The sequence below is a fragment of the Felis catus genome, chromosome C2, assembly GCF_018350175.1.
Source record: "Felis catus isolate Fca126 chromosome C2, F.catus_Fca126_mat1.0, whole genome shotgun sequence".
Taxonomy (NCBI): Eukaryota; Metazoa; Chordata; class Mammalia; order Carnivora; family Felidae; genus Felis; species Felis catus.
Genome location: NC_058376.1, coordinates 2,592,594 through 2,874,016, shown reverse-complemented (window position 1 = coordinate 2,874,016; position 281,423 = coordinate 2,592,594). Strand labels below are relative to the sequence as shown.

Below are 281,423 nucleotides of genomic sequence, written 5' to 3'. Positions count from 1 at the left end.
GATGGGTGGCAGGTGGCTGGACGGGGTGCCCGACGGACAAGCAGGGGCACCTGGGTGGCGGGACTCTTGTGTGCACAGAGAGAAAGCCAGCTTTCAGGGGGCTTGAACCAAAGGCAGCTCGGGGGCACGGGCACCGGATGCTGCAGGACGGGCACGGCAGCCTGGAAGCTCCCAGCAGGCTCTCCTCCTGCCGACCCTGGACCCGGGGGATGGGAGCCCTCACCCGGACCCCTCCTGCCCCGGAGCTTCCAGCGGCACAGCGTCCTGCGCTCCCGGGGCCGCGGAGACGCGTCAGCGGGGCCCCCCTGACCCTGCACCCCGACCCCGGCCACGCCAGGTAGCGCTTAATGGGGCTCCGCGGCGGCCCGAACGGAAAGGGGGCCGTGTGGCGAGCGCGTGAGTTCCCTTTCTGCGGCGCAAACACGCGGACGGCACCCGTGGCCTCTGAGAGACGAGACGCGCCCTCCCACGCCTCGTGCCCCTTTTGCTCCCAGAGTGATGACGGGCGTCGTTCTTCACAGAAACGACTTCCTGGGGATTCCGAGCCGGCAGGCCCCGGCTGGCCGCGACACGGATGTATTTACTGCGTGTGGACTTGTTTATAACCTTTGCGCGGTCCTCCCACGGCGGGGCCTCTGTGTCCCAGCGGAGACCCCCCCGGAGGTAACGGAGCGGCTTCGGACGTGCCCGGAAAAGCTGCCTGGGACTCCCCCTGACCTGTGTATGTGGGACCCGGTGTGCGTGCACGTGTCTGCGTGTGCTCCTGTGTGAGTGTGTGTCGCTCAGGTGTGCAACGTGTGCAACGGTGTGTGAGGTCGTGTGCGTGTGACCGCACGCATCCACGTGTGGGCACGTGTGTATGCACCCCGTGGCACGTCTGTGCTCGTGTGTGAGCGTGTGTGCACGTGTGATGGTGCGTGAGTTTGTGCGTCTGTGAGTGTGTCCAGTGGGTGTGCCTGGAGCGTCTCCGCTCAACGGCAGTGGGTTGTCACACGTTCGGCCTTCTCGGGGCCCCTCCTCTCCTGAGTCCCCCATTGGCACGGACCCACCTGACCCAGGTGCACAGGCGACTTCTCAGCTCCTCTGGGACGGGCAGTCCCCCCGCCCCCTCGGCTGTCGGGGCCAGGCAGGCTCGTGGCCCGGAGGGCAAGGAGGTCGGAAGGGCCGGGTCCCCTTGCCGCCCTGGGCGTGTGAGGCCGGAACTCCCAGGCACCACGCAAAGAGGGGCCCCTGTGGCTCCAAACCCGGGCTGCGCGCTCACGGGCACACGGGCGCTTCCCGGCACGGCCGGGCCAGCCGTCTGTCCTCCCAAGGACACCGGTCCCCCACGGGTTCCAGGATTCAAAGCAGAGAAGCCTCTTGCCATGCGTTTGCTCATGACTTCTTTTCTTCCCCCAAGAAAGTAAAAGGAAACAGGTCTTCCGACTATTGTGCTGGCGACCGCGTCCCTCCGAGTTTATCGCTGCCAAGAGGAAAGCCTGGGGCTTCGCCTCCGGATCAAGGCCCCGCGGCTTTGGAGCTTTCCCACAGATGCCACTTCCTTCACCACCCGGCCCAGAACGTGCCCGCCGGGCAGGGAAGGACCCAGAAGGCTCAGCCAGACACGCGGCAGCCTTCTCAGGCAGCAAAACCATCCTGCGGTGGCATCCCAGGGCCGCGCCTCGACCGCCCTCTTCTGTACCCTCGCCTGACCTCCCCTCCCCGGGCCCAGCTGTAAGACCCTCCCCTGCGCCAGCCACCAGCCCCCCCCTGCCGGCACCTTCCCTCCTGCCTGCACACGCGAGCCAGCTCTGCCGCCCGGATCCCCTCCCGGAGCTCTCTCTCGGCGCTGCACTGTCTACGCCCCCGCTGAGGAACGCGGTGTAGACAGTTCAGCAGGTAGACGTGTTTCCATGTTAAACCACAGGGGCCGTTCTTACCGCTGGCCTGGAGCTCGGCTTCTGAACCCCGGCGCCCCCAACATGCATCCGGTGTCCACAGTAAGAACCTTCTTGACGCTCCAAGAGATCAGCTGGCTGGAGCGTGGCCCTCACGGGCCAGGGTCGCGAGCCAGGCCCGTGTGGACCCCGACGAGCTGGGCAGTACGTGAGCCCTGAGCTGGTCCGTGTTCCCGCAGCTCCCAATGTATGGGAGGCTGGACAGGAATGGAGGCTGGCTATGTAATAATTAACCGCTATTTACTTGATTTCTACGAAAACACGCACAAAACTTGGACGGCCAGGACAGGCAGATCACAGGGACAGCGGCCGGTTCCTGTCATGGAAACGCACCCCCAGATTCAGGGCAGACGATGGGCTGGACCAAACCCCGCAACCGTCCCAGAACGTGGAACGGAACCGGGAGAGGTCAGCGGTGGGATGCCTGCGGGCCCCGCGGGCCCAGCCCCCGAGAGGTGAGCGGGGCCACAGCTCAAGTGGACTCGCTGCTCTCCGGGCTCTGCGGTGCTTTGGGAGGGGCGGAGACCCGTGGAGAGTAAGACAAGGCCGTGTGTGGTCCCCGATGCGGCTTCCTGACTGGGGCAAACCCCTCCCGGCTGGAGCCCGGCCCAAGGAGCTGCCTCTGGAGCCAGTTGTTGGCAGTGCCCCCCTCCCCAGAAGCCCACCAGAGTCGCCCGCTGACCATCCTATCACTAGTCCCTAAATGTAAGGCTTAAGATACGAATGGCATAGTTTCCCTGGACTTGATTAAGATTATATTTCTTGCGGGGCACCTGGGGGGCTCAGTCGGTTGTGTCCAACTCTTGATTTCAGCTCAGGTCATGATCCCAGGGTCGTGAGCCTCGAGTTGGGCTCTGCACTGACAGTGTGGAGATTCTCTCTCTCTCTCTCTCTCTCTCTCTCTCTCTCTCTCTCTGCCCCCCTCCCAAAATAAAAGTTTAAAAACAGATTACGTTTCCGGCGCTCAGAAGGAATGGAGGTATAATGGCCTGAGAATCTCGCGCCAGCCGCACCCGTTAAAACGCTGAACGCACAGGCGTGGACCTCAGTCCTGGTGCAGGATCAGGGCAGGGCGTCCGCGGCACCTCGGGGCCTCACAACAGTGAGCAGGAGCAGGACGACGGCGGAAGGGACTCCATCCTTCCGGACAGAGGAAGCGGAAAAGGGGTCCTTGTGGGGGAAATCCTAGACGGGCAAGAGCTGGAGACCCTGGAGCCCAGCAAAGGCCGCGAGAGCTGAACCGAGGTGGAAAACGTGGCCCACGGCAGGTGAGACAGAACCGTGGTCTGACCCAGCTGGGCTGACCGCTTGCAGCTTTAAAATAAAAAAAGGGGGCACTCGGGGGGCTCAGTCGATTGAGCATGACTCGATTTCGGCTCATGAGTTCATGAGTTCGAGCCCCAGGGCAGGCTCTGTGCTGACAAGGAGAAGCCTGCTTGGGATTCTCTCCCTCTCCCTCTCTCTCTGCCCCTCTCCTGCTTGCTCTCTCTCTCTCTCTCTCTCTCTCTCTCTCTCTCTCTCAAAATAGATAAAATATTTTTTAAAAAAATTAAAAAAAGAAGCAAAATAAAGAAAGAAAGTCAACCTTTTCCAGAGGATTTTAACAAGACCCAGAGCCTACACAACATAATACCTAAAATATTAAGGATATTAAGGATAATCCCAGCAACCCAAAATTACCTGGCATCCAAGGAACCACAAAAACCCTCAAGAGAATGACAACTGACGTTGCCCCCCCCCCACATGGCGCACTGCTCGAGTCATCTGATAAAGACTTTGAAGCACCTGTTATAACTATGTTCCATGTGGTAAAGGAAAATACGCTTGAAGTGAATGGGAAGATAGAAATAAATAAAGATTGTAGAACTGAACGATAAAATATCTGAAACAAAAACAAAACAAAACAAAACAAAAAACAAAACCAAACATTGGGTGGGCTTAATAAACGTCTGTGACTAGAACCAATCAGCGAACATATAGACAGATCCATAGAAAATTTCCAACCGATACAACGAAGAAATAAGACTGGAAAAAAGGAAAATGAACAGGACCCTGGGGACCCGTGGCGCACTATCAAGAGGTCGCCGTTCATGCCGTTAGAGTCCCAGAGGAGGGAGGGACAGCGGTGCAGAGAAACATTTGAATAACAGAAAGGGTCCCAAATCTGGGGAAAGACAAATTTACAGCTTTAACAAGCTCTGCAAATCCCAAACAGGCTAGACTGGAAGAAAACCACACCCAGACACATCACAATCTGCTTAAAAGCCACAACAAGAATAATGGGGACCTCGGAGCAGCTGGAACTTAATGATACAACTAGGGAGAGGCAATTCCCATGATCATGGATTTCGGATGGAAAACCAGAGAGGCCACCAAAGGACCCGGAGGAACCTGAAATGCGTATTTCCAAGTAAAAGAAGTCAGTCCGAAAAGGCTACAGGCTGTGTGCTTCCGGCGCAGATATTCCGGAAAAAGGCGGATCTACAGAGACAGAGACAAGGTTTCGAGGGGCTGGGGGAGGGATGACTGCACGCGTGGAGCACTGAGGGTTTTCAGGGCAGGGAAGCCACGTGTAAGACACAGTATGGTTATACACCGCAGGGGGGAACCCCACTATCAGCTGGGGGTTTAAGCTAAAAGTGATAGTGTAGCGATACCAGTCATCAGTTGTAACAAGTGTGCCTCATTAACACGAGGGAAACCAAGCAGGGGAGAGTGTGTGCACCTCCCTGTACTTCCTGCTCGATTTTTCTGTCAACTCAACCTGCTCTAAAAAAGACTGGCAATTCAAAAGAAGTCAGGCACGGGATAAACAAGTACGAACATTTTTCCAATTTTTTAAAATGTTTTTATTTATTTTTGAGAGACAGAGTCAGTGGGGGAGGGGCAGAAGGAGACAGGGAGACGCGGAATCCGAAGCAGGTTCCAGGTTCCGAGCCGTCAGCACAGAGCCCGACGCGGGGCTCAAACTCACAAACCGCGAGATCGTGACCTGAGCCGAAGTCGGACGCTCAACCGACTGAGCCGCCCAGGCGCCCCTATTTTGTAAGTTTTTAAAATGTTTATTTATTATTTTTGAGACACAGAGCATGAGCAGGAGAGGGTCAGAGAGAGAGGGAGACACAGAATCCGAAACAGGCTCCAGGTCCGAGCTGTCAGCACAGAGCCCGACGCGGGGCTCGAACCCACCATCAGTGAGATCCTGACCGGAGCCGCAGTCGGACGCCCAAATGACTGAGCCCCCCAGGCGCCCCCACAAACATTTTTTTAAGACAACACAGGGGCAGAAGACAGTGGGACGGCATCTCCAAAGAAGGGTGATGTGGTCGGGGGCTCCTGTGCTCCGTCCGAGAAGCCAACACAGAAACTACGCAGAGCGTGTGAGGTCGGGGCAGAAGATGACGCTCTCCCAGCAACCGCTGCAATAAACACACGGCGGTGAAGCCCAACAGTCAAGAGCGAAGTTAAAAGGCAACGTGACAAAATACTGAGGTGGGAGCAGGGAAAGGGATCAGCGGGATGAAGCCAGAGGCCACGAACAGCAGGAGTGAAATGTGAGTCAGCCCAGTTGCATCGAGAGCACGTAACAAACGGCCCATGTCTGTCGGAAAACCACGCCTCAGCAAATCCGAGATCACGTTGCCGGGAGGAACGTGATGGCAGGTACCAGCGGGACAGCTCCAAAGCGGGTATGTTCTAGAACAGTGACCGTGGCACCAGGAGATGCACAGCAAGCCCAGCTTTAATCCTAAACTAGGCTCACGACAGGCTTCCGGGACCCGGGGAACCTGGTGGGGGTGCTGCTCAGGGGCCAGCCAGTGGGTCTCTGGCCACTGCCCCGGGGGGAGCCTGCCACCCCCAGACGGGTTCCCTCCCATCCCCCTGCCAGGGGAGCAGCATCCTGGGGGTCAGTGCCCCCACACTGTGGTGGGGACAAGAGTGGGTTCCCACCACGGAGCTGGATGTCACAGAGCCTCCACTTTCCATCCTGAATCGTGTTTGGCTCCGACAACATTCCTCGTCTGGACATTTGCTGAGGGTGAGACAGCCAGACCCCCTTCTAGCTGCAGAGGGAAGCTGGGGCGGGGAGGCCTCTGCTGGTGGGGTGGGAAGGGGTCCACGCACGCCTGAGGCCAGGCCTGGGCACCACCCACCCTCAGGCTGTGACTGCAGGGCAAGCGGGGGCTGGGTGACCCGTGGGCACCACCTGTTCTCCAAAGGGACAGTGTGAGGCCGGTGGGGCATGTGCTCCGCACCCCAATGAGCTCCCCGGGACTGGCAGCGGGAGACGGGGGCTCACGGGGACTCGTAGCAGCTGAGGGCAGGGCGTGGCCGGCGCAGATAAACCGCAAACCTCCACCTGTCTGGGGGCTGTGCCCCAGGGAGCTGGACGGTGGGGGCCTGGGGGCCACGGGAGCACCCAGCCTGCCCCCAGGGAGCACGGTTTGGGTGCAGGCGGGAAGAGAAACGGAGCAGGCCCCTCAGGAGAACTGAGAATAAGTAGACCACCCTCTTCTCTGGGCTCCCGGGGAACCGCAGGGCTGGGCGGGTGCTCCCCGGGGTCCCTGCAGGCGCGGGGGGACAGGTGGGCTGGAGGCACTGGAGGCGGGCCGCCTGCAGGAGGCCTGGGGGTACTGCAGGGGGGCAGCTACGGCCTGGATTAAGCCCCTAGGGTTCCGGGGCTTCCGGTCCCTTCCACCTCCTCTGAGACTCAGAACAGCCCTGGGCCCCCCTGCATTCCCTCCCCAGGCACCAGCACTGGTGGGGGCAGACTCCGCCCCCATTCAGAGACGTTGGGGGACAAAGGGGAGTCTGGGTGATGCTCTGCGGAGACCCTCTTCAGGTAAGCGATGGAGATGTCCTCGGCGGGGGTGGTTCGAGATGCCTCTCGAGGCAGGAGTGGGGCAGCGGGGAGTCTGGCTGGGACGGGGCTGGAAGAGGGGCAGCAAGTGCCTGTCTGGGACGGGGCTCCCACAGCGGCAGCCCTGCTCCTGAACCCAGCTGGCTTCACCAAGCCCAGACGCCTCCAGGGCCCCCCCTGAGCTCGCAGCAGAGCCAGGAGATTGAGGGGGTGCCTGTCCCTGCCAACTGGGGTGTGACGGATGGTGGCCCCCCAAACTATGCCCAAGTCCTGACCCCCGGGACCTGTGAATGCGACCTTATTTGGAAAAGGGGTCTTTGCATATGTGACCAAGTTGAGGACCTCAGGATGGGAAGTCCCAGGTTCCCCAGGGGCCCCAACTCCAGGTGTGAAGAGAGGGACCAGCGCTGCCCTCCCCAACCTGGTTATGACAGCAGGTGACGCAGCCAGTCACCTCCCGGCCGAGGCCGAGGCCTGGAGGCTCAAGACCTTAGGCCGGCTGCAGGGCCGAATGGTGGTTTCTGCGTCCGTCCCTCTGCGTCCGTCCCTCTGCCGAAGCACTTTCTCCTCCAGGGCCACCCCACCCAGAGTCCTTTCCTGCCAGCTGGGGCTTTCTGACCAGTTACTCACCACTTTCCCGGTGTTTGTCCATCTGGGTTCCCCGCCCATTCATGGTTGTTTTGACTTGCCCGGGGCTTTTCGTGTGTCTCCACTGCCACTTATGTAAGGAGGGCTTCACGTGGCCAGCAGGTTACGTCGTCCCCGGGGAAGCCGCGACCCAGGCCCCGGGCTGCACCAACTCTGCGGCCCGTGCAGTGAGCACCCAGGCCTGCTCCCACGTCCGCCTGTCCAGCCCTGCCTTCCTCCCCTGCCCCCCGGCTCCGGATCAGAGAACAAGCAGGGGCTTGACCAAGAGGCAGGCCCACCATCTGCCCTAGACTATGATGCTTGAGGGGTGGAGAGAGGCGGGAGGGGTAAGAGGACCCCGAGAAGACAAGAGGGGGTGACGAGACAAGAGCGGGAGGCAGCCGGGGCGGAAGCAGATGCTGAGACCAGATTCCAGTTTATGTGGGAGGTGACCCTGACCCAGCAGGAGGGGAGTCGGGGAGGGCAGGGATGGGGTCCACCCGTGGGGGCCTTGGGGACACTTGGCCCGCGGCAGGGGAGCGTCCTCGCAGAGTGCGGGACGGCCGGGGGGGCGCCTTTGCCGGGGCCGGGCTCCCCAACCAGTCCCCTAGGAAAGCACAGGCCCGAGCTCCCCGTTTCCTGTGGGCAGGTCCTGTGGGGCCAGGATGTCAGCACTCGGGGCCGGGCCGACCAGCCTCCACCCCGGGAAGGCCTCGCTCTTACGTGGGCCCCCCCGTTTGTTCCCTCGCCAGCTGCAGCAGAAACGGGGCTCTCCACTTCCTGAACGCTCCAGAGGCTGAGCTCTGGTTTATTCCCCAAATAGGAAGTCTTCTGCAAGCTTCTGGCCAGATACATAGGGAGCTGACTTCATTTCGGCCACGACTGACGGGCAGGAAGTGTCATTACCTAAATGGGCCGATGGGCCGATAAGAAGCCCAAGGAGAAAGCCGTCCTCAGGCCTCGGCCCTGGGGAACCAGCAGGAAAGGCCAGCGTGTCAGGGCCTCGGGCAGGGAGGATCCGTCCCAGAGCTCGGGCAGTCCACGCTGCCCCTCCCGCGTCCCCCGTGGGCCTCCGAAACATGCGAATGTACCGGGGCAGAAAAGTCCCTGAGTGTCAGAACAAGGGCCCCTCCCTAAAATATTCACACTTAAAAATATTATGATCAAAGCTAATAGTCCCACGATGGGGAAATCGTTCTAAGAAGAAAAGGTTTGAGGGCGTGGACAGTTGCCCCATACTCAGCCGTCAAAACCCGCTTCGTGGAATCCCTCCCTCTGCCCGAGAACCACACCCGATCGCTGTCGGGCGTGTGATTAAGTCGAAGAATGTTAGCTTCACACCTGCATTCGGGCGGAGGACATCTTTCAGGCCCTGCAGGGCAGAAACGGCTCCCCAAGACGGAAGCCGCTGTCCTCGGCCCTGAGGGGGAGCGAGGGGGCCCAGCCCTCAGAGAGGACAGGCAGGCTGGTCCACGTAGAACAGCACAGCAGGCCGTGGTCACCGCTGTTATTTCCACAGCCCCCACCTCCCCGCTCCTGCTTCCCCCCCCTGGAGACGCCGGGGGCTCCCGGGGCAGCAGCCACATCGCCCCTCCTCTGACATCTAGAGGCCGCCGGGCCCACGGGATGGCAGGATGGTGGCCGTGGACACGAGCCAGGCCTCTGGGCCAGAGTGCCACGGAATCGCGTGGCCGCCCAGGAGCAGGGCCGGGGCTCGGTGCACACGGGCCCTCCAGCCGACCGGCCGTACCCACCTGATGTATCCGCGTGCGGGAAACATTCCTCTCCTCTACCCAGCCCCCTCCTTTCTGGAAGGGCTCTCTGTGCCCCCCGGAAGCCTCCGGCAACAACCCCCTGCCCGGCCTGAGGCTCTGAGTCCACCCGTGCCGTCCTTAAACGAGGCCCCGAAGGCCGGGTTGTAGGTTTTGCAGAGAATCTCCCGCAGCTTTCCTCCTGGAGTCTGTCTCTTTCACGTAGGAGGATGCCGGGGGGCTGAGGCTGCCCCTCCTGAGGGCAGGGTCGGGTCAGGGTCAGCCCTGGACCGGCGACGGCAGAGGGCACAGCACGGTGCCGAGCGGAGAACCTCGTGAGCATTGCACAGAAGCTCCGTGGGGGAGAGGCAGCGAGGTGGACCTGGGGGCGGAGGACGGGAGGACGGGAGGGCAGCCTGGAGGTGGCCTGCAGGCACCAGGCCAGGAGGCTCACGCACACCCCTCCGTCATGCCCCAGCAGCCCCGGGAGGAGATTCTGGAGTTGCGGGGTGTGCCCAAGGCCACGCCACCGAAAGGGTGAAACCAGGACCCCCCACCCTTACCCTGGAGGCTCCAGCGCCGTGGCCTCTGCCTACCCTGGCTGCCCTGTGCCTGCGGGGGAGTCTCCCATGTGCCCGTGTCACTGTGGCTTGCTCGGGGCCACACGCGTGGTCCGTGGGGGACCAGGCTTGAACACGAGCCCGTGCGACTCTGAAAGTTATGCAGGCCCGGGAGCAGGCTGGGCCGAGCTCGGAAGGAAGAGTGACGTGCTGGCTCCCTGGAGGCAGAGGAAGTGGGGTGCAGGTGTCGAGGGGCAGGCTAGCACGCGTGACAGAGCTCAGCCGGGGCCGTGGTCGGGGGTGGAGAGCCCCCAGGCGAGCACATGAAGGCGGGCTGCGGGACGGGTGGGCGGGGGGGGGGGGGGAAGAGGCATCCGGGGGTTGGGGAGGTGACCATGGCGCCCTGGTGAGGGTCAGGGCGGGCGAGTCACCCCGTGGGGGCAGACAGCCCGAATCTGCTGCTCAAGGTCACGATGGTAACCACTCCTGAGAGTGCCCCACGTGTGCGCTGAGCCAACGCTTAGCATGCGACATCATGGCAGGTTCTGCCGTCACCCCTGCTCCCAGGGAAGGAAGCCTATTGGCTCGGGGTTACCTGACCCAACTATGCCTTCAGCCGGAGGGACAAGCCCGTGAGGACCCCTACCGACATCATCACATACAGACCCCAGGCCTGAAGCCCTGGTCAAGCCCCCGGCACTACATGGACGGGGTTGAGTCCTTCTCAAACTCCACCAGGTCCCCAAGCTGCCTTCCCCATGCCTGGCCCCCAGGTAGGGCAGGGTGGCCGGCTCCGGGCCTGAGCTGGCCCCTGGCCATCGTGTGAGTGCAGGTGCCTGAGCTGGGGGGAGGGCCGGATCCAGACCTGTGCAGATATCAGACGCCCCAGGTGTGACCTCGTGAGTCACTGTCTCCAGACTCAGGCCTCTTGCCATCCCAGCCCGGATTATAGGAGGGTGACGCGGCTTCCAAGGACCCGGGGCACACCCCGTGCCTGCTCCCCACCACAGACAAGCCCGGTCCTGTCACCGCCACCCCGCTCCCGGGCCTGGGCCGCCGAGGCACCCTGGGATCTGAGCCCCGGGCCTGGGCGGCTGCGCCAGGCGGACTCCCCACCCACGGGCCAGGGGCTCTCGTCCAAGGTGCTGGGCTGGGTCTCCGTGGACCGCTGTCCACGAGAGGACACTGTGAGCAGAGCAGGAGTGTCCCCCGTTAACCTCAGACCGGGCACTGGATGGCAAAGCCTGTGAGATGTGGCACTTGGGGGCCCTGGGCACAATGATTTGGCACGTGGGATGGAGTCCAGTCTGCAGAGGGCGGCATGGCCCGGGGAGAAAGGCTGACCCCGGGGGTGGACGGTGTGTGTCTCCCGGGGACCACGAGGGGCTCAGGCACAGGGGGCTGCAATCTAGACCAGACGTCCAAGCGAGCCTCTGGGTGTGTCACGTGCTGGAGCCTGAAAAGCCAGGAGCTGCCTGGCCGCTTGGGGCTATGGGGGGTCCTGGGGGGCAGGGTCCGTCTCCTCTGGGTCTCAGGTGCTGGACTCCAGGGGGCCCGCTGTGTCCACCCGCAATGCCAGAGACCAGAGTGGGCCCTTCTTGAGCTTTTAAGGGCAAGAATGGGCCTCAAGACAGCCCTTGCCATCAAGGGGTCCTTCCCTTGAGCCACCGTTGCCAGCGGCCAGCCCTGCCGGGTCACCCCGCCCACGTGTGACTTCCCCAAATGTCCTCGCAGGTCAGAGGCTCAAGGTCATTCCTCACAGCGGAGCAGGACCCCGGACAGTCAGAGCCCGGGGTCCTAGCGAGGCCCTCACTCAAGGGCAGTGGCGGGGGGCGGGGGGGGTCCGAGGCAGTCACGGGACCGGGTGGGAGGCGGGTGGGGCACGGCTGCTCCCCCACATCATCGTCAGCTTCCGATCGTCGCCTACACGTTTCGTTCCGCTCTTTCAACCACCAGCGCGCCCTTCGAATGGCCGTGATCGGTCCCGCTTTGTCCCACAGCCTCGCTCGCCATTCTCAGGCGGCATCTGCGGAGTCCTGGCTGTCGCCCCTGAGCCCGGAAACACCCGGTCTCCCTCCCGCTGTGGATCCGGGTAGGATGACAGATGGCTTCCTCCCGCCCCTGTGCCTGCTGGGTGCCGCCCTCCTCCTGCCGCCCCGCCGCTCGTCCTCACCTTCTCTAGACGTGTCTAAAACCCAACCCCACCACCCCGTGGCCCCGTCCCATCGGCCGGCTCTGCTCTGGGTCCTCCCGGTGGGTCTCACAGCTGCCTGCGCCCTCAACCAGCCCCCTTCCGCCAAGACCAGCGCGACGGGGCTCCTCTAGCCGCCTAGACAAACCCTGACACACCCAGCGAACGCCCCCACTCTCCCTGCCCTACACCCTCCGTCCAAACGTGCTCGCTCGCTGGCCACTGCCGCCATCGCCCCTCCACATCCCGCTCCTCTGCCCCCTCCCCAGGCTCTTCTCTGGGGCTCCTTGAAGACACGTGCTGTCTGCACATCTCTCGGCGCCCGTGTGTGTGCATACGTGTGCGCACATGTGTGTGAGTATGCACATACGTGCACGCATGTGCATGTGCGCGAGCAGGCGTGTGGGTGTGTGCATGTCAGCATGCTCGTGTCTGCACGTGTGCATGTGGGCGTGTGCACGTGTACGACCATCCTGCGTGTGCATGTGGGCACGCACGTACATGCGTGAGCATGCATGTGCATGAGTGTGCATGAGTGTGCACATTTAAACCTTCATCTCTTCTTGTTCTAACTCTGGGCAGACCCCCTGAGCGCTGTCTCCTACCTCACTAATCCCCCGTCAACACCTGCTCCAGCCCGTCCCATCTTGGGAGTCTTCTGTATCAGGGACTCTTGTTCGTCTTTAACATCTGCCATTTTCACGCCCAGCCATTCCTCTTCTGTATCCGCCAGTTTGATTTCATAATTTTATTTGAATGAGTGTAGTTCCTGGGGCGCCTGGCTGGCTCAGTCGGTTAAGATCCGACTCTTGGTTTCAGCTCAGGTCGTGAACTCACGGTTCGTGGGTTCAAGCCCCATGTTGGGCTCTGTGCTGACAGCTCAGAGCCTGCTTGGGATTTCTCTCTCTCTCTTTCTCTCTCTCTGCCCCTCCCGGCTTGCACGGTTGTGTGCTCTCTCCCATGCTCGCTCTCTCTCTCTCTCTCTCTTTCTCAAAACAAATAAACACTTGTAAAAAATGTATGAGTGCGGTTTCTTCACTTATTTCTTTGAGCATCTTACATTACTTGGGAGTTTTGATCAGACACTTCCATAAACTTAACTCAAATGGGAATGAACTCATGTTCTGAGCATGGGTTTTGTTGACTCTTTTTTTAAAAAATTGGGATGAAATCCATATAACATAAAATTAACCATCTTAAAATGTATAATTCAGTAACACTTCATAGATTCTCAGAGTTGTACGACCATGGTTGTTTCTTAACATACAAAAGCTTGTATTTTTACATTTGGGTTTGCAGACTTATTTTCAGTAGTTTGCCTCTGTTGCTTTATTATTGGGATCTCTCTTCTGTTTTTTTGGGTGTGTGTGTGTTTTTGTTTTTGTTTTGCCTCTCCTCCCTGTCTAGAATTCTGCGCTTGTGGGAGCCTGTAGTCAGCCCCAGCCGCAGGCCTCCTGCAGAGTCAGGTGCTAACCTGTGGGGGGTGGCACCACCTTGACTCTCTCCCACCTCCAGGCCTGTCTCTGCCCCTCCCAGGAGTCCCTGGGGGGAGCGGGAGCCAGCAGCAGCCTGCGCGTCCAGCCCCCTCTGCTCAGCCCAGCCCCCTCCCTTCCTTTACTCATGGGCCCGGGTTCTGGGAGCTGGGACCCCAGAGGGCGAAAGCAGACCCACCAAGCTCTCCCACAGCCCGCGGGCCTCGGTTCCAGCCTTGCTCACGTCCCTCCAAGATGACCCCGCTTCCAGTCTGCAGAGACGCTGGTCGTGCCCACTGAGCCCCGTGGCCATCCGCCGTGCCCCGCGGTGGGCAGAGGGTGGGTGTGAGCTCACAGGGCCACCTTGCCCCAAAGCCCACACCTGTTTCCCTGGGGACTGAGTTTTGCTTTGTTTGGTAGAAGCGAGGCTCTCCGAGCTGGGCAGTGAGGGCAGGGCTGTCCTGAATGAAGGAGGCTACAGCCAGCAGCTGGGCCCTGAGCCGTCCCCACGCTGACCCACCGAAACCCTTCGCCGACGTCGGACGCAGGACCCACGTGCGTACATTCCGGGAGAAGAGACTTGGTGTCTGACAAGGGGTGGGGACCACCCGTCGGTCTAAAGCAGGTGTGGGGGGAGAGGCGGGAGGGCACGGTGGGGCCAGGCCCCAGGCGTAGACACGGAGCAGGGAGGACCCATGTGCTGCAAGCCCCAGCGAGCCCAGGGGACAGCAGTGAGCTCTGCGCCACCCTCCGGGCAACACTTGCACACCTGGTGGTGATGTGCCCGTGACCTCTTGTTCCCCCGTTCAGGGAACACTTCGTCCCCGAACAAGCCCAGGAAGGGCCTCCCTGGGCACTTGCTGAGACCCTGAGGGGATGCTCCACAGACATCACTCTCTCTGGCATCTGCCAAGGCCCATCCAAGGCTTTGGGGAGACCTGGAATATAGTTTGGAGCAAGATAGAGGAAATCAGTTCTATGAAAGCCAAGAAACAAAATGGCCTTAATGGACCCGAAGATCAATTCTCTAGACCGTTTATCTAAAACTTCAGACACATTTTAAACCTGGTCTGGGCAGTTGGCCGCAGCCCTTTGCCAACAGGGGCACAGCAGGAGCTAAAAATTCTGGCCAAATGCCTTGGCCAGGATCAAGGGCACATTCAGAAGAAAAGACAGTCGCTCCAGCTGGACCAAATCATATCGGCAAACGTAGCTGCCATAAAGCAGCAAGGAAGAAACTTGTGCGGACATTCTCAGTTACTCGCCGGAAAGATCTCTTGGGGCCACCTGGCTCTGGGCAAACAGGCTTCGGCTGACTGATGTAATTCTGAAGATGCAGGGAGAGCAGAGGTCCAGAGTGCAGCGGGTCCCAGCAGCTGCGTCTCGGCCAGCTGTGTTGCCTCGGGCCGGTGACTCTCCCTCTCTGTGACTCAGTTTCCCCCCATGGGGTGGTTGTAAGGATTCGGCGAGATCACACAGCCCAGGAAGTGGCTTTGCAGGTCAGTAACGCTCCCAGTGAGAGAGCCCCTGTTCCTCTGACCCTCTGCCACCCGCCATCCGGTACGGCCAGCCTCCACCACCGCATCAGGACTTGTGCTTGAGGACAGAGGGCCAGCAGGCCCCGGGAAAGGGATGGGCACACAGGTCCTCTCTGGAGTCCACATGGACTGCTAGCCCTGCTGTCCCCTCCCCTCCCCACCCCCAGTGCTCCCCACCCTTCCCCCCCGCCTCCCCGCCACCAACATGCACTCCAGGCTGCCCCACCCAGCAGTCCCTCCCTCCCTCCTTCCTCTCTTCTTCCTCCTCCTTCCTCCCCCCTCCCTCCCTCCTTCCTCCTCCCTTCCTCCCTTCCTCCTTTTTCCTCCCCCCTTCCTTCTTCCTTCTCCTTCCTTCTTTTTTCCTTTCATTCCTTCCTTCCTCCCTCCCTCCTTCCTCCTCCCTTCCTCCCTCCTTCCTCCCTTCCTCCTTCTTCCTCCCCCCTTCCTTCTTCCTTCTCCTTCCTTCCCCCTTCCTTCTTTTTTCCTTTCTTCCCTTCCTTCCTTCCTGCCCCCTTCCTCCTCCTTCCTCCCCCCGTCCTCCCTTCTTCCTCTTCCTTCCTCCCCCCTTCCTCCCCCTCCCCCCCGTCCTCCCTTCTTCCTCCCTCGTCCACCACTATTAACTGAAGTGTTCCCCCAACACTTTCCTTGTACGTTGTACACGTACATCAGAGTTCGCACACCGTACGGGAGCGCCCAGCTCTGCGCCCACTCCATTCCTCCTTCCTACTTTGGATACATTTCAAAGGAAATCCTTGTAGCCGGTTTTTGAGAGAGAAAAAGCAATAAACAATCTAAACCTCCGCCAATAGGGGAGTAAACGCGGCGTGTCACAGGGAATGCTGTGTGCACCTGCAGGAGGGGCTCCCCAGGACAGCTGGGCAGGCCGACGAGGGCAGCCCCATGTGCGCCGGGCACACACACCGTAGGCACGCGTCCCCGCTTGTCCTCTGCAGGGCCGGTCCTCGCAGGGGCCGCCAGGGCGGAGCCCAGATGCCTGGGGTCAGGGTCGGGGTGGGGGAGCCCCTGCAGAGACCCTCGCTCTCGCCCTTCTGGGGCCCCTCCAAGTATAACCCACCTGCACCCGAGTCCCTGTCCCCAGCTCTGCTTTCAGGGGACCCCAAACTAAGATGCGTCTCTGGCACGAAACAGTGATGGAGAGGTTCTGGAAGCGGGTCACACGGTCGTGGCTGCACCGCTTGGTAAAGTTACTAAGACTCACCAACTTCACATTTAAAACAGGTGGATTTTATGGGATATAAATTCTACCTCAATAAAGCTCTGAACAAAAGGTGCACGTTAGGCCAAGTGGGGCAGCCCGTGGGGGCGGGGTGGGGGCCGGCGGCCCCGCCCGTGGTGACCCGCCCGCAGCGCCCCGGCTACGGCCCTGCGGCCACAGGGCTCTCTCCTTGCTCCGGCTCATTCCTTCAGCTCAAACAAGAAAAACCTAAACAAACAAACGCGGCCGGCCGTGGAGCGGCAGCCGGACGCGGTGTTCCCCGCTGCGGTGGGAACATTCTGTCTCGGAGCCCCCGCGGCTCCCTGTGCAGGGAGGTGGCCGGCCGCCAGCACCCGCAGCTGCCAACCCCGCCCCCCCGCGGGTTCCAGTCCCCTCTGAGGGGCCGTGACCCCAGGGGCACCTCTGCAAAGGGGGCCCGGCCCCAGGGAGGCCCCGAAGCTTCGCGCACCTCCCGCGACGCCCATCGTCCTGCTCAAGCCCCGGCCTCTCCCGGCCTCTGGCGGCCCGGCCCCAGCGCCCCTCCACCCGGACAAGCCGGACGAGTGCCCGCCCGGTGGCCCACCCCAGCGGGCGGACGACCCTGAGCAAACCGGAAGATGAAAAGGGACACGGCCAGTCCCAGAAGCGCGTGAAGAAACGACGCTGAACGGCATCCTTTTACGGTCTTGGTGCCTCGCTTATCAAACGTCGTACAGAAATAAAGGGAACTTGGAAGCACTTTTCTTAGCCAGCCGAGGCTTGGTTACAAGCTTACGCAAATTCCCGCAAACCCCTAAAACCGCAGGTACCGCGTTAGCGCGGGCAGGTGCTGCTGAACACGGGGACTTCTTGCGCGACACGCAGAACATTCGCAAGGGTGATCATCAGCCGAACTGGGGCCACAGCTGCACCAAAACTGGGTCTAAAACATCGGTCTTTGCTCTCACTGGTTGTTTATTTCTGTACTTGTCTTCAAACCTCCCTAGCTTCTAACTCTGCTTGTTTTCAAGTTTTTCTGGAACTTAAGTGGTATTAGGCTGCCTTCCTGGGGTCGCAGAGTCCCACGTGACCCGAGAGGAAAACTGATGGTGATGATGGGACAGAATATCCACCTGTTGAATGACTGACTGATTTTTTACTTTCTATTAGGAAATCATCAAACATATACTAACGTGGACAGGACAGCCCATCACCCCCACAGCCATTGTTGACAGTGACCAGTGACTGCCGGCCAGTGGCTCCCATCCACACCCCACCACGCCGGCCAGTGGCTCCCGTCCACACCCCACCCACAACCCAGCTTGGGTTTACCCTCAAGTAAATCCCTGACATCAGACTGTTCCCACCACAGGGCCGCAGAAGCATCAGTAAAGACACTCTATAAAGCAACAATCACACCGTCATTAGCACACCCGGAAACGAAACTAGTGCTCCCTTAGTTCCATCAGGGTTCAAATTTCCCCATTGTCTCGCGAGTGCCTGGGGACAGCTTATGTCTGTTGACCCCGGTCGGTGTGCTTCACCAGCTGCTCTGTCTCACGTGGAGGCGGCCGAGAGACCCTCATGGTGGAGCCAGAACGCCCCTCCGTCCTCTGAGCTTCAGGAAGCTTCTGGAAGCCGGTGGTTCCACCGGGAGCTTCCATTTCTTTCCAGTGGACCCGAGGGGCGCTGTGCCATCCGCGGGGCACAGTGTCCGGCTGTCCCTCTCCTTGCGATTAGCCGGACGGGGGTCTGGATGTGGTCGGCGTGTCCCGCCCGTTGTGAGGGCCCCCGCAGCCTGGTCACCACCTCACTCCTGTAGCCACTCCGTTATCTCACTGGAAGCGGCAAAATGGGAATATCTTAATTTCATTATTTATTCTTCTTCGTTAGCTGACTTACCGACTTTCTGTTTGCTGGGAAAGGCAGGACAAATACTTGCTTGATTCTGTCCCCTTATCAGTTTTTAAAGAATGAGTCGGTTTCCTAGCATCCTGCAAAGGTGAAGCTCTAATTAATTAAGTGGAAGGTAAATACACAGCGTGGCAGCACTGGGCACGAGCCGTGCACGGGGAAATGAGGCAGGATCAGGGTGTGAGCCGGGCCCGCGAGCTGTGGAAGGCGCAGGAGACAGAAAATCTCACCTCAAGATGCTGGAATGAGACCAAACAAAGTGAGGGCATGGGCCTTGTGGGAACCTGGGGAAAAGCCTTCCAGAAAAGGGAGTGTCACATGCAAAGGTCCTGAGGCAGGAGAGAACCCCATATGCTCCAGTCTCAGCACTAAAGGAAGTGTGACTCCAGAGAGGAGGCTGAGTATCTACAGCCCTTACAGAGCTCAAATCTGTGCAGGCCAGAGTGAATCCTATCAGAAAACACCCCTGAGATGGCTTCGGGCGGGTTGCGGGCCACTGGAGGGCTCTGAGCAGGCCCGGGTCTGCTGTATGTTATCAGAGTTTACCAGTGAGCAAGGGGAGAGGCCAGAATGACCCTTGGGGGTGGGTTAGGTCAGAGACTGAGTACAAACTCATGTTGGGCTTACAGAGACACGATGATATACAGAGAACATTTATAGATGCCCCTGTGCACACGGTCAGTGTTTTCTGTCTGTCCACTGACAGGGCCTAGAAGCCAGGACGCCCGGTACCGTGAGCCCGCCCAGCCCCAGACCTTGGTTTCCCCAGCCATTCTCCCGGGAAAGCAGTGGATTCTCGAGGGCAGTGAGTGTGCAAGAGGGGCCCGGAATGTCCCACACTGTGATCAGGGTGATCCACGTATCCACGTGGGCTCAACAGTCAGCACAAAGGCCCACGGCAATGAACGACGTTAACAGCAGGGGACACGGGAACCCCGCACTATCTCGACTTCTCTGTAAATCTAAAATGAGAGTCTGTTTAAAGGCCAAGAGGAAGCTCGGTGGGGTCTGGGCCTCCCTGGTCAGTCTCACAGGGAGGGGAGAGGTGCAGGGGGGCGGCCAGTGGAGGAGCAGGCTTCCAGGCACAAGGAGAAATGGGGTGAGGTTTGGGCCTGAGTGGAGGGCACCCCTGAGACTCCCGAGTGAGGATGGCCGTGATCCCAGCTGGGGACAGAAATGCGGGGATGGTGGTGGAGAGACACTGGGATCTGAAGTCCAGGTCCTGGGGAGCGAGGGGTCCTGGTCACGGGTGTAGACTGAGGGAGGCCTGTGGATGAGCCCCGGGGAGCTGACACCTGGGTGGGGGGCAGTCCAGGAGGCTATGCAAGAAGCAGAGACCTGGTGTGCGGGGGGCTGTGTCGGGCCTGCTCAACAGACCCGGGCCTGCTCAGAGCCCTCCAGTGGCCCGCAACCCGCCTGAAGCCATCTCAGGGGCGTTTTCTGATAGGATTCACTCTGGTCTGCATGGATTTGAGCTCTGCAGAACCTATAGATACTTGGCCTCCTCTCTGGAGCCACACTTCCTTTAGTGCTGAGCCTGGAACATAATGGGGATCTCTCCTGCCTCAGGACCTTTGTACATGACACTCCCATTTCTGGCTTTTCCCCAGAAAAGCCTTTTCCCCAGAAAAGTGTGTGGCCCCATGCACTTCCTCAGAGGACGGGACCCTCCTCCTGCCCAAGGGGGACAGGCAAACGGAGAGGGGCAAACAGGGAGCATGGTGTAGACAGCTCTCCTGGGACATGGGGAAACATCAGAATTTGGAGCGGGGGGACTGGGGGGGGGTGCATGATGTTCCTGGGGAAGCAAGGGTGGGACCCAGAGATCTAAGGGAGGGTGAGCAAAGAGGGACACACGGACAGGTCACCAGGCTGCAGGAAGGGAGACGGACTGAGGACCAGACCCCAGGACCGGATGAGCCCGTTCCATGCCTCCTGCCACCAGGCCAGTAGGGGCCCCCAGGCAGGGCACTGGGAATGGCCAAGGTGGGGGCGGGCAGCTGAGGGAGGCCAGGCTGGGGCTGCCGTTCAGGTGCAGGCGAGGGACTGAAGGGTGAGCTTTCCCAGGTAAGTCCAGCAGAGGAAGAGGGACAGAGAAGTTTCCAGACCGCACGCCAGTGATTAGAGTGATGTCCTGCCACTGGACCGGGTGAGCGGGTGAGGGTAGGAAGGCGTCAGGCACCCCAAGGAGGCAAGCAGGAGGGGGCAGGTGCCGGGGCTGGTAGGGAAGGCGGAGCCGGGGCGAATGTCAGCAGTGACGTCTAGGTGACCGGAGCGAAGGACTGAGCAGGGTCCACTCCAGGAAGGAAGGGGTGACAGGCCTGGGGACGCCCCCAGGGTGGCCCCGCAGGGCAGGGGACAAGAAGGCAACAGGTGGTGGCAGAGAACCCTCCTAGGGGCCATTCAGGCCCGTCTGCCCCGAGCCTGTCTAGTCCCACTGGCCGCATCCCATGACCTCCTGACAGCCCGGCCGCGGTGGGGTCAACACTGGCAGGCCATCGGGACCCCCTGGAGAGTAGTCCCTGAGACAAGGTGGCTTTCATGGTAACAACAGCTGCCCTCACAGCTTCCTCCCAGGCAGTCCTCACGGGGACCTGAGCCCCTGCTGTCCCCATTGGAGAAGACGGAGCTCCTGCGACCCCACGGTGTGTGGTGAGCGTGGGGGCCCCCGGGTCCCTCTGAGCCGCAGGCGCCCCTTCGGCAGAGGCCAGGCCCAGGGGACTCCTGGGGCGTCACAGCCCATGCCGGCCTCCCCTGCCCGTTTCCCCACCACCCACGGTCAGGGTGTGTGACTCAAGAGGGCAGGTCTGGAAGGAGCTTCAGGAGGGACGCTGGGGACCCTCAGGCATCCCGGCGGGGTCTTCCTCTGGGCGCACTTAGCAGATGTGTCCTGGCTGTTGTCCAGCAGGGGTGCGGGGGACGAGGCGGATGGTCTGGAGGGCCCGTGGAATGCCTCCTGGGTCCACGGCCTGTCTGTGGACGTCTCTGGACGGAGTTGTGTCTGCAGGTGTGGTCGGCAGGTGACCAGGGGAGGCTGTGAAGGCGCTGCCTCCGCGGGTGTGGCCGCCGGCCCTGCTGTCCCCACCCGGGGAGGTGGGTGGCCTAGGGAGACCCTGTGATCGAGTGATTTACAGGAAGACGTTTATACCTGGTCTTCGTCCTGTTTTGCGCAGAGCTCTTGAATCCCTCGGGATCCCTAGGCTTATCCGCAACAAGCCCGTGACCTGACCTGAGTCACGTCAGCCAGGCGACTTTGGGACAGCCGCTAGAGAACCCTGGACGGGGGCCGGCTTTGGGGGGCATGCAAACTGCGAAGACAGGGTTGAGCTTTTGGCCCCTCCCCCAACCTCAGGGAGGGGCTGGGGCTGGATTGGGGTCCATCACCGTTGGCCGGGACTCAGTCAGTACGCCTGGGTAATGGAACCTCCACAGATCCCCAAAAGGACAAGGTTCACAGGCTTCCAGGCCTGTGACCACGGAAGCCCCGGGAAGGGGGGGGGCGGGGGCAGGGGGGCCCTGAGAAGCTTGGAAGCCCTCGCGCCCCGTACCTGCCCCGGGCCGCTCCTCTATCCGGCTGCTCCCAGTTGTGTCCTTTATGATAAACTAATAGAAGAACTTTCCTAAGTTCTTCTTGTTTGTTTGTTTTTTTAATGTTTGTTTATTTTTGACAGAGGGACACAGAGTGTGAGCGGGGGAGGGGCAGAGAGAGAGGGAGACACAGAATCCGACGCGGGCTCCGGGTTCTGAGCCGTCCGCACAGAGCCCGACGCGGGGCTCGAACCCACGCACCTCGAGATCGTGACCTGAGCCCAAGCTGGATGCTTAACCGACTGAGCTGCCCGGGTGCCCCAAGTGCTTTCTCCTAAGTTCTGTGAGCAAGCGATCACACCTGAGGAAAGATGGCGGGGGCACAGCAGTGTGGGCACCTGGGGACCCGCTCCTTGCGGGTCGTGTCAGTAAGGGGCATCCGGTGGGGCCGAGCCCCCTGCCTGTGGGGTCTGCACCAGCCCTGCTTAAGCAGGGAAGAACTGGGTTGATGTGTGGGGCACCCCGCTGGGGTCCCTCACACTCCGTGTGCACAAGCAGGCCCAGTGGGGTGGAGCCCAGGGAGTGGGCCCAGGGCCCCAGGACCCCCATGGCTGCCCTGGTCTGTGACAGGGACCACCCCCCCCCCCCAGCCTGTTGTGTCTCAGCCCAGGAAGGGCCGGCTGAGGGTGACCCACCAAGAAGAGCCTGGGGTCACGGGTCAGGCTGCAGGGGCCGACCTCACTGCCCAAGGACATTGCACCTGTCCTGGACCCTCCCTCCTCTCCAGGTGCCCCTGTCCCTCTCCGTCTGTGTTGTCTCTCTCTGCCTCTGTCTCTCCGTCTCTCTCTCACACACGCAGAGAACCGAAGTCCAAAAGCACCAGACCCTCCCGTGTGGGAAAAGGACTCGTGCTTTCTCTCACTTCAGGGCACGTGGAAGGGGATGTGTTGGGCGCAGTGGACCCCGGTGGGGGGACACCAAGGCCTGAGACTCATGGCCAGGTGCCTGCGGCGGGGACGGGGGGGGGGGGGGAGGCGGGGACAGAGCATTACTCAGGGCAGGGCTCGACCTTGGGAAGTCGGGTTGGGTGGAGGGCACAGTCCCTGACGTGGCCTCAGACAGGAAACGGGAAGGACAGGCCATACCTGCTCGGCAGCTTGGGGAGCAGAGAGCAGACGTGGGTCGGAATCCCGGGGTTCACACCCACCGCGGCCGACACTGGGGCTCTGGTGGAGTGCACCCCATGCCCTCCGCCCGGGGAAGGAGGTGGAAATTAGCGTCTCGGGGGGAACTCCTAGGCGCAGAAAGTTCACGTTTAACCCCAATGGCCCTGGCGGTGGGGGGGGTGGGGAGCCGGGTGACAGTCCCCGCTTCTGCAGAAGGCTCGGACCCGCCCCGTCTGCCTAGTGGGGCCCACGGACATCCGCAGGCCTGTGCCCACTTGGCGGGCCCTCTGCGCCCTCCTCCGGGTGACAGCGGTGTCACGGCAGGCCTGCGGGCTCTCGGGGACCTCGGGGACAGGACGGTGCCGGGGCTGACCACTTGTGGCAGAACATCACAAGATATGCGTCTGGCCTGTCCCACGCCTCCTCGGAGATGAGCTGACACACCGGTCAAGGTGGGGGCTCTCAGGCAGGCTGAGTCAGACCCGCTGACTGGAGCCTCTGCTGTCTGTTGGGAGGTGCTCGCCTCGCAGCGAGACAGAGGGGGGAGGTCAGCTGCTCAGGACTCCTTTCCAGGTCCCGGTGGATCGCGCCATCCTTCAGGGTGAGGCCCCAGTGCCGTGAGGCCCACCTCAAATGCCATTCTCAACGGCGACGCCTGAGAACAAACAAGAAACCGATGCCCGATTCCACCACTTCTGCTCGACAGAGCGCTGGACGTCCCTGCCGGAGCAGCGCCCCAAGACAGAGAGACGTGAGGCATCCAAACCCGAAAGAGGAAGCCAAGTTACCTCTGCGCACAGAGGACACGATCTCAGAGGGAGAAAACCCTAGAGACTGCACACGCGCGCGCGCGCGCACGCACACAGAAGACAACCACCGTCGGGACAAATAAACGAGGTCGACGAAATCGTCGCAGGGTGCGGAACCAGCTCGCAGAAGTCTGTCAGGCTTCTGCACACGAACAGTGTCTGGTCCGGAAAGGAAGGTAAGTAAGGAAAGAGTTCTGTTTACAGCAGCAGCACAAAATCGCTGAAACGCCCAGGAATAAACACGGTCAAGGAGGCAGAACGCTGGTACGCGGAAACCAACTGAGGGCTGACTTGGTGTCCAGTCTGCGGGGCCGCGGGGCCTAGATATTCGGTCAGTGAGTCTGGGCTGCTGTGACCCGACGATCGTAGGCTGGGCGGGTTGTAAACAACAGACGTGTCTGTCTCTCAGTGCTGGGGGCTGGGGGGTCCACGAGCGCAGTGGTGGCGCATTCGGTGTCCGGGGAGGCCCTTTCTGGGCTCACGGCTGGAGGCTTCTCTGTGTCCTCATGTGGGGGAGGGGCGGGTCTCCTGCTGAGGGCACGACTGAATCGTGCCTCCTCCCCTATCATGATTAATCACCTCCCAAAGGCCTCACCCCCTAATAACATCACACTGGGGCTTAGGGATTTAACACAGAATTTTGGAAGGATGCAAACATCCAGGCTACAGCAATGAGGGAGGGCATATTCTGACACCTGCTACGAAATGGATGAACCCTGAAGACGTCACGCTCAGGGACACGAGCCGGTCACAGAAGGACAAAGGCCACCTGACTGCATTTATCGGAGATCCCTGGAGCAGTCAGATCCAGAGGCAGGAAGTAGAACGGTAGGGACTGTGGAGGAGACAGGGAGTCAGCTCTTAATGGGGACAGTTCTGGACACGGACGGTGGGGATGGCTGCACAACAACGCGAGGGGCCTCGATGCCACTGACCTGGACACTTGAAATGGTTACGACGGTAAGTTTTGTGTTGTCATTTTACCAAAAAAAACAAAAACAAAAACAAAAAAACAGGCCGAAAGGTCTGGGGAGAACTATGGTGTCACAGAAAGGCGTGGGACACAGTGCCTGTGTGCCCATGTGTGCCCCGTGTGTGCCCTCCCGTGACCACGTGTGCCCATGAGTGCCTACGCAAGCCTTCCTGTGATCACGTATGCCCTTCTTACACACCTGTGCCCACTGGTCTGCGGTCCCTCGGCGGGGCCTCTCTGCCTCCGGAGAAGCAGAGCCTCGGGGAGGCATCCCGAGTCCCAGGGTCCCCCGCCAGCCACTGGGACAGCCCGCAGCCCCAGAGAGGCTCCTGAGAGCCTCAGCGGCGTGACCAGCTCCCCGGACAAGGGCCGCCCTGGACAGCGGCCTGGCTCCCCGAGCCTGGACAGACAGCTGGAACCCCGGTCCCAGTGCCTCCGTGCTCCCCGGTGAAGCCGGCAGGGTCCTCCCGGGAGTGGCTGACGCTCCCTTGTCCCGTGGTCACTCAGACTCACAGACGGGAGCCCGAGCTGGTACTGGGAGGTCACCTTTGAGGTCACCGGGTCAGTGCTTTAATGCAGGGATTTACGCCCGCAGCCGTGGTCAGGAACTTCACTGTTGGTGCGGCCGCGGGGTGTCCGTGAACGAGAACACAATGCATACACAACTCACAGAGAGTGCAAACCGCCGGGGTGTGCCAACGCACTGATGGGTGCTCTGTCAGAAGGATGCCGGGCTGGACACATGGCCCCGGAGGGAGGGAGAGCCCAGGTGTGACCCCAGCACTTTTAAGTGCAGCTGGAGGAGTGGGCGGACAGACGGCCCTTTCTCATAAGGACACAGAAGAGGACTCAGGACAAATGGCCAGCTGCCCGCAGAGGGCCTGGAAGGACCGGCCACAAGTCCAGAGAAGGTGGCCGTCTAAATGCCACATGCTTTTCTTGGTGGCCACGTGCTCACCCTGCGGTCACTATGCTCGCAGAGCCCCAAGGGCAGCTCTAGGCACGGCCCGACTCAGCGGGGACGAGCCAAGGCCAGTGCGGTGGGAGGGGTGGACAGATGCCACCAGCCAGGACAGACGCAGGGGGGCGCACCCGGCTGGACAGGTGGCCCCACCTCCTCACTGGACTGTGACCCTGCTGTCCCCCCACCATGCCATCCACTGAGCTCAGGTCTCTCCCCTTCCCGCCCCCAAGTTCACATTAACACACACCCCACCTACACACCACACACACACCCCCACACACATGCACACACTCACCCTGCCCCGTGCATCTTCCCGCATCAGGCCCAGTCATCACCACCCTGCCCAGAACCGCCACCCCCTGGTTTTGCCAGCAGTGGCTGCACGGCCCGCAGCCCCCCGGAACCTCGTGCGCGGTGATGGTTGAGGGTCGAGGTCAAAGCCTGCGGATCTTTCCTGCCGCAGCAGGAAGCTCCCACCACCTCCGTCCAACACCTTAGGGGTCTCCCTCACCACACACCTGCAGCCAGGGTCCGGCTGGCCGTCCCACAGCCCCCAGGCACACACCAGAGCACGAGGCCCCGCACGGGAGGAGGAGGGACTCGGGACAGCCGGGCGGGCCCGGGCCCGGGTGGGAGGAGTAGCATGAGCCCAGGCCCGTGGGGCTGCAGGACGCATGGGTTCTGCACGGGGTGAGGGGCTGGGAGCCCTCAGACCGCTCCAGGGTCCCCGTCCCGGGCACCTCACCCATCCCCGTGGCCCTGGACATCTGTGCCCCCCAACTCCAGCACCCCGGTGCACGGTCCACCCACGGAAGCCGTGTGGCCTCGTCCAAGGGCACGCAGAGAGCCAGGCTGGCCCTGTCCTGCCCACGGAGGTAATGACGATCCCCGCAGCTGCGGCTGGAGGGAGGCTACAGGGCCGAGGCGAGCCGCAGGGGGAGGAGGGCAGGGCTGATTTCTGTGTGACGTTAAGCACTCTGTGAGGGACGCAGAATGTTCAGCGCACGAATTCAGCGCACGAATGTTTGGCTTAAATAACAGTACAAGCACAGAGAAGACATGGAAAATGAAATGAAGTGTGGACGCCGCTCGGTCCTGGCGGCAGATATCAGGGAGGGGGGCGCTGCAGGCTGGGGGCCTGAGCACCCCACAGCCCGGCAGTGACCCAGGTCAGCAAGCCGACAGACCTGCTGACTTGGACACATCCGGCCACCAGGGACCAGCCCCCCCGCCCCCCGCCCATGCCCAACGAGTGCCACTCATCACCTCCGAGCCACTGCCAGGATCCCCCTCCCCAGCGTGGGGTCCCCCGTGTACGTGTGTATCTATGCAGATGAGCGTACCTTGCACGTGTGTGTGTCCAGCCCGAGTGTGTGCACAGCATGGGTGCATTGTACACTGCACACAGGTGCTTGTGCCAGGAGCACACGCTTGAGATACACGTGGGTGTGTGCTGGGACCCGTGCGTGCAAGAGCCAGCTCCAGGCTGTGTGAATTCAAGCCCCCGCCTGGCGGCCACCGCACCTTCCCGCCTCACCCCACCCTTTCCCGCAGGGCCAGGTAAGCACAGGCAGGGGCTGGCGGGATCTGGGTACGACTGTGCTGGGCCATGTCCCCCGGCATCCATCCTGGCAGAGGGTCTGGCCTCTGTCTGGAGGTGGCTGGGACACAGGAGGTCCCCCTGACAGCCCCACGACCCCGGGAACTGCCAAGCACCCTACCTCCGTCTCTCTGTGAAACTGTCACTTGGCCAAGGACACAGCTTGGACGAGGATGCAGCCAGGCCTCAGACACCCCCACCCAGGCCCGGGGTCCCCAGTGGGCTCAGAACCAGGCAGCCTCGGCAGGGGCAGCGGGTGCCGCTCCTAGGGGCAGGACGAGAGGAGGACAAAGGCTGCCATCAGCCACTGATGAGAGGGGACCTCCAAAATGGGGATGCGGCCCGAGGGAGGACCTGGTGGGGTTCAAAGAGCCCCCAAGGTGGGAGGGGCTGGGGCGACCCCAGCTGTGAGGGCAGGAGGGCCGCTGAGCACCATGGGGCTGGGGCAGAAGGTGGCCTGCTGGCCCATCCCGGAGTCACCCGCAGACACGTGCTCTGCAGCCCGAGAGCTGCTGGCTCACGCGGGCCAATGTGCGTGGAAGCTGCCAGAACACGGTTCCCTGTGCATCCAGCACGAGATATCCACAAATGTGGGAAGAGCAGGCAGGTGACCAGGGGCCCCTGGTGGGTGGAAGGTGGGAGGCCCCCCCGGTGTACTCGACAGGCCACAGGCCAGGCTCGGAGGGGAGACAGGTGGCTGCCACAGCCCCCAGCATGGGGTCCCCGCAGGTCTGCTCCCATCACTGCCGTGAGAGAAGCAAAGTGAGACCCGTGGGGGCTCCAGCAAGGGCCATCACCAGAGTCTCCCGCAGAGCGCTGTCCCTCAGGAGCAGCCGTGCACGCAGAAGCGCTCCAAACCCGTGGCCAGGGCAGAACACTCCGTGTCCCCATTTGCAGGGCTGTGCCCCACCTGTGGGCAGGTTACAAGCACCAGCCTCTCTCTACGAGGTTGTCGCGCCGGTCTGTCCCCTGGGGCCCAAACCCAGTGCCGGCGGGAGTTCAGAGGGGGCCCAGGTGGGCCAGTGCCCCCAGTGCGCAGAGGCCTGGGGTCTCTACTCTCTGTTCTGGAGCAGGAGGGGCGGCCGGTGCGGGAGTCCCACGGTGCCACGGACTTCCAACAGAGCTTCCCGGAGGCCAACGAACCACTGGCCCTGCTCGCTGTGTTCCCCACCTCCCCCTTGGGTACTTCTGGGGCAGGAGGGGGATGGGCCGATTCCGGAAGCTTCTGAGGGTGGGACCCTGGAACCAAGATCCTTTCAAAGAGCAGGAAAACCTTGGCCTGAGGGTGGGGCTTTCCTTCTGGTTCCAAGGCCTGACAGGCCAGAGGCCACGACTTGTTTGGACCTTCAAAGGGACCCGGAGCCGCCCCGAGTGGTCAGCACCCCGCCTGGCTCCTATCTGTCTCTCAGCCCCAGTATGGGAAGGTCTTTGCTTTCAGATGGACACGGCCAGACGGTCGCCTCCGACCCCGGGGGGCCTGTGGGGGACACCAGTTCGTGACCGACACATCCGAGGAGTCCGAGAGACTCTGGATGCTGGCTGGCCGTGACCCGCAGGGGGGCCCCCGCCCTGGGCCTGCCACCTGGGGCGTCTCTGCTGCCCGACCTAGACCACCATGCTGGGTCTCCAGACCCTCGCTCCGGCCCTCAGCACTTGGCAGGTTGTCTGTCTTCGATGTCTCACCAGCGGAAGCTTCCAGACTTTTCTGCATGTCCTCAGTGCCCCCCAGAGCACCGTCTGCTGCTGCACCCGGAGCTCCAACAGCATTTCACAGCCAGACCCGGCCCCTAAATGGCCAGGTGACGACGGTGAGCCTCAACCTGGGGAGGTGAGGCCAGCGGCCTGGAGCCAGTGAGACCAGAGCCACAACACCCCATCCACCTCGTGGGCCAGGCTGGGGGGGAGGCAGCCCCACCACGGCAGCTCCTCCGGTGGGGGGCAGGCCCCGTCACACTCCAGGACTGACCACTCCCCAGCCCCGGGCCGTTGCTCAGTGACCAGCACCTTGACTTCAGAGAGCAGGTAGCCGTGTTTTCACCGGAGTGGTTTTCAAATCAATGGCAAATTTCCTGTAGCAGAGGCCGCCAGACGCGGTGAACCCGAGTCTTTGCGAGCAGGCCATTCCTCTCTTGGCCTTGGCCGTGGGCAGGAAGTAGAGGCAGCGGCGGGAATGTGGTCCGAGGAAGGCCGGCGGGCTGCTGCTCTCTTCTCTTTGACAGACACCCGCCCGGAGGGTGGTGAGTCCCCTCGCACCCAGTGACCTTCCAGGGCCTCTGAGCCTCCGCACCCCCGGCCCCCAGCATGGGTCTCCCTGCCCCAGGAGCAGGGCGCCCCCACGGGGACAATGAGGAGCTTCCGGAGTGGCCAACCGTCCCCACCACTTTGGGAAATAGGCTTGGCGGGAATCCAACAGCACCTGCTGGAGGGAGGGACCCAGAGAAGTAACCCTCACGTCCTCGCACCCCAGCGCGCATGCACACACAGGGGGCAGGTCCACAGGGCCTTGAAGATGGCCGTGAAGGGCAGGAGTGGATCGGGGGTCCTCCACTGACTGCTGGCTGTGGCACAGGCGGGCGGCCTGCCCGGACACCCCTCATTCAGCTCCGGGGAGTGGAGAACACTAAGGGCGCAGATGAGTCTCAACAGAGGGCTGTGCTCAGTCCGCAGAAGCCCAGGCTCATGTGGGCTGTCCCCACACCCCAAACAGACAGCAGCCCCATTTTCAGGGGATCTCTGGGGGCAGGAGGGGTCACCAAGAGACCTCTGATCCACAGGTGACTGCGGAGAGGTCCTGCATATGCTCTGTATGCAAACGGTCACAGCGGGTCGTGTCCAGGCTGGAAGACAGGGTTCTCGGTGACATGACGGATGTGGCGGCTGTCTGTGTGGAGCACCCGGTCCAGAGGGGAAGCAAGTGTTAAGTCACGTGTCAGAGTCCTGGGGCTGCCGAACCAAAGCACCCAAACCAGTGGGTTAGACAGCAGAGATTTCTTCTCGAGGTTCTGGGAGCCAGAAGTCCGAGATCAAGGTGTCAGTAGGGCTGATTGCTCCTGAGGGCTGCGAGGGAGAATCTGCCTCAGGCTCTGGTGCTGGCTGATGTCTTTGGCACTCTTTGGCTTGAAGGAGTATCACCCCGATGTCTGCCTGTGTGCCCGTGTCCAAATTTCCCCTTTTTATAAGGACACCAGTCGAATTGGATTAGGACCCAACCGATGACCTCCCGGTAACTTGATCGTCTGCAAAGATCCTCTTTCCAAATAAGGTCACATCCACATGTACTGGGGGTTAAGATTTGAACATCTTTGTGGGGGAGGGGGGACATGACTCAACCCTAACAAGTAATAAATCCCAAGTAAATATGTAAATTCAGATTTCCGTAAGTGCTTGGAAGAAAAATATGGCAGCCAGGGCGACACCATTACGCTTCCGATGCAGGAGCCTGCTGTTATTAGAAGACGCCTCTCCACTGCTCCTTCTCACTGCCCGTAGTGAGGAACTGGGGAGGATTGGGGAGCACCGGAGCCCAGGCAAGCCCCTGCCAGGCTGACTGGCGAGGGCAGGGGACCATGGTGCCACGCAGGAACGCAGCGCTGACAGGACCCGTGACCTGGTGCTCCAGCCCCTGGGGACCCTCGGGTCCCGCTCCGATGATGACCATCGGTGCCGGGGCCGCCCTACACACCGCTCTGACTTCAGAGTCGTGCTGCAGCGGATCCGGCTCCCAGGGGGGTTCCGGCTTTAATGTTCAATCCCGCCCGCGGTCCCTGCCGTTTCCAGCAGCTGCCATCACCCCCTCGCAGCCCCTGCCCCGGGAGCCCGCTCTGGGAAACCAAAGCTGCAAGCAGAAGCCAATCCCCGAAGAGCTTTCCCAGGAGGAAGCCCATCTCCCTCTTCCTTTTCCGGCTGCAGAGACCGCGGCTCCGAGGTGCCAGGTGGGCACACAGCTCTGGAATGGGACGTGCCCGCCACCAGACTGCAGCCTTTTTCAGGCAGAGCAAGAGGAGGTGTGGGGGGAGGGGAGGGGGCTTGGCCGGGGACTGGCTTTGGCAGAAACCTACAAGGCTTTGAATCCACCTTGTAGTCACAAGACCCTGAGCCTGCACCAGGCGGACAGGAGGCCAGGTAGTGCGGCCCCCACCCCTCCGCAGACAGGGAAGGCAGTGCTCCACCAAACGTTTTCCCTCAGGATCGGTACCTCCTTGACATAGCAACGTATCAAGTGGGTCGAAGTTTCTGGAAATTGTATATAGAGTAACTCTGAGTATTAGGAGCATCTCTTGTAGGGGCTTTGGCCTCCACCACCCCAAGGCTTCCCGAGCCTCGGGACCCCTCCCTCCTGACTCTCCCGCCTCTCCACCCTGACCCCAGCGGTCTCCCGGCAATCCCTACTTCCTGTCACCATGGAGGAGTCTGTGCCTGTAGGGTGTACGGATGGCATCAGGCAGTGTGTGCTCTGCTTTGCCTGCCTTCTTTTCACGAATTACGCCGAGCTCCATTCCGGCCGTGGCACGCCCTGGATGCCCGCGCCTTCCCCCACGGCGTGGGCGCCCACGGTTTACCCCTTCGCCTGCCGGTGCCCATCTGGTCTGCTTCCAGTTTGGGGCTATTACAAACAAAGCTGCTGGCACACTTGTGGACGTGCCTTTGCACGGATCAATGCTCTCATTTCTCCAGGAGTACAACGGTTGGATCGTGTGCCTGGCACATGTTTCACTTTTAAAGGAACTCCCAGACTGTTCTCCTAAAGTGGGCATCGGTTTGTTCTCTCAGCAGCAAGGAAGGCGAATTCCGGTTCATTCCCCACCTCGTCCACCCTTGGGATGATCAGTCTCTTAAAACTTCAGACTTTCTAGTTAGTGCACAGTGGTTACCTTGCTGGGTTTTGTCCACATTTCCCCGATAACTAAATACGTACACTTATTTGCTTATTTTCCATCAGTGTGTCCTTGGTTAAATGTCTGTTCACATTTTTTTTTTTTTTTTTTTTTTTTTGCCCATGTTTTAAACTGGGTGGTTTGTACTCTCGTTTTGGGCTTAGGGAGGTCTTTGTATATTCTGGATGTACATCCTTCGTCAGGTACGTGCTCTGCAAAGACTTTTCTCCCAGTCCGTGGCTGGTTTTCCACTTCTTTATAATGCTTTTGGAAAAGAAAAAGGTCTTCATTTTGATGCGGTCCAAGGTACCCGTTTGCTTTTATGGCTCACGCTTCTGGTGCTATAGCTAAGAAACCTTTTCCTCACTCAAGGTTACAAATATTTTCTCCAACATTCTCTTCTAGAAATTTTAGTTTTAGGTTAGGTATCTTGGTCTACGACTTTGAGTTATTGCTTAGTGTATGGTGGCAGGTAAGGATCAAAGTTCCATCTGTCATCTGTGTGCCTAGGGACACCCAGGATGTTAAAAAAAAAAAAAAGACCCTCCTTTCTCCACTGAATGGCCTCTGCGCCTTTGCTGAGAATTGTCCGCATATTTCTGCGTCTGTTTCTGGACTCTATTCTATTCCACTGACGTATTATCTTCGCTAACGTCAACACCACACTATCTTGATTGTGCGAGCTTTATCGTAAGTCTTGAAATCAGGTACCACGTCTTCCAAATTCATTCTTCCTCATCCCGTTTACACGGGGTATGCGAGGTCTCCTACACTTCGTATGAACTTAACAATCAGCTTGCCAGCGTCTACGAGAGTCTTGGTAGGATTCTGACCGGGGTTGCTCTGAAGGAGCAGATCAGTTCGGGGGGAAGAGACAGTTGCGCAAACTTGCGTCTTCCAACCCGTGAACAAAGTTCATCTCTCCATTTATTTAATTCATCTTAATTCCCTTCCACAATGTTCCCTTTGGCAATATTTTATAATTAATAGTCAGAGTTAGCACATTTTTGGCAAGATCTATCCCTAAATATTTCATATTTTTAGCGTTTTTTTTTAACTTAAATTTTGGATTGTGTTTGTTGCTTGTAAATAGAATACTATTTCTGCACAAGAATCTTGTATTAACCTTGCTACATTTACTAGTTCTAGAAGTTTTCCATACATTTCCCTAAGATTCCCTGCACAGTTAATCCTGTCACCGGTGCAGAAAGACAACTTACTACTTCCTTTCTAACCTAGATGCTGGTTTTTTTTTTTCTTTTTCCTGCCTATTGCACATGGTAGGATGTCCAGAAAGCTGTTGAATCAAAGTGGTGAGAACAGACATCCTTGCCTATTCCCGGTCTTATGGGCTGAACTGTGTCCCCCTAAAACTTCCTATGATGTTGAAGTCCTAACCCACAGGACCTCAGAAGGGGACCTTACTTGGAACGAGGGCCGTTACAGATGTGATCAGTTAAGACGAGGCCATACTGGAGGAAGGGGCCCTATACCCGATACGACCGCGTCCTTGTAAAGGGGGGTGTGGACACACACGTGCACACGGAGGAGGCCGACCGAAGATGAAGGCGGGGGTCCTGGTGGCACATCCACAGGCCGAGAAGCACTAGCGATTGCCGGCAAACACCAGATGCTGGAGGGGAGGCCTGGAACGGATTCTCCTTCGTAGTCTCGGAAGGAGCCAACCCTGAGGACACCTGGATTTGAAACCTCCAGCCTCCAGGCCGTAAGAGAAGAAATCTCCGTTGTTGAAGCCTCCGGGTCTGTGGTCCTTTATCACGACAGTCTGGCAAACTCAGAGGTGGAAGAGCATCGGATCTTGCGCCATTAGGTGGATATCAGCTGTGGACTTTTCACAGATGCCCTTTATCAGGTTGAAACCCTCGTACTCGTAAGTAAAACAATAGAACGGAACAACTGAAATGAAATAATTCAGTTAAAACGCACAGCGGCGCTAATCGGTGTCCAGGCGGTGTGGCTCATCAGCTGTAACCCACCCGGCAGACCCCGAGCCGGGCTCTTCTGCAGCCACACCTCCCGGGGCTGCTCCCCCGCCCCGCCCGGCCGTGTGGACGCCACGGCACAAGCCTGCTGTGCCTCGAGGAGCTCTCTGGGCAGGCCACTCTCTGGCCTCTGCTTTCCCGGCTCTGGAATGAGGGGGAAGCATCCTGGGCTGCAAGCTCTCCACCGGCCTGCTGTCTGGACAAGGCGGGACCCAGGACAGGCACGGGCGTGGTACCGGCTGCACCAGCATACATGTGCCGAGGACCCTCCGAGGCCGGCAGAGAGAACGGAGACCCAGGCCTGCCTTCGGGGAGCTGCCACGCCGTGGGAGCAGGCCTGTGAGGGTACCTGTAACCCGTGGTGGGGGGCCACGGGGCACAGGACTGGGCCTGGGGGACACAGGGAGCCCGCGCTGCCAGCTCTGGGGCTCAGAGCCTGCCTTACCTGGTGCACCAGGTGTGTGGGGAACCTCTCCCGGGACATGCCTGCCTACCCAGCATTCCCTGGCGACCCAGGCTCCCGGCGTGGCCCCTTCTGCCCTGACCCTGGAAGGGCCTGGCTGAGGGACACCCAGGGGAACCTCAGAATGTGGAGGGGCTGCATCTCCAGGCTTCCTGAAATCTCCCCTCACCTCTTCCTGTCCAGCCCCCACCCACCCAAACCTGACATGAGACCCTGGGTGGTCCCAGCTTGGGGACCCCCACACTCTCCTTCCTGCCTTCTGCAGGGATAAGCACTGCTGGTTTTGAAAGTAGCCCAGATCCAGGCAAGGGAACGGGCAACAGGCTGCACACAGGGTCCCTGGGCCCCCCACCCAGCAGGGCTCTGGAGAGACGCCCCCACCCCTGCCGGAAGCCCAGGCTTCTCTGCAAGCGTCCTCACCTCCGTGGCCGCACCCCCCCCCCCCCCCCGCCAGCGGAGCAGCTCCGGGGGAGGTTCGCGCACCTTCCCCCCTCCAGTGGGGGTGGCACGTGGAGGCGCCTGCCCGGACAGGCAGTGCTGGCTGTCCGCCCAGCCAGGAAGAGTTTCCTGCCGTACTGAGAGCCAGGCTCCGGCGAGATCACATTTCAGCCAGTACAAAGACTGGTAATGGAGGTGCTGGCCCAGAAATGCCCTTAAAAGGCCGAGGCGGGCCTGGCTTCTTGTTCCCAGGGGGAGAGCAGGGGCCGTGGGGGCGCCGGCCAGGGCTGCTCCGGGAGCAGGCACTCTGGTCTCTGTGGCGACAGCTGCCCCTGTCCATTTATAGCTCCCACCGGAACAGATGGCCCGACCCACGCCCTCCGTTCCTGGGAGCCTCGGAGCGAGGAAGGTGGGTCTGCTCGTCACTGGACCAGTCTCCCAATCGGAGAACAGCCACCCTGGCCTGTCACTGATCACACTCCTGGTCACTACTGCCTATCGTGTGCCTGGGGGGAGGTCACTGCCCTTCCCCGTCACCAACCACCTGCTCACTGAGAGATGGGATCAGTGGTGAGCTCTGGTCTTCATCCCAGTGAGATCCAAATCCTGCACCCTGCCCAGAGCTCCGCCAGCCCTGCTGGCCTCTTTGGGACGTCCCCGTGCCCCTGGCTCTCTCCCACCGACCGGGCCTTTGCACCTGCTGTGCTCCTGCCGTCCTCTGGCTGGTCCTGTCCCCCGTGCCGACTGTCCGTACCCTTCGTAGCTCTCACCCAACAGCAGTATCTTAAGTCCCAGTCCCTTTCTGCCGTGCCAACCCTGCCCCAGTGTTTACCGGTGCTGAGCTGTGAAAGGACCGGGAAGGGGGAGGGGAGAGAGAATGGCCGAGGCAGTGGAGGCTCCTCTGGAAATCAAAATTCTTGGCTGCTCACTAGAGAGGCAAAGGCCCCAAGTCTTGGCCCAGCTACCTGAAGTGCTAATACCACACCAAAGGGCAGGGGCAGGGGCAGGGCTGCTCCCCTATCATCAGAGCCAGGGTGGGGGCAGGTCTCATGCTCCTGGGGCTCCCGTCACCCCCGCCCCCCTTCCCGTGTAGCCTGCACTGTGTCCCCAGGCTCCTACCTTCACCCGAGCCTGGCTCTCTCCAGTGTAGGCCTTGGGCAGGTGGAAACCCCCAGCTGCCAGACACCTCTTGAGCCCCCCGGGGTCCCCCAGTGACCAAACGACAGCATCCAGTGGGAGACAACAAGTGCCACACACAGCAAGGACCAATCTCAGCGCAAATTCTTAAAGCCACCCTCCCCCAACATGCAACCCCGTTGGGTACATGCTTGGGGCCATCAGGACGCAGACACAACACCATCCTGGGAAGGAAGCCTTGGGGCACCCGCCCCTTGCTCCCTTGGGACCCCAAGAGCCGAGATTCAAATGCCACCTGGCCTCATCTCACAGATGACTGAGGGCCTGCTAGGGCTCCCAGGACAAGACAAGGGTCCTGGCCAAGGGAGAGGCCAGGCCAAGAATCCTGTCCTGACCCCATCGGCTCTTCCTGAGAGAGGGTTGCTCTATCTGCCCGAGGCCACGGGGCCAGAGTCTGAATGTGACCCTTCCTTTTGAAGCAACGAATCAGCAAGCAGAGGTGGGCTGGCATTCTCTGGAAGGCCTGAGCATCTCTCTGGGGGACAGCCCCGGCTGGAGGCACGCCCCCAAAACAGGCCCACAGCTTTGGCACGGCCCCAAGCCCTGGCCGGAGCCCCCTCCCTGGGCCAGTTCCTGGAAGCCTGGCCCCTGGGCCCCACAGGCTCCTCTGGGCCTGGAGCATTAACGGAAGCTGCCCCCCCCCAGCTGCGGCCCCAAGCCTGCGGACGGGGCTCAGCTTGCCCGCCCCCTGCCCTGCAAGGCCAGAGCCCAGGCTCCCCCGGGTTCGCTTCCAGTATCTGATCTGGGCTCCCTGGGGCCTGGCGTGTTTCCTGGAGAAGCTTCCTCAGGAAGCACAGAGAGCGACCCCATTTCCCATGTTCCCAGAACTAGCAGCGAGTGCAAAGAGTAATGGGCCTTCCCAAGTGGCCTGGGCCGTGAGGAGGGCTCAGGACCAACTGTGACCTGGGCGAGCCCAGCCCTGCCGTACCTCAGTTTCCCCCACCACGAACCAGGACGAGTCTCCCCTCCCCTCCTGGCCCCTGCGCCGCTGCGGTCTCCCTGCAGTCCCAAAACCTTCTAGAGAGAGCAGCCAAGATCTCCAAGAGCCGGTGTGGTCTCTGCACGCTGTTGTCACAGAAGGGGAGGCCGATGCCCAGGCGAGGCCTGGACGAGGGGCAGGGGGCAGAGGAGCAGGAGAGCAGCCTTTGGGCGGGAGCTGGGTGAGTGCCAATGCCATCCTCACCCGGTTGTCACGAGGGCGGAGGACAGTCCAAAGCCTCCCTGCACCCCCAAGATGCACACGTGTTGTCGCAGGCCCGGGCCAGAGCCGGGTGTCCGCTCCCTTCGAGAGTCCCTGGGGTGGGGGACAGAAGACAGAGGACTCCACCCTGCCCTCGCGCCCCGTAACGGCCCGTAACAGGGGAGTCGCGAAGGAGGGAAAAGCATCCCCTGGGTTGTGATCTGTGGGGGGCCATCCCCCCTCCCTTCTCCCCTCTCCCTTTGTCATGGAACCAGGGGCGCAGACCCTTGCTTCCCGACACACGTTCTGCATCCGTCCGTGAGGGCTCGGCGGTTTTCACAGCGATGCCGTCGGGGAGCCCAGCGGGCGGCCCCGGCCCAGCCAGGCACCTGGCAACCTCTGCCCAGACTGTGTTCACCATCCCCCTCCGTGTCTTTGTCAGCGTCCCCTCACGTGCGCCTCTCCGCCTAACAACGTACACGGGCTGGGCCCGGTCCTGAGCTATGCCGCAAGCCCGGCGTTGCCTGCCCTCCCGCCGCACCCTGGGCGACCGTGCGCTCCTAAGAAGCATGGGTGCCGCGGTGTCGCCGTGGCTGCTGGTCTCCCGCCAGCCCTGGAGGAAGGCCAGCCCCCCGCAGGGAACTGCCAGGTGTCTTAGCACCTGCGGCCCAGTGCCCAAGCGAGACCGACCGCCTCTTCCCATGCCTACTGGTGGGAGGGCTGCGCAGAACTCCTGACCGGTGCCCGTGTGTCCACTGGGCTGTCGAACTTTTTCTCTCCGGTTTGTAGGGCGTCTTTATTTTTTTACGCACCAATCCTGTCGATTCAAAGCGCTACGGACACCTGCCCCACGGTGTGGCTGGCTCTTAACGTCTTCCTAAGGTGGTTTTGGTAAACTTAAACGCTCTTAATTGGTAAACTTTCGGGACGTATCTATCCCTGGTCTCCTCGTTCGAGGACTCCCCTGCTGGGGGTCTGTAAAGACCCCCCCCACTATTTTCTCTGCCAGCCTGGAGAATACAAGGACAGCTCTGCAACGTGGTGGCTTCTCCCCCAGAGAGAGATCCCTCCTGGGCAGATGGCCACCAGGAGGAGGCTCCCCAGCTTCGCTGCTGGCTTCAGGACAGATCACAAGCTTTGAGGGACCCTGCCTCCCGGTGACAACCAGGGCCAGGAAAGGATACCTCTCCGGGGCATCTCACAAAGCGGAGGGGCTGGAGGGACACCCCAAAACAAACAAACCAGACAAACGGCCAGGGCCCCCTCAGTGGCCCGAGCGGGACAGGGGTACCCAGGAGTCAGGGGCCCACATGCACCAAAGCCCAGGAGGGAGTGCTGGGGCAGGGTCAGAGCTGACTGGGGCGGGGGGCCCCCGAGGCCCATGAGGACGCAGACCCTGGACCGGCCTGAGAGGTCGAAGCTGCCTATAGGCGGGGCGGCCCCACCCTGTCCTCACAGGCACGTGGCCTTCATCGCGGCCCCCGAGAGCGAGTGGGCAACCAGAGAGCTCGGCCCCAGGCGCGGCCTGAGTCGGCACCAAGCGCAGCTGAGAGAACTGAACTGAACAGACCGTTCAAGTCAGCGCGACAGCCTCGGCTCACAGATAGAAACGTCGGCGATCAGGATAAAGCAGACCGACCGCAGCACGGCCAGCGCAAAGTCTGACGCACATGACCACAGAGGAGGGTTTCCCTGAAGAGTCTCCTACCAACAGCAGCCCGCGGCCGGTCCCATCTGGATAAACCTGGAGCATGAACAGAAGGTCCCAGAAGCCGAGGACCGGCACGCAGACAGCCAGCTTTGCCCGTGGCCGGGAGGCCGTGGCCACGTGACACGCAGGCTGCCCATTCTCGACCGACACTCGGCCGCAATTGGTCCGGGATTAGCAGGGTCCCTGGTGACACGGAACACACTGCCAGGGGGCGCCAGGAAACATGAGGGAAGTGCAGCCAGGGCATGATGGCCCCTTCTCGGTCCCCGTCCTCACGTGCCACATTTACAGCACTCGTCCCTCACGCTGTGCTGAGGCACTGCGTGCACGCGCTTTCCCCTGCTGGACTGTCACAACCTCTGCACACACCTCTCCTTGAGCCTCAGTGTCCCCACCTGGGAACCCGGGCTGTAACAGCCGCACGTTAAACGGGAAAACAGACACAGAAACACGTGCACGACAGCCGAGCGGTGCCTGCCACGGGGCTCCCGGGAAACGTCAGTGATGTGGACTTAGTCGTGTCCCCCAAATTCCTATGCTGGAGCTCGGGCCCCCAGCAGCTAGGACGTGGCTGTGTGTGGAGACGGGGTCTCTGGAGAGGTGGTTAAGGTAGAGTGAGGTCACTAGGGTGGCCCTGATCCAACGTGACTGGCGTCCCCGTGAGACAAGGAGGCAAGGACACAGACACACACAGAGGGACGACCGTGTGAGGACCCGGGGAGGGGACGGCGTCCACGCGCCCGGGAGAGAGGCCTGGGGAGGAGCCAGTCCGGCCCACACCCTGGACTCCAGCAGACGACAATAAACTGCTCCTTGAGCCTCCTGGTCTGTGGTTATCTGTCCCGGCAGCCGGAGCTGAGACAGCGAGCGAGCTGGCACACGCCCAGACGGTGGCGTGCCCGGCCTGGCCGAGGTGGGCGCCGGCCTGCCCACGGGGCTCCCTGCACTGACGCAGGCAGGCTCTCCCGCGGCCCCACTCTTGGCAGGCATCCTGATGCCATCAGTGGGGTGGGGGTCCTCCGTTCTCCCCAGGCGATTGCTAACAGCTGTCTCCTCCCGTCACGCCCACCTCGCTCCCAGCTCCAGGGTCACCGCTCACAGCCCGGGGCTGCCGGGCCCCTGTCGTCGAGAAGGCATGTTTCACTGGGGAGAGGGGGCAGCCGGAAACCCCCAGCTCCGAGGCCGCTGCACATCCACGGAGCCGGCCTGTGTTCCCACATCTGGTCTTTCCCTGCCAGACCCTCAGACCCACAGACAGCTGTCCCTGGGAGGGAGGGCAGCGCGTACCACGTGGCAGGGGCCTCCCCGAGCCGGTGCTGCTGTGGGTGACTCTCAGGCAGGGCGGGGGCCCGCCATCCACCGAGGAGCCCTGGCCTCACCGTGTCCTCCGTCCGGAGCAGGCTCAGGCCCACCTGGTTCCCCAAGCAGGCCGTGCAAGGAGAATCCCACAGGGGAGAGCCACATGCACTCCTGCACAAGCTCCCGTGTGCACTTGCACTCAAACACGCGTGTAAGCACACACACTGTTAACACAGGGTTCGTGAGATGCTTTCGGAACCTGGTACGGAGCTGTGATAGGAAAAGATAGGCTTCGGTAGGCAGAGAAGGAAAGGATAGGGTGTGAGATGGGGGGGGCAGGGGGGCATTTTGGAACAATGCGGGGAGCGTCTGACCACAGCAAAGCCCCTCGGGCATAACGGTCCTCGTAAGGACGTAACAGACACTTTCCACTCCCCGTCAGCCTCCCCTCAGGAATGTGACAAAAGACCTGACTTAAAATCAGTGGCCCATAAAACATATGACCCACGAGGAACGACTGGCCATAGACCACCCCTCACACAATGGAAACGAGCCAATCAGGAATGGACCACCCAGCACCTACAGGTGACCAGCCAGCAAGGGTAGGATCTGAGAACCTTATCAAACAAGCACCCTTGCCTACTGTCCCCGGCTTTCACCGCCCAGGGTCCCCTCTCTGTAAACAGAGCTTTCCTACCATTCTCCCTTCCCGATCTGATCCTCGAATAGACTTCTGCCTGCGGCTCATTCAGTGTCCACCACTTTGCTCTCCAAAGCGGCGAGAAGACCGACCCCGGGTATCGAGGTGGAAGAGCCAGGTGGCAGCGACCCGAGGCTCACGGTGACCCTGGGAGGCAGACACCGCCTGTCCGAGCTGCAGGAGGCGCAGCTGACCCCGAACCAAAGTACTGTTGCCCTAAGAGTGAGTCTTAAGAACCCCGCCATGGGGCGGCACCAGCGACTGGGGCTGACTAAACGTCCCCTCAGTAAGCACATCTGTTTGTGCTTTCACACGGGCGTGGGCCCGCCCCCAAGTGCCCGCGTCACCACGAGCCTCCCCGCCCAGCTCAGGCCCAGGGTCCGTGCGTGGTCACCTTTAACGAAGACCAGGCCTCAGCCCCTTGCTGCCGAGTCACCGAAGCACAAGCTCGTGTCAGTCGAGCTGATGGGGCCGAGGGGGCGGAGGGTCTCCAGGCCTGTGGTGCGGAGGCCCAGCCCCGGACAGACATCGGAAACTGGGTGCTCTGGGGCCCCCCGCTCCCCAGAGGCTTCCTGGGCCCTTGTTTCCGTTCTCAGATGCAGCAGTGCACCGAGAGTCGCTGGGAAAGGCAGGGGCAGCCGGGCTCCGCCTCCCGGCTGCGGCCCCGGTGCCCTGGTCTGCCTCCCACCGCCCCCACCCCGTGCAGGCCACGCTGGAGCAGAGGACGGGAGCAGTGCCTGCAGGGTCGCACGGGGCTGTCACCACGCCCCTCATGGCCCCTCCCAGCCCTCAGACAGCAGATGGCGGGGATACAGCACGGCCGCCCACCCTGCGGGGCCAAAGCATCCCTCCCGGCTCAGGAAACATGTGGCCGGCAGACCACGTGGGTCTCTGTCTGGCGGGAAGCTGGGGCGGGGCGGGGCAGGGACGCCTGTTCCCGCCTTCCTTGTCCTCCTTGTGAAGTCAGCCTCCCAGCGGCCTCACCCCTCACTGGGGCGAACGCCCCTAGTCCCAGGTGGGGCCAGAGCACTGGATGTGCTGTGCTGGCACCAAGCTCTGGGGGACGTGTCCGTCTCATTTCCTAGCAAAGCCGGGAAGCCGCCTTGTCACCCTGGCCGCCACGCCCCTGCATGCTCTACGGGGAACCCCAGAGAAGGGCTCAGGTGGGGGGCTGGGCAGCAATCCTCAAAGGAGAAGGGAGGGTGCAGAGGCCTCTTGCCCCACCCAACGGCGCACACCCAAGAACGTGGCCCACGCCAGCCCGAGGGCCCGGACACCCAGACACCTGTAAGGCCCCCGAGAAGCCTCTGCTGTATGCCCAGCACAGAGGCACGTCAGTCCTCTGGGACAGCATGCCCACCTGTGAGCCAACTATTTCTTTCCAGTCACCCTTGGAGAACCTTCTTCCTTTATGTCTTCTCAGGAAGTCATCCTTGTTGCTCCCAGGGACCGGAGATCGGGGGGGGAGGGGGGGGATGGTGGCACTCTTCAAATACCAGAAAATCTGCCCAGTGTGGGAGGGGACAGTGGGTTTCTGAAGCACCTGGCACAGCCCGGCACCAGCCCAGCTGTCGGCACAGGAGAGGAAGGAGCCCCGGACCAGCTGTCCACAGGAAATGTTCCACCAGCCTCTTCTAGAAAGCACACGGGGTGGGTGCAAAATATGTGGGCAGCGAATATGCACAGGCTGGGTGAGGTCCCATGGCAGAGAGAAGCCAGGGCAGGTGCGGCTCGGGCTCGGAGACTCGGACCTGCTGGCCGCTCAGCCTTGCACCCTCCACAACCAACTCTGTCCCGGCTGCGCCACAGGGTGGATGGGTCCCGAGAGGTGAGCCGAGAGGGGACCGACGGCATTGTCCCCAGACGGCACGGCCCCCTGGCGGGGTTCACTCACCTAATACTTCCCGCGTCCACGTGGGCCAGGCCTGGTTCTCGGTCTGGCAGACCTCCAGGCCCCCTCCTCACGGAGAGAAAGCAAAAACCAGATAAGCAGCAAGAGCCACGGAGCCAGGCTGGCTGGTTCAGGCATCTGCGGTGCTTGGGAGCAACGGAGCCAGGGCACGACAGCTGGGCTCTGCACACCTGCTCCAAGGGCCACGGGACGTCACAAAAGAAGTCTAAGCGAGGGAATGACGTGGTCAGGTTTATTGCAAAGGTCCAGCTGGTCGCTGGGTGGAGAATGAACTGGGCACAGAGGCCAGAGCTTGGGAAGTTGAGGGATACTGAGGAGGGAACCGAGGGGCCCACGTTGGCCCTGCTGGTGGCACATTCGTGGCCACGGGACAGGGCCGTAGCACCTGCTCGGCAGCCAGATGCCGTCCCCGATGTTCCGAGGAGTGCCGAGGTTCTTCCTGGCACCAGCCAGGTGCCTGGGTACAGCACAGAGCCACTGAGCCGTTTCATTCCTCAGGGTCTGGCTCTGCCGGGTGAGTGTGGCAGCGGGCCGGCAGGCAAGGATTCGCAAGGGGGTGGCGCCCGTGCCGGCCACGGAGGGAAGTGTTCTAAGAAGGAAGTGGGGCAGGCTGGAGCAAGTGGGGACGGGAGGTCCAAGTGGGGTACCTGCTGGCCAGAGGGGGGGTCCTAGAGCAGACGAGCAGCAGTGAGGGGCAGCAGGGCCAAGGGTCTGGGTGGCCTGGGTGGCCTGGGTGGCAACCAGAACTAGGGCTGGCTGGATGGCTGAGCCACGAGGAAGAAGGGGTGAAGAGGCAGGCCACGCTGGGAGACAAGGCGCCAGAGAGAGATCCGTCCGGCAGGAGCTTTTCCTTCCCTCTGGGACTCCAGTTAACAGGCACACCTCACGCCCTGGCCAGCCGCAGAGCCTCCTGGGGGCAGGACCCTCCCTCCCGCTCACGGCTCAGCCCTCCAGGTACCCCCATGCCCTCCCCCCAGACTGCCCCAGACCACGACTGAGACTCCGCAGGCCCGGAGGTGACCTCCCTCAGCCTCCTCCAGCTCAGAGGCCCTTCCCTGGTGTGCAGGGCCGGGCTAGCCCAATCAGGGAACACGAGGAGGGGTCAGGACACAGGCCCCGAGATGTTACAACAGCCCTTCCTTGCCAACTCAGGATAGGTCTGCTATCCCACATGTGAACCCAGAGGCCAGGACTAAGCAGATGTTTACGCGGACACACACTCAGCCTTCCCACCTATTTCCCAAGAAGGGATTGAGCCTGCAGGAAAATTCTAGTAACCGACTTTCTAGGAAGTGACGGTGCGGGGGCAGGGGAGGGGGGCGGGGAGACAATGTCCAGGAAAGACAGAGCTCAGGGTCAAGGGCAGTACATTGCTGGAACATTCCGCTGCCAGGGAGCCAGCAGGCCCTGGGAGTCCTTGCTCTGACGACACCCTCTCCTGCCAGAGCACTGACCTTCATGCCGGCCCTCTCTGCCCTCGGCCCCCAAAAGGCCTGGGGGCCTGACACCAGCGTCCACCTCCAGCCAGGCTGCACCACGGGCCCCTTCTCACCAGGCTGTACCAGCAGGAAGCGTGTTGGTGCCCAAGAGACTTCCGCCCAGAAAGAATGGCCTTGTGGGCCCGTTCTTGTCACCCGTGCCACACCAGCCCTATCAGGGTGTGCCAGCCGTGGCCCCCAGGCTGCCACAGGAGAAGAGCGGGGCGGGGGAGTCGGTCTCTGGCAGGCGTGGACGTGTAGAGCGTGACCTCCCTTTTCTGGCCTGGCCTCCCAGAAACAACACACCCCTCGCCGATGTGGCGCTTCCTCGCGGCACAACAACCCACTTAGGCCCAGTAATCGTGCCTCAAATCAAGCCTCACCAGAGCAGTTGCTGGCCATGTTATGAAACGCAGCTCGGACAGTGAGAGGCAGGAAGGAAAGTTGGACCCCGGCTGAGACCAGCCTATGTGTCCTCTGTTTCCCCGACTTCCCTCATGGCCCTCCTCCCCCCGGGCCTTCCTTTCCTCGAGGCAAGCGGCCTTCACCAGCGTTCAGCAGCATTACGGACGCGATGCTTGGTCCAGACACTGGGAGACCGGCTACACGAGGCTCTAGGCCACGAGGGGGACCGGCCAGCCTGCCAAGGCCACGGGGACCCCAGCAGCCCGCTCCCGCCGAGCAACCCCTGGGGGCCCCATCCTGTCCCCTGCCCAGGATCCTCCCTTCCACCTGAGACCATGCTCTGCGGAGCCCCTAGTGGCCTCCCACCTCGTTGGCACCTTTAGGAAAACTGAAGGCCGACTTGTGAGACACCAGGCAGTGAGGGCAGCCAGGTGGGGCTCAGATGCATCCACACCGCCAGGAGCTGTCGAGGGCTGGCTGGCGGGATAGCCAGCAGGGTGGGGCCTGGGCCAGGCCGCCCCATCCGGCCTCCTGGGGACCTGCACCCAGGACAGGCTTCTCTCAGCAGCGTCGCCTGCCCCTGCTGTACAACGTCTGCGGGAACATTCGGGTCCCTGGCTGGAGCCCCACCTCCCACGTCTCGCGTGTTTAAGGTGTGCTAAAGAAATGCAGATTTTAACAGGAGCCCAACCTAAACGCAATCAGGAAAAAATGAACACTGGGGCCGAAACCATGCGACATGACCCCAAGTCAAAAGTGGAAGCTGATCTGCGACGGAACTCACACCTGGGGTTTCTCTTCGTGGCCCTGCCCCTGTCTGCTATTAAATGAACTTCCAAGAGTGAACAGCCATCAGATCATGGAAGGACGAGCGCCCACGGAGGCCTGTGGCCGTGGGAACACACGCTCCTCTTCTGTGATGCGGCACCAACCCAGAGCTCCGTTCTCCCCACTTCCGGGGCTTTGCTCCAGATGGGCCTTCAGGACATACATCAGTGTGGCAAGAGCTTTCTGGTTCCTGCCTGAGAAGGGAGGGCTGCCCGCCGGGAGCGGTGGGGCCTGGGAGCCACAAGACACGCCTGCGGGTTCATACGGTACCCGGTCCAGACTGCTGCAACAGATAATCTGATCCCCGCCCTGGAAAGATACTACATGCAGATTTGCAAAGAACAGAAACAAGGTGAAGTTTGGTTGGTTCGATTTTCTTGGTGTGCATATCCTTTAGTCCCCGGGAAGCCCGAGGCACGAATGTCCCCCGCGCTGTCTGGAAGAGGAAACTCTGGGAGCTGCCCCTGCCCACGCCCCTCCCCCCACCCCCCCAGCTGGAGCAGCGGCCCCTGGAAGGAGGCCAAGCCCTCCCAGCACAGGGTCAGAGCCTCCTTCTGTGCTGAAGGCTGCCTCTCCCCAGCAGGGCAAAGCGTAGCCCAGAGCAAAATGTTCCGGAAGGACTTGGAAGCGTGTGCTGAGCAGGGCAGGAGTTGCAATTAATGGGAAAAGCGAAGCCATCCGGCTGCCCGAAGTTCTGTGGCGCCCCCTCGGCAATGGCCAGCTGCCACCTCCAGGCCTGGGGATTAATATCGGTTCGGACGACGGGTCTTGGCCCAGAATCCGTGTGACTGATTGCGGGACAGACAGGAAAGCTTTCACCTGCCTGGAGCTCAGTCAGGGTTTCCTAGCAGACGATAGCATCGGGAGCCCCAGGGTACAGGCACTTTTGTTCCCTGCTTGGAGTCTCTTGTGCTGGTGACGTCCACAGGGCATAAGGCAGTGCCTGGTCTGGATGGTGCGGAGGGAGGAAGCTGAATGGCCCACATCTGGGCCTCTGAGACAGGGACTCTTGTTCTAAAGCCTGGGCCTCTGGCCTGAAGATAGGGCTTTTCTGCTGGAAATTTCCAGGAATGGGATTTTTTTCCAGCACAGCAGAGAAAACAAGATTGAGAAAAGTCACAGGACAGTGGAGAGCAGAGGTAACAGCAGAGGGGGGCTCTGCCTCAGGCCGGCCTGCAGTCCAGGACCCGTCATTCTATTGCTGGTTTTAAGGACAAATGTGAGCCTGACCTATGCCGGCCTTGGATGAGGAGGAGGTTTTAGGTTTGTCCTGCAGGGCTCAGAGATGTCACCTGTCGCCATCTCCTTTGGCCTAACCAAATGTTTGGCCACAAGTACACTTGATCAACAGCCAAAAATTAACAGATACACATCCCCAGAAACATGGCATACAAATGCCTTCGATGTCACTGGGAGTCCCGCACCCATGGGCTGTCCCTTGAGCACCCAAACCCCAAGCACCATCCAACATGGGGTCTCAAAGTGAGGGGTCAGGAGGAGACACATCTACTCCGAACCACAGCCCAGAACCACAGTCTGGCCCCCGTGGGGGAGGGCCCCGTGTGCCCTGGAAAACCTTACTACGCACCTCCTTAGCTCCATGGAGGAAAGGCTTGGATACAACATCACACAGAAAATCACAACCGCTTTGTGACCTCTCCTTCTGTCAGGACTCAGGTAAGGAAACGCAGTGCCTGGCCTGCCTCGTGAGGGAAGCTCCGTGGCCCAGCCGTCCCCTCTGCGCTCTTTGCTTGAGAATGTGGCCGGGGCCGTGCCCTGGAGGACAATCTCCCAGGATGCTGCTGCTTCTGGAGTTTTATTCTTTTATGTGCTTCCCTTGTACTCCTAGAAAGAAACCTACACCTGGAGACTTGGGTTTTCTTGTTTGTGGCCAAATCCCCATTGGGATTTCATGGGCCTGGAGGACAGACACAACAGGGTAACCTGGCTGGACAAGAGCCAAGACGCAGGCTCGCTCTTGAAGGAAGGTATGATGGACTCGACGCATGCGTGCACAGGCGCGTGCACACACACGCCCACCCCCCCCCCACACACACACACACAAGCTCTGCGGCCATATCCACCCAATGAGCTGTCGGGGGCATCGTTGCAAAGGCTTGAACTATGTCCACACCTGAGTCAGGCAGAAAGTGTCTGGGGGGAAGGCGGCGCTTGTGTCTGTGGGGGGAGCCACAGGGAGGCAGGGGACAGCTCAGTGCCCCAGGAAAGTGGCAGCTGTGGCTTTAGCCGGAGGCACCGCAGGCCAGCCAGCAAGTGCTCCAGAGGAGGGGAAGGTCCAGAGCAAGAGAACCCAAGGAGCCCAGGGCCTCAGCCACCTGGAAAAGCCTCTCCCCCCTCGCTCACAGGGAGCCTGGGCTCCCATGGACTCCAGACAGGAGAGAAGCAAGGGAGGCAGGGGTCCAGGAGCCAGCGGGCACTGCCCCCTCTTCACTCAAGGGCGAACCTTTCGGCACAACCGCCGGAGGGGCTCCCCAGAGGCAGGAAGAGAAGGCAGAGGCTCCACGCCAACTCCCTGCATGGTCCTCAAAGGCCCTGAGGAGAGAACCCTGGGGCCTTGTTCCCACACGCCCCAGGCTGCTATCCTGGCAGGATCACGGTTTCGTTGGGGCAGAAAGGCCGGCCACCCCCTATGCCTGGCCAGAACCCAACAGAAACCACCCCTGCCCCCCAGGGATCCGGGCCACCGTTTGCGCCCCCGCCCCCGCCCCTGTAACCAGGAGGTACACGGAGGCGAGAAACCCATCCCGATGTGAGAAACAGCCTCCTCCTCTCATGGCTGGAGGAAGTACGTTCCAATGCTACAGTGTGGCTCTAAGATACGCCCTGGCGGGGAGGCAGGCGGGGGAAACACCGACTCATCCAGGAGAGCTCAGCGCTCCAAGTACAATGCATAAAGGCGGCCAGTGTGCGACGCGTTTATAAAGGTTGCCATGAAAGCGGTTCAGCTCAGAACGCAGCTCTGGTGATGAAGAGGTGAGTTTCCGGCCCCAGAAAAAACATGCGTTTTTTTTCTGTGCCAGCAAGCGGGACCTGCCCCCCTCTGCCCTCAGCGGTACCCTCCAAGCTCCAGCTGCCCTTACTTTCCCCTCCATGCGCATCTGGGTCAAGATGGGGAAGAAAAGCAGCAGTGCCAGCCCTCTGCACGGGGCTGCCTCTCCGCCCCCTGCCCCCCACAGCCCTGCCTCGTCAGCCCTACCCCAGCCCAGGCCCGGGCTCCAGAAGCTGGCCTGCTGGCCCAGAGCAGGCAGGAGTCTGCTCCCGGCCCGCGTGCCTCAGCTCCAGGGCATCTCAAAGAGTGACACGGAGAAACACTCCGTTCTCCTAGGCAAAGGTAAAACAGGTTGCGGTGACCCCAGGAACAACCAGCTCCCTGAGACAGAAGGAAATATTAATTTCGTAAATTGAACTACAGATACTGAACAGAATCTTTCAAAAATATAACATTTTAATATTGGTGATTAATATTAAATCACCAACTTAATATTGGTGCATCTGCCTCCATGTCATCTCTGTGTTACCACGTGACCAGGCAGCCACGGGAGCCTGCCACGTACCCGCGTGTGCTGTCCGAACGCCGCTCAGGTGGGTGGGCCGAGGGGGTAAGTGGTGGACACCCGCTGCCTCCCCGGCCTCCCGCCACCCCTCCGCGGGCCTGCCGCCAGCACCCAGAGCGTGCAGGCCAGAGGACGCCAAAGGAGCTGTAAGCTGGGAAGTTCCGAGAGCAGGACCAGACCCCGGCCTGGAGAACAGGTGACCACAGAGGAGGGTGGACACGCCCCCAGAGGGGCGGAGGTGACATCGGGCTGCGACTAGGGACTACCAACAGCTCAAATCACAGCTCTGCCCTCAGGCAAGCGGCTCGACTGGACTGCCCGGGGCTTGTCCCCTGCCTGCAGACGCAGCCCTGTGACTGCCACGGCCAGCTACAGGGCCAGCGTGCTCGCGGGAGGCCTCACGTTCTCCCGGAAATCACAGTGCAGTCACATGCCCGTCGCACCCAAGTACTTCATTACGGGCCGGCCCTGCACCAGGCCGTGTGGTTCTCACACCGGGGCAACGGGTCCCTTACCAACCACCGAGGGGTCCCCAGAAATTGTACAGGAGACGGGACACGTGCTTCCACGGATGATTGTGGAGAGAAGCTTACGGGGTTGGGTAGGTGCTCCAGGAGTCCACAATCGCTAAGAACCTCTGACCTAAGGTGCAAGAGACAGCGGGCCCGGCACAGCTGAGGCGCTGATGAGCTGGGCTGGCTGAGAGCAGGCTGGACCGAGTGGCTCTCCTCCACCCCACAGGGACACGTCACCTCCCCCTCACCCGTGCTCTGCATGATGCGTGTGCATGGCAGCAAGTCAGGTGCAGGGCCCGGTGAGAACCCGCACCCTGGGCCTCAGGTCCGAGTGTGGGAGGCACTGGCCTGGGACACCGAGGCGTCCCCTGGGGAAGTGTGTGTCTCCTGGTCTGGGTATCTTAACCCCTGCGGCTTACAGGGGTAGAGCTGGCAGGCACCACTAGGCTCAAGTCTGAGTGTGGCCACCCACTGATCCTAAGAACAAAATCAATTTTGCTTACGTTTTAAAACGTGAATCAGGGGCGCCTGGGTGGCTCAGTCGGGTAAGCGTCCGACTTCAGCTCAGGTCATGGTGTCGTGGCCTGTGAGTTCGAGCCCTGCGTCGGGCTCTGTGCTGACAGCTCGGAGCCTGGAGCCCACTTTGGATTCTGTGTCTCCCTCTCTCTCTGCTCCTTCCCCACTCGCACTCTGTATCTCCCTCCCAAAAATAAATAAAAAAAACATTTTTTAAAAAATTAAAAAATAAAACGTAAATCAGATATTGCCCTGCCCCTAGCTCTCCAACAATCTGCCCTCACACAAAGCAAGCCATGAAGTCTGTCCAAAGCCTGTACCCACACCCTCCCTGCCATCTTCAAACTCACCCCAAACAGGGGTTCGAGGGCCCCTGTACGTCCTCTTCCTGCTGCGGGGACTGTCTTCTCAGATGTTCTAGAGCAATTGAATAAAACCATTTAGTCTAAAAAGCTGAGCTACAAATATGCCTTCAGTTTAAAAATGTAACGAACCAGGGGCGCCTGGTGGCTCAGTCGGTTAGGCATCCAACTCTTGACTTCAGGTCAGGTCACGATCTCATGAGATCGGGCCCCATGTTGGGCTCTGTGCTGACGCTACTTAGGATTCTCTCTTTCCCTCTATCTGTCCTCTCCTCCCCCCCCACTCAAAATAAACAAAACTTTTTAAAAATGTAATAAACTATATGACTGAGAATCTTTTTTTCTTTTTTGAGTCATTTGGGGTTAGATATATTCTAAGAATATTACATACGCACATTCTTGGTGGGAAAGTAACAGCTGAGGGAGCTCCACTAGGAACAACTTACAATCCTTACAGTAAAAGCAACTCATGAAAAAAAAAAATTTCCAAAATACAATGAGTATAATATACATGAGAAATTGTGTTCAGAAAATCATACTTGCAATAATACTTCCAAATGATGATCACAAAATTCAACAAGTGGTTGGAAAAACTGGAAGAATGAAGCTGGACCCTGACCTCACACCATATGCAAAAATTAATTCAATATGGATCAAAGACATGACCTGCAGAAAGAAAACAGTAAAACCCTTAGAAGAAAACAGGAAAATCTTCATGACCATGAATTTGGCAATGATTTTTTTGGATATGATATCAAAAGCACAAGCAACAAAAGAAAAAACAGACTAACTTAGAATTGATAAAAATTTAAAACTCTGTACATCAAGGGACACTATCCACGGAGTGAAAAGACAACCCACAGAATGGGAGTATTTGCAAATCATATATCCGATAAGGGATCGATATCCAGAATATATAAAGAGCTCCTGGAACTCAACAGCAAGAAGCAAAGAACCCAACTCAAAAACAGACAAAAGACGTACATAGATATTTCTCCAAAGAAGATACACAAAAAAACAAAGTAATGAGTTTTATAAAAAAGCGACAAAGTAACGAGTTTTTGTAAAAAAAAAAAAAAAAGTAACGAGTGTCGGCAAGGACACGGAGACACGAGCCCTCATGCATTGGCACTGGTGGGGAGGTAAGACTGTGCAGCTGGTGTGGCAAGCAGTTCGGCAGTTCCTTTCAGAGCCAAACACAGGATCGCCACATGATACAGGAATTTCACGTTTAAGGACACACCCCGAAGACTCGAAAGCAGAGACTCGGATACCTGTGCACCAATATTCGCCGCAGCACTATCCAAACGGCCAAAAGGTGGAAACAAGCCAAGCGTCCATCAACAGACGAGAGGACACACAGAATACGGTACGGGCATACCTTGTTTTATTGCGCTCCGCTTTACTGTGCTGAACAGGATCTGTTCAGCAGATTATCTGTGAACAGATCCTGCATTTTTCAAAAAGGGAAGGTTTGTGGCCTCAGTCAAGTCGGTCAGCACCATTTTTCCCACAGCCTTTGCTCACTTCGTGGCCCTGCATCACGTTTTGGTAATTCTCACAATATTCCGAACTTTGTTATTACTACACATTTGTTATGGTGATCTGTGACGTTACTCTCGTACTTGTTTTTGGGTGCCCCGAACCGCACCTACAGAAGACGACGAACTTAATTGGGAAGTGTCGTGTGTGTTCTGACTGCTCTGACTGGCCATTCCCCCGACCCTCCCTCTCTCCTCAGGCCTCCCCGTTCCCCGAGACACATAATGTTTAAATTAAGCCAATGAACGGCCCTACAAGGCCTCCAAGTGTCCAAATGAAAGGAAGAGTCACATCTCTCACTACGAATCAGAAGCTACAAATGATGATGCTTACTTAGTAAGGAAGGCGTGTCGAAATCGGACGGGCCAAAAGCTTGGCCTCGTGCACCCAGCGGCCAAAAGGCAATGCGAAGAAAAAGTTCTTGAAGGACGTTTTTAAAAGTGCTGCTGTAGCAAACACATAAAGGATAAGAAAGTGAAACAGCCTGATTGCTGAAATGGAGAAAGCTTCAGTGGTCTGGAGAGAAGGTCCAACCAGCCACAACATCCCCTTCATCAACCAAAGCCTCATCCAGAGCAAGATCCTAATTCCCTTCAATTCCGTGACGGCTGGGAGAGGTGGGGAAGCTGCGGAAGAGAAGTCTGAAGCCTGCAGGGGTTGGTCCAGGAGGTTTAAGCAAAGACACCGTCTCCATAACAGAAAAGGGCGCCGTGAGGCAGCATGTGCCGACGCAAAAGTTGCATCGGGTTCTCCAGAAGATGTAGCGGGGTAGTTCCCGCAGGCGTCTACACAAAACCGTTTTCTCAGCGCACAAGAAACAGTCTTCTATCGGAAGAATATGCCATCTAGCGCTTTCATAGCTGGAGAGGAGAAGTCGGTGCCTGGCTTCAGAGCTTCAAAGGACGGGCTGACTCCTCTCTCGGGCTAACACAGCTGGCGAACTTCATTTGAAGCCGGTGCTCGCTGACTATTCTGAAAGTCTTAGGGCCTCAGCAATTATGCTGACTCTACTCCGCCCGCGCTCTATAAATGGAACAAAGCCTAGATGACAGCACATCTGTTTACAACACAGTTTACTAAATACACTAAGCCCATTGCTGAGAACTACCCTCAGAAAGAACTATTCCTTATTTATTTTTTTATTTTTTATTTTTGAGACAGGGAGAGACAGAGCATGAACAGGGGAGGGTCAGAGAGAGGGAGACACAGAATCTGAAACAGGCTCCAGGCTCTGAGCCATCAGCACAGAGCCCGACGCAGGGCTCGAACTCACGGACCGCGAGATCGTGACCTGAGCCGAAGTCGGCCGCCTAACCGACTGAGCCACCCAGGCACCCCGACGAGGAGCTGCTTCTTAGCGATAAGGCAAAGAAGGTGGTTTCTTGAGATGGGATCTACCACCGGTGAAGGTGCTATGAAGACTGTTGAAATGACAGAAGGATCTGGAACATTCCATACACTTAGTTGACAGAGCAGCAACAGGGTGTGACAAGTTCTGTGCGTAGAATGCTATCAAACGGCACCACAAACTACAGAGAAATCGTTGGTGAAAGGAAGAGTCGATCGTTGTGGCAAAGTTCACTGCTGTCTTAAGAGGTTGCCACGGACACCCCAGCCTTCAGCAGCCATCAACATGGAGGCGAGACCCTCCACCAGCAAAAAGATCACAAGTCCCTGAAAGCTCAGACAATGGCTAGCATGTTTTAGCAATAAAGTATGTTTTAATTAAGGTACATACACTGTGGATTTTCGACATATTGCTACTGGACATGTAACAGACGACAGCGTGGTGAAAACACAGCCTTTATGTGCACTGGGAAACCAAAACATTAGACTCACTTTATTGCCCCCACTGTGTCACGGGGGTCCGGAACCACACCTGCGATGTCTCCAAGGTGTGCCTGTATGTACATACAATGGAATATTATTTAGCCACAAAAAGGAACGGAATTAGGACACATGATACAACACGGCAGAACCCTGAAGACTTTACGCTCAAGTGAAATAAGCTGGACCCAGGCAGACAGACAGTTTATGATCCCACTTATACGAGGACATAGTCAAATTCATAGAGTCAGAAGGAGAGCAAAGGATGCCAGAGGCTGGGAAGAGGGCAGTTAGGGACCGAGGAGACCTTGCTGAATGGGGACAGAACTTCGGTTTGGTATGATAAAAAGTTCTGGAAATAGACACTGGCGGTGGTTACACAACATTGTGAGCCACCGAATTCTACACTTAGAAACGGTTAAAATGGTAATTTTATGCTTACCATTTCTGTCTATGTGGTAAGTTCTGCCACAATTAAAAACCACTTGAAGAATTACAAATAAAAAAAGGACGAGTCTTCATTTTGTAACAGGCACTAGCACATTCAAAGGTCCCCTCGTCCTGCACGGGGAGACGATTTTAAGGTGTGATCTCTCCGAGCGGAGGGGCGCCGGTGAGCACTGGGGACAAGTCCTGCGGGGACGCAGGTGCACCGGCGGTCTCTCAGCCCTGCACCTGACCCTGGGCTGGAGAAGTATCAGAGACTTTCCACCGGCCCCATCGCTCCGCCTTCTGAGCCTGCGTACTGCCCATGGGGTGCTGCAGCCAATGCTGGGTCTGCGCCACCCCAGGGCCTACGCCCGGACCCCGCTCTGGCCAGATCTCGGGTGGTCAGATCTGTGTCCCAGGAGAACACACAGAAAACTCTGTCTTCAGAGCTCCTCAGGAAGCTGGTAAGTCTACAAAAGTATCTACCGACTTTTCCAGCACATTCATGTCATGGCAGTACAGCTAACGGCAGGTCTGGCGGAACCGGTGAAACGGGCAGATTTACAGCTCTCCGGGAAACCCCTCCTTGCCCCGGTCTGCCCGCCTGCCTTGTGCGGGTTTCCTTCAAGCCCCAGACTTGCAATGCTCTGCGGGGCACCCCAATTAATTTTAAAACCCCCTGAATAAGTGAAAGGCACAGGGATATATGAACATCCAGGACGAGGACTCCTTACTCCACTCTGCGCCACGGGCAGACCCAGCTATGAAACACCGTCCTCAAAGCCACAGCACCGTCTGCATGTGAACCAGGACCTCTCAGGTCCATGGGCACAAGGGCTGCTCTGAGCACCCGTGGGGGGCAGGGGCAAGGGCTGGTTGCGGGCCTGGGAGGCTCCAGGCTTTTACAGAAAATACTGACAGCACCAAGGGAAAAAGAAAGAGTTCCTCAACTTAACAAGGGAGGGATTCTTTAAAAGCTAAATTTAAAAATATATATACCATTTTACTGCTTTTGTTTCTGGTTTTAAATTCACAAGAGACTTCAAACACCGCCAAGTACATGCTTTTTTTTTTTTTTTTTTTTTTTTTAAGTAGGTTTCACACTCAGCACGAGGGCCAACATGGGGCTTGAACCTGAGATCAGGACCTGAGCTGAGATCAAGAGTCAGATACCTAACCAGCTGAGCCCCCCAAGTGCATGCTTTTATATACTTTTTAAAAAATATTTATTTATTTGTGAGAGAGACAGACAGAGTGTGAGCAGGGGAGGGTCAGAGAGAGAGGGAGACACAGAATCCGAAGCAGGCTCCAGGCTCCGAGCTGTCAGCACAGAGCCTGACGTCGGGCTCGAACTCATGGACCGTGAGATCCTGACCTGAGCTGAAGTCGGACGCTTAACCGACTGAGCCACCCAGGAGCCCCGCTTTAACATACTTTTTAAACTGAGATTTTGTTAGTACTCGCGTGTTCCCCTTGACCTTCACGTGAAGAACAGAAATATTTGAAAGACTAGCCATTCCTTAAAACTGGCCTCAAGTACTTTTCCTGTGATATACATTCGAAACGTGCATTTGTCATGTGTTTCTCCCTGAAGGAGTTTTCATGAGGAAAAAAAGTATCCTTCTCGATCACATCCATCTACTAATTAGCTAAACTACACAATACTCGTGGGCTGGCCCAGTTCTGGGTCTCTGTATACACTGCGGATCCGTCTTTGGCAGGAAAAGACCCCGCATTTCTAGAGGCAGCACAAACTAATTACACTAGTTTATCTCCCATCACCTTATCAAACAAATAACCAAAGAGAAAATACCATGCTAGAAAAAGTACAAACACACGACGCTCTCGATTTTATTTGCCAATAATCAGACCTGCAGAGCCACGGCGCACAGATGGACCGATTTCTGCATCCGTGAATTTCAAATCACCTCTTACAACATCTCTCTGGCTCTGATGAGCTAGTAGTTATTCCACAATCTGTCGGCTCGTGAGATTCAGCACCGAGCCTTTCCTCTAAGCTCCTGCTTCAGCCTCAGCCATGAACCACGCATTGCCTATAAAATCTACTTAAAAGAAAATGAAGTTATTCTAAAACGCCACACGGCAGAAAGAGCTTATACGTGTATGCGAGGCCGCCACCATCCAGCGACACCGCCTTTGCTGTCACCCTCAGAGGATGCCTGGAGCCCGAGGGCCCACAGCGACAGTGTGCGGGAAGGAGCACAAGAAAGGAGCGAGCGTGTTCCCTCAAGTGACCGTAGGGGTGATGTAGACGGCACTTCCTCTCACACGCAGGCTGTCTGTGACAGATGGGGTGTATCCTTCTCTGCTCTCTGCCAGTGGCCAAGGCGCAGCCGAGAAGGACCCGCATAGAGAGGGCACTCTGGCACACAGCGTGTACATTTAAAGGATTTCGACCAGTGCATGGGCTCTTGTCCGTGAGGCCCTTTCAGTGGTATCTTATGTGAAAAACCAGACTTCTGAGTTTATAGCCCAACAGCCCACAACAATATAAGGAGAGGTTTTTTCTACCGAGTGTATGCGCTGAATGCATTGTAATACACCACTTCCTGATACCAAGATCATGATATTCCAGAAACAGCAGTGTGCACATCAATGACTCTTCTGGCTTTCTTTATTCAAAAATAAAACAGGCAAAAAAAAAAAAGAACTAAAATGTCCAATGTCACCTGAAATAGCAGGTTCACCAAAGCTTTAAAGGTAAACTTGCATTTTAGGTATTAATTACAATTACTAAAGAGAGAATGAATTGTTTTTCAAACCATGTATCTCAGGAAAATGCTGACCGGTGGAGCAGGTGATCGTTTCACCCCCCTTTGTACGGGGGAGCCCACAGGTCTCAGAAAGTCTCCTGAGCAGCAGGGGCCGCTCTAAGGCGGCCCTCTTTTAGGTACAGGACATGGGCCTTTCCGGAAGGATGGACTGTTCCACGGGCACCTTGGCAAGGTCACCCAGCCACCCACAGGAACTTCTGCTTCCAGGAGGAAGTTGTGTGGATACATATGCATTCACGTCCCTCTTGAGTCACTCACGGTCTACCGTCTGGGACACATGGCACGCGGTGATGGTTCCAGAATACAAAGTGGGGACCTGGGGGCGGGGGAGGGACACACGCGCGCCCCTACACGTCACGCTCCAGGGCGCGGAGGTCCTCCAGGAGCTCCTGGGCCACGGTCTGCAGGTGGGGGTTACGGCTCTTGGCCATGGCCAGGATGCGCTGCAGGGGCAGGGAGCTCCGGAACTCGGAGGCAGACTTGGAGAAGACTTCCGGCTCCAGGACCACAGACTGGACGAGCCGCAGCGCATGAAGGCACACCTCCGCGTCGGGGTCTGGGGAGAGAGGGAGCGCTTCCGGTTAGAGGGACCCTCTCCAGGACGCGCGGCAACACCTACCCCTCAAGGGCTCTTGGTCTTTCTGAGGGCCAAATCCGACCACGTGGTAACTGCACACTCACCGGGAAAGTGTCCCTGCTTGACGTAAAAGCTTAGCTCACAAGAGCAACACAACTAACTCAATCACCATCCGTTCTAGTAACATCCAGCTTCAAATATGATTCGCAGTCAGATCATTTTAAGATGCCGAACTAAAAATGTGAGGGCCTTTTGTGATGTCTGCTAGAATTCTGTCCACTTCTAGGACAGTTTTGAAAGGTGTTACTTCAGGGGCACCTGGGTGGCTCAGTCCCTCAAGCGTCGGCCTCTTGATTTCACCTCAGGTCGTGAGCTCGTGGTTTGTCTGGCTCCGCGCTGACAGTGAGGAGCCTGCTTGGGATTCTCTCTCTCCCTCTCCCTCTCTATCCTTCCCTCTCTCAAAAATAAGTAAATAAGACATTGGATGAATGAATGAATGAATGAATGAATAAAAGGTATTGTTTCATTTGCCCTCCCAGTGCATCAAATCCCTCAGTGGCCACATACTGACGCTGAATCTCTTCAGGGCCACTGAGTTTCCAAGTCACACAGTCCCGCCAAGGAATTCCCTCAGGAACTGCCTCTGGAGTTACAGAAGCTGGTACCCTGCCCGCGTGGTGGCACCACTAAAAAGAGCCCAACACGGAGCTACGACCTTAACCAGGCCGGATGCAGCTCTCCTCCTACTTCTCCCTACTGGGAAGCTTTAATATGCCATCGAGTCACTTCTTGGTGGTTTGTTGTGGCTTTTTTTTTTTTTTTTTTGTATTTATTTTATTTTTGAGAGAGAGAGAGAGGGAGACACAGAGTCCGAAGCAGGCTCCGGACTCCGAGCCGTCAGCGCAGAGCCCAACATGGGGCTTGAACCCACAAACCGTGAGACCAGGACCTGAGCTGAAGTCAGACGCCCACCCGACTGAGCCCCGCAGGCGCCCCTGCCATCGATTCACTGTTGACTGAATATTGTAATTGGAACCTCTTTCCTAGCGCTATACTTAAACCTTTCAAGTGAATGGATTGAAAGAGTGGACTCAATCAGTCCTCCGTGGGAAGTGCCACACACCAGAGCTGCCCAGAGACTTTTGCTGTTGACCCAGGGCCCCCAGGGCATGGCGACAGCTGCCGTGCTGTACCCAGGAGGGAGGGCAACACGGCCTGGGTGCCGGCCGTTACAGCGCTCCTACTCTGGGGGAGGGGAGAGCAACTCTTCCTCGTACCAGACCCGCCAGAGACCCGGGGAAGAGTGTGGCTGCCACAGGGAAGCGTGTGCAGGGATCACCGGGAAGGCCCCACCACCCAGACACGGATGGACAGAAACCAAACCGAACGGACAGAGAACCTCGTCCTCCAGCGCCAGTCCGGCAAACACCGGCGGCCCAGGCGAGCGGTCTACAGCCGGGGGAGGAGACCCCTGTGAACACAGATGCAAAGGGAAGGCCGAGAGCTAAGGGTGCGAAGAGGACACTGAGGAAGACACACGGGGAGCTCAGGCCTCACCCTCAGCACAAGGAGAAGAGAGGAACCCGAAGCAGGCAGTACACAGGAGGCAAGCACAGCGACGACAAAACCCACACCCTCCTCACCCCCACGGACGTCCCAGCACAACGAGAGGCCACGTCCGCAAGCCGACGCCATGACCGTAGAGCCACAGAGCCCAGCACACCAGGCCACACCACGCCAAATGCAGCCCGGGAACCACTTCTGTGCAGGCCGGGAGCGAAGAGTGATGTGTACATTTTGAAGAGTTACTTTAAAAAGAGAAAGAGAGGGAGAAGAATATGCAACAGAAACCACATGTGGCCCTAAAGCTTAAGATATTTACTATCCAACCCATTATACAAAACGTTTGCTCTCCTGCCCTGATACGACGTCCAACATCCAATCAGAAATGACAAAGACCAAGCAAGGGAAACCAAACACCCACAGTGGCGATAAAGTAGTCAACAGCACCACACTCACAGATGAGCCAGATACAGCAACAGCTAGAAAAGGAAATGGAAATAAACAGGATTAATAGACGGGAAAACACTGCTGTATGGGTCCTATGGCACACCTGAAGCAGTGCTGTACTATTTAAAGATTAATTAGGGGCGCCTGGGTGGCGCAGTCGGTTAGGCGTCCGACTTCAGCTCGGGTCACGATCTTGCGGTCCATGAGTTCGAGCCCCATGTCGGGCTCTGGGCTGACAGCTCAGAGCCTGAAGCCTGCTTCCGATTCTGTGTCTCCCTCTCTCTCTGCCCCTCCCCCGTTCATGCTCTGTCTCTCTCTGTCCCAAAAATAAATAAACATTAAAAAAAAATTTAAAGATTAATTAAAGATTGTATGGAAACCCTAGGGCAAATCATAAGAAGTTTTTACAGTACAAATGATAAGCCAACGGTGTAGATAAATGGAATATTAAAATAATCCAACAGCAAACAAAAAAAGAAGAAAGAAACAACTAGAGATACGTTTGTATTCCTTTCTGTACACAGTACATGAAACAGCATAGACACACCGATTGGAAGGCAGAGAACGCACAAAACAGCAAGACCCTGCTATACGCTGTCCACAAGACACCCCAGAAAAACAGAAGGACAAAGGTTAAACATAAATAAAAATATTTAAAATACGCCATATAAACACTAATTAAAAGAGGGCTACAGAGCCTATGTTCTTACCAGACACAGTAGACCTCAGAACAAGAAATGTTACCAGGACTGAGGAGTGACACTGCATAATTATAAAGAGGTCAATGCCTCAGGAAGACAGAAGAGTCTCAATTACGTACGTACCTAATAACAGAGCTTCAAAAAACACAAAGCAAACTATGATAGAACTCTAAGGGCAAATCAATTCACAATCAGAGTTGAAAACTTTCATGTCCTTATTTCCATTATTGATTTTAAAAGAGGAGGAAAGGAAATCAGTAAAAACACAGAACCTCGGAACAACCCAAACTAATTGAGTTTAACAAGGTCAGCATACAAAGATCAACTGTATCCACATATCAGTAACAATAAACTGGAAACTAAATTTTTAAAAAGACTATCATTTACAAGAGCACCAAAACATAAAACATTTAGGTCTATAAATCTTACAAAATATGTGCAATATTTGTATGCTAAAAACCATAAGACATTGATGTAAAAAAAAAAAAGACAACCTAAGTAAATTTGAGAGATAGAAGACTTAATATAGTTTTGATGTCAGTCTCCCCACTGATCTACGCCATGTAATCCCAAAAACCCAGTAGGCTTGTTTGTAGAAATTAACAAACTGATTTTCAAATTTATTTGAGAGAGAGAAGGAACTAAGACAGCCAAAACAATTTCAAAAAAGAAAAACACTGAAAGATTCAGACCACTCAATTCAGGACTTACAGTTATCAAGACAGTGTGATACTGATAAAGGGATAGTCACAGAGATAAATGGTATAGGGTTAGAGAATCCAGGAACAGACCACAGTTTTGTAAAATCTCAAAAAACATATTAATACATTTTAATAATAAAATAATAATAAAATAATAAATAATAAAAAATAATAAATAAATAATAATAAAATAATAATAAAATAATAGCCTTTTCAGGGTGCCTGGCTGGCTCAGTCGGTAGAGCGTGCGACTCTTGATCTTGGGGTCGTGAGATCAAGCCCCACATTGGGCTAGAGCTTACTTAATAATTAAAAAAAAAAAAAGATTCATCAGAGAACTCATGGCTGCCTTAATGTTGATGTTTCATTAAAGACTAAAAACAACCCATCTTGACAGACAGCCAGACCTTCAAGGTCCAGTACACTCTCCTTGCAGCAAACAGAAATTCCTCAGAAACTTATCTCTAGCCTTGCCACTCCCTCCACAAAAAGTATATAACCAGTCACTTCTCACGATCCCAAGTGCAGGGCTTTCAGCTCACAGATCCTGTCTCCCTGCTTTAATAAAACCACCTTTTTGGTGTTATTAATTAATTAATTAATTAATTTTAAAAAATAGCCTTTTCTGGGGCACCTGGGTGGCTCAGTCGGTTAAGAGTCCGACTTTAGCTCAGGTCAGACTCTTGTGGTTTGTGAGTTCCAGCCCCAGGTCGGGATCTGTGCTGACAGCTCGGAGCCTGGAGCCTGCTCTGGATTCTGTGTCTCCTTCTCTCTCTGCCCCTCCCCCACTCCCACTCTGTCTCTTTCTCTCTCTCTCAAAAATAAATAGATATTTAAAAAAATAATAGCCTTTTCAACAACTGGTGCTGGAAAAATTGAACATCCATATGTAAAAACAGAGAACTTTAATCCATACCTTGCCTCACATATAAAACTTACATGAAAATTAAGTAAGACTTAAATTAAGTAAGACTTAAATGTAAAACCCAAAACTAGAAGAAAACAAGACATAACCTTTGTGACCTTGAGCTTGGCAAGGATTTCTTAGATATCAAATGAAAAGCACAGTCCATACGAGAAAGAAAATGACAACATGAGATACACAAAAATGGGAAGGCCAACACCAAAGAAGAGAATCAGCCTGGTGACTGCACTGGGAGGAAATACAGACTAAGAGAAAGATAATCAGCTCATGTGCCAAAACCATGCAGCGAGGAGAACAACACAGAACTCGGGTCTGTTCAGGCCACAGATCAGCAAATTCTGAGTTATAACTACTCAATTTATCCTTTAAAGGAATCATGGAAAACCTTATTACCTGAGACTGAGAACATTCCTGTAGATGGCTCAATTATGAGTTTGGAGATGAGTGAATCAACCATAACGAGAAAAGGCATTCACCTGACCACAATGCAAAATGACACAGATGTGAAGTTATCTGACAAGAGTTTTTCAGCAGCCGACATTCAAGTTATTCAATGAGCAACCACAACATGCCAGAAGCAAATGAAAAAAAAAAGGCTCAGCAAAGAAATCAAAGATATAAAGAACAATAAAAGGGAAACATTGGAACTGAAAAATAACAATAACAAGTTAAAAACTTGACAGAGAAAGAATGGAAGGGACACAGGAAACAATCCGTGAAGAGGAAGACAGGGCAATAGAAATCACCCAATCTGAACAGAGAGGAAAAAAGATGGAGAAAAAAAAGAAACAAAGCCCCTGGGTCCAGAAGGCCTATAAAGAAGATCTAACGTTCATGTCATGGCAGGGCTGGAAAATACCCAAGATCCAATGGCTGAGATTTTACCCTATTTGGCCAAAGACACAAACTTACAGATCCAAAAAGGTGAGCAAACTCAAAGCAGGTCAGACACCAAGAAATCTACACCAAGACACATCCTAGCCAAACTTCTGAATACTAAAAACAAAGAAAATAAATCCTGAAAGCTGCAAGAGAAAAATGACACATCACATATGGGAGAAAAACAATGAGACCGATTTCCCATCAGAAACCACAGAGGCCACTGGCGCCTGGGTGGCTCTGTTGGTCAAGCGTCCGACTTCCTTCCACTGAGGTCACGATCTCACGGTCCGTGAGTTCGAGCCCCACGTCGGGCTTTGTGCTGACAGCTCGGAGCCTGGAGCCCGCTTCGGATTCTGTGTCTCCCTCTCTCTCTACCCCTCCCCTGCTCGCTCTCTCTCAAAATAAATAATAAAAAAATATATAAAAAAGAAAGAAACCACAGAGGCCAGAATAAAGTGACACATTTTCCACATGTTGAAAGAAAAGAGTCACCAACCCAGAATCCTATACCCAGTGAAAATGTCCTTCAGAAATGAAGAGGAATTCAAGACATTCTCAGATGAAGGAAAGTCAAGAGAATCTGTCGCCAGCAGACCCTACTGTGACAGCCTGGCTGCGCCACACAAAAACGTGCGCAGGAACGTTCACTGCAGCACTACTCAACTTACTCAGTAACAGCCGGTCAAGAGTGTGGCCCAGCTGTTCCCTGGTGGCGCTGCCTCGCCATCCGTTTCATTGAGTTAAATGGCCTGAAGGGACCTTGAACTGATGGCAGCCTCTCATGCATGCAGGCGCCCTAGACAGCAGCCCACAGAGCCACAAGCAAATGTAAGTCCCTGATTTGATTTCTCCCACAGCCCTGTGATCAACTGCCCCCCACCCCACCGCCACCCTCACCCCCTTGCACCTTCCCCTTATGGGCCCCGTAGGTAAGAGCCCCACTCTTCTGGTTTCAACTGACCAGTCCAGCCTCAGCCCAGGGATCCCAAAGCCCCCCAGCCGCAGACCCTCATTAAGGCCCCAGGTCCTGCCTCTCTCTGTCTGCACTCTGCCTCGACTTCCCTGTGGGGCCCCCTCAAGGTGTCCTCCAGGACCTCTTTTTCAGTTTCTCTTGTGGGCTACTGTTAGACCACAGCTCACCATGCAGCAGCCTGTGCTCCACTTAGTAAGTGTTATTTTGACAATTCATAACACAGCCCCAAAGTGGAAACGGCCCAAATGTCCATCAAGTGGTCAATGGATAAACAAAACGTGGTATATCTACGCAGTGGAACGTTATCTGGCTAGGAGAAGGAATAAAGTATTGATACATGGTACAACACGGGTGATCCCTGAAAACATTCTAAATGAAAGAAGCCAGACACAAAAGGGTACAAGTTATAAAGTTCCAATTTTATGAATGGCTTAGATGAAGGTAAATCCATAGATACAGGAAGCAGATTAGCAGCCCCCAGGGGCTGGGTGGGGAGAAGGAGGGGGTGGCTGCTAATGGGCACGGTGGCTTCCACGAGTGGTGACGAAAATATTCTAAAATTACATAGGTGGCAGTCATGTTTGCACAACTCTGTGAATATATTAACAACTACTGAGTTATACACTATACACAGTTGAATTTCATGGCTGATGAGTTACATCTGTTTTTAGAAAAAGGAGATTAGAGGGAAAACTGGCAAAATTCTAATTAGAGCTGAAGATGAGGTTCTCACAGCGCACCGATGTGAACGCCCCCCACGTGAATGTGGTCTATGGTTACGTAAGGGGTTAACATTAGGGGAAGCAGGGTGAGTATCACTGAATTGTTTTGCTCCCACGGGTGATACGCCATTTCCCTCGTTGGCTTTCTACATTTTTTTCTTTCTTTGTTCCATCTCAGATGTACAATTTCTGCAACTTTTCTGAAAATCTAAAAGAGTGAACTGAAGAGAAAATAGCTCAAGGAAGTTCTCGGAATGGGAAAGAATGACAAAAGAAATTTTGTCATAAAAATAAGGGTACATACAAGAAACTCTGCCTCTCCTGTTGAGCTCTCCCAATTGCGTTTGCTGGTTGAGGCAGGAATTATTTCAGTGTCTGATGTGGTTCTCAACGTAAACAGAGGGAATCCTTCAGACAATTTTAGAACAAATGGGAAAGATAAAGGATGGAGGGACGTAAAACTTGTGCTCCACCTGAACTGGAAAGAAGCTGCACAAGGAGACAGGGACTGGTTGTTATGTATAACGTAAAGCTACACAAATAAACACAGGTTTCTTGGACGGTGTTGTCCAAATGAAAGGAAAGTTTACACAGAGCAAACTGCACCAATTTTACACAACGCAGCTCAAAAAGTTTGGACAAATGTATACACCCGTATAAACCCCAATCCTAAGGGGACGCGGAACACTTCCCTCCCCACAAAGCTCCCGCACACCCCCTGCCTCGCGGCCCATCCCCATTCTCGCGCAAGTGATGCTCTGGTTCCCATCAACAGAGATCCGTTTGCCTGTTCTTGAAAATCGTGTACATGAGACCACACTTTTTTTAAAGCACTATTTCATCATTAAAGCTCAGGCAGCTCAAAACAAATAAAATAACATTCTGCTTGGTTTCTTCCTCCATTTTTATCAAGTCAGTCCCCTCTTGAGATTCTGGGGCTATTTTCTTCTCACAACGTCCTACTAATAAGCACTTGGATGGACAGGAAATCACTGCACCATACCGTGTTTTCCCCCAAACAACAGACGTCTTTCTTTGTAATTGTTTTTACATCAGGGAGTGGGGAGGATGTGGGGGAGAGAAGAAAGCCAGGAGAGTCACCGGCAATTATAAACCAGCAACACAACTTCCCTGGGTGACATCCTCCGCAGCTCGGAGCTCTCACGTCACTGGTATCTGTCACAAATGTCTCTGATAAGCATGCAGCTCATGCAGTCACATCTGTCCCCGGCAGCGGCATCTGGAAGGAGCCACACGGTAGCCAGGCTTAAGTAACAGCATCACATCCTGCTGCCCGCCGAAGCAACCGGCTCTGTGAGGGGTGCCATGGAGGGGAGCACCACCCACGCTGGGCCTGACGCCGGGCCGCTGGGCCGGAGCACTGACTGCTGGCCAAAGACTCAGTGGCAGGCCACACTCTTGCCTGTTACCACCTACAAGGATTTGGGGGGGAAATCCGAACTGGCACGTTAGGATGTAACCATATTTCAACAACATGATAAGGAATTTCTACACTGTGTTTCTCTGAACACAAGTAGAAGTAAAATGTCTTACCCTAAACCTGGTAGGTGCTGACCCGGGTTCCTTAGAGGGAAGCCCCTGACAGGCACACCCTCCCTCCACGGGAAGGAAGGTCTGCGAACTCTCCTTGCCCCCCTTCCTACTCACCGTCCCTCCCCATTCTCCACACACACTCATCATCACCATCAAGTTCGCTCTATGGGTCCCGAGCTGGGTCCCCCAGGACACTAGTTCCCCAGACGGCGATGGGTGTTTCCATCTACCCCACACCCACCCCACTGAGCAGGGGAAGGAAGGAGGGGGCAAAACAGTACTCTGGGAATTAAGCCATAGCAAATTAAGGACTAGAGGACAAGGACGCGTCCCTGACACATCCCTAACTCCACACGCCCCCAACAGCCCATCACAGGCCCTGACTCCGAGGGCCACACACCTCACACACAGGCACTCGAACAGACACAGACGAAACTCACCAGACCCAGCCCGATGGATTTCCTGACGGCCGAAGCGGCTCCCTGAAGTACAGCTCACACACACGCTCCCATGCGCTCCCACACACCCATGCACACACGCTCATGCACGCACACACACGCGCTTACACACACCCGTGCACACATACTCTCAACACACACTCCAACACACATGTTCATGCTCACACACACTCAATACGCTCACACATACGTTCAGAGGGTCTTTCTGTTCTCAGTCATACTTGAAATTAAAACAAACACATTTGTCTTTCTTTAATTACCTGGTAATAACGCTTATTTTTTAAAAAATTCATATACTGAATGTATAAACAAAAATCGGAGGTGAGCCAGCAGCTACCTCCGTGACAGGGCAGTAGCAGCATATGGGGAGACACATGTGATTCAGAGTCACTCACCACCATTGTCTTAGCAAAACTGTCTTTCTCCCTCTTTTTTTTTTAAGTTTATTTATTTACTTTGAGAGAGAGAGTAAGCATGAAGGGGAGAGAAGCAAAGAGAGAGAGAGAGAGAGAGAGAGAATATCCCAAACAGCCTCCGTGATGTCAGCACAGAGCCGAAGGTGGAGCCCGATGAGGGGCTTGAACTCATGAACTGTGAGATCATGATCTGAGCCTTGGAGTCACCTAGGTGGCCCTTAGCAAAACTATTTAAACAAAGGCTTGCTGGGCCGTTGTCTTCTCGTCTATGAACCGAGGGCTGAAATCATCCACAGCATTAGCGTAAAGACCAAAGGAGGCGGCGTATGAAAGCAGCTATCACAACGCCTGGCATGTGGCTGGTGTCCCGTACGTAGCAAGTCCCACGGTACACGGAACAAACTCACCCCACTCCCACACTTGCAACAAGGGCCTTCGGTGTCCTTCCAACAGAGCAGGACGCCCCGGCCCCAGGGCTCTTGCACCACCGATCCCTCTGGCTGCAGGGCGCTTTCCCAGAGATCCTAAGGTCCTTTGTGTGGAAGTCAACTGTTCAGGAGCCTTCCACAACCACCTTAAAATTAAGGTAAAAAACAAACACGACCCTCCTATCCCCTTTGCCAGCCCTCCTTTTCTCAATAGCATTGTAAACATCACAAACCACACAGTATGTTTCGTTTATTTACTTTCTCTGTGGTCTCTCTTCACTCACCAGTTCCACAAAGGCAAGGATTTGGCCCTGACTCACTGTGGCATCCTGGTAACTAGAACGGTGCCTGGCACACCGCAGGGGTGGGCGCGGGATAAAGGTTTTCTGGGTGGATTAAGGAATTACATAATTAGAAGAATGCACCGCTACCAGAAGTAAATCCGATAGGAAACACTCAGGACCTCTATGCAGAAAGCACCACTCACTATTAAGGGACGGAAAGATCCATTACGTAGTAACAAGGTAAGTGACCTACTGAAGCATCAACACTGTGAAGACGTCCGTGCAATTTCAACCAAACCAAAAGCTTTTGCAGCTTCCTCTGTGAAACCTGACAGGCAGATCTAAAACTGTGGGGCAGCAAGGCCATTTCTGAAGAAGAATAAGGGAGGAGGCAATGTCTGTGCTGGCTATCAAGACTGACGAATCTTGACAAGAAACCACACGAGACTGCAGAACGACAGAGAGACAGGGAATGGAGGGGAGGGCCCGGGACACATGCGGAATGCTGAAAAAGGAACAAAGACTGCTCTGAAGAGCCATGGGATGGGGTCAGGGGACATCCATATGGGAAAACGGTGAAACTGGATCCCCAGGACATAGCATACGCCCAAATCAGGGAGACGGTGTGACGAAATGTTGTTACTTCTGGCAAAAAGAGAAGGCTTCCAGGAGATGACCCAGCACAGTACGTTCATGACCCTGAGATAGGCAAATCCTCCCTTAACAAGAAGCAAAAAGCATCCAGACTCCATTCAAACTGAGACCTTCTGGTTCATCAAAACACACCATTAAGGGAAATAACGTAAGACACAGAGCAGTAAAAAATATCTGCAACTTTTACAAAAGCAACAAAGATCCTGTTTCTGGAATGTAAAAGTTAGTAAGACAACAGACAACCCAACAATAAAACAGGCAAGAGACTGGAATAGGACCTGACAAAGACAATATCCAAAAGGCCAAGTCGAAGTGGCCGGAGTGAAGGAGGCCGACAGCAGCAGGTGCTCGTGAGAATGGAAAGTACCCGAATGCTCCCATGCCGTTGATAAAACTTGCACTTGGGACAGTGGCCCATGACAAACTACTGGAGTTGAAGACATGCACTTCCACGATCCAAACTTCCATTTCTAAGAGACACCTGACAGGAAGGTATTTACCAGAAGCCATGCACAAGAAGTCTTGGAACAAAAACCAGAAAGGATCCAAACAGTAACTGGAAAAATTCACGTAAGGGAATACTATTCAGCAGTGGTTCTCAACTGAGAACCCCCCAGGGAACATTCCAAACATCTATGCTTATCATAACGGGAGGCCGGTGGGGGTGGGGCGGGGTGGGAAGGGTGCCCCTGTCACCTAATGGGTAGAGGCCAGGATGTCGCTCAACATCCCAGTGCGCGTCACGGCCCCCACAACACAGAGCTGTCCTGCCCTAGTGGCCACAGTGCTGCGAACCCCGCGGCACGGCAGCGAGCACATCCACAGAGACGCTCAGCAGCATGAGAATCTCACGAACAAGCTGTGGATACAAAAGCCCACGTGGAGGCACGACTGCATTCATACAAAGGGGACGCAAGAAGCGATCAGGAGGGGCACGGCATCTCTGGGGTGCTGACAACTTCCCATTTCTCAGCCTGGGCTCTGGCAACAGTGCCCCGCCTGTGCAACACTTCTGTCACTTTTATCTTGTGCACTTCTGTCTAAACACACTGCACTCGCTGAACTGATTTTGAAATCAAAGGAAATTAAGAAAGAAAGGAAAGAGGAAAAGAAAGGAAAAGAGAAGGAAAGGAAATGAAAAGAAAGGAAAGGAAAGAGGGAGAAAAGGGAGAAGGCAGAGAGGAGGACAGAGAAAAAGAAATAACAATCTGCCCAAATCATACCAGCCACCTCCGGGCCAATGTAACTGCCGCGGTCCCCCTGACCCGACAGCCCAGCACCCAACTCAGTCCTCGGGGCCTCCCACCGCATCCGTATCTCTCCACCCTGGGTCCCCTGCTTGGCCAGGGGCCCCACTGCCTGGCTCAGCTTCCAACTCAGCCACTTGAGGCCTGGGTGGCACCAGCAACGAGCTCACAGGGCTGGTGAGGCGAATTCATGGGTTGAACGCGTGGGACATCCTCAGGAAGAGCCCCAGCCCTGAGCAGGCGCTCAGAAAGGGAGGCTAAGAGCATCGCCTCATCAACTATGGTTGTCCTGTCTCAATGCAGTTATGTCTTGTCTTCTGGGATGGTCAATTTTACGTGTCAACTCCACTGGCCCCGGAGATGCTCCCGCTGGTGAAACACTATTTCTGGGTGCATCTGTGAGGGCTTCTCTGGGAAGGGCAGCCCTGGGATCTCCAGAGTGAGCACAGAAGCCTCTCACAGTGTGGGTGCACATCATCCACACCCCGAGGGCCTGAGGGGAACAAAGACAAGAAGGAAGGGCAACTTCATACTGCTTGTGCCGGGGTGCGGGGGAGGGTCGGCTTCTCCTGCCCTTAGGCACCGGCACTCCTGGCCCTCGGACTTTCGGACAATTCAGTCCAAAACGCTGGCTTTCCTGGTCCTCTGGCTTGCGGAGCACAGATGATGGGGGCTTCTTGGCCTCTAAAAGTAGGTGAGCCAATTCCTATAATACATCTCCTCATAGATAGAAAGATAAGAAAGGAGGGAAGGAAGAAGGGAGGGAGGGAGGAAGAAAGAGAAAGAAAGAAAGAAAGAAAGAAAGAAAGAAAGAAAGAAAGAAAGAAAGAAAGAAAGAAAGAGAAAGAAAAGAAAAAGAAAGAAAGAAGAAAAAGAAAGAAAAAGAAACAGAATGAAAGAAAGAAAAGAAGAAAAGAAAGAAAGAAAGAAAGAAAGAAAGAAAGAAAGAAAGAAAGAAAGAAAAGAAAAAGAAAGAAAGAAAGAAAAAGGAAGAATGAATGAATCCTATTGGTTCTGTTTCTCTAGGGAACCCTGATATACCTTCCCTGCAAATTTCCTGTTCTCGAATACAGGGTATGAGGCGTAGCCCCCGTAGACCCAGATCCAGGGCTGTGCACGCTCCCGGACACTCCTGCCTGGACAGACTGACTGATACTGCATGTGAGGACCACGTGAGTGGGTGCGAAGCTTGCTACATCACAGTTTATGCCCCACTGTATACAAAGCGCATCTAGCCTTCCGGGCAGGCAGGAGAGCGGCTCCATATCCTGCAGCAGGGGCCTCTGTCCATTAGACTCAAGTCTCACCTTGGAAAGATTCTGAAAATAAAGAACACCCAACATGCCTTCAAAATAAGCTACATATCACAGCAGCAGCTTATCGGCCAAGAAAGGAAGTATTTGCTTGGCTTTCCTTTGTTACTTGTGGTTCTTTTTTCTTTAGGTTGAAGAAATCGGTGCCTTGGGCATTAACCTACAATGTACAAATATCTCTAAAGCCACCAGTGTCCTCAATGAAAATCTAAGAAGTAGGAATTCAAATGATACTCTGTACATCATTCATTCTAAGTGACAAGTGAGCATTTCAGAGAATGTCTGGTTTCTGTCATGTTCTCTATGAATCTTTTCAGCTGTTCACTGCATTGTTTCCTCAGGGACGACTGTTCTTGCCCCTACAATGACATCTGACTATTTCAGGTTATTAATGGCACCCTCTAGCACTTGCGTATAAATTTAAGTGTTTCTTACACCACAAAAGATTCTCTAAAATTACTTCTTTGTGGGAGAGGAAAAATTCATTAGATCAACAGAATCCCATTAAAATAAAACCGAAATTCACCTTCACAAATCAACCGAACCTGACTGTCTAGTTCTCTAACCCAGAGGCAGTTACTGAGCCGTAAGCATGAAGCCAGGTCGGACTCACGGTGTTTGATATGGCCACAGGAGCCTCGTGATAAGACAGCAGTTTGGGCGTATTTAGCATTTCGATATAAAAACTGGGAGCAAATACAGCATTTCGATATAAAAACTGGGAGACGCCTGGGTGACGTCTAATCCTGACCGAGCGTCTTGTCATCCTTCTAGGAACGGTCCCTCGGCCAGCTGCAGCACTCTTTTGCCACCGGGTGCCACTAGGAGAGGAGTTCCAGAGAATCCAACACCTTACCCTCTCTTCTCTCAAAAAGCTGATGAAAGATGAATCCAACACGAAAAGGCAACGTGCCTGGGAAACATAGTAATAACCTTGACACGCACGCATGGGAAAAGGGAGGGCAAGCAGGCTTCGGCACGTCTGGAGTCAGCTCTGAAGACAGAGACTGAGAAAACCCATCAAGGGGACTACAAAAGGTTGACCACAGAATCCTGTTAAACTACAAGAACAGTTAAAGTATAATTTTACTTTTAAATTCTCTTGACAAGAACCAAAATCTACCACGCGGAACAAAACCAAACAGAAGCAATCGGGTCTCTCCATCAACGGTTGGCCAAGGCAGAAGAGGGTCTGTGCCCCTGCTCTTCAGCCTGGAGGGTCCGGCCACACGGCCAATGTGGGAACTGGAAACAGCCTAGGGGTCTCCCAGCCACTTCCGGTGGTGAGAGGAACCCTTCCATCAGAGTTCTGGACTTGCCACCAAAGCAGTCAGCAGTGAGGACTGCATCGTCGTTCCAACGACACCACCACTATCCAGAACGTTTTGGGGGCCAGTCTGAGCCACACCCAAACATCGGTGTCACCACCTTCGATTCAGACCCCGGGTCCCCAGGCATAATGCTGAGTGTGCACCTGGTCGTGCCACACTGAACCAACAGCTTATTATGAGCGTTGCCCATGCGCTGCTGACAAAGTGGGGGGGCCTAGTGGCTGGGCTTTAGCCCCCAACACACCTAGCACCCACACAGCTGGACCCCTGGCCTCCCCAGCCTACCAGCTCACCCACCGCAGCTTGGTATCTCGGGAGCACACGGCACAGCCCTTGCTTCATCCGGCAACGCCGTCTTCGCTGGGCTCAAGGACACCACATCCTCCTGGTTTTCCCCCCACCCTGTCTCGCTTCTTTGTGCACCCTCCTCCCCTTCCTCCCGCACTGAAGATGGCCAGGCCCAGAGACAGCCGTGAAGGCCTTGGGCGGTGCTCTGAGCAGGGGCAGAACACGGTCATTCTGGCTCTCCTGACATCCTCCCGCCCTCCCCAGCCACACCGGCCTTTTCCACTCCAGAGCTCTCATCGCCCTGGGCTGGGGGCCGCCTGCTGCCCGGCCTCAGCCTGCGATGCTCTGCCCTCACACCTCTGCACAGCTTGCCCTTCACTTCACTCGGGCCTCACTCAAATACCTGAAGAGCAGGTGTCACCCTCTGGCCCCTCACGCCGCCCCGCCGTTATTTGTATCCTATGACGTCCGCCGTTCCACGCACCGGCAAGTCTGTCCACCTGCACAGAAGTTCCATGGGGGAAGCACTCGGTCTTGTTCACTTCTGAACCCCCAGTTCCCGGGACAGGGCTCAGAGCTCAGTGAGCACCTGCAATAAATGAGCCAGTGCCGCAGGCCACTGGGTGCCCTGCCCGTGACACCAGCCAACTCGGGGGCGGGTGAAGCCTCCCAGCTCAGCAGCACGGAATGCAGAGGGGGTGCCGAGCGCCAACAACATACTTCGTGGGAGACAAAACAAATACAACCGCTAGTCTCGACTCTCTTTCCCAGAGATTTTTTTCCTAATCGAAATAGTTCCGGGCCACTAACAAGCAAGAGACCGGAAAGTGACAATACCTGCTGCGGACACTACGGAAGGAGTGATCACCCTTGGGGACGGGGCGTCTGGATAGGCTCTCTAGACAATGGCTCCAAGTGGATTCTGAAGGTCTGGGAACACAACGTGTCTAACTATCGGGTGGCTAAGAGATGGATTAGTTTAACTCCAGGGAGCAGGCTGCTTTATTTACTCTAAGTTTGTCTTTCCAAAGTCCGAAGAGAGATTATAGCTCCGACCCTTATGAACGAAAACGCCCGGAACGGCTGTGAGCGCCTTGGCGTCTTCCAGGGACTCATCTGTGTCTGAACTGCACTCCAGCAACAGACTCCTCACTTCTCCTTCCAAAATCACTCAACTTTTTCAAGCCAACACTTTAGACAACAGATCACACACAGAAGAAAGTGGAAAAGGTGTCACTGAGCCCAACTAGGAATTTGCTCCTTTTCTAAAACACTCTTTGCACGGCAGATGGAGGAGCTCTGACACACGGGCAGAGCCTGAACCACAACCAGATCGGTCCCGCCTCGACACGTGTCAAAATACATTAAAACAAGCAGCTGTCAGTAGCCGTGACAGAAATAGCGCTGGCAAACACAGTTCTCAGAACAGCGTCATCATCCATTAAATGAAGGCGACGCGTAATCTCTACATGTCAGATTCGGCGCAGGGGGACCTGGTGCGGTCAGCCGGGCCCAGGAGGAATCACACAGGCTCAGGCACAGGGTCTGCGGTCAGGAGGCCAGGATGTGAACGGCAACTGTGGTACTTCTGAACGACAGGCCGCGGCAGGGGAGGCATTCACATCCTCTGAGCCTCGGTTTCCTCGTCAATAAACAAGACCACCCACCACCTGGAAGAGTCGTCAGGGAGCGCCGCAGGGAGCGCCTGGAAGGATGTGCCAGGGAGGGTACTCGAACCAGAACCCTTCCTGGCTATCGCGCCCCCTTCAGCCGTGGGATTATCACTCGCCTGTGGCCTGACAGAACTCGGGCATCTTATCCGAAAGAGACTCCCAAGAATCACCTTTTGGTTTAGTCTTCTGGGAAGTTGAGCTTACGGGCAATACACTTGAGACGTGAGAGTTTCTGGCAGAAGACGTGTTTCTATTTACTGGGCCAGCTCGACGTGGGGACAAGCGGTGGCAGGAATATGCAGCTTTAAGTGACTCTGGAGGAGACGATGGCTGTGACCCCAGAGGAGAACGTAAAGCTACCAAATTTCCTTACTGTGATCTTCTTCACTGGACTTCTGCCCTCACACAGAGACGAAAAAAAGACTGAAAGAAACACAAAAAAGCCAAAAGCAGCAGTGACCCATGGGACGGCATTGAGCACGTCCCCGGACTCCCAGAAGGAGAGGAGGCCAAGTCATAAAAATTGTGAAGAAACCACGGCCGAAAATATCCAAAGGTGAGGAAGCTATAAAGCACAGCCCCGGGCAGAGAGAAGCACATGCGGACCCTGAGAATCACGCGGCCACGAGCCGGTGATGCGGACACACTCAAGAGTGACGGGGGTGTGTCACAGACAGGCCAGGTCCAAGGCTGCGGAGCAGCAGCGTGGACAGAAGGCCAGAGAACGCCCGCCGGCCGCACCCCCGCACGCGGCCCAGACGATGACGGCGAGGGGACACCGCGCGAGCCGGAGCCCGAGCCCGAGCTGCAGAGCTCCACGCCCGCGGACCTGCGCCTCAAAACAGTTCGAAGTCCTGCCGGCAGAAGGAGAGTGATCCCAGGTACAAACTCGGGTCTGACACACAGGAACAGAGAGAGGCAGAAACAGCAAATATATGGATATTTTTCCTCACACCTTTACTTTTTTTTAAATTTTTTTTAACACGTATTTATTTTTGAAGGAGAGAGAGACAGAGTGTGAGTGGGGAGAGGGGCAGAGAGCGAGGGAGACACAGAATCCAAACCAGGCTCCAGGCTCCGAGCTGTCGGCACAGAGCCCGACGTGGGGCTCAAACTCATGAACTGTGAGATTGCGACCTGAGCCGAAGTCGGATGCTCAGCCGACTGAGCCACCCAGGCACTCCTCTTTTTTTTTTAATGTTTATTTTGAGAGAGCGGGGGAGGGGCAGAGAGACGGGGGACAGAGGATCCAAAGCCGGCTCTGCACTGACAGCAGGGAGCCCGATGTGGGGCTCAGACTTATGAACTGTGAGGTCATGACCTAAACTAAAGGCGGCACTCAGACAACTGGGCCACCTGGGTGCCCCTTCCTCATACCTTTTCAACTTCTTTAAAAGGCAGCTGTTTAGGGGCACCCGGCTGGCTCCAATGGTGGAGCATGCGACTCTTGACCTCAGGGTCGTGAGTTCAAGCCCCACACTGGGTGTAGAGATTACTTTAAAAAAAAAGTAAACCTTAAAATAAATTAATTAATTAAATAAATAAATAAATAAATAAATAAATAAATAAATAAAAGGTAGCTGTTAAAAGTAAAAATAATAAAAATGTTTCTGGGGTTTTCCACACATGTATGGCAACAATTAGAAAAGGATGGAAGGGGGAAGGAACAGCAGTGCTGTAGGCTTCTTACCCTACACCTGAGCAGTAGAGTAGGTTTTGAATGTGGACTATGATAAGTTAAGCTAATAAGCTAATGAGCCAATAATGGAGACAAAATGAAATCACAAAATAATACTAACTTAATCCAGAAGAAAGTGGACACTGAAGGTAAAGAAAGAACAAAGAAAATATAGAACCAGTAGAAAACAAACAACAGGATGACAGATTTAAATACTCAGTAATATTTAATCTTCAAAATACAAGGCCCGACAATACATGGTTTACAAGAGTAATAATTTAATAAATGATTAATAAACAATAAATTAATTAACGAAGTAAAACCTTGTTTAGAACCGGAGGCCAGCAGGAACAGCTCTCAGCCCCACCGCCCCTGGTCCACTACAGACCCAGCAAGGAGAGACTCCTGGGGCAGGAGGAAGGAAGGTTTCTTCCTGACCCTGGCAACAGCCCAGCCAATGAGAGATCATCACAGCCCAGCCAATGAGAGACAACCTTTCTTTCCCCTATAAAATAGCTTCCTCTGCTCTATTCTTCAGACGTGTCCATAGTGTTGCCCTAGGTAGTTGGTACTGGGCTGCAGTTCTCCGTTACTCCAGAATAAACCCATTTTTGCTGGTAAGATAACTGGCAGTTTTGGGGCGCCTGGGTGGCTCGGTCGGTTAAGTGTCCGACCTCGGCTCAGGTCATGATCTCACAGTCTGTGAGTTCGAGCCCCGCGTCGGGCTCTGTGCTGACTGCTCAGAGCCTGGAGCCTGTGTCAGATTCTGTGTCTCCCTCTCTCTCTGCCCCTCCCCTGTTCATGCTCTGTCTCTCTCTGTCTCAAAAATAAATAAAAATAAAAATGTTAAAAAAAAAAAAAAGATAACTGGCAGTTTTATTTTTAAGGTCAACACGTGGAAGTCACATTAAATATAAAGGGAGCATAGGTTAAAAGGATGGAAATATGTTTTTTTTATTTAAAAAAAATCTTAATGGTTATTTATTATTTTGAGAAAGAGAGACGGAAAAAGAGACAGAAGTTGGTCGCTTAATCAACTAAACCACCCAAGCACCCCTCAGGTGACCTCTTGATCCCTGGATAATTTGCAACAAAGAGAATGCTTATGAATCTTTACGTTCTGAATATATGTGAACGTATTAGGAAATACGACATTATCATCTACGACTAACATAGTGTGCCACTGCATGTTGAATACAAGCGTTTCTGCCTTTTGGGGAGCTGTGACGCCACCTGTTTATCTGCTTTGTGACACCACCTTACTTTTTCATTTGTTGTACGTGGCACATGTTCTACTTTAGATTGGCTTATTTAATTTACAAATATTTGGAGATTTTCCAGATATATTTCTATTGAACTCTAACTTAATGCTACTGTGGTCAGAGAACATACCATGTATAATTCCAACCCTGCTAAGTTTATTGAGACATATTTAATTTTTTTTTATGTTTTTTATTATTTATTTTTGAGAGAGAGAGACAGAGCACGAGCAGGGGCGGGGCAGAGAGAGAGGGAGACACAGAATCCAAAGCAGGCTCCAGGCTCCGAGCTGTCGGCACAGAGCCCGACGTGGGGCTCGAACCCACAAACTGTAGGATCAGGACCTGAGCCGAAGTCAGACGCTCAACCGACTGAGCCACCCTGGCGCCGCGAGATGTATTTTATAGCCCCAATTGTAGTCTCTCTTGTAAATGTTCCCCACGCTCTGAAAAAGAATGTATGCCCCTCTGTTATTAGGTGGCATGTTTGTAAATGTTGTACTTTGAAGCTGGTTGATAATGTTGCTGAGGTCTTTATCCTTCCTGGTTTTCTGTCACCTCTTCTGTCAGTTATGAGAGGGATGTTGAAATCTGTGACCACCTCCGTGGATTCAGTTTTCCATTCACGTCTGTCAGTTTTCACTTCATGTGTTTTGCAACTCTGCTGGTAGGAGCATACACGTTTAGGACTGTTATGTCTGCTTAAGGAATTGACTCCTTGAAGGTTACACAGTGTCCTTCCTTATCCCTGGTCATGATCCCTCCTCTGAATTCCACTTTGTAGAGGTCAGTATAGCCACTGCAGTTTCCTTCTGATTAGTATATCTATTCATATGTATACATATATAAAGCACACATATAAAAACACATAATATATATTTATATATCCATTAAAAACATATTTCCACCAGGGTGCCTGGGTGGTTCAGTCCGCTAAGCATCCAACTTCGGCTCAGGTTGTGATCTCACAGTTTGTGGGTTCGAGCCCCGCGTCGGGCTCTGTGCTGACAGCCCGGAGCCTGGACCCCGCTTCGGAATCTGTGTCTCGCTTGCTGTCTGCCCCTCCCCCGCTCACACTCTGTCTCTCTCTTTCAAAATAATAAATATTAAAAAAAAAAAGAGGTCCCTGATATAAATGCAGACCCTAGAAGACACAGGAAGTCTAAGACCCTGCATCACTCCTCTGCCTTAAATGCACTCACAGACACTCCTCTCCTTGGTGGCTGCTGGCTTCCTCTCCCCCAGGCTTGCTCACTCCTCTCCTATCTTCTGCTACACAACACACTCCATCCATCCCGAGCCCTTCAGCCTCTCGTTCCCTCTGTCTTACTGCTCCTCTCTCAGACTGGAATGATGCCCTGGAGGAGCCACCCCTCACGGGAGCAACTCTGAGGCCCCGCCTTCCCCACTCACTCAGTACACCTGTGCTGGGCCTGTAGGCTCGCTAACGTTTAGGGAATCAATGAATGACACCACAAGAGAGCGAACACAGGAGTGAGCATGTTCCCCAGAAAATCACCCGCCACACCCCTGCATGGGTGCACAAAGCAGGCTTTGATCCTGGTTCCCCCACTTGCTGGCTCTATGGTTCCAGAAAAACCATCTTCTGAAAGCCACTGCTCCACAGGACAGATGGGCAGCCACAGCCCACTCCACGTGTGCCAGGCTCCTGGACGCTCAAGCACGTCATAAACTGGCTGTGTCCTGTGCAGTCCAGGGGACACAAAGCCCCCCCAAAAGCTTGTCCACAGTGCTGACTTCCCAGGGGACAAAAAAGAAAACCCACATCCTTTGAATGTAACAAATTAGGAACCTAACTGGAAACGTATGGCTAAAAGGTTGCGGACCTTGCTGCAGTCTCCAAAAGCCAGACCAGCCTCCTTCATTCACCTGATAGATGCCGATGGGACACGATGGGCCTCAAACCGCAGATCTGTCTGTGTACCGGGCAGGGACAGGGCAGACGGTGTGGCCTCCCTGGTGAGGCAGACCGGGTGAATGGAGGGCTGGCCGGGCTCGAGCAGGGCGACAGGTCACAGACAGGCAGTGCTGGGGAGGGTACTGAAGGTGGCGCAGGACACGGACCCACCCCTGGAACTAAGTGCTGTGCTCAGGGACGAGGGAGACGCCCCAGGCGTCTCAGTTCCTCTGCCTCCACACCCCTGCACGTCCTTTCCTCAGCTCTGATCCCCACGCTTTGGGGAAAACTCTGTGATGGGTAGTTTGCTAGGGAGTCAGAACTCAGGAAGAAGATGCTCTGGGTGGAGACAAGAGGATCCCAGTCAGCCCTCAGTACTCCATCAGCCCCCCTGCCTAAAACCCTCAGTTTCCATGACTAAGCATGCCCTGAGGCAGCCTTTGGTTATCCCGACCATTCCCTGAAAGAGGCAGGGCCCTAAAAGAGAGAGGAGGCCCAGACCATGGGCTGGGCAGGTGTCTTGGCGGACTACCACCATCAAGCCTTCCCCTGGAAAACACTGCAGTCCCCTTGCCGAGCCCTTTCAATCCATGAGTCTATTCAGCGCTGAGATCCAGCAACACCCAATCCAGCATCTTACCTCTCAGCTGCCACACACTGGCTGACTCCTCTGAAGACACCCGACAGAGCTACAGGTTGAGTGTTTGCCTTGAGAGCGATGGTTCCCAAGCCTCCTCCACCCGACACGCACACACCCATCCCTCCAGGACGCCAGAGTTACAGGGCGCTGCCTTATGGAGGCAGCCAGCAATCCGCAGGACAGATCTCGGTCCCGCCCTCGTCCCGCACTCGGGACTGCTGCAACCGGGCCAGATCAGAGCCACCGCGCCTCCCGTCCTGCCTGGGGGTGGCGGAGGAGGGCCGGCAGACGTACACCCGCTCTGCTCCCAGGCCCGAAGCACCCGCGGTGCCCATGCCGGCGGCCGATGCAGGGGCACGTGAGGCCTTCGCTCCCCTTCCTCGCCTCTAACAGGGCTCCCACTGTGCCTTCACAACGGCCTGCCCACGTGTGCTTCTGATTCAGAATCGGAACTCAAACCGTCTGCGCCTCTAGGGTTTGGTCTTTTTCAAATGTTACAGCGTATTTACAACGCAATGCTGGTAACGGGCGGTGGGCCACGGACGAGGAACGCACATGCCTCGTTGGCACGCACGGGCACGTCACCTTCCTCGGGCTCCCCGCCCTCCCTCCGCAACTTGCTTCAAAGCCGTGCAGTTTCGTGGAGAAGTCCTCAGCCTGCCGGGAGAACCACACCCTTCACCTGGGCTCTAGACTCCTTTAGGAACTTGAGAAGATGTCTCTCTCCAGCTGCCACCCGGCTGCTGCCGGCCACCCTCTGAGGACCCGGTTCTTCCCACAAGGAGACGGTGGTAAAAACCACTTACGTGTGACCAGCAAGTTACCACTTACGAGCACTTCCACCCACATTACGCAGTTTTATCGCGGGGAAAACCTCCTTAGGCCAAAAGAAAATGAAACACTGCCGTCAAGTAACCCTGCCAAATCGATACGAGAGCACCTCGGCTGACTCTGCGGGGACAAGGAACGGACCGTCAGGATCCTGCTGTGGGAGGAGAAAATTCCTAAAGGCATCTTTCCTCCAATCCACAGTTAAGAGAACGAAGTTAGGTCAGAATGAAAGCCAGTGGCAGGTCCTGAGGGTACCGACATCATAACTCAAAAGGCATTCCCACGTTCCCCTGTCCAATTTCACGTAAGGATATCAGCGTCAGGTGTGGGCTACGTCCTCCTGGGCCCAGAGCTCAGTGACTTGAACTTCTACGTGGAAAAGAGGCTGAGCATTTGCAAAGTCGTTTTCTGCCTTCATGACTGTCTGTGGCATTAAACCTGCCTTCCCCCACGCACTGAAACCTGCTCTACTAAAGCCAGGCTCCTGCCCGCGTGGCCTTGGAGCCTCCACACATCCACGAGCCTCAGTACCTTTGCGGGTAAAACACAGCTGCGGGGAAGGCTGCGCGAGATGTGGTGAGTGAGGGCGCCAGCCCCGGGGCTTCCAGGCAGGAAGTGCACAAGCCCAAGTGTGGTATTCGTATCCGCTATCCCTGCGGTTCATGCAGAGATGACACGGGCTGGCAGCGACGAAGATGTGAGCCGGACACACTTATTTCACAACATTATAAAGAAGTCGACCCTCTACTACCTTCCCTCACAGATGAAAGCCTTGCCTTAGTGATGCTCAGCTTTTTATTTTTTTAACTTACATCCAAATTAGGTAGCATATAGTGCAACAATGATTTCAGTAGATTCCCTAATGCCCCTCACCCATTTAGCCCATCCCCCCTCCCACAACCCCTCCAGTATACCCTCAGTTTGTTCTCCATATTTATGAGTCTCTTCTGTTTTGTCTCCCTCCCTGTTTTTGTATTATTTTTGCTTCCCTTCCCTTATGTTCATCAGTTTTGTCTCTTAAAGTCCTCATATGAGTGAAGTCATATATTTGTCTTTCTCTAATTTCACTTAGCATAATACCCTCTAGTTCCATCCATGTTGTTGCAAATGGCAAGATTTCATTCTTTTTGATGACTGAGTAATACTCCATCGTATATATATACCACATCTCCTTTATCCATTCATCCCTCGATGGACATTTGGGCTCTTTCCATACTCTGGCTATTGTCGATAGTGCTGCTATAAACATGGAGGTGCATGTGTCCCTTTGAAACAGCACGCCTGTATCCCTTGGATAAATGCCTAGTAGTGCAACTGCTGGGTCGTAGGGTAGTTCTATTTTTAGTTTTTTGAGAAATCTCCACACTCTTTTCCAGAGTGGCTGCACCAGTTTGCATTGCCACCAACAATGCAAAAGAGATCCTCTTTCTCCGCATCCTCGCCAACATCTGTTGTTTGAGTTGTTAATGTTGTCCATTCTGACAGGTGTGAGGTGGTATCTCAGTGTGGTTTTGATTTGCATTTCCCTAGAGATGAGTGATGTTGAGCATTTTTTCATGTGTCGGTTGGCCATCTGGATGTCTTCTTTGGAGAAGTGTCTATTCATGTCTTTTGCCCATTTCTTCACTGGATTGTTTTTTGGGTGTTGAGTTTGAGAATTTCTTTACAGATTTTGGATACTAACCTTTTACCTGATATGTTGTTTGCAAATACCTTCTCCCATTCTGTCGGTTGCCTTTTAGTTTTGCTGATTGTTTCCTTCACTGTGCAGAAGCTTTTTATCTTGACGAGGTCCCAATAGTTCATTTTTGCTTTTGTTTCCCTTGCCTCTGGACACATGTTGAGTAAGAAGTTGCTGTGGCCAAGATCAAAGAGGTTTTTGCCTGCTTTCTCCTTGAGGATTTTAATGGCTTCCTGTCTTACATTGAGGTCTTTCATCCATTTTGAGTTTATTTTTGTGTCTGGTGTAAGAAAGTGTCCAGGTTCATTCTTCTGCATGTTGCTGTCCAGTTTTCCCAGCACCACTTGCTGAAGAGACTGTCTTTATTCCATTGGATATTCTTTCCTGATTTGTCAAAGATTAGTTGGCCGTACGTTTGTGGGTCCATTTCTGGGTTCTCTATTCTGTTCCATTGATCTCAGTGTCTGTTTTTGTGCCAGGTGATGCAAACTTTTCAAAGAAAGACATAATTCTGATCTATATTCCTAAGAGCTAAGCACCCTGTGCACGGTCTTGAAAATCAAATGTGTAAGTTACCTTTTTGGCTGACAAGTAAAATCGTGTAAAGTCAAGGGAAACAGCTAACTCAGTTTAAAAAGAAACTTCACTGCACATTATTTGATGCCAAAATAGTGCTTTTAATGATCCTGCTGCCATCCTCGTCCCCGTTCCTCACTGTTGATAATACAACAGCCAGCATTGTTAAGAAACTGCTCGGCTAAACCAGGGAAACTTGTCACTCGTGGGTCTGAAATGCACCAGTGCTGGCGACTCCGTGTGGCCCCGTGCTGGCCGCGCTCGGTCTGCAGACTGACTGAGCTCTCATACGTGCTCTGAAGCACACGTCAACATCACTGTTTTATAGATGAAGACTGGAGGCACAGGCCGGTCACCAAACTTGCCAGAGACAAAACAAACAAGCAGGTTTCACACTCCCACCTCTCCTTGCCCCTTCTCAAGCACAGTAGTGGCTCCGTGGACTTCTCTGGTCTTGTACTACGTATTTTGTCAAGAAGAGAAAAGCCCAGGGGCGCCTGGGTGGCTCAGTCGGTTGAGCGTCCGACTTTGGCTCAGGTCATAATCTCGCGGTCCGTGAGGTCAAGCCCCACGTGGGGCTCTGTGCTGACAGCTCGGAGCCTGGAGACTGCTTCGGATTCTGTGTCTCCCTCTCTCTGTGCCCCTCCCCCGCTCATGCTCTCTCTCTCTCTCAAAAATGAATAAATGTTTAAAAAAAAGAAGAGAAAAACCGGTATGATGGCGCTGGTGGATGTGTTTTAAAGCAAATGCAGATGTCCCCTCCAACTATCCCACCTGTATACGCTTTCACTCTGCGTATGGAGAAACCTGAAACTGGTTTAGAAAATGTTACTGGATTTACCACAGAGCAGTGAGTCAAAATGGTTCAGTTCCAAGTATCAAACTGCAACTCAGAATGGCCTGACAGTGATATATCATCTCATGTCAAGTGCAGAAGTAGGGTTGGATTCGGTGGCTCGGTTATATCATCGAAGGCCGGGACCCTTTCTTCCCTCTGTCCTCTCCCCCACAGCATCTCCTATGAGGTAGCTCACGTTGCTCACGCTGAGGTATAACGTGCTTCCTTGTCCATATCCAGTGAGGGAGAAACCCCTGCACCACCCCTGCGGTCTGGATGGGCCCACCTAGCTCATGCGTCCATCTGTAGACCAGTGACTGCGGACAGAGGATGCCATGCACCGAATGGCATAAGCCTTGAGGCTGAAGCCACTCGGTGGCACAGAGGCAGGACTCCCACGGCTGCCTCAGAGCCCTAACCCTCCCACCTGCCTTACACATCGAAGTGAATGGGCAGATGTGAGAAGCTGGACGCCTGGGCCCCGCTCCCAGTAACTAAATTGTGGCCTTTAGGGATGGAGACCCAAGCACAAATATCAGGGCACATGTATGTGTTTTCTTTCTTTCTCTATCTCTTTCTTTTTTTTTTCTTCCACAAAAACCCCTACTGGAGTTTAGGATCTACCTCTACGTCATATCGTCCATAAAAGGGAAAGTGAAGCCTTGAATAGTTAGATCCAAGGAAGAAAACAAAGGTGCCGGATAAGCCATTCACAGGGTCCTGCACGCACAGCCACAGCCAAATACATCATGAAAGAAAGACAGTGTGGTTCCTAATCCCAGCTACACCAGGGTGCAGTGCCCCTGCCCAGTGCCCAGTGCCCAGTTTTATGCCATACAAAAGAGGAGTGGTGATCTCAGAGTGCTATGATCTGCCCCATCGTGAGGGAGACGACTTTGTAGCCTGCAGTGATGCAAGCAGAGCTCTCACGGGTACTTTCCCAGATTACAGTGCCGGGGGGGAGGGCGGGGGCAGAGGATCCCCCCTTCTGTGCTGTTCCTAGGCTGAAGTCACAATGGCCTTTGGTGCCTTGGCAACGTCTCTGCTCTACACAGGTTTCTGTGGCCTGTTGGGACACTCGGCTGGGAGTGTGATGCAGGAAGACTAGAGGGTGCTCCGGCCATATGCCTGCTGGTCCAGCCAGAACTTCTACTGGGACCCTGGGACCTTGGGACCCAGAAGTTTTCCTCTACAATTATAGCACTTGCGGTGTTATATTTGTGTCCAAGAAATATAACCCAACAAATACTTGGTAAACACTAACTCCCCAGTTAGAAACCTTCTAAAGGGTTTCTTTGGACTTCTGAATAAAGATGGCTTCCAGAAGGTTACATAACTAATGTCACTGATAGTGTGTGTTCACAGCTGGAAGGCGTGCAAATCCAGCGGGAAATGTCATCAGCTGAGGATGAATAATCTGATAAAGAACAATAATCCTAAGCACCAGATCCTTCATCAGTGAGTCAATGAAGAATAGGCAGTAAGGTCTCTTCTTAAAGGATACAGAACCCATGTGGAGAAAGTGATCATAAAAATCATTCTAGTGTTAGTGGCCAATAGTATAACAAACTACCAAAAACGAAGCAAATTTCACACTGTAGAAACCTACTTTTTTATGTTTTGGGGGTTTTTTTTCTTTTTTTTTTTTCTTTTTTTTTTTTTATTTTTTTTTTCCACGTTTTTATTTATTTTTGGGACAGAGAGAGACAGAGCATGAACGGGGGAGGGGCAGACAGAGAGGGAGACACAGAATCGGAAACAGGCTCCAGGCTCCGAGCCATCAGCCCAGAGCCCGACGCGGGGCTCGAACTCACGGACCGCGAGATCGTGACCTGGCTGAAGTCGGACGCTCAACCGACTCTGCACCACCCAGGCGCCCCTTTTTTTCTTTTTTGAGAGAGAGCACAAACAGAGGAGAGACAGAGACAGAGACAGAGAATCCCAATCCATGCTGTCAGCACAGAGCCCAACACAACAGGGTTCAAACTCACGAAACTATGAGATCATGACCTGAGCAGAAATCAAGAGTCAGACACTTAACCAATTGAGCCACCCAAGCGCCCCCCACATTTTAGTAACCTACTTATATGCCAGAAAAGAGGTCACCATTTAAAGACAAACTGCAAGGGAAAGTAACTCCTCATCCAAGAAAATGTTAAGTCACGGTGTGTTTTGAAGTAAGACATACTAATTTTTGTTTAGTTTTTAATTACTTCTTTCCTATTCGAAGTTGAAAATCTGCAAAATTAGAATCTGACTGCCGTTAGCACAAATGCCCGAAACTCTCTTCTTGCTACGCTGACCAGGGCAGCACTCACTTCCTCACAATCGCCTCCTGTCCCCACCCCGCCATGTGCCTCCTGCTCTTGACTCTGTGCCCCACAGACACTCGGCTCACAGGTCACCAGTGAGTCTCCGTGTCCAAGCCTTTTCTCCATTCCCATTTTCTTCAAGTTACATCTGACACCATTCGACTCTCTTCTTCTCAGAGAACTATTTTCTCCCTTTTAAAAAATTTAGACAGCATTTCCATTTACTTGTCCATTGAATTCTCATGGCCTCCCTTTGAGGAAGACAGGAACAGTATTATAAATGGCAGCCTGAGTACCGTAGAATTACCCCATACCCCATGCCTCTGGCCTATCACATAAACCCCGAAGTTTCTCATTGCCAATGACCTTCTGGAGAGTTCCATTTGGACATATATTTTTTACTGTTACTTCAAACTGAGCATGTCCCACACCAAATTCATCTTCCCACATACACTAGCTCCCCTTCCTAAATTGCGACTGTGAGTTCATTATACCTATGTCAGACTATGGTAAATTTTAGATGGCTTTCAACTTGTTGGGTTTGACATATGTAAGCCAAATGTTTCCCAACATCCTTCAAGACATGAAGCGGTTGGGGCATCTGGGTGGTTTAGTCAGTTAGGTGTCCAATGCTTGATCTCAGCTCAGGTCATGATTTCATGTTTCATGTCGAGCCCTACATCAGGCTCTGCACTGACAGCATGGAGTCTGGTTGGGATTCTCTCTCTCCCCCTCTCTCTGCCCCTTCTCCCATCTCTCTCTCTGGAGCTTGCTCACACTCTCTCTCTCTCTCTGAAAATAAATAAAACTTAAAAAAAAATCCTTGTAGGGGTGCCCGGGTGACTCAGTCAGTTAGGTATCCAAGTTCAGCTTAGGTCGTGATCCCACAGTTCGTGGGTTCAAGCCCCACGTCGGGCTCTGTGCTGACAGCTCAGAGCCTAGAGCCTGTTTCGGATCCTGTGTCTCCCTCTCTCTCTGCCCCTTCCCTACTCGTGCTTGCTCGTGCTCTCTCTCTCTCAAAAATAAATAAACATTAAAACATTTTTAATTAAAAATAATAAATAAATCTTTGTAAATAAAGGCCATAAATATTTTGCTTTTCAACCACACAGTTATCACCAATGTTCATGTGCTGGAGATGCAGCCTACTGGGACTATGACATAAGACAGTACTCTTGAAAAGCCACATATCTGGGCTGACAGGGACACTGAGGTCTTAACTCAACTTCCCCTAGCATCCAAACCTTTCAGTCTCCCTCTGTGAAAATAACCCAGAGACATACAGTCAAACCCCCAATCTTCTCCGTGATATAACCAAATTTCAAACAATGGCTTTTCATCTCAAGATGATGGACAGCTTCACACAAACTGGTCTTTCATTCACTTGAGACATATTTTTGGTTCCATCTGTGAACCAAACGAAGATCCCTGTGCTCTTGAAGCTTCCATTCCAGTGTGGAAGACAGACAACAACCCCCATGGAATGAGGAGGGAAACTGTGCTTGGTGTTAAAGGTGACCGGTGCCATGGAAGAAGATGAAGTGGAATCAGGTGTGGGGTGCACGCGAGAGGTGCACTGCCCTGATGGAGAGGAAACTGAGGCTTACACTAACTGAAGAAAAGCAAGATGAGTGAGTCATAGAAGATTCCAGAGTAACTTGAAATTTGAGAAAGAGCTAGAGACCAGGACTTGGGAAGGACGGGACCAAGCTGACACCAGCTACAGGGCTCCTTCCAGCATTTCTTATCTCAGCATCCCTACCCTGGCTTCAGTGATGGTCAGCACGGATCGACTTTCCCCAGGCAGCCAGGACTGCCACAGGCGGCTCTAGACTCATGCCTGGTAGTTCCATGGCCCAGAATGGGAAGAATACTCTTCCTCGCCAGCTCCAACCAGCAAAGTCTGAGAAGACGACTCCAGTCCTGCTCCGCTCACACACCCATCACTGAGATCATCACTCGGCACTGCTGGGTCCCTCCCTGACCAGGGTAGAAGGCCCGCTCCAGAGGAAGAAGGCAGGAGCACAGAGGGCAACCAGGGTGACAGCCCCAAAGAGACCAGGTCAAGGGCTCACTTGCCCAGCCCAGAGGCTAATCCCGCCAGTGAAGCCTAACTTGGAGATTTGGTCTCGGTCCGGGCTGTGTGATCGATTTGAGGGATCTGCCCGAAGAGTGTGCGGAACAGGAGGCGTCTTCGGGTGACGCTGGGCCAGCCGTGAGCCGCCACTAACCGTTTGCAGGCCACGGCGAAGAGCCCCAGAGGCTGAGGAGAAGGTTACGTGGATTCAGAAGACCCTGAGATCTAGTCAGGGCTCAGGCTGGTGGTGAACTGGAGAGCAAAGCCACAACGGAGGCAAGAGGCCACGCAGAAAGCAGGATGAGCACTGCCGGCAGGGCAGCCACGGCCCGAGGGAGAGCAGACGCCAGCTCCCAGGGTGCCGAGCCACGCAGGGCCGCTTCCGCGGCACGAGGGCCGAGGCCACAGCTGAGGGACACTGGGAGAGGCAGGCTTGTGAGAACAGGAATTCCAGAGAAACCTAAGATCTTGTTCCTACAAAAACGCAACGGTCTAGTTGGAGATAACTGGCATTTGTGACACAAAAGAACAAGAAAATACGAAACCGTCTCTAAGTAAGATGGGAAACCAGAGCAGAGAGAGCGCCACGCGGACCGGGGCAACAGCAGAGGCCTCCTAAAAGGTACAACCTGAGCTGAGCCTCCAAGATGAGCGGGAAGAGGAAACACGGACAGATGGGGGGATATTCAAAGTTGTGGGGATTTCTTATGTTTCTATGTATAATACAAACGAGGTCATATTTACACATTCTGGGGAAGCTACTTTCCCTGGGCAACGATACACTACAACTATCGTCCCATGTTGTTCTACTACACTTGTACGACGGACACTTCAAACAGTTTTTTTAATTGTGGTAAAACTTACATAAAATTTACCATGTTGACCATTCTCAAGTGTGCGGTCCAGTGGTGCTAAGTCCATTCACAGCCTTTGCGGCCAGCCGTCACCTCCATCTCCAGGACTCTTTTCATCTTGTAGAACGGACACTGCCTCCATTAACCCTTCTCCTTCCCCTGCCCCTGGCAACCGCGGTTCTACTTCCGGTTTGTGAGTGTGACTGCTTTTACACGCCTCCTATGAGTGGAATTGTGCAGAATTTGTCTTTGGGGATTGGCTTGCTTCACCGAGCATCACATCCTCAAGATTCAACCATGTTGTAGGTGTCAGAAGGTCCTTCTTCTCTCTGGCCGAAAAACATCCCACTTCGTGTATACTCCACATTTCCTGTAACCATTCATCCATCAGTGGACATTCTGGTTGCCTCCATATCTTGCTGCAGTGAACACGGCTATCCAAATACCTCTTCAAGATCCTGTTTTTCATTCTTTTGGGTAAATAACCCAGAAGTGGGATAAGATCTTTCACTTCCGCTAGGAGTCTTTCAAGCAACAGTTTCAACAGAGTTGCTCCGAAACACCAGCCCTCCCCAGGTATCACACTCGGCACGTGGCAAGGACTGGCGTTATGTTCTGCTGTCATGTTCTCCCAGCTTGAAGAACTTTCTTTCTGGTAAAGAAGGTCTGCCAGCAATAAAATCCCTTGGACCTGGTTTACCCAGGAATGCATTTTGCCTTCACTTCTGAAGAATAGTTTAGCTGGACACAAAATTGTTAGTAGACAGTCTCTCAGAACTTTGAAAACCTCATCCCTCTGCTTCATGACCACTGTTTCTGACAAGCAGAGAGCTGTTAATCTTGCTGTGGTTCTCTTATACATGTTTTTCCCTTGCTGATTTCAAAATGTTTTCTTTGTCTCAAGTTTCAACAGTCTGACTGGGATTTGTCTAGATGTAGATCTGTGTTTATCCTACTTGGAGCGCACTATACTTCTTGGATGTTGTAGACTTGTTTTCATCAAAGTTAGGAAGTTTTCTGACATTATTTCTTCAAATAATTTTTTTCTGTTCCTCTCTCTCTTGAATTTCCTTCAGGACTGTGCACATATTGGTGTGTCTGATAATGTCCCACAGGCCTCTGAGCTTGATCATTTTCTTCACTCGTTTTTGTTTCTATTCTCCAGACCAGATACTCTCTATTTATCTAGCTCTCAGTCTGCTGGTTCTTCCCACTACTGGCTCAAATGTGCTGTGGAACCTGCCTAGTAAAGCCCATTAATTTCTACTTTTTTCTAGATTTCCTCCTTGGACTTTATTTGGGTTGTTTCAATTTTTTTTAAATCTTTATGCTACATGTTTAGTTCATTAATCTTCTGCTTTCCTCCTTAAACTAATACAATTTCTAGTAAATGCTTATTTGGGTGCATTTCACCATTTTTGATATGTAATATTTCTATTATTCAGTTCAAAATATCTGACTGATATTACGATTCCTTCTTCTACTCACGGGTTACTTAATTTTACTCATGTTTTTGTCACTAATTTCCAGCTTCATTGTACTGTGGCCAGAGAAGATATTCTGCATGATTCTGATCATCTGAAATTTGTTGAGACATGCTTTCTTTATAACCCAGAACGCTACAGTTTTTTGTTTTGAGACTATATTAGGAACTGCATAGAGAAATTCACAATTGTTGTAGCCTTCTGCTGAATTGATAAGAATATGCCTCATATTGTCTTCCTTTTACTCTGAACCATTAACATACTATGGAGTTTTAGATGGAACTATATAAACAACATGTATTTTGTTGATTATGATAGTTTTAATCCAGTCTAACATTACTACCTTTTACGAGTCATTTAGTCCACTTGCGCATATACTTGGATTGAATGCTGCCAGCATATCTTTTTTTTGTTTTTTCTCTCGCCATCTTCTGAATTCCTTTTCACCTTCCATTTTATCCAGTATTCATATTATTTATAGGTGTATGTTCTGTTTCTATTATCTACACGTTACCCTAGAAATTTAAGCTGCGTGTTAATTATCAAAGTCTGAAATGAGCCATCACTGCTGCTCTCCTCCTGGACAGCACTGGACTCATAATGCTGTAACTCAGCCTATCGCCCACCCAGGACATGTGCCACTGTTCCGCTCTTGGTGTTTCTAATTCTATCGCTTTGGTTTTGTTGACTTTGTTCCATACAGTCCACGCCTACTTCGATTTATCCCCACATCTGCCACTCTCTCTGGCCCTCATTCTCTCCTGCATACTTTCCGTCTGAGAGGACCCTCCTCCTGAAGCACACCCTGGGAAGGTCTCTGGAGATGAAGCCTCAGTTCTTGTTTGTCTGAAACGTCTCCATCTCACCCCTGCTCTGAAAGAGACTGGCGGGAGGGGGAGACCTGCAAATCCAGGCTGACAGCTATTCTCTCGGCATCAGATGGGACACTGTCGCTGTCCGGGGTCAACCAGCAGTCTAAGTGCCACTCCTCTGAAGGCACACCGTTTGCTGTCTGCCTGCCTCTCAGACCTTCTCCAATACTCTGTGGTTTTCATTATGACGGCTCTGAGGGGAGGTTGCATTTATCTTGCTTCCAAGCAGGTAGACTTCTCAAATGAAGTAACGAGTCTGGAGGACTCCTTCAAACGTCGTTTCTGTTCCACTCGCTCCCCTCCCTTCCCGGACTCTGGTTGGTCACATGTGAAAGTCGCATCTCTCTTCCACGTCCCTCATCTGCTCCTATTTTCCATCTCTGTGCTTCATTCTCAATCACTTCTTCAGATCTGTCTATGTCAATTTAATTATCTCTTCAACTATGTATAATCTGTGTTAAACTGTCCCATAAATTTATAATAGCAATCATTATACTGTTTATCTCCAAAAATATTATTTGGTCCTTTTTCAGATCTGCCTGGTGATTTCTACAATGTCTTACTCTTTACTCAAATATTAATCCCCTCTTTTATTTCTTAAAACACATTAAATTTACTTTATAGTGACCCAATAATTCATATATCTGAAATCTTCTGCAAGTCTATGTAATGTGTTATTTACTAATGATGTTTCCCATGCCTCTTGTGATTTTCAGTATGTGAGCTCAGGTTCTTAAAACCTTATCTGTAAGAATTCTTCAAGGACTTGGTTGACGTCAAAAAATTCTCCAGAAAAGATCTTCATTGTTCTCTAAATGAGGACCACCCAGGAGGTGAGAATTAAGGCTTCAAAGCTGCTTGAAAACCACCCTATGGTGGTAAATTCTCAGAAGAGATTATCCTCCAGTTTGCTCAGTGCCAAAGATCAAACAGACAATTATCAGTTCACAACTTCTTGGGAGCTTCCTGGGTGCAATGTGAGATCAGCCCCTACAGACTGAGGGCAGGAAAAGACCAAAGAGAAAGGCTGCCACTCCAGCCTGGTAGCTGGCAGGTTTAATAAGCAAAGGGAGCTTACTGATGAGGCTGGTCTCGACCATCCACAAGATTTGCAGATCCCTGCACTCACCCACCAGAATAGAAGGTTAAAAGTAGAACTATCCTATGATCTTGCAACTGCACTACTAGCTACTTACCCAAAGAATACAAGAACACTAATTCAAACGGATACGTGCACATGACGTTTATAGCAACATTATCTACAACAGCTAAACATGGAAACAACCCAAGTGTCCATCGACCGAGTAAGATAAAGAAAATGTGGTATATGTACATGTATGTATATACATGTATATGTACACACACCCACACCCACACCCACACCCACACCCACACAGGAATATTACTCAGCCATAAAAAAGAATGAAATCTTGCAATCTGCAATGCCATGGATGGAGCCAGAGAGTATAATGCTAAATGCAGTAAGTCAGTCAGAGAAAGACAAACACCATATGAATTCACGCGTATGTGGAATTTGAGAAACAAAACAAAGGAAAAAAAACAGAGGGAGACAAACGAAGAAACAGACTCTTAACTACAGAGAACAAACTGATGGTCACCAGAGGGGAGGTGAGTGGAGGAAAGTGAAACAGGTGATGGGGATCAAGGAGGGCCCTTGTCACGATGAACGCGGTGTTGTACGGAAATGCTGAATCGCTATCCTGAAACTAATGTGACACTGAATGTTAAATAAGTGGAATTTAAATAAGAACTTCACAAAATAAAAGAAATAAACACATAAAAACACTTCTATCTTCCCCCCCAAAAAGTTCACACAGAGGCCTTAAGTGGGTTCAGCCACGTACACTGTCCAGTCTCAACACCACATCACCATCTCCAGGCTACGTTCTTGGGACGGCTTCTGGGAGCAAGAAAGACAACAGAGGGCACATTCCGAGAATGAGATGGGGGGTGAGGAGCCTCCAGTTCCCAAGGTCCAATCAGGTCTCAAGCAGCAGTCGTGTCCTCTCGACGACCTCCCCTAAGAGCAATTTTCCTGCAGTCCCCAAGGGTTGGAGGAGTATCCTCAGTTTACCCCTCCAATGCTGGTAAATGCCTTTGGGAGTCCCTACCGGGCTACTCATCTGGGATGAGACCTGGGCTTTGTTTCTTGTCCCCACACCCTGGGAGGCCATGGAAACTAAAGGTCATTTTGACAAATGCCCTCAAGGCAGGAGTTAGCTCAGGTCTATAACTTCTTTGGTGTCCCACTTTCACTTGTTTTTTTGTGCTTTAGATACAATTACTTTTTTCCTAGCTCAGAGGAGCATTTAAAAAACTTTTTTTTTTTTAAGTCTCACTCAACATTTTGACTGTTTTCAATAAGGAGAGTTGGTCTGGGATCTATCCCATCATACCACTGGCTCCCCACTCATGCCCTGCAAGGAAGGACAGAAGGGAGATCTGTAGGAGGCTGCTGGGAATTCTTTAAATGAAAGATGATGGAGGCTCAAAGCCAGGTGCGGTTGGTAGACGGTGGTCAGATTCTGGACATATTTTGAAAGCGGAGCCATCAAGATCTCCTTACAGGTTGGATGTGAGTGTGAAAGGAAAAGGAGACAAGATTCACTATAAGGTTTTTAAAGGCCTGAGAAATCAAAATAGAGCTGTCATTAACAGAGACTGGGAAGGCCATGGCAAGAGGTCAGTGTCGGGAAAGATTAGGAATTTAGCCTGAACACAAGGAGTTTCGGTATCCATTAGACATCCGCGGGGAGACGTCTGGATGCCTGCTAGACAAGGTCTGCATGGAGAGGTCTGAATGTTTACTCAGATATACACGTGGGGACACCAAGGAGGCAGGTGGACATATGAGTATGGAGTTCAGGACAGAGGTCTGGGCTAAACATACAAACTTGGTCTCGCACTGCTTACACACTTGGTCTCGCACTGCTTACACACACTAAATAAATGTAAGACAGAGGCAAGTGCCTTCCTATTCAACATCGTACACACGGCCAGGAAACATAGCGTAGAAGAGTTACAAGCGTGACCAAGATACTAGTCTGCGCTCACGGTGACATAACCTGTGGTCATCATCCCGATACATTCTGTCCTCACCAGCCGTTTACTAGCTCTCCATGCCAGCTCTGCAGCTTAAGAGGAATGTTGAGAATGTAGAGACGGCATGGGGAAAAGCCAGTCACAGAGGCGCACAGAGGGAAGGAAAATGCAATCCGACAGATGTTAAAGGAAACGAGGTTGTTTGGTGAGGGGTGATTCACAGCAACCGGTTCTATACTCTGGGTTGGAAAGTCCAGACACGTGCTAGCGACCTGCTACCTTTGGGTCAAAGGAAATAAAAGGAAGTGAGCTTTCGCTGCAGCACAAAAGACTTACCTGCGGCACAACGTATTTCACACCGACTCTGTTAGGTGTTGGCCCTGGCGCTGCTGCATTTTAATACACATTAAGACTCTTGAGGTAGGAATCTCCATTTTGCAGAACAGAAGAGCGGGATTCTAAAAGGTGAGGTGAATTCCCAAGTGCAAAAGCTGCAATTCTAATCAAATGCATCCCAAGTCGACATTCTTCAAAATACATCAAATCTCCCAACAGGAGAGCTGATAAAAGCAGGACCCTATTATTAAGAGAAGTAATGAAATCTATTTTCCTAGATCTTCTAAAAACTACAACAGACTCTTATTTGTCTGGTATATTTTCACAGAGCAGATCTACCTAAAAGCAAAGGGATAGAACACACCGGTTTTCAAGTTCTGTCCTAGCTCTAAGCAGTTACAAGAGCCTAGAGCTCTGACAGTCACACTAAATCCACTGAGCACCAAGAAGCATGGATTACTTTTCAGGGAACTATTTTTGTTCCTATTTTCCTATTCTATAATAAAATACAGAATAGAAAATATATTCACCTTCCTATCATATGCACCAGATTCTATAACAAATTTCAAGGTTTTTAAAAAATGTTTTTAATGTTTGTTTATTTTTGAGAGAGACAGAGCACCACCAGCAGGGGCGGGGCAGAGAGGGGTGGGGGACACAGAATCCAAAGCGGGTTCCAGGCTCCGAGCTGTCAGCACAGAGTCCAATGTGGGACTTGAACCCACAAACCGTGAGATCACGACCTGAGCCGAAGTTGGACACTCAACCGACTGAGCCACCCAGGCACCCCAACAAATTTCAATTTTTAAGCTGAAGTAATGCCACAAATAATTCGAGGGTCAAACGTCCTGGGTTTACTAGACCTTGCCTTTGTTTGACTGTGATAACAGCTCTAAAGATACCAGGCAAAATGACCTTGTAAAAGATTTATTAGGGTTTGGGTTGTGTCCACTGTGTCAAAAGAACAGTTGTCTTCACGGACAAGAAAGACTGATGCCACAGTGGGGAAAAGTGGCATTAAGGCAACTTCACCACGGTCCCCTACTGGACACAATCCAAAGTTTAAGCAGAACAGTCCATTCGGGTCAAAGAGCACCGTGTCCAGTGAGCGCCAGGGCCACTCAGACTGCTCATGCCTAGAGAGCTGTATAAATTGAAGTCAGACCCAACAATTCCCTCTCAGCTGCAGACAATTTCTGGAGTACCATAGCGAAACAGGACCCTGTAGAACGTTTCAGGCCCTCCTTTGATAAGAAAGTAAACAGTGGACAGAAGGTGCTAGCTTAAAAAGAGAGGAGCATATGGTTGCAGGACCCCCCGTGTCCAAGGCCAAGCCCAGCCAGCTTACAGGCAGGTAAAGGCAGGGAGGCACCCAGAACTAGGCTGCCACGTCTGAGGTGCTTCTGCAAAGCAGCAGTCCAACATGGAGGCCAAGAGATGGGGTCTGGAGCCCACCTGTAGGCTTTCCACTCAGCGGCTATACAACCTTGAGCAAGTCACTTCGCCTTTATGTGCCTTTAGTTGCCTCATCTATAAAAGAGAAGTTACAGTATTTGCCTTCTAATGGCATTTAGAGAATGAACTCTGTGAATATATGTAAAGCATTTACAACAGTGACTGCCACTCAAAAAGTATCTAGTTATTGTCTCCCTGTCACCACCTCCTCCCCCTCCAACTGGCATCGTGGGCATGATGTGCCCATGACAACTGGCCTGGATGGGCACCTGATAGGTCAGGTCCAGGACACATGCTGGAGTCCAAAGCCCTTAGTTCACACTCTCAAGAGAGTAAAAGCTGTCTGGTCGAGCATCCAACCCTGGGGGCTGGGAGTTATCACGCTGTACAAAACACAGCCCTTGAGACTATGGAAGTCTGGTGTTTTATCCTACTTGTCAGCTAACGGCTCAGCAGGTTGTAGTTTCATGGGTGCTAGAAGGAGAGACTCGAAACTCCTGAGTCCAAGATAAAGGACTGCACTACTCACCAGCAACCGTCACATCCACACTTGGGCCAGTTCAGCGAGACCCAATTCTACAGCGCCATGAACAGGCCATGGGTTGCCTTACACAGGAGGAACCCCAGATCTTTCATAATGGGCAGTAAGCCTACCTGACCTTTGCCCTAGAGGGAAGCATTACCCTTACTGCATGCTTGTAAACAAGCCCACCCTTTGCTCTGGAGATAGACAGCATCTCTACCTACTAAGGGTGCTCACTATGCAAGCATCCTTGCAAAAACAGCTAGGAACAAAGGAGGTCAGTTCCTCTATTCTTAAGATATAAAGAAACATGAGAGTTCCCTGTTTCCAACAAAACTAAATAAATGGACATCTATACTATGTTCATGGACTGGAAGGCTCAATATTGCTAAAATGCTAATTCTCCCCAAATGAAATGTCAATTCAGCACAACCCCGATAAAAATCTCAATAGGATTTGTTTTTGGTAGAAAGTGACATGCTGATTTCTCAAATTATCTGGAAACACAAAGAACTTAGAAATAACGAAAAAAAAAACTTTGAAAAATCAGAACAGTGTTGGAGGACTTACATTACCTGATGTAAGATTTATTGTAGAGTATGATACTGGCATAAAGACAAAAATGGATCCACGGAACAGAATAGTAAGTCCAAAACCACGCTCTCACATACACTGTCATGTGATTTTCAACAAAGGTTCAGAGGCAATCTGGTGGAGAAAGTGGCCTTCACAACAAATGGCATTATACCAACCAAGCAGCCGTACAGAAAACAAGAACTGGGATTCTCACTTCCTGCCACACGCAAGTATTATTCCAAAATGGATCACAGACCTAAATCTATAAAACTCAAAACTTTAGAACTATTAAAAGAAAACAAATTTAGGGGCACCTGGGTGGCTCAGTCAGTCGAGCATCCAACTTCAGCTCGGATCATGATCTCGCAGTTCATGAGTTCAAGCCCCCCACATTGGGTTTGCTGCTGTCAATGCAGAGCCTGCTTCAGATCCTCTGTCCCCCTCTCTCTACCCTTCCCCTGCTTATGCTCTCTCAAAAATAAATAAAACATTAATACACCAAAAGCACAATTCATAAAAGAAAAAGAACAAGTTAAACTTCATCAAAATTAAGAACTTCCATTCTTTGAAAATGCTTTAAAGAAAATGAAAAGACAAGCCACAGACTGGGAGAAAATATTTGCAAACCACGTACTGAACAAAGGATTTGCATCTAGAATATACAATGAACTCTCGATACTCAATCAAAACAACCCAATTTTTTTTTAATGGGCAAAAGATATGAAACGATACCTTATCAGAGAAGATACATGGATGGGAAATTAGTACATGAAAAGGTGTTCAACATCATTAGTCATAACAGAAGTGCAAATTAAGACCACAGTGAGGTGTCACTATCTAAAGTCTAAAGTTAAACAGAGAGACCAGCGAGCACTGACAAGGTTACGCAGCAGTTGACATACTGCTGGAGGGTGTGCAAAATGGTAGCATACACTTACCATACACCTAGACGTTCCACTCCTAGGTATTTACCCAAAAGAAATGAAAACATATATCCATGCAAAGACATACTAGAATGTTCACAACAGTTTTATTTATAATAGCCGAAACCTAGAGACAACCCAAATGTCTATCAACACCTGAATAAATAAAGCAACTGCAGTGCACCCACATCACAGGGCACTATTTAGCGATAAAAAGCAGCCAATTATCAGTCCACAATAACAACACGGACGGATCTCAAAATAATCATATTGAATGAGAGAAGCCAGGCAAAACAGAATACAAGATGCAGGAATCCAGGAATATAAACTCGTGGAAAATGAAAACTAATTTATAGTGCAAAAAGGTGGTGAATGAGTGGGAAGACAGGAGCAGAGGGATGGGAGGGAGGGACCACCAAGTGGTACAAGGTACCTTTTGGGGGTGATGGCCACCTTCACTATCTTTATTGTGGTGACAGGTGCATATTTACATCAAAACTTATCCATTGATTGCCTTAAACGTGTGTTTATTGCATGTCAATTATACCTCCAAACTGCTGTTACAAAAAATCAGCATTCACCAGCAAGTGGAACTGAAGCTCCAGGGGAGATTGACCTAAGTTATAAAAAAATAAGGAAAGTCTATTTTTGCACACTTGAGTGAAATACGTACCTACTAAACACACAGTGTTAAAAGTTATGATGGTGGCGCCTGGATGGCTCAGTTGGTTAGGTGTCTGACTCTTGATTTCAGCTCAGGTCATGATCTCACACTGCGTGAGATTGAGCCCCATGTCAGGCTCTGTGCTGACAGTGTTGGAGCCTGCTTAGGATTCTCTGTCTCCCTCTCTCTCTCTCTCTCTCTCTCCCTCTCCCCCCCCCCCCACTCCCACTTGGGTGCATGCACATGCGCACTCTCAAAATAAATGTTAAAAATAAATAAATAAAATAAAAGTTATGATGAACAGATTGGGACAAAATTTTGTTAACTTGGTGGTCAGACGTTGGCCACAACATTTTTCTAGATGCGTCTCCTGAGGCAAGAGAAACAAAAGCAAAAATAAACTGTTGGGACTTCATCAAAATAAAAAGCTTCTGCACAGCAAACAAAACCAATAAAATAAAAAAGTAACCTACAGAACAGGAGAAGACATTCGCAAGTGACATGTCTGATAAAGGGCAAGTATCAAAAATACACAATAGAACTTATAAAACTCAACACCCCAAAAAAGAAATACTTCAATTTAAAAATAGGCAGAAGACAGGAACAGGCATTTCTCCAAAGAAGACATACAGATAGTTAACAGGTACACGAAAAGATGCTCAATGTCACTCATCACCAGGAAAATGAAAATCAAAGCCCCAGTGAGATCCCACCTCTCACCTGTCAGAATGGCTAAAATCAAAAATAAGAGCTGTTGGCGAGGATGTGGAGAAAGGAGAACTCTCATGTACTATTTATTGGTGGGAATGCAAACTGGTGCAGCCACTCTGGAAAATAGTACGGTGGCTCCTCAAGAAGTTAAAAGCAGATCTACCTATGACCCAGTAATCACACTACTGGTTATTTACCCGAAGAGTATGAAATCGCTAATCCCACTAGCGAAAGCATATATGCACCCCTACGTAAACTGCAGCGTTATCTGTAGTAGCCAAATTATAGGAGCAGCCCGAGCGGTCTCATCTATTGATGAGTAGATAAAGAAGATGTGGCATACGTATAATGGAATACTACTCAGTCATAAAAAGGAATAAAATCTTGCCATTTGCAATGATATGACTGGATCCAGAGAGTATAATTGTATGTGAAATAAGCCAGTCCAAGAAAGACAAGTATCATATGATTTCACTCACAATTAAGTGGAATTTAAGGAACAAACAAACAAAGGGGAAAAATAGGGACAAACCAAGAAACAGACTCCTAACTATAGAGAACAAACTGGTGGTCACCCGAGGGGAGGTTGGTGGGGGGGGGGGGGGGGAAGATAGATGAAGGGAATCCAGAATACATTTATCATGAGGAGCAGTGAGTAACACAGAGAAATGTTGAATCGCTGTATTATACAGCGGAAACTAATATAACACCGAAGGTTAACTACACAAAGACAGTAGACAGAGCTTTTATTTCAAAGAAAATAACAACCCCACATACACATACTACATATGTAACTCCAGGGCTGCAATCTCCCTGATGTCTTTTTCCCCACGTTCTTTCCCTGACATTCGGAGCCGCAGACGACACACCCAGTGCTGTACTGCCCGCAGAGAAAGGGATGGGTGAACGCCCCTTGCCAGCTGTTCTAGAAGATCATTTTTCTTTGTGTCACAGAATCATAACTGAGAGCAATATTCCAGAAGCAGAACCAGAAATAACCTAGCACCCCACTGAGCTCTATAGTTTGAAAGCTTTCTTTGAAAAAATGCGAATACCCTTGGGCCCGCCATCCCAACCTTACAGCTTCCTCCAGCCACAGAGGCGCCGGCGCCCAGGCTGGACGAGAAGACCCACGGGGGGAGCCCTCTCTCCTCACCGCTCAGAAGCCACCAAAGCAGCGGGATGAAGCCCGGGCTCTCGCTGATGTACTTCAGGCCTTTCAGGTTGATGCTCACGTTGTACAGGGACATCAGCAGTAACCTGAAATGTAAAGAAGGCAGGTTGAGTTGACGCCCCACGTGGAGTCTCGCCCCCAGCACACCTGCTGGTGAACACCGCAGGGGTCCCACTCAACAGGCCGGGTGACAGGGGCCGGAAACGGGGTGTAGGCCTCCAGGACGCTACAGGAAAATGGGAAGCTCCGGCAACAGGGCCACATAAAACCACCTTCGCAAAGTGCACCTAATCAAGGGACACGACTGCAGAGAGGGTCCCACAGGAAACCTCAAGACCAGATTTATGCAGTCATCTCTTATTACCAGTCCTGCATTTACACACAGGCAACCCTCAATTCACAAGCATACTGTGTTCTAACAGTTCAATTCAGCTGCTTACAATTGAATCCTATCTTCTCATTCGATGGAAATTATCCAGATGTCTGGGTAGCCCACTCAGGCCATACAAATGTGTTTAATCCACAGCATGAGGGATGAAGAATGCCATAACCCCATTTCTAACACCGACAAGACAGTATCCAGAGTTAATCAGGATCTTAGAAGCTATCATAAGAACTGACCACAACTGCTAAGTTAGAGTCTAATGAAAACTGGAAAACTGCCAGACATATGTCTAGTAATACTGCAGAATACAGAGATCCCAAAACCTCACATTGCAAAGCAATTGAAAAGGAAAGAAAAGAAAAGAAAAGAAAAGAAAAGAAAAGAAAAGAAAAGAAAAGAAAAGAAAAGAAAAGAAAAGAACAAGCTACACAAAGATTTTGCAAGCCCCTGAAAGAATGGATGAGCTTGCAAGAAGTAAAGGGAAAATACCCCTGGCCAGGAACTCGGTGAGAGTGCAAATTCAGGGAGGCATGACGACAGATTCCAGAAGCACACAGCTATGGTGCAGCGGAGTGGCTATGGGCAGCAGGACAGAAGGAAAGGTCTCAGACCCACGTGAGACAGGGACTCAGATCACAGAGCCTTGCGGAAAACCAGGGAGAGTGAGCTGTCAAGCTGGGCATGAATCCACACTTTGTGGATGGCCTGAAAATCCACAAGCCAATAATTTTAAGACAAAGGAGAGCCGGGACAGAACCCTCAACCCGATCTTCGAAGAACTGCCCCAAATACAGTACCAACAAATGTGAGTCCATAACAAAAATCACAAAAGCCATGAGAAACGAGATGTCACAAGTAAGAGCACGAAGAACCAATGAGTCTCAGAATTTTTCTACAAAGAGAACTGGCACACCCTGGAAGTGTCAACCACAGAACAGAAAATGGGTATATTTAGTAGGTACAGAGAATACAAAAAGAGGGGCGCCTGGGGGGGCTCAATCGGTTGAGCGTCCGACTTCGGCCCAGGTCACGATCCAACGGTTTGTGAGTTCGAGCCCCACATCGGGCTCTCTGCAGTCTGCACGGAGCCTGCTTCAGATCCTCTGTCCCCTCTCTCTCTCTGCCCCTCCCCCACTTGCACACATTCTCTCTCAGAAATAAAAATAAATATTAAGAAAAATACAAAAATAAATTTAAGAAACGAGATAAAGGAGCTACGGAGTATTACAAGTGGCCAGCCCATTCAAAGGAGGACGTAGAACTTACAAAAAGTGAAAGGGTAACAATCAAATGGTGAAACTCAAGGGAAACTGAGGCGGTGGCAAGGCTGGTAAGGAGAGGCCCCACACAGAGAGAGAGAAGGAGTTAAAGGAGCCACGGCAAGCAGAGCACAGGCGGGGAGGAGGGAGCGTAGGCAGGCGGGGACTCGGCCCGGGACGCCACCCGGGAGCACTACAGTGCAGGGCAAAACCTCCGTGGCCCCGGCCCAGCCTGCACGGACAGACGGCGCCTCCACAAGGCAGCCCCGAAGAGGCCCCGTGAGCAGTAGGGGCTGGAAAACCAAGGACAGGGCCCAGAGTGTGTTGATCACCTCAGGGGAGCCGGAGTTTAAGAGTCAGGTAAAGCTAACCGCCTGTTAGGACAAACTCTTCCCCTTCAGGAAGAGATAACAGAACCCAGAGTCCACAAAGACAACCTGCCAAGTCCAGCAGACGCTGGAAGATTTACCCGGCAGGGCCCGCTAGGGTGCAGAGAGAAGGCATTTATTTCTTTGGGTGCAAATGCAAGGGGTGCCAAAACGGTCAGTAAACAAGATTTTTTTTTAATGTACTGTACGGCAAACTTTTAAAAAATCAAAACCACTGCAAAAACTCCGTAATAAGCAATACGTCAACATTTTAAATGAAGAAGGGATCAGTAACAGTGTCATGCCAAGACACATTGGAGCCTGAAGCAAAAGAAAATCAATAATAGCGATTCGGTCCATTAACAAGGGACTAATTAAATCAACTGTGGTACACGCTCACATGCACGCCACAGAAATGTTTACTACGGTTTTCTGTTAAAATAGTTGGTTTCTAAGCTCCGTGGCTTATTCATTTTTGCAGCCACACAGCCTGCTGCAGGGCCTGTAAGCACTCAGTTTGAATATGGAAAGGGCACCAACCCCCAGCGACTGAGAGCCCCAGCAGGGCAAAGCACGCAGAGAGACAAGGCGTTCTCTCCCCGTATTCCCATGGGTGTTTGCAAAGTCAAAGTAATGCTACCAAGTTCAAGAAGACAACGCTAGACTAGCGCCCTCCAGGGCAGTGATGCCCAGTTCTCAGATGATGATCCTTTGCCTTCTCACGGGCCACAAAAGGAGCCAAACTTGCAAATCCTTTCAAGGTTTCCCGAGAATGTTTGCAGTACCCAAAACCTATTCATTAGTAATCTATTTAATGAGTTACTAAGAGCGGTCCAAATGTCGTATTCATGAGGAAAATTCAGCACTTTAACTAGAACTTTCTGAGGCCTCCAACCCAGGAATCTAAGAAGAGAGAAGTTCTTTCCTCAGATCACCGACACAGGTAGTCGGAATTCCTCCAAATTACACGTACTGTCCCCGCGTTTCCATATGCTACAACAGCACGGCCGAGTCACTGCTACAGAGGCCATGTGGCCCGCAAAGCCTAAAGTACTTTCTCTCTGGCCCTTTACAGATAAAGTTTGTGACCCCTGCCTTAGAGAATGAAAATAAGCTAGCTAATCTTTTTTATTTTTTTTTTTAAGCTAGCTAATCTTTAAACCTTAAAAGGCAGAATCGGCACGTGAGTGAAAGCTGGAATACAGGGCAAACCCAGGAAATACAGCCAGCTGAAACGCTCCACTGACTGCCATTTAAGGTGGCAAAAACGACTCACAAAATTGATAAATACCTTTAAAATTCGTATTTGGTCAAAATCAGCCATCCGGAGGCAACTAAGATGGGAACAAATGTGATCGCAGTGATCTCATGTCATTGCCAGGCTGTATCTCACAGAAGACCAGAGACTTCTCCAAGGTCACACAGGACTCAGCAAACAGCAAACCCAGAAAACCTTCTGTTCCAAGATTCCTATTCTAACCACAAATATTTTGTAAATCGCGTATCAAGTTTCCAACTGCAAAGTCAGGAGAAACTGCACCATCGACTCTTCTGGCACCGAGGGATTAAAAGTAAACGTCATCTCCCAAACTGCTGCAGTACCAGGAGTCCGACTTCCCTCCAGTGACAAAAAAGGTAGGCGGATTCTGCTTCCTTCCACGAAGCTAAGCAGAAGATTTGTTACAAACAGATGCGAAGGCTCCAAAGGCTGGGAACCGCGGACACATCTGATATCGACAGAGAGAGGACTGAAACCCAGGCTACGAGAGAGACACTGGCGAACCCACTCTTTCCACCCAGCTTCCCCAGGCCGGGCTGCACAGATCGGCCTGATAAGAAGTCAGGAAGCCCTCCTGACAGTCTGACGGACAGGCTGAGTCATTACAAGTAAAGGTGACACTCCTGGATTACTTTACTCGTCTTAAAAGAAATGACAACTGGAAGTAACAAAGAACAGAGACACCCAACCCTTCAAAACAAGCCAACGACAGAAATAAACAAAAAGGCATAACCACAGGAAACAAAAGCCCCGACTGGTCATCTGGACTAAAACCAAAAGTAGCCAAATTAGCACCGCCAAGTAAAGCTAGGGAACAATGAGCAAGAAAATGCTTATAAAAGCCCGCACATATTAACCGAGAGAGGCAAACGGCAGAGCCTTACCACCATACTTCAGACGAAACAACGCACAGAAACTGGCAGATGGAGGCCCACCAACATATACATATTTTTTGAAATCTCACTGAGCATTTGCCATGGGCCAACTGTAGGAGCAAGTACCTGTCCTAGTAAATATTTTTTAAGCTTTTACTCAAATCCCAGTTAACATGCAGTGTAGTATTAGTTTCAAGCGTACGATATAGTGATTCGACACCTCCATACATCGCCTGGTGCTCATCACAAGTGCCCCCCTTAAGTCCCATCACCTAGCTCACCCATCCCCACCTCCCCTCTGGTGACCAGCAGTGTGCTGTCTACAATTAAGAGGCTGTTTCTTTCTTTGCCTCTCTTCTTTTCCCCTGTGCTGCTTTTGTTGCTTAAATTCCATACCTATAAGTGAGATATGGTATTTGTCTTTCTCTGACTTATTTCACTTAGCATAATACTCTCTAGATCCAACCATGTTGTTGCAAATGGCAAGATTTCACTCTTTAAGGCTGAATTATATTCCATTACACACACACACACACACACACACACACACACACACATACACACACACACACCACATTTTTATTCATTCATCAGTGGACATTTGGGCTGCTTTCATAGTCTGGCTATTGTAAATAATGCTGCTATAGACGTTGAGATGCATGTACCCCTTTGAATCAGTATTTCTGTATCCTTTGGGTAAATACCCAGTAATACAATTGCTGGATCATAGGGTAGTTCTATTTTTAACTTTTTCAGGGAACCCCATACTGTTTTCCAGAGTGGCTACACCAGTTTGCATTTCCACCAACAGGGCACAACACAAGGCTTCCCTTTTCCCCACTTCCTTGACAATACTTGTTTCCTGTGTTGTTGATTTTCGCCATTCTGACAGGTGTAAGGTGGTAGCTCACTGTGGTTTTGGTTTCCATTTCCCTGATGATGAGTGACACTGAGCATCTATTCATGTGTCTGTTGGCCATCTGGATGTCTTCTTTGGAGAAACACCTGTTCGTGTCTTCTGCCCATTTTTTAATTGGATTGTTTTTGGGGTGGTAAGTTCTATTAGTTCTTTTTATATTTTGGATACTAACCCTTTATCAGACATGTCATTTGCAAAGATCTTCTCCCATTCAGCAGGTTGCCTTTTAGTTTTGTTGGTTTCCTTTGCTGTGCAGAAGATTTTCATCTTGACAAAGTCCCAATAGTTTACTTTTGCTTTTGTTTCCCTTGCCTCTGGTGAGATATCTAGAAAGTAGTTGCTACCACTGATGTCAAAGACCTCACTGACTGCATTCTCCTCTGGGATTTTGATGGTTTCCTGTCTCACATTTAGATCTTTCATCCATTTTTAATTTATTTTGTGTCTGGTGTAAGAAAGTGGTCCAGTTTCATTCTTTTGCATGTCGCTGTCTAGTTTTCCCAACACCATTTACTGAAGAGACTGTCTTTTTTTTCCATTGGATATTCTTTCCTGCTCCGTCAAAGATTAATTGACCATATAGTTGCAGGTTCATTTCTGTTCCATTGATCTACGTGTGTTTGTGCCAGTACCATATTGCGTTGATAACTACAGCTTTGTAATATAACTTGAAACCTGGAAATGCGATGCCTCCAGCTTTGCTTTCCTTCTTCAAGGTCACTGTGGCTAGTCGGGGTCTTTTGTGGTTCCATACACATTTTAGGAGTGTTTGGTTGTTTCTTTTTTCCAATAAATACAGTAATTAAATACATAATCTGCTTGTTTTAGATTCTGCGCCCCCTTATCAAGTTAGAACCTACAAATCAGCGTATGTAACCCTAACCAAATGTCTACAGATTAATTTTTACCTACTGTGTAGCATTAAAGGCCCAGAAAAGATAGAAAGAACGATACAATACCCACCTCCCTGGTTAAGAAAAAAAAATCTTATCACCATAGTCAAATCCCCTTTGTGAACTCTGTCTAAATGCATACCTTACCTCCATTTGTCCCATGACACAGCCACGCACTTTTAGACATTTTCACAGCACACGTGCAGAGCCCGACAATCCCATCTTCCGTGTCTGTATCGGTGGCAGCATACCGTACCGTAATATTCCACACCACAGTGAGATGTTTGTCCACATTGACTTGAATAGTATTTTCACGTGAATCAATCACACTCTATCTATTCTGTGGCTGACAAAGGTTTAGATAATTCCTAGTACGTGCTATTACAAATGCAGATGCCATGACATTTCTGCACTAGTGTCCTAGTGTTTACAGCTAAAACTTTTTCTGGAGTATGTGCGCAAAAGGGGATTACCTGTTCCAGGCATAAGCATATTAACCTCAACAGATGCTGCCCACCTGCCTTCGTCTCCCTCCCATCAGCAGCGGACAGGTGTAAGCATTCTCAGGCCTCACATCTCTCCACAGCTCTTAACTGTCAGACACTCATTTTTTTCAATGAGATAGAATGAAGTTATCTCATAATGGTAATAATTTGCATTATGATTGAAGCCAAGAATCTTTTTCCATATTTATGAAGCTTGCCAGTGTTTCCTTTGTGAACTGCCTGATGATCTCTTTTGCCCATATGTGTATTACATTATTTGCTTTTTTCTTAATGAAAATGCCAAATATAGATTTTTTTATTTTTTTAAAAAGTGTACATAGAATGATCAAACTGGGTAGGCTGAAACCCTTAAAATGCCTTTAAGAAAAATCAAGGTTATATTCAAACTACCACCTACCAATTGAAAACTTAGTATTTGACTACTTCACTGAGTGTTAAACATTTTGTGGCTGCAAGCTCTACCGCCTGAAAAATAAAATATAGTAGCTCCCAGGCCCCAAATGTTAGAAACATTTTAGAAGCTTTGTTGACCTTTGTTAATATCTGGAAATGCTGCCAACTCTAAGGAATTTGAACATAACCTAAGATTTTGTCCTCAAACATATGTCCCTCTTCAAAATATTTAACCATTAACCAACATCCTAGAAATATCCTGTAATGTCCTTAATAATAAATTCCCAGGGCACCTGGGTGACTCAGTCGGTTGAGCGTCTCGACTTCGGCTCAGGTCACGATCTCTCGATTTGTGGGTTCGAGCCTCACGTCGGGCTCTGTGCTGACGGCTCAGAGCCTGGACACTGCTTCGGATTCTGTGTCTCCCTCTCTGTCCCTCCCTTGCTCATGTTCTGTTCCTGTCTCAAAAATAAAAATAAACACTAAACAAAATAACAACAATAGCTTTCCTACTACTTAGGATTAATAAAGTTTGGTAACAATTAAGAAAACACAATCATGTTTGAGGATTTCTTTTCAACTGGAATTAAGCTGTTCCGTATGTGAAGGTTTCAGCTCACCCAAATGCATGGTTACACTCTGTACGACTTTAACAACAAACAGGTATAACCAGACCCTAGAAAGTGAATGTCTGCCTCCTTTGCTCATTTAGCATCATTTACTGAGTACCTTCTGTGTATCAGGCCTTGGGAATACAGAGCTGAAGCACGGTCTGTGGCGCCCAGAAGTTTCCAGCAAAGGGAGGAGAGATGAGCAATGCATCCACTGAGTGCACTGTGGTGCCTGCAGAGTTCCCTCTCCAAGCTTAGAGTCCTAAGTGTAGTCCTAAAACACGGCCACTATGACATTTGGGGGAAATGCTTCTAGAATCATCTTTATAAAGTACAGTCTGGGTTCTCACCTTCCAAGTTCTCTCCTCTTTGGAAACTGGGATTCCACGGGAAAAATCAGCCCAATGGTCCTTAGGATGGGGAATCATCACTCAAGGAGGCTCAGCTCTGCAAATGTAGCTATGACCACGCAAGACTGCATCCGTTCCAAAACATAATAATGCTAGTTTGGCCATAAGCTATGAACTGGTTTTCTGCAGAACTCACAAGCTGGTTCTGCACCAGAGGAAATCTCTGCACCTGGGAGACTGCAGGTACAAGACTTCTCACTGACTAAACCCTGCTGATGACATCTGGGAAGCCGTCAAGTGGACCAACAAACAACTTCAAGTAGCAGGGCCAAGTACATCCCCTACTGCAAAGGTGCTTCTGTAATCGTGCCTCCATGTGCCTGGGCGAAAAACACCTTTGCGGAGCTTCTGTCCTCTCCAGCCTTCTCTGACCGTAAACACCGTATGCTCCCCGGGGCCCTGAACTGTGGAACATGCTGTGTCGACGACCTATGGCTGGAACCGAGTAACCACACCCCCTTCCTGGAGCATGCAGATGAACCCCAAACCTGGGGATGGTGTTCCGCTGAGAACCAGTGGTCTTTGTTCGGGAATGTGGAGAAGTCCCCCCACCCCTGCAACCTCCAATAGCTTGCCCTGCCTGAGGTCCCCTTTCGCCAGCTGGGGAGCCACCTTGAACCCGGGGCCTCCAGCAAACCCGCACAGTGGCCCTAAGTAGCAGGTACGACAAGATGCTAAAAGGCCTCGCATGGTCTATTTGATAGGATTGGTAAAACCACAATGAAAGGCAATGACAATCAGTTACTGAGAAAATTAAGTACAAAAGAAATAGAAGGTACTTAGAAAGGCCCAAGTGACTCTGATGCCTGAAATCCAGATCCCCCACACGAAACAAAAATTTTGCCGGTCCAGCTCTCGAGTGTCAAGAACAACGACAACACCCGTGTCACGCCACAGCAGTGGGGAGGGACAAGACCCAACCAGGAGAGGCTCAGCGTCCACCACAGCAGGCCGAGTGCCAGCGCTGTGCACGTTGGCCTGTGCGGCCCCGAGGTCCGGGTACAAGCCGCCCACGGCAGAGTGCGCCAGGTGCCGGGCGCATGCCTGCGTGACCTGAGGCTGGAGGCGGAGGACGAGAGCTGGCGCCGGTGGCAACGGGGGCTGCTGGCCCGGCCCGCACGGACGGCCAGGTGATAACGGCAGTGCTGGAGAAGAGGTGGGCGGGAGCCCCTGCGGCTTGCCGGCAGCTGGGAGCGCTGACCTCCCCCGCCTTGGCTGACGGAGCCTGGTGGAGGGCCGGCCTGGGCTGAGGGGCTGAGAGGCTGCCGTGTGAGGACTCGAGAAACACCCACAGGGAAGGCGGTCCTGGCTGGGGCAGCAGGAAGGCGATCCCCTCGGAGGCCCAGATGCCAAGGCTCACGAGATACACCACTACAGCAAACGGCAGTCCGGCCATCCTGCTGGAACAGAACAAAGCACCCGAGAGGCCCAGCAGCCGCCGGTGCGTCTGGCTCCCAGATATAGGAAGTTTCCAGATCTGGAGTTAAAAAAGGGTCTTCCCCCAAAACAGGCAGGTAAGCCAGGACAAGTGAGAAATTACACAAGCTGAGAGGACAGGATGCTGAAAGAACTCACCGAGGCCAAGTCACAAGAATGTCTCACTTGTCACCCTGTGGGTGTGTGCCACCAAAGAGACCTACTGGGTCCCACAGTAGGATCAAGTCTATTACAAGGCCAGTGGCCCACGGGGCCCACAGGGACTTCAAGGGGAAGCAAAAGGAACGAGGCACCATGAGACACCACCCTTCATGTTATGTCAGGTAAACCCAAGGCCACCCAAACTCCAGCAGAGCTGACAAATGGGCCCTGATGAAGGTTGTCACAGCACAAATGGGAGCAAAAAGGCTGATAAGGGCCAGTAGAGAGGGAGGATTTGAAAATGCCAAAGCAAGAGATGACGACCAACTGAGCAAAATCGCAGAGGGCAGCTAATCAAAACCAGAGGCAGAAGGACCAGTCACCCAAAATCCCAGAAGGCCACAGGTTCCTCTGACACACAGGGAAGAAAGAGAGTGGGTGGGCATAAATGAGGCAGCCGCCATAAGTAAGGTCACGGTCACCCCCCAATCCTCCCTGGGTAGCAGGAAGGAAAGCCACTTGCTGGGAACACATCTGCAAGGGACCGAGGAACGGTGAAGTGGTCAAGGTCACAAAGAGTCTGAAGTCTGACCTGGCCACTCTGAAGACCAAAGCGGAGACTGGGGAGGACACGGACAGGGGCCCGGCAGGGGCTTCAGACCAGGAAAGGGTGAGATGGCACGGCTGCACTGGGAACCTTCTGGTCAAGCATCACTGAGCAGCCCTGGCGTAGGAAAGGAGAAGGCCCATGGCCGGTCCAAGGCTGGAGCACCAGGAAAAGGGGGGTGGGGGGTGCTGTGACTGCCAACAGGCAAGTAGAAACCTGGTGTGTTCCACACGGGATCCCGGTGAGTGCGACAGAAGGCAAGCTGGCCAGGGAGGGTGACAGTCAGAAGGAGCAGGAGCTTAAGGGGCAACGAGGAGGGAGCAGGAACAGACAGGATATGTACCTGAGCGCCGCCGTGGGCTCTGCCATGTCAGAGGCTGAAATGCGTGGCGGTAAGACTGGGTTATTCACGGTGTCGAGCAGCAGCATCTCTGGAACTGAGAAAGGCAAGCGGCCTTGACATCAGCGCATTGAAAGCACCACCACAAACACGATCAAGACATTCAAGACCAAAGGGAACGGCAGGCAGGGGAAGCCACGACCCCCATGCTTGCCGAGTGGACAAGGGGAGGCAAAGGTGGATGGGGAGGTAACTGGCTGCTTGAATTCCGAAGAAGGAAAAGGTTTTTTATGAAGTGGAAGAGAAATGGATTTTTTTAAATGGACTTTAAAAACGATGGGGCGCCTGGGTGGCTCAGTCGGTTGAGCGTCCGACTTCAGCTCAGGTCATGATCTCGAGGTCTGTGAGTTCGAGCCCCGAGTCAGGCTCTGTGCTGACAGCTCAGAGCCTGGAGCCTGTTTCAGATTCTGTGTCTCCCTGTCTCTGCCCCTCCCCCACTCATGCTCTGTCTCTCTATCAAAAATAAATAAACATTAAAAAAATTTTTTTAAATAAAAAAAAATGAAAGCTAGGACTTGCAGTTTCCAGTTCTGCATGTCAGGAGCTGGGGGCCATCTCGCCATCCTAATGATAGGTAAAAAGCGCAACAGACTGAAAAGTCAACAACTGCTCCTCTTGGATCCCAAGGAGAGGGGAGGACACAGGGCAAACTGCTGTCCCCAAGACTGGAGAGACAGGTGGATACGGGGCCACAGCTCACCGGAGCAGAGTCACAAGCAGAAACCAGTGCAGGAGCAAGTGCTGGGGCAGGAAATCCTGAATGGTAACTGGTGAACCACCAGAAGCTTGGTGTAGACAAGCCTGAGCGTTAGAAAGTGCGGGGCTCCCAGCCAGGGCGGCCTCCACAGGGTGGCCTGTGGCGTGCACCTGCAGGGACTCCACTGGGTGTCCAGGGCTGGGTGAGGGAAAAGGACCCAGTCTGAAACACACCAGGGCACTCTGTTCTTCCCAGCAAGGCCTGCCCTCAGGGGAAACTAGTTAACTGGACCCTAACTGACCTAGGAAAGGGAGATACCCAAGAGCAGCCCACTCCAGCCATCCTCTTCCACTGGGGGTGGGGGGGAGGGCAGGGGAGGGAAAAGCTGAGAAACACTCATGAAGTTCACAGTCCAGAGGCCCAGGTTCACTGGAAGACTGAGCCCGGGTCACAGGACTACAGAATGTGTCCTCCCCATGACATCTCACCACCATGTTACTAAAAGGCTGTTTACAGCACTTCCTTCTACCCAGGTCACCTGCCTGGTTATCGAGAAAAAAAATCATAAGGCAAAAGGCAAAAAAAAAAAAAAAACCCATTCGCAGACAAAGCAAGCAACAACACAGCCAGACACGGCCGAGATGCCGGAGTTGTCAGACCAGGAATTCAGAACAACCATGACGAATACGCTAAGGGCTCTGACGGATAAAGCAGACCGCACACAAGAGCAGACGGGCAAACGTAAGCAGAGAGATGGAAATCGTGAGGAAGAACCAGAAAGAAATTCTAGACACAAAACCACTGTGGCAGAAATAGAGGATGCCTTTCATGGGCTTCCTAGTGGGCTGGACATGGCTGGCAAAAGCATCTCTGAGCTGGACGACGTAGCCACAGAAACCTGCAGAACTGAAAAGCAAAGGGAACAAAGACAAAACCCAAACAGAACACCCAAGGACTGTGGGACAATAAGGGAGGCGTAACCTCCAGGCGGCGGGAATACGGGAGGAGAAGAGAGAGAGAAAGCTGCAGAAACATGCTTGAAACAACGATGGCTGAGAATTCCCTACCCTGACATCAGACACCAGACCCCAGATCTGGGAGGCTCCGAGGACACCAAGCAGGGTAAGTGCAAAAATCATGTGCCCCTGGGCAGAGCACTGCCAAACTGCAGAGAATCAAAGAGGAAGAAAAAGTCCTGACAGAAGCCAGAGAAAAGAACACCTCACCTACAGGACCAGAGACGAGATTCCATCAGCTTCTCTACAGAAGCGACACAAGCACAGAGAGAGGACAGTGAAATTTTTAAAGGGTTGAGAAGGGAAAAAACAAAACAAAACAAAACAAAACAAAACAAACCCGAATTCTGCATCCAGTGAAAGTATCCTTAGAAAATGAAACAAAGACTTTCTTAGACAAACAAAAATTGTAATTTGTTGCCAGTAGACCTGCCTTGCAAGAAACGTTAAAATCTCCTTAAAGGAACATAAGTCACTGAAGGAAAAGTTACAAGTTGTATTTCTCTTTTCCTTACTTGATCCAACAGCAGTTCCTTCAAAGTAACAGCAAGGAGGGTAGTCGTGATCATGACTGAGGAGTATGTGAAATGAACGACGGCACCGTGCGAGGCTCGAGGCTCGGGAGGGAGGAGCAGGATGGTCGTGTTACCACAAGGGGCCCCTGTACCTGGGAGCCGGCAGCGTTATCCGAAAGGGGATCAGGATTAGCTGTAAATGTATCGCGAGCTGCAGGGCGACCACCGAAAAACGTAAAAGAGAAATAACCTGAGCTGCTAAGAAAGGAGAGAAAATGGAACCATGTCAAATGCTCAGTTAAAACCAGGAAAGGCAGAAACAGAGTGGAAGACAAAAACAAGACAAAGACCAAGGGCAACAGAGTAACAACGACGGTAGACAGTAGCCCAACTACGCCAGTTATCTCTTGGAATGTCCAGGGTCCAAGTGCACCAACAGAAAGACAGGTTGTCAGAGTGGATCAAAAGACACAGCCCAACCATCGGTAGTCTACAAGAAATCTACTTTAAGTATAAAAATAAATATAGATTAAAAATAAATGGATGGAGAAAAATATACCATGTTAACACTAATCAAAAGAAAGCAGGAGCAGCTCAATTAATTTCAGAAAAAGCGGACTTGAAAGCAAGGAAAATTATCAGTGATAAAAAAGGGTATTGCACAGGGGCACCTGGGTGGCTCAGTCAATTGAGCGTCCAACTCTGGATTTCAGCTCAAGTCATGATCTCAAAGTTCGTAAGATTGAGCCCCGCATCAGGTTCTGCACTGACAGTGTGGAGCCTGTTTGAGATTCTCGCTCTCCCTCTCTCTCTCTGCCCCTCCCCTGCTTATGCCCTATCTCTCAAAACTAAATAAATAAACTTAAAAAAAAATAAGGGTATTACATAATAGTAAAGGGGTCAATTCTCCAAAAAGACATAACAATTGTTAACATATATGCACCTAACAACAGAGTGTCAAACTAAGTGAGGCAAAAGATGATAGAACTACAAAGAGAAATAGATGAATCCATCTTACAGCTGGAGACTTTGACATCACTGCAACCACAATGGAATGCAACTAGAAAAATAACTGGAAAATCCCTAAATACTTGGAGATTAAAGAACACACTTCTAAATAACACGAATTAAAGAAGTCTCAAGAAAAATTTAAAAATATTTTGGGGCACCTGGGTGGCTCAGTCAGCTAAGCGTCTGACTTCAGCTAGACTTCATGATTTCATGCTCTGTGGGTTTGAGCCCTGCCTCGGGCTCAGTGCTGACTGCTCAGAGCATGGAGCCTGCTTCAGATTCTGTGTGTCTCTATCTCTCTGCCCCTCCCCTGCTCATGCTCTCTCTCTGTCTCTCTCTCTCAAAAACAAACATTAAAGGGGCATCTGGGTGGCTCAGTCAGTTAAGCGTCCGACTTCGGCTCAGGTCATGATCTCACAGTTTGTGGGTTTGGGCCCCGCATTGGGCTCTGTGTTGACAGCTCAGAGCCTGGAGCCTGCTTCCGATTCTGTGTCTCCCTCTCTCTCTGCCCCTCTCCCCCATGCTCTCGCTCTCTCTCTCTCTTTCAAAAAAATAAATAAATAAATAAAGATTAAAAAAGAAAAAGATTATCAATGAAACTTAATATAGGAAACCAGCAGAGAAAAATCAATAAAACCAAAAGCTGTTTCTTTGAAAAGAACAATAAAATTGACAGATAATACATATTACTCATATCAGAAATAAAAAGAGACATTACTACAGATCCCATGGAAATTGAAAGGATAGTAACCTAATACTATGAACAACTCTATGCCCACAAATTTGATAACCTAGATGATATGAATCAATTCCTTACAAGACACAATCTGCCAAAACTCATACAACAAGAAACAGATGATCTGTATAGGCCCTTATCTACTAAGAAATTGAGAAAATAATTAATAACTTTCCAAAACAGAAAGCACCAGGCCCAGATGGGTTCATTGGTCAATTCTACCAAATGTTTAAGGAAGAAATTATACCAATTCTCTACAATCTCTTTCAGAGGAGAGAAACAGAGAGAATATTTCCTAACTCATTCTTTGAGAACAGCATTACCCAAACACCAAAACCAGACAAAGACATTGTAAGAAAACTACAGACCAATACCTCTCATGAACATAGATGGAAAAACCCTCAACAAAATATTAGCAAACTGAAATTTAAAAAGCATAAATAGAATTTACACCACGACCAAGTGAGATTTAACCTAGGTATCCAAGGCTGGTTCAATATTCAAAAATCAATTACTATATGGGGCGCCTGGGTGGCTCAGTCGGTTGAGCGTCCGACTTCAGCTCAGGTCATGATCTCGCAGTTCGTGAGTTTGAGCCCCACGTCGGGCTCTGTGCTGACAGCTCAGAGCCTGGAGCCTGTTTCCGATTCTGTGTCTCCCTCTCTCTCTGACCCTCCCCTGTTCATCCTCTGTCTCTCTCTGTCTCAAAAATAAATAAACGTTTTAAAAAAAATCAATTACTATAATCCATCATATCAACAGACTAAAAAAAAAATCACAAAATCATACCAATAGATGCAGAACAAGCATTTGACAAAATCCAACATCCATCCATGAAAAAGTCTCTTGGTAAACTAGGAATAGTTTATTTGACAAACTTGATAAATGGTATTTACAAAAAACCTATAGCTAACATACTTAATGGTAAGAAACTCAAATGTTTTCCACTAAGATCAGGTACAAGGTCAGGATGTCCCCTCTCACCACTCTTTTTCAACATCATGCTGCAAGTCCTTATTAACGCAGGAAGTTAAGAAAATATAGTAAAAGATATACAGATTGGGAAGAAAGAAATTAAACTGTCTTTGTTCACAGGTAACATAATCATCTATGTAGAAAATCTGAAAGAATCAACCAAAAAAGCCTCCCAGAACTAATAAGATTATAGCAAGGTTTTGGATACCAGGTTGACATACGAAAGTCAACTGCTTTCCTATATACCAACAATGTACAAGTAGAATTTGAAATAAAAAATGCAATATCATTCACATTTAGCACGCCCTACAAATTAAATACTCAGGTATATATCTAACAAGATATGTACAAGATATATATGTAGAAAACGATAAAACTCTGATGAATTAAATCAAAGAACTAAATAAATGGAGGAAAGAAAGAAAATAAAGAGAAGGAGAAGAAGGAAGGAAGGAAGACATATAGGCAGAGATATTCCATGTTCATGGATAGGAAGATTCAATGTGAAGATGTCAGTTCTTCCCAACCTGATCTTTAGATTCACCGCAATCCCAATCAAAATTCCAGCAAGTTGTTTTGTGGGTATCACTAAACTGACTCTAAGTTTATAAAGAGTGGCAAAAGACCCAGAATAGCCTACATAATATTGAATAACAACAAGGTTGTAGGACTAACATCACCTGACTTCAGGACTCACTACAAAGCTACAGTGATCAAGATGATGTGATACTGGAAAAAGAACAGACAAACATCAATGGAACAGCATAAAGAGCTCAGTAGTAGATCCACACAAACAGAGTTAACTGATCTTCAACAAAGGAGCAAAGGCAATACAACGGAGCAAAGACAGTCTCTTCGACAAGTGGTACTAGGACAAGTGGACATCCACAGGCAAAAAAATAAATCTGGACATGGACATTACACCCTTCACAAAAATTACCTCAAAGTGACTCACAGGCCTAACTGTAGAATAAAATACTATACGGCTCCCAGGGTGTAACACAGGAGAACACCTATGACCCATACGTGGTGATGCCTTATGTAGACACAACACCAGAGGTCCAGTAAAACAAATACTTGATGAGCTAGGCTGCATGAAAATTAAGAGCTTCTGCTCTGTGAAAGACCGTGTCAAGAGATTAAGAAGACAAGCCACAGACTGAGAAAAAAAAAAATTGCAAATGACACAGCTCATAGAAGAATATTATCCAAAATATACAAAGAACTCTCAAAAAACTCAAAGCCATGAAAAGATATGAAAGAACCTTAAAGGACTATTACTAAGTAAAAGAAGCCAGTCTGAGAAGGCTTTCAACTGTATGACACTGTGGAAAAGGCAAAACCATGGAGACAATACATAGATCAAGAACTGCCAGGGGCTGGGGCAGGAAAGAAATGAACAGGTAGAACACAGAAGATTTCCAGGGCAGTGAAAATACTCTGTATACTGTTAATGAACATATGCCATAATACATTAGCCCCAATCCACGGAATGTGCAACACTAAGAGTAAACTTAGGTAAATTATGGTCTTTGGGTGACTATGTTGTGTCAATGCAGGTTCACTGCTGGCAAAAAAAAAAAAAAAAAAAAAAAAAAAAAAAAAACATTCTCGTGAATCATACTGATAGTGGAAAAGGCTATGTATGTGTTGGGACACAGTATATGGAAAATCTCTGTACTTTCCGGTCAATTTTGCTGTGAAACTAAAACTGCTGTAAAAGATTTAAGTCTTTAAAAAAAAAACCCTTCTCTGGGTCTAAGGCACCCAAGCTGCTGAAAATGAGTAGCCTTTAGCCACAGAAGCAGAAAGGAAAGCAAACTTTCCAGGATAGAGGCAAGTTACAGTCAAGACAAGGAGAGGCCAAAAAGAAAAGTTTACTTACAGTACAAAAAAGGTCCTGGTTCCAGAGGACTCAAGGTCACGAGTTAGCAGTGAAGAAAAGCATGAACAAATGGCACGCAAATCAGAAGGCAGCCAAAAATGATAACGTGAGGAGACCCACAAGAGGCTGGTGCAGGCTGAGATCCCAAGCAGGTCTGAGGCGAACAGTTTATCCACTTTTGCTCCAGGCTTTGCTCCCCGTCAGGTGGAAAACTGCCAAGCAAGCAAGCAAACGCCTCTGAATGCAAGTCTGCCCATCTCCCAGTGCAGGACAGGGGCTGCCTGACACGCAAAGGCCCAGAGCTTCACATACTGGAACCAGAGAGACTAGAAGACACACAGACCCTGTACAAAGCCTTGCCTCGGAAGTGCAGGAGGGGGCTAACTGGCCCCCAAACACTGACCTTGTACGGACCACAGAGGCACGAGAGACAACGGTGTAGCATCCAGAACACAAAAAAACAGCAAGTCATTATGAAAAATACAACCCAACAGAAAACAGGCAAGAGACATGAACAGGTAATTCACAGGAAAAACAATGTCATGAAAAAGTGAAAAGAGTTTCAACCTTACCAGTAATATACACCTAAAGACAGGCAGACGGATGTAGATAATACAAATACCCTTTATTAGAAAATAATAAACAGTGAAGTGCTGAGGAAGGTGTGGAAGACACAGAACTCTGATGCCCTGTGGGTGGAAGTGTGTACTTTGGTGACCCATCTGGCAGCGTCTTATCAAACTAAAAGTGTGCACGTCTTACTTCTCAAACATTGCATTTTTGGGAAAACTCCTAGAGAAAGAAAGCCTCACACAGGTTAGCAAGGAGATATTTGCCAAAGGTGTTCACTACACTATTACATTTGCAGAGTAAAACCTGAAAATAACCTAATGTCCATCAATCTGGGATAAGATAATCCAAATGTTACATCTTTTTGGTGCAAGATATTTCAAAGGAATTAACTACGGGCACAGACAACTCGCAAAAATATACACAAAACCATACAAGTTATATGTTATGTTGTATTATATGTATCACTCGCGGACATGTATTTGCTAGTATAAAATACTGGAACAGACTCAAGAATCTGGTTCCAAGTAAGATGGGGGTGAACATGCCCCACCCTCTTGGTTCCACTGAATGCAGCTATGAATTCTGAACAGAATACACGGAGCAGCGATGTGAAGCCCCTGAAAAGGAAACAGCAGCAGACAGAACGGGCACAAGTGCAGAGTGAGAAGAACCACCAAACACGCAGCGAGTTCACCACTCAGCCCCCAAGCCCAGGCGTGGCAGTGACTCGCATAAGAACGCGCACCGGAAGACCTCTTGTCGGGCTCGAGCAGTAGGAAGGGGCTCTGCCGGCAGCGGGGCCCCCAAATAACTCCCACTGTGTGGACAGGAAATCTTCCTCACCGCCGGAAGGAACTGTGACCCTCTGAACCCCTGCTGCCGGGCACAGCTGCAGAAGCAGAGGACGCAGCAGGGCACGCGGAACGCCGGCACTCCAGGCCAAGGGCTGGAAGGGGAGCCCTGGGTAACTAACAAGTACCAAGCACACCGTGGAGAGGTCAAGAGCTCAGGCGAGTGACCCCGCAAGGTGGTTCGTAAACCCCGGCCTCACGCCAAGCTAGGCATGTGTGAATCTAATCAGAAAGAGCATACCCCAGCCTGAGAACTAAATTGCCAGCGATCACCAGGGTTTTATTTAGGCTGACGCGGGTGGTACACGGGAGGGGCAGACCCAGCGGTCCTGCGAAGGCTTTCTGAAACTGCAAAGGACGCTGAAAACACAATACAGAGGAGGCAGGTGAGAACCTGTCACCTGGACCCAACCAGGCTGTCTGCTCAAACAAAAACATCAACATTTTCCACAGTTTAAAAAAGACCAAGGGTCTCAAAACATAATATTCAAATATCCACAGTACAACCCAAAATTACTCAGCACACAAAAAAATAGGAAAAATCCCAACGCACATGGGAAAAGATAACCAAGAGACACCACGCCAAGATGACCGAGACGACGAAATGTTCCAAGGAGGAAAAGCCACCGCTCAGAATGAAAAGTGGCCCAAGACCTCCTGCCCTGACCCCCAGGCTGAACACACAACACCCCAGTCACGTTCAGTTACACAGCGGAGAGTCTCGGCACACCTACCTGCGGTTACCAATTGGGTGCCTCTGGCTTATGAAAAGGGACTTTATCCAGTCATGCCTAAGCTGCACCCCCGAGCCCATCCACGTACAGCATTTTCTCTGGCTGGCAGCGGAAGAGGAAGTCTGAGAGCTTCCAGGTTAAGGACTCAGTGAGCCACTGGACCTTGAAGACGGGTGCCTCACAGGATCAGAAACTCCGTCAGCCCAGGAAGCTGAGACAGCCCCACAGGCCAGTCGGCGAGGAAACGAGGACCTGAGTCCTGTAAGTGCAGGGAGCTGGACTCGCCAGCATCCTGAACGTGCCCCAGGTGGGCCCTCTGGAGCCTCTGGAGAAGAGCCCGGCCTGGACAACACCTCAGTTTTGGCCACGTGAGGCCCCGCTCAGAGAGCCCAGGTGAGCTCTCTCGGACTCCCGACCCGCAGGACTGTGAAGCAGGTGCTGTTTGAGCCACGAAGTTCGTTACCCAGTAGAAAACAAAGGCAGATTTGGCACCTGGAGGTAGGACACTGCTGTAACAATCTCCTATTTAAGTTCACTTCGAGGTAATTAAGATGACCTTAAAGTGTCACATGATAGCATTTGGGACTCACCGATTGCTCTAAGGTGAGAACGAGAACACTCTTTTTGTTTATTATTTTTCTAAAATAGTACTGAACAAAGAGTGCATCCCTTAATTCTCCGGGCGACGTGTTTCTGCTATTTTTTTAGAATTATTGCCAAAGTAACTGTGTTTACTTGAAAAAGAAGCCCCATCGGCAAATTATAACTAATAGGTAAATAAACATGAGCTTTTTAATATCATCCACCATACACTTTGAGTTTCGTGCACTGTCCTGGCTTCAAGTCTCCCAGAAGCTGCAGAAAGGTGTCCAACAGCACCCGACTTGAATTAACCAAGAATTCTCGACCACATGCTATGGCAGCAACATCTGCAACAGAAAGATAAAAAAAAAAAAAAAAAAAGCATCAAAATCACTGTTACTTCAGAGTCCGGAAAAGTCTGCCCAAGATGGGATGCAGAGACCAGAGAGCACACAGGGAAGCCCTGGGACCACCTGCAGAGAGAAAGAGAAAGACACCGGGTGAGCCCCCAGCTGTCCCAGCCTCCGGAGGCAAGCGGAGCCGCCTCAGCTGAGGCCCCGCACAGCGCAGAGTGGCACCTCACCCTCCAAGCCCGACGCAAGAGAAGCGACTGTCCTTGTTTGAAGACCTGAAGTTTCAGGTGCTTTGGTACAAGCGATGGACAACAGGACATCGCTAAGGTACCACTGAAAACACACCTCGATGGGCAACGGCACCCAACGAAACACAGCAAATTTACTGGTAAATAAAGTCCCAGACCACGTGTCCGGTATCGTGAGAGCAAACGCCGAGCCTGTACTTCACTGACTTACCAATAACTACAGAGCAAACTACAAGGTAAATAAACGTGAGTAAATGCCTACAAATAGCTCCAGGATTAGTCCATCTGTCTGGGAACGCTCGGGAGTCAGCTCTAAGACTACACCATAAAGGGTTGCTCTATTGTAGTTTTTGCAGAAAATTGCTAAAATGTACCCATTTTTTTCTCGGTTTATTTTCCTTTAAAATTATTTGTAGAGGGGCGGGCAGCTAGGTGGCTCAGTCGGGTAAGTGTCCGACTTCGGCTCAGGTCACGATCTCACACTTTGTGAGTTCAGGCCCCGTGTCGGGTTCTGTGCTGACAGCTCAGAGCCTGGAGCCTGCTTCAGATTGTGTCTCCCTCTCTCTGTGCCCCTCCCCAGCTCACACTCTGTCTCTCTCTCTCTCTCACTCAAAATAAATAAACATTAACATTTTTTAGATATTTATAGATATTTCTGTTACCATAATCATATAATTTTAATAATAATAAAAATAATCTTTAAATATATATATTTTAAAGGTTTTTTTACATTTATTTTATTTTTTAGAGGCAGAGAGAGACAGAGCACAAGTGGGGGAGGGGCAGAGAGAGAGGGAGACACGGAATCTGAAACAGGCTCCAGGCTCTGAGCTGTCATCACAGAGCCCGGCATGGGGCTCAAACTCACAAACCATGAGATCATGACCTGAGCTGAAGTCGGATGCTCAACCGACTGAACCACCCAGGCGTCCCAATATATATAAATATTTAAAAGTTTATTTATTTTGAGAGAGAGAGCAGAGGAGGGGCAGAGAGGAGACAGAGAATCCTAAGCAGGCTCCATGCTGTCAGCACAGAGCCTGACGTGGGGCTTGAACCCATGAACCGTGAGTTTGTGACCTGAGCTAAAATCAAGTGTTGGAAGCTTAACCGACTGAGCCACCCAGGTGCCCCTCTCATTGTGGTTTCGATTTGCACTTCCCTGATGGCTAATGATGTTGAACATCCCTTTGTGCGTTTACTGGCCATTTGTATGTTTACTTTGGAGAAATGTTTATTCAAGACTTTTGCCCATTTTGAATTGATTTATCTTTTATTACTATCTTTGAAGCTTCTGACCCACGTGTAAGCGGAAGTAGAAGTGCACGCTTTCTCTTTGTGAGTTCCCAGGTAAGCAACTCCAGGCAGGAAAAAACAAAGCCAAGTTGAGTTTGTAAGTTGGGCAATAGGCTGCTTTACCTGCTGGCCAACTGCCCCACCCCACACACTAACCAGTAATTCAAGCGGTTCAGATTCACAACCCAACAGAATGACAAATCATATTCATCACAGACCTCTGGGTCCCCTGAAAACAGCAGAGAACCCAACCAAGTCTGCAAATGCCTTTGGTTTAAAAAGAGACCTTAAAACAACTTTGAAAGAGCAACGCGAGCCCCCTCCACCCCACGGTGCCATGTTGGAAGCACGCAGTGCCGTCCTGGAAAAGGGCTGGGCTCGGTCAGGACCGCCCCAGACACCACCTGAGTCTCGATATCCACCTCAAAGAAGTATCACCAATTTGGCAGGAATTATGAAGAACATGTCTACACAGGATCTGCCTCATTAGGATTTCAGTAGATGAAGGATGATGCCCTGAGGAAAATAAGACCTCTTCTCTCTTTAATAGCAGAGAATTGCCCTAAGAGTAGCACAGGATACAGCAGAGAGGACAGAGCAACGTAACAGAGAAAACTGTAACGAACAAAACAGTCACGGCAACACATCTCTCACTGACTTCAGAACTGTGACACTCACCAGTATGTATCACTTCCTGCTATACTGAGAGACGACTTATTACACTATTTAGTCACTTGGCTTTATCCCTTACAGTAGTTTTATCACGTATTTGTATCATAACAATAACTATAATCTGTGGGAAACAACTTAGGTTTCGTACCAAAACAACTGCAAGAGCCTCACTTAGGCTTAGCTTTAGGCTTCTACTTTAGCCAGACATTAGCAAAATAACCAGATCTCCAAATAACAAGTAGCTAAACTTAAAAGTTTTGTTTTGACTTCTTTCCATGTGCAGAACTGAACGAAACACACAGACTCATCTTGTTTCCTGGATCCGTCACCTTCCTCACCGGTGGGTGCTTATCGGAATCACGTGGGTACTGGTACTGGCCCGGCCCCACTGAATCAGACCCTCCAGGGTCAGGACCACAGGGCATCTAGAACGTTCCTGGAGATGCTCCTGCACACACACCCCTGGCTGTAATCACCACTCCAGGCACACCTCTGACAGTTCACTGCATCTAAAAAGAATTACTTACTTGTTACGATCCCAGCCAAAGCAAACACAAACTGATTTTCATCAGAATCGAGCTCCTTGACATCCCCGTCCAGTGACTTCACAAAACTCTCCATTGTCTGACCAGTGATGTTGAAAAACTTCAAAGCTTTATCCTGAAAGTTTGGAAATGAAAAGTATCACACTTTTGCACCAATACCAGTACAAAACACAAGAGTGCAAGGGCGCAGAAGAAAAGCTTGTTTTAATTATCGGAAGCAGTAGTTAGAAGTCTGCTCCTTCATGACAAGTTCCCACTGAAAAGACCAGAAACAGGACGTTTGGAAAACTGTAGAAAATTACCCTCGCAGACAGAAAGTAAAACAAAATCCATGTGAGGGAAGAGTTCAAATTTGTGCAGCAGTGGAAGCTTCAGAGTGGGCTCACCCAGCATGCACCAGGAAGAGCCAGAAAAATACAGTGTTTGTTCTAGGCATGAAACCATAGGTTGCAACCTTTGGAGAACGGATTTTCAAATACAATCACAACAGAAACTTCAACTTGTCAAGAGATGAAGGCAGTGAGCAGGCTTGTCTGGCAGTTTAATAAATCTGCGTTACTTGGCAAAAGTATCTCCCAGTTTGCAGAACCTCTGAAGCATTTCCTCGGGGGGAGGGGGGGGGGCTGGGGCTCTAAGGAATAGCTGAGAAGCTAACGTGCTTGCAGATGGCGCGAGGCTGCTTCGTGGACTGATACAAGTGTTCTCAGACTGGGCTGTGGTGATGATCACACAACTCTGGAAATGAGCTAAAACCACTGAATTGCACACTCACAAATGGGTGAATTATATGGTACGTAAGTTACACCTCAATAAATGTGAAAATACAACCAATCTCTCCACCTAAAGTCACACATGTTTATTTCTCTAAGTCATAAGTAATTCATCGCAGGTCTCCCGCCAGACATCCCGGACTTGTACTTCCGTTCACGACCACACGGCTCTCCTCGAGGGCAGCCACAGCCTCCTTGGTCCCTCTGGTCCTCTGGCACCACGCCTGCCTCAGGCGCCGAACCCCCCCTCCCGCCCCCGCCAACCCTGGCCCCTGCCCCATACCAGGTGCTGCCCGAGCCACCACAGGGCCCTCTGGGCTGGTATTCCTGGCCCGCCTCCATGCCCACAGCCTGCCTCCCATCTATCCTTGCTCACGGTCAGGACAGTCTTCCCAGAGTCTCCTGCCCCACCACTCTTGTACTCAAAACCCTCAGGGAATCCAGTCTTACCACCCACCGGATAAAATCTATGACCTGGCATTTGAGGGCTTCCAAAATCTCACCCTACTTCTGGGGCCTCATCTCACCACGACTTTACCACGCTGCCCCTCCACTGTGTGTCAACTGACCCACACACAGGCCCTAAAACAAATCTCAGACTTCTCACCCCAGGCTTCTGATTAGGCTATTTCTCTCTCCTCCTGAGATACTCCCCATTTTCTGCCACTGCCACCTATGCAAGTTAATCAAAGCCCACTTCAAATCTCTTTTCCTCTGGGAAGTCTCTCGGGGGATGTGTGTGTGTGTGTGTGTGTGTGTGTGTACTATTAACATAGGTATGTTAAAAAAACATATCACCTTCAACAAATTAATTCTTATGTTACCCACGGGGTAACGTATACAAAAGCACTTTAAACTTTGTTAAAGGCAAGGCACCTGGGTGGCTCAGTCAGTTAAGTGTCCGACTTCGACTCAGGTCATGATCTCACAGTTCATGAGTTCAAGCCTCGTGTCAGGCCCCGTGCTGATGGCTCGGAGCCTGGAGCCTGGAGCCTGGAGCCTGGAGCCTGGAGCCTGGAGCCTGGAGCCTGGAGCCTGCTTTGGATTCTGTGTGTGTCTCTCTCTGCCCCTCCACTGCTCACATACTCTCTCTCTCTCAAAAATAAACAAACATTGAGACAAAAATAAAAAAACAAAAACCTTGTTAAATGCGTATAGATGCCAAGTAACAATACTGGAGTGGCACTGTCTCCGCGAACACTATGCAGATTGTGGGAGATGAGGGACCTTATTCCATTGACCTGACACACCGCCTAAAGCAGCTTATGCTGGACTCTGCACAGCAGGTGTGCTGACACCTGATGCGTGAACAAAAGATGTGGACTTCACCTATGGGCGCCTTAGCAGACACACTGTACCCTCGGTATTCCATAAACACAGATCCACGATACGCAGGGAGCCGAGGGGCCATGCTTACTCCTCCCAGGATGGCCTTGACGACGTCCTCGCTGCTGGAGACACCCCACAAAAGCGTGCAGGCTGCCGCCCCCATCTCTGTACAGTACTCTGCCTGTTGCAGGAGTTGCTGCTTTGCTTCATTCAGCTGCTGTCGGAGAGCGAGTTTCTCCTAAAATCGAAGCAAAATCAGCAAAATAAATACCATTCAACCTTGAGATATCTCTATTGTGTTTCTCATTCAAAGGTTGAGAACAATGCATACGGAGTTATAGGAAACAGTTGGCAAATGAAAACTGGTCCTTAGACAGCTACAACCCATATTTTTTTTAACTTTAGAGGAAAAATTGAAAAATAACACTCTGGAAAAAGAACATACTGCTGTATTAGAGTTTATAAATACCGCCAAGGGGCACCTGGGTGGCTCAGTCGGTTAACTGTCCGACTTCCGCTCAGGTCATGATCTCACAGTTCATGGGTTCAAGCCCCGCATCAGGCTCTGTGCTGACAGCTCAGAGCCTGGAGCCTGCTTTGGATTCTGTGTCTCCCTCTCTCTCTGCCCATCTCCCACTCCCACTCTCTCTCTCAAAAAAATAAATAAATGAACATTTAAATTAAAAAAAAAAAAACATAAATACTGCCAAGACTCAACTTCAAGTAAAATGAAACATAAGGAGCCTCAGGCCCCCAGTGGCCACACCCAGAATCAAGGGCGCCTGGGACACCTCAATGAAGTAACCACGAACACAGCAGTCCGCAGAGCAGCATTTGTAGTAGAAGAGCCAGTCACCTCCAGATGGCTCACCCCACTGGAAACACACCACCTGGCACAGCCAAGCCCAGCTAGGACAGATGGGACAGAGGCAGGGAGAAGTGCAAAGGAGGGCCTCCCAGGCAAGCCGTGCATAGCAAGATGAGCACCAGTGGGACACCGAGACGGAGGCCACCGGCGGCTTCCGAAGAACAGAGCTGGCAGGTTTCGGCCAGGCCTCTTAGCAATGAACTATCGTCCCGATAGTCCCTCTGACCACACAAACAGTCCTAAAGGTTCACTTCAGGTAGCTCTTGGGCAGAAAAGGGCTTCCTGACCCTCCCAACCACCACCGCTGGTTGCACTGTTTGTGTTACCTGCAGTTCCCCTGAAAGATGAGAGCATTTCCTTACTTGGTAAGAGATCAACTTAAGAAATACAGAAACCTGGTTGAATACATCTATATCAAAGCATGATTAGAACAACAACCCTCAAAGTTAAAGTATTTTAGATGTTTTAGGGGTTTCTTTTGGAGAGGTGAATGCAGGACAAATCAAGGGGAAAGAAAAGGAAGAAATGGGCCACAAATCAAACTTTGTTGACTTCATAATTTGGCCTAGGGTAGCCATTCACATCTACTAGGGATGATGTATTTAGTATGCAGAGTTTCATATACATCCGCACATATATTCACACTCACTTTAGGAGAAGGATGGTCACTGAACCTGTGATACATGCTAATGTTGTCTTAGGTGATTACAAACGCTCGCTGTACCCTAACAGGAGTCTGGACTCCTAGACTCATTCTTCAGGTGTCTACAGCTGAACCCACTCAAGTGGTGGGAATGCGTGCAAACCTACGTCAGGCATGTGCTTTAGGAACTCTAGCCTCTCTCACAGTTGAAGCAGTCTGCATCCCAATTAGTCTGGTTATGACAGTTCTTCGATAAGATCGCTCAGTAGCTGTTGAGGATGACCGGACAGGATGGTCTTCACTACGGTCACATTTGGTGGCTGCGTGCAGATATGCCCCAACACAGGGCTGCACATACAGTACTGTATCACAAGAAACTCAATGAAAGTAATTCCATTCACAGTAACATCATAAATAAAAAAAAATACTTAGGAATAAACTTAAGAAAAGCGATGCAAGAGGTGCCTGGGTAGCTCAGTCAGTTAAGCATCTGCCTTCAGTCCAGGTCAGATCTCATGGTTCACCCACATCGGGCTCTCTGCTGTCTGTGCAGAGCTTGCTTCAGATCTTCTGTCCCTTTCTCTCTGTGTCCCTCCCCTACTTGTGCACTCTCTCACTTGTGCATGCTCGCTCTCTCTCTCTCTCTCAAAAATAAAAACTTAAATAAAAAAAAAAAAAAAAAAGATGTTCAGCCAGCTCAAGCTACTCTACCCCACCTCAAGGCTAATTTCAAACTGACAAATTCAAAAAAGAGAATGAGAAGACTGGGAAACAGAAAAAAGAAAAAAAATGCAGTTCAAGACCTGTACAAAACTGTAAAAACTATAAAGCATTACTGAGAAAAAATATAGAAGATCTAAATCAATGGAAAGATATACCATGTTCATGAGCTGGAAAAGTCAATACTGGTAAAATGGTAATCTACCCAAACTGATCTACAGATACAAATTCAATGCAATTCCTATCAAAATTTCAGCAGGTTTGTTTGTACAAAATCATAATCTGATTCTGCAATGCATATGGAAATGCAAAAAAAAAAAAACTTATAAAAAGAAAAACAATGTTAAGGAGGAACTAACACTGCCTGATTTCAAAAACAAAACACAAAAACTTACTAGAAAGCTACAGAAATCAAACCAGTGTGGTATGGCATAAGTACAGACATACAGATCAATGAAACATTAACATTTATGGCAACTGATTTTAACCGAAGTGCCAAGGCAATTCAATGGAAAAAGCAGTCTCTTTGACAAATGATCACAAAACAACTAGAGAGATGGTCATATGCAAAGAAATAAAAATAACAGTAACTCAAAATGAATCACAGACCTAAAGGTAAAATTTCTAGAAGAAAACCTCTGTGGCCTTGGGTTAGGCAAATATTTCTTAGATATGACAACAAAGTCATAATCCATTAAAAAAATAGCAAATTTAACTTCATCAAAATTTAAAACTTTTACTCTTCAAAAGACACGATTAAGAAAGTAAAAACGCAAGCCATAGACTAAAAGAAATTATTTCTAAATTGTACAGGAAAAAAAAGACTTATGAGTAGAAAATAAAAGAACTCTTGCAACACAAAAATAAACAATCCGACTAAAAATAGTCAAAAGATTGTATACCTGAAACTCATGTAACATTGTGGGTCAAATATGTTTCAATGACAAATGAAACAATTTAAATAGAAGATGGGAATAGGTATTTAACCAAAAAAATATATGAATGAATAATAAACACATGAAAAGATGCTCAACGTGAGGATAATGCAAATTAAAACCACAATGAGTCACCATTACACGCTCACCAACATGACTGTAATTCAAAGGACCAACAACACCAAGTGTTGACAAGAATACAGAAAAAGTAGGACCTTCACACATCGCTGGGTGGAATGCAGAACGGCACACTCACTTTGAGAAACAGTTTGGCAGCTCCTCACCAAGTTGGCCATACACTTACCACATGACCCGCAACTTTGCTCCTAGGTACCTGCCCAAAAGAGACTAAAGTATACGTCCGCACAAACACTTGTACGTGAATGTTCACAGCGGTATTACTCACAAGAGTCACAAACTGGAAACAGCTAAATGTCTATCAACTGGTGAACAGATAAAATACGGTACAATGAAAAGGACAATTGACTCGTGCTAACATAAACGAACTTCCAAAGCATTACACCAGACATACAAGACTACATATTGTATGATTTCATTCCTATAAAATATTCAGAAAAGCCAAATCTATAGAGACAGAAAGCAGATCAGTGGTGGCCTAGGGCTGGGGCAAGGACTAACTACAAACAGATATGTGATGGAAACGTTCTAAAAATTGAACAAAATCCAGCACGCACACGTGATAAAAATTCTCAGCAAACTAGGAATAGAAGGGAACTTCAACTTGATAAAAAGCATCTACCAAACACTGTAGCTAAAATCATACTTACGTTTATGATGGGGAAGGCTACAAATGAATGGGGGCAGGCGGTACATGGGAAAATATCTCCCTATTTTCCAGTTTTGCTGTGAACACTGGAATATTGCTCAGCCATAAGAAAAGAGTGAAATCTTGCCATTTGCAGTGACATAGATGAAGCTACAGAGTATATATAACATTAGGCAAAAGAAGTCAGAGAAAGACAAATACCATATGATCTCACTTATGTGTGGAATTTAAGAAACGAATGAGCAAAGGAAAAGAGAAAGAGGTAAACCAAGAAACAGACTCTTAACTACAGAGAACAAACTGATGGTCACGGGGGGGGGGGGGGGGGGTGACACAGCTGATGGGGATCAAGGAGGGCACTTGTGAACTTGTGATGAGCACTAGGTGATGTATGGAGGTGTCGAATCACTATATTGTACACCTGAAACTAATACTACACTGCATGTTAACTGGAATTGAAATAAAAACTTTTTAAAAAAGCTCTATTTTTTTAAAATCATAGTTAATGGTGAAAGACTGCTTCCCCCCCAAGATCAGGAACAAGGCAAGATTGTCCACTCTTGTCTCTCTTATTCAACATAGCGTTAGAAGTTCCCTACAGTGTAATAACACAAGAGAAACAAAAAGTACATAGAGCAGAAGGAAGAAACAGAACTGTCCCTGTTTGTAGATGACATGATTGTCTGAGAGAGAGAGAGAGAGAGAGAGAGAGAGAGAGAGAGAGAGAGAGAGAGAAAGAGAAAAGAAAAGAAAGAAAAGAAAAGAAAAGAAAAGAAAAGAAAAGAAAAGAAAAGAAAAGAAAAGAAAAGAAAAGAAAAAAGAAAAAAGACAGACAGACAAACTCGGGGCACCTGGATGGCTCAGCTGGTTAAGCATCCAACTTCAGCTCAGGTAAGGATCTCACGGCTCATGAGTTCGAGCCCCATATCAGGCTCTCTGTCATCAGCACAGAGCCTGCTTCAGATCTCTGCCCCCTACACACACATGCACACGTATGCGCCCTCTCTCTCTCTCTCTCTCAAAAATAAACATTAAAGGGGCGCCTGGGTGGTGCAGTCGGTTAAGCGTCCGACTTCAGCCAGGTCACGATCTCGCGGTCCGTGAGTTCGAGCCCCGAGTCAGGCTCCGGGCTGATGGCTCGGAGCCTGGAGCCTGTTTCCGATTCTGTGTCTCCCTCTCTCTCTGCCCCTCCCCCGTTCATGCTCTGTCTCTCTCTGTCCCAAAAATAAATAAACGTTGAAAAAAAAATTAAAAAAAAAAAAACATTAAAAAAAAACTCAAGGAATTTTTTTTTAACTCTTAGTTGGGGCCCCTGGGTGGCTCAGTCAGCTAAGCGCCCAACTCTTGATTTCAGCTCAGATCATGATCTCATGACTCATGGGATTGAGCCCCATGCACTGACGATGCAGAGCCTGCTTAGAATTCTCTCTCCTTCTCTCTCTGTCCCTCCCCTGCTTGTGTGTGAATTCTCTCTCTCTCTCTCTCTCAAAAGAAATAAACTTCTTTTAAATTAAAAAACAGGAGCACCTAGGGGGGCTCAGCTGGTTGAGCATCCTGCTTCAGCTCAGGTCATGGTCCCAGGGTTTGTGAGTTCGAGTCCCATGCTGGGCTGGCTGCTGTCAGCACAGAGCTGTCAACGCAGAGCCCACTTCGGATCCTCTGTCCACCCCCTCTCTGCCCTCCCCCACTCACGCTCTCTTGCTCTCAAAAATAAACATTAAAAATAATAATAAAGTAAAAGTAAAAAGTAAATAAAACTTCTAGACTCACAAGTGACTTCAGCCAGGTCACAAGTTACAAGATCAGCACACACAAAGCAATGACATTTCTATACATTAACAACAACAAAATGAAACCTAAAATTTAAAACACAACATCACTGGGGCACCTGGGTGGCTCAGTCAGTTAAGCGTCTGACTTCAGCTTAGGTCATAATCTCATGGTTTGTGAGCTCAAGCCCCACATCAGGCTCTGAGCCTGCTTCGAGCCCTCTATCTCCCCCTCTCTCTGCCCCTCCCCCATGTGTTCTCTCCCGAAATTTCCCTCTCTTTCTCTCTCAAAAACAAACATTTAAAAAATAAATAAAAATTAAAAAAATACAACATCACTTAAAACTGTTCCACAGAAAATGAAAAGCACCCTGGCCGCTGGTCCCACGCCTCCCGGGGCCAGTTTGCAGAGTGCTCTGAGTCAGTGCCACAGGCCCGGGCCTTGCCAAGACTCCCCGCTGTCTGCCCGGCTCAGCCCTGCAACACCGGGAGACCTGAGCAAGTGGCCTGGGACTCTGAGCCTGCAGGAAGCAGACAGGCAGCTGCAGAATCCCACTGAAGGTCAAATACGCTGGGGCAGAGGTCAATGAGGTGGACAAAGGGGGACGCCCACCCAGGTAAGGAACTAGCCCACCAGGATCTCATGGGAGGCCCCCATCCAGGCAAACGCTGCCCCTTGGTCATGACAGACCCAGACGCTCCCAGCAGGAAGGACCCCAAATACAGGGAATGGCACCATTTTCTGGTGGTCAACATGAAGGGCAATGACTGACATCGGCAGTGACAGAGTCCTCTCCGATTACGTGGGATCTGGGCCTCCCGAGGCCTTCACCTTCACGTCTGGCCGGTTTATGAGCAGAATGGGCCACTGAAGTATGCCGAGCCCATTTTCGGCAGCCAATCTGGAGACCGCTGTGGTAAACTCGAAGTGGCATCTGCCTGCAAAAAGTACAAGCTCAGGCCCCTGACGGCCAGCATGCGTTACCAGGCTGAAGGGGATGGCTGTGCGCCCAGCTCTATGAGCAGCTGTCTGGGAAGCAGAGGGAAGCCAGGAGATGGAAGTGTCCTGGGGGTCCCCAGCAGTACTCTCAAGTTCCGTGACGCATGTAGATGTCGCCCCTTCCCCACTCCCATTCTCACAGACGAGACCTGAGCCATCACATAGTGGTTCAGGATGACTTTTCCTTCTGCCTACCCTTTATAATTCTACAGTGTCACACCCCGATTTATGTTTTGATCAAATCTGAACTCCGTTCTGGGGGACATTTTGGTACTAGGATGGGATCATCAAATTGTTAACATAATAGCAACCCAGAACTTAAAAAAATTTCAGGTAAAAAGATCAGGTCTACAGTAATAGAGCAGAGCATCAAAGAATCTTTAAGGAAGGTTTAAAATACAAAACAAAACAAAAAACTGATTCACTGCCTCTGCCTTTGTGAGCCAGCCCAAGTCGGGAACTGTGCATAATGGCATCTTCTAGGTCACATTTTCATGACAGTGTCTCTCACCAAGACAGCCAGAGGCTGGCATGTCCACTAACCCCCAGTGTGTTACATCTCAGACTGGTTACTAGGGGTCAGTGTCTCTGGTTCCTTTAAAGAGCAGTACTGGAAAAAGCAAGAGGGAGCGTCACTTTGCAGTTAGGAGACAGCCATCTAGATGAGCTGCATGCCGGGTGAGAGGTTGTCAGAAATCCCGTCTTTGCCTGTTAAATTGATCACTCTTTTCTGGTGTAAGAAAAGCCAATCTGGAGTTTTAGAACGTTCTACTAATTCAGCTATTCGCTTACAGTTAGATAAAAATTAAAACATTGGAATCAAGAAAGGAAAAAAGAGAAACGCTTAGGTAAAAATCTAACAAAACGTGTAGGATCTGTGTGCTGAAAGTTACAAACCACTGATGGAAGAAATTAAAGACAACCGAAGTAAATGGAAACACATGCTTTGTTTGCAGACTGCGAGGTGCAACAGAGACAACAGTTCTCCCCAAGCTGATCTACAGAAATGACACGATTCTCATCTGAATCCCAGCAAAAATTTTTACAGACACAGATGATCTTATGATAAAATGTATTTGGAAAAGCACAGGGCCTGTCTAGACAATTTTGGAAAAGAAAAATTCGACGGGAAGAATCACTTTATCCAACGCCGAGGCTCACTATGCAGCCACAGTAATCAGACAGTGAGCTCTGATGGAAGAACAGATCGATGGGCCAGAGCAGAGAAGCCCGAACAGACCAGGCAAATACGCTAAGCGATCGCTGGCAGAGCTATAAGAGGAAAGATCACCTCTCCCACAAAGCATGGGAGCAGCTGGACCAAAAAAAAAAAGAACCTCAACCAAAGTTCATACCTTATACAAAACTTAACCCAAAATGTATTATGAACGTAACTGTGCAATATAAAAATATAAAACCGTTAGGGGAAAAAAGTCCTTAGGACCAAGGGCTACAAGAAAAGTTCTTACAACACTAAGCGCATTGATCATGGAAGGGAAAACTAACAAACTGGACGCCACCCAGATTGAACCCTTTAGCTCCATAAAAGCCCCCATGAAGATGATGAAACAACATGCTCCACACTGGGAGAATCTATCTGCAAACCACGCATCCAATAACAGACTTTTATCTAAGGTATATCGAGGACTCTTTAAACTCAACAGTAAAATATATATATACATACACATATATAAATATTAAGATTTATATATAAAAAAAGACGTGAACAGGTATTTCACAGAAGAGGATATACAATGGCAAATAAGCGTGTTAGAAGATCTCAGCATTGTCAGCCACTAGAGAAATGCAAATCAGAGCCACAACTCACCTACCAGAATGGCTACAATAAAATCAGTGATAATACTAAATGCCAATTAAGGTGTGGAAGAAATGAATCACTCACACATGGCTGGTGGGAATGTAAAATGGAACCACCACTCTGCAACACAACTTGGCAATTTCTCACAAAAGTAAACATGCATTGGCACATAACCCAGTGACTGCACCCTTGAGCCATCTATCCCAGAGAAATGAAAACGTACAATCGCACAAAAACCTATACACGGATGTTTATAGCACCTCTACTCCTAATAGCGAAAAACCGGAAACAACCCAACAACTCCTTCCCTGAGAGGACAGTTGAGCGAAGTGTGATCTAGCCACACCATGGAATACTACACAGCAATAAAAAGGAGCAGACTATTGATCCAAGCAACAATTTGGATGAATCTGAGCGGGAAAAGTCATTTTCATGACATTCCATTTTCATGACATTCTTGAAATAAGATGATAGAGATTAAATTTTTTTTTTAATGTTTATTTATTTTTGAAAGCGAGAGGGACAGAACATAAGCAGGGGAGGTGTAGAGACAGAGAGGGAGACACAGAATCTGAAACAGGCTTCAGGCTCTGAGCTGTCGGCACACAGCCTGATGCGGGGCTCCAACTCACAAACCGTGAGATCATGACCTGAGCCGAAGACCGACTGAGCCACCCAGGCGCCCTAAAATGATAGAGATTAATGTGTGACAACTACGTGCAGGTGGTTGCCTGGAGCGAAGTACGAGGCACAGGGTGGGTGTGGTTGCAGCAGGGAAGCATGGAGAGATCTTTGTTTGGTATCTTCAACGTGCTGGTGACGGATACGTGAATGTATACATGTGTTGAAACGGCACAGAACTGAGCGTGTGTGCACACGTACACACACACTTGAGGAGATACAAACGAACCCAGGTAAAGCCAATGAACGCAAATAACCTGTGTGGGTTGTACCAGTGTCAGTTTCCCGCCTTTGACCTCATGCCGGAGTGATGCAAGACGCTACACCGGGGCAAACTGGGTGGAGGGTACAGGGACTCCCCTGGACTTGTTGCGCCTTCCTGCAACTCTGTAATTCTTTCTGAGACCTTTTAACCAAAACCAAACTGCACTGTAGCGAAAGCTGTGGGACTGCATGCAGTTACTAAAAATGTTCGTTTCACTTTTACAGCAGATCAAGTCCATGTTGTGCAAAACACGTCTCAATAAAGTTGCTTTTAAAAAAGGAACAATAATCAAACCCTGATATAGTTACCTGTTTTAAGTGAATACTCCTACCTAACAGAGTACCGAGCATAAAGCTTTCAGGATTCCTTCAAAATCCTCCGTAGTTCATTTCTGATTTTAACTGAAATATACTAGCAGTTTTTCTTTAAAAAGTTTCCTGAAATAATACAATGTTTGCACTTACTATCACAAAAGTAGCAACTCTTTGCTAACGAATCAAAAACACAGATAACAAAAAACGGGCAGTCACATGCAAGTCTGTTAACTGTGAAAGGAGTGCACACAAGAAGACACACAGAGAAAATGAAACCACAGGCAAGCGACTGAAATGCCCCTCAGCACAGGTGAACTCGCACCTCATGTAGGCGAAGTTCACACGCATGGGACAGCCAGGTCAGACAGTAAAAACCGGCAGACCCTTTGTGGGGAGCCTCGTCTAACCTCACAGGGACAGCACAGTCCTACGAAAAGCAAGTCAGATGTCCTCCAACAGCTCCGCCCACACCAGGAAAGCTGGGCTCTTTCTTCTCCAGAGTTCAAAGGTTGCCACTGCCAGGAGGACTCTCCTGCACTGTGCCAGCCCCTGAGTGCACATCAAGGCCCAGCTGGACTCCCATTGACCGGATTCAACTACTGCTGAGGAAACAGCTCAACTGAGGCCGGCAACCAAGCTTCCCCTGTCCGGCAGCCATTCTCCGGGGCGGGGGGGGGGGGTGGGGGGTGGGGGGGGGTCAGGAGCTGTTGCTCCCCCATCACGCTTCTTTATGACTTGGAGTCCACACTGTGTTTTCTCATCTTTGCTTACATGTGGATCCAGTAACCGCTGTCTTTTCCTAATGACGTCTACCCATACTGTGGTTCTTACTAGCAGTGCTCTAATGTGGGATCCAGTCCCCGAATTCTTTCCTGGTTCCTCAACTCTAAAATAAGCTTCCAGCGTCCAGCCCCGTGATCTGTAGACACCTGGGCAGAGACCAGAGAAGAGGCTATGGAGGCAGCTCTCAGTTCTCTACAGCAAAAAGAGATGCGGCCTTGTTGTGGCCAACACGAAGGGACTCCCATCTGTATCAAGTTGGCAGGAGAGTTAAACAGGAAACTTAGCTGGAAATAGGAAATAGTTTAATCTAAAATATTCCCATGTTGTAACTAAGGTCAAAGTGTCAGGGCAATAACACGCTGGTGATCTGACCCTACTTTACCAAGGTCATTTCATCCATTCTATACTGACTGGTGCTTTACCAGAATGGCTTATTTTTATGCACTGCATCTAAAATGCCCACAGAACATGCACTTTTTCCCTATGCTTAACAATTAAAAAAAAACAAACAAACAGGAAGATTCTGCCCAGTTAAGTTTCAATTTAATAAGGATGTTTAGCAATTTAAGTAAGTATTGAACCAACAGGTGCATTGCTGATTTTTACCACATTCCTTCTTGTATGTTGGTCAACTTCTTTCAGACCATGAAACTTTCAGGCCCAAATTAGCCACACTGGCATCTTAGTTGATCATGATCCAAACCATGACAAAACTAAAACTTCAACTTCAATTACGTGACACTCAACTCAGTTTTGAGACTAAAACTCTTTCCCTTTTTCTATTTGCTCAATATTCAAGTCTCTACAGACCCACCAGTTTTGGAACACCTCCACGGCAGCCTCAAGCATTTGGAATCCCTTCACCAGAGGAGGCAGTGGGCCTGTGACCAGCTACCTACCGCACATTCCTTCACACTAACAGCGCCTGCTGGTCCCGCTGAGCCAGGGGCAGCACCCACCGGGGCCCAAGGAACCAAATACCTAGCTGCTGTTACTAATACTGTTACAGTGTTATTACTGGGAAAACAAAAAACAAAAAAAAACATGTACACTCCGAATTTTATCATTGTATCCAAAGTGACAGGATAGTTCTAGCTTTACAGAAAAAAGGGGGAAGTATTAGTTCCATAAAGTAAAAACATGTAATTTTTGAGAAATCCTATGAGTCTTCTTAAATATTAAAATACATTGGTTATTTCTAAAATATCACTAAATGGGGGTGCCGGGGTGGCTCAGTCAGTTGAGCATCCGACTTCAGCTCAGGTCATGATCTCACGGTTTGTGGGTTCGAGCCCCACGTCGGGCTCTGTGCTGACAGCTCAGGGCCTGGAGCCTCTTCGGATTCTGTGTCCCCCCCCCCCGACCCTCCCCCACTTGTGCACACACTCTCTCTCTCAAAAATAAACATTGAGGGGCGCCTGGGTGGCGCAGTCGGTTAAGCGTCCGACTTCAGCCAGGTCACGATCTCGCGGTCCGTGAGTTCGAGCCCCGCGTCAGGCTCTGGGCTGATGGCTCAGAGCCTGGAGCCTGTTTCCGATTCTGTGTCTCCCTCTCTCTCTGCCCCTCCCCCATTCATGCTCTGTCTCTCTCTGTCCCAAAAATAAATAAACGTTGAAAAAAAAATTTTTTTTTAAATAAAATAAACATTGAAAAATTTATTTTAAATAATAAAATAAAATATCGGTGAATGATCCCTTAATTATTAATATTTGTAGGTAATACATTTATCTCTGCTTATGAATTATGATATGCACTTTTTAAGATTCTTACTATACTCTGACTTTTAAAGCTTTGCAATGGTCTTTTAAACATAAAAATCAACAGAAAGTGACTATCACAAGTCACCCAGTAAACGTTCTCCACGTGAAATGGTCATAAAGGCCAACGTCTGACTATGTTCCAACCCATTCGGAATATATGCGTTTCAAGACACAATCTCTCGAGGCTGAAGGTCTACACAAGCTGTTGGCAACACCACTTTGTGGACGCAGCCGTGACACGAGTGTGTTACGCGGTGGCCCGTGAGCATCGTACCTTCTTCTCTCTCATGCTGTCGGCCTGCACGGTCTCCAGGCGGGCTTTAAAGTGCTCACAGTCCATTCTCAGTTGCTCTAATGCTTGTTCTTTCCTTTCCAGGTCTAGAAGAAAGAGGCATAACAGTACTCAGTATCTCAAATCACTACTCTTTTCTAAGAATCCACTTTGCCTAATCTTCTTTCAGGAAAAGCAGCACTGCTTGCTCACAACCAGTCCTTGACCGATATTCCGAGAGTCCTGCTCGTTTCGGTTTTCATCAGTTTGCAGCCCACAGCAGAAAGCACTACTTTTGTTGTTGTTTCTGGTCGTGTGTTTTTAAGACCTCGTTTTACTGCCAGACTTGTACTCGAGGCTTTAAGAAAGTGGGTTATTTAAAGGACTGAAGGCGGGGCTGAGAAGCCTGACTGTCTCGTGGCACAGACTTGTATCTGCTCCATAAAAAGCAGAAGGCAGCTCAGCGAGTAGACGGTGCCAGCCGGGGCCGATTCACAAAGCGCGTCTCACCAACTGGCAGACTGACTCAGGAGGAACAGCGGCAGTCAATGGAGGGTGGGAGCAACGTGGTCACACAAAAAAGGCCACGGTGACAGCGCGGCACCACGGCACTCTTCCTCTCAACCACATTCGCTTAGATGGCGATTCAAACAGCCAACACAATTCCCCAAAGACATTCATGTTAATAAGTCTGAAATCAAAAGCATTATCAACTTTAAATAAAAGATACTATGACATTCATAAAGCAAAGAAGTCTAGAGCTTAAAATGTTAAGTGCCTCGACTTCAGGGACTAAGAAATCATCCATTTTTATGCTAATGTAAACCAAGATCTGAGGTGGAAGAACACAGTCCGCCTGTGTCCTGCTGTGTGCCTCGTGAGAGTTTCCTATTCGGAGGACTGAGTGGGGCCTGAAAACCTACACTTCTAGCAAGTTCCCAGGTGAGGCTGATACTGCTGATCTGGGAAGAGACTCTGAGAAAGACTGCTTCGGGACCACGGCCTGGTCTCTGGTCACTGACGAAATGAAATCGACACCCATCAGCACCAGCAAATGAGGGAGCCCAGCCACAGGAGCACGGGGCGCGGAGAAATGGAGGGTGGCGGGGGCAGCAGCCTGAAAACCGGTGCCTTCCCCTACCTGAGAGGGGAGGTGGCTTACAGCACTCCCCCCAGTGAAGTGCAGACCAGAGGGGGCTGTGGCTTCATGGCCCAGGGGTCTGACAAAGAGGGGGCCACCAAGAACAGCAGGGGCATCCCAAAAGCTCTGGAGAAATGAATGCAGTCTGCATTTTCCAGGGGCCCATTACCCTAGAAGGGAGATTAGCACCTGAAGCTAAATATTCAGTTATAGATTATGAAACTGGCCAGAACTTCTCACTGAAAATGTGTTTCTGAGAAACTACGTGAATATGGGACTATTTCTTCTCCCTTAAATCAGTTCTCTTTCTCCCCTTCGATAACATATCATGCCACAGCAGGATTTTCCCGATTCTACACTCTGCCCTACCAATTGTGGCCACCGAAGAAATCAATGATCAGTCAAATGCTTTACTGTTTTTTTTTTAATGTTTGTTTATTTTTGAGAGAGAGACAGACAGAACATGGAGGGGAGAAGAGTGCAGACAGAGAGACACAGGATCTGAAGCACGCTCTGGACTCAGAGCTGTCAGCACAGAGCCCAATGCGGGGCTTGAACTCACGAACCTTAGATCATGACCTGAGTCGAAGCCAAACACTTAACCGACTGAGCCACCCAGGCACCCCTCAAGTACTATGCTTTAAAAAAACTACACATTTTCCCTTTGTAACAATGTTAAATTAAAACACGTATTATTTACGATTATGAATGAACCATAAATTGCATCTGGTAGAAACAAAGAAAGATCAAAAAAGGAACTAAAGTAATTAGTGGTGCCAATTTTTTCTTTGCAGTTCACTTTTAAATTTTCTTGTATCATTAAGCGGTGTATCATTCAAACATGGTGAAGAAGATAGAAAATTACATCCTTACAAGCTTTACCGTGTGTAAAATACGGAGGAATTAATTCTGACCACCCAGAAGATTTTCATTACAGTAACTTCATACCCTCTCGCTCTATATACCTGTATACAACTTTATCATAGGCTACCATAACACAGGACACGGTCAAAACGTCCCACTCTCCTACAGGTGCCCCACAGAATTCAAAGTCAGCACCAGGGAAGCCACACCCGCCCACCATGAGCCCACCCCAGCCCCCGGAGGCAGAGGGTGCCTTTCTGCTGTCCGAGGCCGCCGCCTTGTGGCCGGATGGGAGCACTGCCACCACTGTCCAACAAAACCCCCACCTTGCATTGTCAGTTTGGCCCCCAGCAGTGCCTGCGGTGTTTGCCAGAACAAACAACACCACAAGGGCAGGGATTTTCATGTTTTGTTTTCTGATACATCCCAAATCCCTAGAACAGCACACGGAAGTTTATAAATATCTGTCACATAAATAAATTAGACTTCTCTACACATTCCTTCTGCTAATCCTTGAATAGAGAAAAATGCACAGCTACTTTGATTGTCTCGTTCTCATAATGAGAATATACCTTTTTTATGATTTTTTTTAAATCCAGGGACAGAAAGAATATGGACAGTAAATGATCCACTATGTGTAATCAAGACATTATCCTACCCAGCCTCAATATCAGAATAGGATCACCCAGCCTAAGATTCTTTGAACTGCTCACCTTTAGTGTTCAGAATGAAGGAGAAACCTCCTCCATTTAACTGTTAACTAATTAAAAGAGCGGCCAAGACAGACCACCAATATATAAACACAATCTACGTCACAGGCTACTTCAACGTCGATCTGGTTTGAAACTTACAATCCTTTTTTGATAGTTCCAATAACATGAGAACGCCTGTATCTCTTAATGTTTAAGTTATTGGTGGGAAGGGTACAGTGAACTATTACAGGCAGGAGACAGAGCTATAACTGAAAAGCAGCATTTCTAAAACGCTGAGCAAAGAAATGTAAACCACACAAAAGAGATCGATCTCCCCTACCCTGTTTTTATCACCAGGTATGCTTATAATAAGCAAAGCAAACTATCAGTTGTTCCATGTACGTTAATACAAAAGTATTGTTTTTGATCAAAATAGCCAAAAGTCTCAAATCCAAAATGAAAGCTTTTAAACAGCCCTTAACTTCTCCCTTTGCATCACTCTCCAATAGGTTCAGAAAAGGATTTACAGTTAGCCGCTATGGACTCCATTTACTTTGAACTGAGATTTGGAGGGTGTATAACAAAGCACCACAAACTGGGCAGCTTAGGACAGAAACGTCTCCTCTCCTAGTTCTGGAGGCCATGGGTCCAAGACCACAGTGTCAGCAGGCCCATGCTCCCTCTGAAACCCGCGGGTGAGGATCCTCCCTCGCCTTCTCCAGCTTTCAGCAGCCCTGCTGTTCCAAAATTCCCATCCGCCTCCGCTGTCATTGGCCTTCTCCTGGTCTCTTCACATCAGCTTCCTCGTGCACATCTTCTTTCTCGGTGTCCAAATTTCCCTTTTGTAAGGACACCTGTCATACTGGATCAGGGCCCACCCTAAAGACCTTGTCTTATCTTAACATAATCAGCCTGTCAACAATGTAAGTTGAAAACGTGATAAAATGAGAGTAGTTCGGAATTCATTTTAAAAAAATCCTTCGGTTAAAGACATTACGTGAATTTGAAATCCTGCTACCCACTCTAAGCCAGAAAAACAACACTTTGATTAGCCGTCAAATTTTTAAAACAAATCAAAGGGGGCGGGGGAAAAGAGGTGGAACCGGAACACGGAAATAGCATTTTTTTCTGCTGCACTGCCAAAAACCTGCTCCCCAAACCACTCTTCTTTCTCTACCTTAAAGGTCACTGGAGTTGTCTCTTGTAGGACGAAGAACATGTGTGACTCACGGGAATTCGTTCTACGGTGGCACTGCCAATGGACGTGGCAGCACCTTGGATCACTAACTTCAACATCTGTGTGTTGGAGCCCCTTAGTCCACGGGTAAATGCCAAAGAAAAGGGGCCGGATTTCATCCTTTGTATGTTCGTACATTACCTAGCAACGCTTGGCAAACACCAGGCAGACAGGGCACCTCTACCTGAGTGACTCATCCACCACATTTGCTGGAAGACTTGAAAATAAACACCATCACAAAAAATAAGATCAATCTTGCCAAATTCAAATGAATTCTGTTAACGCATTTCTCAAACTGTTGAGTTGGGAAACGTTTCATTTATTGGCATACAGAGATAATGTTAACGACTGCGTGTCGGGAGCGATTCGTTCAAATAACGTACGTCTCTGCCTTCTCCATCGCGGCTACGTCCCCACTTCCTCTGTCCAAAAGCCTGTTAGGTCTCTTTTCCTCTCTCCCAGTCCCCTATGCTCTGGACCATCTCCACGTGCCCTTGAGATCCACTCTCCTCCGTGCTCTGTGCTCCAAGAGGCAAAAGTGAACACCCACAGCACCCAGGCTCCTGTTAGACCAGGACAGGGGCAGGCGCAAGAGGAGACACGCTGGGGCACTTACTCCCCACTGCATCGTCACTGCCCGTCTTCCAGTGGCAACTCCCCTTCCGGGTGAGGCAGGCCCCTGCCCTCCTGCGCATCTGGCAGCTCTTGGGGAGGCCCTGGAACCCCACTCCCCTAGCTCCCTAGCGTGGGTTCCCCAAACCTGGACCACACCCGTCCCTCCACAGCACACTCCATGTTACCCCTTTTGTTCCTGCCAACACATGGGGAAAAGACACTCTGACATTATCTCATTTGGGTCACAATAAACTTTCGGTCGTATCAAATAATCTTTTTTTCTTTTTTAAGATTTTATTTTTGAGTCCTCTCTCCACCCAACGCGGGGCCCGAACTCCCAACCCCAAGATGCGGCGAACCAGGCTCCACCTGCTGAACCCGCTGGGCACCCCGATAATGCCCTGTTGGCACTCACTCTTCCTTCCATCCCACTCTTCGCGATTCTCTCTCTGGTTCACATTTCTGTGGCCCAGAAATTATCATTCTTCTCTGAGCTGTAAACAGAGGTCTTCCTCTTCTCATTAATACCAAACTCGGGAAATTAACCTCCAAACACCCATCAACACTTGAGAGACCACGTGGTACTAGTGGTTTTCCACACCCGCTTCTAACAACCCAAGAGCGCCTAGGGGACGCTTACGGCTCTGTGAACGGTTGTGCTTCCACTTTACCAGGTTTTTTCAACTTTTTATTTGGAAACAATTTCAAACTTACAAAACATCACACAAATAAAAACCATACAAAGAACACCCACAGTCCGTTTCCCCAGACTCATCTACTGGCAACATTTCACATCTGCTCACCCCGTGTACCATGGACAGACACACACACACAATACGCACTATGAGCCAGCTGAGGTAAGTTACATCTATCACTGCCCTTTACTTCTAAATACTTCAGTGGGTATTTCCCAGGAATAGGGATGTCCTAGACACCTACTCTATACAGTTGTCAACTTCAGAAGAATTAATACCTCTATCTAATCTGCCACCGACATTCAAATTCTCTCAAATGACCCCAAACCGTCCTTTATAGCATTTTCTTCCTTCAAGGCACAACAACCAGTCAAGAGTCAGGAACTGCCTTCGATTGTCATTGTACCTTTGGCCTCCTTTAATCTGGAACATCTCCATAGTCTGTCTTTCCTGTAGGACATTACCAAATGTTTTTAACAATTTAAAAATCACAACCACATATATGGAAGGACTTACATTTCCAGCTATAATGGTGAGGGAACAGATCAATCTACCCACCAAGAATAATTACAAAAGCAGAACTTAAAAAAATGGACTCCTCTGAAAGTGTGTGAGAGCTCCTGAGTCACACAGGCCTTTAGGCTATAGGACCCAGAGACGAGGAAAGCGCCCTGAGGTACAGGACCCCAGCTTCCCACTTCATCCTTCCCAAAGACCCTGGCATAATCCAAAGCAGCACAGGGAAAGAGGCAGCAAAGCTGGGCAGAGCAGCCAGTGGTGGCACCGAGCTGGGAAATGAAAATAAATTCCAGAGCTATCAGACAGCCAAGACCTAGGGTGGGCCATGATCCCAGAGGAGATAGGAGCACAGAAAAATGAGCTGATGTCGGAGCCGTCTCTCTCCTGCAGGCACTCAGCAGAGCATAAGCAGAACGCAGAGGCTGTAGAGGAAAGCAGACAGTGGGGGGGGGGGGGGGGGGGGGGGGGGGCGGGGAGGCGGGGGCACCACTTGCTGAAGAAAAATACCATCACCGAAAAGTCTCTACAAGTTTCACTTGAAAAACTCCACTATCAATAAAAAATTACAAAGACTACCAAGAGGGAAATTAGACAATACAAAGAGATGAACAGGTGATCCAGATATTAGAATTATCAGATTCAAGGGCACCAGGGAGGGCTCAGTTGGTTAGGCGTCCAACTTCGGCTCGGGTCATGATCTCACAGTTTGTAGGTTCGAGCCCCGCATCAGGCTCTGTGCTGACAGCTCGGAGCCTGGAGCCTGCTTCGGATTCTGTGTCTCCCTCTCTCTCTGCCCCTCCCTAACTCACACTCTGTCTCTTTTTCTCTCTAAAAAATAAATTTAAAAAAGTAAAAAGTAAAAAATAGAATTATCAGATTCAGACTTTAAAATAACTAATTAATGTTACAGGAAAAAAAAAGGCAAAAACAGAATTTCATCAGGGAGCTACAATAAAACACAACCGAGTGGATATCAATATAAAAACTAATAAATACTAATCATAAGTTACATAAAAAAAAAAATAACAGAACTAATAAAGAATTCAGAATCAAATTCACACATACACAGCCATTTACAACAAAGCCGTCTCTGTACCAAAGGAAGGAAAGACTGTCTTTTTAATAAATGGGGCTGGGTCAGTTGGCCACATATGTCTAGTGACTTTTTTTTTTTTAAATGTTTTTATTTATTTTTGAGACAGAGAGAAACAGAGCATGAGCACGGGAGGGGCAGAGAGAGAGGGAGACACAGAATCCGAAGCAGGCTCCAGGCTCTGAGCTGTCAGCACAGAGCCCGACGCGGGGCTCGAACTCACAGACTGCAAGATCATGACCTGAGCTGAAGTCAGACAATTAACCAATTGAGGCATCCAGGCGCCCCCCCCCTTTTTTTTTTTTTTCAATTTTTGTCTAGTGACTATTTTTTAAATAGACAGGGACAGCATGAATTATACAAGAACTTCATCATCACAGAAAGTTCTATTGGACAATGCCAACAGAAGCAAGATGTTGCTGCACAGGTGCAGCAGCAGGTGCTGTATTTTAAAGTACACAAAACAACTTGTTTCTATTGCTAAAGAAAATTAGTCAAATATCTCTCCAGCATATCATGGCCACACTAGTTTGTATTCATTACTGATATTCAAGGAACAAAACAAGGCTGGTTCACGATATTAACACAGTAATAAATAAATAAACATATTTCAGTAAATTTTAAAAGGTTAAAACTAATGTTGCAGATTTTAAAACGTTAGAAATAAGACCGCAATTTATGTTTGGTGTCAACACGAAAAATTATACGATCACAACTCAAGACTCTGAGGATCTGACTGCCACTAAGACATCAAGTTGTTTTTAAATTGTATCACCTAACATCTCAAAGGCAACCTACGCGTTTGAAAAGTGGTCTATAGGACAATGGAGATTGAAACAGGCTGAATGTGGTGCTGGGAAAACTGGACAACAACATGCAGAAAAATGAACCTGGACCACTTTCTTATCCCATACACAAAAATAAACTCAAAATGGATGAAAGACCTAAATGTGAGACAGGAAACCACCAAAATCCTAGAGAAGAACACAGGCAACCATCTCTCTGACCTCAGCCACAGCAACTTCTTACTCGACATGTCTCCTGAGGCAACGGAAACAAAAGCAAAAATGAACTATTGGGACCTCTTCAAGATAAGAAGTTTCTGCACAGTAAAGGAAATAATCAACAAAACTAAAAGGCAACTGAGAATGGGAGAAGATATTCACAAATGTCATATCAGATAAAGCGTGAATATCCAAAAATCTATAATTTACCAAACTCCACACCCAAAAAACAAATAATCCAGTGAAGAAATGGGCAAAAGACATGAATAGACACTTCTCCAAAGAAGACATCCAGATGGCCGACAGACACATGAAAAAACGCATATCACTCAACCTCAGGGAAATCAAATCAAAACCACAATGAGATACCACCTTACACCTGTCAGAACGGCTAAAATTAACAACTCAGGAAACTATAGATCCTGGCAACGATGTGGAGAAACAGAAACCCTCTTGCACTGCTGGTGGGTATGTAAACTGGTGCAGCCACTCTGGAAAACAGTATGAAGGTTCCTCAAAAAATTAAAAATACAACTACCCTATGACCCAGCAATTGCACTACTAGGCATTTATCCAAGCAATACAGGTGTGCTGTTTCAAAGGGACACATGCACCCCCATGTTTACAGCAGCACCATCAACAATAACTAAAGTATGGAAAGAGCCCAAATGTCCATCAATGGATGAATGGATAAAGAAGATGTGGTGTATATATACATACATAGATATATAGATATAAATATAGATACACATACGTATCTATACACATACCTATATCTATATCTATAGAAGTATCTATACATACACATACACACACACACACACACACACACACACACACAACGGAGTATTACTGGGCAATCAAAAAGAATGAAATCTGGCCATTTGCAACTACGTGGATGGAACTAGAGGGTATTATGCTAAATGAAACTAGTCAGTCAGAGAAAGACAAAAACCATATGACTTCACTCATATGAGGACTTTAAGAGACAAAACAGATGAACATAAGGGAAGGGAAACAAAAATAATATAAAAACAGGGAGGGACACAAACCTTAAGAGACTCTTAAATACAGAGAACTGAGGTTGCTGGAGGGGTGGGGTGGGGGGGATGGGCTAAATGGGGGATGGGCATCAAGGAGGGCACTTGTTGGGCTGAGCACAGTGTTAAGTGTAACTGATGAATCACTCAATTCTACTCTTGGAACCATTATTATGCTATATGTTAAGTAACTTGGAGAAAAGAAAAGAGGCTGAGTGACTTTTTCACTGTTTCTCTAAATGAACCAGTGCCAATCAAGAAAGACAAGGAATTATCAGACCTTGTGACGTAATTATGAAACGAAAGTATCTAACCCTGATTTCAAGCTTCAAGATCGGTATAACTGAAAAACACCCTGAGGTTGCACAGCAAAAGGTTTAAAATCTTGACCATTCTTGATTTACGTCCAAGTGCACTTTAGTCCTCCCTTTCTCCCAGCACCGAGGGGCCTATGGCACCTTAGCTTCATGAGATAGCAAGCAAGTTGGACAGAAGAGCACGCAGGCACCGGGCGAGAAGTAACCTCAAGACCAAATATTCAGGCACAGAGAATAAAATGGGAGGCAAAAACAGGGGCCCTGCCCTCCCACCCACTCTTACCGTAAGATGAGAATAAAACTTTATCGGAAGGAAAAGAACGGTGTGCTATAACATCTAACAGGACTAAGAGGAAGACAGATCTAGGCAGTCAGATAAGAAAGTGAATCTGAACCTGAGTCTAAGTCCAATAACAAAATCTTTTAAGCCATGGTACAGTTTTGCTTAGGTTTTCGGGCGGTATTGCTTTCTTGGGGAAGGGGGTGTTTTTCTGGTCTTTATCCTAAAAGTAAGGAGAAGCCATTGAAGAATTAAGCAGGGGAATGACACAAGATAACAACGGTTAAAAACTACATGGGCTGCAGTGCACACGACAGACTGGAAAGTGACGACAAGCGGACGCTGCCAGGAGGCAGAGCTTCAGGCAAAACACGAAACAAGACAACAGTGTCCTGGGCTCGGATCGGTGGTGGCCGTGGCCGTGGCAGTGGCAGTGAAGGCAGGCTAGTGAATTCACGATGCACCCATGGGTGGCAACGTACAGGACTTAATGGGAAGAGAGACTGGGGGCGCGGGGGAGGAGAGGCGGGCAGTGAGGAGGATCCCAGGTCTCTAGGCGGATGGAGGTGCTGGGGAGGCTGAGCAAGCCCAGCGTGGGGTGGGGTAGGAGGATGGATACCACGGGTCAGAGGTCAGAAAGTAGCAATGTGTCCTGCAGTTTGTTAGGCTGGGCTAACGAACACACAGAGCCAGCTGCCAAGTTAACAGGAAAGAACGCACTGCAGTGTCTTAACAGCCCCTCTTTCGGTGACCACTCATTCATAAAAAGCTTGTTTTGTAAAATCCCAGACTATCAGAAATTCTGCTGTTTGGAATTATACCACTAAAAAGAAAACATCCTCCTGTTCCCTGCAGAATCAAAGTCACTGGGACACAGAGCAGCAGCCTTGATTTCCTGCTGGCTGCAGAGCTTCAAATAAGGCACTTCAGACACGATGTTCCACGTCTATCTCATTTTGTGGTTTTCAAAGACAAGGCCCGGGTCCACTGTAGTAGGATATGGTGACAGCCCCACACACGGCCCTATTTTAGTTGGAGCCCATCAAAACATGTTTAAGGTGCACTTCACCTGAACCCCATCCCTCCCCAAATCCCTCGGCAATGCCGGCCTTTTGCTGTCAAGAGGCCCACCGTTCCTCTGCTGTGTGGTCTCCCTCGTCGGGCTGCGGGTCCCTCCTGACGGCTGCAGGCTGGCTGTTTGTAAGACAAATAGTGAGAATTTGAAACTATCGTTAAAAAAAAAAGCAAGAAGAAACACCAAGGAGGAGTCGGATACAGGACCGCAAGCCTGGGGGTCTGGGCCGAGCCGAGGACCAGAGATCAACCCGGGAGCCACCGGCATGGAGACAGACATGAAGCTGTGTGTGCAGGAGACCACCCACGGAAAAGCCGCGGAGTGAGGGGAGAAGGGGCCTAGGCCTGAGCCTCGGGCAGCTCCACTAGCCGAAAGGCTGCCGCAGAGGAGGACACATCGGCAAAGCAGGCCAAGACAAAATGGCCAGAGAGCGGGAAGAGATGGCCGCGGGGCCTGAGGAAGACCAGGGGATGGGCGGCAAGAGCTCCCAAAGCCTGTGATCGAGTCACCGCGGATTCTTCCGTGGCCCTCGCTCCTGCACGCACCGCAATCTGATGTGGTGTCTCTAAGGACTGCCTCGTGCTGACCAATCCGTGAGACCCTGAGCGCAGGTTGATTACCCCGCGGAGAGACATAACCACCCAGCACGCTGACATACCCTGCTACGGGTCAGCACGTCGCCTCCCCAAAGACAAACGCGTGCGGCGACTGACCGCTCTCAGAGGGTCGTCGGAGGAGCATGGGACCAGAAGCAGGGACTCAGAGGCCAGTGACCTGGAGCGACAGCGTAACCAGTGACACGAGCACATGCGGCAGGGTCCCAGCGGGAAACAGAGGTCCAGATGTTGAGATTCACGGAAAGGACTACTTACAGAGAGGAGAGCGGTACAGGGGACACAACGGGGTTGCTGAGGCACCCAGAAACTAGCGACAGTGCACCCGACGAGGGAATGGGAGAGACTCAGCGGGAGCTGAGACCGTCTCCGGGGCCCTGAGGTGGAAGCCACAGCTGTGGAGGCCACGGGAGGAAACACCCCAACCCCTGTCTCCGCCCCTGACGCCTTCCCCTGGTGAGCCCCGGGCAGCCAGCAAGAAGTCAGAGGCGGGCAGTCTGCAGGAGCCCACTGCTGGGGGCACACACCACGGGGCAGAGGAGAGCAGGTCTGAGGATTCCTAAGAGAAAACGAACAGGGCAGGGAACGCCGGCAGGCATGCGCGTTTCCCCATCCAGCGGACACGGCTGCGCCCTCCGCCGGGGACACGTGCACAAACCTGGCGTGCTGTCCCCACACCTTCTCGTCGGCACTAGCGCTGGGGACCTGCGGCCTTCCTAGAGACCACCGGTGATGGTGAGCGGTCCGACGCAGTGTGGCGCGTCCGCCTGGAGCGCTGCGGGCGGACTCAGCTAAAATTCAGCCTCAGCTACGCAAGCGCAGAATCAGCCCCAGAGGCTGCCTTGAGGACGTCAACGGGCGCCCAGACTGCTACCCGACGGGCAGCCCAGCTCGCATCTCCAACTCTGAACGGACAAGTCCTGGCATTCCCAGCCTCAAATCAGGGCTAGACACTGACCTGTCCGTCCACCCAGAGACAAGTACGCACGCGCCGGTCTCTCCACACACGTTAACTCCATGCAACCCGTCCACGGGGCGAGATCTTCAACTGACACGCTTAATTTTCAGAGCAGCGCTTTTCAATGACAAAAGCGTCACACGTGTTTGCCAGGGACGGGAGGTGGAGGGGAAGAGAAGCTGGTGAGATACTCCAGAAGAGCTGGCAGCCCTTCTTCCAACACGAGCGTAGGTGTCTGAGTCCCTCACGTGAGGGCACCTCTGTTCCTTAGGTCTTATCTGACTCTCCCAAAAGGAATTACAAGGACTGTAGCAGCACCCCGAGGCGTATTTACAGCTGCCCTATGGTTGTTTACGGGAGATTAGTCTGCTGGAACAGACCGCGTCGCCGTCGATGGCTGCTAAGGATAAGACTCACTTTTCTCTACAATCTTTAACTTCTGGAAGCTTTCCAGCACTTCCCCATTTAGTATTCTGGGCAAGAAGTCCCGGATTTGCATTACTTCAGTCGTCAGGCGTTCCAGGTCCTTCTTTCTGACTTTCACAAATTCTTCTTTAGAGCCCACCTGCTAAAACAACAAGCAGATCTTAAGATTATTAACATTTCTCTGCGGACGACAACGACCCGCAGCCCAAGGCGGCCTCCTTTCCCTAGCGCCTCTATGTTCCTGATGGTCTCCATAGCGGGGCTCTGCTCCACCCAGCCCGCCCTCTGCTCTGTAGGGTACATCTTGACAGCTGGAGCCACAGGCTGCAAGGGGAAGCCAGTTTTTGTCTTCTCCCTGCACCGAGGCCTGAAGCCATCCTCCTGAAAGCCAAGGACAGGCCCGGCACCCGGCTCCTCGGCGGCTCCTCGGGAGCAACGGGAAGGTCACTGCACTCCTGCGGGGGGCACCTGGCCCGCGGGGGGGGTCAGCTCACTTGGCATCCCCAACCCCTCAAGGTTGTCCGGGTCACGAGCAGAGGCACAGGCAGGTTAAGTGACCTCCTTAGGGTAACGCCGTTAACGGGACAGAACCGGACCCTGAACCCGGGTCTCTCCCGCATCACCTGCTGTGGAGGCGACAGCGTGGCGACCTGTGGCCTGCGTTCTCCCTGCACCTTGCACTGAGCCTTGGAAGGCGCGTTAGGGCCTGGCGAGGAGGGCCGGGCTCGGACCGCATGTCCCGCCGCCGCGCCCACGGCCCCCGCGCGGGGGTCCCCGCCACGCCGCCAGCCCCCCGCCCGGGCCACGCTGCCCCGCGGACGAGGCCCTGGGCTGTCCAAGGAGCCCTGGGCAAGCCCAGGCGGGCCGCCACACAGCGCGAGGAAGAGAATGGCGGCCGCCCGGACCCCTCACTGACCCGTGAGGCCTCCTCAGAGCCGCCTGCTTCGCCCATGGCCGCCGCAGCCAAAGCTCCGTGCGCCTGCGCGGCGGCGCGCCCTCTGACCCCCTCACGCCAGAAAGAGCGGGAACGTATCCACGCGGGGGGGGGGGGGGGGGGCTCAGGACGGCGAGCCACGAGGCTCAAACCTCGCAGAGTTCGCGCTGCATTTTCGGTTTTACGGACGAGGGTTTGGCATGGTGAGATCCCGCGTCGGCTCTCCTGGCTTAGTCGGAGCTTTAACCTCGTTAACTGCAAAATAGAAGGACAGTGAAACCCAAGTGTAAGTGTCAAGTTAAATAAGTCAAATCGGGATTGGGCCTTTCCTGTTTGGCAAGGGACGCTAGACCAACGGGCTGTGCGTTCAAAGGAACAGTCGCCACGCAGCCGGCGGCCATGCTCCCACGCTGGGCTCTAAGCTCCAATAGCAAGGCTCAAAGCTCTCCGACAACAGACTCCTCGCGAAGTCAGCCCTGGATAGGGAAGGTCAGTCTAGCCAGCTGGCTAAATAACCGAGACGACCACCATATATTGGAAGATGCCACCTAGTCCATTTACTTGCCCCAGTACGACCACTAAATTCACAAAATAGGGTGCAGCCTGTAGGTTCAAATGTACTGGGTTACTACGATAACTAAGACGTCGTTTATTTCTAAGCTGGCAGGAAGCCAACACTGCCAGAGTTCCCTGAATGCTCTCCAGGCCTAAGGATGGACTCACAAGCACTCCTTCCAAACTCCTGCCCCACACCGGGACCTGCCCCTGCCATCCTCTGCATTGGGACCTGACCCTGTCCCTACCATTCCCTGCACCGGGACCTGCCCTGTCCCTGGACCTGCCCTGCCCCTGCTATCCTCTGTACCAGGACCTGCCCCTGCCATCCTCTGCACTGGGACCCGACCCTGGCCCTACCATCCCCTGCACCAGGACCTACCCTGTCCCTGGACCTGCCCTGCCCCTGTGCCAGGACTTGTCTTTGCCCGGGGACCTGTCCCGGGACCTGTACGTTGGAAGATGCTGGAGGGCCCTGCCTCCGCCAGCAGCAGAGGCTCAGACCTGGACCCCGTCAAGGCGGCCCCTTAATGGGGCTGTCCCCAACATCCCGCCGAAAACCCCAAGGACTGCCATCTTCTCAGTCTCCACCCCGGCAAAGGCGGCTCGAGGAGTCCAATACAATTAAAAACTCAATGCTGTCTATCTCGCAGGTGAGTGATCGATCGGATGGAGATTTGTAGAGTGAGTTTAAAGATTGTACACTACGGTCATCCATCTCTTCCCGGCCAAGACCCATCGCTAGCTAACCTCGCCGCCAAACGCCCAGAGATGTGGCGACAAGAGACAGCGGAGGCGCAGGGGAGTGAAGCCGAGACCGAACTCGAACTGGGCTGCTCCGCCCACTGCCTGGGTCGGCCGCGCTCGCACCCAGAACGCGCTGCGAGCTGTGGCCGGCGCCTTTGTGACGCCATCAGCCCGCGCGCCGCCCCCGCCCGCCGCCGCCGAGGCGAGCCGCCTTCTGCGCAGACGCGGCCCCGGGCTGCTCGGCGGCGGCGGCGGCGGCGGCGGCGGCGGCGGCGGCGGCGGCGGCGGCGGCGGCGGGAGGCTGCGGGTGGCGGGAGGCTGCGGCCGGGGATGGTCCAGCGGGCGCGATGGCCCCCGCCATGCAGCCGGCCGAGCTCCAGTTCGCCCAGCGGCTGGCGTCCCACGAGAAGGGCATCCGGGACCGCGCGGTGAAGAAGCTGCGCCAGTACATCAGCGTGAAGACGCAGAGGGAGACAGGTGGGCGCCCGGCGGTCAGCCGCGCCACATGGCGGCCGGGCAGGGGGGCCGGGGGGGGGGGGAGCCGGGAGAGCGGCGGGCGCGGACTCGCACTCCCGCCGCGGCCCTGTGTGCCTCCGCGCGGTGGGACCCGCTTCCTGCTGGGGCCAGCCGGGTGTGACGGTGGAGGGGCTGCAGCCCGCAGGGGCGAGATGGTCTGCCGAAAGTCTCGGCGAGTGGCGAAGCTGGGAGTGGACGGGTCTGTCCGACCCTGAGCCTGCCCCTTGAGTCCCCAAACTGAGCCCGGTGTCTTCTGCTGTGCTCTCCGTTGATGCACGTGTTTATCTGACCCACACCCACCTGAGGTGCGGGAGTTACAGGAGACGGGAGAATCCCTACTTTGAAAGTTGCACTAGTAAATCGGGGCGGGGGCTGGATAACTAAAAGAGAGTTTTACAAGTGGAGGCAAGGAAAGGAAAATCACGGGAAGAGGGAGCTCCTCTACATAGGCTGTTCCAGGAAGGCCTCTGGGTGACGTTCAACGGATTCCAACAGGCGGGAGAGAAGAGCGAAGCTGCCCTAGGAGTGGCTGGAAGACCAGTTAAGTGAGAGAGGGGGAGGGTGTTAGGACTTAAAGTTGGAAAAGACAGCAGTGGCCAGGTCACACGGGGCCTTCTAGTTCGTTTCTTAACTGCAGTGGGGTGCTGTTGAAGGATTTCATTTACCTGAGCCAAGGTGCGTTCTGTAAACCCTCGAGAGCATGAACCACCATAGGCGGTGGAGCTTTTACGTTGTGCAGGGATGAATTTGGATTTACTGCTAATGCTAATGCATTTAGAGTCTACTTGAAAGAACGGGTACTGTCTATCCCAGTACTGACTTTCTTAGTTTGTTTTGTTTGGAGGAGAAATCTCAAAAAGACTGCCCAGGGAAAAGAAAGTAACAGTCTGACGGGAAGTCAGCTAGAAAGGAATGAGGACCGAATTCCTAACGTCAGTTCTGTTAGGGACCTCCCTGAGGGATTTCATTCACATGGTGTCGGGCATCCCCAGAACACTGAAGGTTCCTAAGTCTAAGTCTCTAGAGCAGATGTGGCACTTGCGCCGGGGTGTCCCATGGGCACCTCGGACTCAGAGGCCCACAAGTGACTCATTTTCCTCCCCCTAAAACCCGTTCTCTCCTGCTTCTCCTCTGCCGCCTGTGTTCTCGTATCTTGGATGCTGTCCCCACTATCTACTCACTCCGGCTGGACATGTGGTGACGGCCTAGACTCCTTCCGGATCTTCGCTCCCCACCCCTCACCCATTGTGTCTTGCTTCTACCATTTTTCACCGTCTGACATCCTCTGACCTCACTGAAGACCCCCTTCATCTCAGCCAGACCTCTGAACTTGATCACTTCCTAACCAGTCTCCTTAACTCCGTTGGTGCTGCGCTTAAACCCATCTTCCGCAAACCAGCCCAGGGCCATCTTCCTAAGGCGGTTCTGACCATGTCACCTACTTCCCTGGGTTTCCAGGTCGACAGGTAATGGTCCGTCCTCCCTTTCTCTTCCTACCTCGGCCCCTACGTGACTGCTTCGTCCTGGATCCGCATTGTTTCTCACCTCTCTACCTTTGCTTCTCTTGTTCACTCCTAGCATCCCGTTCAACACAGCTTCCTCTGGAGTGCCTTGCCTCCCATCTCACCCCACCCCTCCAGGATTCCAAACTATCCAGTGGGTCTCAATGGCAACACTTAGGTTGCTTCTTCCTAATCTGTTAGTGTATCATTCTGCGCCCCCTCCCCCCACCCGGCGGTGGAAGTTTCCAATCTGTCTGCTTGGCTGGAAGTGGGAGCAGTGGGAGCGCGTGCAGGCATCCGCGGGCTCACCTGTCTGAACACAAGAATGGAAGAGAGGCCAGATGCAGTACGTACGGGCCAAGATGGCCAGACAGAACCTGTTGCTCAAACCTTTTTGATGAGCAGGCTCAGGATCTGAAACGCTGAGGGGACACAGGGCCATGATGCCAGGGGGTTTACACCAGTGCCCCCAGGGTCCTGTCTGCTCTGCGCCCATCACACTGAGAGTGATTTGTTTCACGCTTTTGTTTGCCACCATGTCCACGCTGCGTGGAGTACGCTGGGCCTGCATAAGAGGAGCTGCAAGGCGAATGTCAGAGGCGCGGCAAAATAGGCAAGGCCTCTGCCTCCACTATGCTCCCATCAACGTGAGATGCAAGGTGGGAAATAACTTGTCCTGACATTTGCATCTCACCGGCAGGCCCAAAGTCTGTTACCTTTTGTCTCAGGCATAGTAAATAAAATCTCAAATGTTACTGATACAAAGAACTGCCCGTGAGCAACATAAATAGCTTTGTGAGATTTTTTAAGTAATCTCTACACCCAGCATGTGGCTCAAAGTCAGGACTCCAAGATCAAGAGTAAGATGCTCTACTGACTGAGCCAGCCAGGCGCCCCCGTAGCCTTGTAATTTTGGAAACAAATTGGAAATCTTTGTAGTGCTTAAAGGAGCTAAATGTTGCTCTGGTGCTTTAACTGTTCACACAGAGCACTCACAGAATGACCACTGTCTGTGGTTTTACTCATGAGAGATCATTCGTCTGTCTTCAGCAAACACAAAGCACTTACTGCGTGCTATTGTTATTCTTGGCCCCAGGGATAGGGCAGTGAACAAAAGAGACAAATCCCCCCCCCAGTTTTATTGATTATGCAACTTGAAACATTTGACATCTACAGAAACTGAGATGTATCTTGAAGTCAACCCTGTGACTTTTATTTGCCCTCTTTCATTTGGTGACACATAAAATAACTGTACAACTGAGAGTTGCCAGGGTCTCAGATACGGTGATGGGGGAAGTGTCTCTTCATTCTGATATGTTTGGGGGTTCCTGGACCGAGAAGTAAGAATTAATGAGAGCTGTGGATGTGTGTGTGTGTATGTGGTTTTGTGTTTTTGTTTTTGTTTTTTTTTAACATTTATTCATTATTGAGAGACAGACACAGAGTGTGAGCAGGGGAGGGGCAGGGAGAGAGGAAGACACAGAATCGGAAGCAGGCTCCAGGCTCCGAGCTGTCAGCACAGGGCCCAACGCGGGGCTCGAACCCACAAACCGTGAAATCGTGACCTGAGCCGAAGTTGGACGCTTAATCGACTGAGCCACCCAGGCTCCCTGAGAGCTGTGGATGTTTTGACTGACCCTGGTGTGGACTCGCCCCCACCTCACATGGCTCCTGAGCTCATCGTGTGCTGACAGTGGCCGTCAGGCTTTCTCATTTCACAGCTTGTTGGAATTTACTCAGCCCATGTCTCACTTCAGGTTCACCCCGTTTGTTGTGAAATAACTAAACCTATGTTGTTGCCAGAAACTTAAGCGACATTAAGTTAAAGAAACTCAACCCCAGGGCGCCTGGGAGGCTCACTCGGTTAAGCCTCTGAATCTTGGTTTTGGTTCAGCTCATGGTCTCGTGGTTCTTGGGATCGAGCCCCACATCAGGCTCCTCACGGACCTGCTTGGAATTCTCTCTCTCTCTCACTCTCCCCCTCTCCCTCTCCCTCCCTCTCCCTCTCCCTCTCTCTCAGTCAGTAAATAAACATTTTAAAAAGACTGAAAAACAAGTTTAAAAGAAACTGGTATTTGGTTTTTACCCCTAAACTCCCGGGTGAAAATGAGTGGTTTTTCTATGTATATTGAAAATACATGTTTCCAAAGGGAAAAGAGCTCCAGTGGCCCATGGGTGGAGAACGCGAGACAATCCTCACACCTGCCAACTGGGTCGTGCTTCACTCTTGCGAAGCGCTTCTCATACGTGCTTTTAGTTTTGTTCCCGACCATAAGCCGTGCACGTATTGTAGGCGAGGACACAGGCCTACGGGCTCGTTGACGGTTTTCTGCCGCAGCACAGCTAGTAAGTAGCAAGCTGGGGCCTCACCGTGGGTCTGTGACCACCACACTTTTGCTGCCTCACGTAGGATGAAACACTGAGAATATGTCTTCACGTGCAGCCCCTTTCCTGCCCGCCGTCTGGGATCCACTGTCGCTCTGCTACTCTGCTGAAATCCACAGTCTTCCGTTACATAAGCCTCTCCAGAGCTTGCCGCACCTCCAACTCCTACAGGCGTGGGTTCGGCACAGTTACTTGGTCTGTCGCATCGTCACTCGGTGCTGATTTGACACACGGGTGCACTTAGAACAGTCCTCCGGAGATAAACATACACTGTGCTATTTTTAAGTGAAAAAGGCCAGAATTTGGAGTATGTAGAACATGCGATGCTTTTCGGGTTATACACACAGCATTGCATCTGTGCATTTCTGTGCTGCATATAAGTATTATGTCGAAGCACAGGAAAGATCTGGATGGAAAGATGTACATCAGGCAGATAGCAGTGGTCCCTCTGGGGTCCAGGAGGTAGTGAACAAGGCACCTTTGATTGTGTAACTTCTGGTGTAATATATGAATAGGAATTTTTTGCAATAAAAGTGTGTTATTGAATGAGACTCTTTCAGTTACAACTTGACAGAACGTCCAAGCCAAACTAGTTTGAAGGGGAAAAACCAAGCACAGCCTCATGCAGGACCTCGACTGATAGTGCCAGAACTGTTTCCTACACAGCGGACTCTGCTCCCCTAGATCGGCTCCCTTCTCAGGCAGGCTCCCCAGCAAGTGGCATGGTGGCCGAGTGCAGGTGCGGACTGTGTCCCCTTCCAGTCTGCTGGGAGAGGGCGACTCTCCTGAAGCCTGAGCAGGAGCCTCGGCGAGGAGGTCGTCTGTGCCTTGAACCAGCCCTGTGGCCAAGAGGACTCACGCTAATTTGGAATAAGCCCAGCTTGCCGGCTCCCCTCTGTGTCTGGCGAGCCCCACCTAGACCCCTGCCTCCCCCGCTGGGCCCTGCCTGGTAGGGGGCAGCGCTGGAGGGCAAACAGTATGGCAGAAACGGGGATAGCCAGCACCAGGCCTCACACAGGAACCGGCGACATTCAGTCTTGTTTGCTCGTAAGTTTGCCTGTGGTTATGGCTTTCTAGTCCCCTTGTGAAGAGTTTTCTACGCAAAGAGAATGGAAACAGCCCATGGTAACGCTGTGGTAACCTCATACAGTACTTGTTTCCTTGTTTTTTATTACGACTGTTTCAAACATATAAAAAGTGTACCCGTCACTCTGCTGCAGCATCTATTAATACCTGGTTTGTGTAATCTGCCCACTTCCTCCTCCCACGAAAGCCTTAGGAAGCAATCTCAGACATCTCATTTCTTCTCCACGCACCTCAGTATGTGTCTCTAAAAGATGAGGACTCTTTTTAACATGACCACAGTACCCTTATCACATCTTTTTTAAAAAAACTCCTTTAGGGGCGCCTGGGTGGTGCAGTCGGTTAAGCGTCCGACTTCAGCCAGGTCACGATCTCGCGGTCCGGGAGTTCGAGCCCCGCGTCAGGCTCTGGGCTGATGGCTTAGAGCCTGGAGCCTGTTTCCGATTCTGTGTCTCCCTCTCTCTCTGCCCCTCCCCCGTTCATGCTCTGTCTCTCTCTGTCCCAAAAATAAATAAACGTTGAAAAAAAAAAAATTAAAAAAAAAAAAAAACTCCTTTATATGAAATACCTAATCTGTTGGGTTTTCCCATCATCGTCTCCATTTTTCTAGGATTCATCAGAATCCAAGCAAGACCCGGTGTGCCTGCGGTCGTTCGGTCTGCAGCGCCCATCCGTGGTTTTTCCTCTTGGAGCTTGCTTGTTGCAGGAGCTGCGCCATTTGCCCCATGGAGTCTCTCGTGTTTGGGGTTTTGCTAGCTACATGCCATGGTCTCACCTGACATACTCCTCTGTCCCCTGTATTTTCCCCCAAGCTGATATTAAGTAGATTCGACATGATGTCGGTTCGTTTTGGTAAGACCATTTACCGGGTGGTGCTGTGCCCTTCTTTTGCATTACATCCTGCATTGAATGGAGAGTCCAGCGGGCGTCGCGGGCCCAGATGGGTCAGTAGGTTTGGGTGTTGCCGGCCTCGTGTGTCCATTCCAAGTTCCACTGTGCTTTTTCATCTGATGCTTTCCCAGCCATTGGTGATCCTTGCCCCAACCCCAAATTCATTAGTCTTAACATGACTGAATGTAAGTACAGGTCACTTTGACAGAGTTCCTGTGGTCCTGACTGCGGCGGTCTCCGATCTGGGGGTCCGGGGGAATCAGTCACTGGCGCCATAGTTGTGCCAGCGATAGGCGCCCAGGCGTGGCTTGTGCCATCACAAGCGTTGGGGGGGGGGGGGGCAGTTGCCACATGATTTGCCCAACCCCTAAAGGAAATGTATTGTAATAAACTTCACTGTAGTTTCTGGTGTATGGATTTTAAGTGAGGAACTATCACAAAGAATAAAAATGTGCCCTAATAAAATTGTTGATATGAGAAAGGTCTTCAATAACTTGGAAACCAATACCGAGGTATGTAAATATCTTTAAAGGTACAAAGCTCACTCCGAATATACTAAGTAAACTTCAGTACATCAAAAAGGATTTGTTTGCCACTTTTTAATTCTCTTTTGGTACGTTGAAATTACATTGATTCCAAATGTATACGTATCGTGAGGTACTTGTGAGGTTTACCTCCTTTGTCCTACTTTGATATTCCGAAAGATTTTTCCTAGTACCTGCTAGTGAAGTATTAACACAGGCCATTTGTAACATGCCCCAAGACTCGCGGATTGTGTTTGTTCTCCATGACACCTGGGGTCTGCCCAGGACCTAGAAGGCTATCTGTGACTCGTAGCTCAGTCCGAGGTATGGTGCAGGGCTTGAGAATGAGTCAGAAGAAGGCCAACCAGGTTGATGTCCCTTCAAACAGGCTATCATTGCCCAGTAAATGGAAACCATAACCAGGAGGGAAAGAGATCAGGGTTTCGCCGAGTTTGACCTCGTGGCAGGATCCTTAAAAAGGTATCCTTGCAAAAATATCCCAGAGCTCTGCCGGTTTCCGTGGGGCCGGGTACACGGGACGCGAATCCTCATCTTTCGTAGGATTCGCGGTTTTATTTTGTAAGATTGATGAAAGCGTTGGTGTGCAGGATGAGATGATAAAACGACATAGCCTGTGTGTGCTTATTTTGTACCACAAGGAAGTGTGTGCCTCAAATTTAAAAAGACATTGCGGGCGAAAGAATGCAAATGTGGTATTGCTGTCGCTGCCCGTGAGGCAGCGCGAGATGCTGGGACAGGAAATGGGAGGATTCTGAAGTAAGACGTCTGTGCTGTTTTGTCCCCTAGGAGGTTTCAGTCAAGAAGAACTCCTAAAAATATGGAAAGGGCTCTTCTATTGCATGTGGGTGCAGGACGAACCCCTCCTACAGGTAACACACAGTTCCCTTGTCCTCTGGCTGGGTGTTGTGGCCCAGATGAATAGAAGGGGCTTGCTCGTTCCCTGCTGTGTCGGTCCCCCGTGCACAGAAACAGCTTGCAGTCACCGCCCGGGGTTTAGTTGCCCACCTCTCGTCCATCTAGAGAGGGACACGGTGCCCAAGTCACCTTTTCAAATAACGAAGAATATGGATAAAGGGAGAGCTGGTATTTCGCTGTCATGCTTTCATAGGCTGGTTCCACGGTAGGTGTCACGTGACTTATTTTAGTTTCTGTTTCCTCTTCTATTATTCGTGGTCGATAAGGGCACGGCACTGGTCTGAGAGCCTGTGAGCACCGGGCTCTGGGCTTACCTCTGCCGTGATTTAAGTGGGTGCCAGGACCGGGCAGCCACCTTGCCGGGGCCAGGACCTCTGTAAAGCAAGCGGTGGCCCCCCACCCGACATCCCACCCTTGAAGTCCGTGGAGACGCACAGATGTGCACGTGCTTCTGGACCCGTCTGCCAAGCACCCTGAGCCCCACCACCAAGGCGCTGTAGGGAAACGGCTTTCAGTGTCCACAGACCTTTGTTCTGGTGTGTAACAGCTAGTGGAGGCTAAGCCTTGAGGAGCGCGGTGTGAAACGCTTCGATAGATAAAACGCCACAGATTGTATTTGTCTGGATTTTAATGTGCAACTTTGCCACTTTCCCAGACCGCGTAGTAGCGGGCTTTGATTTATTGCTTTTACTGCACTGAACATATTTTGAGTAGGACAGCAGGGCAAAATATTTGTAAGTTACATTCAAAAGTAACAGCCGACAGCTTTAGTGGAGGAAGAAAACGTGAACGAGAGCGTCATTTTCCAGTCTGGAGTTCAGTTAAAATGGGGGAAGAGGACCCGAGGCCAGGTGAAGCGCCAGGAATGCCAAGGAGGACTGTTCTTTTCTCACGTAACTTGTGAACAGGATTCTCTCGCTGACGCTCCCCAGGGTGGGCCTCTTCTCAGAGCCAGCCCGCCCAAGTCTCCCCACAAATGAGCTTTGCTGCGTTGTAGCAGGCGCTCTGCACCTGACCCCTTGCCCTGGACAGAGCCTGGAGGGGAGCCGTTAACCTCTGCTTCACCCCCCCCACCCCCCACCCCCGCCTCTGCAGTCTGCCTCCGAGCAAGCCCAGCACAGGACTTTCTGGTTCCACACGCACCCCTGCGGAGTGGCAGTCCCCGGGTCTACCCATCGGCGATCCCCTCGCCGGCTACCGTGTTCCAGGATCGGGGGCTTAGAATAGAATCTCACTTTAAGGTCTATATTTTTGAAGCCAGGAAGTGACAGCTCGTTTACTCCTGTAGGTCATTGGAGCTGAAGCTAGAGATACTTTTCTAACCAGGCAGCGTGACCCTCACGGGCATGTTACGTTGTAGTCCGCTGGGACCGGAAGTTCCACGTCCGGTAAAATTCAAATACTGACGTGACAGGAGGTCCAGACCCCAGCAGATGCGGGAGGAGAGCAGGCTGGGTGCTGTCCCCTTCACCGTGCTGCCGCCTAATAACCCCGCTGTCTCTGCCCGACCCCGCCTTTGCAGGAGGAGCTAGCAAACACGATTTCCCAGCTCGTCCACGTTGTTAACAACTCGGAGGCCCGTAAGTCCTGACGTTTTCATGACTTTCCAAACTTTCTTGTTCATCAGCTTTGGTAACTTGCCTAGGAAACTAGGCAATATTGTTTCTTCTCCTTCCTTCAAGTTCCAGTTTTCCAGGGGGCTTGTTGCACGTGAACCTGGGGCTTCCTTCCAGGGTGCAGATGTCAGGCGACAAACCTTCCCTGTGGGAGAGCCGTGATGAGCTTAGATGTTGATCCCAAAAGAGGGCAAATAAAAGAGGCACCTTGTGCGGTTGAATCACGGGTGACATCTCAAAAGATTTCAAAACAGTGGTTTAAGAAATGAAAGTCTCCGGAGTCTCCGGATTCTGAGCTGCTTTAACACTCCCAGGGGCCACGCGTGCTTGTGCCCGTGTGTGCTATAAGCTCAGCGTGCCTGGCTGTCCTCCTGGAGACCGGAGCCAGTTGAGGTCGTCATTGGTAATAAGCCGTAAAATAGCCCCGCTGTACCAAGAAGAGCGGAGGGAGAGGTGAATTCTTCCTGAGATGTTCAGGCTTTGATCACTGACAAAGGAAAAAACAGACGGCAGAGTTGGTGGGTGCTGCTTGGTGCTCCTTGGAGCAGAGCCATCCACCCGGCCTTAGTGACCCCAGTGGCTGTCCAGGTCTCAGCCAGGTCCCAGCCGACTTCCACACGTGGAATATCGTCTAGGTTTTCACTTCTCAAGAAAGAATTATGCAAAAAGAAGTAAAACAAACCAAGAAAATCAACAGTTATTTTTGGATGGAAAAGTGGTAGTTTCATGGCCCAGAAGAGAAAAATAGAATGTTCTGTTAGAGCTCATCCAGCTGACGCAGAACATGAAACAAAAAGCTGAGTTTCTCCGCAGCTCGTCCAAGTGTTCGTCAAAATTAAGGGCTTTGGATCCATTGTTGGGTGTAGGTGGGTGGGAAGGGCCCGTAGACGTGGCTCAGAGGGTTTTTTATTTTAATAGAAATATTTAATAGACCAAAAATATTTTAGTAAAATATTTAATAGGAATATTGTAATAGACTTGGCCTTGTAAGTCGATAAAGACAAAGGCCACACGGAGCGTTGTAGTTGAACATCAAGATAGTACCAGCCTTCCTGTCTTAGTAGGTTTTTATTCAAACATGAAGGAAATCACCGAGCACATTTAATTATTGACCAAATAGCTGCCAAAAACCCTTGGAGAATGTAAATGATAAGTGATGCTAGTTTGTTTCTCTGTTACCTTCTTGCTTTATGGTAACGCATGAGCGTGAACACCAAGCATTCAAAGCCTCTTGTTCACTGCAGAGCACCTGTTCATTCAAACCTTCTGGCAAACGATGAATCGAGAGTGGAAGGGGATAGACCGGCTGCGCCTGGGCAAGTACTATATGGTAAGATCTGAGCACCTTACCCCGTCTGCTTCAGAAGCCCCTGAAGGGGCGATGTTGAGCGTCTTGAGAACAACGGGAAAAGGTTTATCTGTGAAGCAGAGGGGGCTCTAGGCTTAGTGTGTTGAGAGGTAACGCGATCAAGGGAGGGCGTTTGAACATGTGCTCGAAGGCGGCTCTGCTCTTTCAGCTGTTGGGGAGGAGTTTGGGATCCTCAGTTAACACTCTCTGCGGAAAAGGAAAAGGTAAATGCAGGGCACCTGGGCGGCTCAGTCAGTTGAGCGTCAGACTCTTGATTTCCGCTCGGGTCACGATCTCACGGTTCGTGAGATCAAGCCTCGCGTCGGGCTCTGTGCTGACAGTGTGGGGACTGCTTGGATTCTGTCTCCCTCTGTCTCTCTCTCTCAAAACAAACATTGAAAAAAAAAAAGAAAAGGTAAATGCGGTTGTCATGACGATATTTTCACTTCGGAGATGCAGGCTGTAGCAGTTCCATCGGGGTCTTTGCTGTGCCGACTGACCTTGCTTTTCCTTTTGTAACCAATTTGTTGTCCGTCTTTAGCTGATCCGTCTGGTCCTGAGGCAGTCCTTTGAAGTTCTCAAGCGAAATGGCTGGGAAGAAAGGTCGGTAAAGGACCTGGGAAGGCACTGGGCAGCCTCGAAACCTGTGAGGTAGCAGTGGGCTCTCAAGCCTTTCCATGAGCTCGTACGAAGTGCCTCCTCTTTGCCTCCCGTTCTCTTACCTGCTGTGAGAGGCAGAGCTCCCCACGCGTGAAGAGCTCACAGCCCGGTAGAGGCTTCTCGAGGGGCTGAGCACACACGCAGCGCTTCAGACCGAGTTCGGTGGCTGCTTTTCCCTCGTGGGACTGTTTCAGCCTTGCGTCGTGTTAGGCGGTGTGGCCCCGGGGGTGAACGTGACTGTGTTCTTCGGCCACGCTGCGGTTAACGCAGCCGTGTGCTTTGTGTTCTTCAGCCGAATCAAGCTACTCTTAGACGTCTTGATGAAGGAGATCTTGCACCCTGAGAGCCAGTCTCCTGATGGAGTGAAGTTCCACTTCATCGGCATTTACCTGGACGAACTGTCCAAAGTGGGAGGGAGAGAGGTAAGGAGCAGACTTCCCGCCAGCGCCAGTGACACGGCTGCTCGCCTGGTCCGGACTCTGGCTCTTCCCCACGTGGGCCTGGAGGGCGGAGGACAGGCTGCTGTCGGCACCCTGTGTCCCCAGCGCCGCTCCCACCCGACCTGACAAACCCTTCCCCGTGCGGGAATGTATCCTAAGCGGCCAGTGGGGCACGTGAACGAGGATCGTGCACTGAGGGCGCTCTCGGAAGGCTTCCTCGTAAAACAGTTGAAAGCCGCCTACACAGTCCAGTAGTAACAGCAGGATGTGCTCGCGGTGTTGACTCTTTAAAAAGCAGGAGGGAAAAAGCCACAGACGCAGCAGTGCCAGTGGCACGCCTCTTCCGACACTGTTTACGCGTGAATGGACAGTGCGGGAAAGGAGACGTGTTTTTAGCCTGCAGGTGATCATCTGCATTTGGAATTAGCAGGCCTTTTTTATTTTTTTAGTTGCACACTATTTTACGAGTGTTCCGCAGCGAACACGTGTTCTTTTCATTAAAAGAAAGCAGGGATAGTTCCTTGGTCCGAACCGTTTCCGATGGTGTCTGAGCAGAGCCTGTCTGTAGGGGAGAGAACGCAGAGCAGCACGGGTTGATGGGGGGGGTTTCTTTGATGCCCCGGTGGCTGGAAGACAGCCGTGACCCTTAGATGACCTTTAGCCTGGCACAGAGCGTCCGGATGATTCACGCAGAGCGGATCTTGGAAGCGGCTCTCCGGGAGAGGTGTTGACCTTCGTCAGCCTACGTGAAAACTGCAAATGCTTCCTCTCTCTAGGACCTATCAGGAGCAAAGGCTCTTTTTCTCCCCTCATCGTTTCCCTGTTTTGTTTCTAAATTTCAGCTTTTGGCAGATCAGAATCTCAGGTTCATTGACCCATTCTGCAAAGTCGCTGCCAAGACTAAGGAGTAAGTGACTGCCATGTTTGTTTTCTCTGTTTCATTTGGTGCTTCGTTGTGGGTGATGGTGGTAAACTTGTGAAGTGCCATGCGAGTACCTGGGCTGGTTAATTCAGAGCCGCGGACGGCTGAGCTCCGAATTTCTGGAAGCTCGGAGTCCTAATTGGGCTCCCCTGGCTTTGCGGTGTGGTCTCAGGCATCCAGGAGCCCCGCCCTCCCTCGGCCACAGCCCTGCCTGCTTTCACCACGAGCCCCACCCCCGGCCTTGCACAGCCACAGCCGCGCCTGGCCGGCTCTGGAGCACGGCAGCCGGTGGGTGAGGCCAGTGGGTGACAGCAGATGCCCGGTGGCTTCTCCCCGCCACACCCCGCCCAGGCCAGGGCCAGGGCCAGGCCCCCTGTTGTAACCAGCTTCTCGTCGCTCTTCTTACACACCCTCAGCCAGACGTTGGTGCAGACTATAGCTAGGGGTGTTCTTGAAGTCATCGTGGACCAGTCTCCTCTTGGACCTGAAGAGACCCTCGAGGAACAGAAGCCTCAGGCAGGCGAGGGTGAGCCCTCTGAAGAAGAAACGCCTGAAAACGAGGTGGTGTGGAGACAAACCATCAGTAGAAAGAAGACCGGTAAGAATTTCCTCCGGCAGTCTTTTTTTTACACAAAGTTCTCATCTGATGGGCACTTTTTGGTATATGTGTTGGAATCTTGCTGACTACGACCTGGAGGTCAGCGCAGGTGGCTCGGCCGTGGGCTCCCCCAGAGAAAGGGCGCGGAGCTGCGTGGAAGGCCCACACCTGCCCAGGGGCCCTGGGTGGCGGGCACGTGCCTTCTCCCGGGACCACGACTCCCTCGAAGGTTTTACATCGTTTTGCTCTTCCTTTGGTTTTTATTTGTTTTTATTGTTGTGGGTTTTTGGATGTCTAAAACATCCTAATGTTGACTTGTGTCTGCAAGGGGGTCCTCAGCAGTCACACTGCAAACACACACTTGTTTCTGTAGCTCTGCTGCCTGGTCTCCCAGGTCCCTCCAGGGCCCCTTCCCTTTGGGTGGAGAGCACTCGCTGTGGGCGGGCACCGTGTGGACTGCTCCTGCGTCTGTAGCGGCTGCACGTGGAGCCTGCGTCCCAAGTTGCAGCCCATCCGATCTGGCGGTGGTTCACGGCGTCTCGGCGCGGCACTGACATGTCATTCAGCCCTTAAAAAGCAAAGATTTCAAGAAGTAATGGGATTTAATTTACACATTTTTTAATAACAGAACACCAAACTCTCTCTGTACAAGGAGCCAAGTGTGTTTTTAACATTGTGCCTTGAAAAATCTGGAAAGAGGGACGCCTGGATGGCTCAGTCAGTTAGGCGTCCAACTCATGATTTCGGCTCAGGTCACGATCTCACGGTTCGTGGGTTCAAGCCCACATGGGGCTCCACACTCAGTGAAGAACCTGCTTGGGATTCTGTCTCTCCCTCTCTCTTGGCCCGTCCCTTGCTCGTGCTCTCTCGCTCCCTGTCTCAAAATAAATACATAAGCTTTAAAAAGATAAAAATAAATCTGGAAAGATACCAAAATGTCAATTGTTGGTCGTGCGTGGCAGTTATGGGTGACTTCTGTTTTCTTCGTACTTTTGTCTGTTGTAAGTTTTCCGCAGTGACCATACATTATTTTTTAACCAGAAAAATCATTATCTCAAAAAGGGAGAAAAAGTCTCATCTTAAATTCCACGTAGGTGACAGAATTAATCAGGTGACCTTGAGCAAGTGTCGTGTGGTCACGGGACCTGTCTCTGGCTCACCCCTGCGCACCAGGTTTCTGTCTGAACCAGAGACGCTCTCCCAGCCTCCTCTGTCGTGCTTGTTAGCAAGCACAAGGTCCTGCTCTCTTCTCCAGGCTGTGCCCTGAGGCCACACCACTAACGAACTCACAGGATTTGAAAAATTGTGAGTCTTCATCTACTTCTTCATGGGCCTCAGCACTCCTTGAATTATCCTTTGACTGCTACAAGTTGCATCGGTATTAATTTGTCTCCTGCAACAGCTCCGTGAGAAGTTAGTGTAATAACGGTGTAGATTTTTGCCACAACCGCAGGTTGACCCCTTGGCCTTGGGCCAGGGGCGCGAAGGGCGGCAGCTGATGTGTCTGTGATGTGACTAAAAGGCAGAATGTGTAATGTGTGCTTTCTCCCAGAGTTCCTCTAACGAGACTCCTTGGGGAGATCATAAGTGTATTTGCAGGGGCTTCTGTGCAAGGAGACGTGAGTGAGGCAGTGGCTCCTCTGGAAGTAGTCGTTGCCGTGTGTTTGCAGCTATGTCTTGGGTGTGTTTTGACAGCACTGAGCCAGCAGCACTCCAGGATGGACGGCGTCCGCGACGACGCGGCGAGAGGCGGCGGGCGCCTGGAGGACGCCGGGCCCCTGCTCCAGGTCGGTACGACGTAGATTTGCCGTGGAGTGGCCCGGCCGGCTGGGAATTAGGGTCAGAGCTCATTATCCACAAGGCCTGCCTGTTAAGTCGTCTTTAATCCCTTCACTCGCCGAAGTCACCTTCCTTACACGAGCTTATTGGAGACAAAGAAACGTAAACGTGACAGAATTTTGAAAGATGTCAGTCTTCACTTTGGCTTGAACCGTTGGGATCTGTTCCATTCGTACGACAAGGCCAGCTCAGTGCTTCTCCCATAAGGAAAGGTTCCCGTGTTACCGAGTGTAAGTTGGACACAGAGACTGAATTTGCGAAGAAGCACACACCCAGGCAGACTTTATGTGGTGTGTTTTCCCACCGGTCTTTTGTTGTTGTTGTTGTTGTTGTTGTTGTTTAAATAAACAAATAAATCAGATAAAGAATAGTTTCCCCAAGAACAAACAGCAAATTTTTCAAAGATACTGCTTAACCATCTGGTCGCCAAACCTTAGCACTCGTTTGTGTTTAATAAGACCGTCTTGTTGCTGGATGCTTCTGGAATCCATGCTGCTGCTTTCTCTTAACAGTGGGAATGACTTTCTAAGTCAGCGGTCTGGCTGCGGGTTTACGTCTCATTTACGTCTCCTTGTTCTCACGCAGTTCGACTACAAGGCTGTTGCTGACCGACTCCTGGAAATCACCAACAGGAAGAACACCCCTCCCTTCAACAGGAAGCGTCTCTCCAAACTCATCAAGAAGTGAGTGACTGGCAGGTGCTCCGCTGACGTCGCCCGGCCTTCCTCGCTTGTAGCCAGAGCAGCGCTGCGCGCACACGGCTGCCCCCCACCCCCACCCCTGCAGCGGATGCTTAACGTGCCCGTAGCTCCCCTCCCGGGCCGCGTCCTGAGGGCATGAAGTATGCTGCTTAGGTGTTGGCGAGGTGGGCAGGGGTTTCGAGAACCCACTCCCTCACCCCCACCGCAGCCGGGCCAGATGTGGTAGTGGGTGTCGCTGTGGCCATCCCAGCCGTTTGGCACGGAGCACCATGGTTGGCGGCAGGGGGCACCTGAAGTTAACTGTCCTCCGTGAGAGCAGGCGCCCTTCGGGGCACTTGACATGCATCATGTGATGTTCAGAGAGGCCCCGGAAGACCTGTCACTCCTGACCTCACAGATGGGCCGGCCGGGGCACAGGGCAGGTAACCGGCTGGCCCGAGGCCGCAGCCACCAGGTGACAGGGCTGGACTCAGACCTGCTGTCCGCGCCCCCTTCCCTGGTGCTCTGCCGCCGGAGTCCTTGCCTCCCGCCAGCACGCGGCCCCTCACCCTCTTGTCCTGACACCAGCACCAGGTGGAGCGTTTTCTCCTCTGGGCGAACGGAGAAGAGAACGGGCAGCTTCAACCTGAAGAAGGAAGTTCTCATCTCTTCAGTTTATGTGAACGAACCAAGATAGAATCTCTGGATCACCACATCCTGGAGGATGTCGGCGTTGAGGGCGATTCGTCCTCCACTTTGGGCCTTTGCCTCAAGCCTCCCCTTCTAGAGGGAGAAGGAAGTGAACTTAACACACGTCCAAATAGCACATCTTAAAAGTTATGTGCAGGTGTTTGCAGAGCATGGGAAGAAGGGGTTTCTCAGAATTTCTCTTGATTTCTCTTTCAGATTTCGGGATCTCTCCGAAGGTGAGAATGTCTGAGGATTACCCCTGACGACGTTACGTGAGCAGGGCCCCACTGAGACGCTCATGCCACATACTGAAACACGGGCTTGAGTGACACTGACTGGGAACACAAGACATAGCAGCCTTTCCCTGTGAAAGGCGTCAGCTCGGCAGGGCCCTTGTGAGAGCCACGGTGCCGGGCCTCTTCCAATCAGCCCACTTTCCCGTCCCGGGGACCCAGCGGATCCAGACCTGAGGCCGGAGGGAGGGGGGCATCGTTGTCTTAGCGGGAAGGATTTCTGGTGGTCGAGGAAGGTGCCAGTTTGATTCCTTAGGAAGAAGAGAAGTTAAGCTCTCGGGGCCGCTTTCCTTTGTTGTGGTCAGTTGAGCCCCTGGAGCAAAGCTGTTGTCCACAGGGACACGAGCGAGCCAGTGGCTCCCCCAGCCCCCCGTGTGCCTGGGCACTTAGAATGGGGGGCAGCTGCCCAACCCCGGTTGCAGTGCAGAGACGGACAGGCCCCACGGTGTCACCCGTCGTGCGCGGTCCCCATCAGTAGCTGGCAGGTTTGGGCTGGGGAGGCGGTGAGGAGCCCAGATGAGCACACAGGACTCAGGTGGGGAATCTTCCCGTGTCAGGTGGGGACAGAGTCTGCCAGTCTCTAAGCTGACCAGAGTGGCTTTGGTGTCCAGCAGGCAGCCTATCCCGGCTCAGTTTTGCTGAGGACATTTCTGCTGAGGGAGATGACCAAACGCTCAACCGAGGAAAGCACAAGAAAAAAGGAAATAAACTTTTAGAGAAAACCGACCCGGAGGAAGAAGGAGGTGAGCTGCACGGCTTGCCGTGGACGCGGGATGGGGTGGAGGACGTGGGCAGCCCGCAGGGAGTGGCGTGCGCCCCTGCAGCCCTGGCAGGCTGGGCCGGGTCTCCCCAGGTCCTTCCAGAGCCGAGCGTCAGCTTTGAACGTGTGTCGTTTTCTGTGGAACCGCTACGGCCTCCTAAGCTACAAGCGTTCATTTCCTCCTCGGGGCCGCTTCAGGGTGGTGGCAAGGAGGTGGAGAACCAGATAGACCCCACCCTCGGGAGCCTGTGTTCTGTTTCCATCTCAGGCCCGTGGGGAGGGCCATAGGGCCTGAAAACCGTGGTGATGGCTGTCCCATCCCTGTGGGAACAGGCCTTAAGAGGGTTTGTGGTCCCAGCTGGGACAGGGAATGGCACCCACGACAACGCTTGCGGGGTGTGGGGGACACGGAGGGCCTGGGCCCTTCTGGGGGTGGGACACGGGGAAACCGTCTCCCCGCCGTGAGCACCTGTGTATTGGCGTGTGTGTCTCTAGGAAACAAGTCCTTCCTTGCTGAGGAAGAGGAGAGCGAAGGCAGCGTTCAGAAGAGAAAAGGGAAAAAGAGGAAGAAGGTCCATCTCCAACCAGAGCATTTAGGGTCGGGGGCTCCGGCCCTGCCCCCAGAACAGAACGGGGGCGGGGAGCCGGAGGGAAGTCCGGGAAGAGCCCAGAAGATGCCTGCGGCTGAGCCGGGGGCACTAGCTGCCCCTCGCCCCCAGGAGCACAGCGTTTCGGGGCCTGCCCCAGCGCAGGGTAAGAGGAAACGACCGAGGAAGAGAAGCCTGAGGGTCCAGGGCGAGAGCTCGGAGTCCACACCACCACTGCCTCGGGGGGACGAGGCCCGGCAGCCGTCCCCTCCGGCACCCCCTGCCAGCGGAGCCCCGGTCCAGAAGAGGCCGAGGACGCTCGGAGCCCTCCCGATCAACGGCAGCGGCCCCCCCGCGCTGGCCTGGCCCCCACCCCAGCAGCAGGGCCGTCCAGCCGGCCCGCCCCCGGGCAGGAGACTGAAGAAAAAGAAGGGGGAGCCCAGCGGCCTTGACCTCTACGACCCGTCTCCTCAGAAAGCCGCCATCTTGAAAAAGAGAAAGAAGATGAAAGAGATGTGTAACTTGGAGCGCCGCGGAGTGTTGAAGGCCGAAGCCAGGCTCGTCCAGGCTCTGGTAAGGCAGCCGTTGCGGGGGCAGGTGGGGGACACGTCCAGCCTCGAGGAAATACAGACTCTTGGTGGCCCTCCCCGTCCCCCATGAGGCTACTCCGAGGCTGCGGGAGGGTGGGCACCGGGCCGGGACGTCGTGCCCACGGCCGTGGGGGGCGCCGCCGTCCCGCAGCCGAAGTGCACAGACCGAGTCGCTGTCAGGCGCTGGCCTCGACTCATCATCAGCTCCTGGCCAGTCCTTAGGCCCTTTCGGCAAAAGACGGAGCCCAGGATTTTCTTCTCTTTTGCTCTTTAACGAAGAGGCCGCCTCTGCTTATACGTCTGAGCCAGCGTAAGCGAGCGGTCAAGCTCTGAGAGGCATCTGTACCCGTGACGGCACAGTTCCGCTGGGACACCAGCCACACCAGTCACGTGGGGGCTGCTCAGGGCGGCCTCACGTCTCAGCGGTGGCGGTAGCAGCGAAAACCTCGTGAGCCGCGAGGCTGCAGTTTTCACTCCCCGCCCTTCCAGGACAGGCCTGCTGACCGTGTCCCCCTCTGGTACTTGCAGGCGCTGCCGTGCGCGGTTAGCTCGCCGAGGCCTTGCTCAGCGGGAACTTGAGTGGGTTGGGTCACGTGCTGATCCCAGAACGATGGCGTCTCCGAGCGGTTAGCTCAGCTTGTGGTCAGAACGAGTCTTCGCTGGGGAAGCCCTCAGAATTCTCCAGCGGGCTCCAGGAAGCCTGTTCTCACCTTTGACCTTCCCCTGACCAGCTCTGTCGCCTGTACCATTGCCCCTTGGCCCTTCACGCGTTCACTGGCTGCTCTTTCCTTGCTGAGAACATCGGGGAAATCTGTCTCGTTCCTCCGGCCCTTGGCAGCCTCTCTCAGGATTAGAACTAGCGCGAAGTAAGCCCCAGGGTCTCGGGAGGTTTTCCTCCCAAACGAGGCCCTGTGTCTCTGCCAGTGGGGCTGAAGGTCCGCAAGAGAGGCCCCCCGGGTCTGCCCCTCGCCGGCAGCGCTGCGGGCTCTGCGAGGGCCGGCAGCCCACTCCCCAGCTAGGAACACCAAGACCTGGTGGAAGCTGGCAACGCGACGTCCGCTACGTTGGGCTTCCCGGACCCCGGGGACCCCGGAGCCAGAGCAGGGTCCTTGCCGTGGGTGCTGGTCAGCTGTCAGACACACAGTGAATGTTCCTCATCTGCCCGTAAGGGACCCGCAGGGCCTCACTAGATGTCACCTTTGCCCTTTCTTACCGAACTTTCAGGAGAGGACGATGTCTCGGATCAGAAATGAGAAAACGGGGGCGCCTGGGTGGGTCTGTCAGTTGAGCGTCAGACTCTTGGTTTCGGCTCAGGTCGTGATCTCGTGGTTCGTGAGTTCAAGCCCCTCGTTGGGCTTTGCGCTGATAGGGTGGAGCCTGCTTGGGACTCTCTCTCCCTCTGCCCCTTGCGTCGGCCTGCTCTCTCTGTCTCTCAAAATGAATAAACTTGAAAAAAGAAAAAAGAAAACGAATTACTTAACAGGTGGCCTTTGAAAGGCAGAAATCCTCAGAACAGGGGACCTAAGTTTAAAGATACACAAAGGCGGGTCTTGTGGGTGGGAAGACAGGCACCCTCTGGCCCGGTGGGCACGGTGCCACGAGAGCGAAGCCGTCGTGTGCGCGTGACTGCGCCCTGCCACGTGAAGAGGTGCCGTCAACCTCGTCCGGGAAGCGGCGGGCGTGGGGTGTCTGAGCTGCAGACACTGAATCCTGGGGGCCCCGCCTGGCTGCGTGCGCACCCCTTCCCCCGTCCCGCTTCACCTCCTTGTGCTTGGGTGTGACCCCTCCTCTCCCCCCTCCCCTCCCCTCCCCTCCCCTCTCTTCTCCTCTCACCCCTCCCTCACGTAGGGCGGTGGGGGGGCTCTCAGCCCCTCGAAGAAGCAGCAGCTGAGGACAGAGAATGACTTCGTGAGGTTCGACACCCCCTTCTTACCGAAGCCCCTGTTCTTCAGAAAAGCCAAGAGCAGCAGTGCCTCTGCCGTCTCTGTGCGCCCTGCCGGGCAGGTCCGTGAGCTCTGCCCAGCGCCCCAGGCCCCCCTGCCCCCGCCTCCGCCCTCCCCACAGCCGCACAGCCCCTTCCTGCCTAAAGGCCACGCCTGGGGCTCTGTGCGCCAGGACTCTGCTTCTGCCCATGGCATGGCACGTGGGGGCCTGTTCAGGGAGCCTGGGTCTGCTGGGCAGAGGGCCCGAGCGGTCCTGGGGCTTGTCTCCTGGTGACCTGGGAGGGACTGAGGGATTGGTCGGGGCACCTGCTGGTGCGGTGGGTGGTGCCTCACCTTAGAATTCACGAAACGGGCCTAGAGGACAGGGGGAGGACCGGGACAAGGGCCCCCGCCCAGGACTCGGGGCTGGTCAGGGTGGGGGAGGAGCAGGCACTGTCCCCGTCACAGTGGCAGGAGAGGGCGGCGGCTGTCGTGGAGCACAGGGTCAGCTCTGCCAGCTGCCCCTGGGTGCCGCAGATCAAGGGACAGGCCAGGGCAGAGGCTCACCGGGGAGTAGCTGCTGTGTAAATGGCCTTGGACCGTGACTGCCATGTTAACTAATCCCAGGTAGGGTGTCCTAGGGACACTCGCCTGAGGGCCTGAGACTTGGCGCACAGAGGACTAGTTCCTCCGGTAAAGCATTTACGGTGCGGAGTGGAATCGTGGGATCCACGCAGCAAAGGCGGGTGCTTCATCATGCAGAGTGGTCCGCATCCAGGAATTTCCCAAATGAGAAACGACTTAGTTAACTGATGAATTGCTGGGACACCAAGATGAGTCTGGGAGGCGCGTCCTGCCCCCTGAGCAAGAGCCCGTCCCGGTGCGTGGTCCTGTCCCACCTACACGCTAAAACTAAAACTCAGTGGGTGGGGTCCTCACGGCCTTGAAGTGCGAGCTGCTTGCCGTCACTTAGAAGCTGTTAGACACCACCGTGCTCGGCTTCCCTCCCCAAGGACGCAGCACGAGGCCGCTATGTGGCCAGAGATGCCAGGTCCGGGGCCTCCACCGCCACCGACTTACTCCCCTTTGTTCTCCCTTTGCAGCGAGACAAGACGCCCTCAAGCTCCAAGAAGGTCACCTTCGGGCTGAACAGAAACATGACTGCGGGTAAGTATGGGGCGCGTCTCCCACGGGGCACCTGCAGGTCCTGCTGTCCAGAGTTGCAAGGGTCGTGGGGACTCGGGGCCTCTGGAAGGAGGCTGTGTCCCCGGACCTGCCCACCCAGACGCTTCAGAGCCTGGGGGGGCATCTGACGGCCCCACAGCCATAGCTGCCTCTGCTGACACGTGGAGTCACCTGCCCATGAGGAGACAGGAAAAGAGAGACAGTCTCGTCTCATTGCTTTTGGCGCTGGTGCCGCTCACTGCTTTGGTTCAGTTCAACGGAAACCACACGTTCTGAAAGTACACGATGAGTTTAAGACCTGACTCTTCATAGGGACCACAAGTAGTTGTGTGTGCGCGCACAGAGTGGGGAGGGACCGTCAGGGAGGCCTTGTCCCGGGAGCTGGAGACGGCCGGAGTGGCAGGTCACCTGCAGAGAAAGGCTCCTCCTGCATCCGCTGGAGCCTCGGGTCCGTCAGCCTTCTGCCGCCACCCGGCCCCCAGAGTCCCTCTCAGAACCCGACCCCCCCCACGCTGTCCTCGGGCACTTGTTCACGCGCTCCCGTGAAGCACCCTCGATAGGGACTCCCGTTCCCTCGAAAAGCTCCCGGCCCGCTGTCTGCAGGGCCTCGTGACGGAGCGAGCGGCCCAGCCCGCGCGGGGCCACCGGCGGTGTGAAGCGGCGAGAGCACCGACGGGGGACGCTGCTCGGGCGGGCGGGAGGGACGGAGAGGCGCAGGTCCTGGTGACGCGTGGCCTTGCTTTCACCCGCCACAGAATTCAAGAAGACAGACAAGAGTATCCTGGTCAGCCCCACGGGCCCCTCCCGAGTGGCCTTCAACCCTGAGCAGAGGCCCCTCCACGGCGTGCTGAAGACCGCCACCGGCTCACCCACCGGCACCCCCCTGGGGGCCAAGAAGCCGCTGAGCGCCACGCCAAAGAGAAGGCCCACGGCTATGGACTTTTTCTAGGGCAGCAGCAGAGTCCTTTTAGAGACTGTTTTTGTACAGATATTCTATAAATTATAACTTTGAAAAGGTGGGCGGTTTTTATTGTTTTATAAATCACCGTAAATCATACAAACGAGGTCTGAGCAGAGCCGCTAGCCCTCCACCCCTCTGCGAGCATCTTGGTGGTGGTTTTGCCACAAACGCTGTTGGTGCGTGAGCCCTCCGGGGTCGCACGTTCGCGGGTGACTTCTCTGACCCCCACCGGTGCGGGAGCTGAGCGGTGTGACCGTCACTCCCCCTGCTGCAGGCCCCGGCGGAGCCCGGAGGGGACGTCCTGGCCAGCCGACTGTTTGGAGCTTGGGTGCTCAGCGCTGCGTCTGCCGTGCCGGGCTGGTTTCCAGTGGCTGTCCACCTTTCCCCTGGCCTTGTGGGCATTTGGCAGTTTGTGTTGGGCTCGAACCCCAGTCAGCAACTCGGTGGTAGTTTCTCTGCGTGCCCAGCGCGGGGGGGGGGGGGGGGGGGGGGGGGAGGAGTGACCCTGCAGTGGGGGCGGGGAGAGAAGAGCCTCTGTCCTTGGGGCGCCTCTTTCCGGCCCCTGGGCCCGTCTCCTTCCCTGTGTTCCTACCTCTCAGGCCAGCCCAAAGTGTCTTCACCGGTGAGTGCCCCTCCTCGGCTCTCACCTGGGACCGCGAGCACGCGCCTTCCTCCCGGTCTCGTGCTCCGGTTCCCTTCCTCTTTACACGCGAGCCTTTGCGCCGGCACCCAGAGTGACTGGTGTCCCCAAAAGCAGCTTTCCCGACTCAGATTAAAATTCATTTCTTCAGAGGTGTGGCAACGGTGTCTGAAAACCCGAGTTCCTGCCAGAAGGCAGAAATAAGCAGCCGCTAAGGGTTCCTTGTGCGTATTTATTTGCTCGTAGCTACCTTTAATCTGAAATACTGAAGCTTGCACTTGAGATTTTCATAGAGTTCTGATTTTAGTTAATCACACACATCAGTGGGAGGCACTCAGACTTCAGTTGGAAAAACAGGAACAGAGCATAGGGAAGCTACGTCTGTCCCTTGAGCCCGCGTGATGGACGGGGCGCAGATTCAGACGTCAGGTCTTTGCCCAAGGAAAGTCACCGGGGCCCCCCCAGCTCCTTTTTGAGTTAACGAAATAACAAATCGCACACTTGAGGAAGAGATAGGAGATTTGGGAGTCTGTAGGCCTGGCCCGCGGGTGCCCAGTGTTTCCCTGGCCCGCTCTCTGCCCAGGGGACCTCCCAGGAGTGACAGCTGCCACCCCTATCGCTCCTCTCCCAGAGGGGACCCCAGCATTGCCTCGGTGGGACCAGCCACCACTTCGGGTGACATGGGGCGCCCGCCGGGATCGTGGGACTGTGTTGATTTGATTTTGGTTTCTTAATCACGTAATCATAGCAGGGCTTCATCTTCAGTACTGCTTCTGCAGGGTCAGGTGACCCCCAGGGAAGGAAGTGTAACCCTTGTCCTTTGCCTGCTCTGTGTTAAAGTTGTCACAATTAGGCCACGAGGAAAATAACGAACACTGAACTGTCAAGTAGTATTGTGACGAGAAGTCTTAACGTACGAGGTGACTTTGTGGTGGTGCTTGCATGGGGTTATGTGCTGCATTTGGTAAAATACTTAAAATCACCTTCAAAACCAAATCGGATCGTGTGAAAAGGTTAGATTTGAATATCCAAATGTTTTTAAGTTTTTGTTTAAAAAAAAAAACGTTTTGTTATCCTTGGCCAGATTATTTTTCTAACAGTTTTCGCTTTAGCTTTAAAGACGGGCCGTATAACCCAGCAGCGTGAAGGTGTCTTAGCGAGACTGCGCGTCAGCTCTGCGGCCGAGCGCGGGCCTGCCCTTCGTGGCACACGCGCGCCCGTCTGCTCAGAGGCCCCTGCAGAGCGTCCTAGAGATGCGCCTGCCGGTCCCGCGATGCTTCTGGACCCGGGTGCCCTGGACTGCATCCACCCTTGTCTCCATCTGTCCTGACTCCATTCTGTGGGTGAGTTCAGTAGGTTTGCTGTGGTTTACTTTTAATGCCTACGTTTTGGCAAGAGAGGAAGGAAGAAGAAAAAGGTTTTCATTCTCATTACCTATACCCACAACAAGAATGTGTCACACGAAGAAAATGTATTTAGAATACCAATTTTCTATTTGGTGCATGTTATTTTCCTAGGAAAATTGCTAAGGGGGCTTGGAAGTCCAAAAATGGGAATGATTTACATTAATGCTGGTGGTCTTAGGGTATTTTGTGAAACGAGCATCTTCCCTCTGCCCCCGTTCGTCTGGTCGGGTTTGTACGATTGGGTTTTACGCTTTATAAACGTATCGTCCTTTCCAACTCCTGTTTACCCGAAAGCACAAAGAAGGGTCAAGGACAGCTGGGAGCGGTTGTTAGTGTTGGAAAGAACTTGAAGTAGAACCTGCCTTTTGATCTGTGTGTCTCCTCTGCATTTACCTGACTCTGCTGGCACGATCCGTCTGTTTACAGTCCGTTTGTACTCACGTCTGCAGAGTGTGTCTGTCACGTCAAAGCCAAGGCCAATAAACACAACCTGTCTTTGCACTCGGGTCTGTACTTGACATGGGCTGTCCGTGTGCGTGAAAACACACGTCTCGGGGAACAAGCGTGATGGGGGTTGCGGGAAGCTGACATCAGCCCTGGGCGCCCGACAACAAGCCTCTCCAGGCACCTGTCTCTCCGCGCGTCCACCGCCCGGGACCAGCGAGCGGTTGCTCTGGGGTCTCCTGGATGATTGAAGCAGAGACCCCACTGCTAGGCCTGACGCCTCTGCTCCACACTGCGCTCGCTCTCATCTGCCCCTGTTCCCGAGCAGATTTCCCAGCTGCATGTGGCCTGAGCCCCAACAAGTCCACAGAGGGTCACTCAAACCAGAAAACGACCAGAATACCGGGAGAGCCTCTCCCTGCCATCCACGGTCCTGACCTCACCCCAGGTCTCACCACCACACCCGCGTCCCTTCATCCACTTCTCTGATGGTGGGCGGTCAGGTTTCAGGCCCTTGCCGGCCTGAAATGTAGCTCGAGTATCAACTGGGGCTTCCGTTCGAAACCTTGTGGAAGTTTGAATATTCCCTGTTCCGAATGCAAACTCCCAGAGGAGCTCTAAGGACACCCAGGCCTGGCTGTCTGCCCGGTTCTCCCTGCACCCGGGGCCTCGCCCCGCCCTCCCTGTCCTAAGATGCTGCCGGCATCGGGGAGCAAACCGGTTCCCATCACTCATCCACCACAGACCCGAAGTCGTGCTTAAACCATCGCTTTTCAGAGTGGCCTGTCACGGGCTTCCTCACGGTTTCCGCGCCCAGGCTCCGAGCTCCCTGTGGGTACCTGCTGTCCCATGCTGCCATGACGGGCTCTGTGCGGTCCCTGCTTTTCCTGAGCTCACATGGGGTGCAGCAGAAGGCCGATGCCACGACAGGAGCCACCGTCCTTAGGAGGCAGGTTCCAAAACCACTATTTTCGCCCCGTATACAAACCCCATTCGTTCTTGGCCATTGCTCCGCTCAGCTGTGCCTACTCTGTTGTCTATGCTGCAGGGGCTACAGCCCACGGAATCCGTGCCCTGGTGGCGCTGACCAGTGGGGAAGATGCACCAGGGACACGTGTGACGGCTCAGCTGGGGATCAGATCTGTCTGGGGAGGAGGAGAGCAGGGAACACATCAGGGTCTGGTGCTGTCCTGTGATCGAAAATCCCCCACCCCACACATCTGGCCGGTTTTGGACAGATCAGTGTCAGGCTTCACACCGTGTGAGCCTTTTTAAGTATCTACCGAACTCAGCAAAGAAGTATAGACAGTCTAGAAGGAGTGCTCCTTGTATTGAGTGTTGGAAAGAACTTGAAATTGAATCAGCATTTTCATTTGTATGTGGTGTTTTTTCCTTAATTTACCTGACTGCTGGCGAGGACTGTTTACAAGAAGGTGGCATTTGAACAGAGGCTGGAAGCGCGTGAAAAGCGAGCCATGTGTTAGGTACCTGGAGAAGGTACTGTGAGCAGAAGGGGCAGCACATACCAAGGCCCTGAGGCAGAAGGAGTGGCACATACCAAGGCCCTGAGGCAGGCAGGTGCCTGTTCAGGGAAGTCTAAGAATGGTAAGGAGGCAGGACATCCGGAATGGTAGTGTGAATTGCCCAGGGACACCTCTCCCCAGGAAAGACATGGGATAACTAGTCAGAATTAGCAACAACAACCATTCAGGGTCTCCGGAGATTGATCAAAGGGCTTACAACAAGTTGAGAAGCATTTATTCGATAAAGTCCACAGCGGCTGGGTAAGGACAGTGGGAGGGAGGCTGTGACGGCTGGAGGCGGCAGCGTGGGGAAGCCCTCGGTGGGTGGGCTGACCTCTCCCAGGGAGGAAGCTTGATTCCAGGAGCGGGGCAGTGGAGGGGCCCGCGGAGGAGCCAGAGGCTGGAGGAGGGCCGGCGTGGTGCCGCGGGGACGCTCCCAGGGCTCACAGGCCGCAGGACTCTGACGCGGAGCAAAGTCCCTTCTCCAGCCCCGGGGTGTGGGAGCTCCTCCCACCCCCACCCCAGGCACCTTCTCTCCTGCCAGGCTCTGCGCTTCACATGTAGCTGCGTCCACGCCTGACAGCTTCCAGAAGGTAAGTCCTCCTGTGGGTCCCTGCTCACGGGCTTTCAGGAGCCAGGAGGCATCAGGCCCTACGGAGGCGCGGGCTCCCCGGGGCTGTGGGTTTGCCCCCTCGCGGCCCGGACGCCAGCCAGCGACAGGGCTCCACACCCACTGGTCAGGAGCACACGATCTCAGGTCCCACCCGGACCCGCTGAACCAGCCGCGTCTCGCCTGGGCTGGGGGATTTGTTCCCGCACACGTGGCAGAACCCCAGGTCCAAAGCCCCGCAGCCCTTAGCCGGGGCCCTTGGTGCAGACCGGAGCTCAGCAAACAGCGGCCGGACCGAACCGAATCCAGCTGGAAAACCACAACATCCAGGGGCTCTTCCTTTGCCCTGCCTCCACAAGGTCAAGCCCGAGAAGCTTCGCCCCAGACCCGCGGCCCCGGCTTCCTTTCAGCCTTCGGAGGGCCGCCATCTGGGCTGGACCGTGTGAACATTTGCTGTGTGTTTTGTTCATGTTTTCTGTTTGAAGCCGCTCCAAGTCAAATATGGGCAACGTGACGTTTTATCCCCAAACGCTCCAGCCTGCTTTGCCAAAGAGTGACGTTCTTCCCCTGGAACCTGGTCACCGCAGCCACGCCTCCCACGAGGTCCTGCCCAAATGTCCCCGGGTTCTTGCCGACACGTTTTTTTCTAACCAGGAGGTGGTCGGCCACTCCCATTTGCTTACCGTGCCTTAGTCTCTCTCGTTCTGGAACATCTCCCCTAATGTTTCTTGTGAGAGTGCATCTTTTGAGGAGTGTGTCCGACCTTGGCCCTGCAGCCCCCGGGTGGACTGGAGCGTCCGTGAGTGCCGGGGTGGTGCGGCAGGGCCCAGCACGGGCAGCCTGCTGAGCCAGGCCCCGTGGGCCCACAGCCAGGGCCGACAGGTGCCATCTCTCGGGTCCCGCCTCGAGCACAGACCGTCCCCGACTTTGGTCGCTGGGCCCTAAGAGGTCAGTAAGTCCTGGGTTAGCCCGTCAGGCAGCAGACACGTGGTGGGAGTGCACGGCCAGTAGACAGAAGCCACGAATACACGTTATCGTTACGATTTCACCAACGCCCCAACTAAATATCACTTTTCTATAAAGGAAACATAAGCCAAATCAAAGTGTTATTTGAAAACAACATGAATGCAGAAAGGTGACGGGGCGTCCATCTGCTTTCTGAGCCCGCAGAGCCTACCAGAACCAGGCCAGAACACCGGGCCAGACTGTTCCGTAGTGACCCTGCTGGGGGGTTGGCGAGGCTGGGAGGGGGCCCAGCCCCCACCCCGAGCCGCCCACCACAGAGAGCCCACCCGCTCCCCACACTGCCACGCTCACCCGCTGAAGGAGCCCCGGGTCTCTGTCCTGGGGGCAGTCCCTGGGAAGTGCCAGCACCGTACTGCAGGCCTGAAAGGCCACGGGCTGCTCGGGGTCCAGGACCACAGGCACCTCAAGACATAAGGGAAGTCCAGGGGCACCTGGGTGGCTCAGTCGGTTAAGCATCCGACTTCGGCTCAGGTCGTGATCTCGCGGTTCATGAGTTCAAGCCCTGCATCGGACTCTGTGCTGACAGCTCGGAGCCTGGAGCCTGCTTCGGATTCTGTGTCTCCCTCTCTCTCTGCCTTTCCCCCGCTCATGCTCTGTCACTCTCTGTCTCTCCAAAATAAATATTAAAAAACGTTAAAAAAAAAAAAAGAAGAAGAAGAAAAGGGGCTTTGTAGATTTAGTCGACTTAAGATGAGGTCCTGAGGGTGGGCGCTAAACCAACACAGCACGTGTCCTCACAAAGAGGGGAGATGTGGACACAGACAACAGGAGGTGGAGACCGATCGGGAGAGGCAGCCACAAGCCGAGGAACAGTGAGGACGCCAGCGGCCCCAGAGGCTGGAGCAGAGTCCCCTCCGGGGCCTCAGAGGGAGCCAGCCCAGCCCGCACCTTGATCTTGGGCTCCCGGCCTTCGGCGCCGGGAGAATGAGGCCGCCCGGCCTGTGGTGCCGGGTCATGGCCTCGGGGTCACGGGCACTGCCGCACGCGAGGCAACAAGCAGAGAAAGGCCGCTGAGTCCGTCAGAGGCGGGACTGCTCTCGAGCCCGGGCGGGTCTCTGCTCCTGTGAGCGCAGACCCGCTGAAGGAGGCTGGAGTCAGACCCGGAGGCCGGCCTCTCAGGGGCCTGGGCGTCAGCCCCTGCCGCCGGCGGGGTGATGCCGCGCTGGGACACGCCGCCTCCTGCCGGACCCCAGCCCCGAGCAACACGCGGAATGCCTCCTCCCGGGCAGGAAGTGGACCCACAACCTGCTACAGCCACAACTTGCAGTGCGGCCCTGATTAGCGTACAAAGGACAGAGACGTTCCCGATGAGAGCGGCTGGCTCGGGCCCGCGCTCCACCAGGCAGGCGCGGGCTGGCCACCCAGCGCCGGAAACCGTGACTGGACACAGACACGCAGGCCTGTACTGAACCACTCAGAAGCCAGCGGGCGTTGCCCTTGGAAACACGGTTCCACCGAACGGTGAACGGCTCCAGGTAAAGGTCAGCACGAAACAAAGTATGATCTGTCAATTTGCACGGCACTCGCACCCCTGCAAAGTCACATTAAAGCCACGCAAACACTTCTCTGTGCCCCAGCCGGTCACTCGGGCGGCCCTAACAAAACACCGCAGACGGGGGCTGAGACAACAGACTATTCCTGGCTGCTCCGGAGCTGGAAGTTGGGGATCCGGGTGCAGGCACGGTTGGTGTCTTGGTGAGGGCCATCTCCCTGGTTTGCGGACGGCTGCCCTCTCGCCTGGTGGGGGGAGGGACAGAGAGCGCTCCCGGCGTCTCCTGTCATAATAAGGACACTGACCCCATCGGATCAGGGCCACCTTTATGGCCTCATTTAACCCTAACCACTTCCTTGGTCCTATCACAACACACAAGGGGGGACAGGGCTCCAACCTATGGGTTTGGGAGGACAGGCTTCAGTCCGTCACGGTGTTTAGATGTGAAACACACGTAGGTTCTGGGCTAAGGTCATCGGTGACAGGATTTCACCCACGTGAAAGTTGCGGGGCGAGTTCTGTCTGCGTGGGACCATCTTGTGCTTTGCTGGGTGGGGAGCCTGGCTCACCCCAAGCGCAAGCCACGAGGGCGCCCTCACCCTCGGGCACGCGACACTGGGCGCAGGGCAGACGTACCCCAAGCCGGGCCCACCCAGCCGGGCGCCGCTGTTTACACATGTCACTGGAGCGCGTTCCGTCGGGACAGCATGTGGCGGGATGAGTCCCAGCTGGTTTCTGAGGACGAACCTGGGGGTGGCTTCCCTTGACTCTGTCCTGCTCAGGGGCCACTGTGTTTCTTCAGTCGGTGGATTGGCGTCCTTGGGGGAGAGTCTTGCCTACTATCTCTTCAAGTAACCCTTTCAGCCCTGCTCCCTCTATCCTTTACCACCCAGAACTTTAACCACACACACACTATGCCCTTTTTTTTAAAAGAATAAATTCACAGGGGCGCCTGGGGGGCTCAGTTGACTGAGCGTCCGACTTCGGCTCAGGTCATGATCTCACGGCTGGTGAGTTCGAGCCCCGCGCCGGGCTCCGTGCTGACGGCTCGGGGCCTGGAGCCTGCTTCGGATTCTGTGTCTCCCTCTCCCTCTGCCCCTAACCCATTCGCATTCTGTCTCTGTCTGTCTCAAAACTAAATAAACATTTGAAAAATTAAAAAAAAACAAATAAAAGAATAAATTCACAGATATTATTTTTTAGGATAGTCTTCAGTTTCCAGAACAATTGAGCAGATGGTACAGATTTAGAGTTCTCCTATACCCCTCCCCCCACACAGTTCCCCTTCTTTGAGCATCTCCAGTGCATGGGGCACATTTGTTCCAACGAATGGATGAGCATTACTTCATTATTCCTAACTGACGCCCACCGTTTATATTAGGCTCCCTCTTGGTGGTGTGGACTCTGTGGGTTTGGACAAACGTGTGATGGCACGCACCCATTGTATAGCCTCATATAGTTTCACTGCCCTAAAGACCCTCTGTGCTCTCCCTACGCATCCCTCCCTGCCTCCCCTCCGCCCCGTGGCAAACACTGGTTTTCCTTTGGCTATGTCTGTAGTGTGACCCTTTCCAGAAGGTCACGCCGGTGGGATCCTTCACGTTGCCTTCTTCCACCTAGCGACGTGCAGTTATGTTTCCTCTGTGTCTCTCTGTGTTTTGAAAAAAAAAAAAAAAGTTTATTTTTGAGAGAGAGCGAGAGTGAGCAGGGAAGGGGCAGAGAGAGAGGGAGAGAGAGAATCGCAAGCAGGCTCCAGGCTCTCAACGCAGAGCCAGCCATGGGGCTCGAACTCACAAACAGTGAGATCATGACCTGAGCTGAAGTTGGACACTCAAGCCACTGAGCCTCCCAGGCGCCCCTGGACATAAGTTTTTCAACTCACTGGGTAAATATCCAGGAGTGTGATTGCTGGATTGAATGCTAAGACTATGTTTAGCTTTTTTTTTTTCTTTTTTTTCAGTTTATTTATTTATTTTGAGAGAGAGAGAGACAGACAGACAGACAGACAGACAGAAGCACGGGAAAGACAGACAGGAGAGAGAGAATCCCAAGCAGGCTCTGGGCTGTCAGAGCAAAGCCCGATGTGAGGCCCGATCCCACAACCTTGAGATCATGACCTGAGCCGAAATCAAGAGTCAGATGCTCAGGGGCACCTGGAGGCTCAGTGGGTTAAAAGCCCAACTCTTGCTTTCGGCTCAGGTCATGATCACACGTCTCGTGGGTTCGAACCCTGTGTCAGTCTCGGTGCTGACAGCTCGGAGCCTGGAGCCTGTTTTGGATTCTGTGTCTCCCTCTCTCTCTGCCCCTCCCATCCTCATGCTGTGTCTCTGTCTCCTCCAAAAATAAAAACATTAAAAAAAAAAAAAAAAGAAAGAAACTTCCCTACTGAAATGCAGAGAGAAAAAAGAATGGGGGAAAAAAAGTGAACAGATGATCCAGGAGCTATAAGACAATTACAAAGGTGTGGCACACACGATGGGATCCCCAGAGGAGAAGGAAGAGGGAGACGGGGACGGAAGAAATATTTGAAGTCATAATAGCAGATAACGTTCCAAAGTGAATGACAGACGCCAAACCACAAGTCCAGGAAGCTAAGGAAACACCGAGAAAAATAAATACAAAAAAAAAAAAAAACAAAAAAGAATCTACTCATAAGCATATTATATTGAAACTGCAGAAAATCAGAGACAAAGAGAAGATCTCGAAAGAGGTCAGGGGAAAAGAAAAGCCACCTTACCTGGAGAGGAGCAAAGGTCACCAGGTGAAGGAGAAGAGAGACGTGAGCCCCCACCTAGGGCCCATCCCATTCCCGTGACGTTTCCCTGCAAATGGAAGGAGATATAAAGACTCTCGCTGACAAGGCCTGACAGCATTTGCTGCCGGGAGACCGGCCTTGCGAGAAATGTTCAAAGACGCCCCTCGGCAGCGACACTCAGAAGCAGTCCTTAGCCTGTTCCCCCTCCCCGAGACGGGAGCTGAGGAGCCTGCTCAGACTCACACAGGCTCTGGTAGGTGACCCCCCCCCTCCCCCGCCCCAGGCCCACGACGAGGCCGCTCAGGTCATTTCAAACCCATTGCCTCCCTTCCTACTTTACCAAGCACAGCGGACTCTCTCTGGTCTTTACAGCTGGGCTCCTGGAGGTGAGCCCACCAAGGGCCCCCACCCCACAAGAGTTTGGACCCTCAAGTTGGTCCACACTCAGCCTCCACCAGGTTGTCAACTACAGTTTAACCGTTCCTATGGTTCCTGGTTCCGGGAGCTTCCGTCCGGGGTGAGCCAACCTCAGCTGTGACTCTGTGTTCCCTTCCTTCCCTCCAGATTTGGGGGTGGCGGTCTACTCAGGACCTCAGTGCTCTGACAGGTCTAAGGAAAGTTACAGACTGTCAGTCTGCTTATTTTCCCCACGAGGGTGGAAGTGATGGCGTCCGGGCTCCACGCACGTCCGCGCGGTGGCCGGAGGTCCCGACCTGGCTTGGGTCTGAACAACGAGAATGCGGTTTTGCCCACCTCTTTTCTAAGTCTGCACTTTTTTTTTTAAGTTTATTTTTATTTCTTTCGAGACAGATACAGAGAGCAAGCAGGAGAGGGGCAGTGAGAGAAGGAGACAGAATCCCAAGCAGGCTCCACGCTGTCAGCTGTCAGCACGGAGCCCGGTGTGGGGCTCGAACTCACGAACTGTGAGATCATGACCTGAGCCGAAATCCAGAGTCAGACGCTTCTTCACCGACTGAGCCACCCATGTGCCCCTAAGTCTCAACTTCACCTTGAAGAACTGTTTTCTTTTTTCCTTTTGTTTGCTTTGAATGTCTTTTTATTTCTTTAACTTTGTTTTAATTTTTTTTTTTAATGTTTATTTTTGGGAGAGAGAGAGTAACAGGGTGTGAGTAGGGGAGAGGCAGAGAGAGAGGGAGACACCGAATCCGAAGCAGGCTCCAAGCCCCGAGCTGTCAGCACAGAGCCTGACATGGGGCTCAAAGCCACGAACCACGAGATCGTGACCTGAGCCGAAGTCGGATGCTTAACCTACTGAGCCACGCAGGTGCCCCTTATTTCTTTAATTTTTAAAACAGCTTAATTGGAATATATTTGATACACCCTAGAGGTCACCCATTTGAACATGTACGACTCAGTGATTTTCTGTCCATTCACAGAACTGCACGTCTCTAACAATAACCTAATTCTAGAACATTTTCCTTTTATCCCCCCAAGTCACCCCCCCATCCCTCCCCATTCCTTCCCCTTTACCCCGCCCCCCACCCTTGCAACCACTCCCCTACCTCCTTTCTCCGAGGGTCTGCCTTTTCTGGACCTTTCACACAAATGGACTCCTACCCTCTGGGACGTTTTTGTGACCAGTATCGGTGTTCTTTGGGGCAGAGAAGTCATCTCCCTCGCTGGTTCAGCCTGCTCTCAAGTGCAGGTCCTCACTGGCTGAGTGCCTGTTCCGCCTGACCGTCGTCCAGAGGTAAGGTAAGGGGCCCCCAGGCTCCGTCTCCAAGCTCCTGGCTCACCCCCGGCAGTGTCCGGCCAAGCCTGGGAGTCCTGGTCACAGATATGTTGGCCACCAGTACACCTCTCGGTGCTTTTCATTTGTATTTGATTACGTCTGCCGTCCGGGAGCACGCCTGCCAGGGAGGACACCCACACAGGTTGCTGTCCCTGCCCCATGTCGGACAGCAGAAGGCAGGACACAGCAGAGGAAGAAAGCAGAAAGGCTAGTGAAGGGCCGGAAACGGGGTGGGGGTGGGGGGTGGGAGAAAGGAGGGAAGGAGGCTCTGTGTGCCCTCGATGGACACGGCACGGCGACAGGGTCCGTGTCTTCTCACCCCTGTGGCCACACCCCAGGGGAACAGAAGGCACATGGACCAGTTACTTCGCCTGCTGGGACGCATGGCTGAGAAGGACCCTCTGGGCACTGTCTGCCCAAGGGGAGCAGATACTACTATGCACAGACCGAGCACCAGGCCACCCTCGCCCTGGGGACCTCCGGGGACAGGCCCCTCCCTGGCAGGAAGGCTCTCGGCCCCAGTCCCCAACCCAGCCTGGCGGCCCACAGGCCCAGTCTCTGCTTGTGCCAGCAACAGCCCTCCAGCAGCGTCCGGAATGAACCAGAACGCCCAGCCACAGCCCCGGTTTTGTGTTTTGTCCTAAAGGGATGTTTTTCAGCCCTTGGTCCATCACTTGGGCTTATTATGCTAAATCTGATACGGAGGCTCTGGGAGAATAGGGAACTTGCTTTCATTACACTGGATCTTACCCCAAGCTTGCGGTAGAACGTACGAAACGTGCTTTTACGTTCTTGACCATTTTACGTGGACAGGCCGGTGGCGTTGAGTCCATTCACTCGGTTGTGCAGCCAACCCCTCCCTCCGTCTCCGGGACTCTCCATCTCCCGGAACAGGAACTCTGTCCCCACGATACACAGACCCCCCCAGCCCCTCCCCCAGCCCTGGCGCCCACCGTCCTGCCTTCCGTCTCGGCGCCTCCTCGTGTAAGTGGACTCGCACAGTATCGTCTTTTGTGTCCGGGCCGTATCAGTGAGCACCGTGTGCTCAAGGCTCATCCGCGGTACGGCCGGTGTCAGAATGTTCCTACTTTTTGAGGCCAAACAATAGCGTGTCGTATGTATTGCTCGTAGAGGCTGCTTCTAGGCCACAGGCTTGAACAATGGCATGTAGAGCAAGGCGAGAGGGCCCCCAGTGACCACGGCCGCCTCGACACCCAGGCCTGTTGCACCCACACGACTCCTGAACAGAATGCTACGGGCACCAGTGACAGTCCCAGCAAAGTTTATTGCAATGAGAGGCAAGGCCGACTGATCGGGACCGACACTCTTGATCAGAGTGCAGCCTCGAACAGCCGGGGTACAGAGTTTTTATAGCCGAAACCACGTCGTCTTATCATCACCTGGGAACAGAACAAAGAGATAGTTCCCAGAGGGGGGTAGAAACAGTTCAGACATGCCCTTGCCCCAATCCAGTCAAACGCTAATCCAGTTGAACTTTTGTTCCCTTGATGGATAGGACCAGGCTGTTATCTCCTAACCTACAGTGTCAGAACAAAGCTGTTATTTCTCAAGGCTACAGGTTAGCCCTATGCTACCACTTAACCCTTACAGGCCCATCGGGCGACCCGCCTCAAAATACCCAGAGGCCCTAACTGACCAATGGGTTATTTCCATCCAGACACAGGTACCAAGAAAGGGAAGATTCCATTTGTCCCCATGCCCCTACCCTTCCCCCTTTAAAGACAGCCCCACCCACTGCCTCCATGCAGAAAGTCCCTCCTCCGTTGCCCTGCCCCCCCAGTCCCTGGCCATGCATTCTATAAACCTCTACCTCCTCTGTGCTGCCGCGGGTGATTTCTTTCACCACCTGGGCAAACCAGGCGGTATAGGGATCATCATGCCACATTTGGGGACCCCCACGCAATCGGGGAGACACCGCATTGCTAAATAACAAACATTCAACCAATCAATTTAAAAATCTAATTATTCACCGATTCACGGATCGGGCAACACGGCCATCTGGCAAGTAGAGGGGGTGCTCCAAGGAGGTGTACGAATCGGAAGGTTTTTACGGAAGGAGAGGGGGATAGAAGGTTATCCGTGAAAGAATTTTTCCGGGCAAAGCCAGTTTCCCGTGCGGGGAGAGGCGAGGGGTCTTATCATGCACTTGACCTCATCTTTCTCCGGAGGAGGGAGAGGGCCCGAGCGGTCGGCTCGTTGGTGCTGATTGATGGACCACATTTCTGGGGGAAGTTGCAACCGCGGTGAGGTTAGAGCCGAAGCCCCGGTTTGGGAGCTCAGTCTGCGTGATGCCATTTCGGACCTGCGGTTTTCTTTTCAACAAGCACGTCCCACGTTTTGTTGATCCGTTCCTGCCTCGATGGATACTTGGTTCTTTGGCTCCTGTGAGCGAGCGCTGCTGCAAACGTGGGTGTATGGTATCTGGGAGTTCTTTTGCTTTCAATTCTTTTGGGCGTCTCTCCAGAAGTGGGATTACCAGATCATATGGTAGTTCTACGTTTAAGTGTTTGGGAAACTGTTCTCAACACGCACACATGCACCCAACCTCCTGTCCAACCCTCCCCCCACCTCCCTCCACCCAATATTTATTTGACCACCACCAATCAGCACAGTGAAGATGTTGGGGTACAGGACAGCCCTGTTCCCTGTGTTAATGGAGTTCCAGTCTGGTGGGAAAGCGGGTTTGATTAACCCCCAGCATATATCGAATGCCCCACGTTTATGGCCAGGCGTGATTTCCACGAGAACTGTGCAGGACCTGACCTTCCTCTTCTCCAGATGAGGTGCTGGTGAGCGGAGGGGACCTCGGGCATAGTGAGGACCGCAGGCGCTGAGATGTGTGCACTGGTGGCTTCTGACGACGCACGACCGGTCCAGGTCAACCTTCTTCGTGTGGTTTTGGAAGCAAACGGAAGATCCTTTGCCTCTAAAACTCCAGCTTCCACGGGGCGCCCGGGTGGCTCAGGCACGGACTCTTGATTTCAGCTCAGGTCGTGATCTCACGGTTCATGGGATCAAGTCCCACGTCATCCTCTATGCTGACAGCGCTGAGCCTGCTTGGGACTCCCCCTCCCCCCTCCCCCCCCCCGCCCTGCCAAAGAACAAATAAAGTTAAAAAACAAACGTTAAAAATTCAGCCTCCACAGTTAGATTAACCCCTTTTATTTGCACTTTTGATCTTCCATAAAACTCTAGGGAGAAATTGTACAAACTCGTACCTAAAAACGCCTCCTGTGTTTTTGGCTTGCCAATTTTCAAGGAGTCTTTAAAAATACAGATACCTAATCCTGACAAAGCTGAGCTGAAATCATCACTGAGGGCTGACAGGCATGTACATTACACACATTCCTCAAGCGTAATTTGACAACACGTCTATATACTAAGAATCAAAAGATGCAAACTTCTCTTTTACCTGTCTTTCCACTTCAAGGAAGTTATACTAAGAAAGTCATCAGAAATGCACACAAAGATTCACTTACAAGTAAGGCCAGTGAAATATTTACAACAGTGAAAGACTGGGCCCAACCTGACTATTCAATAAGAGGGTTCATTAAATTCTTGTAAGTTCATGCGATCCAAGTCACGTAGGCATCAAAGGTCACCGAGAACATCAGACGACGTTTGGGAAGTAGAAAAGTATACGAATATACATAATCAACTACAATCCCAATCTTTGTCTACAGAGCATAATGTCGGTATGTTTCTTAATTTTTTTGAATGTTTTTATTCATTTTTGAGAGAGAGACAGAACACGGGTGGGGGAAGGGCAGAGAGAGAGGGAGACACAGAATCTGAAGCAGGTCCAGACTCCGAGCTGTCAGCACAGAGCCCGACGTGGGGCTTGAACTCACGAACTGTGAGATCACGACCCGAGCTGAAGTCGGATGCTTAGCCGACGGAGCCCCCCAGGCGCCCCTAACATTGTTGTGATTCTTGAGCACTTGCCACGTTCGTGTAAAAGCACACCGACGTGCCCGGGGAGAAGATGAGAAAGCCATACGCCTCCAAGACCATGGGACTGCGAGCGGCTTCATTTTCTTCCTTGTAATGGTCGTCATCCCCCCAAGTTCTCTGCGACATGAGCTTCTCTTACAGCTGGAGGCCCCCGAGGGATGTTTGCAAGTCTCTGTGGGGCACAGTAAGGAAGAGCAGCTGCCGTGAAGGGAACCCCACGCCATCCAGGCCAGCCAATCGCTTCCCATTAGATGGGATGAAAATCCAGCCACTCCCAGGCATGGAGCTCCCAGTACAAGAGTGAATCCCCTCACTTTCCCTCTGTTCTTTCTCTGTGAATAATTTGCCCCAACAGGCCCCTTGAGGGTCTGATTTCCTGGCTGTTGGCCCAGATTTTGAGTCTTTTCTGAATTAAAGTATTACTAAGGAGAACTAAGGAGAAAGAAGAAACATTTCCAATAGAGTCTGGTCAGGAAGAGACAATGAGGCTCAAGGTTATTTCTCAGGTGGGAACCTTGAGCAGAGATCGCCCCACCCTGGGTTTAAGATGACACTTATCACACATTCTTCTGAACTCGGGAGAAAACTCTCCAGATGGTGTGGAGCTGTTTCAGGTGGAGACTGGGGATCAAGGACAGCCCAGCCCGGAGGTTGTCATAGTGACCAGCTCATTGACCTGGAGACTGTAGGGTCAGCTTCAAACCAGACGAGCGTGTTCGAGGATTAAGAAATAGAAAACCACACCTGGAACAGGTCAGGAAAGAATCCAGGGCGTTCTCTAGTGCTCCTGGAGTCACTGAGCCAAGGCACTCAAAAGGTTCCAAAAAATCTTGGCTATTCCCCAGAGGGAAGCAAAAAAGATAATCTGTTCAAATAAAAAACAACCTGTAATCCAAGCTTCAGGTTCAGTTATTGCCTGGTTGTTGTTTTTTTTTTTTTCAAGTAATCTCTACACCCAACATGGGGCTTGAACTCACCACCCCGAGATCAAGAGTCACACGGTTCATCTCCAAAAGGAACAGAGACCCTCCGCTGTTTTAACAGTGAGCCCGCCGAGTGCCGAGCGCTGACCCGGACCCGACAGACAGAGGCCTTATCTCAACCCCAGGTCTGCAGACTGACTTCGAGTTCGTTCGTTAACTTCCTAACCGCTCTGTTATCTTGCGTGTTGTGTGGCCTGTCCTCGGTTCTGCTCTGTCTGCCGCGTAAGAAGACACATCTGACCACGTGGGAAAATATCACTGAGTCTGGAATCCTGAACCTGCTTTATAAGTATGACTAACTTTGCTTTATGACCGAATAAAGCCGGCGTTGGGACAGACACACCTCGTGTGCGCCTTCCTGGCCCGCAGTTACAGTCTGCGAGGCGGTGTATTCTGAAAATAGCGGCAGGGCCTTGAAGAAATGCATGATTTGTAAGGCAAAAAAAAGGATGTCCGCTCAGGCCGCCACAAAACACCACAGGCTGGGCGGCTTAAACCACCCACCTTTATTTTCTCACGGTTCTGGACGCTCAAAGTCGACGATTCCACTTGGACTTGCTCTGATGCAGGTCCCCACGTGAGCCCCCCGCTCAGCGCGTGCTCTCATTCCTGTCCTCCGCGCTTCAGGCCCAGAGAGCCGGCTCTCTGCTGTTCCTTCTTCTATGTGATGAGGGAAACAAAGCAGAGAAATGTCGCTTAAATTAAATCTCCTGACAGCTCACAGCCCGCTGATAGACACCTGAAACACTCAGAGTGTGACCTTCCTCGAGCAACTCATGGCTGCCTTAGAGCCTTTATGTTTTATGTTTTATTCAAGACTCAACACAGGAGCGCCTGGGGGGGCTCAATCAGTTGAGCGGTTGAGCGTCCGACTTCAGCCCAGGGCACGATCTCACAGTTTGTGGGTTCAAGCCCTGTGCTGGGCTTTGCACGGACAGCGGGGAGCCTGCTTTGGATTCTCTGTCTCCCTCTCTCTCTGTCTCTCCCCTGCTGGTGCTCTCTCGCTCTCTCTCTCTCTTTCTCAAAAATAAATAAACATTAAACAAAATTAGGAAAAATAAAGATTAAAAATAACTTTATCTTAACAGTAACGAGCCCCTCAAGGTCCTGAAAGCCTTGCTTCCAAATTCCTTAGAGACTTACGCCATCCCTAACCCCCCACTAACTTATAAGTATATCATCAGTCTCTCCTCACAAGCCCAGTGCACCTCTTTCTGCCCACGGGCCCCGTCCCGGTGCTGCAATAAAATCACCTTTTTGCACCAAAAACGTCTCGAGAATTTTCTTAGCCGTTTGCTCGCAAACCCAAAACTTCCAAATTTCATCATAAGGATCCTAATCCTATCAGATCAGGCCCCGCCTCTTATGACCCCCACGATCCTGTTTAACTTTAATTACCTCTCAGGCGCCCCAATCCAAAAGCCATGACTTTGAAGGGGTAGGGCTTCAACATAGGAATATGGAAGGGGGGTGGATACAAGTGTGTCTGTAACAGTGGTTAAATCTCTGGAGACCGACATCCCTTGTCGCCAACATCAGAGACAGCACTCTGGCCGGGGAAACCTGGGGACAGCGATGACTTCTTCTGGGACTAAAATCCGTATTCACCGTCTCTGGTGACGGAACATTTGAAACTGGAAAGGCCTCGGAAAATCTGGGACACGCGATGTCAGCTGAGCCCAGCCAGCCTGTGCTTTCAGGATGGTCAGCTTCTTCGGGACCAATGCCGGTCACCTTGGACCACAAGGGGCAAGCTTGATGGCTAGCAGGTGGCATGCCCAAGCGAAGCTGGAACTCGGACGCAGGTAGTGGGTGCGGCCGTAACCGGGAGCCACAGACCAGGCGGCTTCACCAGACAAAAGTGATTCTCTTCCGGCTGTGGAGGCGAGAGGCCCAAGATCAAGGTGTCCCCAGGGCTGGCTCCTTCCGGGGGCCGTGAAGGAGCGTCTGTTCCATGCCTCTGGCCGCGGCTTGCGTGTGGCCATCATCTCCCCGTCTCGTCTTCCTCTCTTCCTAAGGACACCAGCCATGTTGGATTTAGGGCCCACCCTGACGACTTCATTTTAACTTGATTACATCTGCAAAACGCCCTGTTTCTAAACAAGGTCACATTTTCAGGCACCGGGGGTTAGGACTGTGACATGTGAATTGCGGGGAGAACACAGTTCAACCCGGATCAGGCAGCCTGTATGTAAAGTTCACCTCCAGGGGAAGGTGGGACCAGCCAGCCTTTTCCCAGGCCGGGTCACAGCATCCCTCTGGCGTGGCGGGTGGGGGGCGGGGGGGACACAGGGGAAGACGGTGGATGTTTCAAAGACTGTCCCCAAAGTGTGGGAAATACTTGGGTTTGGGGTCAGGAAAAGTGGGGCAAAGGCAGTAGGTCCGTGCAGGTGGGCAGCGAAGGTCAGGTCCATCACTGCCTTGGGGTCAATCACGCGGGATCTCCCCGGCTCCGGGCGGTGCGTGTTGCCTGAGGGGGGAGTTGGGGCTCCCACCAGGGGGCGCTTCGCCTTATTTAAAAGATGAGCTGGAAGCGAGGGCATAATCAGAAAGTACAAACCGAGGCAAGAATGGCTGTGGCCAAAGTCCTCCTTCAAAGGTGTCAGGCGCTGGGCTGTGCCGGCTGTTGGGGCACAGGCGCCCATCCAAACCTGTGGGCCTCCACAGACCCGAGCACCACCGTTTCGTCGAAGAACACGACTCCTAACACCCCTTACTGGATGAGCCTCTGCCCAGGCTCCCTCTGCGTGTGCACTCTGGATTTGGGCATTTCAAATGCCACCAGGGTTTAGGTGAAGATGTGCTTGGGGCGCCTGGGTGTCTCAGTCGGTTAAGCGTCCGACTTCGGCTCAGGTCATGATCTTGCTGTTCGTGGGTTCGAGCCCTGTGTCAGGCTCTGTGCTGACAGCTCGGAGCCTGGAGCCCCGCTTCGAATTCTGTGTCTCCCTCTCTCTCTGCCCCTCTCCCTGCTCATGCTCTGTCTCTCTCTGTCTCTCAACAATAAATAAATGTTTAAAAAAAAAAAAAAAGATGTGCTTACAGGGTTTACCCATCACTGCGTCCAAATGGAAAGATTTTTTTTTAAAAAAATTACCCATCAGAGAACCTGAGTGGCTCAGTAGGTAAAGCGTCCAACTCTCAGTTTCAGCTCAGGTCATAATCTGCAAGTTTTGTGAGTTCGAGCCCCACGTCAGGATCTGTGCTGATAGTGCGGACCCTCTCTCTCTTTCTCTCCCTCTCTCTCCCTGCCCCTCCCCTGCTCACGCTGTCTCTGCCTCTCTCAAAATAAATACATGTAAAAACAACAACAACAACAACAACAATCACTGACCCATGGTCACCAAAATCGTGGTCATTTTCCAAGGCTTCGTGTCCTTCCCGGACACATATTAGCACCAGCTGCTCAGAGAGCAGGAGTAACTCAAGTGCTCTTTTGGAAACCGAGCTCAGAGTATGAGAGAAGTCTCTCAGTTCTCGGGTTCTTTCTTGGTAGACAACCTTCTTGGAACCTCCTGGACCCCACCCACTTGCGGCTCCAGCCCTCCTCCCAAGCAGGGGCCCTGCAGTCCGATGCCTCTTCCCAATCAGCTAAGAGCTGGGGACAGTTTCCTGTCCCGGGGAGGGCAGGTCTGCCCTGGAGGGGCACAGGAGTGGGTGGAAGGGGACCCGAGGGGCTCTGCACCCCTGCCCGAACAGACACAGAGGTGAGATGGCCCGCCATCACTTGGCTGGCCAGGATTGGGGTATCTTTCCCACAGACTGGTGGTTTCTGAAGGTCTTCACTTTCTGAGTCATCGGGAAAGAGGTTTGTGGACTGATAATTAGCGGCAACCAACGGGGCTCCCAAAATACCAAATTCACTTATCTGCCTAATCTGAGAGGCCCTAGTTGCAGCTGTAGAGTTGAGCCTGGGGCCCAGGCTCGGTGAAGTGGGACTGGGCTGGGCCTTGGCCAGGTTACCAGGTTCTCCAGGTGACTCTCCGGTGACTAGTTTGAGAACCATGGGCACTGGGAGTGAGGAACCTAAAACTTTCCGAAGTTCAACGAAAAGTCGATTCACCAAAATGTCATTCCCAGGCTTTTGACCTCTACCTGGGCCCTCTGTCAAGGAAGAGGGTACCAGAGCCTGAAGTCCCAGAGGCCTGTCAGCCTCTTCCCCTCTTAGTGCTCTGGATTTACCTGGGCTGAAGGTAGGAGGGGGTGGGGACGAAGAATGGGGGAGGGGGCTTACAGGTTTGCCCAGAAAAAGAGGGACAGTGAATGAAGGATCAAGGTGGGGAGGGGGTAAGATCGGCTGCAGAGAGAGATTCACCAGGCCCTCCCAAGAGCCAAGGGCAGCTGACCTCACGTTGTAGGAGAGAGAAAAGGCAGTGAGGGTGACGGCTAGCCTGCTGGTCGCTGCGGGCCCGCAGGGCTCTCTCCCAGCAATAGCTGCCTCTAATTCTGTGGCATTCAGTTTCTCTTCCTGTTTCCCCATCGGTAAAACCGGATGAACCTCTCTCACATAAGGTGCTGCGGAGTTTAAACGTTAATGTGTGAAATAGGCTTGGCACATAGTAACCGCTCAATAAATGTTAGCTGTTCTTATTCCTGCCACTGGTTTTAATTACGACAGGTTTCCTCTTGACAGTCTGGACAGTCTGGACAGTGTGGACAGCTAAGGCACTGCCCCCTTCCTCACTGCCCCAGCACCCGTGGCTGCTCCCCCGCCTTCTCCCCAGGCTGCAGAGGTTTAAGCACATGCAGCCTTGGGTCACCACAAGGGACCCAGATCACCCAGTCTGGAAGTCTGAAGCCCCCGAGACAGCGCGGGGACAGTGTGGGGGAGCCCAGGGAGTGCCCTCAGCCTGGTGGCAGTGGCAGTGGGAGGTGAAGGGCAGGGTCGTGAGTGTTGCGGGTGTGTGGGGGGGGGGGGGCAACTCGTGCTTGCTGCGGGCTCTGAACGTGGATAATGGGTGGAGGTACTGGATGGACAAGGACCACGGGGTCGACCAGGGGCACCCTGCGGCAGGACTGGCCACGTGTCCCGGGACGGGGCGCTTTGGGGTCCCCAAGGGTCTCAAGGCACCGTGGAGATGTTGCCCCCCCATCCAGGCCTCTGCAGGGTGGCGGCACGACGGCGCGCTCCGCGTCCCCTGGACCGGCGCCCCCCGGAGAGCAGGGCGGGCTCGGGGCTAGTGCGTCGCGGCACCGGCCAGCACGGTGGCCGGAGGGGTGGCCCCGGGCCCGGCCTGACGCCCCTGGAGCGGTGAGCGGGCTATACGGGGGCGAGGCCCCGGGGACCCCCGGCCCTCGCGCCCTGTCGCGGCGCCGGCTGTCCTTGTCGCAAGCGCTCGGGTCCGGCAGCGCGCCAGGGTGGGCGGCCCGGAGGTCAGAGGCGAGGCCCGCGGACCTCGTGCCAGGAAGGGGCGACGCGGCAGCGCCCTCGCCCGCCGGACCGGAAAGAGCTACCCCGGCGTCTCGCAGGGTGGCTGCGCCCGCCCACGCGCCGGGAGCCGCCGTGACACCGTCCCCCGGGCCCGGCGGGGCGTGGCTCCCGCTGTCCCGGTCCCCGCGCGGGCGGGCCGGTGGGCGGGGCTGCGCGGAAGCCCCGCCCCCGCCCACCCCCGCGCCGAGCGGGACCCGCGGTTGCCGGCCGCGCTGAGGTCACAGGGAGGCGGCCTGGCGCGCGAGCCGAGCGCCTGCGCCGAGCGGAGCCGAGCGGAGCCCAGCGAGCGGCGCACACGCGGACGCCCGCCCGGCCCCGCGCCGCCGCGGCAGGCCCGGCATGGAGGAGGAGTGCCGGGTGCTCTCCATCCAGAGCCACGTCGTCCGCGGCTACGTGGGCAACCGGGCGGCCACGTTCCCGCTGCAGGTACGCGCCGCCACCCGGCGCGGCTTACGTAACCGGCCGGGGGTCCCCGCGCCGGGCGTGCGGGCTCCGTGACCTTGGCTCGGCCGCCGGGCCCGCGTTCTGCGGGGGCGGAAGCACTGGGCTGGAGGGGGAGGGGGGCTGCCGAGGGCCAGGCCCCCGCGCGCAGGCTGTGGCGCACTCGCCACCCGCACCCCTGCCTGCGGCGGGGGCCGGCGACTCCCTGGAGGCGGGAGAATGCGGCGCGGGGCCTCCGGACCCTGGCCGGGGGGGAGGGGGGAGGCGCAGGGCGAGGGAGGGAAGGCAGGTGTTTGGCGCGTCCACCTGCCAGGAGGAGGGGCGAGCTCGCGGACCCTGGCTTCTGCCGGCCGGGTTGGGTCCCGCCTTGCGGCTGGGGGAGGTGGTGGCCAGAGAGGCGGACAGGGCAGAGGTGGCCTACCTGCAGGTGTTGTTGAAGAAAAGCCCAGAGAGCGACGCAGGCGCCTGCCTTTTTGGCTTTAGAAGCTGCTTTTCAAGTACTGTAGCCTTTACTTAATGACAGACCTCCCGCGCCTGTCCTTGTTGGGGCCTCACTGGCCGGGCACCCACTGCTTCCTATTCCAGCCGCAAGGTTATGGCTGGGTGGCTCTTGGAGGTGCAGAAGGAGGCCCGGGTGGCGTGGGCTCTCATGCCAGGCTGGAGGCAGCCCCGGTGATGGGTGCTTCCTTCCCTTGTCTGCCCGGCAGGAGGGCTGGGTGGTCATGACAAGGTCATGGCTCCCCTGGACTGCCCACCTTTGGCCCGTTGTCCCTGGCCTGCACACACACACACACACACACACACACACACACACACCGGCAAGAAGCAGGTATGGCCCGTGGATTGCCTGCTCCTAGCTCTCTGGGGAAGGGGAAGCTTGGTTACATGTAGGTGGATTATGTGGGCAGGGCCGCTGGGGTGGCACTGTGCTTGGGAGAAAGGTGCAGTCAGAAGCAGGAAGGGCTCAAGAACAACTTCAGCCTGCTGTCCCAGGAGGGACACCCCTTCTTGGCCACACAGCCGTGGGAGCTTTGTCCTTGGCAGGGGTGTGCGGCCCCCCGCTGGCTTCCTTGTGTCCTGTGCCCAGTCCCTCCTCCGTGTCTGTCTACACTCCTCCTTTCTCCCCGCACTGGGCACCCATTCGCCTCCTCGGCTCACCTGGGTCCTGCAGTGATGCCCTTCCCTTCCAGGCGCGTGCTCTCAACTTGCACACCGGGGACTCTAGGGATGGGGCTAGACCACCCACCCCGGGGAAGTGGTTCTGAAGGTCAGAACTGCGATTCTAACCTGGGCTTTCCCCAGTGCCCAGCATCCTTCACCTGTGTGCTGGGGGTCGGAGGCTCTGCCTCTGATTTGACTCATCCTGGCACTTCCTTCCGGGGTCGTGAGGCCCAGGAGAAGCCTGGCAGGGGGGGTGTCTCTGAAGGCAGGGGATATTTGTTAGGTCCCTGAACTTGAAGAGGCCACCTTCCACACTGAGCTCAGTTCCTTTGTCTGTAGAACAGTCACGATGCCTGCTTCCCAGGTTGTTTTAGGGGAGATGGGGTGCGTGAATGGGGTCTGTCTTAGAGGCTGCTGAATGAGGTGGGCCAGCAGTGCCCAGGGGTGCTGTGTTCTCCCCCACCGTACAGGAAGACCGGTGAGGAGAGCAGGGCCAGATGGCCTGGTAGTGTGCCTGGGGCCTCTCGTAGAGGCTGGGACCTCTGCCAGCAGTGGGTGGGGGCTGGGGCCTCAGGTACTTACTTGTGTATGTTTTTTGGGGCTTAATCACCTTCTTCCTAATTACAGAAATAAGATGCAGTCTCAGGGAATGGAGGGGAGAAAACCAGGGGTGGGGGTCCTCCAAACATGCTCCCCGCCAAGCTGGACCCCACACAGGACAGTATCGGTGTGATTTCAGGCAGCCATAACAAAGTACTGCAGATCAGGCTGTGTGTAGACGATAGTTTGTTCTCTCTTGGTTCTGGAAGCCCAAGATCGAGGTGTCAGCAAGGCCGTGTCCTCCTGAGATGTCTGTCTCTCCGTGGCGTGTAGGTGGCTACCTTCACTTGGTCCCCCTGTGCGTGTCAGGTGAGGACACCAGTCAGATTGCATCAGGGCCACCCTACTGACCTCATTTCACCTTAATTACCTCTTTAAAGATGCTGTCTCTAAATACAGTCACATTCTGAGGTGCTGGGGGCCAGGGTCTCAGCAGAGGAATTTGGGGAACACAATTCAGCTCATAACAAGAACAATTTCCGGAAATTTCTTAGTCTGTGGGGCACTTCTCCCGCAGCTACTTAGTGCTTCCTTGATGAGAGTCTAGATTCCTTATCAGCCTGCAAACACTTGCCAAGGCTGGACTGCTTAGCTCCGGTAGGATCAATCTGTTAATCCTGCAGGGTGCTCCACAGGGTCCCACGCTGCCATCTTGCAGCCCTCCCACCCCCCACCTCTGCGCCCCGCTGGGGCACGGAGGGGTGGGACGGCCTGCTGACTGACCTCGGACCAGCCTTGGCACAGCATGGGCGGGGTTGGGCAGAGCCTGGGATAGCCACGAAGCCACACACTTGCAGATTCCAGCAGGGATTCCGAGGGGACGCGTCCCGCAACGCCCAGAGCTGTGCTTAGTCGGGGCGGGGGGATGGGGTGTAGATGCTCAATTCTGGCCGACGCCATACAGCTAGAGTCCGGTGCACTGGTTCACACAGCGCCCGACTATTCTCACGGGAGGAGAACTCGCAGAGGGTGGCAGAAGGTGGACTCTGGCTGGACTCCACGGGTTTGGAGAGACTGGAGAAGCCCCGGTGGGGACTGACTGCAGTGTCCCTTTGTCCTGGACTTCTGGCTCAGGGACGGGGCCCTGCCTGTGGAGCCTCTCCAAGCCTCACGAGCAAAGCGAGAGCAATCCTCTTGGCAGTCAGATGGGGCCAGGGCTCCCGGGGGCACCGCCCGGACGGAGCTCGGCCCGTGGTGCTGGCATGGCGAGGGCCCGTGCCCGGGGAGCTCCCGCCGCTCCGGGGTGAGGGTGGCGCAAGCCTGCGAATCCCGGGCGTCAGGGGCCACGGTTCCCAGCCTGCTTTTTGCCGGGTCCGCAGAGCCCAGCGCTTCCAGCCGCCTTCCCCAGGCAGAGGAAAGCGTCGCACGGGAGAGAAAGGGGCAGAACCTGGCCCTGGTTTTGGATTTGCTTCCAGGCCAGAGTCCCAAGTACGTTTTAGTGACCAGCCGCAGAGGAGGTCGAGTGTCAGGCGGGATGACCCCATGTTTGCAGAGTGAGGGGAGCGAGGGCAGGCTCGTGGACTCCGTGACCCCATCCACGGAGGGAGGGCCGCCAGGTCAAGGTCACACAGGCCAGGGGCGCGCCTGGGGTGCCTCCCTGGGCGGGGCTGGGCCTTCTCGCTGCTCTGACCTTCCGTTCTAGGGGTGGGAAAGCGAAGGGAAGGATGTGGTGAGGAGAGACGGTGCGCAGCCTGCCGCTGGCCGCCTCACGCACCAGACGCTGCTGGGGTCGCCTCCTTTTGGAAGTTGGAAACTTAAAATTCCCCCAAGCTGGGAGGTCCAGTCGCTTCCAGCCCCACGGCGTCTGTGTGTGTGTGTGTCCGTTCGGCAGCCACTCCCGCGTCTGCGTCACCCCCTGGGGGAGGGGGGACCCTGGGATCCCCCAGGCAGCCCCGCAGCCTGCTTCCGTGCCGCTGTGTTGAAGGTCCAGCAGGTCCCGAGGCTTAGGGTGGCGTGTGCGTGTCCTGGGGTCGCTCTCCCTCGTGCTGCAAGCCGGGGGGTTGAAACCACAGAGATTTACTCCCTCGCCGTGCTGGGGGCCAGAAGCTGATGTCAGGGTGCCGGCGGGGCCGCGTGCAGGCTCCCGGGGAGGAGCTTGCATCAGACACATGTGACCTCTGTCCTGGGAGGGGGAGTAGCACTAGAGGGTCACCGTGGAGAGGTGCGGCCCTGAAGGGTGCCGGTGGCAGGGAGACACGAGATTCCTGAATTCCAGCAGCTTGGAGGATGTGACTTGGGCCTTCGCTCAGAACCCGTTTAAACACCGTGTCGCTGCTCAGCCGGGAAGGCAGGGCCCTGGGGGGTCCTGGCAGATCCTGGGGAGATGGCTGCCTGCGGGGCCTGCTGCAGAAAGCAGCCTCGTTCTTTGACTCTCCGGGCCCGTCGGTGCAGAAGCAGACCTGAGACCTGTGACGTGTCTGGTGGCCGGTGGAGATCGTACTCTTTTGTGCAGGGACGCGTTTGCCACCGTGGACTGGCTCAGACACCCCTCGGGAGGAGGGCAGTGGGTGGGCAGCGGGTGCATTGGGAGGCCGCTGGCCTGGAATGTGGATTGAGACCCCTACCTGCCGAGCGACGTGGGCTGGGGCAGAGGGATGGCGGGCCCACCGCTAAGCCGCAGGGCGGCGGGGCCCCGGACGCGTCAGGATCTCCTAGAGACGCGTGACAGGGCAGGGGTGGGAGTGGCGGGGGGTCCTTTCGATTCAGCCTCTCATCTTTAAGAACCCCTGGGGCCTCAAGGTGGCTGCCTTCAGAGGAAGCGCTTTACTTTTTTTCCTTAGCAGTCCTGGGATAGAAAGGGCCCTTCTGCAGCATAAGTGCATTTGGAAGATACCGGAAGAATGTCAGCCTGCCCTTTAAAAGACGTGGCCTTTGCCTTAACGTCTCTCCTGGGGACACGTATGTTGACAAACAGCACAAGAGACCTGGCATCAAACAGTGCCCGCCCCTCCTGCCCGGTGTGGACGTTCAAGTCCTTGGAGGTTCAAGTCCGTGTGGTGCGCGGGGTTTGGAACTCTTCTGAGCCTCTTCCGGACTTTCCCTCGTGCTCCGGGACGCACGCGTCTGCTCTCTTCCCTTCCTCCATTTGAGATGATTCCCGTTTTCCCGGCCTCTGGAAGTCCCCGGTCTGATCCAGCTTGTGTTCCAGTCCTGGGACGTAGGTGGTGTTTTAGCTCTTTTCCCAGGAAGGTCCAGAATTGCTTAATTTCTTGATTTCCTAACTCTCTTTTTTGGCTGGGACTGGGGTTTCTGTTGTTTTTTCTTTTTAGTTTTTTTAATGTTTATTTATTGAGTGAGAGAGAGAGACAGAGAGAGTGAGCAGGAGAGGGGCAGAGAGAGAAAGGAAGACAGAATCCCAAGCAAGCTCTGTGCCTGACACGGGGCTTGAACCCACAAACTGTGAGATTAAGACTTGAGTCAAAAGTAAGAGTCAGACACTTAACTGACTGGGCCACCCAGGCGCCCCTTTTAAAAATTTTTTTTAGCGTTTATTTATTTTTAAGACAGAGCATGCACATGAGGATGGGAGGGGCAGAGAGAGGGGGAGACACGGAATCCGAAGCAGGTTCCATCCAGGCGTTTTGAGCCATCAGCACAGAGCCTAACGCGGGGCTCAAACTCACAAACCACAAGATCATGACCTGAGCCGAAGTCGGACGCTTAACCCACCGAGCCATGGAGGCGCCCCCTCTGTCGTTCCTCTGTGCGTGTCGTGGAGAAAGCAAGACCTTGCTCGGTCCTGTTCTCTGACCTTTTTCTCACTGTGTGCGTGCATGCGTACACGGGTGTTGCGTGTTGTTGCCGTGCTCCGAGTGGGGCCCTCTCTTCTGTCTAAGTGCTCCCCCCGGGGGCCTGGGGTGGCACCGTGCTCTCTGGAAGGGCGAGGGTGCGTCTCTCAGCAGGGCGCTTACGTGACGTGGGAACCGTTGGCCTTGTGGCTCATGGGCTTGATCGTCCCCTGGTGCATATGCCTGCGTGGAGCTTTTGATGTAGAACCAGCCAGTTCTGCTCATAGAGTGATCTGGAAGAGTGACACCAAGGAACAGAAAAATGGAGTTTGTCAAGGAGAGAGGAAGCAGGTGTGGGGCCCCGGGCCATGTGGTAGAATCCTGCAGGGCCGAGGGGGGCAGTGCCCTGTTCCCCGTGCATATCCAGGTGCTGCCGGGTCTTGGGGTGAGACCCCCTTCTCCTAGGGCTCTGCAGTGCAGCCCAACCCCCTTGCTAGTGTATGGCCCCTGGGCGGGGCCTGGCAGGGGGCCAGGGTCCTGCCACTGAGCACTTCGAGCCTGGAAGTTGGGGAGTGGGCTGTCCCGGGACCAGGGCCAGGGTCGCTGGGGTCCAGGGTGGTGACGGCTGAGGCAAGGGTGCACACACACGGGCCAAGGTGGCCTTGGGACCAAAAGCGAGCTACGGGCTCCTTCGGGGATGCGGGGCTGTTTCCAGCAGAGGTTCCCGTTGGAGGTCAGGGAACAGTGGACGTGGGTAGAGCTGACCGGTCACAGGTGGTGGGCAGGACACTGGGCACCGAGCCCCGAGGATGCCAGCAGTCCCTTGACATCTTGCGTCCTCTCTTTCCTAATCCTGATTTCCTGTGGAAGCAACTCATGGTCTTGCAGAACAAGCCATAGTGAGGGTTCTTGGAGACTGTGACCCCTCCCTGCCCAACACGAGCCTCTCCCGCAGAGGAGCCCGGGTGGTCCAGACAGGGTGGGGGAGCTGCGCTGGAATGTTCCAGAGCTTCCCCTCTCCTGCTATTCCCCGCGAGGGCGGGCTGCCCGCCCAGCTGCTGAGTTAACGACCGTGTCTTGCTGGCTGTCAGCAGAGTGGGTGATGATTGCAGCAGTGAGGGGGATCTGGCCTCGGAGAACATGCGTCACCCGCCCAAGGCCCCTCCTCCCTCCTTCGGGAAAGGCCACAGGTCTGCGTGGGGCGGGAGATGACAGCCATGGGAGTCGGGCCACCGAGCTGGAGTGCGTGCCGGCGTCCCTGCCGGCCTCGCTCGTTCTTGGTGGCCGGATGGCCGTGACGAAGTGTTTGAAAGCCCCCTCCCGCCATAGTCACCGCAGGTGTCGCGTGCGCCACCCCTCCCCCATCCTGCACACTGAGCGCACAGAACGCGCAGAGAGGCACGGAAAGCGGGAGCCATCTCCAAGCTGCCCCTCCCACCTGGGCTCGTTTTGACCGCCCTTCTCTTGGCAGGAGGTGGGGTGCTTCCTGTACGCCATGCACACGTCTGCACCCCCCGTCCCCCGGCAGGTCGAGGGGCCGCTCCCACCGGCAGTGTGTCCAATACTGGGACCTTGTCAGAAGTGCCTCCGGTTTGGGCTGGCCGTGAACCTCAGCGGTCCTCTCCATCCTGAGACTCTTGTCGCCTGGGCTTGGTTGTGCTTCCATGGTCATCGAGCAGCCGGGTTTTCCTCCGCAGCCGCGTGGAGGTGCAGGGGCTCGCTGGGGAGAGGGGCGTGCTTTGTCGTGGGACTTCTTGGCCAAGGCTCCTCGTGTTTTCCGGAATGGGTGTGGCTCTCCTCATGTGGCCCGGGGCCGGGCTTTGGCCACACCAGCCTTCATTCAGAGGTGCACAGGGTGGTGGGCGCATCCTAGGGGCTCACGGTTGGTGGGGGGAGTCCCAGGACCCAGAAACCCCACCGAGTCCCGGTGCTGCGGCAGAGGCCGAGAAGACAAGGTTTTCAACAAGGTCCTGATGTTCTGCATTCAGGAGATTTGCTCGCAGGCATAGGGGTTTCAGAGATTTGGGGGGGGGGGGTCAGAAAGTGGTCAGCAGCTCTGTGGCCACAATGTGGAATTGGTGGAATGTTGGGACACGCAGCCCGGGGGTCCGGACCTCATTCCGTGCTCAGGGGCAGGCCCCTGTAGGTTGGGGTTTCATGGGTATATCTGGGGGCCGGGGGGTGAGGACAATGGAGAGTCACGGGGATGGTAGTGAGGACGGCCAAACACGCCTGCGCGGGGCTGTCCGCAGAGATGGGGGCACACTGAAGGCCGGTGGCCTCCAGCCTGGCGGGGCTGGGGAGAGGGGACTCTGTCCCTGTGTGTGCCGGTGAGAGTCGGTGGAGGTGGTGGTCCCCCTTCCGTGGCGAGGCCTCGCTTCAGCCGTCCTTCCTGGGCTGAGCGTCATTTCTCCCTCTTGTTCTCACCGTGTCTTTTGCGTCTTTCACCGTGTGCTGCAGCCGTGCTGGTAGATGTTGCAAAAGCGACCCGGGGGTGGGGGAGGCCGATTCCTGTGTGTGCCCGTTTCCGTGGTGACCGCACACTTCCAGCGTGGGTGGAAGAGGTGCGCACACCGTGGCCTCCATTACGTGGGATTCTGCCAGAGCCATCGGTAGGGAGCGTTGCTGAAGGTAGAATGTAGGGAAGTCCCCGGGGGGGGGGGGGGCGGGTGAGGCCAGGCTGGCTGGTGGTTTTCCTACGTAAGCGTGTTTAGTAACAGCTGCAATGGCTCCATGTGAGACAGTCTTGCACAACCGCATTGCTGCTGAGTCCTTCCCTCCTTCAGGGTGCTGGCCCCCCTTCTGGAGCTCAGCCCAGACACCCGCTTCCAACGCACGCCTGTAACAAGAGTGGACCCGGCTGGGTAGGGTCCCTTGTGCCACAAGATGGTGACCGTGGGAGAGAGACCCCCTCCCGGGAGCCACCCACACTCGGACACGGTGGTGCAGGGTGAGCGAGGGCTTCTGGGGCCCCGTGGGCTCCAAGGTTCACTGTAGAACGACATGATTGTCACCCACAAGAATACACAGACCACCAGTACTGTCCCGGAAGTTAGCCCGGTCCGGGGAGGTCGTGTCCGTGCAACTCGAGGGTTTCTTCCCAGGTAATGTGACTTGTGCACAGCCTGTCAAGGGATGGGAATTTGGACGTGTGCCACATGCTGAGCGGGAGGTGAGCATGGCTGGGGAGAACCCAGCTGCCCACGATGTGCATCCTGAACACTGCACTGAGTCCCAGACCAAGGGTCAGCGTGTGTCCGGCTCCCTCGGCGGGGGGTAGGGGGGAGGTGAGGTGTGACCAGCGGGGTCCAGTCCAGAAATGGGGACCAGAGCAGTTATTTCTACAGGGAATTCATTCGGTGTTATCCAGGTCCCGGTGTCCCCTGCTTTCCAGAAGCTCACGTTAGCCACTTCGCTTTTACTCAAGACGTTCGCTAGTACCTGTTTGTGCTAACAGAGGAAACCGGAGAGGAATTTTGCTGTTGCGAGAAAACGGTTACCGTACTAATGCAGTTCCTTGCAGAGTGGAGCAGCGTGAACCTGTGGGAAGCAGGGGAGCGCCCGCTTTCCACTGCTGTTTTGGCTTAGGCAAGGTTGGTTTGCAAAGGCTTCCTGCTTTCTGAAATCCTGGGTCGGAGCCACGCCCTCCAGGAGGCACCTGCCTTACCAGCTGTGGGCCAGCAAGGAACTGGGAGGGGTGCGGGGTACTGGGTCCCAAGCAGCGGGGGGTGGGGGGGGCGGCAGGTGCTCTGTGCCCCAGGAGGGGGGCCATGGAGGGCGTGAGGGCAGAGCCTCCTCGGTGTCCCCTGGCTGGGCGGCAGCCCGCGCCTGCACAGTGGAGCGCCCGCGGTCGTGCGTGCCCTGCACACGGCACGTGCACCGAGGAATGAGCCGCATCGACTGCCGCCTTTGAGGAGCAGGCAGCCTGCGGCTGAGCTCGCTATCATTCAGAAGCACCAAGTAGGGGCTTCGTTCCCGGATCAGTTTGCCAGCTTCAAAGGATTAATTATCTATACATCCGGAAGCAATGGAGCGGGATGTCTTGGCAGGGGTTTCCAGATTTGTGTCATGGCCGCTCCAAGTCTGTTTCTTGAGCCTTGATTAGAATTCTAAGGGATTCGAAGCCACGCAAGCTGGATCTGGGAGTAGGAGGCCGTGCATCTGGCAGGCAGACTTGCAAAGGGCCCGTTCTAACTGTTGGGTTTAATAAGACTGGCGATTTTTATTTTATTTCTTTGAGTTTGGGTAATACCCGCTTAATTATTTTGGAGAGACTTGTTAGATGTCAATCTTAAGTGTATATTGCACAGTGAACCGTCACAGAGGGAAGGCCACCGGTGGGCCACGGCGAGGGTGAGCAGTGCCCACTCCCCCCCCCCCAGCTGCTGGAGGCAGCCACTCCTGACCCCCACACGTACTTCTGCCTATCCCTGAGCGTGCAGGGGAGACTTGAAGCGTGGTCAGTGGTGTTCGGGTGAGTAGGACACAGAGGGACGGCCGGGGACTGTGTGCTCATTGCTCTCGGTCCCTGTCCTCTGTCTCTCACCTGCCCACCCGCCCCTCTCCTTGCATCCCCCCATCCCTTTCGCTGCCTCCTCCTCAGCCACATTCCACGGGGCACTGGCCCAGCCCCTCTGTGGGAACTGAGGTTTTAGTGTCCCCGTGCCCTGTGGGGTATCTGTTTCTGTGTCCCCAAAGTTCGTCGGAGTCTCACCCACTGGGGCCCTCTTCCCGGCCTTGTGGACCAGGGCCATAAAAAGCTCCTTTGTTCTTTGTCATTTTCCTGGGGCTGCAGAGGGAGAGGGTCCAAAGGTCAGTGGGACTCCAAGAGCCAGACGCTCCGTGGGGCATTAACACCCCGTGGCCTCCCTGCCCTGGTGTCGCACCTGCTCCTGCCCCGGCAGCCGGGCTCCGACCTCCGACCTCCCGCACCCGGCCCCCCCAGGGCCACTGTCTTGGCACTTCTGCTGGTGCCTCCTGGCATCTCACTGCTTGCGTGTGGCTCCTGTGGCCGGGGTCTGCAGATGGCCTCAGCTGTGGATGTGAACCGAGACTTGGAGGGGAGGGAGGAGGGGATGGAGGGAAGACACTGTGCCCACAGGGGTGGCTGGGGGCCGGGCCCAGGGTCTGGAGCAGGGCACCAGCAGGACGGACACCAGGGCGAATGTGGTGGGCACGTCGAATCAACAGATACTCATAAGGTCACGCCCTGTCCCCACGTGTGCCAAAGAACAGGGCTAGCCCTCCTGGGGGTCCTGGCCGTCACTGAGGGCAGCAGTGACTGACCCACCCTGTGCCACGGCGCGGTCACGGTGGGGCTGGGGGTCGGCGTGGGGTGGGGCGTCACGGATCTGGGAGCACCGAGGAGAGGGGAGGAGAGAGGACCTTCCGGGCTGACAGACTGGCCCCATGGTGGCCTCATGCAGGTGCTGGCTGGTGGCGTGGGCCTGGCGTCAACCCCGGAGGGAGCAGCGTGCAGGGGTGGGAGGAGTCACCGAGGGCCGCGCTTCCCTTAGAAGGGAAGGACAGAGCAGGGGTGGCGTGAAATAGGGAGACGGGGAGGCAGAGGTGCTGGCGTTGGGGGGGTGGGGGGCAGGCTCTGGGTTTCCAGGCTGGTCCTGTCCTGCCGATCCTAAGGGTGACGTGATTTTCCTGGTCCCGCCTGGGGTGAGGACGGGACTCTCAGTTCAGTCCTGAGTCCCAGCTGTGGGCAGAGCCAGAATCTCCAAACGGAAAGATGAGGAGCCTCCCCCAGTGGCAGGGGCCAGCGGGACAGCCCAGCTCTCAGCAGGGGGGGAATCCGGGTTGAACACCTGTCCTCATGACATGGTCTCACATGGCTCCAGAGTCCAGGCTGGCCGCGAGCCCGCTTGGACCCGAGGGTCCAGAGGACAGGTTGTGGTCGGAGCCCGTGTGTGACCTCCCCCGGCTGTGTCAGTCACACAGGGGTGGGGGGACACAAAGGAATGCCCGAGTGATGTCCCCCCATGCAATGTCCCCGAGGCCTTGTCCCAGGCTCTTGTTGGGGGACTGCCTGGTCCCCATGCAGCATCTGTTTCTGTGTCCCCAAAGTACGTCGGAGTCGCTCACCCACTTGTGGACCAGGGCCATAAAAAGCTCCTTTGTTCTTTGTCATTTTCCTGGGGCTGCGGAGGGAGAGGGTCCAAAGGTCAGTGGGACTCCCAAGAGCCAGACGTCTGTGGTCTGTGGGATGTTAACACCCCACAGGACTTGGCCGGGCCCTGGCGTGCTGTTCACACCGACTTGGCTTTGGCTTGCTTCCGGGCGTTCGGGCCTCACCTTGCGGCGGGTGGCGGTTCTGGCTGTACCCTCCCCCGCCAGCGCCAGAGGCCTCTGTGCGGCCCCGGGCAGGTTTCCTCAGGCGGCCGACTCTGCAGAGCCACCCCGAGGATGCTCCGAGAGACGGCGAGGACCACGTGGCAGGGCCGTGGGCCTGCGCTGCCTGGGGTGATGCCGGCCAGGGCCAGCCCAGAAGGACAGGTGGAGGTGGCCCGTGGGGTCTGGCAGGGACCCAGGGTCAGGGGAGGGCACGAAGGCTGAGGGATGGGCAGGGAAGTGTCCCGATGCCTGCCACCTCTGACCTCCAAGGGGCGTGGGCAGGGCCCCGCCGAGGATGTGGCTCGTCTCCGGAGGGCTCTGCAGTGTTCTGTAGGTCATGTTGCCTGAGTGAATCTCGCCTACCTGTTACATGAGGAAAAACGGGAAAGATGAGCAGAAGGAAAGATCCCCCTTCTTCCACAGGCAAACAGCTGTCCACGCCGGCTGGTGTAGACCTCGCCCATCTGATTTCATTTTTAATTTCTTTTTAACGTTTGTTTATCTTGAAAGAGTGAGCACGTGAGTGGGGATGGGGCAGAGAGAGAGGGAGAGAGAGAATCCCCAGCAGGCTCCGTGCTGCCAGCAGACAGCCTGACCCGGGGCCCGATCCCACGAACTGCGAGGTCATGACCTGAGCCAAAATCAAGAGTCCCGACACCTAACCGACTGAGCCACCCAGGCGCCCCTGGGCTATTTTAGGTAGAAGCTTTCTTCCCCTTCATTGAAAAAGGAGTTCCTGTTCTTTATAAACTTGGTCCCTGACTCAGTGGCACCTGGGACTCTCTGTGCTGTGAGGTGCGTGACGAAACTGTGTCGCAGCCACAGGGTGGCCACACGACCCCAGGCCGGTGTGGCTCTGCGGTGGGCTCCCCACTTGCAGTGAGTGGGCGGGGCTGATACTTCAGTGGAGGCTCGGGGGGAGGGGCCGGCCGGCTGTGCCCTCCAGTGGGGAGCCCCTAGGCCCTGCCTCCCCAGAGGGGTCGGGGCTTCAAACCCACGTTCTGGAAACCGAGACGGCCTCACCTCTCCCCTTCAGCGTCTGAACAGACGGACGCCTTGTCGCCTCGCACTTTCAAGCATTTTTGCTTGGCGGGATTTCCAGAAGTGAGTTCCCGCGGGTGGGCAGCGGCTCAGAGGCTCGGCTCTCCGGGCTGCTTGCTGCCGACACACTTCCAGACGAAGCCCCTCACCAGACACGCACGGCACCAAAGTGTGGGCGTGGAGCCCCACTCAGGGAGGCACTGCCGCCCGCCCCCGGGGTCCTGGCTCTCTCACACCTGGGCCTTCTCTGTCTTGCAGGTTTTGGGATTTGAGATTGACGCGTTGAACTCCGTCCAGTTTTCAAACCACACAGGTAAGGCGTTGGCCCCAGCAGTCGCCGCAGAGGGCGTGTGGGCATGAGACGTGGCCTTCAGAGATCCGGGGCCCCCACTCCTCACCTGATGGTTGGGAGCTGGAGCCGGAGGGGCCGCCCAGCACGTGAGGGTCGGAGGGGCTGGGTTGGCCTGTCCGGGTGTGGACACCATTAGAACCTCGGCCCGGCTGCGTGCAGCCGAGCCACCTGGGACCTGGGGCGGGCTGGTGTAGCCGCTCAGCCCCTCGGTCTCCTCTGAGACGAGGTTGGGATCCTGGCACCTGCTGCGGGGCCCTGACCTCTTCCAGTGACGTGACACCGCGGGCCGCGAGCGGGACCCCGCGTGTGCGCGTGCCGCTTGTGGGTGCGTAGGTGGATCCTGATTTTCTCTGTTACGAACCCACGCCTCGGGGGCCCGTGTGTCGTCTGTGTCAGCACAGAGGGGACCCCAAGGACTTGTACACAGAGGCCTTGAAGCAGAATCGCCGATTCAAGGGCACGCGAGGGTCGCGGCCCTCAGAAAGGCTTCCTGAACCCGCTCCCCACGCCCCTGGCTCCATGAGCGGGGAGGGCCTGTCCTGTGACCCCGCAGTGCCGTCGCAGCGGGGGAACGAGGCCACTCCCTTCCTGGAAACATCCCAGTGTCGCCTCTTCTGAAGTTACTCTGAACCCGGATGGAAGCTCAGGAGTACGGAACGTCCCAGAAGCTGGCAGTGCGCCGGCAGGGTATGCGGGTGGGCACCTGGGCCTCAGCCCACGCTCTTAGGAAAGGTTGCCTGTAATTCTCCTGGTGTGGCTTTTCTTGGAAGGGGTGGGGTATCATGAGTCACATACCGAGGGGAAGAATGACGTTCGGGATTCGGAAGGAGCCTGTGGTTCTTATGGACAGCCCTTCCGTTGCGGCTTTGCTGACCGTTCTGGGTCCTGTGGATTTGGAGAAGCCTCCAAAACGTTTAAGTCGACTCAGTGAGCTTCCCTGAATCCCACGTGCTTTATTGGCCGTTGTAACCACCTTCCCTTTTGTTTGTTTTTTAAGTAAACGAGCCAACTGCCTTGGACACTGAACGTTGGAATTGAATTTCTTGCTGCACGTAGCATTGTGACATAAGCAGTATTAGTTCAACATAAACACAGACCTGGCTCAGAAACTTCCGCCCTTTTCACAGACCCCGGCAGAGGGGAGGGAGCTTCTAGGGCCTCCGTGGCCAGTGGCTGCCTTCTGGGCCCCCATACAACTCTTCAGGTGCTGGCGGACTGCCCATCCCGAGGGGTCCAAGACTGAGGGGCGGATGGAGGCCAGACCCTGGAGTGCTGGGAGCCCACGCCGCTGCGGGGTGTGGTCGGGCCAGGAGAGGGATGGGGAGCTTCACCTCCTGTGGTCCCTGGCAGGGCCCCCACCCCAGCCTCCAGATGCCGTGCGGCGCCTGCCTGGCGAGGGGACCCCCGGGGCCTGGGAGTGACTCGGAACACCCCGTACTTGGACACACGGGGCTGTCGTGGGTTCAGTCCTGGGCTTTGTACCCGGAAGTACTTGGGGTATTTTTTGTTTTTTGTTTTCACCTCTTTTCAAAGTGTTTCTCTTTCTCTCTCTCTTTTTTTTCTTTTTCTTTTTTTTTTTTTTTTTTTGAGCAAGAGAGAACGTGTGAGTGAGCAGGGGAGGGGCAGAGAGAGAATCCCAAGCAGGCTGCACGTTCAGCTGGGAGCCCAGTGCAGGGCTTGATCCCGTCGACCCTGGGATCACGACTGAGCCAAACTAAAGAGTTGGATGCTTAACCGACTGAGCCGCCCAGGCGGCCCCAGAAAACTCTTCCTTTCTTAAATAACGTCTCTGTCCGGTATTTATGTGCCGTGGAATCAGGTCACCTATTTACGTGTATCGCTCGCTGAATACAAGCACACTCCCAGAGGTTTGCACCGCTCCAGCGGGAGCCGTACCTGTCCCTCACCCTTGCCCCCTCCTCCTGGCGGCTGGACCGCTGTCCCACTTTCTGTCTGTGGATGTGCCCCTTCTGGAGGTCTCCTACACGCAGAACCCTGGGGTAGGTGACCGTTCGTGTTCTCCAGGCTCGTCCGTGCAGCGACAGGTGTCCGTGCCCCGCTTTAAGGCTGGCGTAGGGATACACCACGCCTCGCTCGTGCGTCCGTTCACTGATGGACGCGGGTTTGTGAGTCGTGGCTGTCACGAAGGTTGAGGCTGTGAGCTTCCATCTGCATGTACTTCTGGGGACCATTTCCCCGTTTTTCCCAGACAGATACCCCCAGAGGCACGATCGCTCGATCGGAGAGTAACTCTGACCGCGTGAACGGCCACCAGTCTGTTTTCCACGGTGGCTGCGCCGTCCTGTCCCTGCCAGCGGGGTGGGAGGGCTCCCCTTTCTTTGCATGCTCATCAGCACATGTCGTCTGACGCGTCTGCTTTTTTCATCCTAACCGTCCTGGTGGGTGTGACGCGGGATCTGTTAAAAAAACGAAATTCAACTGAGTACACTGGAAGGCCTACTTGGTTTTGTTAAATGACTCGTGAATTGGGCGGCATCCCATCTGGAAAGTAGAGGGGGCTCTGCCAAGCTGAAGGAGACCAAAAGGCTTTTAAAGACAGAGAGAGAGCATAAAAAAAAAGAGAGAGAGGAATTTATCAGCAGCGAATGCCTTGGGTTTAGGCAAGGTTGCCCTTCCGAGGGGAACAGAATGGGTCCGTCGGTAAGTTTCCCAACACTGGCCAGGAAATTCCACGCTGGCCGGCTAAAGGCTCCACTCCAGGGTGGAAGGTGCAGTGAGGTGGTAGGTCTTGGTGTACTGACGTGGGCGTTAATGGAAGACACCCCATTTCGGGCCTGTTTTTCTTCAACAGAGCTCGTTATGGTTCGACTCAGGGATGGCTCTTAACATGGAGGCCACAGACCCCCCGTCCTGGGTGAGCAGGGCTGGCACACTTACCCTGTTACGGGCAGATGGTGAATAATGGAGGCTTTGCAGCCTCGGCGCCCTCGTAGCGTGAGAGCCGCGAGGGACCCCGTGTGCAGGGCTGGGCGCGGCTGAGCTTCGGCCAAACGTCGGCTTCCTTCGTGGACACGGAAAATGGGATTTCATGCAGTTTTCACAGGTCGTAACGTGTCACTCCTCTCTTTGCCCCAACCGTTTAAAAATGCAAAACCGGGGCGCCTGGGTGACTCAGTCGGTTGGGCGTCCGACTTCGGCTCGGGTCACGACCTCGCGGTCCGTGAGTTCGAGCCCCGCGTCGGGCTCTGTGCCGACCGCTCGGAGCCTGGAGCCTGTTTCCGATTCTGTGTCTCCCTCTCTCTCTCTGCCCCTTCCCCGTTCATGCTCTGTCTCTCTCTGTCTCAAAAATGAATAAACGTTAAAAAAAAAAATTAAAAAAAATAAATAAATAAAAATGCAAAACCTGGCCGTGCAGAGGCGTGCAGCGGGCCAGACGTGGCCCACGGGCCCTCGTTTGTGGACCCCCTGCCCTGGGTCTGTGACTCACGGGCTGGGCAGGGCCTGAGAATCTGCATTTCAGACAAGCCGCCAGGGGTGTGGGTGCTGCTAACGTCAGAGACCCCGCTGGGGATGGGAAGCGCGGAGGTGAATCACAAAAGGTGGGTGTGCTTTGGGGGAGGGATGCTTTGGAGCCCAAGGGGTCGGAGGCTCATTCCTAGGGCTTAGGGATGGACCCCCGTGTGCCAGGGGACCTCCCAGGACTCAGCACAAAGAGCTAACACAGCCCAGGGTAAAGGCCCGTGGGGAGAAGCCGGGCATCAGGAACACAGTCCAGAGCCGCCAGGACCAGGTTTTCATGGGTCAGCTGCAGGGGGTCCACGGTGGGCAGGGGTCCTCCTGCATGGCGGGACGGTCCCCTAGGAGGCCGGCAGTCCGCCTGTCCGCTGACGAGCCTGGGGCGAGCACTTCACCCGGGGCACCCGTTAGGGCCGAGAGCCCGCGTCGGAGCCTCCTCCTAGTTCACGTTTGGCTCTTGGTCACGCCTTGACTTGGGGCTGGCCTTGGTGGCCGCCTCAGTCTTGTAGGGCTGGGTTGGCAGGACGTGACGCGGCCTGGATGGGGGAAACACGCACAGGGGAGGCTGGCAGAGCCAGCCGCCGTGACCTGGGGCGGGGGCGCCCCCGGGAGAAGGTGCGCAACTGTGCGTCGTGTCTGCGTGTCCGCTCGACACAGGCTGCTCAGGCCAGCGTGGAAAGCTGACCGGCCTCGCTGCATTGGGTTGACCCCAGAGGGGCTGGCAGCGGGAGGGGGCCTGGAGCCGGGCAGCACGAGAGCCGGTGGTGTTTGTGGGGGGCTTTGAGGTGCACGGTGTCCGGGCGACCCACCAAAGCACGGCACCATCGAGGGCCGGTGAGCGAGTGTCTGGGCCGCGGCCGGCCGTCGGGGAAGGCCGTGTTTCACGCGTGTGCCCTGGTGTCAAGGCCCCGACTGTCCTGCTCTCCCCCCAGGCTACCCACACTGGAAAGGTCAAGTGCTGAACTCCAATGAACTCCAGGAGCTGTACGAAGGCCTGAAGCTGAACAACGTGAATAAGTATGACTATGTGCTCACGGGTAAGTGTCCGGGGGAGCTGGGTGCTGGACCCGTGGGCCTCGATCCGGTGGGGCTTGGGCTTGGGGAGGGACCTCCCCGCCCCTGGGCTCCGCCCTGGCCCCTGCCTCCTTCGAGGACAGATGGGCTGTGCCGCCGAGAACTTGGTGGTGCCCTGATGATGGCCGTGCCCCAGTCGCGTGGCCTTGGATGCCCGGGGCCCATGGTGCTGTCTCAGATGAAACGTGTTGGGCTTCTGGGACCCGTGTAGGGTCAGAGGATACGCGGGGGGTTGGCAGTGAAAACACCCAGGTAAGCAACTCGCTGCCACTTGGCGCGTTGGTTCATGAGTCACCATAACGGTAAAAATATTTATTTGCATTTATATACGTAGTTAGAAGTGAATGTACTTATTATTGAAAACGGAAAAGAGGCGTCCGGGTGGCTCAGTCGGTTGAGCATCTGACTTCAACTCAGGTCGTGATCTCACGGTTCGTGAGTTCGAGCCCCGCGTCGGGCTCTGTGCTGACAGCTCGGAACCTGGAGCCTGCTTCGGATTCTGTGTCTCCCTCGCTCTCTGCCCCTCTCCCGCTCACACTATGTCTTTCTCAAAAATAAACATTAAAAACGATTTTTCTAAATAAAATGGAAAAGACAAAAGAAAATATTCTTTGTACACCTATCACTCGTGGCTTTTTCCTTCATTTAAAACTTGATGGGGCACCTGGGTGGCTCAGTCAGTTGAGCATCTGACTCTTGATTTCGGCTCAGGTCATGATCTCATGGTTTGTGGGATTGAGACCCTACATTGGGCTCCATACTGAGTGTGGGATTCTCTCTGTCTCTCTCTCTCTGCCCCACTTGTGCGTGTGTATGCCCTCTTTCTCAAAAAAAAAAAAAAAATTCTAAAAAAAATAAAATAAAACTTGACTTTACTTTTGGGAAATGCATAGTGTCCCCTCAGGGACTATAGATGTTGAGGACACTTTGTCTTAACCCTGGTCACAGGATCTGAGAACTGCCTGCCCTTCTCAAGAGCAGAATGGGGTTTTTTTCGTTTGTTTTTTAAGTTTATTTATTTTGAGAGAGAGCGTGCGCTTGCTTGTGAGCAAGGGAGGGGCAGAGAGAGAATCAATCCCAAGCAGGCCCTCTGCTCCGCGCAGAGCCTCACGTGGGGCTGGATCCCACGACGGCAAGGTCACGACCTGAGCTGAGATCAGGAGTCGGACACTTAGCCGACCGAGCCCCCCGGGCGCCCCTGCAGCAGGTGGTTTTGGTGGCGCTTTTTCTCCTTGGGCCACGGCCAGATGGGAGCCTTCTGATGAGGGTGGCCCGTGCGTCCCCCCCCACAGGCTACACGAGAGACAAGTCCTTCCTGGCCTCGGTGGTGGACATCGTGCGGGAGCTGAAGCGGCAGAACTCGGGGCTCGTGTACGGTAGGTGCCGGGCTCTCCCGCGTGCATGCTGGGGCGCCACCTTGTCCGGTGGGGTTGACCTGGGGAGTGGGGGCTCGACCTCCTTCCTCCCGGACGCCCCTCCTTCATGTCCCGCCTCTCCCGGTCCGAAAGCTCAGAGCTCTGGGAAGGGGTCAGAACGTCCTCACGGTGACCCTGGCAGAGAAGCGGGTTATATACGTGCTGTCATCCGTGTCCACGTGTGCCCGTGTGTGCAGTGTGTTGGGGGGGGTGCTGGGTGGCCACACTTGACCCCTGAGAGGATGGGGCGGATGTGCATGTCGTGGGCGGCGCCTGGCCAATGAGGGGTGGGGGTGGGGTGATGGTGGACACCCAGCTGGGACAGAGCTGAGGCGCACGCCGGGCCTGTCCGTCCCACCCCCCGGGGCTGCAGCGCCAGCCCTGAGCGTGTCCCACACAGAGGCCTCTCCGGGCAAGACCCACGTGGGATGCTTCAGTTACTCTCTCCCCTCTGGGACTCAGACGTGCACATTCAGGCCTCTGCAGGGTCCGACCACGTGTGACACTTCTTCCTTCCCGGCGGGAACCCCAGTGTCCTGACGTGTGGGTCCCCCCGTCGCGAACGGTAGCTGGGTTCGGGGCCCCTGTGGTATCAGTGCGTCCTTGCTGCCTCAGCCGCGCAGACTCGGGGGCCTTCCCTGAGGCGTGGGCCTCCCAGGTGTCCGCGCCGGTCCCCACCCTCAGCCGGCCTCACGGCAGGTCCCACACGGCATGTGGACCGTCGCGGGAAGGGAACGTGCTTGTGTGGGGGCCGGAGGGAAAGGGGATGCTGTCCTGTGCCACACTCTCGAGAAAGGCGCGAACGGTTGTCAGAAATCGATCAGAGTAGTTGGCCTCGGACCACAAACGTGGAATCCAGGAAACGAGGATCGGCCGCACACGCGAAATTTAACAGCAGAAATAAACGTTAAGCATCCTCCTCTCGGGAGCCTCGCCCTGTGCTAACAGATGCCCTTTCTGCCCCCGCAGTGTGCGACCCCGTGATGGGCGACAAATGGAACGGCGAAGGCTCCATGGTTAGTGATTTCAGGCACGTTAATCCAAGTGCACACGTCTCGCTGGGCGAGACACCGCTCTGGGGGTGCACATCATCCTTGCCGGGAAGCGGGGTCGGCAGATGAGGTTTTCTATAAAGGGTCAGGGAGTAGACGTTTGGGGCCATACGTCTCCTGGTTCAGGCTCCTGGTGGAGCCTGCGACTCTCGATCTCAGGGTTGTGTGTTCGAGCCCCACGCTGGGTGCAGAGATGACTTAAAAATAAAATCTTGGGGGTGGGAGGGAGGGGAGGGTGGGTGATGGGTGCTGAGAAGGGCACCTTTTGGGATGAGCACTGGGTGTTGTATGGAAACCAATTTGACAATAAACTTCATATATTGAAAAAATAAATAAATAAAATAAAGTCTCAAGAAAAAAGTAGTCACAGTTTGCAGACAAACAGACACGGCTGTTTCCTAATAAAATCCTACACACGGACCCTGAAATTTGAATTTCCTGTAGTTTCTGTGTGTCACAAATGTTCTTTCTTTCCTGTTTCCCCCTTAGCCGTGTCTTAGCAGACAGGCCATAGCTTACCGCCCCTGACTAGTGTAGGGCGGGGTGCCGTCAGTCCGCTGGTAGGAGTCACCCCGTGGCCAGCAGGGGAGCTTGGCGTGTGGGGCACGGAGGGCGCTGGCCCCGGCCCTACCCCAGGACCCCGGGGCCTTCGGGTGAGCGCGTGCCGGCCTGGCTGCAGGGCACCAGCGTCCCGTACCCGCGGGGGGCTCACGGCGGGGCTCCGGGTCTCCAGCCTGGACCGCAGGGCTCTCAGCAAACGCTCGCTGGCCTCGTTCCCTCTGCTGTACGCGTCAGCCTGTGTCCCTGTCGCCCTCTAGTACGTTCCGGAGGACCTCCTTCCGGTTTACAAAGAGAAGGTTGTGCCGGTAGCAGACATCATAACCCCCAACCAGTTCGAGGCTGAGTAAGTAACTTGAAACCACGGAAGCTTTCAGATCTCCCCATGGGGAGGGCTGTTCTGGAGCCGGTCAGGCCACTGAGGCCCTCCTCCCGAAGTCCTGCCTCAGGGGGTGGGGGTCAGGCCATTCTGAGTGGGGGGCCAACCCGGTGCCCTGGCCCGTTGACAGTGGGGGTGGTTATTTTCACCCTGACTTCCTGTGGTCGTGCTGACCCCCAGCCGTTTTCCCCGAGCAGCACAAGCCTTTGAGGGCAGAAAGGGGAGGGGCTGAGGGCATATATGGGTGACACCGGCCATGGGATGGGGATCCCACGCCACCTGACGCAGGCGGCCACCTGGAGCTCCAAAACCCACGTGGATGTCGGTCACCCTCACTGGCCACTAAGTGGGGCTGTGTGCTGCTGTCCCTTGCTGCTATTAAATGTTACCCCTGACTGGTCCTTGGGAGCATCACGGGGCCAGCAGACACTGAGTTAGTTCCTGTGGGGATGGGAGGGGGTCACCGGAGCCACCGGAGCTTCGGGGACGTTTCCAGCAGGACCCAGAGAAGCAAGGTCTCACCCGCGCTTCATCTGCCTTCCAGGTTACTGAGCGGCAGAAAGATCCACAGTCAGGAAGAAGCGTTAGCGGTAAGGAGACCTTCCGAGGCCTGGCGTGGGAAAGGTGCACCGCTCGTGGTGGGGAGGGGACAGCCACATGCCCTCGGGGAGGGGAGATGGGCACCCCAGGTGGGCAGCACCCCGGCTCCCAGCCAGCCGCCCGGTGGGGCCTGAGGGACGTGTTGTAGATTCTGTCTTAGCCACTGGGTCGGGCAGCTGCAGCCACAGTGCTCGTCTGGGTCCGCTTAACCCCCCGCCTGCTCTGCGCACAGCGGCTGTCCCCGTGGGAGCTTCCCGGGGCGTCCGTGACAAAGTGCCACAGACCGGGTGGCTGACAACAACACAAGTGCGTTCTGTCCGGTTCTGGGGGCCGGAAGGCCAAGATCGGGGTGTCGGTGGGACTGTCTTCGGCCCAAATCCTGCAGGGAGGCACCCATTGCTTGCCAGCCTCCCAGCTTCTGGCAGCCACTGGCCATCCTTGGCGCCCCTGGGTTTGTAGACCCGTCACCAGCCTTTGCCTGTGTCTTCAAGGGGCCCCGTGGTGTGTCTGTGCCCTCGTCTTTCTTGCTAAGGGCGCCAGGCAGATAGGACCCAGGCCCACGCTAGTGACCTCATCTCAGCTCGAATCTGCACGGACTGTGTTTCCTTTCGAGGAAATCAGAAACGCTCGGAGGTTCTGGGCTTAGGGTTCCAGCGTCCGTCTCGGGGGGACACAGTTCGGCCCGTGGCGGTCACGGCATTTAGTGAGTGCTTGCTGTGTGCCAGGTACCGTGAATCCAACTTGCCGGGTGCGGCTCTCCCGCGCACTCGTGACCTGTGTGTCTGCGGAGAGGCAGGGGCCGGCCTCCACAGGCAGCAGGGGCCAGCCCTCCAGACGCGCTCACCACCACCCCAGCCCATGCACGGTCAGAGAAGCAGAGATCAGAAACGGCCAGTCAGGTTCCGTCCGACACCAGCGAGAGGGAGTGCGCGTGTGCCCATATGTGGGGTGGTGTGCGTGTCTGGGCACACGTGTGCAAACGCCTGTGTGCGTGCATGCGTGCATGAAGAGATTTATGGCCAGGAGCTGGCTCACACCTTTGGGGGTTGGCTGGGCACGTCTGGAAGCCACGGGGCCCGCTGACGGGAGGGGCGGCTGGAAGTGAGGTAGGCAAGGTTTCCTCTCCAAAGCTCTTCAACTTTCCCCTGTCGAACTTGTTGCCTGCCTGTCGTTTAACCTCTCACATGGAGTCCTGGGCCACGTGTCCCAGCAGCAGACCCGGGTCCCGCACACCAGGGCCCTCACCCCATCATGGCGGGGCCTCATCAGGCGCGCACGCTCTCTCCGTCATCCAGGAGACAAATCCAAGCGCCAGGTCTAGTCCTGGCCACACCCGGGCCCGAGGGGCTGTGGGGCCTCTGTTTCCCCAATGTGCAGAGGGCTCACTGTGGCAAGGGGAGGAGGGTGCCCTTCTCTCTGCTCTGAGGGTCTCGCTCTGAGCTGGCACAGTACCCGGGGGCCTCAGAGTCAGGTGACACCGGGACAGGAGAGCAGGTGGTCTGGGGTCACAGGTGACCCTCCTCTGCTGTGCGCCCGTGTGCTCCAAGGACTGCAGGGCATTGCCAGTGTGTGCCTGTGTGGTGCCCCGTGCAGGGTGGGGGCCGAGTAGGAGACACGTTCCACGCGTGTGGCAGGGACACGTTTCCCGCAGCCTGCCCCAGACTCTGGAGCGGAGGGTGCCTGCCGGCACGGTCACCAGCCCAGCTCTGAGGCCCTTGTACAAGGAGGGAAGGAAAAACCACTTGCAGAAAGCTTATTCCTCGTCACATGACCCCCTGGCCTGTCTTCTCCCCAGCCTGCAGGCCCCGGGCTGACGAGGGGGGGGACGTAGCCACGTGCTGGGACTCGGGAGGCTTCTCCTGGGCTGGGGAGCCTGACTCGGGGTCCACACTGGGCCAAGATCAGACGCTCTGAACACCTACGCATGCTTCGGGGTCCATACGCGAGCCTTCCCAGCTTCCCACAGTGAGCCGTGCGGGGCGGGAGGCCCAAGGGGCTTCGCTGGCGTTACCCCCACGGAGGCGAGAGGAGCACCCCTCTCCGGTGTAGCTGGTGCTCTCCCGAGCCCCCAGTTTGCCAGCGGGTATTTTGTCCCGACGTGTGTGTCGTGGGAGGCCGGGGAGCCTCCAGCCGCCAGCGTGTTGCTGGGCACACAGCGGGAGAGCTTCAGTGACTGAACAAGTGAGGGAACAAGTGGCTTCCCAGAGTGGACAGGACGTGACAGCCTGATGGTGGGCCTGGTTTTGCCGCCCTGGAGCCAGATGAGAAAGGACAGCCAGTCTGGGGCCTGGTTGACGCCTTCCTCTGGAATGTGGGCACAGGAAGAGTGTGGGGCCCGGCAGGTGTGCTCGTGGGAGGGAATCGGGGTGGTGGCTCTAAGCGGCCAAAGCTGCCACTCGGCACGCCCGGGCTGGCGGGGGGCAGGCGGGACCCGGGCGCCATTCCTCGTGTTCTCGGCCTCTAGTGTCCACTCCGTCAAGTCAGACCCCGTAGAAGGGCGTCCTCCCGCCGGCCGGACCCGACTGCTCGGGCTGCTGGGAGCCCTGGCGCAGGGGGCGGCGGCGTGGCTGACGCAGTCCTGTGCTCCGGCAGGTGATGGACGTGCTGCACGCCATGGGCCCCGACACGGTGGTCATCACCAGCTCTGACCTGCCCTCCCCGAGGGGCAGCGACTACCTGATCGCGCTGGGGAGCCAGAGGATCCGTAAGTCCTGCGACCCTGGCTCCCTCCTGCCTCTTCGCCGCGGGTTCCTGGAGGCCTCCCTGGCTTTAGGCTCCGTAGGGAAGAGAATTCGGGCCTCGCTCAGCAGGCGGTCGGTGTCCTGAACTCCTGTCACCCCCTAAACACACTGAGAACAAAAACCGAGAGAGGGTTCTGTGAGTCGAGGTGTGGGAGGCCTCCCCGCGGTCACCAAGCGGCGAGCTCTCTGTACCCATGACATGCCGTCGGCTCGAGGAGAGCGTCTGTCTTACAGGCTCAGGGTCACGTGGATGGCCCGGCTAGGGCCCGGGGCTTGGGGAACCAGGCGTCCACACCGTCCCCTCCCACAGAGCCGGGGGTGCCTGTGCGGCCTCACCTGTCGACTGTCGGTTCTCGTAAATACCGCCTGGGTTGGTGTTTTCTGCGAGGTGCTGAAATGACACAGGAGGCTGGGGTCACACCCACTGCCCCAGAGAGCACGGAGCTCTCTCACCAGTCCCTCTGTGTCTTCGGGAGAGCATGCCCCTGTGCACAAACCCATGCACACACCTACATGCACACCTACGTACCCTCGTACATGCATACCCATGTGCCCCTGTGCACACCCCTGCACACCCGCGCATGCCCCTGTGCGCTCCCATACAATTTCATTAAGCTCACGGCCCCCACGGCTGTCGGTGCCCTTGTTACTGTGCCGGGCTGGGGCTCCCTCCGCACCCGGTCACACGTGCTGGTCCCTCACGCCCAGCTGTGCGGTTCTTCTCCCCCCGGGCCATCCTGCTAGGGGTTCTGGCGTCTACTCCCTCCCTTGTGACAGGCGACACTAGCCCTCCCTGCCACCATGCGGGGGAGGAGCAGGGAGGAGGGCAGGCCGGCTCCCAGACGAGGGGCTCGTTCTCTGCTGGCCCGGGGTCTCGGGGCCCATCGGCTGTGCTCTCCTCCAGGGAACCCCGATGGCTCTGTGGTGACGGAACGCATCCGGATGGAGATGCACAAGGTCGACGCGGTCTTCGTGGGCACCGGGGACCTCTTTGCCGCCATGCTCCTGGCATGGACACACAAGCACCCCAACAATCTCAAGGTCAGCAGGACGCGCCCCCGCCCTGCCCCCATCGGGGACCAACTGGGTTCTGCGGGGGCTCAAACAGGCCACCCGTGTACCACATGCTGGAGTTGGCCTGTTGGGCCGTGGAGCAGGTGTGAGCCCCGGGAAGGCGGAGCCTGGGAGGGGTTACCGCAGCCTCGGTAGGTCCGGAACTAGGAACGTCTCCCAGAGAGCAGCCCGGTGAAAGTTGGTCCTAAGATGTCATCCCCTGGTGAGTCGAGAGACTCAGAGGCTGGGAGGCCCCTCGGGGGCGTGAGGGACAGGGCTCCGAAGTCAGACTTGCAGAGAGGCTCAGCTCTTGTCAGGCACTGTCTGCACGTCTGTCCGTCCCTCCCCCATCCCTTGCTTTGTGTGTAAATGTCCTCAGGTGCGTTTGTACGGAGACAAAGCCATTGTGTGTGGGCTCTGCTGGGCGAGCAGATCCCTTGCTACCGATTCTGTCAATGGGGGTGTGGGGTGGTGGGGTCCCGCGTGCCCCCGTGGTTAAGCTCAGGAGTGATGGCTGCGTTCTGCACGGCGTGCGGGAAGGTTCCTTCGTGACGTCAGATCGTGCCGTGGCCTCCTTCAACGTTGTTGGAACCACGCAAGTGGACAGCTGTGCATGAGGCTGTCCCCGGCCCCTCTGTTATTTCCTTCTCCACTTACTTGGTGGCCGTCAGGGCCTGCCTCCCGTCTCTAGAACGTGCTCGGGAAGGGCAGCCGTCCAGGGTGGTTAGAGAAGAGCCACGCCCCCGTCTGTGCTGGGTCCACCGAGGGAAGGAGGAGCCCCAGGTCAGGATCTGGAAGTGGATGCCCCTAAAGCTGCCTCTGCCCGCTGGAGGCTGGCACGCCCCTCCCATCCCTTCAGTTAGCTTGTCTGTGAGACGCAGGGCTGGACCGGAGCCCTGCCCCTCTTGCCTGGCCCCCCCCAAGGGACCAGGGGGAGCACAGACCTGCTGTGTCCTTGCCGGCCCCCCCCTGCCCCCCAGGGACCAGGGGGAGCACAGACCTGCTGTTGCCGTTGGCAGCCGTGGGATCTTCATCTGGTACAGGGCACCTTGGCCATCTGGTGCGCAGTGGAGACCTTGCTGCTGGGCCACCTGAGGCCAAACCGGGTTCGGCACATCCCCGGGTCGGGCGGGAGGGGGTTCCACTCGCTTCCCCGGCTCCTGTTAAGCCCCGGGTCTTTGACTTTGAGGTGCCAGTAAGCAGTGACCTTGGCCAACTTTGGGGTAGGAGTCATTTTTGATGAAGACTCTTTATAACTAATTCCTTCCAGAAACACCTATTAAGCGTCTACTGGACGGCAGACAGTACCGACGAGTGCTAGAGCCCAGCCCTCCCCTAGAGGGCACGGTCTGGAGGAAGGTGGTTAGTTTTAGTACGCAGGCATCTGCTCAGCTCTCCAGGGAAGGGTGGTGGGGAGCATGTGACGGTAAAGCCAGTGCCCTGCTGTCTCGGGGCGGAGGCAGGGTCTGGGTGAACTGAGAATCCCATCCGGGCCCTGGGCAGCACCGACCACGTGTGCGCGTCTCCCGCCCTGCAGGTGGCCTGTGAGAAGACCTTGTCGGCCATGCATCACGTTCTGCAGCGGACCATCGCATGTGCAAAAGGTACCTCCTGGCCGGGCCCCCGAGCCCAGCAGTGGAGGGGGCAGGGGGACTGCACTGAGAGCAGAGCGGGGAGGAGACTGCGACGAGAGCGGAGGGGGGAGGCAGGAGGGAGGGAGCCGACAGCGGGGTCCCGAGGCTCCCTCCGCCTCTGCTAGCCTGCGGAGCTCGTGCCCCGCACGGGAGCCCCAGAGGGGACACGGACCGTCAGGGCTCAGGCGACGGAAGGGGGCACGAAACTGGAGTGCCTTCTGGTCTGTCCCTGTCACCCACGCTTTGTCTTGCAGCCCAGGCAGGGGGAGGACTGAAGCCCAGCCCGGCGCAGCTGGAGCTGAGGATGGTCCAGAGCAAGAAGGACATCGAGAACCCGGAGATCGTGGTCCAGGCCGCGGTGCTGTGAGGGCCCGCGTGCCACCTCCTAACGCACAGCGTGTCGGTGTCTCCATCGTCGTCCCTGTGAAAATGTAGCATCTGCCTTAGAGCCGTGACCGAAACTTGATATTTTTTTCTTTCGTGAGTGTCCAGCCTCAACCGGTCTTAATTGTGAAAACGTGCTGGTCGTGCTTTTTAAAAGTCACAAAGCGATCACAGAAATCTGTAATTCTGGGAACCCGGCTCCCTGTCCCCCAGGGCTCCTGGGCCTCCCGGGAACCCCGCTCCCCGTGGGCCCCCCGGCGGCGTCCCATCCCTGGCGAGCGAGGGCCGGGGAAAGTCCTGGAGTCTGTGCGTCCCTGAGGAAGAGTTGGGTTTTAACCATCTGCGTCTGGGCGAATCCTGCCAAATGCCTCTGTTGTCGTTGTGACCCGACCCCCTTTGTTCCTGCTTGAGAAGTCTCGTTTGTCACCTAGCTGTGGGGTAGGTCGCCGGGGACTGCGTCACTGCGGGAACAGGTCGAGACCAGCTGGCCCCGACGCGCACCGGGGATGAGGAAGGGCTCCCGAGGCTGCAACAGCCCGTGGCGAGACTGGCCCGTTGTGTTCCTGCCGGAAACCTCACCTGGTCTATGGCACACGTCTGCGCGCTTGCCACCCTTGTCTGGCGACAGATGCCTCGTGCCACGTGGTCGTGCAGAGACGGGTAGAGGGCCGTGGATACCATTGGCATATTTAACTCCACGAGCCAGTCACCCTGTGCGCTCGCCCCTGCCCGCTCAGTCCTGCCTTCCGTGCCACTGGAAGCCGGGGTGCGCGAGGCCCCCTGAAAGGCAGCCGCGGCTTGAGCCCCTTCTCCGAGGAGAGGGTGTTGGCAGATCGGGGGAGGGGCCGGGGCAGAGCGCCGGGCTAGCAGCTCTCAGACGCCTCGGGCTGCGACACCAGGCCAGGCGTCTACTGCCCGGGGCACCCCCAGGCGTGGCTGCAAGCGAGGGTGCCCCTCTCCGCGCCGCCCTGGGGAGAGCAGAGGTCTGCCTCCCCCAGGAGCCTGCGGCCGGGAGGGGACAGAGCCTGCAGAGTGGGGGGGCCCCCTCCCCGTCCCACAGGCGGGTCCTCTCCTGCAGCCCGCGCTCTCCTCTGCAGCAGGGCCAGTGTCCCCAGGATCCACTGCCACCTCCCGGGTAGGGCGGCGTTCACTCTGTTGCAAACTCCCCGAAACAAAGAAATACCAGCGTCCGTGCCGTTCTGCCTGCTCTTCTTTCTTCCCAGTCTGTCCACGTCCTGAGTGTCCGCTCTCGTGCGTTAGCACCGGGCAGCCCGTGCACGGGCCATGGTATCTCTCTGCAACGAGATGGTGGAAAACCCACTGTGAGGATACCGTGTAGGGCATAGGGGCTTACTCTGTGTGTACCATGGCCTTGGGAACACTGCAGACGCCGATCCTCTGTTCTTTAAGTTTTATTTCAGGGGCTCAGGCTTCGTGTTACACTTGATGCTTTTACTTCCCCCAACTGTAAATAGAACGATAGTTATTCCGCCCCTAAACTTCCTGTGAAACTGTGAGCTTTCTGGCTGGATCTCGGACGTTCTCATCCCAAGTTCCTCCGACCGAGAAGCCCCGACCGCTGGGAGTGGTGGGGTCTTGAGCCCTCTGCCCCCAGCAGCGGGACCCCGGCATCCCAAGAGCCCCTGCAGGGCGCGGGGCTCCCGTAGAAACCGCAGCAGCTTCTCCCAGCGAGCTGCGCTGGCCACGTGCTGCTGCTGAGCCCACTGCCATCCTGGGCGGGGTCCTGAGACACGCAGGCCGTGGCTTGTCTGTGCTTAGAATTTCCCACCCAGAGGTCAGCCGTGGTCACTAGCAGCGGTTTTTTCTTTCTTTCTTTCTTTCTTTCTTTCTTTTTTTTTTTTTACATAGGTTGGGTCCAAATTAGAGTAAATCTTTGTTTTTACTTCCCATAGTTTAGTAACATGCAAAGTAATAATTATATATTTTAAAATGAGAAGTGTATCAGTCCTAGGTCGCCTGCTTATTACCAGAGTACAGATTTCAATATGGTTTTTCAAAGCTTCTGTAGGCCTTAAAGATGAATTACAAACTACTCTTTTTTTAAAACCATTTTCAAATCATTGCCAAGTCTTGCTAAGGTCATCGTGGTAATCTGCGTTATTTTTTAATGTATGTCGGCGATGGTAAAAATGATGCTTTGTTGTGCTGTTCTTGACCTTGTCGGAACCAATTTTTTAAATGTCGTCTAACTTTACAATGGACTGAGCCTGGTTTCGCGTGCTTTTCGTGTTCAGAACAGAGGCCAGGGCGCCCCGCCAGCACATGATGCCTGAGTCCCCGTGTCGATGCAGAATCCCCCTCCTCCCCACCTTCACCGTCCAGGAAAGTAATGCTGTGGGATAGAGCCCCCGAAGGGTGAATCCTTGCCTCTGGGGAGCAGGCAGGTGGGGCAGGGCCAGGTGGGCGGGGCCCTGGCCTCACTGGGTGTCCCAAGGCCACTCCTGACTGCCATTCCCTCCTTGCTGGACCTCACGTTCACTGCTAGTTGAAATGTACAGTAAAGGAGGTGACAGCGTTCTAGCTGTTGGACCTGCGCTGTGAGCACGCCCCCTCCTTTATCCCTCCTGCCCTTTGACGGGACCACCTGCCCCAGGGCATCGGGGCTGCATCTGCCCGAATCACAGGCACCTGTGAGCACTCTGGATTCCGGCACCAGAATAGCCAGAATCTCTGTCTTCCTTCTCTGCCCCCCAGCAGGTTGCTGGGGTCTCCGTGCACATGTCCCCATGGGACAGGGTTTCTGTAGGAACCCCCCATCCTAGCACCTGCCGGGGCCGGAAGGCGGGGAAGGCAGTTTGAGTGGGCAGAGGGGCGAGTGTGCAGGCCAGGATGCTGCGAGTGGGGTCCTGGCTGTCTGAGTCTCATGGGAGCCACAGGGCCCCCAGATGCCACTCTGCCCCCAGAGGGGCGTGGCCACCAAGCCCACCCGTGTTCATTCCACACCAGCTCCTGCCGACCAGCTGCAGGTGATTTCTCTCATCCCGTCACTCTGTGAACTGTTTACATTAGGACTTCCTTCAGAGCCGGTCCCGTGTGCTCAGAGGGAACACGTTAGATGCCTGTGCCGGGTGGGCACTCAGAAGGACCCCCATCCCTGGGAGGGCAGCTCTGGGAGCCCAGGAGACCTCCCACTTCATTTCTGCCCCGAGGGTGCTGGTCAGGCTGGACCCTCAAAGCACAGTGACCCAAGTGCACACATGTGGCCAGGGAGCTGGTGTTGCGTGTGTGTGTGTGTGTGTGTGTGTGTGTGTGTGTGTGTGTGTGTGCGTGTGTGCTGCAGTTGCTTTGTGGCAGGGGCGGTCGGGTGGTCGGGGGGCCTTTGAGGGTGAAAAGTGTCAAGAACCTTGAGTGCTTGTTTATAGAGCCCCCTCCACCCCCCCTCACGCCCCCCCACAACCGGTTGCAGAATCCAGCCCTGCACTTCCACCCTCTGCCGGCAGGGGGCGGGGCAGGCCCCAGCCTGGAGCTTGCACACATCGCCACCCTGTGGCGTAGTGCACGGGGCTCTAGTGCTAGTGACAGGCACAGGGCCTCGGGGTCTGTGTCCCAGGCTGGCCTCAGTGCTGCCCCATGGTGGCCAGGTTCCTAAAATCCCGGGCTTCTGGTGCATGAGTCTCCCCGTGGACTTCTGCAGGTGATTCTCGGTGCAGGACGTTTCCTGTCTTACTGAGGGGAGACTCTGACCAAAGCACAGGGTCTTACAAACCACATTCCTGCCTGTCTTAAGAGGTCGTGCTCACAGACACCACCCACCACATGTTCCTTTGTTTAAGACGGAGTTTAACGAGTTAACTTTAGTTCTGACTTAGAGAATATTTCCAAGCTTTGTATGAATGGAAAGTTCTTCGTAGAATTTTCTCTTTAAATTCTGGCAGAGTAAACAGCTGTTCTAGAAGCTTTCCTGCTGTCCCAGAAGAGCAGAGCCCTGTGCTCAGAGCAGGCCACTTGGTTCCGTCGCTGAACCCTGGCTGCAGATGAGCCCTGGGTGGGGCAGCCCCCACACCACGGTGGGCAAGTTTCCACCTTCTGCCTCCGGAAGCCCATTCTGGTGGGAAGAGACTTCCTGAAGCCCCTGACCACTCCCTGTCCCGGCCATCCCTCGTTGCCCTGTAGGTGTCCTGGGGAGCCGGATGGCAAGGGTGCAGCAGAATGGGGCTGACGGTGAGGAGGGCCTACCACCCTCTGTCTGCCCCACGGAGCCCGGCTCTGGGGAGGGAGCGGGGCGCACCCCACCCCCACACTGTTCCGAGCTGTGGGACAGGGCCTCTGGCTCCAGAGAGCCACTACCTTTCGTTTCTCGTGCGGGACTCGGCTCCCGGCATGAGGGGGTGAGTGCGGCGGGGCGGGGGAGAGGGGCAGAAAGGGAGAATTGGCGGGCTTGGCAGCGGCCTTCAGGACATCCCAAAGAGCACAGGTGGGGAGCGAAAGGTGCCTTGGTGCACCCCGCAAAGCGTGTGGGCCTGTTGTCCTGACGGGTAGCACAGATGTTCCTGTTTGGGGAACTGGAAGTGAATTCCTAACGTACAACGTATAGGCTCCAAGATGAAGAGTGTGTGGATGGTGTTTTGAGCGCTTTTGGCTTTATAGCTGCATACTTTCTGATGTCGAATTTTAGTTGGGATTCCAGCCAATGACTGCACGACTGGGCGGACAGGAGGGTTGAGGTGCTGACTCAGAGCCCAGCGGGTGCTGGCCTGGGCCTTCCTGGAAATTAACTCAGACTGTGGAGGCTGTGTGACCCCCTCGGGTCGGAGCACGTTGCCCCTGGGGCCCGGCTGCGGGGGAGGGCCAGGGGGTGGTTTCTGCAGTGCTGGGGTCTCCAGCCCTCCGTCCTGTGCACGTGTTTGTAAAGTCCCTGTCAGCGCTGTAGAGGCCGTGTCTGTGTGCTGGTCCTACTGACTTATGATTATCCGTAAATAAATCTTTTTCTGGCCATGGTGTTGAAGTGCAATGATTCCTCCCGCCTCAGGAACCCCCCCGTTAATTATCCCCTGGTACCCGAAGCCCCTGCCACCAGCCAGCCAGCCCAGCAGTGCTTACTGCTGAAAAGCCTGGGAGCCGAGGCCGTAAACACGTATGTCTTAAGGGAAAGAGATTGCCCAACCCACCCACGGTGGCCCAGGCCCAGGTCCCGTAGTCCCACCCACTCTGTTCTGTGCCCTGGGGGCTGGCCTCTAAGCTCCTCCTGCGGGCAGGGATCCCAGGAGGGTGGGTTCCCTTTCTCAGGCCCCGCCCCCAGCCCCGCTAGAGTCCAAGGACCAGCCTCATCCCTGATGAATGTCACTGCTCCTGGGTTTCAATCCCTTCACACCTGGGTGGTGACAGCCGGTCCTACAGGCCGGGCAGGTACTGTGCTCCCGCTGTGATTCACCCACACCTTTGTGAGTAGCTCCCCAGGCAGTCTCCAGAATGCCAGGCCCCTTGCCCCGGAAGGAAAAGCAGGAGAAGGGTGGGAGAGAACGAGGGATCTGCTTCATGTCTGGAACACCTTGAACTCCGCCTCTCCATCCCCCTGCTGACTCCTGTGCCCCTTAGCTGGCCCCGTCCTGGTGGACGACCCTTTGTGGCTGCTGTGGCACACTTCCACAAATGCAGTGGCTTAAAGTGACTCTGGAGATCAGACTTGTGCAAATAGGTGGGCGGGGCTGGGTCCTCTGGAAGGTTCCAGGGAGAATGTGCCCAGCCTCTTCCAGACTTTAGAGGGGCCCTCATGACTTCACAGCCGTGGTGTGGCTTCAGTCTGACCCCGACCCCTGCCTCTTCTTCTGAGGACCCCGGGATGACATTGGGGTCCCGGAGAGTCCGGGATCACCTCTCCAGCTCAAGACCCTTAGCTTAATCACATCTGACAAGTCCCCTTGCCCTGTGAGATAACATCCACAGGCTCCGGGCACTGGGCCAGGGATATCCCGGGGGGACATTATTCAACCCACTGCCTCCTGTGATGGGGATGGGGGTGAAGCCCAGTGAGTCCCGACACGGTCACCTTTCCCTCTCTGATACTCCGCATGAGATGGCCAGCAGAGGACACGCACGGCCTTGAACCTCAACCATCAGGAGGATTCCTGCCGCAGACGTCCCCTGGGGAGGGCGGGAAGCCTGGCCTCAGGTGCAGGCCCCACCCTGGAGACCACACCGGGGCTCCCTCAGGCCGAGTTCCTGGAAGGGAGCCCGGGCCCCACCCTTGCACTAGGTGGTACGGGGGGAGGGGGTGCCCTCTCAAGGGGCAGGTAAGAACAGGAAAAGGGACAAGGCAGGGAGAGGGGGGAGAAGATGCATGGCAGCGTGTGACCTAGCTGGCGAGGTGGTCAAGCGGGGGCATCTCTCCCGTCTTCTCCAGTTGGTCGAAGTTCACCCCACAGGGGCGGGCACCCCTGGGTTTTTGAGGTGTGCTGCCTGGCCTCGGGCAGGTGTGGGCCCCACTGGGTTGGACGCTGGAGCAGAGCCGCCACGGCAGAGGCCAGGGCAGGTGGGGACGGACAGGCGAGGGGGGCCCAGTCCCAGGCCCTGCCGAGGTGAGCCGAGAAAGCCCCGAGTTAGAGAAGAAGTACAGCCTCCTGCGTTATCTGGTCACTTTCTCAACTGCCTGCCTGGTGCCAGCCACTGGGGACCCCGTGCCCGTGGCCAAGTCGGGGAAGTGAATGACCGAAATATCCGCACCAGTAATCCGGGCTCACAGACCAACGTGCGGGGGAGCGCCAGCGGGAAGGGCGCGTGCCGTGTAGTCCCGAGAGGTCACCCGGGTGTCTGCGAAGGGCTTGTACCTGTTTGCATTCCCGGCCCGCAGTGGGGTTAGCAGGTCCGGACGTTTGCCTGTGGGGCAGGACAGAGACCGGCACCCACTGTGGTCTCACTCTGCTCTTCTCATTGTGTGGACGTGTTACAGATTGTCGTGACTGTTCAGGTCTTTGCCCATTTCACTATAGAATTTTTCATCCTTTGCCCCGATTTTTTTTTTTGAGAGCGAGAGAGCGAGCGAGTGCGTGTACAGGAGCGGGGGAGGGGGGCCCTTACTAAGCCCTCCTCTTCCACTCACCCCCGAGTGTTGTGTTTCTCCAGGACCGAGAAGGCTGCTACAGGGACCGGTCCCACCGCTGGGAGTCAGACCCCAGTCCTCATGCTCCCCGGGTGGGACCAAGCACCCTCTCCCCGGGCCAGCAGGGGGGCACCTTCCCCCCCCCCCCCCCCCCCCCCCCCCCCCGCTGCCCTCAGCTGAGGCTCCTCTCCTCCGCCCCGGATTCTCGGTGAATGTCACTCTTCCCAAGGCCTGACCCCGCGCCCCCGCTCGGGCCGAACAGGTCAGTGCGCCGTGCATGCCCTGCTTCTGCCCTTGGCAGAGCCGCCCCAGCTCGGAGCACACCCCGCAGCACCCGGTCTCGGAGTGCTCCCAGAACCCGGTGCCGGCACAGATCCAGCCAGCCGGCTCACAAGGGAGCAGACGCACGTTGGCCTAGAGATAGAGGAACAGATAACTGATGTCACTTGTGCACTGGACACAATCGTTGGTGTCACTAATTCGTCATTACCAGGCGGGGTGCCTCGGAGGCCCTAACGGAGCTGCCCGGAAATGGCATTAACGCACATTTTCTGTCCTTGCAGAAGCAGGGCCGTGGCTCCAGCATACAAGGGCTGAAAAAAAACACTAGAATTCTAGGGGCGCCTGGGTGGCTCAGACGGCGTCCGACTCTTGACTTCAGCCCAGATCATGATCTCATGGTTCGTGGAGTTCGAGCCCCGCACTGGGGCCGGCTTGGGGTTCTCTCTCTCTCTGCCCCTCCCCACTTCCTATTTCTCTCCAAATCCATAAGAAAAAATTTAAAAAAATTAAAATTCTAGAGGAACGGGTGAGTTTCTCTACAGTCTGGGTCTGGAGACGGGCTTTTAATCTAGGACTCAAAACAAATTACAACTTGGAGAAAATATCTGTGACTTACTGAGGCACGACATTGCTAATGTATCAATAACTCTTAGAAGTGGGGGGAGGGGCACCTGGGTGGCTCAGCTGGTTAAGTCTCAAGACTCTCGATTTTTGGATCAGGTCGTGATCTCAAGGTTCATGGGATTGAGCTCCGCGTCGGGCTCTGTGCTGACACTGTGGAGCCTGCTTGGGGTTCTCTCTCCTCTCTCTCTGTTAGGTCTTCATTTCAACCCCAAATTGCTTCGCTACCAAGAACAAGAGCCTGTTGGGAAAGTTCTTCATTCTTCTAGTTTAAGAACGGAGATCGGGACACACACAGCTCGCATTAAGGTGTTTTTCTTGCCACTTAAATTTTTTTCTAATGTTTATTTATTTTTGAGAGCAGAGGGAGGGGCAGAGAGAGAGGGAGACACAGAATCAGAAGCAGGCTCCAGGCTCCGAGCGGTCAGCGCAGAGCCCGACGCGGGGCTCGAACCCACGAACCGTGAGATCACGACCTGAGCCGAAGTCGGACGCCCAACCGACTGAGCCCCCTGGGCGCCCCTCTTCTTGCCGCTTTCAAGCCGCTTGCTCACCCTGCGACCCGGTGTGCTCTTCCTTCCCTCGCGATCCGGACAGCCCGCGCCTTGCACTGCCGACCCGGCACCAAGCGCCACACGCCGCCGATGCAGAGTGGTGTGGTGATTTGAGGCCAACTCGAACCCTCGGGGACGGTTTTCTGCCATGACCTGAACCACACAGACGTCTCAGCCCCTCCTCTTGCAACGATGCGCGTGCTCTCTATTTGCAAAACAGACACAGGGCAAACCACCGCACTGCCTTCACTCATGGCGGGGACCCTGTGTCAAAAACCGGACATGTGCCGTTGCCCAGATGCTCAGAGGCTAAGTTCAAGAACCCTTCCAGGTGGATGGTGCTCAGCGAGGCCTCACAACTATTCTACACGTACACGTATACCTATGGCATCCTCTGCACACGTGTGTGTGTTTCTACTGGGGTGTAAGGGTGGTGTGTGAGCGCGTCTAAGTACATCCAGAGCTAATGCTCTAGAATCAGATTTGCCCAAAGCCTTTTATTTTATGGGGGAGACTAAGGCCTGGAGACAGGACACAGTCAAAGCTGAGCGTGGGGAGCTGTGGTTGGAGCACAGGCTCCTGGAGTCCTGTGGTTGGAGTCTACCATCCACTTGCGGGGACCTTGAGCGACTCCCCCGGGAGGCAGCTCTGTAGGTAGAAGAGGTATCCGGCCAGCTCAGGCCAGTACGTGACCCAGGAGGGGCGCCACGTGGCACAGCGGTCACGTGGCCGTCAAACAACCATATTAGCACGCCACTCTCACGCTTCCTGACGCTTCTGTACGGGACTGTGGTTTCCGACGAAGCCAAAAAAACCCAAAACGAAGGAATAAATTTGCCAAGACTTAAAAATATGTATTTAAAAGAGAATATAAGCCTTCTCTGAAAGTAATTAAGATCGCTGGTTGGGTTGACTTTGTCTCTCCCAACGCAAGTCAGAAGAGCTGCGCGACACCCCCCCCCCCACCCCCAGTGAAGAAATGGCACCCGTTTATGACCCCAGACGTGTCCACAGAGGACAGAACCACACGGACGGGCCATGTTCAGAGCGGGAACTAGAAATACGCCAGTTCGTCGTGCCTGGCTTTGTGGGTCTGATAGCTGGACAAGGCCAAGGGTTTGTTTTCGTGCGGGAGACTCTGAAACACTCGAATGTGCACAAACTCATCATCATCGACTTGAACCTGGAGACGGACAGAGAGGAGAGAGGCCAGTGAGGGGCAGGCCGGAGGACCTCTGACCCCAAGTGCCCCTGCTGGACCAGCCTGCATGAGGAGGGCCCCGGAGAGGGGCGGGGCCCTGCCCCCCCAACCCCCCAAACCCCACCCCCGCCCACGGCTGACCCTCACCTTGATGAAGTAGTTCCTCCCTGCGACCACCTGGCTCCTGAACTCCACCGCCTTAAAGGTAGTGTACTTCTTATTCTCCTGCTCCTCCAGCTGGGGCTTCACCTAGGGGAGGGGACAGAACGGAGAACTTAGTGGCTTCCCTCCTCACACAGCCTAGTTCTCCTACGGAACGTTACAAACGGGATTCCTGCGCCCGCCCGTTCCAGATCTTCTGCAGCAAGAGCGTTCTTGAGAGCGGAGAGGGGCATTCTCTACACAGTCAGCTCTACCGATAGAGTGCGGAAATCTCCTTAAATCTACCGGCTCCCGCGACAGTGCTGGAGCAAGTCATTGGCCCTTCGTGTTCTAGGCACGGGTGATTTTTAAATTTCCATCATGACAACTATGTACGAGTTGACGCCCCATTATCCTTTCCAGTTCACAGCCGAACAGTTTGACAAAGAGGCTGTATGTAATTATTCCCTCTTAAAATTCAAAATTTTAGGGGCGCCTGGGTGGCGCAGTCGGTTAAGCGTCCGACTTCAGCCAGGTCACGATCTCGCGGTCCAGGAGTTCGAGCCCCGCGTCAGGCTCTGGGCTGACGGCTCGGAGCCTGGAGCCTGTTGTTTCCGATTCTGTGTCTCCCTCTCTCTCTGCCCCTCCCCCATTCATGCTCTGTCTCTCTCTGTCCCAAAAATAAATAAACGTTGAAAAAAAAATTAAAAAAAAAATTCGAAATTTTAAACTAAGTTCAGTCATAGATTTAAATTTCCCCTTCTAGTCTAGAGAGGTCATGAGTGTCTTTGCGGCTCCTCTCCGGAGGGCATTACAGCCTCCAAATGTGTCCCCAGACTCCGGAGGCGGCAGGCACAGGGCTTCGCAGGTAAAATGCACTTGACTGCATGTTTATTTTATTTTTAAATGTTTATTCATTTCTGAGAGAGAGAGAGAGAGAGAGCGTGAGTGGGGAAGGGCAGGGGGAGGGGGCAGAGGCTCCAAAGCCGGCTCTGAGCTGACAGCAGCGAGTCCGATGCGGGGCTCAAGCTCTCCAACAGCGAGATCATGACCTGAGCTGAAGTCGGAAGTCACCCAGGCGCCCCTACTGCGTCTTAAGATGTAGAGCCTTTGGTGGGGCGCCTGGGTGGCTCAGTCGGTTGAGCGTCCGACTTCAGCTCAGGTCATGATCTCGCGGTCCGTGAATTCGAGCCCCGCATCGGGCTCTGTGCTGACAGCTCGGAGCCTGGAGCCTGCTTTGGATTCTGTAACTCCCTGGCTCTGGGTCCCTCTCCCCCTCATGCTCTGTCTCTTTCTCTCAAAAATAAATAAACGTTAAAAAAAAAAAAAAAAAGATGTAGAGCTTTGGGGCAGAAGTTGATTCTTATCTGTGCAACTCACAGTGCTCATTGCGCCAAGTGCCTTTCTCCAGGGTGGGGCTTACCTGTGTCTAAATACTTCCTGGAGCCCCCTTCTCTGTGCAAAACGCCAGCTAGGTCTGCAGGGAATGGACTCTGCTGACAGTTTACGAAACGGGGCGCGGGGGGGGGGGTTCTGGGGGGTGAGTGCCACCCCCACAACGGCCCAGGGTTTTGGGAGGGATTCACCTCTCTCTGTCTGCTTCAGGAGGGGCCGAAAGCCCCAGGCCGCTGGCAAAGAATGGAAAGAAAACCCAGGCGCCAGGTGGCAGAACAGGTAACGCCGCAGCCTCGACTGCCAGGCCCGGCCCCTCCCTACAGAGTGGGAGCTCATCGTCCCAGGACTGACCAGGAGAAAGACGGGCTGGGCTGCAGCCAAGGGGGCACAGAGGCCCAAGGCCCAAGCGCCCAGGGCTGGTGGCGCTGCTCACGGGGCGGGGGCCGGCGCAGAATGTCTTCTGACCCGGGGTCAGTCACAGACGCTCCCTTTGCGTGCCCCAGAGTGCTCCAGAAAGGAGGCAGCACCAGGTGCAGAGGTGGGGATTCTCCCTGCCCCTGTCCTCTTAGACACCTCCAGCAGACCGGCTGGCCGCCTCGGTGCCTGCCAGCAGCAACACCTCCGCCACAGGTCATTTTCACACCAAATTCAGGAGCAAATGACCTCACACCCGCTCCAACTCCCCTGACCGGAGAGGACCCTCCGGTCCCGGTGAGGAGGGGCTGCGGGGGCAGGGCCGGGAGCCGCGGCCCAGGCGGGGCTCGCGCAGCAGTCCCTGCGAATTCCTCATTTCACGGGTCTCGTGGGGCTGAGTCACCAGCCTGCACTGCGGTCTGGCGGTGGAGCCACCGGAGCGAGGCCCGGGGCGGCCGGGGGGCAGCGGGCTGGCGGCAGGGGAGGGGCGCCGCGCCGAAGGAGCCGTTCGGGTGCTTCCGCCCGCTCTGGCCCCGACCGGCCCGCTCGGCCCACCCTCCCACCACCTGCCTGCGGCCGCAGAGGGGAAACCGAGGCGGGGCCCCGGGGACCCCAGGGGCAGGCTCGCACCCGCAGGCCTCGCACCCGGGAGCGCCTTCCGGAGCCCCACCCGCTCCCTCCTACCTGGTCGGCGATGGCCTGGGTCTCGGCCGTGGCGGGCTGCGTGGCGGAGGGCGCCCCGCACATCATCCTGGCGGCGGGCGGAGGAGCTGCGGCCAGAGGGGAACCCCGGCCCGAGGCGCCCGCTCCGCTTAAAGCAGGCGACGGTCACGTGACGCTAGGGGCGGGGAGGGGGCGGGGCCTAGGGCCGGGGGCAGAGGCGACGTGGGGCGGGCCCTAGGGGCGGGGCAGGGGGCGGTGCTGTGTGGGGCGGGGCGGGGCCTACGGCCGGGAACAGGAGCGGTGCTGGAGGGGCGGGGGGCGAGGGCGGGGCTCGGCCGGTCGCCTACCTGACCCTAGGGCGCGCGTCTCGCGGGCGACATCCTGGGTCCCCCACTGCCCGCCATGTGGGTGTGGTGTCGTCCTTCTCTGGCCGGTCAGGTTGGGGTGGGGGCTATCCTGCAGGGAGCAGTTGGGGGCAGGTCCCACATGGGGTTGGGGTGGGCTCTGTAGGGGACTGTGTGGAGTCTGCCCTGTACAGGGCAGGACGCAGCGTTGGAGGGGGGCGGGTGCGGGGAGCGGGTCACAGGCAGGTGGTTACCTGGACCTGAGATGACAGCTGCGGAAGGGCAGAGGGGAGAGAAGCTCGTACCCAGCCAGGACCTGCAGGAGCTGGGGACCGGGGCAGGAGGCTGCCGGGGCATCCCGGAGTCCAAGATCAGACCCTGCCCGGCCTCAGGTCCCTGTGCAGTCAACTATCCTGCACCCCTCATCTGCAAGGCCTGGCCCAGCACCCCACTTGTGCCGGCCACTCTGGAGGTCACCAGCCTGTGACCCAGAGGCACAATGGAGCGCTCGTGTGTGTGTGTGTGTGTGTGTGTGTGTGTGTGAGCAGAGGAGGCACAAAGCCATCCCAGGATGGGGAGGAGATGGCTGCCAGGGCTTCAGGCTGGGCGGGGGGTGTGGTCAGATCCAGGGCGTTAGGAAAGGGCTAGGCTGTGGCAGGACTTGGGTTCAGATTGGGCAGATTCAAGCACCCAGGGAAGGGAGGGGTCCCACACTCTATTTGGGGCAGGGGTGGGGGCCATACTAGGAGCTGACTGGACAGGATTGGTCTCTTAGAAAAGTCCAGGCCCTCCAGCCCTGTGGCCCAACCCTCAGTGGACACTGGCCTCTCCCATCACTGGGTGCTGACTGTGCAGGACCAGGCCCAGCCTTGCCTGCTTGTAGGCCCAACACAGAGCCCCAGCGGGAGTGGCTGGAAGCAGGTGTGTGGGGGAGACAAGACTTTCTGACACCTGCCAGGGGCAGAACCTCGTTTGTAACTTCAGGAAAGGTGAAAGGTCAGGTGTGGTTGAACAGTAAGGGGAGAGGAAGGGGAGATCTGACAATTCATTCATAATTGCATGAATGTATGATGAGTCAGATTTGACTCCATAAAAATGGAAAACGGTTCTCCTTCCTTTTCCTATCCTGCAGCTCAGTGGGCTTTCCTCCTCTCCCTCCTCCCCTCCTCCCCCTCCTCCCCCTTCCCCCTCCTATGCTGGATGGCATAGGACTAACTCCTGTCCCGTCTGTGGGAATAATACTCGTGACCAATCTCCAAGGGTTTTGAGTTTTATAAAGTTCTAAATGAGTTAATAAGTGTAAAATGTTTTGAGCCCCAAGGCGAGTTGATAGTGTTCTTACTATTACTGTCTGTAATTAGTACACTAGCTTAAATCTCTCCCATAATTAGCATAACTTTTTCTATCCAAAGGCTCTGGAAAATGCTGACATTTATCTCTCATTCCTTGATGCCCCGGGTGCCCTTCTTGCTGGAGCCAGAGAAAAAGACCAAATAGCAGGTCTCCTCACCCAGGGTCCTGGAGCCACTCCAGGGCCTTGGACATCACTTCAGCTCGAAATCTGTGAAGCCTCGCCTGTGAGGTTTCTGACTTTCCCAGCATAAGGGAGCCAAAGGGTTCTTTTCTCAGCGTCTCAGGGTTCCTTCTTCCTCAGCAAGACACAGCTCCTTTGCCTTCCTCTTGGTGTTCTCAGGCAGGTGAGCCACACGCCTGTTTCTGGAGCTAATCAGTTGCTTGTGTTCCCTCATGCAAAAATTTGTCATCAGAATCCATTGCTAATTAAATTGTAGCCCAAGAAATCCTAAGAAAGAGAGAAAGAAAGAAAGAAAGAAAGAAAGAAAGAAGAGAGAGAAAGAAAGAAAAAAGAAAGAGAGAGAGAGAAAGAAAGAGAGACAGAGAGAGAGAGAGAAGGAAGAAAGAAATCACAGAAAGAAAAGGAAAGATGTAGCATTTACTCAACTAAGCATTTACCAGCTACCAGTTCATCTTTGCTGGCAAGGGAAATAATAGCGGAGGTAAACCTAAAAACAGGTGCAGCACTGTCCTGCCTCCCATCACAGGCCTGGCCAACTGGGGACGCTACAAACTGAGTGGACTGTGGCTTTACTTCCAAGCTCCTTGAAGGGAGCCAGCCCCCAGCCCCTCCGGAGGGATGGAGGGAGCTGCAGGAAATTGAGACGCGTCAAGGGAGGGAACAGATATACAATCTTAGAAGGCCTTGCTGTAAGCTAATGCAGGCAGGGGGTTTCCTAAGTGGAGAAGCGTCAGCAGAATCAGAGGGAAGGCTGGGACCCAGGTGGGGGGGCACCTGCCCTGGGTGCCCGGTGCACCTGCCCTGGGCACGCGAGAGGCTCTCTCTCACTAACCGCCTGTGTCTCTAGTGGGATCCCCGGCAGGCAGACAGGCAGCACTGATCTGTTCCTCACCTTCATACCTGTCACATAGGAGGCAATAAATAAATAACCGATTCTCATACACTTCTGTAAATTAAAAAAAATAATAAAACCAGAGTTGGAGAACTCAATGCCAGGCATTAAGGAAAATTCCTGGATGGACAGAAAATTTATAAAGATCTCCATCCTAGAATTTAGAAGCACCACAATGTCCAGCCGCCATCTATAGCAAGGGGCTGGGCAGGTGGGAGGAAGCGCTTCTAGAAAGGCATGGCCCCACTTCCCTGCTCTGGGCTCCACCGGCTGATTGCCGAAGCACCAGTCCCAGGCTTCTCCCTGGCAACCCCGGTTCCCGGCGGCTCAGTGGCGCCCGGGGGGCCGTGGGATTGACGGATGTTCTCTGAGCCGTGAACAGTAGCCATCTCGGAGGGTGGGACACAAGCATTTAATAACTTAGTTCTCTGTGATTTTCTGTATTTTTCCAAAGTTTTATTTAAACAAATTTTGTTTTTAGAAAAAACGAAGTGTGTTGTTTTGGAATACTGCATATTCTTGAGAAAGTACTAATGCCACGGGGAAAATGCCAGGTATGGTCATTGAGAAGCAGTTTCAAAACTGTCAATAGAGTGTAGTTAATATAATTAGCAAGTTTAATTAATTAATTAATATGTAATTAACAAAAGTCTTATGCACAGAAAAGAATAAGCAGATGTGTGCAAAGCTGTTCCTTTAGATCATGAGACTATGTCTGGCTCCTTCCTCTAACCTTATTTCCCTAATTTTCTATAATAAACAATTGAGAGCATACACAGGAGGAAGATGCATACGTATGAAACAGGGGTGAATGAGTCTGCGTCTGGAGAGAAGGTCTGTGGGCAGCAGGCGCGGGGCTCCGGTGAGGAGGGGGGAGGGGTCTGGGAGGAGGGGACTGGGCTGTGACAGTATGTAGAGCCAGTTTGCTGTCTAACTGGCCAGGCCCAGAGCAAAGTGAATCTTTGGGCCCCTCATTCAGAAAATATGAAGAATTTGGGGTGCCTGGGTGGCTTAGTCAGTTAAGCATCTGACTTCAGCTCGGGTCATGATCTCACAGTTGGTGAGTTCGAGTCCTGCGTCGGGCTCTGTGCTGACAGCTCAGAGCCTGGAGCCTGCTTTGGATTCTGTGTCTCCCCCTCTCTCTGCCCCTCCCCTGCGCGCGCTCTCTCTCTCTCTCTCTCTCTCTCTCTCTCTCTCAAAAATAAACACAAAAAAATATGAAGAATTTCAAGGTGGCAGCAACAGAGCCACACCAGCCCTCCTGAGGATGTGGGTCCCCTGGAGGGCAGACACACGGGTCACCTGTGGAGCAGTCTCAGCTAGGATGTGAGACTCTCGCGGGCTGGGCACCATGGGCCAGCCTGGACGTATCCTTTGCCTTGTCTCTTCCAGGCTCTGGGCTGAAGGATAACTTGCGAGCCAATTTGCTCGCAAGTAACATGGCAAAAATCACGCCTCCCTAGGAGCATTGTTTTAAGGTTTACAAAGCGTGTGCATAAAGTCTTAGGCGCCTAGTAGTCGGCCTTTAGATGGCAGCGACTATTATTTCTCTTATCTTCTTTCGTGGTGGGATGGCTAGCAGCTCCCTGAAAGTCACGTGCACCGGAAACTGGCAGTGTGATGTTAATTTGGAGATAGGGTCTTCCCAGAAGTCTTTAGTTAAGACAGATTCCTAGTGGATCAGGGAGGGTGGGCCCTACACCCAATGACTGCCCTTGTAAGAAAACAAGAAGACACAGAGAGACAGACGGGAGGAAGAGTACGGGGAGAAACAGCGGCACAGGGGAGGGGCCACACGATGCGGAAGGCGGGGCTTGCAGCAGTACAGCGACAAGCCACGCCAGGAGCCTGGGAGAGGCAGGAAGGATCCTCCCCTGGAGTCTCCCCGGGGGCCATGGCCCTGCCGACCCCCGGATTTCAGACTTCTGGCCTCCAGCTTATGGCGCCTCGTTCTGGCGGCCCCCGGGGAACTGATACACCTTCCCTGCACGTCATACACACGCGTCCTAGCACAGATGCACCGCCACGCTTCACAGATGTCGCACGCACGCTCCAGGGCCTGTCTGTTTCCATCAAGTTGAGCTTGGAGTTGAAAGACAAGACTTAGGAAAACACACACGATCCACGAACGCTGGTTTTTCTATGTTCTAGAAAACGAAACACAAGCGGGACAAGGATGAGAAGTGGGTCCACGTGATATCGTATGGCAATGCAATGGTCCTTATTATTTGTGGAACACACAAGCACCCTTCTGCTGCTAATTTGTACCCAGTGAGGTGTTCACAGCTCTTCTTACACACTGTCACCACCTGACCCTGTGCTGGGTGTGGGCAGATAGACAGACGGGACTCTGCCTCTGCGGGCAGACCTCATGCGGTACTGTGTATGGAAGTTGGAAAACATCTGTTCCCCGAACTCCCATCAAGCTTTCTTTTTTTTTTTTTTTCTTTTTCTAATATTTAAAACTTTTTTACACGGAAATAAATTTAGGGTCCAAAGACTGTGTAGTTTCTGTAAACTCCGCATGCAGTTTCCCTAAGTGTTGGCACCGTACCTAAGCAGAAATAGCAGTTACCAGAAGCAGGAAATGAGTGTTGGTTTACAGCAAACAAGCTGACCCACAGAATTGACTCATTCACCATCGTCCCCATGAAGTTATCTTTCTGGTCCAAGTTCCTCCCACATGGTGGGGGCACTCAGCTCTTAGACCTTTGTCTTTCGGGACCTTGATACTTTTTCCTTTAAAAAATGTGTTTTAAATGTTGATTTATTTTGAGAGAGACAGAGCACGAGTGGGGGAGGGGCAGAGAGAGAGGGAGACACAGAATCCGAAGCAGGAGCCAGGTTCCGAGCTGTCAGCCCAGAGCCCGACGCGGCCTCAAAGTCACGAGCTGTGAGATCATGACCTGTGCAGAAGTCGGACGCTCAACTGACTGAGCCACCCAGGCGCCCCAGGACCCTGATACTTTTAGAGTATAGATGACCTTTTTTGAGGACTGATCCTCATTGGGGCCTGGCGGACATTTCCTCACGATCAGGTTGAGGTTATGCATTTTGAGCAGGAATACCACTGTCGGTGCAAGATAAACAAAACTTTAGAATCTCTAAAAGAAACAAAGAGTTTTCTTTGAACCAGGGTTAGGACAGCTGTCCAGGAAACACGGTCTTCACAGGGAAGGAAGTGCTCCGGAGAGTGAACAGTTTTTACCAGAATTATATGCTTTTTTAAAATGTTTATCCTGAGAGAGCGAGAGCACCTGAGGGAGGGTAGGGCAGAGAGAGAGAGAGAGAGGGAGAGGGAGAGAGACAGAGAGAGGGAGAGAGAGAATCCCAAGCAGGCTGTGCACTGTCAGCACAGAGCCTGATGTGGGGCTCGATCTTACAAACTGTGAGATCACGACCTGGGCCGAAATCAAGAGTTGGAGGCTTAACCGATGGAGCCCCCCGGGTGCCCCCACATTTCTATCCTTTTTGACATCCTGTGAAAGCTCGGGAGATCGTAGAGCAGCGTGTAGGCAGGAGTCACGGGTTTTGTCGTAAAGGAACGTGGGGAGCAGCAAAGTTGATCAGTACGTCAAGGACGAGGTGGTCTTCCTCTAGCGTAGTCATTCCCAGAGCAGGCGCCCGGTGCAGGGGCGGCGGGCTGAAAATCAGGCTCTGGGTCCAAACAGACTTTCCCCACAGTCGTGCTGACTGAGAAATCTAAACTGGTCCCCCCTCGTAAATCAGGCCCTTAGAGGGTTCCTCTCTCATCACCACCAAAGTGATGCTGTGCCCTTTCAGTGCCTCTTAGGGAAGGTACCTGGTATCTGTGTGTTTCATCGCTGGTGACGTTGACTTCCATCCTGAATACAGTCACCACTTTCCTATTGTAACCAAGTACCCATGAGACCATGCAAATATCATGGTCCCTATCACACTTTGCCTCTAATTTTCGTATCCATTGCTGGTTCTTGCCTGCAATGCACAGCAAACTGAAAAGTTTCCTAAAGAGGGATAATTTTGCATTTAGGACAGAGCACATTTATTTTTTTGGTACACTGGTACACTGATGCAAACCTTTCATTAGGTGCCAGCATCTACTAGCTGTACATATGGTAAAGCCTATTTTAAAAGTATACATTGGTGCACTTCATTGCATGATGTTGGTGAAATTTCGCCTCACAAATACACTGTGTGTTTATTAAGATTGTTCTTTTTGGGGTGCCTGGGTGGCTCAGTCGGTTGAGCATCTGGCTTCAGTTCAAGTCATGATCTCATGGTTCATGGGTTCGAGCCCCGCGTCAGGCTCTGTGCTGACGGCTCAGATTCCGTCGGATTCTGCGTCTCCCTCTCTCTCTCTCTGCCCCTCCCCTGCTCGTGCTCTGTCTCCCTCTGTCTTTCAAAACTGAATGCTAAAAATTTTCTTTAAAAATTGTCCTTTTCTTCAGGTTTGGCTGTCTCCTGCCTTCTGTCTGGATAGCGCATGGATGTGCGACTTCATTGACCAACCTTGTCTTGTTTATTGCGTCACTGTTTATCAATGGGACCTAAACAGCGGGTGGAAAAGCACATTCTGATTCTAATGCCAGTTTCTAAAATATTTCCCAACTTTTTTCATGGAAATATCCCAAAATAGAGACAGTTGGAAAAATACAGCACCACACACCTGTACTCCTGACCCCTCCTTTGCCAATGTCAGCCTTTGTTAACATTTTTGCCACGTTTGTTTATGTACTGCGCATGCTTATTTATTTATTGAATTAACTTCCAGATATCGCGACACTTCACTATGGTTCATGGCCCAAATCCATCACACCACCTGTTTTTTTTTTTTTTTTTTTTTTTTTTTTAAGTAAGCTCTATGCCCAACGTGGGGCTCAAACTCACAACCCCAGGATCAAGAGTCGCACGCTCCACTGACTGAGCCAGCCAGGCACCCCACGTATCACCTGGTTTTGAAAATAAAGTTTTATTGGAACACAGCCATGCTCATCACTTACATGTTGCCTATGGCTGCTTTTGCACCACAGTAGCAGAGGTCTGGCCCATAATTCTGAAAATATTTACCATCTTACAACTGTGTAGAAAAGAGTTGACTTAAGTCCTGACGCTTTCCTTAGAACCTCCTGCTCATACACGGTTGGCTGCTGTCTGGGAACGTGGATGTCAAGAGGGTTCCTACCACCCTGTGATGAGAGTGCCTCACTGGGCCAAAACCATTTGTATCAACGATGGGCTCATTGACCTTAAAAATAAAACCATTATGTCACCAGCTAAAATGGGTTTATTCAGGAATAGCAGAGAATTACAACTGGGAACAAGCAAGCTACTAAAACCCCCACACGCTAGTCCAACAGAGGAGAGAAACTTTATTTCATGGGGAAGAAGGAGGAAATGGGAAGGGGCTGTTTTGAACAAAAGTCCATTGGAGAAAAGCCCGAGTTCATGGTGATGGTGATTTCTCATTAGCTGAATCGCACAGGTGGCCAGTTCCTGGTGGGAGATATGCAAGTACATCTTCTCCTGTCGGGTCTGGAACTGACAGCTGTTCCTGTAATCGAAGTTGAGTGGTAGGGATCCCCCTTCTGGCTTCACGACTCCATTTGAGTGAGGTTTCCCTTTGCTAATTTTCACAGGCTGACGCTGAACACTTGCTCTCCCTCTGGGAGTCGGAATTTGGGTACAAGCCAGGCAGAGGGTTCCCATGTGATTAGCCCCTGGAAAAGCCTTGGGTGCTGATCTCTGACCACTCCCTGGTAGATGACATCTCCCGTGTGTGTCACAGCTCTTTGCTGGGGAATTAAGTGACTTCTGTGTGACCCCACTGAGAAAAGCTTCTGGAAGCTTCCTCCTTGACTCACTTCACAAGCCTTTTCCCTGTGCTGATTTTGCTTTATATCCTTTTGCCATAATAAGTCATAGCCATGAATCCTCCTAGCAAATCAGGGAATCTGGGGGTAGTCTTGGGGTCCCTGGACACATAGCCCTTTAAAGAAAAAAGCTGCTGATGGGGCGCCTGGGTGACTCAGTCGGTTAAGCGTCTGACTTCGGCTCAGGTCATGATCTCACGGTTCATGGGTTCGAGCCCCACATCAGGCTCTGTGCTGACAGCTCAGAGCCTGGAGCCTGCTTCAGATTCTGTGTCTCCCTCTCTCTCCGCCCCTCCCCCACTCACGCTCTGTCTCTCTCTCAAAAATAAACATAAAAAAAAAAAAAACCTACTGAACCCCATTCTACATAAACACTAGTCACACCTGGAAAAAGAAACAATTATTCTGTACTATAATCTAACATCTAGTCTGTACGCACGCTTTCCCAATTGTTTCCCAAATGACTTTTTACCTTTTTCTTTGAACCAGGATCCAATCAAGATTTGTATGTTTCATTCCCCCATCCTTTATATATTCATTCATTCATTCCTTGTTTATGACATTAACTTTGTGAAGAGATCAGGGCAGCTGCCCGCAAACTGTCCCAGACCCGGGTTCCCGATTGTTTTCTCGTGCACTGTGGGTGGCCTTCCTCTGCGTCCTGAAAGCAGGGGTGCAGACCTAAAGGCTGGTCAAGGTTTAGGCTGGACTGCGCTGCAAGTGATGCTGGTGTTAGCGAGCCCTCTTGCTCAACTGTAGTGGCCAACGGTTATTTCTTACTACACTCTCTTGAGACATTGACAATGACCAAACCATCGTTAACGCCTGACCAGAAAAGTCCTAATAGCAACAGAATGCTTGTAGAGGACCGCATGCAGCACGTCCCCTTCCCTGCCCACAACCAGGGGCTGAGCACATACCGAACCCCACCCGTGATTATGCACTCTCTGCCTGCTCTCTTGCACGTACCCCCTGAACCTCTCTCGAGAAAACTCTAGGTGTCCATCTTGCCAGCAGTGGAGAGGTGGGTTGGTGAAGCTCGAGCCTGCTGCGTCCCCTGGTTGCCGGCACCCAGAGTATATTTCTACCTTTCTCTTTTCCAAACCCTCCTCTCTTGAGTGCTTGGCTTCTCTTGCAAGATGTTTATCCACGTTTGTTCGACAACACTGTTGGCAAACCCGGCCCTGAGCTGTGTTTCCACTTGTGCAGGCTCCTCGATTCCTGGGAGGGAGCAGTTGACCGGGCAGTGCCAGGGCTCCCCTTCCTTCTCTGAGTTACTGGCTGTGATAGACCCTTCGGCAACACTGGTACACGGTGCCCCGGTGGTGCCAGACATTTGGGGTGCGGCTGACACCCCCCTCCCCGTGACATCTTTTTCCCTCCGTTGTTGCATTTTCGGATGACCTTCGCCTGCACCAACCGTTCATGGGGGGCTTCACGGGGTCTGCCTCCAATTCGACCACTCCTGTGCTTGCTCTCTGGCATCCTTCGCCCACTGGCGGGGTTGTCGCATCCACACGACTCCTGAAACAGAATGCTACGGGCACCAGTGACAGTCACAACAAAGTTTATTACAATGAGAGGCAAGGCCGACCGATCGGGACCAACACGCTTGATAAGAGTGCGGCCCCGAACAGCCGGGGTACAGAGTTTTTATAACCGATCACATCGTTTTATCATCACCTGGGAACAGAACAAAGAAAGTTTCCAGATGAGTCAGAAACAGTTGCCAGATGAGTTAGAAACAGTTGCCTAATGAGGTGTTTATTTTAGACTTTCTGCCTCTAAGTTGCGACCAGTGGATCTCCTTGACCCTGCCTCTGATGCTCTCTTCTTTGAACTTTTGTTTCCTTAATTGGTGAGGCCTAATTTACAAGAGTATGAAGCTAGTTTACAAGAGCAAAGCAAGGCTGTTATCTCTTAACCTTCAGTGTCAACACCAAGCTGTCATTTTTCAAGCTAAGTGTTAGCCCTACACTACAATTTAACCCTTACAGGGTGAACTACAGCCCCCCCAAAGACTGGCACACGCTTAACGACCTCTTCCTCTTTTTTTTTTTTAAGTTATTTATTTATTTAGAGAGGGAGACAGAGCCCACGCGCGCGCAAGCAGGGGAGGGGCAGAGAGAGAGAGAGAGAGAGAGAGAGAGAGAGAGAGAGAGAGAGAAAGGCAGAGAACTGCAAGCCGACTCCGCACTGCCAGCATGGCGCCCCACGCAGGGCTCGACCTCACCCACGGTGAGATCACGACCTGAGCCTAGATGAAGACTCCTGACGCTGACCCGACCGAGCCACCCAGGCGCCCCATAATGGTCTCTCTTTAACCCCGAGTGTCCAGGGTGAACGGCCACCCGCAGAACCAGCGAAGCGGCATCCCGGACCCGCCGCCAGGCGGCGGGAGCTCACGCCCCGAGAGAGGCCCGCGCGGCCGGGAGGCGTCACTCGCGCGCGCCGAGAGAGACGGGCGGGGCCGGTGACGTCACGCGCACGCCCCAGAGAGGCCGGCGCGGTCCTGTGACGTCACGCGCGCGCGCGCGCCTGGCGAAGCGAAGTGATCGTCGGCGCCCGAGGGTCGGGGGCGTTCGCCATGGGCCCGCGCGTGCCGCTGCCCCCGGAGATCCAGCTGGCCCAGCGCCTGGCCGGGAACGAGCAGGTGACCCGGGACCGGGCGGTGAAGAGGCTCCGGAAATACATCGTCGCCAGGACTCAGCGGGCCGCAGGTTGGCGTGCGCTGGCGGGGCGTGGGCGCCCTGCGGGGGTGGGACCGCGGCGGGGGTCGCGGGGCGGCCGGAGGCCTGCGGAGGCGCGGGGCCGGGTGGGACCTCGGAACCACGCGGGACCTCCACGTGGCCGGGCCGGCGCGGCCTCCGTGTGGTGCAGGCCCCCCTGTCCTGCCCGGCGAGCTCTCGCCCTGCGCCCCTCCCCTCTGCGGCCCCTTGCGGCTCCTCCAGGTGGTGGTGGTGACCACGTGTCCCTCTTCGTGGACACCCCCCCCCCCCCCCCAAGCCCTTACCTCCTTTTCCCAGCTCAGACCTCCCTCCCCCTGGGAACCGGCGCCGTCATCAGACCATGTGTCCTGATATCTCTGCTACCCGGTGTTCGGGCACTCGGTATTTTTCCCTCAGGGCGGCATTTGTTGCCGTTGGTAGTTTTCTCTTTGTGTAGTCACTGGGTTGTGGTCTGAGTTAGGTGCAGTGTGGCCTCCGCCGGGGCGGAGAACGTGCTTCTTGTGAACTGATCTCTCTAACGCTGGTTCTGAAAGTGTGGCCCCTATCAGCAGCTTCCGTGTCACCCGGGCACGTGTTAGAAATGCAAATTATTGAGTCCCATTCCAGCCCTAAGGAGTCAGAAACCTTCCAAGTGATTCCATTCCTAGTGCTAAAGTCTGAGAACCATTGCTTCAGGAATGGAGTGCCGGGCACATTTTTAGGACCCCTGTAAATATTTCAAGTGCTTTTCTGTAGCTCCCTTACTAGTTTGAATGAATTAACTTTTTCATTTAAAATTTGAAGCTTAACACAAAGATGCACAAATCCCAAGTGTAGAGCTGAATGCATTATGACAGACGCATGCAGTGTTGAGAGTCCAGAAATGGAATATGGATACTTGTAGATTCTTGTTTATTGGATGAATGAAATGGCAGTTACCTGGGAGACTAGGCCCAGTCCCGGCAGGTTCTGAGTTGAGAGGATGGGCTGGAGGAGGGGGCCAGGCACCTTTACAGTGAGAGGCTTTGATGTAATTCGGGCGGTCGCATTTCTCTGGCTTTGTTCCCGGCACTAAAATCTTGGTTTACCTCGAGTGTTGCTGTTTCTGGTGCAGGTGGTTTCACTCATGACGAGCTGCTGAAGGTTTGGAAAGGACTGTTTTACTGCATGTGGATGCAGGACAAGGCCCTCCTCCAGGTGAGCGTATGAGGCAGTAGCAGGAGAAGCCGCTGTGTTTTTTGTTTTTTTTTAATGAAAAATGGAACTACCCTACGACCCAGCAATTGCACTACTAGGTGTTTATCCAAGGGATACAGGTGTGCTGTTTCAAAGGGGCACAGGCACCCCCGTGTTTATAGCAGTGCTGTCGACAATAGCCAAAGTATAAAAGAGCCCAAATGTCCACCGAGTGATGAATGGATAAAGGAGATGTGGTATATATATACAATGGAGTATTACTCGGCAATCAAAAAGAATGAAATCTTGCCATTTGCGACTACGTGGATGGACCTGAAGGGTATTATGCTAAGTGAAATTAGTCAGAGAAAGACAAATATATAACTTCACTCGTATGAGGACTTTAAGGGACAAAACAGGTGAACATAAAGGAAGAGAAACAAAAATAATATAAACAACAGGGAGGGGGACAAAACAGAAGAGACTCTTAAATACAGAGAACAAACAGGGTTACTGGGGGGGCTGTGGGAGGGGGGATGGGCTAAATGGGTGAGGGGCATTAAGGAAGCTACTCCTGAAATCATCGTTGCACTATATGCTAACTGACTTGGATGTAAATTGAAAAATAGTGAGTAGACAAAAAACCAAAAAAACCCAATATTGTAATAAACATCCTTTTATATTAAAATTTTTTTAGCGTTTATTTATTTTTGAGACAGAACATGAATGGGGGAGGGGCAGAGAGAGAGAGGGAGACACAGAATCGGAAGCAGGCTCCAGGCTCCGAGCTGTCAGCACAGAGCCCGACGTGGGGCTTGAACTCATGAACTGCGAGATCATGACCTGAGCCGAAGTCGGATGTTTAACCTACTGAGCCACCCAGGCGTCCCTCTCTGCTGATGCTTCTTGTCGTAAGACCACGTTTCTTCAGGGTCTGAGAGCGGTTTTTTACTGTTTACCACGCAGGAGGAACTAGGGAGGACCATTTCCCAGCTCATCCATGCTTTTCAGACCACAGAGGCACGTGAGTATCCCTGCCCTGGGGTAAGGGCAGAACGGCTGAGCGTTGGCTACGGCACGTGGGAGGCTTGCGTCCTGAGACCTAGAGAAAAGGGAGGCCCCGTTCTGCCTGGCGTCTGCCGGTGCTTAACTGCAAAACCCTGCTGTAGGTGTCCGACGGTATTAACCTGTTTATCCACCGCGGACCCAGCTGGAGTCTAAAGGGCCGGTATCTTACGTTTTAAAATAAAAACGGAGACCCAGAAATGGAGGCCTAGTGCAGGGTTGCCAAATTGCTTGGCTGAGTCACCTGATAGTTGGGGTGTTCCCTCAGTGTTTCCCCAGCGCTTCTGTTTTTGTCCTGCCCGAGATGCGTCGTTCTCAACCCTGCTGCCTGCCCGCTGTGATCACTGGGGCCTCTTTACAGATCTTGATGTCTAGACCCTGGTCCAGATGAATGTGGCTCTGGCATTGGGGCCGGGCACCGGCAGTGTTGACCTCCCCACGGTGTTCGGGTGGCCACAGCCAGGGTGGCCCGGTGTCACCCTGTAGATAGTGTGGCCGTTGCTGGTGAGGACCGGGCGGGTTTAGTTCAGTTACACTTACGTGGGTGGAGTAGTTGCAGTTAGGGGTGCAAGGTAGTCGAGGTAACTACATCTGAGCAGACAGCGGAGGTCTGGGTTTTCTAACTTGTTCTCTCTGAGAGCCTGCAGAAGGCCAAGTAGAAAGACTCGCCTGGTGATAGTTGTACGAGCTGGACTTGGGCTTGTCTGTTATTGAAGCGCCTGACCAACCTTTGCTGTTGGAGAAACTTGTCCCAGGAGATCAGGGAGGCCCCACCTGTGTCCCAGGGTCAAGGCGTGGGCAGGGCTGGTTCCTGGAGGCCTTGTTCCTGGGCGTGCAGACACCGTCCTCTCCCCGTGTCCTGTGTCCTCACCTGCTCGTCCCTCTGTGTGTCTGTGTCCTGATCTCTTCAAGTCAGATTGGCTTAGGGCCCCCATCGCTCGCCTCATTTTACCTTCGTTCCCTCTTTAAAGACCCGACCTTCAGATAAAGTTATTCCGAGGTCCTGGGGTTAGGGTTCGACGAGGATTTGGGGGACACAGCTCGTAGCACTGTGTGTGACTTCCGCCATTGGTGGGGTTCTGTGCCTGAGCGGGTTAAGGGATGTGGGGGCCGGGCGTGGGTGTCGGGGAGGGGGCGGGGGGACTGGCTGGAGCCGCTTCTCTGCTGCCGGCTTTGCCAGCTTTCTGTGCCTGTTCTTCAGAGAACGTGGCTGCGGTTGTAGCTGGGCGCTTGCTTTCTGAGGTCCCTCCTGGTCCCATTTCTAGGCCCGCTTCCTAACACCGCTTCTGAGCTCCGCGGCCTGGGGCAAGGACCCCAGCGGTTGGTTGCGCGTGGCGTCCTGACCGGGTTTCTCCACATTCTCTCACCCCACTTTGCAAAGCAGCATCCGTGTTCCCCTGTGATTCTCTTCTGGCCTTTCTCCTTCAGAGCACCTGTTCCTTCAAACATTCTGGCAAACCATGAACCGCGAGTGGACGGGCATTGACAGACTGCGCCTGGATAAGTTCTACATGGTGAGGAGGCTCTGCGTTCTTCTCTGGGCCCCGCCGTGCCGGCGGCGGTGGGCATGAGGGCAGGTGGGGGGGAGCTGGGGGCACGGCACCGAGAGATGTGGCCTCTGAGCCTTTCCTGCCCTGCCTGGGCAGCGCGGTGGCCCCGAGGACTGTGACCCGTGAGTCCAATGGGCCTCGAGGGGAGCACGGGCCCGCGATTCCACAGCGTCTGCCCCATCTCAGGGTCGGTGAGCGTGCAGACGGTTCAGGACGTGACGCACGGGCTTCGGTCTCAGGCAGGGGTGTCAGAGTCACCCGTCTGGGGAGAGTCGGTGGTGCAGCCATCGCATCCCTGCTGGAGAGGCCGTGGACCTGCGAGCCAGCAAGCCTCCGTCGGGTTCGTGCCCGAGACACAGACCTCGGGTCCACGGTGGGCTCCAGCCTGTGATGTTTTCCTCTGCGTGAGGACGATTCATGTGATAGTTGTGTGCAGAATCCCCTTTTGTTTTTCTGTGCTGCATTCCTGCGAACTTCGGTTACTTGTCTGCTCTCAGAAATGCACGACAAGTGGCGTTTTACGCACTCAGGGTCTTGCCGTCCACTCCCCTCCCCCCCATTTGAACCGCAGTCTCGTTACTGCAGTGGTGTCCGCTGGGACTTGGGGCAGTGTTGCCGTCTGAGAGCGGGGGACCCGGTGGGAACCCAGCAGGGCATTGGCTGGGCCTCACTGAGGACGGCCCCGTGGGGCTGTAGTTACTCGGGATCGGCTGCCAGCTCAGACTTGGCCCAGGGCCGCGTGGACACTGTGTATCTCAGATGTCAGGGTGAGGACCAGCTAGCGGGCAAGGCCCGGAGCCCAAGTAGGAAGGAGGGTGGGCGCTAGGGCAGTCGGGGTGGGGCCAGGGCCCGAGCTGTGCACGTGCACGAGATGCAGGTTTACAAGACAGAGGAGCTTCTGTGTAAGTCAGCTCCCCGTTCCCTGAGATGCAGTTGCCGCGACCTTGGAAGGAGGGCTGCTGTTGCTTGGTGGGGGCCCGTGTGAGCGCGCCCAGCAGCACAGCTGCCTGTAGAGGCCAGCCCTCTTGGTGGCGCCGCCGGCCCCAGGAGTGATGTCACATGAGACCCCGTGTTCCTAGGCACGGGTCTTCTGGCTGCCAGCTGTGCCCTGTGCACCCTCTGTCCCTTTGCCACTGCCGGACCCCTCTGCGGGCGTGCTGCTCGGCCTCTGGACGGTGGGGAAACTGGGTGGAAAGGCTGTTGCAGCGGGAAGCGGGGAGTTGTGGGGGGGAGCCGGGACCTGATGTGAAGGCGGAGAGGGAGCGAATGCTTCCATTCTGTCGGGACAGCAGCCCTCGGGGGGCCCAGAGGGGCCGTTCTCCGTTTCAGACCTGGTTTTCCCAAAGTACTCTGCCTCCCCAGGGGGGACCCACGCTTGGTTCCCTGCTCCCACCCCTGAAACGAGGACACTTCCGTTTGGCTTTTGTTGATGGTGCTGCCGGTGCCCCCGGATGTGTCCGCTGTGAGCTGGAGTTCCGGGTGCTCTTGGAAGGTGGGAGCATCCCAGCCTGGGGGCAGCGGCGTATCCTCTAGACTCAGGGTCCTGAAGCTTGGTGTCCGGTCCACCAGCAGCTCTGGGGGGCCTGCTGTGCGCTCTGGGCCACAGAGACGACCAGGGTGGAGGGGATTCTGGGAAGTCGGGGCCTTGCTCCCACTAACGGGGGTCTCTGTTCATGCCACAGCTCATGCGGATGGTCCTGAACGAGTCCTTGAAGGCCCTGAAGATGCAGGGGTGGGAAGAAAGGTTGGTACTCATGGTGTATCCTGAGAGCCGCTGTGCTTCTCACGGGCGAGCCCACGTTCCTTCCCTGGGGGTTGGGTCACGTGCCTCTTTTTTAGCTCTTGGTCGTAAAGAGACGTCAGTCTTCCCGTTAAAGGGTGACCCAGTGGTGCTTCATAGGAAGGCATTTGTAACATCATAGTTGGTTCTCGTGTTCTCAGAAGTGAACGTTTTCAGCCTCAATGGTGAGTTCTTACTCTGAATCCCAATTGAGTTCTCTCATTGTAAATAATGTTAGTGTCATTTCTCAATATAGTTAACGCACAGCCAAGGTGGTTGTTTTTGTTTTTTGTTTTGTTTTCATACGGGGTGGCATAGTTGGCTCTGTTATCAGTGGTATTTGCTTCTAGTTACAGAAATTTTTGACTCATTCAGACTTGTCACTTTTGACAGTGGTGCTTGTGATGGGGGAAGTCCGCGTCCCCCTCATTAAGAGGCCCCCTCGGTCTGTGGCCGGCCTTGGGCTCCCCTGGGCTCCGGGCTGGGGGGCTGTGCCGAGCCCCAGCCCTCCTCCACCCTCCTGGGCCCCCCGGGACCACGCCCGGCAAGGCCACCTGGGCCGTGCCTCCCAGGTATGGCACCACTGTCTACACCTTCAGGAGGCAGGCCGAGGTCTGCGGCTCCAGATGGGTTTCTGAGCTGCCATTTTAAAGCTTTTAAAATTAAAACTGTTTCTTTACACTTTTTTCTCATCGTGAGAGTGACACTTCCCTGTATAGGAACTCAGAACACATTTAAGATGCTGAACAGCAACAGGTAACGACCTTTAAGGTTCTGCGGTGTTCTGTGTGCGGGGCACAGAGGGGCGTGGAGCAAACACCACGTTTGCAGAGCCCTTTTTTATTTCACTGAAGATGCCTCGAAGATGCCCCCTGTGTCCCGTGTTCTGCTGCAAGGTCTGGGGAGCGGGGAGGGTCAGAAACAACGTATTGTGAGTGGTTTCGTGATTAAGAATCGTATGTATGCTAAAGTGCTCATTTCAAGCATGCGGACCCTAAAACCAGTGCCACTGGCCTAGCTGCTACACCAGGCATGTGTCCCAGCCCAGGCGGTGCATCTTCTGGAGAGTGAGGGGACGTCCTTGCCTCTGGCCCGCGTTTTCCCAAATAAACGTGGATCAGCAGGAGTGGACCGTAGTTCCCTGATTATGAGTGACTTCATGTTTAGGGCAGGGGTGCCTCTGCTTTTGAGTGATTTTCATCCTTTACTTCCGGGGGGGGGGGTGCCCAGGGTCAGGCGCCCACCCGACGGGACTCAGGATTTCAGTCCCCGTAGGCGGCTGGTGCCTGAGCAGAGGGGCATGTTAAAGGGACGTCTTCTTTCTGTTAACTCTTCGGTTTATCATTGCGAGAGTAGTTCCAGCCTCGTTGTGGGGAATTGAACGCAGAGGTCCTCTTGAAGAAGCTGGTGGCCTCCCATCGGCCTGGGGTCACCAGTGCTGTCCGCCCCGGCTGTCCTTGCAGCCTGTCCCCGTTCTCGCACAGCCGGATGGCGCCGGTTGCCTGGCAACGTTCGTTACTGGCACTGGCCTGGGAGGAGGGGTCCCGGGGCTGAGCCGCAGACAGCATCCTTTCCTAGCCAGCGAGTCCCCGTGCGGCCAGGCGTCCGCTTCAGCCGCGGAGCTCGTTAAAGAAGGCGCGTTTTACAATTCAGGTGAAGGGAACGCTACGTCACTCTGCGCCTCGATGCATCGGGACCATCGAAGGCTGGTCGCCAGGGCTCTCTGACCTTGGAGCCCCAGGCCTCAGACCACTGAAAGCAGCATGCTAGGGGAGGGCAGACATGGTCTGCCCGGGCCACGTACTCCATGCAGTGGAACCGGGGAAGCGGCTCTTCCCCCTCGCTGGCCTCCCCTCCTTTCTTTGCCCTGTCCTGGCGTTCCTTCCCTGCGAGGACGGAGCCGTGCGAGACGTGGTGGTGCGGCCTCTTGTCACTCCAGGCCCCCGGCATGGTGATGGAAGGGAAGGCCCTTGTAGCTGAGATTGTCTTGCCACCTGTGCTGGTGCCGACAGTGGTCCCACGTCTGTAATGACGAGTCCTTTGTGCTGGAACAGACCCGCCCGGGTCACCAGATCGGCACCGGTGGAAAGCGGCACTTTGGGAGGATGGGCGCTTGCCTGTCACCGTGCCCCGTCAGAGTTCCGCTTCGGGTAGAGGGACCTCACTGGCTCGTGGCCGGCTGTGGCTGCCTGCTGTACCTGCCCGTCTCCCTCCTCAGGCAGGCGGAACAGCTGCTGGAGCTGCTGACGACAGAGATCCTGCACCCTGACAGCCAGGCCCCCAGCGGGGTCAAGAGCCACTTCCTTGAGATCTTCCTGGAGGAGCTGAGCAAAGTGGGCGCCGCGGAGGTGAGGGCGGCGGGCCGAGGGTGGCGGCCGAGCCCCTCGCCTGTGCTCAGGCACGAGGGCCTCAGGCCACGCCTGTCTCTTCTCGTAGCTGACGGCGGACCAGAACCTCAAGTTCATCGAGCCGTTCTGCACGATCGCCGCTCAGACTAAGGAGTAAGTGGCAGGGGCTTCCTCCGGCCGGTTCTTTCTCGCTGAATTCCCCGGATGCCCACCTCCGGGAAGAGAGGCTGAGTCCTGTCCGGGTGCATGACAGGGCCACTGGAGGGTGGCTGCCGTGGGCGGGGCTGGATGGATGGGCGCGACCTAACTGGCCTGCTCCTGTGCGGCTGCCCCTCAGCTCCCTGGTCTTGCATAACATCACTCGGGGCGTCTTTGAAACGATCGTGGAGCAGGCCCCGTTTGCCATCGAGGACCTTATGAATGAGTTGGAGGCACCAGAGGAGGAGGAGGGGACGTCGGAGGACGAGCCGGAGGAGGACGTGCCGTCCAAGGAGCCACGGAGAGGTGAGGGTCACAGCGCATCTGGTGTGCCGGCACCCGTCCTGGCCCGGCAAGCTTCGGTGCCTGCTGGGGTTCCCGCATTCGCCTCTGGCCTGGTCCCCTTGTTCCTGAGCTTACCCCCAGCTTTTATCCGTGGCCCGGCAGCCGGGTTGAGTTCCAGAAACAAGCACGTGTGTTTTTCCTCTCCAGCCTCCCTTTCCCAGGATGCGATCCTGACTCCCTGGCTCCTTTCTGACTTACGGTTCCTCCCCGCTCACCCTTCCTCTCCGGTCCCAACCCTCCATCACTGGGCCCACCCGGACCACCCTGTTTAAACAGCCTCCCAGCCCCTGCCTTGGCTCGCTCACTGGGTTTCCCCACAACACATCTCATTTTCTGGGATAAGTCACTTAGATAAATGACGTTTGTCATTTGTGGCCCTTTCTCCCCACCGGACGTGGGCTCCCCCAGGACGGCGAGTGTTGTTGATCACAGCTGCGTCCCCAGTGCCGGGAGCGGCACCTGGCACGGACGAGGTGCCCACGAGCCGGGGTGGGTGAGTGAGTGGATGGAGCGTACCACGGGGAAACCTGCCACGGGGGATGTCCCGGGGAAGGGCTTTGGGGTCTGCTCACCGTCTTGATGCTCATGTGGGTCCTTGTGGGACATCAGTTGATCTCAGGTGGCCTGTGGCCTCGGTTGTGGCCTGTGGCTGTAGGCGTGCGTCTGCCGCCAGCTTTAGGACTCTGCCTGCCTCTGACTCTTTTTGTGCGAAAATATGCGTTACGTGAAGCTTGCTACGTTAACCATCGTTAAGTGTTCAGTTCAGTGGTGGTAAGCGTGTTCACACTGTTGTGCAGCTGTCCCCACCATCTTTCTGGAACTTTCCATACTGAAACTCTGTCCCCGTTAAACACTGACCCCCTCCCCTCAATCGCTCCCTTTCCAGCCAATGGCGCCCACCATCCGTTCTCTGTCTCTGTGACGCTGACTGCTCTGGGCCTCATATAAGTGCGTCCCACGGGATTTGTCCTTTTGTGGCCGGCTGATTTCACTCAGCGTCATGTCCTCGAGCACATGTCAGTTTCTTTCCTTTTCTTTCTCTTAAGGTTGAATAGTGCACCACCGTGCATAGACCATGTTATGGGGGTCCAGTCACCCATTGAGGGACTCTTGGGTTGCTTGCACATTGTAGCTACTGTGAAGGAGTCTGCAGTGAACATGGGTGAACAGGGATTGCTCGGCGTCCCTGCTTTCAGTTCGTGGGGGCAAATGCCCTGAAGTGGGATTGTGGGATCATGCATAATTGTTTTTAAAATTTTGGGGGGACCCCCTCCATGCTGTTTCCACAGCAGCTGCACCATCTTGCTTTCCTGCCAACAGCGCACAGGGGGCCCCGTGTCCTGTTTTGCTGGCGGGAGCATCCCCGTGGGTGTGAGGGGGCGTCTCGCTGTGGTTTTGGTCTGTGTGTCCCTGATGATCGGGGATGTGAACACCCTTATGCGCTTGGTGGCCGTCTGTGCGTCTTCCCGGAGATGGGTCTGCCCTAGTCCTTTGTTTTGGGCAGGGGAGGGTGCCCTGTGCCGCTGAGTGTTAGGGGCTCCCTGTGTGTTTTGGACACTCACGCCTTGTCGGGTTTGTGATCTGCAGATACTTTCTCCCTCTGTGCACTGCCCTCTGGGTAGCGGCTTTGGATGCACGGAAGTTTTCATCCTCATAAAATTCAATTGCCCTGTTCCCTGTGTCTTCTGGGCCACACCTGAGAAGTCCTCTCTGCGTCCAGTCTCGTGAGGGCCTTGCTTTATTTACTTCTCAGAGTTACACTGTTTGAGTTCTTACACGTGGGTCTTTCACCTACTTCCAGCTGATTTTTGTTTATGGTGCTAGGTCAGGACCTAGCTTCGTTCCCTTGCACATGGATGTCCAGTTTTCCCAGCACCGTCTGTTGAAGAGCCTGTCCTTCCCCAGTGAGTGGTTCTAGAGCCCTTATGGAAGGTCATTTGACCACATAGATTCAAGGGTTAATATCCCCCCCCCCCACCCCCGCCAGCTCTTCACGCCCCCCAGTGGAGCTCTCCTGGTGGCTGTGTTTGTGCCCCCAGCGTTTTATCCGGCCGTCTTGTGTATCTTGCCCATCCTTTTCCTCTGTAGTCGAGTCGCCCCGACACAGGCAGGTTTAGTAGTCTCCTGGAGGGCCCCCCGAGCCTGCCTGTGGCCCTGCCGTCCCCCTTCTCTGTCCTGCGTGCCTGCCTGTTGTCCAGAACCATGCTGTAGGTAGGCCGTGACATCATAGCCCCGAGCGATCTGAACACTGTCTCTGCGGCCCCTTGATCCGGGGCTCTCCCGTGGTGGCACCTAGCACCCCTCTTCTTTGTCTCTGGAACTTCTGACGCTACGTTGGCTATGTAAGACGCCCGCTCGTGATTCTTAGTTTCGCTCTAAGGACTGCTCAGGCCCCGCCGCCTTTGGGACGTTGCTTTCATTTCCAGGCCTGCAGTGGCACCTTACCCCTCGGTGTGAACCCCCACCCCAGCCTGCACCTACCTCTGCCCAGGTCTTGGGCCCTGGTGCACGGGGCTCCAGGTTCCCAGGTGTTTGTGTCGGGGTCCTCTGCACGCTGGGTATGTGCACCTGTTCACGGGGGCCCTTTTGTTCTAGGCTCTCTCCACGGGGCCGCACCTGACCCGAGCGAGGAGCCAGCAGGAGATGGCGAGGACAGCATGGGCCCCGTCCTCCAGGTGGGTGGCCTGTGTTCGGGGCCTGGCTCCGCCTCTGCTCGCCAGGAAGGCGGGCGCTCCAGCCCCTCACGTGCCGAGTCACGGAGTCCTTGCAAGCGGTGTGCTCCCTGTTCGCCTCTTGGAGCACTAGACCCATGAGATAGCACTGCCGATGGGTCACCTTTTGTGTTGCGCTCGGGGTCAGAACCCGGCAAACAGGACCTGTGACTTCAGGCCCATTGGAAACGTACACTTCCTACTAACTTTTCAAATGTTGACTACTTGTTAAAGGAGTAGGAATTAGGCGTATGGCCTAAGTAGCATCTGTCAGAGTTGAACGAGTGTTTTCTGCTCATCTTGATGTGGCTGCCCGGGGCGCGGCGGTTGGGGGGGTGGGTCACAGAGAGGCTGGCCTGGGTGGGCCCTTTACATCGTCAGCAGCGCTGGGGTCCTGCTCGCTGCCTCATGCCTTGTACGTGGTGTTAGCGGAGGGGACCCGGGAGGACGTCATCAGGACCCGTCCTTGTGACCCCATCGGAGAGTCTGCATGTGGTCTTCGTGCTCTTTCTGCTCGGTTTCCGCTCCCAGAGCAGCTGGGAGGTGACTGGTGTCTCTTTTTGGGCAACAGTTTGACTATGAGGCTGTGGCCAGCAGACTGTTCGCGGCGGCCAGTCAGCAGGACACCCCTTCCCGGAACAGGAAGCGCCTCTACAAAGTGATCCGGAAGTAAGTTGCCCTTCCCTCTGTCCTTGGCGTTGCCCTCGCTCCTTTGGCCTGGTGCCTTCCCTCCGTCCCGACCTCGGAGCACTGGCGGGCGGCCTGGTGCAGAGACGGGCGCGGCCTCCGCCCTCGGGCAGCGGCTGTGGCCGTGCTGAGTGCCTGTCTCTCCTCGCAGGTTGCAGGACCTCGCTGAAGGTGAGCATCTCGCGCCGGGACCCCGGCCTTTCTCCTGGGCGTGCACCGGCTCGCGTGGTCACCCTCGCGGCTTGACTGGTCTGCGGAGGCGGGGCTCTGTCTGGGGAGGAGGGGGCCCGAGGGGGTTCTGCGCTCGCCCTAGCCCAGTGCTGTGGCTGTCAGCCCTGCACGTGTGCTAGAGCCCCGGGGGCTCGTGACGCTCTGCCGGCCCCCCGGGCACGGCGGCCCGAGAACCTGCATTTCTAGTGAGTTCTCAGGCCTGCCCTGCTGCTGGCACGCTGTGTGGCAGACGGTAGCACTTCTCAGTGCGTGGCTGAGGGGGCTGGTAATGAGGCTTCTTCTGAAAGGTGTTTTCTCGGCTTGTGACTGGAGACGGGCATGTCCCCCATTTGGCTGTGAGAACTTTTAAACGCAGAGGGACGTCGGGAGGGTGTCCAGTTCTGCCATCAGTATTTACTGTCCCTGCTGTGTCACATGTCTCCCTCTTCCTCCGTCCCACCGTAGCCCCAACTACTTTGTGCGCACCGTGAGCTGAAGTGTGGTATTTTTAGGTAAAATTCATGCACGTACGTGCGTGCGTGTTGCGTATGTCTGGGTGTCACAGGCGCTGTCCCTCTCAGCATAGAGAACATCGCCATTGGCCCGGAGGGCGGTCTTGGCTCCCTTTCAGCATGAGGTTTTTAGGGAATGGGTCACGACCCACCATCAGTGCTGCAGGAACCCCCCCCCCCCACTTCCTGCTGGCGCGGCTTCGAGCCGGTCGTGGCTGTGGGGGCATGAACACGGTCTTCCCACTCGCGGCGCCTGGAGGTGGACCCTGCGTGGTGGTTTGCAGTCCTGAACGCGCACCGACAGCACCACAACCTGCCTTTTGCCTCCTGATCACCTGCCTTGGTCCCTAGGGCTCTTCCCTGAGGATGACGTTCCGGAAAAAGCCTGCAGGAACCTGCAGGAAGACAGGCGGGAGAGGAAGACGAAGAAGCGTTTGCCCAAATCTGCGTTACAGAACAAGGCAGGTAGGATTCGTGCCTTGGTGCTGACCTTGGTGTTCACCCACGGTGCTAACCGTCTCGGTCCTGGCATCTACCCTTTGAAGAGTGTCCTGGGTCGCCACTGCTTCTGCCCGTGCCCAGGCCACCTCCCCCCGTGTTGGCTTATGCCCGGGCCCTTGCTGCAGTCAGTGGCCCGGCTCGTGCAGCGATGCTAGGCTGGACGCCGGACCCAGTCTGCCCCGTCCTGCGTTCCGGGCCTCCTCACCCCTCGGGTCGCATGTTTGTGGCCACCTCCTCTCTCCTGAGTCTGTCTGCTGGCTTTCCTGGAGGTCTGCTTCCGGTCCTCTTGCCCGGCCGGGAGCCACCATAAATAGCCTCGCGGGTGCCCGATGGCTGTGGCACTTGACCTCCACGCTGCTGGGACGCTCCTGAGCCCGTCGGTGCTTCTGTGTGGGCTCCCTTTGTGTGGCCCGCGTGCGGCCCCGGAGGCCGCAGCGTCTTTGGTCCGGGTGGAAGCGAGGCAACCAGGCCCCGGCACCTTGTTCACGTGGCCTTGCTGTTGTAGGGAAAGGCGGCGAGGAGGACTCGTGTCCAGACCTGAGCTCCGGAGCTGAGAGGATGGCGAGGCGGCAGGGCTCGGGGGCTGAGCGCACCGGGCCCCAGGAGCAGCCCGGGGGCCCTGCTGGGAGAGGGGCTCGGAAGAGGCGGCGGCGGCGGCGGCCTCGGGCGGGGGCCAGAACGAAGGTGACCGATTGCCAGGACCTGCGGATGAGGAGGCGGCAGCCGCCACGGAGCGGGAAGTGACCCCGGCAGGCCCCGCACGTGTGGGGAGGCCCTTCGCTGCAGCCCTTCCGTCTCGTGCTGAGGTGAGCGGGGGATCAGGGCCGCAGGGCCCCGCTCCTAAGACCGCGTCCCGATGGCAGCGGCTCCTGACCTGCTGTGTCGGCAGAGGGCCGGGCCCCTTGCTCGGTGGCCGTGCCCCAGGCCCGAAAGTGCTGGCGCCGTGCTGACCTTGGTCGGGAATCCCCGAGACGTGAAAGTGCCCTGCAGACCCTCTCCCTGGGCCAGTGACCCGCCACATCCCGGGCGTCCATGAATAAAATGCTGTTCAGTTCTTTCCAGCAGAGTCCCGCTTCTGGTGCATTCGTGCAGGAAGAGTTCCAGTGGGGAAAACCGCTAGGTGCTTGTTCCCAGTAGTGTTTGTATCTTGTACCCGTTTTGTGGAGAAAAAGTTCACACACGTCTCGAAATTTGGGAGAGGACACCGAGCGTTAATTGTGGTTTTCTGGACGACCTCTTCGTAAACTTGTGTTTGGAGCTGACAGTCAGCAGCCGGGCTGACACAGAGCCGACTACTGCTTGGTTGGTGTGTCCGAGGCAGGGAGGTTGGCTCTGCTCATCCCTCAGCCCTGACTTGTGGGTGGACCCGTGGTGCCCCCGTCTCCCTTCAGCGCCTTTAAATTCAGCGTCGGCCCTGCTGCTCATCCTGGAGGGTCTGAGGCAGTCGTGTGTTGCCGGAACGTGGTCGGGACCCTGACCAGAACCAGGGTGCTGTGAGAAGCCCCTGGCCCAAGAATGCGGATTAGGAGGACCGTAGGTGTGAGTCAGTGCCACGTGGGTCCTTGGTGGCCTCCGGGCTCGGGGCTGCGTAGGTGACAGGTGGGCACCATCTGGGTCGGCCAGCCGGGTCACTGCTGAGCTGAGGTGTGTGGGTGAGCCCAGTAAGAGGACCGCACGGTCTCTCACTGAACCCCGGTTCCTCAAGCCTGCTGTATGCGAGGGCCGGTGGCCCCCGGTGGCCCTGTTCAGTCAGTTCAGCTGGGTGGGCAGAGCCAGGGGCCGATGGGGCGGGCCCCTGGGCCCTGGAGGGCACGGTTCCTGCTGTGCAAAGTGACTTGGAAAAGCAGCACATCCCACCCAGAGCTCGGGCCCAGGCAGGGGCCAGGCGGACGTTGCTGAGGCCTTGTTTCTTCCCCAGCCGTTGGTGCCGTTTTGTGTGTGTGGCGGGGACGGCCTGTGCTCTGTTGTCTCGGCCAAAATTTCTTTGGTCAAAAGGTAAGGAAACAGCCACATGCGGAATTTCTGAAGAAACGAAAACCCGACCAGATCGCAGCCCTCAAACCAGAGGATCTGTGGCTTCCTCCGTGCTGTTTCCAGGCGGTTCTCCGACCACGCTGTGGTCCTTCCCTTACCAACCGCGTCGTGTGGACGATGTGACCGTTGGCGCGCTGGCCAGCTGTGGGCGGCTTGCGGTTGCTCCTGCATCTGCCAGCGCCCCTCCCTGTCAGGATGGGCTCTCCTTGGACCAAACAGGGCAACCTCAAGAGGAAACGGAAGGTGACTGCCACCCAGTGCCCCCAGGAGAGACTGTGTCCAGAAGAGGACGTTGTGTTTATTACTTGTGTGTTCTTTTTCTAGAATCACTTTACTGAGCTGTAACTCACAGGCATTATAAGTCACCTCCATCGAGCGTAGGGCTCCGTGGGTCAGAGTTACGTAACCATCCGCATTCCAGCCTTTTGTCAAAGAAACCAGTGTCCTTGAACTGGCCCTCTCGCGGCCCCCACCGCCACCCCAGCCCCTGGCCAACCCTCACCCATTTTCTCTCTGCGTGTTCTGGACTTTCCATGTAGATGGAATCATCCCGTGTGGGTCTTCTGCGTGCGGCTTTTTGGTGCGGATGTTTTCTGTGTGCATCCGTGTTGTCCCACGTCGCCTGGGCCAGGACTTCATTCCCTGTGTGGCCGAGTAATGTTCCACCGTGTGGATGCCCAAGTGTCACCTGCTGTCCGAAAGCACAGTGTTCCTGTGAGACCTTTCTTCAGCCGAAACGGCATAAAGCAAAACAGTTATCGTTAATTTATGTGGAAAGTTTTTTGGGCGTTTCCAGACCCCAAATCTCTTGTGATTCTACTCCCCGGGACTTACTCCGCTAATGGAGACCCAAAATCAGTCATGATCGAGCCCAGGTGCTCACGGACACCGCTCAGAGCTGTGGCGGCTGGAGGCTGCCGCGGGTCCCGGGAAGGAGGTTGGCGGGGCCGCGCTTGCTGCTGGGGTTCGCGCCGCCTCTGTTACAGCTCGCTGCGGAACCAGTGCCGGATGCTCTTCCTGCTTTTTGTCTTTTTTTCCCTACACGCAGAAGTCTTCAGATTGAGTCTGATCAGCAAGAACTGGTACTGACATAGGTGTTTCGTAAAAGCGAAGTGGAGGATGCCTCCACCGCATTTCCGTTCACCGTTTGTGCGCGGGGCGCTTGTGACCGCTAGTGCCGCTGTAGACACGCACGAGCTTCCGCGGGGACCCGCTCTCGCTCCTCGGTGTGTACCCAGGGACGGAATTGCTGGGCCGGGCGGTAGGTGACTCCTTGACCTGCGTGAAGACCCGCCAGGCTTCTCACAGTCGCCACACCTCCTGATGTTCCCACCTCTGGACGGGGCGCAGCTTTAGGCGGGCGCTCCCTGGTGCCGCTTGACCTGTGAGCCTGTGGCGTGCCCTTGGCGCCACGGCACCACGGCTGATCAGAGCGGACTGACGGCCTTGAGGGTGCCTTGCGGCTGCAGAGAACCCGCCTGGGCCCTGTGCGGGGGTGCACTCTGGACCGTCTCACCCCTGCCCCTGCCTGGTCCCGCTTGGACCTGGCTGGCTCAGCCGTCCACCTGTGTGCTGTTGGGCAGGAGACAGTCACTCCTATCTGTGAAATGGGGGTAACATGGCCGGGCTGGGGATTATATTGCTGTTTTTTCCAAGGCAGCCTGAAACTTACAGGGGAGTCACAAACGCGATGAGCGTTTTTCACCCAAACCGCTTGAGGGTTGTGTGCTGACTTGATGCGTATCACCCGGAATACTTTAGGTGCATTTTCTGCAACCAGCATTCTCTTAACCACAGCACGGTCATCGAGTCAGAATTAGCATGGGCCCCTCTGTGCCATCGAAGCCTCCGGTCTGTTCAGCGATGCCCTCTGCAGCCACGAGACCCCATCTGGAGTCACCCGCGTCTGATTCTCGTTTCTCTTCAGCTTCCTCTGAACGAGACCAGGTCCTCCGCCCTCGTGTACCATCCAGGACCTGGATGTCGGGGGGATCTCAGGCTGGCGATTCCGTACACCGTCCCCACCGCGGGTGACTGGTGGTCCCTCGCGTCTAGACTCGGGTCACCCCTCTCGGCAGGAATCGGAGACAATGCTCGTTCTCCCCGTGTCCTGCCCGGGCCTCCGCTTTCCACCTGCCCTGGTGCGGAGGCACCTGCTTGTGAATGTGGCTCCTTCCCTTGGTTGCTAACGGTGTGTGTGGCAAGGGCCTCCGCGGCCCCCAAACGGAGCTTCTCGCCAAACTTCATTTACTCGCTGGTTGACTTACATCGGTGGCTCGTGGTTTCCTGTTTATCTTGTGGGTTGTAATCTGTCCCTGCCACTTATTCTAATAGCATGTCCCGTTTGGGCCAGTGGGAGACTTGAGGCTGGCTTCTGCTCCCCGTAAGGAGCCCCCACCACCCCTCACCTTTGTCACAGTAAGAATCCTCAGCCCTGGGACTGGCCGCTTCTCCACAGAGCACTGACTCGATTGACGGTACAACCCTGCCTGGCTCGGGAGGAGCTGGTGTGGACGAGGACCTACTGGGTCCCTTCATCTTTCGTTCTGCCACCACGTCACTGAGATGTACCTCACGCGGCGTTCGGTTCTCCTGCTTAAAGTGTCCTGTCCGGGGGTTCTTCATGTATCCGCAGGGGCGTGCCTCCGTCACCACGGGCCAGCATGGGACATTTGTACCCATCCCCCCAAAGAAACTCCATAGTGGGGGGCCTCTTAACTTGGAGAAAGCCTGTGTGAGGCTTCTGGACCAGCAGGAGCCCCCGCCAAGAGGTGGTGATGGGTTGTTGCTCACAAGGCTAATAAATGAATTTACAGTTTTCTCGAACCACTAAGAGGTCTGGAACACATACAGCTTGTGTCTGAGGTGACCTGAGGAATTCTCTCCTGGGTGCTTACACAGTAGCTCTGGGGGTCAGTGGTCAGGTAGGGGCATCTCGGGACCCTTTGCCTCCTCTGTGTCAGCAGTACAAGTAGGTGGGACTGGAGCTTTGGTCCGGGGCACGTGGGCTGCCCCTGTGCCGTGGGGTCTCGGCTCACCGACCTCAGAGATAAGTCTCGTCCCTGCCTCGCCTTGCTTGGCAAGGCAGGCCTGGCCTTGAATCAACCGGAGGGGAGGGCTCGTGTCAGCCAGGGCCGCCTCTGAGTTAACTGCTCATCGGTCACTACCGTGACCCAGACCTCCCGTTTTAGCCACAACCAGCAAGGGGTCAGGCCCACTGCTTCGCTTTTGTAATGAGGACCGGGCGGGTTGGGTGGCAAAGCAGGGGGCAGCTTTCACCCAGGGCAAAGAGACACCAGGGCTGCAAGGGAGGGGGTTTGGTTGGGGGTGAGGGGCGGGCAGGTGAGGGGGTCCTGTGTGCTGAACGTTCAAGCAGGGGCGTGACCAGCCAGGCACGTTTAAGCAGGGGTGTGACAGTTTTGCACCTGTCCCATTGGTAGTGGGATAGGGGGTGAATTTGGGGACAGTCCTGCCAGCAGCCCTAGGTTGGGACGCCTTCTGGCCAATGTCTTGGGTAGGTCCGGCCTTTACACACACTGCCTTATAAAAATAGCCTCTTAATCATTAGGGCCTGGCAGCAAAGGACAGTCTCCTCATCCCCAGCCCAGAAGTTCCCCACATGGGCAGCAGGGCTTAGATAGAGGACCCAGACTCCAGGTGGTTGTGGACTTAGTGGGGTGGAGGGGCGGATGCAGGGGAGGTCCCATCCTGTGGCCTGTACCCTGTAGAAGAAAAAGGAGGGTCCTGGGGGGGGGGGGTCTGTGTGCTGTTCACCGCCAGCCAGTGTGGGGGAAGGACTGAGGCTCCAAGTCCCAGCCCGAAGCCTGTGAGGATCAGTTAAGTCTCAGATGGGGACGTCTCCCCAGACGACCTTTCTACTGTGAAAAGCCGTGCCAACCAGCTGACCCCAGCAGTGGGCGGGCTTGGAGCCTGTTGAAAGGGGCCGCTCAGCTGGTAAATTGGGCTGGTTTTCTTTCCCAAACCGGATTTGGCTGGAGGGAGCTGTGTCAGGCGGTGCCTGGTCTCCCCGTAGCAGCTGTGCCCGGGAGTCTTGACTTCCCTTTTCAGTCCCGTGTCACCGCACGTCCCTTTCCCATGGATTCTTTTGCTTTGAGCTGGTGATCAGCCAGGCTTGTCCGCTGTGGGGTTGCACCGAAGACGGCTGTGCTTGAGCACCGCGTGCAAAGGCACATGCTCACTTACGTCTCTGTCCACCTCCTGAGCTACCTACCGACCTGTCTGTCCCTTCCACCTACCTACCAGCCGTCTGCCCTCTTCATCTGTCTCCCTCCACCCATTTACCTGCCCTTATCCTGTCCGACACCCTCCCTCCGTCCCTCCCTAAGTGAAGAAGAACTGGAAATTCTGTCTGAAGTAACCTGCCCCCGCCCCCCCCCAGTGTCGGCCCCCACGCTGGCATCCTCCATGGAGTACCCTTGTTTGCATGGAGCTCTCTGTCCTGATGTGGGTGAGGGGCAGGGTAGAGGTGTAGGGAGGGTAGTCTAGCCCCCTCTGGTGGCCCCTGAGGATGTCCCCTTCCCCATGTCATCCCATCCCATCCTTTTTGGGACCCGCCACGGGGAGCGGGTGCTGTCCCGCCACTGGCCTCTGGGGGCGCCCTTGGCCCTCAGACGGGCTTGTCTAGTCCCTAGTCCCACCAGTCAGGTCATGGGGGTGCTGCCCCACCTCCCCTTATGGCCAGTGGCCAAAGCCCCCAACTTGTTCTTTTCTTTGAATGGAGCCCTGAAGGTGCCTCTCAGGGATGGTTCCCTGCAGTCACGGGCCTCCTGGCGCTCGCCCCCGTGCCCTGGGTGGGTGGGCTGAACCCTGGGTCTGTCTGATGGGGATGGGCTGCATGAGCCCTCGCTCTTCCCGGTCGGCCCAGCAGCCCACCTTGTCTTCCAGGCCCCAGGATGGACACAGGCCCTGAGGTCCTGGCTCTGCTCTTAGGTGGCTGGTATCCACGTAGCTGGCTCAGAGGGCATCTTACCCCAGCGTGGCCGGCCCCACCGGTGAGGCCGACACGGGGGCTTCCTTTCTGAGGGGCCTCAGGAGCCCAGACCTCTCCTTCCAGGGGTTGGCCCGGAGCAGCTGGCAGAGCTCCAGGCCACCATACCGCACGCTCGTCCCTGTTGGACCCTTCAGACTCCTCGCTACCCATGGTTGGGAAATACGCCCCGGGAGGAAGCTGCCCGGGGCCCTCTTGGCTGGCACTACAGACCTTGAAGGCGTATGTGAGGGCTGGCAGGCAGCCCCACACACTTGGCAGGGGGCTTGTGGCCCCAGGGCCTGCAGCTCTGCCCACCTCTTGGAAGCCTCTGGATTCGTGGGGTTGGAGAGTACAGGCTGAGGAGTGTGGCCCTGAGGGCCAGTGGGAGGCGGGTTTAGGGGGTGGGGGGCGGCGGGTGCTTGGGCCCACGCGGCGGGTGCCCCTCTGAGGTGGGCAGACGGAGAGGTGTCTGGTCCCTCCTTGCGTGGGTCCCTAACCGCTGTAGCCTCCGTGACCTCGTCCGCACGTGGGGTGGGGTCGGTGGTCTCTGAGGGCTCCGTGGGGGTGTCCCTGTTGCCGCCAGCGCCGCGTTTCTGGAAACCCAAGAGCGTGGTTGGAGTCCCAGGCAGACAGACGTTAGGCCTTTCCCAGGCCTTTCCCAGGCCGGGGCGGGTGTCGACCCTGACCTCAGGGCTTGCCGGTGCGTTGCCACGGCCTTCCCGGGCGCTCATCTGCACGCCTGGCGGCGGTGTGCCGGCCGGGCCGCGCGGAGGACGGGAGGAGAGGCACGTGCGGGCTCAGCGACCCGCGGCCAGCGGAGCCGGGGGCCCCGGGTGGCAGTGCCGCTTCTGGGTCTGCCACGCGGCCTGGCCCCTGGGCGCGGCGGATACCCGTCGGCACGTGTCTCACCCTCGTTCCCGCGCCTCCCTTTGGAATTCTGACTCATGACGTTGGGTCGTCCGCAGACGTTGGTGCTCCCCGGCGGGACCCTGGACCCTCGGCCGTCCCGTGCCCCCGGCAGCCCGGCTCGCTGCCCCCCTCTGCGGTCACCGTCTTGTTTCTCCCCTCCCCTCTTCTCTCTCCTTTTCTCCCTGAATGTTCACGCAGTCCCGTGTGAGGTACCGGTGGTGGCCAGCGATTCACCGCGGACGCAGGGGCTGGAGACCGTGCTGAGGTCGGGGGCCAGCGTGAGGCCTGGCGGGCTCCTGCTCGGGGTCTCAGGCCGAAGGCGAGGTTGGAGCGAGGCTGCCGTGACACGAGAGGCTCGGAGTCCCCTCTCCAGCTCACCGGTTGTTGGCAGAATTCAGGTCTTTGCGGCTGGAGGTCCGAGGTCCCGGTTTTCTTGCTGGCTGTCCGCCCGGATCAGTCTGAGCCTCTGAGGCCGTCCGCAGCTCCCGGGCCAGCCGGACAGACTCTCAGCTCGGAGGCCTCCGGCCACTCCTCTGCGTTCCCGCTGACCTGATTAGGACAGGCCCACCCACGCTGGGGCCGGGGGTGGGCCTCTCGGGGCTGACTGAGAATCCTGCCGCCACAGTCCCTGCGTCCAGGCTTTCTTTCTCCTGAGCCTCACACTTCAGAGCTTGGCCCCGTCCCTTTCCTGCCCTTGGAAAATTCCCTGCTCTGGGAGGTTTGCCAAAGAGTGAAAGGGTTAGAAAACACTGAAATGTGGGGGTGGGGCCGTTACGATTGACACAGCCAGAGATTGGCCCCAAGCTCCCTGGACGTCCAAAGTGCTCTGCCTCGCTCGGCAGTGCTGCTCATGTCCCCGGCCAGGGTCCGGGGGTTGTGGGGCCGGGCAACGTGGCGGGGGGGGGGGGGGGGGCGGCGTTCCGGGTCACCTCATCACCCCACCTCAATCCGCAGCCTGGCTCCCTGCCTCACCGTAGGTGTTTCCCTGTATACTTTCACCCTGCACGCCCCTTCCCCCCCTTCCCCCGGGAGCACCCTGAGGCCAGGGACAGGGTTGACTAGGCTTGAGGGCACCAGCCTGTCAGGAAGCGGTGAGGGCTCGTGAGCAGCGGGGCCCGGGCCTGTGTTGGGCACGGGGGACGAGCATGTGACCGAGGGCCCGTGGCTGGCCCCATCCCCTCCTGTGGCATGGTGGGTCAGCTTCTGGGCTGGCTCCTTTCCCGTTACGGACTTTGAGCTCAGCTTTCTGGGGACTGGATCCTGTCTCCCAGGCTAGAGGGCCAGGCCACTCCCAGGGGCCCGCGGCGGGGCTGCTGTGCTCCCCGGGCACCTGCGCCGTCTTGTCCTCACCCGCCCCGTGGGCTCCTGGCCTGTCGGGTGACCCCTCCGGCACACCCCAGGGCCCCGTGGCCTTCGTGGCGCTTGAGTGGCCTCGGCCTTGCCCCGGAGCCTGGTTGGGGACACTCCTGACAGCCCTCCTGTTGGAGAACAGAACATCCCGTTTCCCTGAAGGCTCTGGGTCTCCTGGACGTGGAGAAGTCATGGTCCCCGTCCCATCGTCCCTTGTCTCTCTGGAGGCCTGGTCCCTGCACAACCGCAGCTCCCTTCTTCCCTTCCCGGGGCGCCCTGCCCACCGGGCCAGGCCCCACGTCTCTCAGCTCCCAGTGCCCCGATCAGCCCCGCCCTGACATCTCCCGTCAGAGCCTCTGCTTTGTGCCTAAGCGGTGCCTCGTTCACGCTGACCCTGAACCCTCTCTCCCAGATCCCTCCCTGGCACGAAGCTGTTTCAGAGTTGGACGGGTCGGGCCCTGGGCTTTGGGGCTCCCTGAGTTTGTGTCGTGTGCGGGGGCTTCTGGGAGGGGAGGCAAGGCAGCCGTTCCCTTGCTGCCCAGCCACACGTCCAGACGGTCACTGCTTTCTTTCCAGCTTCTAATTATCGTAGTAAGTTCTGCCTTCATGTGAATCGATGACGTGCTTGAGTTTCAAAAGCGGGGACGTTTTGATTTGGGACCTTCACTAACTGAACTCAGACTCAGGCCGGCTTAAACGGGAGAGGGGCTCACTGGCCCTCGCCTCTGGGGCTTCTGGAAGTGGTGTTGCCTCAGGGGAGCTCACCATCGGTCAGTTCCCTTTTCTTGCCCATCCCTGCGTGACTGGTGTCCTTTAACCAGGTGGTGGCACCGGGGCTGCCCTCACCGTGCCCGCCGCCGCCGCGAGGCTCTGTGTTGCTGCCCCCCCTCCCCCAAGAGCTTCTAGGGCTGCGACCCGGCAAATGGGGGCCGCTGGGTAGGGCGATGCAGGTCGTCCACTCTGGTCTCCCGGACCTGGGGTGTCGGAGCAGGAAGCAAGGTCTTTCTTGTGTCCCAGAGTGAGCTGACAAGATGGAGTGGCGAGCTCGGTGGCATCCATCAGAAGCGTGACTCGTGTCTGTCTGCACCGTGCTGAGAGGCTCCAGCCCCAGGACTCACGTAGGCCTTCTGGTCCGCACAGGCGCCTTTATGTGTCTGTGAAGGCTCTGGAGGCTGGCGTTCCCTGGGGCCCCTGAGGAGCCCTGCGGTCTGCCGGAGGCCGGCTTCGGGTCGGGACCGGAGCCCCCACACCCCTGCCCAGTTCCGGATGCTGTGGGAGGGCCCTGCTCTCCCTGTGAGCTGCGGCCCCCCCACGGCCCCCACGCGTGCCTGCAGCAGGTCCGTCAGTCATCGATGCGGCTCTGGGACGCTGAGCCTGAGGCTGGGGTTCTCCAGGTGGCCGATGGCGCTGCCCCCGCAAGGTGGAGGGGGCACAGGAGGGCAGCACAGGGCAGCGGGGTCGTGGGCTCGTGCGGCTGGGCCATAGAGCCAGGCCTGTCCCGAGGTTGGGTTCCGCCGTCCGGACGGGGTCCCCCCAGCCCTCCCTGCAGCCGGTCACCGGCCGTGCGGTGGAGCTGCGACCTCGGTGAGAATGTTCAAGGCGTGTGGTGGTGTCTTTGTGTCCGTGTCTGGAACAGGGTGGGGGCCCCAGAGGCAGGACCGGCCGCCCTATCCGCGGGGCCCCTCCGTAAAATCGTTAGGGAATTTGGGCTGGCAACGGCAGGACGTCAGCCTGGGCGCGGGTGCCCGCAAGGGCCGCGAAGCCGGCCGCACCCGTCGGGGGTTCGCCTCGGCTGTGCCGTGGGGACTCCCGGGGTGGAGCCCCCATCTGTGACTCCGCTCAGCGTCGTATTTGGGAACACTGGGCAGCGTCCGTGTGCGCCGGGCAGAAGAGGGGGTGGGTCTGCTCCGTTCTAAAGCGCCCCCGTGGCCCTGTGTCCCGGAGCGAAGGAGGCAGGAGAGGAAATGTCACCGGGACCCAGCTCCACGTCAGGTCAGGATAGGAGGGAAGAGGTGGGGCAAACATGAGCGCGAGCCCTCTCCGGATGGGCTGCTCCCCACCGTGTGCTCTGTCCCCAGTGTTCTTGTCACGCACGCCCGTGATCAGGTCCCACGTGGATGCTTGGCCCGGAGTGTGGTGTTAGTGCCGCGTGGGGTCCCGCTGCGCGGATTCTTGCCGACACTCGGCACGCGGTGAGGAGCGTCGTGGGGACACAGGCTGCGGCGGAGCGATGTGGTCGGGCGTGCGTGTCTCGTGACGCGGCGAGGAAGCACGGGACTGTGGGCCGGTGGGCGGTGCTGGGGATCCCGTTCATTCTTTGGAAAATGGCTGAGGGGTGAGAGCCCCACGCCGCCCCTGCCCTTCCAGATGCTCCCGGACCCGTCCCTGCCAGGGGTGGTCCGGACTCGATGAGGGCGAGTTTCTGTAGAGAAAAAGTGAATCCGTCGTGCGACCCTGACTGAGTCGGGTCCAGGGGACGAAGACCAGCGGGTGTCACCTCCCAGAACCGGGAAACCAGCAGGTGAGTGAGCCTCCGGTGGGAGAACGCCCCCCGGCCTCTGAGGACCTCCCAGCGGAGAGGAGGACAGAAGGAGAGTCTGAGCTGGATTGAGCCCGTGGAGCTGATACCGGTTCACAGACACTGGGGACAGAAGGACACGTCATCCGACACGGGGGGGGGGGGGGGCGCAGCGTCCTTCGGTCTGGGGAACCGCCCCAGGACAGGCAACCTGGTTCGGCAGAGAAACTGTGAGAAGGGAACGGGGTGGTGGGGAGACCCCCGCCAGCCTCCGTCTGGGGACTGACCTTGTCATTCCAGTAAACAGACTGGGAAAGCGCAGATGTGGCCGGAGCAGCAGGGACGAGTGGCGGTCCGGGCGTGTGACGGTGTTGATGCCCGATGGCTGCTGACGGGCGCGCAGAGGCCGCGGCGTGTCGAGGGGGCCCGGCCGCTGGCTCTGAGCTGGACGGTTTGCCCTCTAGGCTCCAGGATCCGAGCGGTCAGCACGGAGCCCGACGCGGGGCTCGAACTCAGGAACCGTGAGATCGTGACCCGAGCTGAAGTCGGACGCTTAACCGACTGAGCCACTCAGGTGCCCCGGAGATGATATGTTTAAAAAGCCACGTGTGGTGCGTATGTGTGTGTGTGTATCTGTGTGGCATGAGTGTGTGCGTGTGCAAGTGTGCACGTGTGTGTGCAGGATGGCCGGCCACCCTGCGCGTGCCCGCCCGACGGTCTCGGTGGCAGGTGGCGGCCAGTTGGCCCCACCTGTCACGGCAGCACACGGACGGTCTGCCGTGGTGAATGTGGCCTGCCCTCTCTCCTGTGACACTCGCTGTCCCCTTGCCCGGCGTCTGCCCCGTCCCCTCCCAGAGTGCGGATGCCCCGGAGCCTCCAGGACGGCGGACCTGGCTGCTGCCCTGCCGGGACGCCGTGCTGGTGACACGAGGGCGGGCCTCGGCGAGGTCCACGCGGCGCCTGCTGTGTTTCAAGTGAAGCGGAGCCTCCTTCACGTGCACGGGAGCTGCTGGCGTCCCCAAGTCTCCCCTCGGTGCCGTCTGTCCCCCCCCCCCCCAGTCGCTCGGGAGCCTGAGGTGGATTCGTCTCCCAGGGGGCACGCGTTGGACACGACGTCCCGCAGCCACCGTGACCCAGCGGGAGGGGGAGATGTGCGGCCTGGGTGTCCCTCAGACCCGGGCGGTAGCCACCGACTGTGCCCTGGGCTTCCCCGGGGGTGGCCCTAAAATCACCCAGCTCCCGTCGGGGTGGATGTGGTGGGGGGGACGCAGAGGCCGCCGCCTGCTGGTCCCCTGGGGCCTGTAGTACGTGGGGCTCCGGCCCGGCACCCAGACCAAAGCCCCAGGGAGACGCGTGATAGGCAGCTGACATTCAGCTGGAGTCGGCACAAACCGGTGAGATGTGTAAGAGTTCTGGAAAGGGGCCCCACGTGACAGGGCTCCCACTCACGCCCGGCCGCCGCAGAAGGGCCTGGAAGCCCTGGCGGGGCGGGGGCGGGCCGGGAGGGACTGAGGCCTCCGGCGGGGTGGCGTGTCCGGCTGGGGTGACGGAGGCTCTTCAGGCATCTCCTTGAGAACGCGAGGAAGCCGGAGCAAAGGCGCCCTCCCTCCGGCGGGCAGCGCGGCGTCTTGGGGCCTGGCCGTCGGGACTGTAAACACCCGAGCCTCTCGGGGTCTCCCTCAGGCCCCCCCGAGACGAGCACGATGTGGGTCGTCTTTTTCAGTTGAGGCAGAAGTCACACGATAGCTGATGAAAGCGACGAGAGTACACAGCCGAGGGGCATTGGGTGCGCCCACCGTGTTGCCCGACCGCCACCCCTACCTCCTTCCAGAACGTTCTCAGTGCTTTCTCTGCTGCTTTTCTTCACGACCTCGTGTGAGATTCTGTCCACACCTCGCGGTCGCGTCCGCGGTGCCACGCCTGGCGCTCTGACGTGCCGCGCACTAAGTTCCCTCTCTCCTGTCCGTGTGGGGGGTCTTTCGTCGGGGGCGGGGGGCTGTTCCATTCCCGGCCAGACCTGTGGGAGGCGCTGTACGGACTCACCACGGAGGCCCCGTGGCCAGGAGACTCCTGCCTGGAGGGTGTGCCAGTGCCCTGCCCCTGCCACCGTGCCTCCTGCGTAACTCAGGGACTTTATCACGGAAGCCGAAAGCATCTCAAAGCCGTGTCCCCGACACGCGGCTTGAGTGGCTCCTGAGCCTCGGCCGGCCCGGGTTCACCCTGTCACTCCTGGTCACTTGGAATGGGTGCCATCCTTTGTGGGCCCTGGTGCCAGAAGTCCCTCTCCTGCTGTCTCCCCACTCTGCTCCTCGTCCCTCGAGTCACCCTGGGCTGCGTGATCTGGCAGCGGCTCCCTCATCTCTGCCGTCGTGGGGGCCGCCGTCCCTGGAGCATCTCTAGAGCCTTTGGGCCTTGGAGTCTCCAGGGCGTTCTCTTCCCTGCTTACAAAAAATAGGCACAAAGGGGAGGCGCTCCTGCACGAGGACACGCGTGCTGTGAGATGGGGGGGGCAGGAGGCGGATGGCGTGCATGGCTGAGTCGCTTCTGTCCACTCCTGTGGTCCAGTGGCTCTCCCCAGAGCTGGGAGTGGGGAGCCACTGCGAGCCCTGCGTGGTGTCCTCAATAGGTTCCCGTTGCTCTCAGGGTCTGAACGTCCCACTGCACTGGAAAGGTTTGGGTTCGAGAAGCAGAGGTCCGTGTAAAAATTGGGCACGTGCCAGGGGCACCTCCTTGCACGAGAGCCCGGAGACGGCGTCCTGGGTTGCCGAACCGCCCCGGGCCTGCGGGCGCAGGCTCGGCTCCAAAGACCACTTTCTCCAGCCTCCGAGGGAGGAGGGCGGGAGGGAGGCTCCCCAGCACCGACGCCCAGCCCTTCCTTCCTGGGCCAGAGAGGCACAGCCAGCCCCAGGCGGCCTTGTCAGCAGCCATCAGGCCCCGTGGACACTTACGATGACTCGGCTGTGGATTACGGAAACGTGCCCAGCAGGCAGCCCTGGAACCCTGATGGGGAGGCACCCAGTGCCCCTTGGCCTCGTGTCACCCGTTCCTAAGGTTGCTGACCCATAGCAGGTCAGGGGGCAAGGCAGGGAAGGGCTGGTGGCCGCCAGTGGGAGGACGAGCGGAGCTGAGTCCCCCAAAGCCAGACCCGTCTCACAGGATCCTGGCTTCTGTGTGGAAATGCAGGCCTTGGGCAGGGCCCGTTTGCCAAATGCAGGGCGCCCGTTTGCCAAAACCAGTAGCAAGAACAAAAGACGGGAGGGGGGTGGGGCAGAGCAGCCTGGGGCCCCCCCGGGAGCCCGCCCTGCTCCCTGGGGCCTCGGGCCTGGGTGGGGGGGTGCATGAGTGTCTGGTCTGGCCTTCCTCCCCCACCCCCGCCCCACTGGCCTTTTGGAAGCGGGCTGCCCACCTGTGCCCCCACGGTCCCTCTCCCCCTCCCGGCTCCAGGATGAGCTAGCCACCCTCCCGGAGGACACCTCGCTCCCCAGGGGCAACCTCTAAGCTCAGGCTTTTCCTTTTGTGCCTTCCTGGCCAGCACGAGCCCGACCTCCGCCTCCTGCTGGTGGGCGGATCCCGAGTCTCCTCCTCCCGTGGGCCCATGCAAGATGGTGTCCCCGAGGGCCGTCCTGCGTACCTCTCCAAAGGCCCCCCCGGGGGTCGGGACCCCCACAGTCCGACTCAGACTCTGGCTTCCTCCCACCTTGCCGCCTCCTGGCCCCTCCCCCGTCGGGAGTCCTCAGAAGCCCCTCTCAGGAGCCCCCTCATCCCGCCAGGAGAGACCACTCGAGTTTGACGTCCTTATGTCTGTGGTGACTGCACTGACCCCGGCGCATCCTACAAGTGACTTAAGGGTGAGGCAGAGCTCGGGCCCAGGCGGGGGAGCTGCTGGAGCGGCCAGGCCCCTGAGGAGCTTTGCCGCGTGGTCACGCGGGGTGGGAGTAGGGGGGGCTGGCCTGGGGGGTCCAGGGAGCCGGGCCGTCTCCCCTCCTGCCGCACAGGGATCGGCAGCGGCACCCGCCTCAGGTTGTTTGAGGATTCGATACATTAATACGAGCAAAGTGGCGAGAAGCGTGTGGGCGCAGAGCAGCTGTGGGCGGCATGATGTTTGTGGGTTGTTCCGGCCTGCTGGTGCCGAATGGAGGCCGATCTCCAGGCTTGGGGGGGATGTCGGCGGGTGGGCACGGAGTCAGCGAGGTGGGAGCCGAGGGGAAGGTCGGGAAAGCTTTCTAGAGCCGCGTGAGAGGGACGGCCCGCCTCCCCTGGCCGCCGGTTGGCAGGGAGGAGGGTCGCGCCCGCCCTTCGGGAAATGCAGCGGAGCAGTTTATTTAAAGGAAGGTACGTTTTTGGGAGAGGCCTTGAAAGCACACTCATCGCTTAAGAGAAAAGAGGCAGTTTCATTGCAAACCCGCCAGAGACACGAAGTCCATTAGCAAACGTTTCAGCCCGTTGTATCCTTCAGCCTCCTGAACCTTAAAGGCAGTATTGCAATAGCGATTTGTGGCTCTTAAATAGTCCGCCATAAATAGTGCGGCAGACTGAGCTGCAAGCAGCAAGGAGCCTGGACGGTGCCTGGAATGGCAATCACCTGGCACGGTCAATCCGGCAGAGGGTTGATTGCCGAAAGGGACAGGAAGGAGCAGAGCCCTCTGTCCCTCGGTCGTCCAGCCTCCCGGCTGCAGTGGCCAAACCGGTGTAGGTGGTTCCACGGGCCCCCTGTGCTCTCTAAACCCTCCCTGGCCTTGGGCCATTTCAGGGGGCCTAGTTCTGACCCCAGCCGCCCGGCCCTCCCCGCTGCCCAAGGAGCCACGTGGCTGGCATGTGGCCCTCGTCCAGCCCTGTGCCAGGGCACAGCCACCCTACAGCGTGGGAGCTTCCCGGAGACACCCCGAATGTCGTTCGCACACTGCAGCCGTGGGCAGTGTCAGGGTGTGGACAGTGCAGGGGGGCTGCGCCCGTGGAGGTGACAGTCCAGGTGGGGGAGGAGACACTGTCTCTCTCTCTCTCTCTCTCTCTCTCTCTCTCTCTCTCTCTCTCACACACACACACACACACACACACACACACACACACACACACGGAGGTGGAGCCCCCGTGGGATCAGTGCTGTCCAGAGCAGAGGCCTGGCGTTGGGGGCGTCTCGTCGACTCCACCCCATCTGGGACTCTGGCTTCTTCCAGTTCCTGCCCCCGTGGCTTTGACCTGGATTCAGAAATCTGCTGTGGCTGAGTGAGGGCCTCTCCCCGTGCTGCCGTGCGCTGTGACGGCGAGCGGGGAGCTCCCAGGAAGCTGCTGCTGGGTGCACCCGCGTGCGTGTGTGCACGTGTGCACGTGTCGGGGGATGCCCGCAGCGAATGGCCGTAGGTATCCAGGGAAAGGCCCTGCCGCACAGGTGACAGGAGGGCCTCACCCGCTGCAGAGGTGGGGGGGCCCTGGCCCATCCTCCACCCTTGCTCCGGGGATCAAGCTGCTGTTCACCTTGAAAATAAAACTGTCCAGTCTTACAGCGATGGGTTTCTTTGGTAATAGTAGGGGATCACAACCCAGAACGATTAGGTCATGGCAGAACCCTAGTCCAGTCGGAGAACAAGGCCAAGGAGGCTCTTCTGCAGAGGAAAGTGGGGCCATGAGGGCTGTTGTCAACGCAAAGTCCCCTGGAGAAAACTGGGGGCCGGAAGCAGAGTGGCCTCTCACTGGCTCTGTTGGGACAGTCTCTCACTGGCTGGGCTGTGATTGTCCCTCACTGTCTGGGCTGTGACTGCCTCTCACCAGCTGGGCTGCTGCTAGGGGAAGAGAAAACCTTCCCTCTTTCTTAAAAAAAATTTTTTTTAAACGTCTGTTTATTTTTGAGAGAGAAAGAGAGAGAGGCAGAGCATGAGCAGGGGAGGGGCAGAGAGAGAGGGAGACACAGAACAAGAAGCAGGCTCCAGGCTCCGAGCTGTCAGCACGGGGCCCGACGCGGGACTCGAACTCACGGACCGCGAGATCGTGACCTGAGCCGAAGCCATACGCTCAACCGACTGAGCCACCCAGGCGCCCCCCAAACCTTCCCTCTTTCTGCTGGGGTGATACAGTAGCTAAAACAGTAGCTGCCTTTGTCGTCAGGTGCGCCGATAAAGATAGCGCTGGGATGTGCGAGCACCCCCGTGGCCCCCAGACTCCGTTCTAAATGCGGTTTCCCCATATTGATGGTGATGGTGCCCAGGACAAGGACCAGGGTGGGGTGAGTGAGAAGAGACAGCCAGGCCAGTGCCTTTATTTAAAATTTTGTTATTTTCGTTTACCGGTTTTTTTGACATCTATTCGATTCACTAAAATATTGAAATAAAGTTATTGTTCATCTAAACCGCTGAGTTTTTGGCACCACCTTAAATTTTTCGTTTAGGTGAGAAAGGCCCTCCCGCCCAGCCGTGCCCTGCCTGCAGGGTTCCCCCGGGTTCCCCAGGCCAGCCCGCCCTGGATATGGCAGTGCCCGTGGGCTTTGGG

At 54.5% G+C, this 281,423-nt stretch overlaps 5 protein-coding genes and 1 long non-coding RNA gene across 20 annotated transcripts; 3 read left to right on the top strand and 3 right to left on the bottom strand.

Moving 5' to 3' along the window:
- Positions 1-50,511: 50,511 nt before the first annotated feature.
- Positions 50,512-152,245, bottom strand: HSF2BP (heat shock transcription factor 2 binding protein). 9 transcript variants are annotated; one of them, XM_045036530.1, is made up of 9 exons: positions 152,090-152,245; positions 151,165-151,315; positions 138,607-138,710; positions 126,077-126,226; positions 123,872-124,004; positions 121,005-121,122; positions 100,700-100,803; positions 59,356-59,520; positions 56,958-57,691 (listed from the first exon to the last, which is right to left on the bottom strand). In XM_045036530.1, exons 1-9 carry the CDS (start codon positions 152,123-152,125, stop codon positions 57,483-57,485), a joined length of 1,170 nt encoding a protein of 389 aa, XP_044892465.1. In that variant the 5' UTR covers positions 152,126-152,245; the 3' UTR covers positions 56,958-57,482. The 9 variants fall into 9 exon arrangements, with proteins under 9 accessions (XP_044892470.1, XP_044892465.1, XP_044892466.1 ...); XM_045036531.1 differs by having other exon boundaries at positions 151,165-151,312; positions 152,090-152,241; XM_045036535.1 differs by lacking the exons at positions 56,958-57,691; positions 59,356-59,520 and adding an exon at positions 50,512-50,597.
- Positions 152,246-153,657: 1,412 nt separating this feature from the next.
- Positions 153,658-176,395, top strand: RRP1B (ribosomal RNA processing 1B). Of its 6 annotated transcripts, none has more exons than XM_045036526.1 (17): positions 153,675-153,886; positions 154,421-154,465; positions 161,118-161,200; positions 162,769-162,826; positions 164,107-164,192; positions 164,752-164,813; positions 165,163-165,292; positions 166,153-166,217; positions 166,649-166,830; positions 168,526-168,617; positions 169,255-169,352; positions 170,256-170,275; positions 170,944-171,075; positions 171,588-172,252; positions 174,118-174,273; positions 175,295-175,358; positions 176,132-176,395. In XM_045036526.1, exons 1-17 carry the CDS (start codon positions 153,757-153,759, stop codon positions 176,323-176,325), a joined length of 2,262 nt encoding a protein of 753 aa, XP_044892461.1. In that variant the 5' UTR covers positions 153,675-153,756; the 3' UTR covers positions 176,326-176,395. The 6 variants fall into 6 exon arrangements, with proteins under 6 accessions (XP_023094434.2, XP_044892461.1, XP_023094437.2 ...); XM_045036527.1 differs by having other exon boundaries at positions 153,676-153,886; positions 170,947-171,075; XM_023238666.2 differs by lacking the exon at positions 154,421-154,465 and having other exon boundaries at positions 153,658-153,886.
- An 8,267-nt stretch (positions 176,396-184,662) lies between these two features.
- Positions 184,663-186,740, bottom strand: LOC102901410. The gene is made up of 3 exons (XR_441077.4): positions 186,574-186,740; positions 186,216-186,300; positions 184,663-185,129 (listed from the first exon to the last, which is right to left on the bottom strand). It is a non-coding gene; the product is annotated as an uncharacterized LOC102901410 (long non-coding RNA).
- Positions 186,741-198,579: 11,839 nt separating this feature from the next.
- On the top strand, positions 198,580-231,355 carry PDXK (pyridoxal kinase). Its single transcript, XM_023238665.2, has 11 exons — positions 198,580-198,798; positions 211,941-211,995; positions 216,444-216,548; positions 217,878-217,961; positions 218,970-219,016; positions 219,871-219,956; positions 220,534-220,579; positions 223,182-223,293; positions 224,235-224,371; positions 225,921-225,987; positions 226,272-231,355. The coding sequence occupies exons 1-11, from the start codon at positions 198,712-198,714 to the stop codon at positions 226,382-226,384; spliced, it is 939 nt and encodes a 312-aa protein (XP_023094433.1). The 5' UTR covers positions 198,580-198,711; the 3' UTR covers positions 226,385-231,355.
- Positions 231,356-235,744: 4,389 nt separating this feature from the next.
- CSTB (cystatin B) lies at positions 235,745-238,908 on the bottom strand. Its single transcript, XM_023238664.2, has 3 exons — positions 238,751-238,908; positions 236,264-236,365; positions 235,745-236,098 (listed from the first exon to the last, which is right to left on the bottom strand). The coding sequence occupies exons 1-3, from the start codon at positions 238,814-238,816 to the stop codon at positions 235,970-235,972; spliced, it is 297 nt and encodes a 98-aa protein (XP_023094432.1). The 5' UTR covers positions 238,817-238,908; the 3' UTR covers positions 235,745-235,969.
- Positions 238,909-249,855: 10,947 nt separating this feature from the next.
- On the top strand, positions 249,856-268,002 carry RRP1 (ribosomal RNA processing 1). 2 transcript variants are annotated; one of them, XR_002735755.2, is made up of 14 exons: positions 249,856-250,071; positions 251,174-251,256; positions 252,202-252,259; positions 253,729-253,814; positions 255,533-255,594; positions 257,849-257,978; positions 258,067-258,131; positions 258,316-258,482; positions 261,117-261,196; positions 261,804-261,901; positions 262,071-262,090; positions 262,993-263,106; positions 263,648-263,948; positions 265,061-268,002. XR_002735755.2 is itself a non-coding variant. In XM_023238662.2 (13 exons), the coding sequence occupies exons 1-13, from the start codon at positions 249,939-249,941 to the stop codon at positions 263,884-263,886; spliced, it is 1,335 nt and encodes a 444-aa protein (XP_023094430.2). In that variant the 5' UTR covers positions 249,856-249,938; the 3' UTR covers positions 263,887-268,002. The 2 variants fall into 2 exon arrangements, 1 of the variants encoding a protein (XP_023094430.2); XM_023238662.2 differs by having other exon boundaries at positions 263,648-268,002.
- The last annotated feature ends 13,421 nt before the right edge of the window (positions 268,003-281,423 follow it).

Bases quoted from the DNA above. Each gene is read 5' to 3' on its own strand.
- PDXK (XM_023238665.2), top strand. From the start codon at position 198,712: ATGGAGGAGGAGTGCCGGGTGCTCTCCATCCAGAGCCACGTCGTCCGC. The intron at 198,799-211,940 runs GTACGCGCCGCC...TCTGTCTTGCAG, and splicing joins CGGCCACGTTCCCGCTGCAG to GTTTTGGGATTTGAGATTGA. The intron at 216,549-217,877 runs GTAAGTGTCCGG...CCCCCCCCACAG, and splicing joins GTATGACTATGTGCTCACGG to GCTACACGAGAGACAAGTCC.
- RRP1 (XM_023238662.2), top strand. From the start codon at position 249,939: ATGGGCCCGCGCGTGCCGCTGCCCCCGGAGATCCAGCTGGCCCAGCGC. The intron at 251,257-252,201 runs GTGAGCGTATGA...TTTACCACGCAG, and splicing joins AGGACAAGGCCCTCCTCCAG to GAGGAACTAGGGAGGACCAT. The intron at 261,197-261,803 runs GTGGGTGGCCTG...TTTGGGCAACAG, and splicing joins GCATGGGCCCCGTCCTCCAG to TTTGACTATGAGGCTGTGGC.
- RRP1B (XM_045036526.1), top strand. From the start codon at position 153,757: ATGGCCCCCGCCATGCAGCCGGCCGAGCTCCAGTTCGCCCAGCGGCTG. The intron at 169,353-170,255 runs GTGAGTGACTGG...TTTCTCTTTCAG, and splicing joins CTCTCCAAACTCATCAAGAA to ATTTCGGGATCTCTCCGAAG. The intron at 174,274-175,294 runs GTCCGTGAGCTC...CTCCCTTTGCAG, and splicing joins CTGTGCGCCCTGCCGGGCAG to CGAGACAAGACGCCCTCAAG.
- CSTB (XM_023238664.2), bottom strand. From the start codon at position 238,816: ATGATGTGCGGGGCGCCCTCCGCCACGCAGCCCGCCACGGCCGAGACC. The intron at 236,366-238,750 runs GTAGGAGGGAGC...CCCCTCCCCTAG, and splicing joins CCCAGGCCATCGCCGACCAG to GTGAAGCCCCAGCTGGAGGA. The intron at 236,099-236,263 runs GTGAGGGTCAGC...GTCCGTCTCCAG, and splicing joins GGAGGAACTACTTCATCAAG to GTTCAAGTCGATGATGATGA.
- HSF2BP (XM_045036530.1), bottom strand. From the start codon at position 152,125: ATGGGCGAAGCAGGCGGCTCTGAGGAGGCCTCACGG. The intron at 138,711-151,164 runs GTGAGTCTTATC...TCTTTCTTCTAG, and splicing joins GTTAAAGATTGTAGAGAAAA to ACCTGGAAAGGAAAGAACAA. The intron at 124,005-126,076 runs GTAAGCATGGCC...CCAAACTTTCAG, and splicing joins TCAAGGCCATCCTGGGAGGA to GATAAAGCTTTGAAGTTTTT.